This window comes from Aquarana catesbeiana, linkage group LG03 (genome assembly GCF_042186555.1).
Source record: "Aquarana catesbeiana isolate 2022-GZ linkage group LG03, ASM4218655v1, whole genome shotgun sequence".
NCBI classification, from domain to species: domain Eukaryota; kingdom Metazoa; phylum Chordata; class Amphibia; order Anura; family Ranidae; genus Aquarana; species Aquarana catesbeiana.
In genome coordinates, this window is record NC_133326.1 from 565708756 (window position 1) to 565997113 (window position 288358).

Here is a 288358-nt window from a genome sequence, read left to right on the forward strand (position 1 = left end):
CCCCTGCAGTGAATCTTCTCCTCGGCCCTGGGGCGGGATCTGGCTGTGACGTCAGAGGCGTCAGAGGAGAGAGAGGAGCACGAGGGAAACCCCCAGGACAGCAGGTATAATGATTAAATAAATTATATCAGTGTTATGGGCACTGGCAGTGGCAGCATTTGATGGGCACAGTGTTAGCATTTGATGGGCACAGTGGCTACGTTTGATGGGCACAGTGTTAGCATTTGATGGGCACAGTGGCTACGTTTGATGGGCACAGTGTTAGCATTTGATGGGCACAGTTTTAGCATTTGATGGGCACAGTGGCTACGTTTGATGGGCACAGTGGCTGCAATTGATGGGCACAGTGGCTACGTTTGATGGGCACAGTGGCGTTTGATGGGCACAGTGTTAGCATTTGATGGGCACAGTGTTAGCATTTGATGGGCACAGTGTTAGCATTTGATGGGCACAGTGGCTACGTTTGATGGGCACAATGGCTGCGTTTGATGACACAATGGCTACATTTGATGGCACAGTGGATGCGTTTGATGGGCACAGTGGATGCGTTTGATGGGCACAGTGGATGCGTTTGATGGGCACAGTGGCTGCGTTTGATGGGCACAGTGGCTGCAATTGATGGGCACAGTGTTAGCATTTGATGGGCACAGTGTTAGCATTTGATGGGCACAGTGTTAGCATTTGATGGGCACAGTGGCTACGTTTCATGGGCACAGTGGCTACGTTTGATGGGCACAGTGGCTGCGTTTGATGGCACAATGGCTGCGTTTGAATGCACAATGGCTACATTTGATGGCACAGTGGATGCGTTTGATGGGCACAGTGGATGCGTTTGATGGGCACAGTGGCTGCGTTTGGGCACAGTGGCTGCGTTTGATGGGGCACAGTGGCTGCAATTGATGGGCACAGTGGCTGCAATTGATGGGCACAGTGGCTGCAATTGATGGGCACAGTGGCTGCATTTGGCACAGTGGCTGCGTTTGATAGCACAGTGGCAGCATTTGATGGGTACAGTGGCTGCGTTTGAGGGCACAGTGGCTGCGTTTGATGGGCACAGTGGCTGCGTTTGATGGGCACAGTGGCTGCGTTTGATGGGCACAGTGGCTGCGTTTGATGGGCACAGTGGCTGCGTTTGATGGGCACAGTGGCTGCATTTGATGGGGCACAGTGGCTGCATTTGATGGGGCACAGTGGCTGCATTTGATGGCACAGTGGCTGCATTTGATGGCACAGTGGCTGCATTTGATGGGGCACAGTGAGGCTGCAATTGATGGGCACAGTGAGACCCCCCCCCCCCCCCCCATGATAGCAATAAAACTCAGCAGCTACAAATACTGTAGCTGCTGACTTTTAATATTAGGACACTTACCTGTCCCAGGGTCCAGCGATGTCGACACCTCAGCCGATTTTCGGATTGGCTCTCGGGTTTTACCACTATCATTCATGGTAAGGGAAACCGACCGGTTCCCTACTGCACATGTGCGAAGCACGTTGCACTTTCTGAATGGCCCAGTGGAGGAAGGAGGAGGGGGGGCAAACTTCAGAGGGGACAGCGCAGGCTCCCGGAAGTGGGGAAGGGTACCTGTCAGAAACAGGTACCCGTTCCCCCCTGAAAGGTGCCAAATAAGCCTAAAGAGGAAGGGGCTTGGTTTACAGATGATAGGGTGGGTCTTAAACAGGAAGGGGTGTGGCCTCGACAGGATGGGGTGGGTCGTATTTAAATTAGGGGGGTGCATGCGTTTAGTCAGGCCTAGGGCAGCACAAAACCTAAATACACCACTGGCAAGAGGGAATACCTTCAGGTGAGCTGAATGAGGGGAGCGAGGACCAGGTCATAGACTGGGGTTCGCCCAGAGTGCTGGAGAGGTTTGGGTCAGTGGAGAAGTTGTTTTCCTGGTCTTCCCCCGAGGAGGGCTCCAGTGAGGGGGATTAGGAGACCGGAGGTTCCCCATCGGTTGATACCCCATCCGATGCAGTGGAGGAACCACAGTCCCCAGCATGGACCCCCAGTGCAAACCAGCAGAATCTTCACAAATCAGCCATCCACTACCCAGACCAGGGCACCCACATACAGGCAGTGGGTCATCAAGGCCCCAGATGCCTGCGTCCTGCCTGGAAAAGGAAGACTTAAAGAGTTACCCTGGCTCTCACGTTTCCAGCGGTAAGTGCAAAGGAGGGTTGCCTTGGAGTGGGGCTTAGATTACCCTTATGTCCCAGCCCAAACCCTGGACGTCATTGAGGACTCACAGGGACAGTGGGCGGATGACCTTATTTGGGACTATTTTCCATCAAAGGAGAAGGAGAATAGCCGGAGGAGATTGCCGGATCCACGGTTTTATGTGTAGGGAGGACTGCTGTGAAGTGCAGCCCACATGGGACCGGCCACCAGGGCTGCAAGGACAGGGCAGGGCCTGGGTGGTTTTCTCTAATGACAATTTCAAAATTTCACAGGGACAGATTTTGCCTGCCACCCAGGGTGCCTGACAGAAGGACAAGTGGTCATGGACACTAGGATGCACTGTCTCTGTTAAACCTTTTTTTCTACCTGACTTTCGGGAGGGGACCCTCCACCTAGGAGCAACTAGAAGGTTTCTTTTGAGCAATGGCATGTCTGTTTGGACTGTATCCAGCAGGAGGTACCCTTAGATCCCTCTTGCAGGAGTGACAGGAGAACAGAAAACAACATGCCACCCTTGATACAGTCTGAAAGAATGTATTTTCTTTACCAGGTGGAGGATCATAACCCCCTCTACCTGGTGAACCAATGTATAGATACTTGTATAGATAGAGTGTGTGTGTTTTGTCTTCTCTTAGGAACGCAGGGATTTGGCGGCTGTCCATCTCCACCGCGGGAAAACAGATGAAGACCTGCGGTAGGCAGAGTATTCCTCCCGGGGGAACAGTGCTCTGCCTCCGCTTGTATGGATGTAGCTACAGGGACCTGTAGATTAGGATGTGTGGATAAAATGTACATTGTAAATATATGATCAGAGTATATATACTTTATTTTTGTACTTTTATACAAAAAAAAAAAGTCCAAGTTTGTATCCTTTCCCCATCCAACCAAATTATATGGGATGCCTTTACTCCTGGCCCCAGGAGGAATTTTTGAAAATTTATTTTCCACAGCTGAGGACAGCTATGATTTTGGTGAGGGGTGAATGCATAGTTGCCAACTGTCCCGGATTTCCCGGGACATTCATGGGATTTAGACTCCATTCCCAATGTTGTTGTTTCCCGGTAAATGTCCCGAGAAAACGGAAAATTGAATACTTACCTTTCCGTAATTTTCCTTTCCTGGTGCCTGCCCATGGCAGCATACCCATGGTTGGTTGCTCCGCCCTCTACCAACCCACAGGACCATTTTAACTCTATAAAAAAAGAGTTCCTCCCCTTAGTCAGTATTCTTGTAACTAGATCTCATAACGCTAAGGATCATTGAAGGGAGGGTGTATGCTGCCATGGGCAGGCACCAGGAAAGGAAAATTACGGAAAGGTAAGTATTCAATTTTCCATTTTCCTGGTGCCTCCCATGTCAGCATACCCATGGTAAATAACTCGCTTACAGGGAGGGCACTGCAATAAAGCAATTTAATTAAACAAAAAAGCTACAGTACAGATGACTGCAAAGTCCTTTCCCCAAACTCTCGTGAAGTAAGGACTGCTGGGTCCACACTATAGTGGGACATGAACGTGCTGAAGGATGACCAGCTGGCCGCTCGACAAATTGTCTCAGGGGAGACCCGCGCCAAAGCTGCCCAGGAGGAGGCTATTCCACGCGTTGAGTGCGCATTGACCGCATCTGGAACTGGGAGACCACTAGCCCGATATGCTCTTTGGATTAACCTTACAATCCAGCTTGCCAAGGTCGTCTTAGATGCTGCCATTCCCTTTCTGGCACCCTTGGGAATGACAAATAGCTGTTGATCTTTCCTGAATTGCTGTGTCAAATTTAGGTAGTGACTTAGGGATCTGGCTATATCCAACTCATGCAGTTTTGAGGAGGCTGGATCCTCCCCGAATGCTGAAAGAACCCACTCTTGGTTCAGATGGAAGACTGAAGGGATGAACTGATGAATAGGTTGCAACACCACCCTGTCCGGGAAGAAGGTAATGTAGGGTTCTTGTGACCCTAATGCTTGGATCTCTGATACCCTGCGACCCGAAGTGATGGTGACTAGAAAGACTGCCTTCAGAGAAATATCCTCCAAGGTGCTTTCTTCTGTGGGAGCAAACGGAGGTTTTGAAAGGATATTAAGCACGATAGTCAAATCCCATTTGGTGTATAGTGTCTTTCTAGGCGGTCTCAATCTTAGAACTGCTTTCAAGAAACGTTCCACCAGAAGATCTAGCGCCCACCGGGTGTCTGTTAGAGCTGAAAGGGCTGAAACCTGGACCTTAAGCGTATTCAGGCCCAAACCCAAGTCCAATCCACTCTGTAAAAAGAGGAGTATGTTCTGGATTCCGGGGTTTAGAGGATGGAAATGGTTCGTTTCTTCCAATTCCGTAAACTTTCTCCAAACTCTATAGTATGTGGAATTCGTAGATGCTTTTCTGGCCTGTAGTAGTGTTTGAATGACATTATGCGAACATCCTAACTCGCCCAACCTTTTCCGCTCAACTTCCAAACCCTCAAGTCTAGGATCTCCGGGTGCGGGTGACAGAACTTGCCTTAAGACAGAAGGCTGTCTATGCGTGGAAGGTGAAGCGGTTTGCACAAGGTCATCTTGATTAGCAACGTGAACCACGGTCTCTTGGGCCAGTATGGAATCACTGCTAAAACTGTGATCGCTTCTGTGGTTAGACGTTGGAGAAACCTCAGTATCAGTGGAGTTGGTGGGTATGCGTATGCCATCTGAAAGTTCCATGGCTGGGTTAGGGCATCCACCCCTGCTGATTTCGGGGGTGGGAACCTTGAAAAGAAAAGCAGTGTCTTCGCATTGAGCAGGGAGGCAAATAGGTCTATTTGGGGAGTGCCCAATTGTTGGCATATCCAGGAGAAGACCCTCGGATTCAGAGACCACTCGTTGTTGTGGCTGAAAGATCTTGAAAGCTGATCGGCTAACTGGTTCTCTGGCCCTGGGATATATGAGGCTCGTAGGTTGACTAAATTCCTCTCGGCCCATGTCAGAATGGGTGTCACTTCGTTCAGAAGGGACCTGCTGTGCGTTCCTCCTTGATTCTGAACATAAGCTACTGCCGCTTTGTTGTCCATCTGGAGAAGGATGGATTTTTCCCCTGAGGAAGGTGGCCAGAGACAGGATTGCTAACCAAGCCGCCCTTAGCTCCAAGGTGTTTGATACTACCTCTGTCGCATTGAATTGCCATCTGCTCTGTACCAACTGGTCTTGGTAATGTGCCCCCCATCCTAACTGACTTGCGTCTGTCGTCAGAACAGTCCATGGGATAGGGCCAAGGGGACAGTGAAGCAGAAGGTTGGATGGTCTTGTCCACCACCAAAGGCTGGATTTCATTGTAGGTGTAATCAATATCCTCTGCTCTAGGTGATCTTTCTTCCACTGTGATATGCATGAAGAGAGGGAACCTAGCAGGCTTAGACAGTCTGATGCTGCCATAGAATGGCTTGCTAGTGCCCTTTTCACTTTCCCTATCAATGAAGGGATTTTTTCTGCCGGGAGTGAAACTGCTCTTCCTGGAGTGTTGAAGAATGCCCCTAGGTAAATTATCTCCTGTGTGGGCATAAGTTGACTTTTGGCGTAGTTGATTAGCCAACCAAACTTTATCAGTGTGTCTAGGACCAACTGTACATGTATCACCAAAGTCTGCCTGTGCTGAGAAAGAACTAGAATATCGTCCAAATAGTGTAGTACTCGAATCCCCTTCTCTCGAAGAGGAGCCAAGATCGCTACTAGCACTTTGGTGAAAGTTCTGGGCGCTGTTGAAATCCCGAAGGGAAGGCATTGGAATTAAAGATGTAAGTCGCCTATTCTGAACCGAAGAAAAGGTTGAAACTGAGGGCGGATAGGTATGTGCAGATACGCATCCTGAAGGTCTATGGACGCCATCCAATCTCCTGGCTGAACAGATAGAATGACCGTGTTTAAGGACTCCATCTTGAAATGTTCCACCCGGATATACCTGTTCAGCCTCTTTAGGTCTAGCACCGGCCTCCAACCAACCCCCCCCCCCCCCGATTTTTTGGGGACCAAGAAGACTGGGGAATAAAAGCCTAAGTGCTTCTCCAAGTCTGGAACTGGTACTGCTGCCTGCTGGAGAACAAGCATTTTGACATATTGAAGAAGGGCCTCCTTCTTCTCTCTGGAGGTTGGAATCTTGGTGGCCTGAAAGGAATAGAGGGGAGGCTGCCTTTTGAATCCCCAGAAATGACCTTGACAGACCGTGGACACTGCCCACTGGTCTACGCAACCTTCCACCCAAACCCGGGCAAACGCCTTTAGACGGGCTCCTACCGGACCGGTTTGGGTGGAGAGGGTGTCAAAAGGACTTCTGGCTATCAACTGTGGATGTAGAGGCTTTGGTTTAGCCGACCTCAGAAAGGTAGCTTGTGAACCTTTCCAGCCCCTTCTATACTCCCTTCCCGGACGGTAGGATCTGGAGTCCTTCCCTATTAACTGGCCCGCTGGGCGGTTTTCAAATCTCTTCCTCCTGCTTCTGTCCTGGGGAATTAGCCCACTTTTCCCCCCTGTGACTCTGGTAATTGCCGTATCCATTTTTTCGCCAAACAGGGCTTTCCCATCGTATGGAATACGACACCATGATTGCTTAGACGTTGGGTCGGCCGACCATGGTTTTAGCCACAACGCTCTTCTGGCCATTATGGAATACAGCATGGCCCTGGAAGAGCATTTTAGGACGTCAATGGCCGCTTCTGCTATGAAATCTGAGGCCAGCTTTAATTCATCCAGTGCCTTAATGATTGCTTCTGAACCTACCCCTTGTCTGAGGGCCGTTTCCACGTTGTTTGACCATACTCTGGTGGCCCTTGAGATCGAAGTCAGAGCTACCGCCGGCTTGCATGCTCCCCTAGCCGCCTGATATGTTTTTTTCAGGTCTGAGTCAATCCTTCGGTCAAGGACATCTTTAAAGGAGACTGCGTCTTCTAGTGGCAAGGTCGAGTTTCTAGCCAACCTTATAACTGAGGCATCCACAGTTGGTACAGCATCAAAAAGTCGCGCATCTGCTTCTGCCAGTGGATATAACTTAAGAAAACGATTATACGCCATAGGTCTTCTGTCTACCTTCTGCCATTCATCTGTTACCACCTCCTTGATTTCTTCCATCAAGGGAAAAGTTGATACCTTCTTTTTCAGATGTGGGAAATATTTCTTTGTTTTAGAAGGTGGCTCCGGATTTTCCTCCCACTGGATTGCATCCTTGACTGCGGTCATGAAAGGCTCAACTAGAAGTCAAAAGCTGAAATATTGCTATCCACCCCTTCTGCCTCGTCTTCAGAATCCACCTCTGCGTCCAAATGAGGAGTGGACGCGCTTACTGCTGCTTCAGGCGAGGGTGGGTTAATTTGGTCTTAGGAGAGGGCCAACTCCCTGATTGAATCCTTGATCAAGCTCTTAATTGATTCCAGAGACTGCTGCTTATCTTTCTCTTTATCCCCTGTAGCCTCTAGTAGACACTTCTACCAATTTTTCCGGCAGCGCTTGTCTTCCACATACCCAACAGGTCTTCTCTTTTGGATACACCGGTCTGTGGGATTCGTGTCTGCTAGGGGTATGTCGGGGTGACCTCTGGCCACTGCGGGAGGCATGAGCTGAGGATAAGTGAGAGTGTCCTGAGCTCCTATGACCTTTGGATCTCCTATCTGAGGAGCTACGGTGAGATGATCTGCGGTATGATCCCCGGTGCGGGCTGTAGAAACAAAAAATCTGTTCTAATTTGCCCGTAGTGTTCTTTTTTATTTTCCTTTAAAACTTACCTGATTGTTGCAGCCCTTACCTAGTGGTATGATGAGGATCTTTTTGTTGCGGTATCACATTACTAGGGGCAGCTGGGCAAGAGAAAAACAAAAAAAGGATAGATTTCTTTCTGCTTTCCTTTTTAACCATATACATACATATATATAAACAAAAGTACCTATTTGCAAGCCCCTAAATACCTTGGCCAGGCTCCATTGCAAAAAATAGGGAAGACACTTAAGGGAGATGTCTTCACCTTGATAGCTGGCCCTGTAATGAATCCCAGGCTCTCCATTTATGCTGAGAGCACTTTGGGAGTACCAAGATGGCCGCCGACAGCTACTGGGCATGCACCGTACTGTCACATGTGCAAGTAACAGCCTGCTCACATACAGATAGGAGACATACCATCAGGGAAGAGCATAAAGGAGAGGCTAAGCTCCTGTTAATCTTCCAATATGGCCCAAAAAAAGATCCACAGAAAAAAACGGCCTCCCATACTTATCTGGCGCCTATAGCAGCCCAAGCGATGGGACTCCATAATGCAGGAGAGCATGAACCTGCAACGGTTACACCATAAAGCGGTGAGGTAAGGCTGATAATGATCCTGCAGGCATGAGGACAAAGTAAAGAATACTGACTAAGGGGAGGAACTCTTTTTTTATAGAGTTAAAATGGTCCTGTGGGTTGGTAGAGGGCGGAGCAACCAACCATGGGTATGCTGACATGGGAGGCACCAGGAAATCCGGTTCTTCACGGATTTTCACCGCCACCTGCCGCTAGAGGTCTGCGGCCGGCAGAGACATTGTCTCCGCCGGCCGCCATTTTTCAGAAGACCAGGAAGACGACTGGGGGGGGCTAGACGGAGCTCCTGCGTCGCCACCCACCCTCCTCCCCGCTCCGCATACCCCCGCCTACCCCCCGCCCCGCTGCCAGTCTGTTATGGAAAGGGCTAGCCATGCGGCCAGCGGAGGGGCTCCACTGGGGACACCTTATGTGAGGGGGGCTGCACTGGGGACACCTGATGTGAGGGGGGCTGCACTAGGGTGCCCACGTGTCCCGGATTGCCCGGGACATTCCCGCAATCAGCAGGTCTGTCCCGGGTCCCGGGCACCTCCATTCCGGGACCATACAGTGTCCCGGAATGAATATGATGCAGCCGTTCGTGATTATCAATTGACTGCCGAATGTCAATGATGTCATCCGGCCGGGCCAGCCCAGTGGTGTAGCGTGGGGGTGGGCAGACCAAGTGACTTCTTCCAGGCTCCAGCCCCTATAATCATCATACACCAGCAACGAGGCAGACACTCCTCTGCACCCAGGTCTCCCCCCGTCCAGGGACTCCAGTGGTCCAGCCTGCCCTGTCCCCCATGATTCCCCAGGTACGTGCCGCCCACAGGCAGCCCGTGTGTGTGAGGGGGAGGGGCAATGCTCGATGCAGACGAGCGTATGGCGGCTGCTGGCAGAGTTCCTGGCCTGCGGGGGATACTGAGGTCTGAGGAATTCCAGCTCCCTCATTCCCTCTCTCTGCATGCAGAGCAAAGCGGCGGCCGTCCTGACCCCCTCACCCCTGTCAATGCAGAACTCGTGCAGGAGCCCAGAAGAAGGAGGAGCCAGTGTGCAGGGAGCAAGTGCAACCCACAGCTTACAGAACGGGACAGCAGGAGAGAGGTATGTACAGTCCATTACTGTCCCCCTGTCCATCCCACTGTCCCTCTGTCCATCCCACTGTCCCTCTGTCTGTCCCACTGTGCCCCTGTCCATCCCACTGCCCCTCTGTCCATCCCACTGTCCCCCTGTCCATCCCACTGTCCCCCTGTCCATCTCATGTCCCCCTGTCCATCCCAAGGTCCCTCTGTCCATCTCACTGTCCCCCTGTCCATCTCACTGTCAACCCTGTCCATCTAACTGTCCCCCTGTCCATCCCAAGGTCCCTCTGTCCATCTCACTGTCCATCCCACAGTCCCCCTGTCCATCCCACAGTCCCCCTGTCCATCCTACAGTCCCCCTGTCCATCCTATAGTCCCCCTGTCTTTCCCACTGTCCCTCTGTCCATCCCACTGTCCCCCTGTCCATCCTACAGTCCCCCTGTCCATCCTACAGTCCCCCTGTCTTTCCCACTGTCCCTCTGTCCATCCCACTGTCCCTCTGTCCATCCCACTGTCCCCCTGTCCATCCTACAGTCCCCCTGTCCGTCCCCCTGTCCATTCCACTGTCCCCCTGTCCATTCCACTGTCCCCCTGTCCATTCCACTGTCCCCCTGTCCATTCCACAGTCCCCTGTCCATCCCACAGTCCCCCTGTCCATCCCACAGTCCCCCTGTCCATCCCACAGTCCCCCTGTCCATCCCTCTGTCCCCCTGTCCATCCCACAGTCCCCCTGTCCATCCCAAGGTCCCTCTGTCCATCTCACTGTCCCTCTGTCCATCCCACAGTCCCCCTGTCCATCCCACAGTCCCCCTGTCCATCCTACAGTCCCCCTGTCCATCCTATAGTCCCCCTGTCTTTCCCACTGTCCCTCTGTCCATCCCACTGTCCCCCTGTCCATCCTACAGTCCCCCTGTCCATCCTACAGTTCCCCTGTCCATCCTACAGTCCCCCTGTCCATCCTACAGTCCCCCTGTCTTTCCCACTGTCCCTCTGTCCATCCCACTGTCCCTCTGTCCATCCCACTGTCCCCCTGTCCATCCCACAGTCCCCCCGTCCATCCCACAGTCCCCCTGTCCGTCCCCCCTGTCCATCCCACAGTCCCCCTGTCCATCCCACAGTCCCCCTGTCCATCCCACTGTCCCCCTGTCCATCCCACAGTCCCCCTGTCCATCCCACAGTCCCCCTGTCCATCCCACAGTCCCCCTGTCCATCCCACTGTCCCCCTGTCCATCCCTCTGTCCCCCTGTCCATCCCTCTGTTCCCCCTGTCCATCCCTCTGTCCCCCTGTCCATCCCACTGTCTCCCTGTCCATCCCACTGTCTCCCTGTCCATCCCACAGTCCCCCTGTCCCCCTGTCCATCCCACAGTCCCCCTGTCCATCTCACTGTCCCCCTGTCCATCTCACTGTCCCCCTGTCCATCTCACTGTCCCCCTGTCCATCCCACTGTCTCCCTGTCCACCCCACTGTCTCCCTGTCCACCCCACAGTCCCCCTGTCCCCCTGTCCATCCCACAGTCCCCCTGTCCATCTCACTGTCCCCCTGTCCATCTCACTGTCTCCCTGTCCATCCCACTGTCTCCCTGTCCATCCTACAGTCCCCCTATCCATCCTATAGTCCCCCTGTCCATCCTACAGTCCCCCTGTCCATCCTACAGTCCCCCTGTCTTTCCCACTGTCCCTCTGTCTTTCCCACTGTCCCTCTGTCCATCCCACTGTCCCTCTGTCCATCCCACTGTCCCTCTGTCCATCCCACTGTCCCTCTGTCCATCCCACTGTCCCTCTGTCCATCCCACAGTCCCCCTGTCCGTCCCCCTGTCCATTCCACTGTCCCCCTGTCCATTCCACTGTCCCCCTGTCCATTCCACTGTCCCCCTGTCCATCCCACAGTCCCCCTGTCCATCCCTCTGTCCCCCTGTCCATCCCTCTGTCCCCCTGTCCATCCCTCTGTCCCCCTGTGCATCCCACAGTCCCCCTGTCCATCCCACAGTCCCCCTGTCCATCCCACAGTCCCCCTGTCCATCCCACAGTCCCCCTGTCCATCCCACAGTCCCCCTGTCCATCCCACAGTCCCCCTGTCCATCCCACAGTCCCCCTGTCCATTCCACTGTCCCCCTGTCCATCCCACTGGCACTGCTGGTAAGCCAGGATCCACCACGGCAGCCTGTGCCCAGTGCCAGTCCCGGGGCCGACTACTCCCACTGCCTGCAGCTCATTGCCAGGCCAGCAGCCCAACTTCTCTCCTCCTGAGCCTCCTCCCGCCCACAAGGGCTGCGACCCGAGGCGGCAGCCAAACTTCCAAGTTTGTACACTACCTTCTCACTAATACTATTCTATGAGAACATGCATGCTTGCAATGAATAATGTATTGCTTTTAACAATGTTCCTTCTAGAATCTGATACTGTATGTTCGTAACAATAAAATTTCCTTTTTTTTTCCTTTTTTTTTTCTTTTCACATATGTATTTGGCTATCTATTCCAAATAGGGTGACCACCTTGGTATTAGACCCCTTTCACACTGTGCCGCCCCGGGTGTCAGAGGTAAAGTGGCGCTATTTTTAGCACCGCTTTACTGTCATTTTAGCGGCGCTATTTGGTCGCTAGCGGCACGGTTTTAACCCCCCACTAGCGGCCGAAAAGGGGTTAAATCCGCCCGCAAAATGCCACCGAAGCGGCATTTTGCCGGCGGTATAGCAGCGCTGCCCTGTTCATTTTTTTTGGGGGGGGCGCGGGTGCGGGGGGGAGGGGGGTGTCCCTGAATGGCAGTTTGGAAATGTGGTCACCCTAGGCTGCACTGGGGACACCTGATGTGAGGGGGGCTCCACTGGGGACACCTGATGTGAGGGGGGGCTCCACTGGGGACACCTGAGGTGAGGGGGGCTCCACTGTTGACACCTAATGTGAGGGGGGCTGCACTGGGGACACCTGATGTGAGGGGGGCTGCACTGGGGACACCTGATGTGAGGGGGACTGCACTGGGGACACCTGATGTGAAGGGGGCTCCACTGGGGACACCTAATGTGGGGGGGCTGCACTGGGGACACCTGATGTGAGGGGGGCTGCACTGGGGACACCTGATGTGAGGGGGGCTGCAATGGGGACACCTGATGTGAGGGGGGGCTCCACTGGGGACACCTGATGTGAGGGGGGGCTCCGCTGGGGACACCTGATGTGAAGGGGCTCCGCTGGGGACACCTGATGTGATGGGGGGCTCTGCTGGGGACACCTGATGTGAGAGGGGCTGCACTGGGGACACCTGATGTGAGGGGGTGCTCTACTGGGGACACCTGATGTGAGGGGGGGCTCCGCTGGGGACTCCTGGTGTGAGGGGGGGCTCCGCTGGGGACTCCTGGTGTGAGGGGGGCTCCGCTGGGGACTCCTGGTGTGAGGGGGGGCTCCGCTGGGGACATCTGATGTAAGGGGGGGCTCCGCTGGGGACATCTGATGTAAGGGGGGCTCTGCTGGGGGCACCTGATGCAAGGACGGACTCTGCTGGGGGCATCTGATGCAAGGACGGACTCTGCTGGGACATCTAACACAAGGACGGACTCTGCTAGGGGCACCTGATGCAAGGACGGACGGCTGGTGGCAGGCGACGTGGCAGGTGACACGCTCAGGGACCCCACTGATTCTGCATTATGGTGAGTTGAATGATTTCATTTTATATTACAATGTAATAATAGAAATAATGCACTTCAATCATCCTGACACCATAACAACCATGGTGCCGGGATGATTGAAGTGCTAACACCAGGTGTTTGGAGTATCTTTATCTGCTGATTGTTAAACTTTCTAGAATACACATATTTCCATTGTTGTGTAGGATCTGGGGCTGCTGTCCCTCCATCTCTCTCCCCCTCCTTTCCCTCTCCATCCCTCATTCATCTCAGACTCTAACCACACCCCGTTGAGCCACGCCCATTTAAGACACACCCACTATTTCACGTAAACCACACCCATTTTTCGGCGCGGTGAGCTTCGCGTGCCACATTTTTGCTTTGGCCCTTTGTCACGCCCACAAATACAAAAAAACAATTAAATTAAAACAAGACTCCGCCTACAGCCAAAAAAGTGTCCCTAAAATTTTTTTTTCAATGTTGGCAACTATGTGAATGTAGCACCCTCTACCAATAGGTAAGTGCTAGTAATAGTTTTTTACTAGGTACTGTCAGCACAGGCAAATTTAGGCAGGCCTATGCTGCAAACTAGGACTGTCTGTTTTGATCTGGGGGCTGGGAATGGTCAGAGTAGCAGTGGGCGTGGCCACCTGTGCTCTGGTTCTCAGGCGTCTCCCCTGCTTCCAGGGAGAATGTTCTGGAAGAGGGGCAGGGCCTAGGACTGGAGTGGCAGGCAGCTTGTGTGGGAGCCCTGACCAATCCCCATATGGTATTGGCAGGGGGCGGGCCTCCTATATATGCTGAGGTAACATGCCACTGGGGGAAGAAGTCGGCTGAGTGAAGTGAGGAATGGAATACTAGGCAGCAGGAGGAGAGCACCCCCATCTGGGGGGGGGGTGCACCGAGAGCAGGAGGAGGCCCAGGGAGAATCTGTGAAGGAACTTTGGCTCTACACAGTCATTGGCATGGTCTTTGTCACCACACATCGGTGATAAAGAACTTCTGGAGCAGAGGGGGCAGGTGAAGCTGTCGGAAAGTATGGTCTGGTCAGGTTCCTCATCAAGGACTCAGGGCAGTGAAAGGTCGGTGAGTGTTACCACAGTGGAGGGCTGGATGGGCCAGGAAGTCTGTGAGGGAACTTTGCTTCAACACGGTCATTAGCAAAGTCTTCATCATTTACACGGTGAATGATGGGGAGTCCTGGATCAGATGAGAGACTGTGGGGATCTGTGTCAAATCGATGTGGACCGAGGGCACAGGATTTGCAAGTTGGGCTGGCTGGGAACAGTAGTCCACCGTCCATGAGAAAGCTTTTAAACTACTGGGCCTCCGGGGAGAGGTACTGCAGACCTCAGGGCCAGTAGCAGCGAGCAACCAGAGCCTGCTTAGGGGCTTATTCAGAGTGGGTCCTTATTGTTTAAAAGAAGAAGATGTGACATTACTTTACCTCAGTAACCCTTACTGAAGAAGTCAGGGTGGTGTAGTAGCCCATTTGACGTAACGCGTATAGGAGGAAGAAGTCGCAGTGGCAACGTCATCCCGCCAGCATCTTGTCGTTTCTATGCATCCTGAGCCCGCACTGCTTAAGTATTGCGTTTGTGAGTAATGTTTTAATGTTCTTATGAGGAAATAAACTGTTTTGATATACAGAGAGCACTAGATTTTGCCTTTTCTGTTCCTATGTGCACCGGACCCCACTGAGGGAATCTGTACTGGCTAGTATCCATCTAATCAGCCAGAGGCAGCACGGACGGAATAGGAGCTCTGTGACCAGCTGATTCGTTTATATTTCTGAGAGGGAACCTGCTTTTTCTGACCTTCTGGTGAAACAGGGGTCAGAATGTGAGGTGAGCGGCTAGGATATTGAGGTGGAGGAGAGTGCATAAACATTTTCAATGTTTATGCACTGGTGGTGTGTTGTGCGTTTTTGTGCAGAAGACTCTGAGGATTATTTTTGTGCATTTGTGCAGCCCTGTGTTTTTCAGCCTTCCAGCCTTCACCACGCTCCTGTACATGCCTTCTCCTACTTTCATGTGAGTGGATATTTTATTTAAAATAAAGTGTTTATGATAATTTCTCAGAGGCGCCCCTATTCCTTGTCTTTTTTTAGCTATTGGAACTTGCTTTTGGTTTCTTGGTGGCTGCCCTGACTGAGACTGCGGTTTTATATTACCAGTGTACACATTTGTACATCCACATTCCTGGACTATTAGGTACTATATTGAAAGGTATCTGCATATTACTTGTTTAGTAATTAATTTTTGTGCATTTGGGCTCTTATTTTTATTCCATTTTTTTTTTTGAGTGTGTGGAATTTATCTTTATTGTCTATTGTTTATTATTCCCATATAGGGAACACTTATATTTCATTGTTGTGTATTGTTCACTACTCCCAGTCAGGGAACACGAATATTTGATTGTGCACTCAGTATCTTGCTTTATTGCAAGTAAATCATCTATTCTCTTTAAGGATTTATTGGTAGTTATTTAGGAAGCGCAACACTGTTTTGTTATGTATATTCTATATGTGAAGTGAACGCATTTTCTGTGTGTGCAGCAGCCAGGTGGGGGGGTGTTTTTCAATTTTTGGTTTGTGGTGGGATTTTGTCACATCACCTACTACACATATCACTACATAGTGATTAAGGTTATTATCCTTTGCACATTTTTTTTTGTTTTTTGTTTTTTTGTGGGATTTTTTTATATCACCTACTACTCATATCACTACATAGTGATTTAGGTTATTAATATTTGCGCTGATAGAAATTTGTTTTATTGTGGGGATCTGTGTCAAATCGATGTGGACCGAGGGCACAGGATTTGCAAGTTGGGCTGGCTGGGAACAGTAGTCCACCGTCCATGAGAAAGCTTTTAAACTACTGGGCCTCCAGGGAGAGGTGCTGCAGGCCTCAGGGCCAGTAGCAGTGAGCAACCAGAGCCTGCTTAGGGGCTTATTCAGAGTGGGTTCTTATTGCTCAAAAGAGTTTGTGCCGGAGGAAATACGTTTGTACAAGAGGAAATAAGTGTGTACAGGAGGAGAAGAAGTTCTGAGACCATCACGTTTACACGGTCAAAGGTGATGTCTTCATCCTTCACACGGTGATAGATGGGGAATTCTTGGAAGGAATAGTCTGTGGGAGTTAAGCAGAGGAGGAGCAATAGTCTGCATAGAGATGCAGGAGGAGATTCATACTCAGTAAAAATGCATATCAAATCTTCTGGCTCTAACTATGTGCTTTTGTGCTTAATCTTAAAATATGATTGCAATTAAAGGTTCTATGGGCATCCCATATCCCCTTTCCCTCATCCAAGTTGTACCCCCACAATAAAACAACAAAAACAAAATCAGCAAAAGACTGTTCATTGTCTCTGCAAGTGATGTATTAAGTCTGGCAGCGGGGTGAATTGGTGGATTGTTTGTTACTAGCGGCAACTACATCGCTACAATTGCAAGCCCCAAAACAAGTAAGTGTCTATGTATATTAATTGATAGGTGTGTGGAGAGCTCCCCCTTGTGTGAGAGAAGTCAAATTACCTCACTGACTAACGAGCCACATCTTTTGTTACTAATGAGCTTACTCAGTAAGTGCCAGTTCACACAGGGGCGACCTATGAGGCGACTCAACCGCCTGACATGTCGCTCTTCATGCATTGCAATGGAACCGCTCTAATAGGAGCGACTCAAGTTGCTCCGACTTAGAAAAAGATTCCTATACTACTTTGGGGCAACTTCGGAGCGGCTTGCATTGACTTCTATAAAGAAGTCGTTTTTGCAAGCCTCGCTGAAGTCGCGCTGTACAGGGCGGCTTCAGAGTCGGACGAGCCACCCCTGTGTGAAAAGGCACCAAGACAAAGACTGCAGTTTTAAGGCCGTATTTTGAAAATAGTAGTAAATGCAGTGCCATTGATCCCAGGGATCTTTGTGCATTTACTACTTTGTTTGCTCTGTAGAGCATTGCATTCACTATCAGTGTGTCATACATGCACATGTTCTTGCATTGAATTCCCCTAGCCTCTGGTCTATACTGAGGTAAGGACCTGAATGGAGAAACTGTGGCTTGTGAAGGAAGAATGATATTGAGCATAACCTGCATAGTCCTTCTGCAGCTTGGAGGTGCAGGTGGAGCCATGCACAGCCACGCTAAATTCAAAAGTTTACAAATTTCTGATGAAAGAAGTACCCTACAAGGGTTGCAGTTTGGGGATATTAGATGCAACCATGCTTCATGTTACACTCTTAATATGATTTACTAAAGGCAAATCCACTCTGCACTAAAAGTGCACTTGGAAGTACAGTCCCTGTAAATCTGAGGGGAAGATCTGAAATGAGGGGAAGCTCTGCTGATTTTATCATCCAATAAGAGCCCTTGCACACTGGGGCGGGGGGCGGCGTCGGCGGTAAAACGCCGCTATTATTAGCGGCGTTTTACCGTCGGTATGCGGCCGCTAGCGGGGCGGTTTTACCCCCCGCTAGCGGCCGAGAGAGGGTTAAATACCACCGCAAAGCGCCTCTGCAGAGGCGCTTTGCCGGCGGTATAGCCACGCCGTCCCATTGATTTCAATGGGCAGGAGCGGTAAAGGAGCGGTATACACACCGCTCCTTCACCGCTCCGAAGATGCTGCTGGCAGGACTTTTTTTACCATCCTGCCAGCGCATCGCTCCAGTGTGCAAGCCCTCGGGGCTTTCACACTGGAATGAAAGCAGCGGCACTTTCGGGGCGGTTTGCAGGCACTATTATTAGCGCAATAGCGCCTGCAAACCGCCCCAGTGTGCAAGGGCTCTAATGTAGAAGCAAAAATGCTGGGTTTTTTTTCCTTGCATGTCCCTCTCAGATCTACAACAACTGCATTTCCAAGTGGACTTGTAGTGCAAAGTGGATTTGCCTTTAGTAAATAAACCCCCATGGTCTAAAGTTTGTAACTATATTGTAAATAAAAATCTGCACATAAAAGCAGGCATCATGCATACATTTCAATGTGCCTCTTGAATTTGCTTGGTAAGCAGTGACTTCTTCATTGTAAAGAGCTCCAAATTTTTGGGAATCAAATTTCTCTGTCCTTCTATCCTATATTGTCAATTTTTTCATCAGATTTATCAACCTTTAGATATAAATGTGCTATTGCCTGTCCTCAGGCAAGGAGCAATATTCTACAAGCCCTTAACCACTACACCCGGACCATTTGGCTGGCCAAAGACCAGAGCACTTTTTGCGATTCGGCACCATGACGATTTAACTTACAATTGCGCGGTTGTGCGACATGGCTCCCAACGTGGCACTGTGGGGGGGAGGGGCTGTGTGTCTGACACGACACTGATCACCACTCCCGATTACAGGGAGCTGTGATCAGTGTCATTAGGCAGAACGGGGAGATGCTTGTTTACATTAGCATTTCCCCGTTCTTCCTCTCCGTGAGATGATCGCGGGTATCCCCGCGGACAACGGGTCCTCGGGACCCGCGATCACACTCACTGAGCTTGCTGCGCGCGCCGCTCCCCGGCCGCTTCTTAAAGGGCAACGTACAGGTACGTAATTCTGCCTGTACATGCCCTTCTGCCGCAGTATATCCGCGTGAAGCGGTCGGGAAGCGGTTAACGTGGATCTAAACCCAAGAACAAATATGGAATATATTTCAGTTTACCAGCTCTTAGATGTGGTGGCTGCATTTGTTTTTTGCTTTTTTCATAGCTTTCTTTTCCCCTTTATGTTCACCTAGTCCTTCCAGTAAAACACTTCCGGTTCTAGAATGGCAATGTTCACCAAAATCTGTGGAGCAGCAGGGCTGTAACCTTAGAACAGAATCACCCTCTCTTCCTCTCCTCTTTAGTCCACAGAGGTGAAATGGGCAGTGCTGATAACACTGCCTGAAGTGGAACTAATCTGTATCTGAGCTCCACAAATCAAAAATGCTAATTAATTCGTTTTTAATTTTCAAAGCAAACTCACCCATCTATCCATGTCTCCATGCTTTATTTTGTTAAGAAATCACTTTAAACCCCCCAGCATTTCTAGCCATGGCCATCTTGTGCCAGGGCAAATGATTTATGTAGCATTTGCTTCCTAGAGTCCATCTGCCCTTAGCTCAGGCATGCAGACCGGAGGGTGTGCTTAGCTGAGAAAGCCCCTCTTCCCATCCGCCAGATGAAAGAAAAAAAATGCCATGAAGATTCATGGGATATATGACATCATTTTTGCCTAGACCAAATACCAGGAAGCAACTGAAGAAATGTAAAAAAAAAAGTTTAACCACTTGCCGACCGCTGCACGCCGATATACGTCGGCGCAATGGCAACGGTGGGCAAATGGGCGTACCTGTACTTCCCCTTTAATTGGCGGGGCTAGCGGGCGCACGCTATAACTTTTGCGCAAACCAATCAATATACGCTTATTGTGATTTTTTTTGTCAAAAATATGTAGAAGAATATATATTAGGCCTAAACTGAGGAAAAAATGTGTTTTTTTTATATATTTTTGGGGGATGTTTATTGTAGCAAAAAGTAAAAAAATATTGCTTTTTTTTTTCAAAATTGTTGCTCTTTTTTTGTTTATAGCAATAAAATTAAAAAACAGAATGAGGTGATCAAATGACACCAAAAGAAAGCTCTATTTGTGGGAAAAAAAGCACGTCAATTTTGTTTGGGTACAACGTCGCACGACCGCGTAATTGTCAGTTAAAGCGACGCAGTGCCGAATCTCAAAAAGTGCTCTGGTCAGGAAGGGAGTAAAATCTTCCTGGGCTGAAGCAGTTAAAACACGTAAATCTAATAAATCTTCCTATCGATTAACTAATGCTAGCATAAGGATTAAAAATAGTTAATAGTAATTGGGAGAGTTTAGTTCCACTTTAAGTTTGCAGTGTTGCAGAGGCAGAGTACAAGAAGTTAGGAGCTTGGTGGATTTGTGGTAGGATCAGTCAGTATTGTTTGCACTGATCGGACAGATATAACAAAACACTTTCACTGGGTTATTAACAGACCAAAAGTTAACAGACAAACTGCTAGGAGTGTGGACAGGGCCAGAGCTCATCCCAGCTCAAAACATCCAGTAGGGAAAGGGAATTCCTAAAAGTCGCACATCACAGCAAAACTCTGTGAGGAAGTATATGACAGCCTCAGCCCGGGATCCAGCCAGGCCACACCCCCCAACATGTTTCACTCCGCCCTGAGGCTTCAGGGCGGAGTGAAACATGTTTGGGGACGTGGCTGTTGGGATTTACAAACACTTTAACTTTGATGGGGCCCCATAGGAAAACCATCAAGGCATTCATTAAACCATATACAGGTTTAGGCCTTGTTCACACCTATGCACGTTGCAGGTTGCATATTGCAGGTGTATTTTGTGTTTTTCAATACACACTGCTTTTGATCTATTGAAGTCTATGGAACTAAAAACCAGAAAAAAGTCCCTGGCTCTTTCCATAAAATGCACAGATGTGAACTACATCCATGGGAGACCATGTTAAATGGACTGTAGTGTGTTTCTGCAAAACTGAAAACGCACTAAAAAATGGATAGGTGTGAACCAGGCCTTACAAAAGATGTAAATGTTCACAAATATATTTGCCTAATGTAATGGCTAGCAGCATAGAGTATATTACTATGTAGCCAGACAGCTCTGGGCCCTCTGGGAAGTCATATGGTCAGCTATGGCTACAGTTACGCCCTTACCGAATATGACTGGTTTGTATTGCCTTACTGAATAGACAGTGTTAATTGTTATTCCAGGCCAGAAATTGGACTCTTAAGAAAGCACACACACATAATAATTAGTTTATTAAAAGCCATTGTTGCTCTAGGACAGCCGTCACTAAATGGCGGCCCGCAGTCGGAACACGGACTGATCGACGCTCCTGTCCGGAACGCCAGGCCCACTGCTCCGCTCAGCAGTCATTGGTTACTAGGACCGCGGGCGCCTTGCAACTAATGACATCGCATGTGCGTCCTGCCCTCCGCTGCTTACTACCTGTGATGTCACGTGCACGCCCCCGCCCTGCCCCCTGCTGTTTGTGAGAGCCGGGAGCCGCGAGGTATGATGTGTCTCTTAAAAGTGGCACACTGATGGGCACATTTACTGTAAGGTTCACTCTGATGGGCACAACAAAATGTGCCCATCAGAGTGCCCCTTAACATTAAAAATGCCCATCAGAGTTCCCCTTAACATAAAATGTGCCCATCAGTGTGCCCCTTAACATAAAATAAGGGGCATTCTGATGGGCATATTTAATGTTAAGGGGCACACTGATGAGCACATTTTATGTTAAGGGACACTCTGATGGGCATATTTAATGTTAAGGGGCACTATGATGAGCACATTTTATGTTAAGGGGCATGCTGATGGGCATATTTTGTTGTGACCATCAGCGTACCCCTTAACATAAAATATGCCCATCAGAGTGCCTCGTAACATAAAATGTGCCCATCAGAGTGCCCCTTAACATAAAATGTGCCCATCAGCATGCCTCTTATTTTAGGTTAAGGGGCACACTGATGGGCACATTTTATGTTAAGGGAAACTCTGATGGGCATATTTAATGGGAACACCTGATGTAAGGTGGCACTGTGATGAGGACGCCTGATATAAAGGGGCACTCTGATGAGGACACCTGATGTAAAGGGGCACTCTGATCGGGGCACCTGATGTAAAGGGGCACTCTGATGTGAACACCTGATGCAAGGGGGCATCTGATGTAGTGAGGCACTCTGATGGGGGCACCTGATGTAAAGGAGCACTCTGATGGGCACACCTGATGTGATGGAGACACCTGATGTAAAGGGGCACTCTGATGGGGACAGATAATGTAAAGGGGCACACTGATGGGAGACACCAGATGTAAGGGGACCTTCTGATGAAGAAACCTGGTGTAAGAGGGCACTCTGACGGGAATACCTGATGCAAGGGGGCACTCTGATGGGTACACCTGATATAAGAGAGTACTCTGACAGTGGCAACTGATTTATGGGGGTAGTCTGATGGGGACACCCAATGTAATGAATTACTTTGGTAGGGGCGCCTTATGTAAGGGGGAACACTATTGGGAACATTTACATTTACAGAGTATTAGCAGAGTGTGTGGAGGAAACAGTAAGAAAAGCACCAGAGAGCGTGGCTTGAGCCAAAAAAGGAACGTAGACACTTACAATCTTTCATGGCACAGACTTGTGATTCGGACCTCGGACAAATTTTTTTTTGAGTTACTGGACCTCCTTAAATTTTAATTCACTACCCCTGCTCTAGGATGTTTAAATACAGAGACAGGCGTTGAACTTTACTTGTTACATTTGTGGTATGTGGCGTTACATAATGTTCCCTGTTTTTCTTCTTTTCATGTTAGATTTCAGTTGCATCTCCTTGTGTTATATTTTTACACCCGGTTTACTTGTAAAATCACCTTTTAGCAAAAGATTGCAACAAAATAAAATATCAAAGACTCATTGCTGGAAATGCCTGTGTTGCTCCATCAACCACAAGGAGTGTCTTATTATCAGCCCTAAAAAAAACAATACACCAAAATCTGGATTTTAAGGACAGCACAGGCAATGTTTTTCAGTTACAAAGGGGGTTATTTACTAAAGGCAACTCCACTTTGCACTACAAGTGCAAACTACAAGTGCAAAGTGCACTTGAAATTGCACTGAAAGTGCACTTGGAAGTGCAGTCGCCGTAAATCTGAGGGGGACATGCAAGGAAAATAAAGAACAGCATTTTAGCTTGCACATGATTGGATAATAAAATCAGCAGAGCTTCCCCTCATTTCAGATCTACCCCTCAGATTTACAGCGACTGCACTTCCAAGTGCACTTTCAGTGCAATTTCAAGTGCACTTTGCACTTGTAGTGCAAAGTGGATTTGCCTTTCGTAAATAGCCCCCAAAGTGTTGTATGAGCTGTGTTACATAGCTTCTGGCGTAACCTAATAAAGTGTATATAAGATTTAAAGAGACCCATCAGTCTGCTCATTTTGGGCAAAGTGACAGGATCTGTTTAAAGCCCAAGCCACAACCACCTTATACTCACATTAACAGAGCTCGCCCCACTGCTTATTCTTTCATGGCTGCTATTGCCAAATACACCGTGATTTCAGGTATGTGGGGATTATGTGATCTCCCACCTGATGCGTTTGGGCCTAGCCATTGTCCATAACTTGATGGTGATGAAGAGGGTGACCACCTTCCTGGCGGTATGATTATGTCAGATTTTTGCGTCTCAAAGCGGTACAATTATTTTGCATAGAAATTTGGCGTTTTATATTGTAGGTCTGTAATTCTTAGCAATAACACACTTAAATCTGTCCACCAAGAGTCTAGTAGATATCCCGGGTATGATGAAGTTTGAAACACAAAATCATAAATTATAATATAATAAATAAATATAAATAATTATAAAAAATAACAATATAATAATAATAAAACTAATTTCCCCACGATTCACTATCGCTCAATTCTGCAAGTGTTCTAATTTACTATCGCTGTTTTCTAGCTGGTCTAAAACCACTTTTGACGTAAAGGGACACTTTTTGGTTGCCATGGGCATTCTCAAGTTTCCAGGCAGAAAGAACAGTATATATAATATAAAACTACATGCAGGGCATTGGACAAAGCACTGGGACAAAAGGGATGTCAAATGATTTCATACAGTAATGCAATCTGTAAGATTACAGTGTACTGTGTGTATTATGATTTTTCTCTTTTTTGAATTTGCCACCGGGCTCCGCCTCCATGCATCGCAACGCTCGCAGGGAATGGAGCCCGGCACAGAGAGGCTTTGGAGGAGGACAGAGTCCACGGACACAGTGGGGGACATCGCAGGATCCTGGGGACAAGGTAAGTAACCTGCACCAGGGTCCTGCAATGCAATCCCGAGTGTGGCTCAGGGTCACCACTAATGGTGCTGAAATATTAACCCCGAGCCACACTCGGGAAAACCGCCAGGGAGGTTAGGCTTCCAAACCAGCTGACACTGGGCATTTTGTGATGGTAGCCACAGAAGGAGAAGACCAAGAACCCTGGGAAGGATAAAATAATGTGGCTGGGATGGGCTTTAAAGGTCACTTTGTGTAAAGTGAGCAAGGTGACAGGTCCTCTTTAAAGCCTAACGCCAACCAAACATTTTTGGATAGACTTGGGAAGGGTAAATGTTTCCCGTGTCCTTGAGAGAGCAGGGCAAGACATGAGAGGAGCTGTTGCCACAGGGATAAGAAGAGGCAGACAGTTTTATAACCTACCTGAGGTTATAACCTATCCAGAGGCTATCCCTTCCCATAATTGGCAGTGGGAAATAGCTAGATAAGGATTATCAAAATCCTTGCTCCCAAATGGATTGGCTTTCCTTGTGCTTATACTGGGGAATTGGACCTTAGTAATCATAAGAGTTGCTTTCAGGCCTGGTTCACACCTATTTTTTTTTTTTTTTTTTGTGAGTTTTCAGTTTTGCAGAAACACACTACAACCCATTTAACATGGTTTCCTATGGATCATGTTCACATCTGTGCATTTCATGGAAAGGGCTGGGGACTTTTTTCTGGTTTTTGGTTCCATAGACTTCAATGGATCAAAAATGTGTATTGAAAAACGCACCTGGAATATGCAAACTGCAACCTGCATAGATGTGAATCAGGCCTAAGTATTAAAGCTGAGGTCCAGCTGAAAAAAAGAAAAAAACTTTTAATAAGCACACTTACCTGTCCAGGGTGCCCGCGATGTTGGCCGCCCGAGGCGATCTGTCCATCGGATCGGGTCTCGGCACCACCATTCGAACTAAGGGAAACAGACAGTGCAGCTTTGCAGCTTCACTGCCCGTTTCCTACTGCGCATGCACGAGTCGTGCGGCACTTTGTGAATGGCTGGCTGTGTTCTGGTACACACACAGTTCCCTGAACACAGCGCACCCCATTTCCCAGAAGACAACGCGAGGAGGAGAAGAATGAAGATCACCGCAGAGTAGGAAGTGGCAGATTAGGACGATCTGCCTAGCAACAGTCATTTCTGGTAAGTAAAAAAAATGTTTCTTTTTCAAATTTTTTTTCCAGATTTTTATGAGCATTTTTATGTAATTTTTTAATTTTTTTAGGGTAGACCTCTGCTTTAAACAAGGTGTGGTGTACAGCACAGCAATCTGTGTGAGCCAATGGAACTAATGTAAGAGAAGTGCTACCGTAACAATCAGGACAAGTCATTTCCTCCAGCAGAGACGTGATACTGTGAAAATGCTTCTACAGTCAAAGAAAAAAAATGTTTTCTTTTAGTATTAGGCTAAATGGGTGTTATAGCAGCCAATTCATTATAAATCGACTGTCAATGCACCACACCACAATGGCCGAAAAAACATTTATGACCGTTTTATAACACATCGGCTGTGCTCTACTTCATACAAGCATACCCCACTTTTAAGTAAACAATGGGGTTTATGTAATGTGTTGGGAGACTGTGCACAACGAATAGCACCACCAACACACTGCACATAAAGCAGGTGCATTGCCATGCAATGTGACAATGCCAATGGGCCTTCCGAGAACTGGTGCTTTGCTAATCTCATGAAGAGAACCATCCTAGCCCCTGAGTGTGTTCAAAAGTATCAAGCAGCATGGTGTTAGCTCGCATCCCTCATAACTACTGTACTGTACAGTTTCCATTACTTGTTGCTGATTGCACCCTTATGCCGCATATACACGATTGGACTTCTCTTCGGAAAAAGATATGATGGCTTTTCCGACGGGATTCCGCTCAAGCTCGCCTTGCATACACACGGTCACATAAAAGTCCGCTGAACTTTCGACTGTCAAGAACGCGGTGACGTACAACACTACATCGAGCCGAGAAAATGAAGTTCAATGCTTCCGAGCATGCGTCGAACTGTTTCCGAGTATGTGTAGCAATTTTGCGCGTCGGAATTGCTACAGACGATCGCATTTTCGGATAGGAACTTTTTCCGATCGAAAAATTGAGAACATGCTCTCAATCTTTTGCTGGCTGGAATTGGGCCAACAAAAGTCTGATGGAGCATACACACGGTCGCATTTTCCGACCAAAAGCTCTCATCTGTCTTTTGCTGGCTGAATTTCCGATCGTGTGTACGCGGCATTAGAAGCTGGCAGACAGCATGTCAGGTCAGACAGGGCAGAAATCTACATTCAACTGGGCTTGTTCTGTAATGATAAAGATTTTTTTTTATTGCTAAGTCAAGCAACTTTATCAGTTCCAAGAGTGCTGTAGTACTTACTCCCATAGGCGTACGCACAGGGTGTGCCAGCTGTGCCTGGGCACACCCTAATCACCCCATGTGGCACAGATTCCCCCTGCTGACACTAGCCTGCTCTACTGACACCATGTTTTAATACATTTAAAAAATATATATATATTTATTTATAAACAATATTATCTATAAGAGTGTGCATGCCTGTGTGCATATCTAAATAAACATACACACACACACATGTGTGTTTGAGCATTGGGGTGCACACCATAATGCAACAGCTGTACACACCTATGCTTACCCCATATATTCCCATGGACAATCTTCCATTAAGCATGAAGGAGCTGGCTCTATAATGAATTCCATATGGCTACAAGAATGGCCTATAAAGTGGAGAATGGTAGAGACTGGCTGATGATTCCCTCACCAGGGTCAGGGGCAGCAATACCTAAGAGCACTAAAAATCGGTTTCAATCTACCATAAAGGCAAGAAAAATGTTTTGGGTGGAGTTATACTTTAATCCCATTATCTGCCAAGCAGTACAGCAAAGACCTTAGTAGCAGAGAATCATGCTAACCATCAAGAGAAACATAGAAATGCAAAGTTAATACAATTAGTGAGTAAAACAGAATATATAATCGTTTGATAGGAGCCCAACCAGTCTTTCTATAGATTTAGATAGACTTGAGGAAAGTTTGAGATTTCTATCGGATTATTATTCCTTTCTGTGTCCCCGCTGGAGAAGTCATTTCCTGTCCCAATGACCCAACAGGAAGTGATAAAATCTTGCTAATGGAGACCCAGTTAGCAGCAAAAAACAGCAATTCTATAACTGTCTATGTCCCCAGTGGAAAGATTATTCTAACTTCCTGTCACAGTGACAGGACAGGAAGTGAGGGGAAAACTTACTAAAGAGACAGAAACAGCAGAAGGGCCTTTGTAGACAGGCTTTTGTTCACTTCAAATGGGTTTTGCATCCCTGTACAAGTCTATGGAAATTCAAAACCCACTTGGAGCTGATCACTGCAGGCCCGAAGGAACTCAACTGCAGGTCAAATGCACCTGTCAATTAATTCTGAATAATCTCAGAAGCATCTTAAATAAAACTGACAAAGGTTCTAGACCTTCTCTGCTCTATTTAGGGCTAAAAACAACTCTTGAACTCTACAATTTCCTCTTTAAACATTTTTTAAAATGAATTATTTTGCATTGGTTACAACTATACAAGTCATGTAAACGCACAATCAACTGTCATTTTATTTTCTATTTTGGCTTTTTTTGCTTTTATTAGTCAGTATTAAATAATAATTTTATTAGATGGCGCAAAGGTTAAATCCTTGTAGAATATCCCAAGAGAGGCAACTTGTGGCTGTCTAGCTGCTGAGAATATACAAATCCCAATATGGTCTATAGGTATGCTGGGATGTGTAGTTCCACAGCCACTAGAAGGTCTTGCTTGTCTGGGATGTAGTATTAATAGAAATAATACGGTATAATATATACCCCATACCCACCTACAAAACAAGAAAAAAAATTCTAAGCCCCTTTCCTCTATATACACACATCTAATATCATCCCCTTACAATGTGTTATGGTTTAAAAGAAAATTCTCCCACCACCGAGTAATAGACTAAATTGTACAGAGTATGTTCCCCTCTTCCCTTCCTCTACTACAGGTAGACAGTTTGTTAAGCCACTTTGCAGTGGGCTCAGGTGCGCCCCTCAGAGGTCGTGTGTCCTTTTCTGGGCTTCTTCTTCTTGTTCAGTCTACCATCTTGTCTTGCTTCTTCCCTTCCTTTTTCTTCTTTTTTGATTCTATGAACAGGAAATATGAAAATTGAAAAGAATTTAAGAAACTTTAAGTTTAAATGCTTTAATTCCACAAATGCCACTAATCTATTTGCATCTAAATGTTTTATGTGCTTTTAACCACCTCAATACAGGGCACTTACACCCCTTTCCTGACCAGACCAATTTTCAGCTTTCAGCGCTCTCACAATTTGAATGACAATTACTCAGTCATGCAACACTGTACCCATATGAAATTTGTGTCCTTTTTTTTCACACAAATAGAGCTTTCTTTTGGTGGTTTTTACTAGTGAGTTTTTTATTTTTTGTGCTATAAATAAAAAAAGTAAATTTTATGAGAAAAATGCCTTTTTCTTTGTTTCTGTCATAAAATTTTGCTAATCAGTAATTTTTCCTCATAAATTTTGGCCAAAATTTGTACCGCTACATATCTTTGGTAAAAATAACCCAAATTAGTGTATATTATTTGGTCTTTGTAAAAGTTATAGAGTCTACAAACTATGGTGCCCATCACTGAAAATTGATCACATCAGTACATCAGGTGAATCTCATTTCTTGAGACACGAACAAGTCAGGAAAGTACAAATACCCCCCAAATGACCTCTTTTTAGAAAGTAGACATTCCAAGGTATTAAGTAGAATGGTGAGTTTTTTAACTTGAAATTTTTTCCCACAATTCTTTGCAAAATTAAGATTTTTTTTTTTTAACAAAATTGTCATATTATCAGGTTATTTCTCACACACCAATCAGAAACAAACAGTCAGCGCAAAAACTCAATGACTACTCACAGCAGCTGAACACTAAAGGCAAATATATAAACCCTTTAGAACTGTGTAAATTAATAAGTGCAGCGCTAAAATTATTAACTAAAAACAATCACTAAATAAAAAAGTTCAATAAAGTTCATATGTTCGTGAAATGAAACACATGTAGATAAAGAGGCACACAGACGTCACTGGTGATAAAGGGTGCTTCATGCAAAAGTTTAAGGTGATCCTTGGTCCGTGCTCACACCATTTGTTTAGCCAAACTGCTCACCTTGCTAAATAGACCCCTGAGCAAACAGGAAGGTCATGAGAGCTTTCACCACCTCTGGTGGTAATGGTAAACTTGTAGATGGAAGCTGGGCACCTCTCGGACTCCGCAGATAAGCCTTGTAACACTCCCGCAGCAACATATAATACAAAGAAAAGATCTAGTGCTCTCTGTATGACTTGTAAAAGGTAACATTTATTAAAAGACGGGTACTCACATAAATAGCACTTAGTCCAAGTGCTAGGATATCAAGCATTAAAAGACTGGTAACAGCAAAGCTGGTAAGGTGGCCGTAGTGACATTAAGATGAACTCCCGCACGCGTATCGTCCATAGGACTTCCTCAGCGATAGTGGAGTATCGAAATGCCACTGTAGTTTAAATAGATAGCCCCTTATCACACTCACCTGTGTAATTAGAGAACGAGCGGTAGGCATCCAATCAGGACGCACCACTCACTAATAGGAAGTGTATATCCAGAAAGGTTGCCATAGCGATCACTAAAGCGCGTCATGCAGCGAGGAACCTGTATGGCAATCCGACTGTGTAATAGAGAGAAACGAGCGGTAAGCGTCCTATCAGAGCGCACCACTCGGACATGGGAGGAATTTGATAGGCTGTATCTCCATAATGGTCATTACGGCGCGACGGCATGACGGCGTGACGGCGGATCACATGACCACGCACCTCAGAAGATACCTCCCACCTCGGAAAGACGTAAACAGAGCTAAGATATGTTTACCTGTAACCATGGTGATCCGGCGTTACGTCCGCAAAGCGGCAACACTCACGCCAGTCATCCTCACATTATACCGCCTTCCCAGAGGCGGAGTAAACATACAGCCTCCAGCGTGTGTGGTTGTCACAGCAGCCAAAAATAAGTGGGCTGGGTGCACACCACATCACTGCTGGAGACCAAATATCGTTCAAAGATGAATTTATAACATAACAGGCTTATCGGTACCCACCCTACATAATAAAGAGGAGTCTCCTGGGAACCAGCCTGGACTAAGGTTCCCTAAAAATAAAAGGTTAATGTTAATGCCTACATGGTCTGTAGTCACCAATGCTGACCCCACATCCGGCATCAGAAATGCACACAATATTTAAAAGATGTAACCGGATGAAAAACCTAAACAGGTGTCCAATAAAGGACATCCTAAAAAAATATTACTAAAAATAGTAAAAAACTATTTTAAATTAATCTTAATTAGTCACTACGGCCACCTTTTACAATCTCCCAAATATAACAGACACCAATTGAATAATTCTCCTAAGACATAAAAAAATTCTCCTAAGACATAAAAAAAAAAAAAAAAAAAAAAAAAAAACTAACGGTCAGAAATAAAACAATTCAAATCAAACTCGACATTGAGCCCCGTAGGTACTCCCACATGTGTTTCATATATCCAGAAAGACTCACGGCGGCTCAATTGTCTTATGAAATTGCCGCCCCTCCAATGGGGCGTTACTTTTTCCACTCCCCAAAACTTAAGTTTAACAGGGCTGCGTTTGTGAAAGAGTTTAAAATGTTTGGAAACGTTGTGAGAATCCAGGCCCTTCTTAATATTGGTGATATGTTCACCAATACGAATATGAAGGGACCTGGATGTTCTACCCACATATTGTAGGCCACATTCGCATTCCATGATATAAACGACTCCTGATGTCGAACATGTAATGAAATCCCTAATTTGATAAACCTTTTTTGTGGCTGTGGCTACAAACTCTTTACGTTTTTTAATATTGCCCTTGGTTTGTTTACATGGTGGGCATCGCCCACATGCATAGAAACCAGTCATAAGTCTTAGCTCTGTTTACGTCTTTCCGAGGTGGGAGGTATCTTCTGAGGTGCGTGGTCATGTGATCCGCCATCACGCCGTCATGCCGTCGCGGCGTAATGACCATTATGGAGATACAGCCTATCAAATTCCTCCCATGTCCGAGTGGTGCGCTCTGATAGGACGCTTACCGCTCGTTTCTCTCTATTACACAGTCGGATTGCCATACAGGTTCCTCGCTGCATGACGCGCTTTAGTGATCGCTATGGCAACCTTTCTGGATATACACTTCCTATTAGTGAGTGGTGCGTCCTGATTGGATGCCTACCGCTCGTTCTCTAATTACACAGGTGAGTGTGATAAGGGGCTATCTATTTAAACTACAGTGGCATTTCGATACTCCACTATCGCTGAGGAAGTCCTATGGACGATACGCGTGCGGGAGTTCATCTTAATGTCACTACGGCCACCTTACCAGCTTTGCTGTTACCAGTCTTTTAATGCTTGATATCCTAGCACTTGGACTAAGTGCTATTTATGTGAGTACCCGTCTTTTAATAAATGTTACCTTTTACTAGTCATACAGAGAGCACTAGATCTTTTCTTTGTATTATATGTTGCTGCGGGAGTGTTACAAGGCTTATCTGCGGAGTCCGAGAGGTGCCCAGCTTCCATCTACAAGTTTACCATTACCACCAGAGGTGGTGAAAGCTCTCATGACCTTCCTGTTTGCTCAGGGGTCTATTTAGCAAGGTGAGCAGTTTGGCTAAACAAATGGTGTGAGCACGGACCAAGGATCACCTTAAACTTTTGCATGAAGCACCCTTTATCACCAGTGACGTCTGTGTGCCTCTTTATCTACATGTGTTTCATTTCACGAACATATGAACTTTATTGAACTTTTTTATTTAGTGATTGTTTTTAGTTAATAATTTTAGCGCTGCACTTATTTCTCACACACAGCATATGCATAAAATACATTACACCCCAAAATATGCTACTCTTCCCAAGTATGGCGATACCACATGTGTGAAACTTTTACACAGCCTGGCCACATACAGAGGACCAACATTGAAGTAGCACCTACGAGCATAAATGACACATCTCATTTCTCAACCACCTATTACACTTTTGAAGGCCCTGGAGCACCAGGACAATGGAATTGCCCACAAAACGACCCCATTTTGGAAAGCAAACACCCCAATATATTATCTATGAGGCATAATTAGTCTTTTGAACGGTTCATTTTTTTCCAGAAGTTTTTGGAAAATGTGGCATTTTTTTTTACACAAAGTTGTCAATTTATAAGATATTTTTAAAACATAGCATTTATACAACAAAAATTACACCCCATAATACATTCTGCTACTCTTCCTGAGTATGGCGATACCACATGTGTGAGACTTTTACACAGCCTGGCCACATACAGAGGACCAACATTGAAGTAGTACCTTCAGGCGTTCTAGGAGCATTACAGATCTCCTTTCATTCCGACCTATCACACTTTTGAAGGTCCTTGAGCACCAGGACAGTGGAATTACCCACAAAATGACCCCATTTTGGAAAGCAAACACCCCAACGTATATTCTATGAGTCATGGGCTGCAGATAGGTACTCAGGTACTCTGATGGGCTGCAGATAGGTACTCGGGTAACTTGATGAGCTGCAGACAGGTACTCGGGTACTCTGATGGGCTAGTGAAAGGGACTCGGTTACTCTGATGGGCTAGTGACAGGTACTTGGGTACTCTGATGGCCTGGTGACAGGTAGTCGGGTACTCTGATGGGCTACAGATAGGTACTCAGGTACTCTGATGGGCTGGTGACTGGTATTCGGGTACTCTGAAGGGCAGTGACAGGTACTCAGGTACTCGGTACTTATATGAACTGTGACAGGTACTCAGGTACTTGGTTAATCAGATGAACTGTGACAGGTACTCGAGTACTCAGATGAACTGTGACAGGTACTCAGATGAACTGTGACAGGTACTCGGGTACTCAGATGAACTGTGACAGGTACTCAGGTACTTGGGTACTCAGATGAACTGTGACAGGTATTTGGGTACTCAGATGAACTGTGACAGGTACTCAGGTACTCTGGTACTCATATGAACTCTGACAGGTACTCATATGTACTGTGACAGGTACACGGGTACTCACTCAGATGGACTGTGACAGTTACTCAGGTACTCAGATAGACTGTGACAGGTACTCGGGTACTCAGATGGACTGTGACAGGTATTCAGCTACTCAGATGAACTGTGACAGGTACTCGGGTACTTAGATGGACTTGACAGGTATTCGGGTACACATATGGACTTTGACAGGTACTCGGGTACTCATATGGACTGTGACAGGTACTCAGGTACTTGGGTACTCAGATGGACTGTGACAGGTACTCGGGTACTCAGATGGACTGTGACAGGTACTCAGATGGACTATGACAGGTACTCAGATGGACTGTGACAGGTACTCGGGTACTCAGATGGACTGTGACAGGTACTCAGATGGACTGTGACAGGTACTCGGGTGCTCAGATGGACTGTGACAGGTACGCGGGTACTCAGATGGACTGTGACAGGTACTCGGGTACTCAGATGGACTGTGACAGGTATTCAGCTACTCAGATGAACTGTGACAGGTACTCGGGTACTTAGATGGACTTGACAGGTATTCGGGTACACATATGGACTTTGACAGGTACTCGGGTACTCATATGGACTGTGACAGGTACTCAGGTACTTGGGTACTCAGATGGACTGTGACAGGTACTCGGGTACTCAGATGGACTGTGACAGGTACTCAGATGGACTATGACAGGTACTCAGATGGACTGTGACAGGTACTCGGGTACTCAGATGGACTGTGACAGGTACTCAGATGGACTGTGACAGGTACTCGGGTGCTCAGATGGACTGTGACAGGTACGCGGGTACTCAGATGGACTGTGACAGGTACTCGGATGGACTGTGACAGGTACTCGGGTACTCAGATGGACTGTGACAAGTACTCAGGTACTCAGATGGACTGTAACAGGTACTCAGGTACTCAGATGAACTGTAACAGGTACTTTGATGGGTGGTGACAGGTACTTTGATGGGTGGTGACAGGACCTCTTTATTGGGGGGGCAATCAGTGTGATTGGTGTACACTGTAAGCGGTATCAAGATGTTACCGCAATCTCCTTCTCACACACGAACAGTGTGTGATGAGGAGAACCCGGTAACACCTCGTTACCGCTCTATGTTTACATTTAGTGATCGGCTGTGAAAGGATTACAGCCGATCATGTGGTAAACAGCCGCCAGCCAATGGCTGTTTACCAGCGTCGGTGACGAGCAGTGTTCCCGGTAACACACTGCCACCGACGTGCATGCGCAGCGCACTCGTGCGCATGCACTGTATAAAGTGGGGCGGTACCATTTGTGATGGGCCGTGACTTCATCACGGCCGGTCACATGGTAAACAGCCATGCCCAATGGCTGTTCACCCCCCATCGGTGGCAAGTGGTGTCTCCGTGACACGCCCCCACCGAAGGTACAGGGATGCGCACACGATTGCACGCATTCCCTGTTTAAATGGACAGACGTCATATGACGCCCGCCCAGAACGAGAGCCGCGCCACCTGGCCGTCATATGACGGCTGGCGGGTGGCAAGCGGTTAAAATTCAACATTGTGACCTGTAATCCAACCCAGTGGACTGTGCTGCACAGTTGCTTAGTGGCTTAGTTTCAACAATGAGTTGCTTGGTTTGATTCCTGGCCAGAACACTATCTGCATGGAGTTTGTACATCATCCCTGTGCATGTGTGGGTTTCTTTCCCCACCCACAACAAGAAATGCTGGTAGGTTAATTTTCTCCTGTCTAAACTGGCCTTAGGCCCCTTTCACATGGGCGGTCCAATCAGGTCTGCCTGTCAGTTTATCATGCGGCCCTGATCGGACCCTCCGGTCTCTTCTATGGAGCGGTGGATGTCAGCGGACGCATGTCCGCTGACACCCGCCGCCATCCGATCCAATCCTGTCTGCCAAAACAGATGGATGGTGGTCCTATTCCCCATCCATCAGATCAGATTGCATTGGATGGAAGCGGACAGGCAGTCTGTTTCCATCCGATTGCCCCATAGAGGAGAGCAGGACTGTGTTTGTTCTGCATAGTGGAGCAGACACGGACCTTTCATCCGCCTGCTCAGTGGGGATCATCGGACAGATCCCCCACTGGGAAAGCAGATTCCCGCTTAGCGGAGGCGCCCGTGTGAAAGGGGCCTAGGTTTTGGTCTTAGTATGTGTGCATAAATTGGCTATGCACATGTGTTGTCACATTCTGCATGCCGTACCTACAACCTTGTAAAAAAAAAAAAAAAAAAAAAAACCCCAAGAACAGTCCAGGGAAAAAAACTCTCAAGACAATTGATCATGATGCCCTGAGAGCTGGCCCAAAAAAACACCAAGAGTTGGATACAAATATATACTGTACATGAGAATAAATTTACAAAGAAAAAGCGAACTTTGTAGACACCATAACTACAAATTTAAAAATATACTGTAGCACCCTCTAGTGTGCTAGAATAGCAATTGTTAGGTTTTTGTTAGTGTAGGTAAAATGTTCAGGCTTGGCTGCCTGCTTGGAGAAGATTCTAGAAGAATGGGAGGGAGGTTAGGAGCTGCCTGCAGTATTCATGAGGGCCCTGACCAATCCCCAACAGATGGGTTGGCAGGGGGCAGGCCCCCTCAAATACTCAGGGTCAGCCCAGCTGGGGCAGCAGAGTTCTGGTAGAAGATGGAGATAGAGTGTTAGGAGGCTGTCAGAGAACCTTGGGGGTACCCCCCTAGTCTGGGGTGATCTCGGGTCTGGGAGCTCAGGTGCGGAAGGGAACCTCTTCATATTCTGGATGCACCCTCTGCACACTGGTACACCCTTCCAAACAAACTATGCAATGAAAAAAAAAGGGATCTTTAGTTTACATATATTGCAATACATGTTTAGGCTGACCAACTGCGTCAACGTAATCCCTCTTCTGGCCAGTCCTGCACTGTCTTACCACTGAAAACGCTAAGGTGGACACCATGCCAACATGGGACATAAAGACCCAAGGTGGGGGGGAGCTACTAGGTTCAGATCTGGTCACTGCCTGCGTTACAACAGAGAAAAGATATACCTGTGCTCAAATCCCAATAGCTTGTACATGTATTTGAACTATCGGGTGCTAAAGGGGTGTGACCACATTTTAACACTACAAATTCTGGATGGACCCTCTGCACACTGCATGACACACAGTGGTGTCCTGACCAGTGGCATGGGAGCAGGTGTGAGGACAGCAGGAGGAGAACACTGCCAGGCAAATCTCCAGGGAAGAAGACAGCCAGGAGGGCTGGTGAGTAGCCAGTAGTCAGTGTTTTTCCAGTGTAGCACCCTCTACCTTAGGTAGGTAGGTGCCAGTGTTAGTTTTTTTTTGTTTTGGCCAGTGCAGGTAAATTTATGCAGGCCTAGCTGAAAGCTAGGACTGTTTGTTTTTGATCTGTGGGGCTGGGAGTGGTTTAGAGCAGCAGCAGGTGACTGACATGTGGCATTATCTCTCTGGCGCCTCCCTCTGGTTTCCGGAAGGTTTTGGAAAAGAGGTGGGGAGAGAGGATTGGAGTGGTATGAGGTGTATCTGGGAGCCCTGACCAATCCCCAACTAGGATTGGCAGGGGGCAGGCCTCCTATATATACCCAGGGTCAGTCTGCTGGAGGAGTTGTTGGGTGGAAGAACTGAGTGATGTAGTGTTAGGCTGTCAGGGCCTTTGAGGGAGCCTCCTTTCTAGTGGGTGGTGACCTTGGGATGGGGCTCGGGAGCTGGATTGGAACCCCTCATACAACCCACATCAGGGGTGTCCTGAACAGGAGCAGGAAAGGACAGTGGGGAACGCTACCGGGCAAATCATCAGGAGGGATCCATCTGTGGTTTGGTGAGTGACAGGCACAGTCAGAGGATCTGGAAGAGACATGCCAGGAGTGGATGTAGAGCCGGAGGGAGAGACTGTGATGTTATTGGCAGGGAAGTCGGGCTGCTGTAGCCAGGAGGTTTGGCAGAGTTCGCACAGGACATACTGGGACCAGTAGTCCACCAAAGCAGCTAGCACAAAAGACTCTTTTTTTTCAATGCTATTGGTTGCTACACCAAAGGGGCTTGCAGGCCCTTGCCAGAAAATAGCTAATCCTGAACTGTTGGGGGCATGTCCAAGATGGCGACGGGAGCGGACGTGTTCTAGCTCCGCTCCGCCGTTCGGATCATTTCTCCGCCATTCCCGCGGTGCCGGACATCCATCTGCCGCTGAAAAACCCTCAGCCTTGGTCCCTGGAACCCTCTGCCCATGCCTGGCTACAAACGGGGGGGGGGGGGGAGCAGTGTGCCGACAGTCCCACAAACAAGCCGGGACTGCACACCACGCTGGAGGGAAGGCCGCAGCTGTCCCTCACATCATGGCATCCCAGGAAGAGGAGATGAATCACGAGGCTGCTGCTCCACAAGCCCCTTCACAACACACAGCACTCCTTGATGCAATTAATGGCTGTAAAACAGCTTTGACTGAGAAAATGGACAGTGTATACATAGAGCTGGGCCTTATCAGCAGAGACATTGATGCTTTCAGGGGCAGGGTGACAGAGGTGAAACACTGTGTGTCTACAGCTGAGGATGTACAGAGAGAGCACACGGCTGACCTTCATTCATTAAAAGTCAGAGTTAAACATCTCGAGTCGCGTGCTGAAGACGCTGAGAATCGCAGCAGACGCAATAACCTGCATATTATAGGGCTGCCTGAGGGAGCAGAGGGCAAGGACACCACCCTGTTCACAGAGCAGATGCTGCAGTCTCTTCTGCCCCATGCCTCTTTTTCTCCCCATTTTGTGGTGGAGAGGGCCCACAGGATTCCCACAGTCAAGGGTCCGCCAGGGGCCCCCCCGCACACTTTCATTTTTAAATTGCTCAATTTTCGAGATTGAGATCTTGTCCTGAGAGAGGCCAGAGGAATAGGAGATCTGAAGTATGAAAATGCTAAAATACTAATATTTCCAGACTATGCCATTGAGACACATCGTCAAAGGAAATCGTTTGATCAAGTATGTTCCCGTCTTCGCGCCAAAAGTCTGAAATACAGCATGCTGTGCCCTGCCAGACTCCGGGTCCAAGATGGTGAACGAGTGAGGTTCTTCACATCCCCAGAGGAGGCGTCCTCCTGGCTTGACACGATCCGAGCAGGATAAAGCAAGTATATGTTCCACAGCTTGTGCTCCACTTGATTTAAAAATTTTTTTTTTCCCTTTTTTTTTTTTTTTTTTTTTTGCTATGCATTCATCTGTGGCTTTCTGGCTTTCTCTGATGATTGACTCTGTTTCCCCCTTGCTGACATTACATTTACAGAGGGCACGATGAATCTTCTGCCCAATTGTTTCCTGGAAGAATCAGAGTCCCATGATCTAGTGCTCCCCTGTTGCCGGAGACTTATTATAGTCTCCCCCTGCACTTTTCATCCCTTTTGCTCCATCTGCAATCTAAGGGGAACACCGTTTTAAGCCAGAAGCTCATCTAAGCCTCAGGAACACTTAAATACCTGCACTAAGTTTTGTACCCCCAGCTTGCTGGGAGACCGGCATCTCATTTATCATCTGGAAGACCCTAGCTGTTATGGGTCAGCAAGCATATGTACAGTAAGCCTCTTGCACACTTTACCTCCATGGCTTGGCGGTTTGCCGAGGGGTTTTTGGGAAGGAATGCCACCCACTGTTCTGGGGGGGCTGGCAGGGAGGGGGAATGTTTTGTTTCTGTTATTATTATTTTTGTTCTTGTTTTACTGATTATGATGTGTATGTATACCTGACACAGACATATGGAACTACAATTTTATCGCCCCCTGAGGGCTACTCTCTTGAGGTAACAGGGATGTTTGTTTCCGCTCCATCCGGGTTGGGCTTGTCCTCTGAAAAATCTCCTAAATTTATGTACTGGAAGACCGAATGGCATCTCTAACAATTGTCTCGTGGAACACCAGGGGCCTTAATTCCTCTGTGAAGCGGTCGCTGGTGTTCCAGTTCCTAAAAACATATAGTCCTCACATATGTGTTCTTCAGGAGACCCACCTGGTTGGAAGGAAGACTCTTGGTCATCTATATCACTCAACTTATTTGAATTTTGCCAGGGGGGTTAGTATCCTAGTGCGCAAGTCCCTGCCATTTAGGCTCTTGGGGCTGGTGCTCGACCCGGATGGACGGTACATAATAATACATGCAATGGTGGAATGCTTGGAGTTGTTGTTGGTGGGTGTTTATATACCTCCTCCTGCCTCGACTAAGTTACTTCATAAACTGAGCCCTTTTATTGCTAATTATGGCACAGACAATCTGTTGCTTATGGGGGATTTCAACATGACACAACGAATCCTGGGTTGGACCGTTTTAACGCACTGGGGGAGTCCACGTCGGATCTGTCCATTTTGGGGAGACGTATGGATATGGCGCCATCCTACTGATAGGTCTTTTACCTGCCACTCGGCTACGCATAGGACTCTCTCACGCATAGATTTGATATATGCGGGGAGACCTCTATTATCCAGGGTACAACAAATTTCCATCCTGCCAAGGGGAATATCCGACCACGCACCGCTTCTTCTCCAGTTGTCTCTGGAAGGTTCCCCTGCAGATAAACTGTGGAGGTTGTCGAGATTTTGGATCTCTGACCCTGGGGTGGATGCGGGGTTTCGTCAACAAATGAATACCTATTGGGCACTGAACCCTGGGTCGGCCCCGGCGGCGGTGGTGTGGGATGCCCTCAAGGCTTCCTCTAGGGGTCAATATCAAACGCTGATTGGTGGAGTCCGCAGACAGCATAGAGCAGATTTGGTTAAGGCTGAGGAAAGGGCCACCTCCCTGGAGCGACAGTACACTCAGAATCGAGATCCAGAGCTTTATACTAAACTTCAGGAGTGCACTAGAGAGGTAATGCTGCTCCACACCTCACTGACCAAAAAAAAACTACTGCAGCAATCCCAGAGGATCTTTGAGGAGGGTGAGCGAGGGGCTAAACTACTGGCATGGTTGGTCCGAGAACAGTCGGCCTCCATGAGCGCTCCCTCACTGATTGACAAAGATGGAGTCAGACAAGTTTCCTCTAGAGCAATTAGTGAAGGGTTCACGTCCTATTACTCAGACCTATACTCCACTCGAGTGGACTACTCTTTGGAGGACCTCCACATTTACCTCTCAGATGTTGATTTCCCTGTCCTGACTGATACCTACAGGGACCAACTTGACTCCTCTATCACCCTTGAGGAGGTCCAATGGGCCATCTCCTCGCTCCAAGCAGGAAAGACGCCTAGCCCTGACGGGTTTCCGGCTGAGTTCTACAGAACGTATGCCAAGGAACTAGCACCCAAATTTCACTCTATGCTCCTGTCCTCGCTGAGAGAGGGGGCCTTGCCGGCTTCCATGTCTGAGGCGGTGATAGTAGTTATCCCCAAGCCGGGTAAGGACCCTGAACTCTGCAAATCCTATTGTCCGATCTCCCTGATTGACGTGGACGCTAAATTGCTGGCCAAAATCTTGGTTGAAAGGGGTGATTACAGCCCTGGTCCATCCGGATCAATCCGGATCAATCCGGCTTCATACCAGGCAGAGGAACAGACATCAATATCCGCAGGCTGTTCACCCACGTTGATCTGGCTGGAGAGGGCGACACAGGAATAGTGGCTGCGCTTGATGCCGAAAAGGCATTCGACTCAGTCGAGTGGCACATCCTCTGGGAAGTGCTGGAATGCTTTGGATTTGGACCCAGGTTCATCTCCTGGATCCAGCTTCTTTACAGGAACCCGACTGCCCGTATTAGAGTAAATGGCCTATTGTCAGCCCCATTCAGCCTACATAGGGGTACCAGACAGGGGTACCAGACAGGGGTGCTCTGGCGATCGAGCTCTTGGCGATCCTGATACGTCAGGATCAGAGAGTGCGAGGTCTTCAGGTTGGGATAGTCCAGGAAAAAATCTCGCTTTATGCCGATGACACCTTGTTGTATCTGGCCGACGCGGGTGCCTCCCTTAGCTCAGCCCTTGAGATAATAGACCAATTTGGGAAATACTCTGGAGTTCGAGTTAATTGGGACAAATCAGTCCTGTTCTCCCTCCATCAGTCGGGTCATGGGGCGGTTACTGACACTCCACTCCAATGGGTGGATGAATTTAAGTATTTTTGCCATCCAAGTTAAATCTGCTCAATAAAACAATAAAAACAAGCTGATGAACTGTTTATTGTTCAGTGAGGAGTGACTGCAAGTGAATGCAGGGCTGGGCAGGGTGACAGGTGGAACTACTACACTCAGCGGCCCCACGGGGGCATTGCTACAACTGCCTAGGTGTTTACTCAGACCTGATCAGAGTGCGACCATAAGGAGTATGCGCTTGGAATGTGGCTCTCCATCATGGGACATATTAATCTATAGCAGTTGGATCAGTGGGAGATGACTTATCTCATCATATAGGCAACTGCACATTGCTCCCCATCCCTAACAAACTCCATGCATGGTGCATTACAGAACAGCATGTCTGAAATCATGGGAAAATGGGAGGATGGGCAAACTTATCTAAACTCATGCAGGGGCTGCCTGTTTCTAGCAATTTGCAATCTCTTCTGATTACATGAGTGCAGTGCGGCCTCAAAGCATCCTTTCTGGCTCTAAGCAGAGAAGACACTAAATTAAAGCAGCATATGTCCTGTGTTCAGACCTTGTCTGCAGTCAGGCAAAAACTTATGCAGCATACACACGACACGGTCGGACTTTTCGACCGGACTGGTCCGACGAACCGAGTTCGGCGGACAATCCGATCGTGTGTGGGCTTCATCGGACCTTCAGCGGACTTTTCCAGTCGAAAATCTGACGGACTTTAGATTTGGAACATGCTTCAAATCTTTACGTCGTAACTCTGCCGGACCCAGAAATCCGCTCGTCTGTATGCTAGTCCGACGAACAAAAAACGACGCTAGCGCAGCTATTGGCTACTGGCTATCAACTTCCTTATTTTAGTCTGGTGTAAGTCATCACGTACAAATCCGTCGGACTTTGGTGTGATTGTGTGTAGGCAAGTCCGTTCATTAAAAAGTCAGTCGGAAGTCCGTCAAAAGTCCGTTAAAAGTCCGTCGGAAAGTCCGTCGGACCAGTCCGGTCGAAAAGTCCGCCCGTGTGTATGCGGCTTTAGAAAAGCAGAATAAAAACAGAGAATATTTACATTGTTCTGGCCCAGGGATAACAGCTCTCAAAGCACAGGGAAAGAAAATGTAGGGATATAGTTGTTTTATATGCAAAGCTATGTGATATCCCAGGGTAACAAGTTTCTAAGACAAGCATTATTTCTTAAATTTAAACCAGTTTTTTCTTTTTCTGAACACTGCATGCGAACACGAAAGCAATTCTGGGTACAGCATTTCGCTTTATGCATTTATGAATGATTTTGCTCCCTGCCTGCGGTTCCGCATTAAAGGCCAGCTCCGCTCTCTACAAAATTTAACATTTTACAGCCGAGCAGAATCCCTTCTGCAGCCACATAGCTCATATAAAGCTCTCAAGGGCGCGGGCAGCGGCCTACACCGAGAAGAAAGAAAGCCAATAGAATAAATATGTATTATCTCGCCTTGCTATATTGCCTGCATAGCATTAGATGACAGGTAGGCACTGGAGGGGACTCCATTAATTCTGTCTGGTTTCAGTGATTCACAGACTGTGACAGAGAGAAGTGTACGAGGGCCCAGGGAGAGTGGGGGAGTTACGCCACAAAGAACAATCGGCGGACTTCAACAACACGGAGCCACTTTGAATTCAGGACGTTGTGTCAGTCATCATTGCCATGCTATGCAAGGAAGGGGAACAGCAGGCGGCCACTGGAGAAAACAGGTCACGGCTCAGAAAAGAGGCACGGTTTTGTTCAGACTTTGGTTTTATGTTTCGGCGTTCCCTTCTGTTTGCTGATGTTCTGTTTTTTGGCTGCTTAATGTTTTTCTCTCTCAGATCCCAATCATCCTTTGATATAGGTAGGAGGAATAAAGAATTGGTCTTCCCGAAACTAATATCGCCCAGCAAGTCAGGGATGCCAGCTTTGAGATGCCTCATAGAGATATCACCATTGTACAGCAGACCAATTTACATCCAATGACAAAGCGCCGGAGCAACTGGTAGATGGCGCCACAGCAATCAGAAAAAAAATATGCTGCCAGCACACCTTAATCTTCTGTGAAAGGAACCATCTTTATTGACAACATAGATGCTGGAACCTGAATGGACTGGTTCTCTTAACATGACAATCAACCATATCCTTATTCTCCAAAAATAACCCGTACACTTCCACTACTTAATTACCCTGTTATCTATTTTTCATGAAAGTGTTTGTTACCCCAACAATTCATGTTCCTGATATGTGCCTGCTGTACCATGTACTTGTATGAGAAAGTATCCTGTTCTCTTTGTATTGTTTCCTTTATGTGAAATCCCTGGTGTTCCTGTCAGTGCCCCTTGCTTTCCTATTAAAAACTGACCATGCTAAGCAGGAGAGCACACCGTGGTCAGTTCTCTAGCTATGCTGGGAACTCAGTGTGCTCTCCTCCAATGATTAGACTTGTCCTGACATGGCCCCGCTGCACAGCTATTTACTGGGAAGCTCAGTGTACTGCTACTTCTCCCCTCCCTAGCCCCTATGCAGCCGAGAACAGAGGGAAAGTGATTACTTATAAAAAAGGGAAAAAACATATTTATGATGTGTCTTTGTTTTTTTCATTTTTATATCTATACAAAAATGTTTTGCCTTCCATTTCTATTTTAAACTGAATGGGTTGTTTTACAAGGTAATTGTTTTCAATCACTTTAAATCATATATTACTGTGTTTTTCTGCCTCCTTGTAATGTCCTCCATTAACTCCCAAATCTCTTTTTTTCCCCTGACTTCCATTTGTTTGGAAAAAGCAGCGCACATTAGTTGTGTTTATATGCACTGCTCTATGCAGACCACAAATCCCATAGTTCCTAGTCCATATGGGGAGGGAGGGAGAGGGTGGCTATGTCTCTACATACAGTGGGACCATGGAGAACGAACATCGCCACATTCTAACAGGAAGTCATATCAACAACAGCAAAAAAATAAATAAATAAATTGGAGATTTGGGGGAGGCTAAGAAACATAGAAGGTCCTTTTTGGGTTAAAGTGTTACTAAACAGAGGACCCTGCATTCCCATGGATGTCATCATGGTGAAGTGGAAGAGGACTCCAGTGGCAACCTGTGAAGCTCTGGTGAACTCCATGCCCAAGAGGGTTAAGGCAGTGCTGGAAAATAATGGTGGCCACAAAAAATATTGACAATTTGGCCCCAATTTGGACATTTTCCCTTAGGGGTGTACCCACTTTTTGTTGCCAGCGGTTTAGACATTAATGGCTGTGTGTTGAGTTATTTTGAGGGGACAGCAAATTTACACTGTTATACAAGCTGTATACTCACTACTTTATATTGTAGCAAAGTGTCATTTCTTCAGTGTTGTCACATGAAAAGATATAATAAAATATTTACAAAATGTGAGGGGTGTACTCACTTTTGTGAGATACTGTATGTATGTATGTATGTATGTATGTATATATATATATATATATATATATATATATATACAGTGCCTTGAGAAAGTTTACGTACCCCTTTAAATTTTCCAAATTTTTTCATGTTACAACCAAAAACATAATTGTATTTTATTGGGATTTTATGTGATAGACCAACACAAAGTGGCACATAATTGTAAAGCAGAAGGAAAATGATAAATGGTTTTCAAACTTTTTTACAAATAAATATCTGAAAAGTGTGGCGTGCATTTGTATTCAGCCCCCTGAGTCAAAACTTTGTAGAACCAACTTTCGCTGCAATTACAGCTGCAAGTCTTTTTTGGGGATGTCTCTACCAGCTTTGCACATCTAGAGAGTGACATTTTGCCCATTCTTCTTAGCAAAATAGCTCAAGCTCTGTCAGATTGGATGAAGAGCGTCTGAACAGCAATGTTCAAGTCTTGCCACAGATCCTCAATTAGATTTAGGTTTGGACTTTGACTGGGCCATTCTAAACATGAATATGCTTTGATCTAAATCATCCCATTGTAGCTTTGGCTGTATGTTTAGGGTTGTTGTCCTGCTAGAAAGTGAACCTCCGCCCCAGTCTCAAGTTTTTTGCAGACTCTAACAGGTTCTCTTCTAAGATTGCCCTGCATTTGGTTCCATCCATCTTCAACTCTGACCAGCTTCCCTGTCCCTGCTGAAGAAAAGCATCCCCACAACATGATGCTGCCACCACCATGTTTCACGGTGGAGATGGTGTGTTCAGGATGATGTGCAGTGTTAGTTTTCCACCACGCATAGCTTTTGCTTTAGGCCAAAAAGTTACATCTTGGTCTCATCTGACCAGAGCACCTCCTTCCACATGTTTGCTGTGTCCCCAACATGGCTTGTCGCAAATTGCAAACAGGACTTCTTATGGCTTTCTTTCATCAATGGCTTTCTTCTTGCCACTCTTCATAAAGGCCATATTTGTGAAGTGCACAACTAATAGTTGTCCTGTGGACAGATTCTCCCACCTTAGCTGTGGATCTCTTCAGCTCCTCTAGAGTTACCATGGGCCTCTTGGTTGCTTCTCTGATTGCCCGGCCTGTCACTTTAGGTGGACGGCCATCTCTTGGTAGGTTTGCAGTTGCGCCATATTCTTTCCATTTGAGATGTTCAAAGCTTGGAATTTTTTTTTTATAACCGAACCCTGCTTTAAACATCTCCACAACTTTATCCCTGACCAGTCTGGTGTGTTCCTTGGCCTTCATGATGCTGTTTGTTCTCTAAGGTTCTCTAACAAACCTCTGAGGGCTTCACAGAGCAGCTGTATTTATACTGAGATTAAATTACACACAGGTGGACGCTATTTACTAATCAGGTGACTTCTGAAGGCAATTGGTTCCACTAGATTTTAGTTAGGGGTATCAAAGTAAAGTGGGCTGAATAGAAATGCACACCACACTTTTCAAATATTTATTTGTAAACAATTTTGAAAACCATTTATCATTTTCCTTCCATTTCACAATTATGTGCAACTATGTGTTGGTCTATCACATAAAAACCCAATAAATTACATTTACCTTTTTAGTTGTAACATGACAAAATCTGGAAAATTTCAAATTTCAAATTTTCAATTTTTAAAGGCACTATATATATATATATATATATATATATATATATATATATATATATATATGTGTATATATATATATATATATATATATATATATATATATATATATATATATACACGCTTGTGGACCACCCACTGCCTTACTGCGGCAGGGTGGCCCCGATGCAAAGCAGGGAGAAAATACAGTTATTTGTAAAAGCAGCATACACTACACATTGTTAGGCACACAGTTAACCCTTTGATTGCCCCTAGATCGTAACCACTTACCAGCCAGTGTCATTAGTACAGTGACAGTGTATAGTATTGCCACTGAATCACAGATCACAGTTCTACTATAGGCCCCAAATCACTACCATTAGTAATATAAAAATAAAAAATTCCAATATATATATATATATATATATATATATATATATATATATATATATATATATATATATAAAGATAGATAGATAGATAGATAGATAGATAGATAGATAGATAGATAGATAGATAGATAGATAGATAGATAGATAGATAGATAGATAGTGTGTACACGCTATAACTTTCACGCAAACCAATCAATATACACCCTTTTTTTATATCAATGACATGTAGCAGAATACACGTTGTCCAAAATGTATGAAGAAAGTTTACTTCTTTAATGAATATGTTTTAATAGCAGTAAGTAAAAAATATTGTTTTCAAAATCTTGTTTTTTTTTTCGTTTATATAATAAAAAATAAAAAACACAGTGGTGATCAAATACCATCAAAAGAAAGCTCTATTTGTATCAAAAAAATGATCTAAATTTCATTTGGGTACAGTGTTGCATGACCGCGCAATTGCCAGTTAAATTAGCGCAGTGCAGAATAGCAAAAAATGCCCTGGTCATGAAGGGGGTAAAACCTTTTGAAGTTTAAAGTGGTAGTAAACTCAGTTTTACCACTTGTACCTACAGGTAAGCCTACCTGTAGGTACTGTGAATATCTCCTAAACTTGCACTGTTTAGGAGATATTTACACTGCATGCAACCGGTGATGTCACCGCTGCAGGCGCTCTGAAGGTACCAAACCTTCATAGTCCGTGCCGTAAACGGTGACTCCTGCGCGCATGTGACATCATCACGCCTCTGGCCACTCATGTAACCAGAGGCCGAAAACCCGCAAGGAACACTGGGTGAAGATGGAAGCTCTCTCAGTGATGACAGCACACCGCTGGAGGGCTTTGTTTTAAGGTAAGTCTCTCATAATGTGCTAGTATGCAATGCATACTAGCACATTATGACATTGCCTTGCAGGGGAAGTTTTTTTAACTGCAGTTTACTACCGCTATAAGTGGATAGATAGATAGATAGATAGATAGATAGATAGATAGATAGATAGATAGATAGATAGATAGATAGATAGATAGATAGATAGATAGATAGATGACACATGTATATATCGATTTTTTTTTTTCTTAGAAGTGCAGCCCTACTGTTTTGTCTTATAATCAATTTCCTAAAATGTTATACTTAAAGTATGCATGAAATGCTCAGCTGCCGTTGTCAGGTACATGAGTGTAAAGCAGGGTTTTCTCCCAGCTGTAACACAGCAAAGAGCAGCTGCCAAACTCGATTCACTGACTTCTCCATCTTCTATCTGATAGGCCGTACAATGAAGCATTGTTTTATCCCCAGAGAGATTACAGGACATCAACACAAACCTCATTTTCTCTCTCCTCGCTGTACCATGGCACGGATAAAGCGAGTCATTTCTCTCTTACATTAAGGCTACTTTAACACTGAATGCATTTTTCAGATGTTTTAGCGCTAAAAATAGCGCCTGTAAAGCGCCTCCCATGCTACCCCAGTGCTTTCACACTGGGGCGGTGCACTTGCAGGAAAGGAAAAAAAGTCCTGCAAGCAGCATCTTTGGGGCGGTTTGGAAACGCTGTATACAGCACTCCTAAACCGCCTTTGCCCATTGGAATGCATGGGCAGCGATTCAGAAGCGCCGCAACACGGGAGGTTTTAACCATTTCTTCGGCCGCTAGTGAGGGGTTAAAAGCGCTCCGCTAGAAGCCGAAAAGTGTCGCTAAAGCGACGGTAAAGCCCTGCTAAAACGAGCGGCGCTATACCACTGACCTGGCACGGCCCCAGTGTGAAAGTAGCCTAAAATGCCCCATTGGAAGGGTCCACAGCGCCTTGGATCTCCCCGCTTCAGCCAATAGAAAAACACCAAACTCCTCTTGGGACAATGAAATTATATAACAGGCGGGGCAAGAGGGTGAGGGCGAGTATGGCACTAATACAATTTAGAACAAACTGTATCAATAAAAGGGTTTTTAAACTAAAGTGTATCTAAACCCAAACACAAAAATATAGTACTAGTCCATAGATGTAATGGCTGCATCAGTTTTTTTTTCTTTATTTTCACCATGTAATATTGCCAATGACACATTTCTTGTCCCAGTGTCCCTGAGTGGCTATGTTTACTCCTTAACTATATCTATGGAGAAAGCCATGCTTTCACCCACAGCTGGTCTTCAAACATGTCTGCATTTGAAGACCTGCAGGGGAGATTAGCAGAAGAAAGATAACATTGTTTTATGCTTCCAGGTCCACAGGAAGTGACAAGGCCATTGCATTTCTGACAAGATCAATGGGTATTTTTTGAAAAAATGTATTTAGCTTGAAAAATAAACAAATGCAGTAACCACATCTAAGGACTGGTAAACTACAATACTTATATATATATTATATCATATCTTTTGTTCTTGGGTTTAGTCATCCTTTAAAGAGGTTGTAAACCTCGGGAAAAAAAAAAACAAAACAAAACAAAAAAATCCCGCAAGACAAAGGCATAATGAGATATACTTACCTTAAAACGATGCCCTGGATCGGTGTCGGCCATCCGAGTACAGCGCAGACATCTTCTACCGGAGTTGCTTCTACATTCGTGGCTCCGGCTGTGATTGGCCTGTGCCGCAATGAAATCACTCCCACGCATGCGCGCGCGAGCCTCTGGTCACGGCACAACTCCTGAAGAATCGGCACAGCAGCCCGTTTCTTCAGTGCGCATGTGCCGATGACGTCGGCAGCAGCGCATATACTGAATATCTCCTAAACTGTACAAGTTTAGGAGATATTTAAGGTACCTACAGGTAAACCTTGTTATAGGCTTACCTGTAGGTAAAAGTGGTGTAACAGGGTTTACAACGACTTTAAACCACATATAGAATTTGATATAATTTCAACACTATCAGTATGATACAATTGTTACAGAAAGGTTAGCAATAAATTGCCAGGTCCCTGCCAGCATAATGTCCAGGCATCATACAGGATGAGGGCATGTAGGTGTACCAGTGTATAGGGCTAAACTTGATACAAAGCAAATTATGATATAGAAGCAAAGCCTACAAAAAACAGATGGTTTGGTAAGATTACAGATGTGTTAACCACAATTATTCTAAAATCCACTTGGAAAACATCTGCTTAATTGTATCTTTCTCAGTTTTAAAGGAATCAGCAAAGAACAGAACATGATGAGATAATGGAGAGGAGCCAAGAAACTTCCCTTAAACACCAGACTAGTGATGGAAGTGCCACCTGGAACCAGGACACGAAAGCTGTCTTTCTGCATGGAAATTTTAACGATGTGGCCTCTGGCCAAAAATCAGGTCATGCACCATTTATAGAGGGCTTCATATCCGACTTTTATCAATGAAAATGTCTGAGACATCAAGGCAACAAGCCTTTTAAGAAGCTGGTCAGTAATAATGGCCTCCATGTTTCTCCCAATACAGGTCTTACCGAAGAAGACAGGACAACTTGTAAAGGTTCATAGTTCTAAGATACCATTTTTAGTTTTCACATTTACTTCCTTCTTTATTGGTTGTAGCTTTTCTTTTTGACTAAAATTATATTTGGGTATGTTCGTTAAGTTATATAATCTTTCCATGTATGAATATTGGGTCTCGGAATTCTTTCATCTGGCCTGACTGAGCATGTTTGGGGAATAAAGAAAGCCACTGTGGCTGATATCGAAAACGTTATGGAAACGCTGTGTACTTGGCTCCCCTGGGCCTACATATACAGCCATTCTGTAGATCAAGACGGAGAAGAGACAGGACAGTCCCAATAGAAAGGGTTCCATTTTATCTCCTCTCCCATTCAAAGTTTGCTTCCTGGCCATTCAATGATGAAGCTTTGAGAGCTGGAGATACAGACACAACTTCCTTTTCAGAACACGGGGAACTTTTGCATAGTTTTAATGTAAACATGACCATATCGCTCATAAGCTGTGAGTGTATCTATAGGCAAAAATGGAAATCCCGACACCTCTGACACCCTGGGTTCTGACATAATTCGAAGAAAGAGTGCAAATGCAAAAGACACCAAAGAAATAATAGAGATTGCAAATGGGTATTTTACTAGGTATTCTTGAGTTAACAAGAGAAAGAAAAATGTAAAATGCTGGTATTCCCCAAATTGCAGATATACAATGAAATGGCAGTAACAGTGAGCCTGACGGTAAAGACCAACAGGCCTTAAGAGAACCTATAAGAGAAGAAGAGAAGACTTTTTGTCAGTCAGCTCCCTCTAAGCCCTGATGCCACAGGCGAAAAGTGATAACAAAACACAATGGGGGTTATTTACTAAAGGAAAATCCACTTTGCACTGCAAGTGCACTTGAAAGTGCACTTGGAAGTAAAGTCGCTGTAGATCCGAGGGGGAAATGCATGGAAAATAAAAAACAGCATTTTAGCTTGCACATGATTGGATGATAAAATCAGCAGAGCTTTCACTCATTTCTGATCTACCTCTTAGATTAGAGTGACTGCACTTTCAAGTGCACTTGCAGTGCAAAGTGGATTTGCCTTTCGTAAATAACCCCCAATATGTGAAACCTGAGTGAGAATTCCCCCTTAAGTTAAACAGGTGCTGTAGGCTGATTCCTTTGGGTGGAGTCGTCGCTGAAGTAAGGGTGTCCTTCAGCTAGCTATAAAGGGGCCCAATATGTTGCTGTGCAATGGCGACCAACAAAGGTGAATAGAATAAGAAAGGTGTCACCCAGCAAAAGGCCTTTGAAGTAAGAAGGGGGGGGGGGGTAAAGGTGTCTGCATACAGTATAGGGCTGCAACTAACGATTATTTTCATAATCAATTAGTTGGCCGATTATGGTTTCTATTAATCGGATAATAACCTTAACAAAAGTGTGGTGTATAATTTAGTTAACATGTAAAGTTTAAAATAAAGGGCATTTTTTTCTTAAATATCTCTATGCAGTGGTAAAGATAAATAACCAACTACAGGTATATGATTAGGGAGCAAAATCTCTAATCCACTCTAAGAATAAGACAGAAGAGATATACTGCATGTAGTATTAGAGGTTGAATCTGGTAAATATCATCAGACTTGGAGATCACATTTTTTATTTAAAGAAAAAAAAATGAAAGACTTTTGCAGATTTTCAGACCGAACTGTAATATCTTATGTATGACAGACTCCCTTGTCATAGGCAGGTGGCTTGATAAAAGCTCCTTGCGCCTGCTGTCACTTATGCTGGCTAACAAAAACCATGTCTTCCTTCAAAGAAAATGTTATTTCAAGAACGTTCGTTCGATTTTCTAATCGTTAGTGGGGTCAAATCGACGTTAGTTTTCGACCACAGTGACGGGAAAATTTGAAGGAGCAGAATAGAAAACTTCTTGGTCAAAGGAATTTTCAGACAGTGTATGCAGTTTTTGTTCAGAAACTACATTCATTTTAAAACTGAATGTGGTATGTCCACAGTCTCTGACCATCTCTTGCAGTATGTAAGTAGTCTCCAACAGTCTTCTGTATTATAAAATAAGGGATGGGGTAGGGGAAGGGGGAGGAGCAGGCAGCACCTGGTGGTGGTCAGGTAAGTAACGTGACCAGCTAGATCCCGGTACCCGGTGTAAAGGAGCCGAGTAAGGGGTTACTTTAGCAACAAGTACTGATCAGACCAGAAAATTCAAAATGGTTCAAAAGTATAAACAAGAATGTATTAAATATGTTGCTTTACAAATATCAAAAAATTGAAGAGTGAATAGTTAAAAAGTAGTGTCAAAAAAACTACTGATCAAGTCCAGGGTTGGACCTTGAAACAATTATCATGAGCTGATTAAACAAACAGGACAAAACATAAAACAATACAAAACAAAACAACGTCAGACACCGTCCGGACATATTGAGTTGGCAAGCAGTCAATCAGGTAAGTCTTGGATAAATTTGAAGGTTGGGGAATGTGAGCCCCCGAATACTAAATAAGACCGATTGGTTGCTTGCAAATCCAATGGATATGGGGAAAAGGGGGATGGGAAGGGGGGATGATGCGAGCTGCTCGGTGGGCTGGATGGACACAGCCTATGTGGACTGCAGTTGTGATAGTTGGCTGCCTAAGAGAGTCAAAGAGAGTCACAAACAAAACGATGGAATATCAGGTGGTATTGATGTTAGGAATACTGGAATTCCTCTCTGGCAGAATACTAGTTGAAATTTCAATAGGTCAAAAAAGATGATACATATGTGGAAGATAACACTGACAATCGGAAATGGAATCATAAAAAGGATGTATGATAATGGAGTCAGTAAACTTTACTATTTGAAGTCTTCAACCAGATGGGATGATTCCTAATAAATTGGGTTGGTTGGTGCAGAGAATGCTTCATATGCAGGGGAAAACAAATCACTCACGTACTCATCTGCTCAGCTGTAGGATGGCTGGATACACTGAATCATCATAGGCTGCAGGGGTGGCGGGAGATCCAAAGCTTCAGTGACTAACCCCCTCCGTGATCAGATGCCGTGATGAAAGGTTAGTAAAGTGTGCAGGTTGTTTAGGAGTGCATCCTGGTAGGCATTGAAGCATTTGAAATGTCAATCTGCTATAGACTTCGGATGGTTCGGTGCGATCGTACAGCCTTAGCTTGTCAGAGCATAGCTCACAGCGCTCGCCTCGCTTCCCATACACCGGCGTGCGTGACAGGCCTGTGTTGATGACGTCAACGCGTTTCGCTAGGTCTAATGGCGTAGCTTCATCTTGGACGATGTAGCATTACATACCCATAATATTTTGTGCAGCCCTTTGTTGCTGATGTCGGAGACTTCCTGCATTTGGTAAGTGTGCCTCTACTGCTTTAACACCATAAGTTGGTACTGTATGTTATGGTGCTTTGAGGCCTACAGTGGCGAGGAATGTGATGTTGGATTATAAAGTTATTATCTTGTAGTCAGTTCCTGCTAGATGTTATTATTGTACATAACAGCACCGTATTACCTTGGAGATTGTTTTCTTAATGAATTTTGCACAATCAATAAACTTGCAATAGGCCGCTACATGAGGATGAAAATGTATGAACTTTTCGGCTTACAATATATTTTCACTGCTGATAGACTTCATATCTTAAAGCATATCTATTGCCATTATTAGTTTTGGAGGATTTTTTTTTTTATTACTAGAAGAGTAACCATTTTTATATGAATTATCATTGGTGTGCACCACCAAAGCTCAAAGCTATATATATATATATATACACACACACACACACACACACAGTAAATTGTAAGAACTAGCATCAAAATGTGGAGCTTTAATGACTCCGCCACTCGCTGTTTCTTCTGTTTAAGGGCTTTGTTTGCCCATTTTTATTAAAAGAAAGTTCAGCAAACACAAACATACTGTAGGTTTCCCTCGCAGGGGCTTTCAGCATTTCTTCTCCTTCAACATAAACATTCAGCCATTCTGGCTTTTACTTGCAGCACCGCTGCTCTAGCCTTACACTCCAGTTCCTTGTCTGTCTCCTACAGACTGTTCACTGACCAACTTGCACACAGCTAGCAGCCTCTTGCTGCACTGGCTCCCACGTGGAGCCATCCGGACTCCTGGACCAGACCTCATGTCTGCCGGGGCGGAGCTCAGAACCATGGTCAAGCTAGAGGTCGACCGATATGGGTTTTTCTCTGGCCAATGCCGATATTTAGAAATCGCGGTGGCCGATGGCCGATATGTGATGCCGATTTTTTTGGGCCGATATATTAGGCCGATTTTTTTTTTTTTTTTTTCCCTTCATCTCACAAAATCTAACAGTTAGACCCCTTTCACAATGGGGCGTTTTTCAGGCGCTTTTAGGCTAAAAATAGCGCCTATAAAGTGCCTGTAAAACGGCTCCCCTGCAGTCTCAGTGTGAAAGCCGAGTGTTTTCACACTGAGGCGATGCGCTGGCAGGATGTTAAAAAAAAGTCCTGCAAGCAGCATCTTTGGAGCGGTGTATACCGCTCCTCCACCACTCCTGCCCATTGAAATGAATGCACAACACTGCCGAAGCGCCTGCAAAAAATTACGGTAAAGCGCCACTAAAACTAGCAGCATTTTACCATCAACGCCTGCCCGCTCCAGTGTGGAAGCAACCTTAAGTAATAAGTGATACAGAAAATGTTTTACATTTAAATATTTATTAAACAAAACAAACCTCCAATCAGTTCACTTGTATGTAGAATTTAGATTAAAAAAAAAAAAACTATATCTTAAATATTAAATACACAAAAACAGGTAATCAAAACTTTTGGATGAAAAAAAATGGGCTAACTTTACCGCTTGCTTAGTTTTTTTTTTTTATTTATTAGTGTATTTTTTCAAAAAAAATTGCGTTTGAAAGACCGCTGCGCAAATACCGTGTGACATAAAATATTGCAACAACTGCTATTTTATTCCCTAGGGTCTCTGCTAAAAAAATATATATATATAATGTTTGGGGGTTCTAAGTGATTTTTCTAGCAGAAAATACAGAATTTTTACTTGTAAGCAACAAGTGGCAGAAAAGATTTAGTCTTTAAATGGTTAAACTGAGAACTTCTACACACAGAGTTCAGCTCATTGATAAGTGTAAACATTGTATCTCTTCAGGTTCTTTTATCAGATTTGGCAGGCTGCCCAGAGAGGAGAGAAGTGGCTTCACAGAAGACTTCAGGCAACTTGCATTGACTTCTATTACAGAAGTCATTTGCAAGTCGCGCTGCAGTTATATCGGCCTTTTTTATCAGCACAATCGGCCGATGCCGATTAAGTAAAAAACGCCAAATATCGGTCGACATATCGGTCGACCTCTAGGTCAGGCTATTACTAAAAGCCCAGCACGCACCTGACCAATCAGTACACTTGCCATTCTGAATACCTGGATCCAGGATTGGAGATTTCATCTTACCCGGATCACTTTGAAATCTCCAGGCTTGAGGTCCCAAAACGAACTTAAGAAATTACTGAGAAACCTGAAAAGCCAGTTTCTTCTTCATGTCACAAGCTCCCTGGAGCCCCTCAACCCAAATTGAGAATTCTGGGTCACAACCTCTTTCTGGACCCTGGCAGGGCAACGCTCTGCCACAATATATACACACGTATATACACACACACTCTTGAAAATAGATGTAAACAAAATTTTAAAATGTATTAAAACATAGACGCTGTCAGCAGAGCAGTGAACGGTGTAAGTAGGGCAGAGATTGGCTTCAGTAGGGTAGTAGACAGTGTCAGTAGAGCAGTGGATGGTGTAAGTAGGGCAGAGATTGGTGTCAGTAGGGTAGTAGACTGTGTCAGTAGAGCATTGGACAGTGTCATTAGGGCAGCAGATGGAGTCTTTAGGACAAAGACTGGTGTCAGCAGAGCAGTGGACGGGGTCAGCAGGGCAGAGCTTGGCATCGGTAGGGTAGTAGAAGGTGTCCGTAGAGCAGTGGACATTGTAAGCAGGGCAGAGACTGGTGTCAGTAGGGTAGTAGACGGTGTCAACCAGAGTGCTTTCACAATGGAGCGGTGCACTTGCAGGACGTTAAAAAAACTCCTGCAAGCAGCGTATACACTGCTCCTAAACCGCTCCTGCCCATTGAAATCAATTGCGGTGGTTTTAACCCTTTCTCAGCTGCTGGGGGGGTAAAAGTGCCCCGCTAGCGGCCGAATAGCGCCGTGAAATTGACGGTAAAGCACCGCTAAAAATAGCGACACTTTACCGCTGATGCACCCACCGCCCCAGAGTTAACAGGGCCTTACACACAGTTACTTTTTTTTTAGTTGGATATGTTTTATAGCAGAATGTAAAATTTTTTTTTTTTTTTTAAATTGGTCTTTTTTTTATTTATAGCGCAAAAAATAAAAACTGCAGTTGTGATCAAATACCACCAAAAAAAAGCTATTTGTAGGAAAAAAACGACATACATTTTATTGCATATAAAGTAACACGCTTATATGTGTCTAAGATAACGCAGTCCCGTCAAGTGTTAAAGTATATCTGAAACCTTTCTTTTTTTTTTGTTTTTTCTTTTTTACACTTTGAGGAGAACATGGTTACATTGCCAGGATTTATTTCTTTTGTTTGTGTCACATTGGAAAGATTTCCCATCATTTTCTGTCCTGAAGATACAACAGGGAGTGAGAGTACATCTCTTCAAAGTGAGGGAAATCCCTTATCTTGTTGGCTCGGAAACAAACGTTCCAATTGGAAAAAATCTCCCTAACAGGGACACTGAAAGCAATTAAAAGTTGTTCTAGTCATCTGCTACTCTAAAGAATCCTAAAAAAGTTTGAGATAAACTTTAAATTTTCCTTTCTGTAAACATCATGTCATGGTATAGCACAGAATAACAAAACGGTTTTAAAAACTGTCACTTGTAATTAATTTAACCTGGTGCAATTATTCAGCACAGAAAAAAAAAACCTTGACGTTCTGTTCAGTAAGCCAAGCAACGCAGTGACATATTTTTGGGACAATGATACAATGTGACAATTGTGGCAGGGTCTCATTATTGGCTGGGAGGGGTTTAGATGATGCAGACACACGCACTATGAAAAGATGAATTTTGGTTTCCCTTGACAAACAGCCTAAATATATTGGGCTTGGGAGGGGGGTGTGAGGGCTCAGCAGACACGGAGCCAAGACATTTCAGAAGTTCACCCAGAAGAGACCATGACAAGATGCTGTGCTGACCAGACTGAAGTCTCCTTGAATAACTCCATGACATTAAGGCTAGGTTCAAACTTTGTATGTGTCGGGACCGTCCACAAAATTGCATGCTTTGCACACACAGACACAGAAATCAGAGCTCAGGAGTAAGTAATGCAAACGCACTGTTCCTTGTTAAAGGCATCTGCTAACACGCACACCAAAACGCATGGTGTGGTGACATTTTGCAAAAGGGTTAGAAACGTATTTTATGCATTTCTTGTGCATAGGGGAGCCCATTGAAATGAGCTGCCCTAAATGTGACGCTTGAGATAGGGTGACATTTCCAAGCTCTCATTCAGGGACACCCCCCCTCCTCCCCAGCATGCACTGGTCTGTGACATCACAAGAGGGCGGTGCCACCATGTGACGTCATGGGGTGGCCCCGCCCCTTACCAATTTAAGATTACAAATGAATTACATTAATGACATACTACAGGAGACAGTCAGAGACTGTGGATATACTACAGGAGACGGTCAGAGACTGCGGACATACTACAGGAGATGGTCCGAGACTGCGGACATACTACAGGAGATGGTCAGAGACTGCGGACATACTACAGGAGATGGTCCGAGACTGCAGACATACTACAGGAGATGGTCAGAGACTGCGGACATACTACAGGAGATGGTCAGAGACTGCGGACATACTACAGGAGATGGTCCGAGACTGCAGACATACTACAGGAGATGGTCAGAGACTGCGGACATACTACAGGAGACAGTCAGAGACTGTGGATATACTACAGGAGACGGTCAGAGACTGCGAACATACTACAGGAGATGGTCCGAGACTGCGGACATACTACAGGAGATGGTCAGAGACTGCGGACATACTACAGGAGATGGTCAGAGACTGCGGACATACCTAGCGCATGCGCTCTGAAGGTCCGGCATACCTTGCCGTCACTTCAGAGCTTTGCGTCAGAACCGAGGGCTCCTGCGCACATGTCTGGCCAATCACAGCGCCGGAGCTCGCGAACCCAGAAGAAAGACAGGGGGAACATGTCAGTCCTCTCAGCGGTCACTTTACAGCTCTGGAGGGCTTAGTTCCAAGGTGAGTATTTCATAATGTGCTAGTATGCGATGCATTGGCGGTTTACAACCCCTTTAAATAATGTAAGCAATAAATGTGGATTATACTGGGTGTGTCTAAAATGAAAAAAGCAAAATGGTTGAGGAAAACAATATTGATCCACCCCGCCCAATTTTCCCCCTCTGTCTTTTATTATTCATTAGAGTGGCAGTTAGCAACCAGTCGCTCGTGACCTACTCGCTGTTCGTGATCATGTGACATATACTGTAGATCATGACCCTGTTGTACCGACAACTTCTCACCCAGCCTACCTTCTTTTTGAACTTTAGATCAAAGAATCAATTTGAATGCAGAGCCTAGAGAAGTCCCAGGCTCCTCTTTAGCTTTGACTTGTCATATGACACAGCCGAGGGGAGGCCAGGAAGAACTTCCCTCAATCTGTCGGGCACCACTGCATCTGAGGTCAGGTGAATACGTTTTTACAGGCTGAAGGAAGCAACTTGTACTTACTACTGACTTCTGAGCTGAGCTCTGCGTTGCTTACTACTGACCTCTGCACTAAGCATTACTTACTCCTGAGCTCTGATTTCTGTGTTACATACTACTGATCTCTATGCTTAGCATTACTTACTACTGACCTCTGAACTCTGTGTTACTTACTACCAACCCTAACTGACCACTGACTACACTAACCATTACTTACTACTGATCTGCGTTACTTACTGCTTACCCCTGCACTCTGCGTTCTGACCTTTGAACCCTACTTTACTTCCTACTGAACTCTACATTACTTACTACTGACCCTTGCACTCTGCGTTGCTTACTTGACCTCTGAACTATGTGTTACTACTGACCTCTACACTTTGCATTACTTACTACTGACCCTTGCACTCTGCATTACATATTATTGTCCTCTGAACCCTCTGTTACTCCTGACCCCTTAACACTTAAAACCCTCCTTCCTGGTAATATTTAATCTCTTCTGTGTTGTTTGGGTAGATCTCCACCTCTCTAGGGTTGCCTACCTCTTCTTTAAAAGGGCGCCAACAAGGCCAGCCTGAGATTGGCATGCGTGGCTTCAGTGCTCTGGTCATCTCAAGATCTCAAGAGGTTGGCAGTAATGAGATGCTAACATGGCTGAAGAAACTAAAAACAGTATATTTTTTTATAAAGGCAATTGTCGATGATGTACAGTGATTTAACAAAGTACACATCCAGTTAGGGTTTTGATCAGATCTAACTCTCTCTGCTCTACAGCGCTGAGGTCTTTTCTCTAGTGAATAGTTTTTTTTCAGATTGTTTTTATGTGTGAAGTTCCCCAACTTCTTTAAGCTGCGAGCTGATGACCCACCAAAGCAGTCCATTATTCTCAAGCAGGGATGTAGTTGACCCTAGTGCCAAGCAAGAGATTTGGTAAACGTGCTTCATATAGCATGAGTGAACGGTTAACACCGCGCTTCCCCCCTCCTCTCAGCTCTGTATCAAAGATAAGCCTGTCCAGGCCTGTGGGATGCACTCGGCAGAAGCTCGGAGGAGTTCATTACACATTGAAGTCAGATCGATGGCAAAGAAAATGAGTTTGTCTGCTCGGTGACGTGGGGAGCTGAGAGGGGTCACAGGACCACAGTCAGGCCTGTCGGGTGTTCGGCAGAGCGTGCCGAGAAGACCACCACCTCCGCTAAGATCAAAACAACATCCATACGGGTGTATAAATATGAATTCTGCAAACTTCCATGGTGCCCATGTTTTACAATTCACATACCATTATAAATATTTAAAGGGCAAATTCATGCAACAAGTAAAATCAATCCATAAAGGGGTAATGCTATTAAAAGACAGACACCACTTAGTTTAATGTAATATGAGCTTTATATAATAAAGTACAGCAAGATTTCGCAGGATTTTCGCAATGCCTCTGCAGCTTTTAATCACGTGAATCAGGGCATCCAGAGGATGGTTCTTAGAATATGGTCACTTCTCAACACCACCCAGCACAGAGGCTAATCTGCCACTGATAGCTACTGGTCTCAGATTAACGTGGAGTTCCACCCAAAAGTGGAACTTCTGTTTTAAGGACTCCTAACCCCCTGACATGCCACATTTGGCATGTCATTTTTTTTTGGGGGGGGGGGGAGTGGGTAACTAGTTTTGACAGGTACCCAACTCCCACTTCCGCTCACGCTGCCTAGATGACTCCTCTTCTCCCCCTCCCTCCCTGCAATCTTCTGGGACACGTCACAGGTCCCAGAAGATTTCTCGGCCATTCAGGACACGCAGCGCGTCTTGCTTGCGGCTTCACAGCCCGGTGCCCACACTAGTGATGCCGGCATCAGGGAGAGTCGGGGAAGAGAACCGTGGCTTTGGGCAGCTGCATCACTGGACTGTGGGACAGGTGAGTGTGTGTTTATTAAAAGTCAACAGCTACACTTTTTTGTAGCTGCTGACTTTAAATAAACAGAAAAACGAGTAGAACTCTGCCTTAACGATTGGTAGGACTGGCTACCAGTCACATGATCACTGTGATAGCCTGTGATTGGCTACCACAGTTATCACTAACTTTTGAATCCTCCCCATCTCTTTTACCTCTGTGAGAAGAAATAGATACAGTATCTCACAAAAGTGAGTACACCCCTCACATTTTTGTAAATATTTTATTATATCTTTCCATGTGACAACACTGAAGAAATTACATTTTGCTACAATGTAAAGGAGTGAGTGTACAGCTTATATAACAGTGTACATTTGCTGCCCCCTCAAAATAACTCAACACACAGCCATTAATGTCTAAACCATTGGCAACAAAAGTGAGTACACCCCTAAGTGAAAATGTCCAAATTGGGCCCAATTAGCCATTTTTTCCTCCCTGGTGTCATGTGACTCATTAGTGTTACAAGGTCTCAGGTGTGAATGGTGAGTAGGTGTGTTAAATTTGGTGTTGTCGCTCTCATACTGGTCACTGGAAGTTCAACATGGCACCTCATGGCAAAGACCTCTCTGAGGATCTGAAAAAAAGAATTGTTGCTCTACATAAAGAGGGCCTAGGCTATAAGAAGATTGCCAAGACCCTGAACCTGAGCTGCAGCACTGTGGCCAAGACCATACAGTGGTTTAACAGGACAGGTTCCACTCAGAACAGTTCGACCAAAGAAATTGATTGCACGAGCTCAGCATCATATCCAGACGTTGCCTTTGGGAAATAGACGTATGAGTGCTGCCAGCATTGCTGCAAAAGTTTAAGGGTGGGGGGTCAGCCTGTCAGTGCTCAGACCATACGCCGCACACTGCATCAAATTGGTCTGCATGGCTGTCGTCCCAGAATGAAGCCTCTTCTAAAGATGATGCACAAGAAAGCCCGCAAAAGTTTGCTGAAGACAAGCAGACTAACGACATGGATTACTGGAACCAGGTCCTGTGGTCTGATGAGACCACGATAAACTTTTTTGGTTCAGATGGTGTCAAGCGTATCTGGTGGCAACCAGGTGAGGAATACAAAGGCAAGTGTGTCTTGCCTACAGTCAAGCATGGTGGTGGGAGTGTCATGGTCTGGGGCTGCAAGAGTGCTGCCGGCACTGGGGAACTACAGTTCATTGAGGGAACCATGAATGCCAACATGTACTGTGACATACTGAAGCAGAGCATGATCCCCTCCCTTCGGAGACTGGGCCGCAGGACAGTATTCCAACATGATAACGACCCCAAACACACCTCCAAAACAACCACTGTCTTGCTAAAGAAGCTGAGGGTAAAGGTGATGGACTGGCCAAGCATGTCTCCAGACCTAAACCCAATTGAGCATCTGTGAGGCATCTTCAAACGTAAGGTGGAGGAGTGCAAGGTCTCTAACATCCACCAGCTCTGTGAGGTCATCATGGAGGAGTGGAAGAGGACTCCAGTGGCAAACTGTGAGGCTCTGGTGAACTCCATGTCCAAGAGGGTTGAGGCAGTGCTGGAAAATAATGGTGGCCACACAAAATATTGACACTTTGGGCCCAAGTTGGACATTTTCACTTAGAGGTGTACTCACTTTCGTTGCCAGCGGTTTAGACATTAATTGCTGTGTGTTGAGTTATTTTGAGGGGAACGCAAATTTACACTGTTATACAAGCTGTACACTCACTACTTTACATTGTAGCAAAGTGTCATTTCTTCAGTGTTGTCACATGAAAAGATATAATAAAATATTTACAAAAATGTAAGGGGTGTACTCACTTTTGTGAGATACTGTATATTGTATTTTTTTCTTCTCAGTAGATGAAAGGTTTTAAAAAAATAAGAGAATAAATAAAGATAAAATAGCTAGATCAGGGCTTGATCTAGGTTAGTTCAGTGTTCACTGTCCATTGTCAGCGCATTTTAGGTAGATAAAAAAAACAAAATGCATACTATTGTTTCTGGGCCCTACTATGCATGTCATGAGTAGGAGAGTTTATTTTAGTTTTTTGGGGGTAGATATGTGTTGAATCATGATAATGGCAAGAAATATACAACTAAACTTTAAAAAAAATTACTATTTTTCAATAATAAAAAAGGAGATACTCGTTATCATTTACCACAAAAGACCCAGTTTGAAACAAAAAGTAAAGGTGTTATTTAGCTGAATACGCCAAAACTGCAAAAACTGAGTTCAGTAGTTGAAGTTTGTGTTGAGATATGTGTTATTTGGCACCAACCTGAACAATAGGGAATTGTAGAGGTTTGTTTTTACTTTTATCATTAAGGGGTCAGTCTTTTATGTTATCCCCAAAACTAGTGGTTCCCAAACTTTTTTTTTTACTTGTGTACCCCTTGGCAACCTATTTCCATATACTGTATCCTTCATATTGACAGAATATTTGTAATTGCTGTTGCTGTTATTTCAAATTTACTGTAACATTAACTACTTCAGCTCCAGAAGGTTTTACCCCCTTCATGACCAGGGCATTTTTTTGGCTATTTAGCACTGCGCTACTTTAACTTGTAATTGCAATGCTGTACCCAAATGACATTTATATAATTTTCCCACAAATAAAGCTTTGTTTTGGTGGTATTTTTTTTTTTTTTTTGTTTTGGTGGTATTTGATCATCACTGGGTTATCTATTATATATGTAGCACCCTGTAGTTTGGGCAGGGAGCCCCTCACAAATTTACTTGCCAGGAGTAGTTATCCTGGTTGATTGATAGAGATCTATTGATTTTTCCCTAAGTTTGGCCTTGTTGCACTTTTCTCTTCTACCACTAGGTGTCCATGTACTTGGTGGTACTAGATATGAGAAGGGCAACCCAAGGTCAGGTTATATATATATATGGGGTATCTCAGCCAATGGGCAGGGGTTTTCTTGAATCCCTTGGCCTACTGGGAGCACCTATATATTTGGGTGGAGTCAGGTGAGTCTGTGCCACCTGGACTGCCGTCTGGGTGGACATGTGTCGTACGCCGCGGGCTGCTAGGCTGGAGATTGTGCCTATCCCGAGGGCATCTGGCTGCTAGGCTGTGTAAGTGCCTATGAAGAAGTAAAGAGAGCAGCGCAGGGTTGGGATTGCAGCTTGCAGTCCAACCAGAAGTGACGGTTCTGCCGGCCGGAGAACCTGTCAATGGTCAGAGGTAGAAGGGAAGCTGTCGCCACAAAGGGACCAACCACCTTTACCAGGGACCACAGTGAGTAACTGAGGCAAGTACTGGAACCACATTCTCATCGAAAGGGCACAGTGGAGAATCTGGAAACTTCAGGCGGTGATCAAGTCAGGGACCCAACCCGCGGGGGGAGACACGTGCAGAGCAGCCTTGTGAGTCAAGCCAGGGACCTCGCCGGTTAGCAGGGGTGAAGCTTGAAAAGTATCTGGAGTGCCAAGCTAGGGACCCAGCAGGGAAGCGTGGGTGATGTTTGAGGGGATACCACCGCAAACCTCGGAGGAGCTCAAGGGATTCATAGACAGTGAATCAGAGGGTCTAGTGGGAGACCGGGAGTTCAGTGTTGAAGAACTCTAATGGCCAGTTGTAGTGGAGCCGAAAGAATTGTTACATTTGAGTTAGGAACTGTTAAAGACTGTTACCATAGAAGACAGCATTCCTGCATGTGCAGAAGTGGTGCCTTGCTGGGGCCTTTTCCTGTACGGCTTCCTATTAAAGTCTCGGTGTTGTCCAATTGAATCTACAACTAATTAAAGGTGTCCTGGCCCTAACCCTCTTTCTCCCCAAAATACAAAAAAGGACTATCAAAAGAAATAAAACCTCTTTTACATCCAAGAAGTGTCTGGGGTAGCGGCGCCCAATGACTTTCACCATCTTTGCACCCACTATGCCTCACAACCCACTACATATTGAAGGGTGTCAGCTATCTTTGGCCTTGAAGGTCCTCAGACTGCACAAGGCAAGAGGCCTTGCTGCATATAAATGAAAAAAAAAACTGAAAAATTAAAAAACAAAAAACAATATTTTTTACTTATATATCCAATAAAAAATAATGACAAAAACTTCTGTGGAGTAGCCTCAGAAGAACTCACTCACTGAATACTGCTCACTTGAATGAATCAGGTTCCACTTTGCACTTTCTCTGCCACAAGTAAAGAGCAATCTAAAATACAGTACATAGAGCTTTTCCTGGTCAGCTGAGTCATAACAGCCAATAGTTTGAAGGAATAGATAACCTCGCTCCTTACTATAAAAGGGTGGGCACTCAAAAGCCATATTGTCAGTGTGTATTAGAGCTCTAGAAAGAGGTGACAATTCTGTGTAGAGATACTGTTTTTTTTTTTGGCAGCAATACATGTCCCTTGTAGCAGTGCCTAGTATTCCCTGTCTTTTGTTTGCTAAAAATGTACTTATGTGCCCCACAAATAATCAAAATTGAGTAACATGCTTTAACCCCCCAAAATTTAAAGTGATTGTAAAGTCTCGCTTTAAAAAAACAAAAAAAACAAACATGTTATACTTACCTCCTCTGTGCAGTTGGTTTTGCACAGAGCAGCCCAGTCCTCCTTTTCTCGGGTCCTTCTTTGCTGCTCCTGGCTCCTCCCTCCTGACAAGTGCCCCCATAGACCAGCAGCTTGCTATGGGGGCACCCAAGCCAAGCTGCAGCCCTGTGTGTCTATTCAGACATGCAGCTGCCATTCATAGCTGCCCCTCTCTCCACTGATTGGCTAACTGACTTTGATTGACAGCCATGGGAGCCAATGGCGCAACGGCTCTGCTCCAGCCAATCAGGAGGAGATTTCCAGACAGCCGAGGGAGTGGTGGACATCGCTGGACAGAGAAGGTGCTCAGTAAGTGTTAGGGGGTGCTGGGGAGACTGCTACACACACAAGGTTTTTTATCTTGATGCATAAAATGCCTTAAGATAAAAAAAGTTTGCCTTTACAACTCCTTGAATGGAGTTTGCCGCAATATTTGCAAATTTTAAGCACAATTTGCAAACTGAACCTGGGCAGATTTGCTCATCCCTAGTTACTGTTGTGGTAGCTGGACAGCTTGGTCTGCAATGTAAATGTAAATGTTGCGGGTGTAGGATGACGTGTAAATTGCAACTGCAGCAAAAACATGCTGCTCTTTGGCAGTTGCACAGGGGTGCTATTAAGAATTATAGGGGGCTGTGGCTAGTTGCAAGATGGAGAGGTGACACAAGAAGCTGAATTGCTTACAAGAAGTAAATGTATCCCCTACCCGCTTCTGCTGTTTGTCAAAGACATGAACGTCACAAGATCGACTGAACAGGATTACAGATCTCTTGGCAAACATAACAATGAATAAAACATTTTATGAACAGTTTATTTAGCTGTGTGTTTGAAACTCTGCTTTATTATCACATATTAAAAAAAAAAGTCTACTTTATTTATCAGTGCAGGTTATCATCTTCAAAAATGACAGGTTCTCTTTATAAAGTGATTTACAATGCTGATTCGCCTGGCTGATTTGGATCAAATCAAGAAACAAGTCTGAGAACCCTTGGCGGCAGGAAGTGCGCCTTAGCGTGCTTTAATACGACTCCGATTACACCTTCGGTGCTCGGTTTTTCCTCCATGACTGATTAATCAAGATCATAGTTGGAGCAATATGACTAAGTGGATAATTATTTCCCTTAACGTAATTACAGATTTGATGATGCATCACCTGGCAGGAGTCGCTTTGTTGTCACACAGGTACAAAAAGATGTCACGTCAATTCGCTCTGCCGCACTGACGAAAAATCGCTTGTTAGATATATTTTGAGTCATTTGCCCAGTGATGACTAATAAAATCTAAACAGGATCATGTGATGCGGCAAAGAGCAATGTGCAGTCACCGAACAAAATTAATTCTGATTGGTTGTTTAATTATATTTTAAAGTGGACTTTTCTATGATTTGCCTGCATATAGATTCATGTCCCAATATACAGAAAAAGTAACATTTTGTAGAAAAGTTCCACCTTGTTTTATTAAAAAGCCATCCTTCAGCATAAAACGGAGCTCCACCGAAAAGGGGAAGCTCCGCTTGTCTGCCTTCACCCCCCCCTTTCGCTGCCACATTTAGTACCTTTTGGGGGGGGAGCGGGTACCTGGTTTTGACAGGTATCCGCTTCCACTTCCCTCTTAGTTCGACACGGCGAAGTGAGCCCGGAGATCGACCCCCCTCCTTCCCCCTGCAGCAGGCCCATTCACAGAGCGCATCACGATTCACGCATGCACAGTAGGAAACCGGCTGTGAAGTTGCAAGGCTTCACTGCCGGTTTCCCTTAGCCGAGATGGCGGTGCCAGCACCCAAGAGCCGATTCAAGAATCGGCTCGGGTGAGGACACAACTGGATGCCTGGACAGGTAAGTGTCCTAATAGTAAAAGTCAGCAGCTACAGTATTTGTAGCTGCTGACTTTTCATTTTTGGAGGGGGGCAGAACTCCTCTTTAAGTCCAGGGACTTTGCCTAGGCTGAGATGATGTCTTTAGTCTGCTGCAGGCAGAATTTCCTGTCTTTTCTCCCCCAGTAATTAGACTACAGATTTGTACCATGGTATTTAACTTGCATTGTACAAGATGAGTTAACATGGTGGCAACCACACGACCATGAGGATCGGCTTCAGGAGACTGATTGTTCAGCATGAGAGGAGTCTGTGGGACATGGAGTAATGTAAATACTGCACTCTGTTTTAGACTAAACAAGCAGTATGTGAGGATAAAGGGTGTACCAATATTTATTTTTTTTTATCCTCACTTTAAATATGTGAATGTGACCAGTTTAACCAATTGCGGACTGCCACACGCCGATATACGTCCTGTCTTTGAAGAAGAATATCGTTGTTATGGCAGCAGCTAGCTGCGATAACCCCGGTATCACAATTTTTTTTAAAAAGAACGGTGTAAAAATAAAAAACACGTGAGGTATCACCGTGATCGGTAGAGCAAGAGCAATAATTCTAGCCCTAGACCTCCTCTGTAACTCAAAACATGCAACCTGTAGAATTTTTTAAATGTCGCCTATGGAGATTTTTAAGGGTAAAAGTTTGTCGCCATTCCACGAGTGGGCGCAATTTTGAAGCGTGACATTTTGGGTATCAATTTACTCGGTGTAACATTATCTTTCACAATATAAAAAAAAAAAAATTGGGCTAACTTTACTGTAGTCTTATTTTTTAATTCAAAAAAGTGTATTTTTTCCAAAAAGAGTGCGCTTGTAAGACCGCTGCGCAAATACGGTGTGACAGAAATTATCACCGGCCGCCATTTTATTATCTAGGGTGTTGGAAAAAAACTGTGTAATGTTTAGGGGTTCTAAGTAATTTTCTAGCAAAAAAATACAGATTTGTTTTTAACTTGTAAACAACAAATCTCAGAAAGAGGCTCCGTCCTTAAGTGATTAACCACTTTACTACCACAGTAGGTCTTTAAATAGTGAAGTGGTGGACACTTTCTTCTACAGTACTGTTTATAAATGGCATGGCAAAAATCACCCTCGGGTGGTCAATGTGCCCATTAATGGTTGTGATGTGAGCTGTCCCTGGATGGCTCAATTCAGACACAGTATACAGAGGCAATCCGAAAGCCAATCACAGTGATCATAGATGTAAACAGTGTAGTGTTTACATTTGAACAGCCTGAACCTTCCTCCTTCAAAAAGAGGAAGGAAAAGGAGAAAGGAGGAACTAATGAATGAAAAAATCATTCATTCATTAGTTCCAGATCACAGGCAGCAGCAGATATTTTAGCTGCATTCACACCTGAGCGTATCGTTTTCAGGCAGAAAGTCACACGATTTTGCCGCAATTTTGTACAGGTCAAAGGGTCATCAATGTAAAAAGCAGAAAAATGCCTGTAATCTGCCCAAAAAGAAGCTTGTGTACTTTTTTGAGCTTCAGGCATTTTGCTTCAGGCAACAGAACGCTCAGATGTGAACAGGGGCCATTTAAATGAATAGGATTTTGCTTGCTGGGCATTTTTGAACTTTTGAGATGAGCGTTTTATGAGCTGAAAACGCTCAGTTGTGAATGCAGCCTTAATGTATGTAGTGTACAGATCCCTGATGGGCCCCACTGTTTGTACCAAGTTCTATTCCTGTGTGAGTGCAAAGAGACAAGCATACAGTAACCTCCCAGTCTCTCTACATAAAAAGCAGGCAGAAAGTGTCTTTTTAGATTTATTGCTTGAAGAACTTGGGTAAGGTGCGGGGTGAGACATAGAATACTCCAAATTTAGTGCACAATGTAATGTAGGGCATTCTCTGACTATCAGGGTGCAACCCCTCTTGTTGCTGGTGATTAATGAACTACAGCTCAGGGAACTTCAATGCAAGAGCAAACCTGAGCCAGCAAATCTGGAGCAGTCTCTCCAAAAGTTAACCAGGACAGTGCCGAGGATCTCTTTCAGGCTTGTACTCATGGTGCCCTGGGAACTTGAATGCTGTCCTGTAGTTCCAGACCGATTCTGTAATGTGAGTCTCCAGGCCAGATCCTCTGTGGACTTCAAACTGCTCCCCACAACTTTAGACATGGATCCCTCAACTTTCCCAAGGCTGGGACCCTAATGGCCTCCTTTAAACTTCAGCTAAGTGACCCAGAGGGCCACAGTCCTCAATCTGGGTCTTCTCCACCAGGACAATGACCCTGCTATTCTATGCCCCAATCTATTTATTTACACCCCAGCCCCCTATTGATCAGTCTTCCTACCAGGGATTGGCTGAGGCTATATAAATATGCAAGTTGAGGGTCTGCCTCTTTCAACCCACTACATTTTGGAACTTATCAGAAACCAGAGGAAGCAGTCAATCCTGCAACCAGCAGAACCCAGAGCAGCCAAAATCAATCAAACTTCGCTTCACTGACTAGAGAGGAGCCAAAAACTAAATTTGCCTCAAAACTAATAGCAACCTGACTAGAAGGGTGCTACATGTATATATATATATATATATATATATATATATATATATATATATATATATATATATATATTTTGGGGTTTGTTTTTCACCACCCCCTGTATATTTGATCTCCATGTTGTCTCTATATTAACCCCTTTACCTCCTTTATCCTGCACATCTGCATACACTGTAAAGGGTGGTGCGCTGGCAGCCACTATTGCACCTGATGAGCAGAATCACCTCTAGTGGCACAGGGAGGAGTCAGACAGCAATCTGCCAATCACTTACTCCTGCATTAGCTGCCAGAAGTAAACATGGCAATCACAAGAATGCAGCCTACTTCTGGTGCTGTGGGAATTGGACTCCTGGTGGCCATCTTGGGAGAACCTGTGGCTCATTAAACACAGAATTAATTCTCCTGAGATTTAGGCAGCCATATTGGACCCAGAGAAGCTATAATTAGCCCCTGTTGGGTCATTTTGGTATGCCCCGCAGTATGAGGAGTAAATAGGTGTCCGTTGCCAGCCAGCATCGCTTCCTCTGACAAGCTGGCTGCTTTTCCTTCTTGTTATTCTCTCCTCCATAACCTCAAGGCTTAACTCTGTTGTACATTCATTACTGTATTGCCAGCAGAGTTAATCCTGGCTGTTACTCACTATTCCCCAGTTCTTTGGATACTCTATAAATACGCTTATTGTTAACACACTTGATTCCCCTTTTCAAGTAATTGAGACCAGGCAACTTCTTCTTTAAGAAGAACTGTGTTTACTTAATAAAAATAATAATGCTAAGGTAGTATAGTTAGATGACAAAGTATTTTAAAATACACACATAGTGCAGCATATTACAACATGGCTGGGCTGTGCAGTGGGCTGTGCTATCCCCTACTAGTGCCGTCCATACCTGATATTAGGAAAAGTCTTTCTCCGGCAATTACGTTCAAAGTCCATCCTTGCAGGAGCCTTCGACCAGGCTCCATTAAAGGGTGACGCTACTGCCAAACAGATCTCATAATACAATTGGTGCTTACGATACTACTCCCATGCCTGGACTGCACCACGAGGTCAATCCCCCACTTTATATACTACCTCCAAAAGAGAAGTGACACATACATGTATGGGAAGACATTTCATGGAAAGAAATACTTGCAGCAACAGCCAACCATTGGAAAGACAAATTTAAAGTGGTTGTAAACCCTTACAATCCACTTTTTACTACAGGTAAGCCTATAATAAGGCTTACCTGTAGCTACCCTGGATATCTCCTAAACCTGCAGGGTTTTGGAGATATCCCCTGTATCAGCATGTGCCGACATCATCGACACATGCGCACTGAAGCAACGGCCCATTCGTGCCGTTACCGGCGGCTCCGGCACGCATGCGCGGGAGTGACGTCATCGTGGCTCTGGCCAATCACAGCGCTGGAGCCTGCGATACCCAGAAATTTCTCCGGGAGCAATGTCACTGGCCTGTGCAGTGTGCAGGGGCTGCAGCGGTGGCTTCGATCTAAGGTGAGTATTTCATAATGAGCTAGTATGCTATGCATACTAGCTCATTATGCCTTTGTCTTGCAGGGTTTTTTTTATTTATTTATATAACTTTATGTAGACTCCTGCTTGCACATACAGTATATGGGGGCACCCGGCATTAAAACCTACTCTGCTGGCTCATATGTGCATTATGCAGGACGGTGGAAGTTAGATTCTTTATTTTTATAATCATATACCTATGTGAATTACAAGAGCAGTATTTTCTAATCACATTTTCTTTTTTTCTTTTTTCTTTTTTTTTTAATTTATTGTTGGTTTAACAAGATAGACTTGTGTCGTTTTTCAACCAGATGTTACTATGTAACTGAAGCACCCTCTACCTTAGGTAGGTGCTAGAGTTAGATTTTTGGCCAGTGCAGGTAAATTTAGGCAGGTCAGCTAGGCCTCTTTTTTTGTTTTTGATCTGTGGGGCTGGGAGTGGTTTAGATTAGGCTGGTGACTCACAGACAGTGTCACTTCTTGGTTACCTCCCTCTGGCTCTCAGAAGATTCTGGAAGAAGAGGAGGGGAAGAGAGGTGGAGCTGTCTGGGGTGTGGTAAGGAGCCCTGACCAATCCCCAACCAGAATTGGCAGGGGGAAGGCCTCCTTAAATACCTTGGAACAGCCCAGCTGGGGAGGAGTTGTTCGGATGAAAGAACTGAGAGATGGAGCGATAGACTGTCGGGGCCTTGGAGGGAGCCCCCCTGTCTGGAGGGTGACCTTGGGCCAGGGGCTCGGAGCTGTGAAGGAACCCCACACAACACAAGGGATGTCTTGAACAGGAGCAGGAGAGGACAGTGGGGAACACTGCTGGGCAAGTCTTCAGGAGGGATGCACCAGAAGTCGGTGAGTGACAGGCACAGTCGGGAGAGCTGGGAGAGGCATGCCAGGAGTGGATGTAGAGCCAGCGGGAAAGACTGTGATGTTGCTGGCATTAAAGTCTGGCTGCTGCAGCCAGGAGGGCTGGCAGAGTCTGTACAGGACTTACTGGGACCAGTACTCCACCTTGATACAGCTAGCAAAGACTTTGAAAAAGACTTTGTTTTCTACTGCTATCGGTTGCTACACCAAAGGGGCCTGCGGTCCCTGGCAGCAAATGGCAAATCCCTGAAGTTGGGCTTAATTCAGAGTTGGGGTTAACCATGTGCTAGCTGTGCCAGAAGCCAAGTATTGCACAGGAGAGAAAGTAACAGTCTACAAATAAGCATTGTGCTGGAGAAGTCTGGAGATTTAGAGGATGTGAATAGAAGTTCCAATCAATCATTTCATCGGTTAATACTATTGATTCTGGGCATCCCATAATCCCTTTACTTTACCAATCCAAATTTAATCCCTTAATTAAACAACAAAAACAAAGCTGATGGACTGTTCATTGTCTGGAGAGTGACTGGAAGTGAATGCCAGGCAGGGCAGGGTGACAGTTGGAACTAACATTCTCAGCGGCCCCACGGGGGTACCGCTACATAACTATGCAAGTTTTGCTTCCTACTCAGTAGTGCTGCCCAATGACTATGCCTCAGTGCTCCCCTCTAGCAAGTTCCAAACTGACTGAAAACACAGTACTCTCTGCACACCTTAGTCATCTAATCTCAAAAGTCAAGCAGATAAATATGTGAGAGTCACATGAAATTTTTTTTTCAAATGAATAGTAAAATAACAACTCAGGATGCATACTCAGTACTCTATATTTTCCCCTTAAGATTGTGCAGGCTGTAGCTCTACTGTTTCTATTCCTCTCCATGCGTGGCCCCGCATGAGGTCTACTGGGACAACTCTCACACATTTGCCTCTGACATATTATATTCTCACAATGGCCCCTTTCTCGACTGATGAATTCCACACTTTGCTAAATGGGGAGAAACACAATCTCTCTGTTTGGAATCTTGGGGCATCTAAGATTCTTCTGCATTTCTGCACAGGATACCAATCATAACCTTTTTAAAAGAAGCAATAACTGCTTGCTATTTTTTTGTAGTTTTTAAACTGTTTTATATCTATTTTGCACGGCATACAATATAAAAAGGTAATTTGATAACAGTAAACGATAAGAGTAAAATAATATGTAATCTTTCTTTTTTACATAAACATTTTACTACATAGCACACGATCCCTAGCACAACATGGGGAATCTACAGAGACAGCACTGCAGTAGTTGTCTCCTTTCAGGCACTCTGTCTGTGATTGAAAACTTGGATACAGCAGTAAGGAGCAATGGGTACGAATTACTGTTCTGACTGATTCACTTTTGTGTGTAAAGTTAAGCTTGAGCTATTAGGCTCTTTTCTTCAACAGAGTGAATAAGAGCAGGGGTGGAATGACCATTCATGAGAGGCTGGTGGTAGCATTCACAGGTGTGCGCACAAAGTGTGAAAGATGTGCCAGGGCACACCCTAATCACCCCATGTGCATTAGTATTATCAGCGATAATCTAGGCAGAGAAGGGGAAAACCTGGAGGAGGCTGACCAGGAACCAGGACAAGGGAAGAGACTGGAGAGGAGGAGCCAGTGAAGTGAGTGAGTAATCTCTCACCCTTGTAATCTTCTCTCTCTCAACCCCCTCTCTCTCTCACCCCTCTCTCTCACCCCCTCTTTCCCTCTCCACCCCCTCCCTCCCTTTATCACCCCCTCTCTCTCTCCCCCCCCCCCCCCTCTCTTTCACACCCTCTTTTTCTCTAGGAAATTTTCCGTTTTTGTTCTTGGGTTTAGATTTTCTTTAAATTAAGGTTGAGGTTGTTTTAGCGCTCCTGGGTACATAAGATGATGTGCAGTTATTACAGCAACATGCCTCCAGATCAGTGGTTTCCAAACTGCGGCCCAGGGGCCAGATGTGGCCCTTTACTTGCTTTTATCTGGCCCTTGGGGAAATATTTCATCCTCTGACACCAACAATGGGGCATAATTTCCCCCCTTGGCACCAATGAAGGGGCACAATTCCTTCCAATGACACCAACAATGGGGCACAGTTCCTCCCAATGACACCAACGATGGGGCACAATTCCTCTCACTGACACCAAAGATTGTTTACTCCCACTGATGCTGGACATTTTCTACTTCCGATGGCCACATTCCGGCCTTCTTGTTTATAAAGTTTGGAGACCCCTGCTCCAAATTATATGAATGTGCGTTCTATATTCACACACTACCAAATAATTTTTAGCCAATTCTTCCTTTTTCTATTTTGTTTGTTTTTATAATGTTCTTCTCTACCATTTTTCCTTAACCCCTGATGTAATGCAAGTATGCAGCCTTGGGCTTGAAGGGGTTGTACTGGGGTGATGCATGCAGCTGCACCCATCACCCCAGTACCGTTTTTTAGAGCCTACGGTCGGCTTTCTTGTAATGACAACCGAAGTGGCTAAGCAGCTGCTCGGCCATTATCCCAAGCAGTGGTAGAGAACATCCCCCCCTTCCCACTGCCTTCTGCGGCTCGCCCAGGCTCTCCCATCCCACCACCCAGAATCGCTTTTGATCGGGTCTCGGATCTAGTAACCCAGAAGCAATGTCAAGACATCACTTCTGGTTTTCTGAAGACTTAAAGTGGAGTTCCATTCAAAAATGGAACTTCCGCTTATCCGGTTCCTCCCTCCGGTGTCACATTTGGCATCTTTCAGGTATTTACTCCCACTTCCGGCGATAGATTGCCGCAGAATCCACGGCGATCTATGCCATGTCCTCTTCTGGGAGACACACAGGTCCCAAAAGACAGCAGGGACCAGTCAGGATGCACAGTAGGGATGAGCCGAACACCCCCCGGTTCGGTTCGCATCCAGAACATGCGAACAGGCAAATAATTTGTTTGAACACGCGAACACCATTAAAGTCTATGGGACATGAACATGCATAACCAAAAGTGCTCATTTTAAAGGCTTACAGTGGGGACGGAAAGTATTCAGACCCCCTTAATTTTTTTACTCTTTGTTTTATTGCAGCCTGTTGCTAAAATCATTTAAGTTCATTTTTTTCCTCATTAATGTACACACAGCACCCCATATTGACAGAAAAACACAGAATTGTTGACATTTTTGCAGATTTATTTAAAAAGAAAAACTGAAATATCACATGGTCCTAAGTATTCAGAACCTTTACTCAGTATTTAGTAGAAGCACCCTTTTGATCTAATACAGCCATGAGTCTTTTTGGGAAAGATGCAACAATTCTTCCTTGCAGATCCTCTCCAGTTCTGTCAGGTTGGATGGTAAACGTTGGTGGACAGCCATTTTTAGGTCTCTCCAGAGATGCTCAATTGGGTTTAAGTCAGGGCTCTGGCTGGGCCATTCAAGAACAGTCACGGAGTTGTTGTGAAGCCACTCCTTCGTTATTTTAGCTGTGTGCTTAGGGTCATTGTCTTGTTGGAAGGTAAACCTTCGGCCCAGTCTGAGGTCCTGAGCACTCTGGAGAAAGTTTTCGTCCAGGATATCCCTGTACTTGGCTGCATTCATCTTTCCCTCAATTGCAACCAGTCATCCTGTCCCTGCAGCTGAAAAACACCCCCACAGCATTTTGCTGCCACCACCATGCTTCACTGTTGGGACTGTATTGGACAGGTGATGAACAGTGCCTGGTTTTCTCCACACATACCGCTTAGAATTAAGGCCAAAAAGTTCTATCTTGGTCTCATCAGACCAGAGAATCTTATTTCTCACCATCTTGGAGTATTTCAGGTGTTTTTTAGCAAACTCCATGCGGGCTTTCATGTGTCTTGCACTGAGGAGAGGCTTTCGTCGGGCCACTCTGCCATAAACCCCGACTGGTGGAGGGCTGCAGTGATGGATGACTTTTAACAACTTCCTCCCATCTCCCGACTGCATCACTGGAGCTCAGCCACAGTGATCTTTGGGTTCTTCTTTACCTCTCTCACCAAGGCTCTTCTGCCCTGACAGCTCAGTTTGGCCGGACGGCCAGCTCTAGGAGGGGTTCTGGTCTTCCCAAACGTCTTCCATTTAAGGATTATGGAGGCCACTGTGCTCATAGGAACCTTAAGTGCAGCAGAAATTTTTTAGTATCCTTGGCCAGATCTGTGCCTTGCCACAATTCTGTCTCTGAACTCTTCAGGCAGTTCCTTTGACCTCATGATTCTCATTTGCTCTGACATGCACTGTGAGCTGTAAGGTCTTATATAGACAGGTGTGTGGCTTTCCTAATCAAGTCCAATCAGTATAATCAAACACAGCACAATGCCGTTTTTATCAATGAACTTTTATGTGTATTGCCGGACCGACAATTCATTATAGCCGGTAGCTAGCGATAGTAGTTTTACGTGACTTTTTTTCCTTTAGAAATGTCATTTTGCTGTCAGACTGTTGTAAACACGGGAAACATGCGCCCCTTTACAGGCATACTATAGACACCCCCCAGGTACGAAATTTAAAGGAATATTACACTTTTATTATTTCACTTTAAGCATTATTAAAATCACTGCTCCCGAAAAAACATCCGTTTTTCAAACTTTTTTTTGCATTGATACATGTCCCCTGGGGCAGGACCCAGGTCTCCAAACACTTTATATGACAATACCATGCATATAAACCTTTAAAATGAGCACTTTTGATTTCTCCCATTCCACGGCTTTCGAATTTGCAGCGAACACCCCAAATTGTTCACTGTTTGGCGAACAAGTGAACAGCTAATGTTCGAGTTGAACTCATGTTCGACCTGAACATAAAGCCCATCCCTAATGCACAGTAGGGAACCAGGCTGTGAAGCGGCAAAGCTTCACTTCCTGATTCCCTTACTGAAGATGCTGGCGCCTCCACCCGAGAGCTGAGGGACGGGTCGGCTTCCGGTGAGGACATCGTGGGCTCCCTGGACAGGTAAGTGTCCATATTTTAAAAGTGCAGTATTTGTAGCTGCTGACTTAAAAAAAAAAAATGGCGGAACTCCGCTTTAACCACTTCAGCCCCGGAAGGATTTACCCTCTTCCCGACCAGAGTACGTTTTACAGTTTGGCACTGGGTCGTTTTAACTGCTAATTGCGCGGTCATGCAATGCTGTACCCAAACGAAATTTGCGTCCTTTTCTTCCCACAAATAGAGCTTTCTTTTGATGGTATTTGATCACCTCTGCAGTTTTTATTTTTTGCGCTATACATGGAAAAAGACCGAAAATTTGGAAAAAAAATGATATTTTCTACTTTTTGTTATTAAAAAAATCCAATAAACTCAATTTTAGTCATACATTTAGGCCAAATTGTATTCGGCCACATGTCTTTGGTAAAAAAAATGTCAATAAGTGTATATTTATTGGTTTGCGCAAAAGTTATAGCGTCTACAAACTAGGGTACATTTTCTGGAATTTACACAGCCTTTAATTTATGACTGCCTATGTCATTTCTTGAGGTGCTAAAATGCCAGGGCAGTACAAAACCCCCACAAATGACCCCATTTTGGAAAGTAGACACCCCAAGGAAATTGCTGAGAGGCATGTTGAGCCCATTGAATATTCATTTTTTTTGTCGCAAGTGATTGAATAATGACAAAAAAAAAAAAAAAATTACAAAAAGTTGTCACTAAATGATATATTGCTCACACAGGCCATGGGCATATGTGGAATTGCACCCCAAAATATATTCATCTGCTTCTCCTGAGTACAGGGATACCACATGTGTGGGACTTTTTGGGAGCCTAGCCGTGTACGGGGCCCCGAAAACCAATCACTGCCTTCAGGATTTCTAAGGGCGTAAATTTTTGGTTTTACTCCTCACTACCTATCACAGTTTTGAAGGCCATAAAATGCCCAGATCGCATAACCCCCCCCCCCCCCCAAATGACCCAATTTTTGGAAAGTAGACACCCCAAGCTATTTGCTTTGAGGCATGTTAAGTCCATGGAATATTTTATATTTTGACACAAGTTGCGGGAAAGTGACAAATTTTTTTTTTTTTTTGCACAAAGTTGACACTAAATGATATATTGCTCACACAGGCCACGGGCATATGTGGAATTGCACCCCAAAATACATTTAGCTGCTTTTCCTGAGTATGGGGATACCACATGTGTGGGACTTTTTAGGAGCCTAGCCGTGTACGGGGCCCCGAAAACCAATCACCGCCTTCAGGATTTCTAAGGGTGTAAATTTTTGATTTCACTCTTCACTGCCTATCACAGTTTCGGAGGCCATGGAATGCCCAGGTGGCACAACCCCCCCCCCCCCAAATGACCCCATTTTGGAAAGTAGACACCCCAAGCTATTTGCTGAGAGGCATGGTGAGTATTTTGCAGCTCTCATTTGTTTTTGAAAATGAAGAAAGACAAGAAAAAAATTTTTTTTTTTCATTTTTGAATTTTCAAAACTTCGTGACAAAAAGTGAGGTCTGCAAAATACTCACTATACCTCTCAGCAAATAGCTTGGGGTGTCTACTTTCCAAAATGGGGTCATTTGGGGGGGGGGGTTGCCACCTGGGCATTCCATGGCCTCCGAAACTGTGATAGGCAGTGAAGAGTGAAATCAAAAATTTACGCCCTTAGAAAGCCTGAAGGCGGTGCTTGGTTTTCGGGGTCCCGTGCGCGGCTAGGCTCCCAAAAAGTCCCACACATGTTTGTATCCCCATACTCAGGAGAAGCAACAGAATGTATTTTGGGGTGTAATTTCACATATTCCCATGGCATGTTTGAGCAATATATCATTTAGTAACAAATTTGTGCAAAAAAAAAAATTTGTCTCTTTCCCGCAACTTGTGTCACAATATAAAATATTCCATGGACTCGACATGCCTCTCAGCAAATAGCTTGGGGTGTCTACTTTCCAAAATGGGGTCATTTGGGGGGGTTTTGAACTGTCCTGGCATTTTATGCACAACATTTAGAAGCTTATGTCACACATCACCCACTCTTCTAACCACTTGAAGACAAAGCCCTTTCTGACACTTTTTGATTAAATGAAAAAAAATTTTTTTTTTGCAAGAAAATTACTTTGAACCCCCAAACATTATATATTTTTTTAAAGTAAATGCCCTACAGATTAAAATGGTGGGTGTTTCATTTTTTTTCACACAGTATTTGCGCAGCGATTTTTCAAACGCATTTTTTGGGGAAAAAACACACTTTTTTAAATTTTAATGCACTAAAACACACTATATTGCCCAAATGTTTGATGAAATAAAAAAGATGATCTTAGGCCGAGTACATGGATACTAAACATGACATGCTTTAAAACTGCGCACAAACGTGCAGTGGCAACAAAATGAATACATTTTTAAAAGCCTTTAAAAGCCTTTACAGGTTACCACTTTAAATTTACAGAGGAGGTCTACTGCTAAAATTACTGCCCTCGATCTGACCTTCGTGGTGATACCTCACATGCATGGTGCAATTGCTGTTTACATTTGACGCCAGACCGACGCTTACACGTTCGCCTTAGCGCGAGAGCAGGGGGGACAGGGGTGCTTTTTTTTTTTTTTTTTTTCTTTATTATTTTTTTGCTTTTTTATCTTATTTTTAAACTGTTCCTTTCATATTTTTTTTTTTTAAATCATTTTCATTGTTATCTCAGGGAATGTAAATATCCCCTATGATAGCAATAGGTAGTGACAGGTACTCTTTTTTGAAAAAATTGGGGTCTATTAGACCCTAGATTTCTCCTCTGCCCTCAAAGCATCTGACCACACCAAGATCGGTGTGATAAAATGCTTCCCCAATTTCCCAATGGCGCTGTTTACATTCGGCGAAATCTAAGTCATAAAATGCTCGTAGCTTCCGGTTTCTTAGGCCTTAGAGATGTTTGGAGCCACTCTGGTCTCTGATCAGCTCTATGGTCAGCTGGCTGAATCACCGGCTGCATTCTCAGGTTCCCTGTTGAGACAGGAGAGCCAGAGAAAAACACGGAAGACGGTGGGGGAGGGGCATTCCCTCCCACTGCTTGTAAAAGCAGTCTAGAGGCTAATTAGCCACTAGGATTGCTTTTACATGAAAGCCGACCACTGGCTGAAAAGAATGATACCAAGATGATACCTAAACCTGCAGGCATCATTCTGGTATAACCACTCAAAGTAGTGAAGCGTACCTGAAGACAAAAAAATGGTTAACAATAAAGCACAGTAAACGGTAAAGTATAAAAAATTGCATACCTGAAAAGCAAACATGAGAAAACATAATAACAATAAAACATTGCAGAATAGAATACAGTAAAATAGAGCAGAACAATAGAGAGAGAATAGAGAGAGAGAGAACAATAAAACGACAACAATTTTTTTTGTATTTTATATTTTTGTTTGTGTTTTTTTTTTTTTTTTACACTTTTGTTTGTAACTGTAACTTTTTTAACTATAACCGGTTCCAGGTTCGGGTCTCTCAAAATGCGATGACATCTTGGGAGACCCTGTGAAAGTGTGCCTAGTCTGTGCAATGCTGTACCCTACGCTAATACTCAAATAGTGTATGGTAGCATTCAAAACATTCACCAATGCAAAGGCCAGGATTGTCAGGACAGGAGGGACAATAATAGCGGGTATCACGCCTATATCCGCGCTTGCTGCAGACACGACATCTTTTTTGGGGGGGTTCGTTGGGTAGGAGTACTCGGGAGGACATAAAGAAAATGACTCTCATGCAGCCGACTGCATTTGGTTGGGAATGTGAATGGGGGAAGTGCGGGCGCTGCAGAAGTGGTGGGTTCCCAATTAGGATTGCGAATGCAGCAGGAAGGGCATTATGGGCACGACGGGCCTGTGTTTGTCTTTTTGGTGGCAGCAGGACACTACTTGTGCTTGCCACCTCGCCAGCTTGAACTGCACTTATGGGACTCGCCACGTCACCAAGTGTTACTGCAGTGCTGGTTTGACTATGACCGGGGTGTACTAGGCCGCTGGCGCTTGCCAGTTGACCAAAACGCTACCAAAAAAACTGTAAGCGATCGCAGGGATCAGGCCTGACTCTGCGAACGCTGCAGTTATGTGTTTAGTGTTTTGTAAGTGACAGTGATCGATCGATACTGCACTTGGGTGGGCTGGGCTGGGCCGGGCGGAGGGGCAAAACGCAGGTGCTAGCAGGTATCTGGGCTGATCCCGCTAACACTGCGTTTTTGGGAACCCTAAACTGCTGGGGACGCTAGTATAGATCTGATCGGATCAGATATTGATCCGTTCAGATACTATACCACTAAGGGAGGTGTACGGTGCGTGCGTGGGTGTTAGCGGTACTGGCGCTAACCTGACGCTGCCTGGGGCTGGTGCTTGCCAGCTCACCAAAACGCTACCAAAAAAACTGTTAGCGATCGCAGGGATCAGGCCTGACTCTGCGAACGCTGCAGTTATGCGTTTAGTGTTTTGTAAGTGTCAGTGATCGATCGATGCTGCACTTGGGTGGGCTGGGCTGGGCCGGGCAGAGGGGCAAAACGCAGGTGCTAGCAGGTATCTGGGCTGATCCCGCTAACACTGCGTTTTTGGGAACCCTAAACTGCTTGAGACGCTAGTATAGATCTGATCGGATCAGATATTGATGCGTTCAGATACTATACCACTAAGGGAGGCGTATGCTGCGTGCGTGGGTGTTAGCGGTACTGGCGCTAATCTGACGCTGCCTGGGGCGACGCATATCACCGCCGGGCGATCAGGGGGCTAAACCTTTATTCGGTAATAAATGGCGGGTGCCCTGACACTATAAAAATAAATGAACTAACCAGCGTCACCCGTAACAGTTATACGGTGATCAGTGGTGAAAGGGTTAACTAGGGGGCAATCAAGGGGTTAAAACCTTTATTAGGTAGTACAGTCCCTGACAAAAGTCTTGTCGCTTCTCTATTTTGTAGAAACTCCTGCTATTAACCTGACTTTTAATTAATCAACTGGTGTTAGAAATAGCTCATATGAAAAGCTAAAGCCCTCCCAAATGATGTTTAATGCACTGAAATAAATTAGTTTCACTGAAAAAAGATTTATCATTTAATCGAGACAGACAAGTCAAATTTTGGCAAGACAAAAGTTTTGTCGCCTATACAGAAATTGAACAACTTTACTGAAAATCCAAAAATATGTCAGCAAATTAAGTAGTGGTGCTGTGAGATCCAAATTGAATATCTTGTATGACTTCCATGAGCTTGAACGACAGCATCCATGCGGTTTGGCAAGGATTCATACAATTTATTGATGAAGTCATCAGGAATAGCAAAGAAAATAGTCTTGCATGCCTCCCAGAGTTCATCAATATTCTTTGGTTTCGTCTTCCATGCTTCATCTTTCATCCTACACCACATATGCTCAATGATGTTTATGTCTGGTGACTGGGCTGGCCAATCCTGGAGCATCTTGATCTTCTTTGCCTTAAGGAACTTTGATGTGGAGATGGAAGTATACGATGGAGCACCATCCTGCTGCAAAATTTGGCCTTTTTTATGGTTGGGAATATAAGAGGTAGCTAAGATTTCTTGGTATTTTAGACTATTGATGTTGCCTTCCACCCTGCAGATCCCTCGCACACCCCCATACTGGATGTAACCCCAGACCATGATTTTGCCTCCACCAAACTTCACTGTTTTCTGGGTAAATCTCGGCTCCATGCGGGTTCCAGTAGATCTCCTGCAATATTTGCGGCGACTGTGGTGTAATTCAACAGAAGATTCATCTGAAAAATCCACCTTCTGCCACTTTTCCAGAGTCCATCCTTTTAGCAGGCTGTGGCCCTTGGCAAATGCCACACGGTTTTTCAATTGCCTTTTGTTTGTTGCTGGCTTATGGGCACTGATTCGACCATGGAGGCCATTTCGAGACAGAAGCCGACAAACTGTTCTGGTTGACACAGGGACTTCAGATGACCAGGTTTCGTGGAGCTCTGCTGCAGTGGAAAATGGGCTGGCCTTGGATTTTCAAGCCAACAAACGGTCCTCTCGAGCAGTTGTCTTGCGGGGTCGGCCTGACCTGGCCTTGTCCAAAACGTCTCCAGTCTCTTCAAATCTTTTTTTTATCCTCTGAACTTGACGCTGAGACACATTGAAGGTGTCTGCCACATCAGCAGTGGATCTGGTCTTCAGCCTCTTGATAATCAACACTTTAGTCTCTGGGTGAATCTTAGGCATGTTTGCAGAGGTCTAGTTGCAGTTGAGAAGGTCTAGTGTACTGGTGATCTTTTTATACACACCTGAGACCTAATTGATCCATTATTATTCACAGGTGAAGCTCATATAACAAGGCGACAACACTTATGTCTTGGCAAAAATTGACTCAGTGGGCTTTACCAAGCTGTGAATATTAGAATACTTTTTGTCAGTTTCGTTTTGCACTGGAACATTATTACAAAAGCTGTTGGGATTAAAATGACCCATTTCTTGTAACAAAATCTTGATTAGAAACATATTTTAGCGGCACTTCAGGTCAATTTGTACACAAGCGACAAGACTTTTGTCAGGGACTGTATATAGCGGTCTCTGTCGCTATAAAACGCTGACGGCGAACCTAAATATTTACGTCCCTAACTAGCGTCACCAGCGACACTAATACAGCGATCAGAAAAATGATTGCTTAGCGACACTGGTGACGGGGGGTGATCAAGGGGTTAAAACTTTATTGGGGGGGTTAGGGGGTATCCTAGACCTAAAGGGGGCTAATACTAACTGCCCTACCACAGTAATTGTCACAAACTGACACCATGCAGTAATCAGAAAAAAAAAAAAACTGCTTGGTGTCAGTGTGACGGGGGGGGGGGGGGGGGGTGAGTACACTGTAAGTGTATGTGTTGTGCAACTCACTCAGATGTCTTCTCTCCTCGGCGCCGGAATGGAAACTGCCGAGCCGAGGAGAGATGACATCACATCCTCTGCCTGTGTGTACTACACAGGCAGGGGAGAATTATCATTGGCTGGGTGCGATCGCGAGGGGGGGGCCACGAATGGATGGCCTCCCCCTCATCACTGAATGCTCCCAGACCAAAGCCGAACGCTCGGCACCGGGGGGGTTGTTCGATCGGACCCCTCACCCGCGGGAGGCAGATCACGTATGGGTACGTGATTCTGCCTGCCCGTGCCATTTTGCTGACGTATATCAGCGTGAGGCGGTCGGCAAGTGGTTAAAGGCTTTGAATTTAAAAAAAATTATAGCATTCAAAACAGCTAAACTTGGTGTTTTGAATGCTTTTAAGGGCAAAGGAGGGACAGGGTAAAAAAATTAATAAATGAATAAAATAAATAAGAAAAAAAAAAAAATTAAAGCGTCCCATCCCTCTGTGCTCACGCGCAGAAGTGATCTCATACGTAAGTCAAGTCTGCAAACGTAAACATTTCTAGCTAATTTTCTAGCACAAGACCTCCTCTGTAACTCTAACTGATAACCTGTAAAGACTTTTAAAGCGTCGTCTATGGAGATTTTTAAGTACCGTAGTTTGTCGCCATAGGATCTCTGCTAAAAAATATATGTATATATATATATATATATATATGATGTTTGGGGTTCTAAGTAATTTTCTAGCAAAAAAAAATACAGATTTGAACTAGTAAGCAACAAGTGTCAGAAAAAGGCTTAGGCATGAAGGGGTTAATTAATGATGTTTATACTTACATGGATATTGTTTTTTGATTTATGTCTTTATTTGCATATTAGTGTTTTTATGTTTAAACATTGCTGCTCTGATGGTGACCGGGGCTATATGGGTTCAGATCGATCGCTGGGGGAGAATTTATCCCACTGATTGACCTCACCTGTTGCCCAGTGGTTATAAGGGAGCGTGCATACTTGGGCCAATCGATCTCCCAGAAGTTCAGCCCCCCTCCTTCTTTCCCCGTCGCTGGGCCGATTAGAAAGCACAGCGCACTTCGCACATGCGCAGTAGGAAACAAGCTGTGAAGCCGAAACTGCCTGATTCCCTTAGCAAGAATGGCGGCGGCTGCACCCAGAAGTCAATCCGAAGATCGGCTGGGGTGCCGACATCGCGGTCTCCCTGGACAGGTAAGTGCCCTAATATTAAAAGTCAGCAGCTGCAGTATTTGTAGGTGCTGACTTTTATTTTTTTTTTCACCCAGGCTGGACCTTCTCTTTAAAGTGGACCTTTTTCAACTTTCCATCTATTAAAGAAGAGTTCCACCCAAAAATGGAACTTCCGCTTTTCGGATTCCTCCCCCCCTCCGGTGTCACATTTAGCACCTTTCAGGGGGGAGGGGGGAGAAGATACCTGTATAATCCAGGTCCCAGAAGACAGCAGGGATCAATGAGTTCGTGCAGCGCGACTCGCGCATACGCAGTAGGAAACCAGGCTGTGAAGCTGCAAGGCTTCACTTCCTGATTCCCTTACCAAAAATGGCCTCGCCTCCACCTGGGAGCCGAAGGACAGATCGGCTTCGGGCAAGGACATCGCGGGCGCCCTGGGCAGGTAAGCGCGCATATATTAAAAGTCAGAAGCTGCAGTATTTGTAGCTGCTGACTTAATTTTTTTTTTTTTTTTTTCGGCAGAACTCCGCTTTAAACCTTCTGCCCTTGTTTTAACTTTGGATAGTAAAACTTTTTTTTCTGCCAGTAAATACCTCATACAGCCCACTTCCTGTTTCTTGTCTGGTAATAAGCCTAGGCTTATGACATCATGCACAGGTCTCTCTCTCACTTTTTTGAGATTTTGCCAGGACGAGAGGAGGGATGAGCCATAAGAGGGGCAATGGAAGCTGCAGAGCTAGTGGTGTGCCTCTGTGTAAATCCAGGAAGTGAACAGGCAGCAGCTTAAGCTGCCCACAGTTAAAATGGCTGCAGCCAGACTCAGTGGAGGGAGATTTCTGCAGCATATTTGGCAAGTACATAATCACAGTATATATAAAATAATATGCAAAGTGTTTGGAAGGGAAGCTTCAGAATGGCAAAGATGTTTTTATTACAAATTATGTGAGCAGACTGCAGTTCCTCTTTAAGCACAGGAGTGTGAAACGCGTTTGCTGAACTATTGTGTATTGTATGGTCATGCTGCATTTTTTATGGCATAAAATAAAGAAGTTGTTTTTATCCCTGGAAGTGCCACCACTCTTTTCCTCTTTACATGAAACACTTACAACCCTCATCGTTACATAGTAGGTGAGGTTGAAAAAAGACACAAGTTCATCAAGTCCAACCTGTGTGTGTGATAATATATGTCAGTATTACATTGTATATCCCTGTATGTTGCGGTCGTTCAGGTGCTTATCTAATAGTTTTTTGAAACTATTGATACTCCCCGCTGAGACCACCGCCTGTGGAAGGGAATTCCACATCTTTGCCGCTCTTACAGTAAAGAACCCTCTACGCAGTTTAATGTTAAACCCCTTTTGTTCTAATTTTAATGAGTGACCACGTGTCTTGTTAAACTCCCTTCTGTGAAAAAGATTTATCCCTATTGTGGGGTCACCAGTACGGTATTTATACATTGAAATCATATCCCCTCTGAATGAATTATTTGTATAGCGCTGCAATTGCGAACTGAATCGGCTCAAGGCGCTAGATCCGTCCTGTGTTGTCAGCTTCTTAGCAGAGGTAGGTCTTGAGTTTCTTTCTGAAGGCCTGATGGTTTTCTTCCATGCAAATGTGAGTAGGTAGAGCGTTCCATAGCCGTGGTCCTTGGACTGCAAATCTTCGTTCTCCCTTTGTTTTGTAGCGGGTTTTTGGAATAAGGAGGAGGTTATGGTTAGAAGATCGAAGACTGCGATTGGGTGTGTAGCGTTTTATTTTCTCGCATAGGTATTGAGGAGCGTTTCCTTGTATACATTTGTGAGTGAGGCAGAGGGTCTTGAAAGTGATACGATTCTTTATGGTTAGCCAATGTAGGCTCCTCAGGGAAGGGGAGATTGATTCCCAGGGTTTTTTCCTGTTAACAGTCTTGCCGCCGTGTTTTGGATGAGTTGTAAGCGCGCAAGCTGATATTGGGGTAGTCCTATGTAGAGGGAGTTTGCGTAGCCGAGTCTGGAATTGATGATTGTTCCAACTACTGCTGCTTTGTCCTCTTCTGGGACGAAGGGGATGAGTCTACGTAGCAGGCGAAGGAGATGGTGAGATCCGCTGACTACTGATCCTATTTGTGCATCCATTGACATTTCTGAGTCAAAAATGACTCAGAGACTCTTGGCTTTGGTGCTTGGAGAGATGGTCCGTCCAAAGATGGAATTTTGGTTTGCGTGTAGGAGAAGAAGCTCTGTTTTTGATCCGTTGAGTTTGAGAGAGCTAGTAGTCATCCAGTCGTCTATCAAAGTGAGGCATTTTTCTAGTCGCTGATGGTGGTCTTTTTCTCCGGTGATGCGAAGGTAGAGTTGGGTATCATCAGCGTATGAGTGGAAGCAGAGGTCCGATTTTCTGATGATTTTGAGGAGTGGGCGGATGTAGATGTTGAAGAGCACTGGTAACAACGGTGAACCTTGAGGGACTCCACAAGAGATTGCGCGGGTTTCAGAGGAGAACGCTCCTAGTTTCACTGTCTGAGAGCAATTCCCTAAGAAGGATTTTTTGTGGGAATGATGTCGTTTGGTGATGTGCTGTCTCTGAGGCTCCTGATGATGTTTTTGGTGGTGTCAGTGGTGATTGGGATCAGCGAAAAATTCTGTGCTTGTGTGATGATCGTATCAATTTTTTCTTTTTGCTTTAGTTGGATGAGGTTGGTTGTTTTTTTCTGTTGAATTGTTTTCCGGATGTTGTCGATTTTGTTGATAAAAAAATCTGATAACTCATTGCAGAATTCTTGGGTTTCGTTTCCTGGGGGCTCTAGGCAGGTGGGGTTCATAGTCTTGGTGACTATTTTGAAGAGTTCCCGTGGGCGGTTTAAGGCTGTTGAGATGGTGTTTGAGAAATGTTCCTTTTTTGCTTTGAAGATTGCTTTGTGATATTTATCCGTGAGTGTTTTGTAGTTTGTGTGGTTTTCCTTTGCGGAGTTTCTTCTCCAGGCTCTTTCAGCTCTTCTGCGTTCCTGCTTTAGTAAAGTAAGAGTGCCATTAAACCATCCAGAGTTTATTTTGCGATTGTGTGTTCTACGTTTTGGAGCCACTGAGTTCGCTGTTTGTAGTAATTCCTTGTTTAAGGAGTTGAGTATTTGTTCCATTGAGTGGTTTAAGTTTAGCATTGCTATTTTGTTTGATAATGTGGTTTTGAAGAATTCGGAGTGTAGTTTCTTCTGAGATCTTGTCCAGCGTGTTGTAATTGCCTGTTTCCGTTTTTGGAGGGTGGTGTTGGTGGCGATTTCAAATTTGATAGCGTGGTGATCCGTCCATGGTAGCAGTAGGTTGTCGAATATGTTGACGTCCATATTTTGTTTGAAGATAAGGTCCAGAATGTGTCCTGAACCATGTGTAGGAGCATTTATCAGTTGCTGAAGACCTAATTCTTTCAGTTGGTTAATGCAGGCGGTGGCGATAGGGTCTTGGGTGGAGTTTGCCCAGGGGTTGAAATCTCCAAGTGCCAAAAAGTTTTTAGCTTTCAGGGTGTGAGTTGACATGAATTCTGTGAGGGGTGTAAGGAGATTGGTCTTCGGTCCTGGTGGTCTGTAACATAGAAGTATGTGGATAGTGTCTTGGGGTGTTGTTTGAAGATGTAGGGTGAGTGTCTCCATGAAAGGCACTGAGTTCTGTACAGTTGGTTTGGTGAGCACGAGGTGAGATTTGAAGATCACTGCTAGGCCTCCTCCTTTTTTTCCTGTTCTGTGCTCCGTTAGGATCCTGTAGTTCTCAGGTACTAATTTGGTTAGGATGGCATTGCAGTCGGGTGTTAGCCAGCTTTCCGTAATGAAGAGGCAATCTATGTTGTTTTGGGTGATGAAGTCGTGTGCCTCCAGTCTGTGCTTGACTGCAGATCTGGTGTTGATCAGTGCGCATGTTAATTGTTGTGGTTGAATTGTTGTCTTCCTATATTTGATGGTTGATTGTAGGTTGGTCCTTAGAAGTTGTTCTTTCTGTAGTATTTTATGAACTGAAGTTGTTAATGTTGAGGTGGTATTTCTTAGCCTGTGGAGAGCATCCGCTGAGTACTTGAAGTTGCACATGGCGAGAAAATTGCTGATGGTAGGATGATTCAGTGATGATACTGATGTGGCGATGGTGAGGTTGTTTAGAAAATAGTGGTCCTGAAGGGTGCCACTGATTCTGTTGCTGAGAAGATGACGGTCTGAAGAATGCCGCTGCTTCAGGGGTGGCGTAGATGATGGTGCGAATGGGACTGTGGTGGTGGTGGAGGGGGGCCAAGCGTGCCTACCGCTCTCCTGTTGATCCAGAGGAAGGTGAAAAACCCCTAGCTGAGCTGGTCAATTGCTGCAGCAGAGGAAAAAAAATCCTTCCTGACCCCCGGCGGCGATCGGACCGAGGTCCCTGGATCAACTGCTGGAGGGGGCCCCGCGAACTTACCTGACCCGGGTTGGTCGGTGATGAGAGAGGGGAGAGGTGTGGAGGTCGGGCCAAAGAGAGGGTACCAGGGTTGACCTAGGCTAGTACTTACTGGTATTGAGCCACGTCTGGAAGGATCAAGATGTACGTCGGTGCAAGGCCTGAGCTGAGGATTGTCCTGCTCTCAGTATCACCCCGTGCTCTAGCGGTGAGGTCCGGTGTGTCGGAGGTGGTATTGGGGGTATGAAGGGCACACTGCTCATGGAGAGAGATGGGAGAGCTGAGGAGGTGGGCCGCAGCTAGGCCGCAGCCGCGGTCTGTCCCCCGAGTCTAGCGGCTAGGGACGAGGTGACTAGACGGCGGCTGTGGAGGTGCACTGGTGGGCAGGGGCTAGTGGGTCCCTGTGGAGTACTGCTGTGGAGTCCGGGCAGCCGGTAGGGAGCTACGGCGCAACAGGGGTACCAAGATGGCCGCCGGACTAGGCCCGAGCCGTGGTGGATCAATGCTGTGGAGGAGCACTGAAGGGTAGGGGTCTGGGAGGGGGTGAGGGGGACCGGGGTCCCGGTAGGTCCTTCTGTGGAGTCCGAGGATGCGCTCCGGGTAGCTGGGGAGTGCTGCAGCCACGTCTGGGTGTCCCAAGATGGCCGTCGGACAAGGCCCAAGTCACGGTCTGTCCCGCGGTGATGATCCCTGATGCGACAACGATCGCGTCAGCGCTGGTGGGTAGGGTAAGAAGAAGCGGGGTCTGCTGATCGGGTGGAGGCAGGGGGTGCAGGGGAGGAAGGCGACCAGGCCTGGCTAGGGCGGCATGCTAGGCCAGAGCCACGGTATGTCCTGTCCTAGAGGCTGGCGGGCTGGACTGACGTCCAGAGGCGTAGGTGGCAGCCGGCGCGATGGAGGGTGGGGGCCGAGGTGATCCGCTACCGTTCCTGGATGTTGCTAGGGGCTGCTGGGGAACCCGGTCGGTCGGCTAAGAATCCGCTGGGGAGCCTAGAAGAATCCTGGATGGCTGGTGCTTTTAGCACACACGACTGTAGTCTGCTCTGCTCTGCCCTGCTCTGACAACACGCTATCTTCACAATCCTCTCAAGCTTCTCTTCTCCAGAGAAAATAAGTTCAGTGCTCACAACCTTTCCTCATAACTAATATCCTCCAGACCCTTTATTAGCTTGTTGCCCTTCTTTGTACTTGCTCCATTTCCAGTACATCCTTCCTGAGGACTGGTGCCCAGAACTGGACAGCATACTCTAGGTGCAGCCGGACCAGAGTCTTGTAGTAAAAAGCAGTGCAGCGCATGAACAAACAAAACAAAACAAATACAAGAAATAATGATAAGAGAGAGTCCGTAGTGTGAAAGCACCATCGAGTGTCCAAAAACGGTGGTCCTATGGATAACACACAGAGTGATCATGTGAGGGCCTCCACCAACACTGAGTCCTAACCGCTCACCTCAAAGTGTGGACCCCTGAGTAAATCAGTCAGGTCACACAAGCAGTCTCTTCACAAGGGTAAGTATACTGGTCAGCTGGAAGGAGGAATCGCTGGAGACTGGTGTACACTAATGACATGAGATCCCCTGTGTCATAGCCAAGATCTCCGATATATTCGTTACATGGAATACTAATGGTACAATATAGTGTTCTCAGTTGGGTATATAAAAAGCATTTAATAAAAAGCAATTGCACTTACATAGCAAGCACTGTTTCCTCAGTGCAAAGATGACATAGCAGACAGTAACAATTTTCCACAGTTTTCCACGAGGAAACGGAGGACGTGGGTGACATCACGTTGGTCACGTGGGTCCGTACGCGTTGCGTCCCAGGGGGCGGGACTTCATCAGTGGCCAGAGTCTTGTAGAGCGGGAGAATTATCGTTTTATCTCTGGAGTTTATCCCCTTTTTAATGCATGCCGATATTCTGTTTGCTTTGTTAGCAGCAGCTTGGCATTGCATGCCATCACCTGGTACCATGTCAGTCAGTAGACTGTCAGTAAAAATTAGGAACAATGGTCTGGCAATTATTTGACTGAGTTCCCTAAGTAACCTCGGATGCAAGCTATCTGGTGATTTATTAATGGTAAGTTTCCCAAGTCTAATTTTAATTCTGTCCTCTGTTAACCATGGAGGTGCTTCCTGTGATGTGTTATGAGGATAAACACTGCAGTTTTGGTTACTGAAGCCCTCCGATTCCCTTGTGAAGACTGAGGAAAAGAATAAATTCAATACCTACCCATCCTTTGTAACCAGATGTCCTTCCTCATTCTTTATGGGGCCAATATGGTCTGTCCTCCCTATTTTACTGTTTACATACTTAAAGAATTTCTTGGGATTTTTTTCGCACTCCTCTGCTATGTGTCTTTCGTGTTCTATCTTAGCCGCCCTAATTGCACCCTTACATTTCTTGTTGCATTCTTTATAAAGTCTGAATGCTCATGATGATCCCTCAACCTTGTATTTTTTGAAGGCCTTCTCCTTTGCTTTTATATGCATTCTTACATTGGAGTTAAGCCATCGAGGACTTTTGTTTGCTCTTTTAAATGTATTACCCAATGGGATGCATTGGTCAATGCCCTTATTTAATATGCTCTTAAAGTAAACCCATCTCTCCTTCATGTTCTTTGTTCCTAAGATTTTATCCCAATTCATGCCTTATAACAAGGTTCGTAGTTTAGGGAAGTTGGCTCTTTTGAAATTCAGTGTCTTTGTATTCCCCTTATGTTTCCTATTTGTGTGATTTATACTGAAGCTAATTGACCTGTGATCACTGTTTCCTAAATTGCCCCGTATTTCCACATCCGTGATCAGGTCTGTATTGTTGGTAATCAGTAGATCCAGTAATGCTTTATTTCTATTTGGTGCATCTACCATCTGAACCATGAAATTGTCCTGCAAGACATTTAGGAACTGGCGAGCCTTAGACGACTGCGTGGTTCCCTCCACCCAGTCTATGTCTGGATAATTAAAATATCTGCTTGTTTTCCTCTGAAATACCTAAGGCCCTTCCTCTACTTTTTAGTGGATGAGGATTGTTATATCAATGGATTCTGAACTGGCTAAAAACACAAAAGGAAGAACTTAGTATTCTGAACAGTTCTTTTGAGTATTATATTATATTGTATATTCTCTGTTGGACATGTCATCTGTTTCTGGGGTTCTATAAACACTACACTCTGGAAAAGAACATAAAGTTATTTGCTTTGGATATGTGGACTGAATGTTATTTAAAGATACTCCTCCAGTTACATTATTGATTTACAACACCAGCAAGATCTATAAAATACATCTGAGAGAAAGAGAAAAAAGAAAGCAAAAAGGAATGGATAGCACAGAAAATGTACGAAACCATATAACTGCTAGAAGTCAGTCGTAAAGTGTTACTAAGCCCACAACAGTAAAATCATTCTGTATATGTAGTAAAGCATGCTTGTTATACTCACTGTGGAACCTAAGGGGTTAATCCTCTGCGTTGTGTAAAAAGGCTGTTTGATCCTGTCTTCTCTGATCCTGCTTCTTCCCCAGATCCAAATCCATCTGCTGATAGTACAGAGTCTTGGGGACAAGCTGCACATGCTCAGTTTGGTGGGTATTGCTAGAGAGTTTTTGTTTTTCTTGGTAAAGGGCATGTGATCAGCACAGGGTCAATCAGCACTCTCCAGACAGAGGGTCAGGGGTCCTGCAGCCTCATATAGGACAGTCAGGGAAGAATGAAAATTCCTCCTACAAGCTTTAACCAGACACTGATAGAAGTTACAAGACTTCTACATACTGCTGATGAGAAAAGGTATTTAGTAGTTTATATTTACTAAAACTATTGCATTTCCATGTTCTGTGTGCTGTTATAGACCAGATGTAGTGAATGTAGGGTCCTGGGTTTGGTAATACTTTAAAGTATATGTAAACTATCATCGGTTGAAAACTCTGGTCGTTTCCATTTGCCTGATAGATCTTTTAAACATGTGAATTTAACAGCTTCCTTATTGAATAAATGTAATACTTGGATGTCTGCGCAATGAGCGGTCTTTTTTCTCATATCTATGTGGATGCTGGAGTTTACCTCTCGGAATTCCTATTTATGGAGGAGGGCTTGGAGGTCTTTTTGCTGTAATTAAAGAGGATTAATCAATTTTGTGAAGTTGATAGATCTGTGGAGGAGGATCGTTGGAGCCATAACCTATACATTTAATGTGTGTACCCTACACACGGATTGTAAGAGTCAGTAGTTTTGGGCGCTGGTGGTGGCTTCCCCATTGATCTTTATCCGGATTCATCTATTAGAGGACTTTGTTTCGATCGTCTTCAACCTATCAACCTACAATTGTTATTTATTTATTTTGTTTTTTTAGCGCTACACCTCTCTTTGCATTTTGTATCATTGCACCTAGCAATATAGTGTCAGCTGATTTTTTGAGCGTATACTACTTTTTAAGCACAACAGATTTGTATTTTTATTATATGTAAACGATCACCTTGTAAAACAACCCATTCAGTTTAAAATAAAATTGGAAGCCGAAACATTTGTGTATATACCGTGTATATATATATATATATATATATATATATATATATATATATATATATATATATATATATATATATATATATATACACACACACACACACACAGTGGGGACGGAAAGTATTCAGACCCCATTAAATTTTTCACTCTTTGTTATATTGCAGCCATTTGCTAAAATCATTTTTTTTCCTCATTAATGTACACACAGCACCCCATATTGACAGAAAAACACAAAACTGTTGACATTTTTGCAGATTTATTAAAAAAGAAAAACTGAAATATCACATGGTCCTAAGTATTCAGACCCTTTGCTGTGACACTCATATAGTTAACTCAGGTGCTGTCCATTTCTTCTGATCATCCTTGAGATGGTTTTACACCTTCATTTGAGTCCAGCTGTGTTTGATTATACTGATTGGACTTGATTAGGAAAGCCACACACCTGTCTATATAAGACCTTACAGCTCACAGTGCATGTTAGAGCAAATGAGAATCGTGAGGTCAAAGGAACTGCCTGAAGAGCTCAGAGACAGAATTGTGGCAAGGCACAGATCTGGCCAAGATTACAAAAAAATTCTGCTGCACTTAAGGTTCCTAAGAGCACAGTGGCCTCCATAATCCTTAAATGGAAGACGTTTGGGACGACCAGAACCCTTCCTAGAGCTGGCCGTCCGGCCAAACTGAGCTGTCGGGGGAGAAGAGCCTTGGTGAGAGAGGTAAAGAAGAACCTAAAGATCACTGTGGCTGAGCTCCAGAGATGCAGTCAGGAGATGGGAGAAAGTTGTAGAAAGTCAGCCATCACTGCAGCCCTCCACCAGTCGGGGCTTTATGGCAGAGTGGCCCGACGGAAGCCTCTCCTCAGTGCAAGACACATGAAAGCCCACATGGAGTTTGCTAAAAAAACACCTGAAGGACTCCAAGATGGTGAGAAATAAGATTCTTTGGTCTGATGAGACCAAGATAGAACTTTTTGGCCTTAATTCTAAGCAGTATGTGTGGAGAAAACCAGGCACTGCTCATCACCTGTCCAAAATAGTCCCAACCGTGAAGCATGGTGGTGGCGGCATCATGCTGTGGGGGTGTTTTTCAGCTGCAGCGACAGGACGACTGGTTGCAATCGAGAGAAAGATGAATGCGGCCAAGTACAGGGATATCCTGGACGAAAACCTTCTCCAGAGTGCTCAGAACCTCAGAATGGGCCGAAGGTTTAACTTCTAACAAGACAATGACCCTAAGCACACAGCTAAAATAATGAAGGAGTGGCTTCACAACAACTCCGTGACTGTTCTTGAATGGCCAAGCCAGAGCCCTGACTTAAACCCACTTGAGCATCTCTGGAGAGACCTAAAAATGGCTGTCCACCAATGTTTACCATCCAACCTGACAGAACTGGAGGGGATCTGCAAGGAGGAATGGCAGAGGATCCCCAAATCCAGATGTGAAAAACTTGTTGCATCTTTCCCAAAAAGACTCATGGCTGTATTAGATCAAAAGGGTGCTTCTACTAAATACTGAGCAAAGGGTCTGAATACTTAGGACCATGTGATATTTCATTTTTTCTTTTTTAATAAATCTGCAAAAATGTCAACAATTCTGTGTTTTTCTGTCAATATGGGGTGCTGTGTGTACATTAATGAGGAAAAAAATGAACTTAAATGATTTTAGCAAATGGCTACAATATAACAAAGAGTGAAAATTTTAAGGGGTCTGAATACTTTCCGTCCCCACTGTATATATAATATATATATATATATTTATTAAAAGAAAGATTATAAATACCTTATCCTCCCCCTTTTTTTATAATTGATCACTACATAATCTCTGTTTTCAGTTGCATAAGGAGCTCAGGGAGGAAAAAACAGCAGTACACTGATCTTCCCAGTCTGATCATTGGAGTTCCCAGCATAGCCAGAAAACTGACCACACCGTGCTCTCATGCCTATTGTGGTCGGTTTTTAAAAAGGAAAGCAGAGAGACTGGCAGGAACACCAGGGATTTCACACAAAGGAAGCAATACAAAGAGAACAGGATACTTTCTCATACAAGTACATGGTACAAAGGCACATACCAGGAATATGAAATGTTGGGTTTACATATTTTTAAATCCAATGGCAGTGTACGGAGGCAGAACGGGGATCTGCCTATATAAACAAGGCAATTCCCTGTTCTGCCAGATGACATGTTAGAGATCTTCTGTTCCCAGTGATCGGGAACAGCGACCTCTATCATGTTCCTGGTAGCCCACCCCCCCTACATTTAGAAAACACCCAGGGAACAGAGTTAACCCCTTGATTGCCCCCTAGTGTTAACCCCTTCCCTGCCAGTGTAATTTTTACATTGATCAGTGCATTTTTATAGCACTGATCAATGTAATAATGTCACTGGTACCCAAAAAGTGTAATTTGGGGTAGGATTTGTTCACCGCAATGTCGTAGTCCCGCTAAAAATCACAGATCGCTGCCATTACCAGTAAAATAATAATACAAAAAAAGTCCCTAAATCTATCTCATAGTTTGTAGATGCGATAACTTTTGCGCAAAACAATCAATATACGCCTATTGCGATTTTTTTTTTTTTTTTTTTTTTACCAAAAACATGTAGAATATATATCGGCCTAAACTGATGAATACGGGTTTTTTTTATATATATATATTTTTTTGATATGTATTATAGCAGAAAGTAAAAAAAAAAGGTTGTTTTTTTTTTCAAAATTGTCGGTCTTTTTTTGTATAGTGCGAAAAATAAAAACCGCAGAGGTGATCAAATACCACCAAAAGAAAGTTCTATTTGTGGGAAAAAAAGGACATCAATTTTGTTTGGGTACAGCGTTGCACGACCGCGCAATTGTCAGTTAAAGCGACGCAGTGCCGCATTGCAAAAAAGGGCCTGGTCATTAAGGGGGCAAATCCTTCCAGCTGAAGTGGTTAAAGAGCACCTGTCATCTCTGTCCTGCAGCGGCTTCTCCTCTGACCCGCTGTTGACTCACCGACAGTTCCATTCACTTTAATGGGACGGCTGGTGATGTGGCAGTGACACAACAAGGTGAGGAAAATGGTGGCAGCAATAAAACAGAACTGATTTTAGGTTAGGTTAATCACACATAGTTGGAGAATTACGCAAATTATTTTATTTAATCAAAACAATAACATTGCCAGTGCATGTTATCTCAGCTTGCAGAGCTTGGATTCATTGCATGAGTTTACCAAAAATGTAAATATTGCAGAGTTTACAGCCTCATGATACATAGCTAAGCTCCATTTCATGTTGAGTAAACTAAATTAGTTTTCTATTTAAGATACATTAATATCGTTAGATGGATTTTTACTCTAAAAGCATTTTATTAAAATAAATTTGATAAAAATGTAAAACATCTGATTTAAATTTAAAAAAAAAAATTGAGTTAAATAAAAAAAAATCTTTTTTTTTTTAATTTTTAATTTTTTTACTTCTCGATTTTTATCCACCCTGGTGGCCAAACACAGATTTTTTTTTCTATTAAGCCTACAGAGCAGATGAATGAATCTCCCCCTTGTTGCTATTGTGCTGTGACTGGGTGCAACAACTGTTTTGGCCAACAGTTTCCGCCTGCCTCCTTCAATTTTTCACATTCCCTCTGTTCTCAGCTGCATAAGAGCTGGTGGTACGAGAAGCAGCAGCACACTGAGCTTCCCAGTGAATGGCTTTGCACGGTGGGCACGTCAGGGCAAGTCTGATCATTGGAGGACAGCAGGCTGAGTTCCCAGCATAGCTAAAGAACTGACCACGATGTGTTCTCCTGCTTAATGTGGTCAGTTTTTAATAGGAAAACAGAGGGACTGGCAGGAACACCATGGATTTCGCACAAAGGAAGCAATACAAAGAGAACAGGATATTTTCTCATACAAGTACATGGTACAGCAGGCCCATATCAGGAATATATGAAGTGTTGGGGTAACAAACAGAACAAGTTGTCATCTCTTTCTAAGAAATGATAAGGCACAGTTGAGTCAGGTTTATCAGTACACAGTTGTCAAAAATCAAAATAACTGTCAAAGATCCAGGAGGATAAGGACAGAGATGGAACCATTCAGTCCTGCTTTCTGTTTTATGACTTTTCAGTTTTTCGTGTCAGACATTCTTGGAGTTTCCTTACCTTGAGATTTTGGTGGTTTGGTGATCTTTGCACATGGCTTGGACAAGGTGACAGTTTTCTGGCAATCCGCATTGTGGAGGGCTCTCTTCAGACTTCCGTTCCGTATCTTTATCCCAGTCTCTGGGTCACACTCTCCCCACTCCTGGAACTGGTACTTGCACTCCGCTACAGGATGAAAAAAGAAACAAAAACAGTAATGCCCCGTACACATACTCCGCCAACAAGGTGTGATAGGACTTTGTTGTCGGAAATTCCGACCGTGTGTAGGCTCCATCACACATTTTCCATCGGATTTTCCGACACACAAAGTTTGAGAGCAGGACAAAGTGCCACGCATGCTCAGAATAAATAAAGAGATGAAAGCTATTGGCCACTGCCCCGTTTATAGTCCCGACGTACGTGTTTTACGTTAACCCCTTGTGTCCCCCTAGTGGTTAACCCCTTCACTGCCTGTCACATTTACACAGTAATCAATGCAATTTTATAGCACGGATCGCTGTATAAATGTGAATGGTCCCAAAAATGTGTCAAAAGTGTCCGATGTGTCCGCCATAATGTCGCAGTCACGAAAAAAAATCGCGATCGCCGCTATTACTAGTAAAAAAAATAAATACATTTTTTTTTTTTATTAAAATGCCATAAATCTATCCCGTATTTTGTAGACGCTATAACTTTTGCGCAAACCAATCAATATACGCTTATTGCGATTTTTTTTACCAAAAATATGTAGAAGAATACGTATCGGCCGAAACTGAGGAAAATTTTTTTTTTTTTAAATTGGGATATTTATTATAGCAAAAAGTAAAAAATATTGTGTTTTTTTCAAAATTGTCGCTCTTCTTTTGTTTATAGCGCAAAAAATAAAAACTGCAGAGGTGATCAAATACCACCAAAAGAAAGCTCTATTTGTGGGGAAAAAAGAACGTCAATTTTGTTTGGGTACAACGTCGCACGACTGCGCAATTGTCGTTTAAAGTGCGACAGCGCTGAAAACTAGAAATTGGTCTGGGAAGGAAAGGGGTGAAAATGCCCTGTATTGAACCGGTTAAGAAAAGTTCTGCTTTTTTTATTGAAAAAAAAACAGTCCAGGCTGACATAATGACATCAGTCTGCTGCAGGCAGAGAGGAGCGTTTCCTCAGTCTCTGCCCCCCCCCCTCCGGTGATCAGACTGCAACATTGTAACTTTGTAGCAAGTGCAAGGTTAGAGGCTGTAACAGTGGCTAAACTGTGGAGTAGCTGAGCAAAGACCTAAGTAGTGCTTGTTTTTTTTGTTTTTTTTTATCCCTTAAAGCAGAGCTCCACCCAAAGGGGAAGTTCTGCTTTAAAGCCTCCTCCCCTGCTCCTGGTGAAGAAATGGCTCTTTAGGGGAGTGGGTACCTGATTTTGCCATTGCCTAGGCGATCGGAAGCATAAATTCTCCTCCCCCCTCCCTCCCCACAGTCTTCAGAGACCATTCACAAGGTGCAGAGCCGCTCGCTCATGCACAGTGGGCAACCGGCTGTGAAGTCGCAAGCTGTCATAGCTGGGTGCCCACAGTTAACATTCCGGTGTCGGGTACAGGAGGGGAGAACAGTTGGGGTGAGCCTATCGCTAGATCCTGGGACAGGTGAGTGGCAGTTTTTGTAGCTGCTGACTTTTACATTTTACATTTTTAGACTGGAGCTCCTCTTCAAGGAAGCCTGTGGGTGAGAAGTCTCCATGTGAGTGGACTCCAGTCTCCCTTATCCCGGGGGAGCATGGCACCACTGACCAGAGCCATTGGAAATCACAGGGGCCCCATACAGCCAACCTGACAAGCCCCCCCCGAAAATGTTAAAACAATATTTTCACTAAAAATACACGAAAATAATTATTAGTGGACACAAACATAACATAATCTACAAAATGTCTGCTAAATCTAAAAGATAAAACTGCATTGTGTTAAAAAATAAAGATCCGTGAATGAGGTCTTGTGGCTCCTTAACATAAGTGCTGTGGCCTGTACATTGTGAATCAATATTTTTTTTTTATATAAATGTGGCTATTGCTGTGTGCAGCCAGCCTATGTTACACTATGGGAATTCAGCAGCTGTATGGCCCCAAACACAGACAGTGTGTGTCCGGACCAACTCACCCATACCTGCACACTTATCAAATAATGACCTGCGGCTGTGTTCATACAACCGCTACATGCTCATAGAATAACAGGCAGCTCCAGGCACACAAACAAACCACTCATTCACACTGTATGGGCCAGAGAATCCGTGTGAATGAGCCCTTCATTTTTTTTTTTAATTTCAATCTTTTTTTAAATTATAATTCATTTTCTACATTTAATTATTCTTTACATTTTTTTACAATGCTGTTGGGGGAAGGGAGGTTTGGGTCAAATATCAGGGGTCTAAACAAACCCCTGACATCTCTCCTTTGAGGAAATGGATTCTTCAATTAATTTCTCTGTAGCTGAGGCTACACTGAATAAACCGGAGACAGTAAACTCAGTTTGCTCTGCTTCAGTTTTGAGTGAACACAGTGAGTTATCGGTACTAATCGCTCACTATGTCCAATTCAAAAAAGTAAGGGGCCGTTAAATTATATATTTTTCATCCCCTTCCCCCACTCTCCATCTCCTGTGTACGCTCAGTAGCTGGCTGGAGAGGGAAGCCGGCGGCGCTGCTGGGGGGATGAAGGGGGCACACAGGGGGGAATCAGATGTGGCAGCACACTGAGGGGGATCGAAGCGGTGGGACAAGAGGACAATTACAGAACGATACACTGTGTTTGTGTCTCTTCCTCCAGCAGCTGAAAGCCGGCAGCAGGCAGAAAGGAAGACATTGGCTTTCAGCTGCTGGAGGGAGAGACACATACACAGTGCATTGTTCTGTAATTGTCCTCCTGTCCTGCCCATCGACGGCCCTGCCCCTGATCATGGACCTCATTGGCAGCCTAGAGTTTGTTCCCACAAGGGAAGCCAGACAATCTAGTCCTCTGTGTGGAGTAAGATGGCTAAAGAAAAAATGATCCTGTTGCCACTCCTACTGTTGTCTGAATGATAAACTGAAAGTGCCAGCTGTCTGTACTGTTGACCTGTCCATGACCATGGAAAGCATTTTGTGGTGCCATGTGGCCTTGAAGCATGTCATTTCCATCTGCTGCTGTCATGAGGTCTAGTGGAGAACATGCAGTGTTCAGCGGATAGATTTTAAGATATGATTTACATATCCTATCTGTTCACCTCCAAATTGCTTCTTCCAGTTGCATGGGATTTTACACTTCTGCGTTTTCGTGTTTTGTTTACATTCTTTTCCTGACCGCGTGCCCTCCCGCATCCCGATACCACAGTCACTGCTGGAGGGGACACAGACACTCCACTGCCATTCTCCGCAGTCCGACTTCTTGCCCTTCTTCTCTGTAAAATGGAAAATGTTTTAATTCCAATGAATAAAATATGTTTAATTAATCAAATACATTTTAAAAAAATGATAATTCTCTAATCCACTCTGGTAGGAGGACAGCTAAAGTTTGGTTGTTATGAAAAATGATTTGACTTTCCTTTGAATATAAGAATAAAATATTGAACATTGAAAAAAATGTTTTCAAGGATTAAAATTGAACTCCAGGCAGGTATTAAGAATCAACAATCAACGCAGTTATGTGTTTATTTAGGTAATTTAATGCAGCTATTGTAGGTAGCAGAATTTCACTTGGTATCAGCCTATTATCCCACAGCAGCACTCAGACTGGAAGAGTGAGGGGCAGAACAAGGGACTGGTTAGGATCTATTAAACACACAAGGAACATGCTTACATTATGAAAGGGCAGACTGATGCGTCAAGAATGATGTTTGGGTTTGCCACTACTAAGGATTTTGCATCAAATTCCTAAGTTTAGCAAAGTTTGCAAATTGCTAATTTTTGTCCGAAAACTTTGCAGGTTCACTACCAGAAATAAGGAACAACTTATAAGGCAGTGAATAGCCTTTGCCCCTGAGTCACAATAGCCAATAATTTGAAGTAATGGTTATTCCCACCCACTTTGTACACTAGTGTGAGCCATATTGTCGTTGTGTGCTGGGGCTATTGGGAAGAGCTGACAATTCTGTGTAGAGAGAAATACTGTTTTTTTTTTTTGTTTTTTTTTTTTGTGGCCTTGGTACATGCCCCCATGGCAATGCCCAGCTTCTCATACCTTTTGATTCCTACAAGTTGCTTATTATGCAAAAATGCTTGTGTACCAAAGCCAGGGCAGATAAACGCAACTCCTAGTCATCAGTTTGCTGCTTCTTTTTCACTGTCCAATCCCAGGCTGGGGGCAGGGAGGTGATCAAGCAGTAGTTGAGAAAAGTCAGGTCACTAATGTGGCTGTGCTCTGTAAAGCTGGCCATACAGTGATTGAAATCGGCCTGCTTTTAGGCAGGCGCAGGTTGACCTCCCTACATGGGTGGCGCTGTTGCATCTGCCTTGCAGGTAGAGTGGAGGACAGGAGCAATAGGTATTGTTCTCTTAGGACAATGCACAGTCATCAGGTGGGCTGCTGTAAAATTAGATGCTGCCACCAAGGTGACCCTGCAGCCATCTTTGGTGAGGGCAGAGCTTACAAAAAGCCATTCTGCATATGGTGAGGTTAAGGACAGAAACCTGCTTTACCGGGAGAGTGAACCTAGCGCAGGGATAGGTTCTAAAAAAGGAGGGATCGTATAGGGATTGGTGCAGACTACTTGAGAAACCTTTCTGCTATTGAGCTTACTGCCAGACTACCGCCTCTGTGCCAGATGCCGCCGCCTCGCTCTTCCGCTCTCCTGCTGTGAGTTCTGTCTCCTGTGTGAATGTTGCTGCTCAGTTATACCGGTTGAATAGACTTAATTGTTGTGACTGGAACTGTTAACAATATATTCTGCATTCTCACCCACTGTGTGTGCCGAGTGCTTCCTTTGGGTACCTACCCTCTTGGTCTTCTTCCCCAAGCTTCTGACAAAAGGGCATGCTATAAACCTTTTCTGGATCAGCAGCTGCAGCTAATTGGCTGCAGCCAATAATCAGTGTATTCTGGCAGCAGTGGGTCCTGCTGTCACAACACAATGTCCCAGTACCTTATTTGTGCATGGAACAGAGAATCTTCGGGTCGGCAGCACACCCACACAGAAAGTAAAGTATGAAGTCTTTATTGAAGCAAAATATTAAAGGCACTGGATGGGTACAGGCAGGGGAAATGCAGGTAGGTTGATGCGTTTCACACTATGGAAGTGCTTTGTCAAAACTGCCTTCTTGTGGCGTCACCGACTGGTGCATGCTGGGTCGGTGACGTCACAAGGGCACGGTGGCACCAGGTGACGTCTCCAGGTGGCCCCACCCATACCTATATAAGAACTGTCAAATGGCAAGCCAGGCATTTGGCAAGTTGCCTTAGTTGACGGCGGAGCATTTTTTTTTTTCTTTTTCGGGTCCGGCGGTGGAGGCAGAGTTGTGATTTTTTTGTTTTTAATAAAGGAATTGTTAAAAACTGCCTCCTGTTTTTATTTATTTTTACACTTTTTTGGCGAATGGGTAGGGGTACATTTAAAGGAATTTTTCATTTTTATTGTTTCACTTTAAGCATCATTAAAGTCACTGCCCCTGAAAAAACGATCTTTTTTAAAAAAAAATGTTTGCATTGATACATGTCCCCCAGGACAGTACCCGGACCCCCATACACTTTTTTTGGCCATAATTTCTGGCCAATATTTTTGTAAGGAAGAAACTACATGTACCATCTTGCACTGCGGCAGATGGACTTATAGTTTCAATGGGCTTTTGGGGGGCGCTAATGAGGGCTCTCTGCTTTCTGCAAGAATATGTGCATTAATTATTTTTTTTCTGTAAAGGTGAACTTATCCTTTAAGGAAAGCAGAAACTTTTGCCATTCCAGGTGCAAATGAAATTTAAATGATTTAATTTAAGTTATGTATGCAGCCTTTTTGTATCTTACATACTCAGTGAGATCTTACTGCCATAAAGAAAAGCCCGGAACTGCAGCATGCAATGCGATAAATGCAGGGCGTGCATGACGGTGTTAGCAGTGTGGGGAAGGGAGTGTTAAAATGGAGCCGAGGGGGAGGGACAGGAAGGGAGGGGTTATATAAAAAGGTTAACTCGTGGGGAGGGGTTAGCAGAAAAGTGGAAGAAAGTTCTGAGCAGCATGGCTGAAGTGGAGCGTCTCATGGCCCAACTGCGTGCGGAAGCGGCGGTGAGGGGTACGGCATGGTTACAGGAAGCGATCGGGGCGGCTATGGAGAGGGCAGAACAGCAGCCGAGTATGGGAGAGAGGAGCGGCGTCAGAGCGCGGAGGTCCCGGCCGCCTGAGCGCTTCTCCCCGGACCGCTCAATGGCAGCGCAGAGACAAGCGAGGAATCACGGAGCGGAGATCCAGGGGTGTCCACCGGCTAAGAGGATGGCAGGAGGAACAAGCGGCGGAGATGCCACGGCCCCGGCGGCACTACACAGGGCGCAGGCGGGAACGGCTGGTAGGCCTAGCAGAAGAGGACGTGCGGGGAGCGCGAGCCCCGCCCCCAGGATGTCGGCGGAGGGCTCCAACATCATTGTGGCTAGAGAAACTGCAATTGTCCCTGGGCCGGCTAATTCCGCGGCAGGGGACAAACGGAGGGAGGACAGAGGCAGACCTGGGCGGACAGACGGAAGAGCGGAGGCCAGCAGGACTGCGGTATCCCACACCGGTCCTGCCAAGGCTGTCCACAAGTCGGCGGGAGGTTATGCTGCAAGGAGGCGTGAGAGGATGGAGAAGACTGTGGCAACCAAGGTCACCAGGCCAGGCGGGCTTTCGTCGGCAGAGGAAGGAGAGATGGGTCCAAGAGAGCTAGATGGGACGTCCGGATCGGAAGAGGAGGCGGCCCCCCTTTCCAGGAGCACAGACGTGGAAGAGAGCAGAAGGTCGGCTGATGGGGCGACACCTGTGCAGCCCGGTAAGTCCCAGCAATTGGGGTCAGAAGTGGGAAGCAGGGTAAGAAATGACATAAGTAGGCCTGAGGCCAGTGCGGGGGGGTTGTCCCAGCGGTGGGGGGCTCTGGTTTGTTGGGTTTCTTGGAGGGAATCAAGGAGCTAGTGCAGAGGTTTGAGGCAGCGGAGTGTCCTGCAGGGGGCCCGGCAGCTGCGTGGGTCCCGCCAGCGGGGGGCAGTGGGATGAGCGGTAATGCAGTGGGGGCGGGGACGCCCGCAGCAACGGCTGCGGTTGCGGTACCCGCCCAGGAGTCCACGGTCAGTGACGTTACGCAGGGGAAGGAAAAAGCTGCGGTGTTAGGGGAGGCAGCAGAGAGGCAGGATATAACCAGGCTGGCGGACGCAGCACGTTGTGAGGTGTATGTGTGCTACGAAGGGCCTTTGGGAGCGCACTTGAAACAAGAAGTGCAGGAGAAGTTGTGGAAAGGTGAGTATGTGGAAATATTTTCACTACTACCTTTAGAGAAGTTTAACCTGGATAGAGTTAAATCAGACAGTTCCAAGAAGGAGGACGAAGAGAAGAGGAGGTATCGGTTGATCCCTAGGACATTTGCCAACTGGTTGCAGGCGTTTGCAATTATGGCAAGTGTGATAGGGGAGAAGCACCCGGAGCACTGTTCGGTATTGTTCTGCTATCAGGATGCGATAGGGGAGGCATATAGAGTGTATGGCGGCACGGCTTGGCTGAGGTATGACGAGCAGTTCAGACAGCGGAGAGCGCTACGTCCAGAGCTGCGTTGGGACCACAAAGACATAAGCTTGTGGATGCGTTTGATGACGACGGCGAGGGCTCCGAGACAGTTTTTTCAGGGGGGAGCCGGTGGACCTTCGGCCCTGGGACATTCGGCTGGAAACAAAAAGGGGGTTTGTTGGCAGTAAAACACCGGCGCCTGTAAGTTTGGTGCGTCATGCAAGTATAAGCACGAGTGCTCAGGATGCGGGGGGACGCATCCAGCATCTAGATGCTTTAAGCAGGGAAAAGGCAGAACCAGTGACGTTGGGAACAAAAGGGAGGACTCCGGTGAAAGTGGAAAGGATGCGGCCGTTTCTCAGTAAGTATCCCGACAGACAAGCAGCGAGGTTACTGGATGAGGGTTTCTCGGTGGGCTTTAAGATCCCATGCAAGATGAAGGTAGTTCCCCAGGTGCCCAAAAATTTATGGTCCGCATTGCAACATCCGGAAGTGGTTTCAGGGAAACTGGCAAAGGAGGTTGCAATGGGGAGAATGGGGGGTCCTTTCCATGCGGCACCGTTAGCAGATTTGGTGGTATCACCGTTAGGTGTTGTGCCCAAGAAAGAGCACAACAAATTCAGGCTCATTCACCACTTGTCCTTCCCAAAAGGGGGATCGGTGAATGATGCCATTGATCAGGAGGCGTGCTCGGTGACTTATACGTCATTTGATGCCGCTGTGGGGTGGGTGCGCCGCTACGGAAAAGGAGCTTTGATGGCCAAGGCAGATGTGGAATCAGCTTTTCGGCTGCTGCCAGTACACCCGGAAAGCTTTAGGTTACTGGGGTGCCATTGGAAAGGTGAGTTTTACGTGGACAAATGTCTACCGATGGGTTGCTCAATATCGTGTGCGATATTTGAGCAATTCAGCTCTTTCTTGGAATGGGTAGTGAGGGATGTGTCAGGAGTGAATTTGATAATTCACTACCTGGATGATTTCTTATGCATAGGCCCGGCTTCATCTAGAATCTGTGCGGTGTTATTGGCTTCATTGCAGCATATCGCAGACAGATTCGGCATTCCATTGACTGATGAAAAGACGGAGGGACCTTGCATGGTCATCACGTTCTTAGGCATTGTACTGGATTCGGAGGCAATGGAATGTAGGTTGCCGGAAGACAAATTGATAGATTTGAAAAAAGAAATCGCAGGGTTAATTGGTTTGAGGAAGGTGCGACTGAGAACGTTACAATCGGTTTTAGGCAAGCTGAATTTTGCATGCCGCATACTACCGATGGGTAGAGTGTTCAGCCGCCGGCTGGCGGCCAGCATGAGTGGTATAAAATCACCAAGGCATTTCATGCAATTGGTTAGAACGCACAGGGAGGATTTACGGGTATGGCATACCTTTTTGGAATCCTTTAATGGAAGGGCAATGTGGATGTCAGGACCGGTCAGTAATTTTGACCTGGAGCTTTTCACTGATGCGGCAGGGTCCACAGGTTTTGGGGCGTTTTTTCAAGGCCGGTGGAGTGCAGGTCCTTGGCCTCAGTCGTGGATAGAGGAGGGTTTCACAAAAAACTTGGTTTTGCTGGAATTGTTTCCAGTAGTGCTGGCAGTGGAACTATGGGGCGCATTGTTCAGGGATCTGAAGGTGCGTTTCCATGGGGACAATTTAGAGGTGGTACAAGTGATAAATAGGGTTACGGCATCATCTCCGCCAGTGATCAAGTTGCTGCAGCATTTGGTGTTAAGATGTTTGCAATTGAATGTGTACATTCATGCCGTTCACTTACCGGGAGTAGAAAATGTGGTAGCTGATGCGTTATCTTGCTTCCAGTGGGACAGGTTCCAAGAGTTGGCGCCGGAAGCGGAGCAACAAGGGGTGCCTTGTCCCGAGTGGCTGTGGGAGATACCTTTGGCTCCATCGCTGGATGGATTCGGCAGTCGGTAAGTGGGGCCACATGGGCAGCATACTCTAAGGTATGGAAGGAGTGGATGGTTTTTGTACAGGGAGTCGGCGAGGAGCCGTCAGGGAGGTCTTTGCATCAGTTGTTGCTATATTACGTGGCAAGGAAAATGGAAGAGGGTGCGTCAGTATCTGGGTTGAATACACAGTTAGTGGGGTTGGCTTTTCTTTTTAAGCTACAGGGTCAGCCGGATGTCACGAAAGATTTTTGGGTGCGTCAAGCGCTAAAGGGGTATAGGAAGCTGGGAGTCAGGCGTGATTCCAGAAGACCGGTGACTTTTGAGATTTTGGGGAGTATTGTAGCAAAGTTGGGGGAGGTATGCTCTCCCGTGTATGAAGTCACCTTGTTTAAGGTGGCTTTTATATTGGCGTTTTTTGGAGCATTCAGGATAAGCGAACTGGTTAGTCCTTCAAAAACAGTTCAAGGAGGATTGGGCTGTCAGGAGGTTAAGTTGGAGCGAGAAGGTTTAACGTTGGTTATAAGGAGGTCAAAAACAGATCAAGTAGGGAGAGGCAGGGTAGTGAGGGTTTACCCGATTCAGGGATCTCGCCTGTGCCCGGTGGGCACGGTCGAGGAATTCTTGCAAGTTCGTCCGGATTTCCAAGGCCCCTTTTTAGTGCATTTGGACGGGAGCCTTTTATCTAGGTTTCAGTTCGACGCAGTTTTCAGGAAATGCCTGCAGGGTGTGGGATTACGGGAGAAGGAGTTTTCGTCCCACTCTTTTCGAATAGGAGCGGCTACTGAGGCAGCCAGAAATGGGCTAGATGTGGAGGCGGTAAAACGAATTGGACGGTGGGAATCGAACAGGTTCCAGTCTTACGTACAGCCTCATTTGGTGGTAGATTTGTAGGGATTTTAGGGGAGTAGTTCTTTAATTATGTTTTAGTCATGAAAGGTTTTTCTTTCAGGATAGTGTTTGAATAGAGTTTTTTTTTTTCTTGTCTTCTTCTAATTACAGGGTCGGCGCCTGGAATGGTCTGGATTATGGGCCATTCTTATGTGTGTTGGGGGGCAAGAAGGGGGGATGCTCGTTGGGAAGGCAGACAGTTAGGTTTTGATAAAAGGGAGGTTTGTATTAAGTGGTTGGGGATACCGGGAATGTTGTGGGGTAGATTGTATCCGGAGGTGCAGAGATATGCCCTGAGGGAGGGACCTAGGACTAAGATCCATGGTAGACATCACATCAAATGTGACTTGTGGCGCTTGATGGAATTATTCCCCAAGACTATTATATGGTCGGACATGGTGGCTCGGACATCTTGGAGAATGGCCAGGTCGGTGGAGGGTGTAAATCGGGCCAGAAAAAAGATTAATAGGGAGGTGAGCAAATTTATGGTACGCAATGGTTGTTTAGCAATTAGACATCTAGAATTGGAATTCGAAACGTGGAGGTATTTGAAACCTGATGGGGTCCACCTTAATGATGTGGGGATAAATTTATGGACTTTAGGATTACAGGATGGAATACAGCGAGCTATTTGGGTGTGGAGGGGCATCCAAGAGTAAGGTATTACTCGTGGGATGCGGTGGCGGGCGTTGTTCTGTGCAAGGGAAGGAAGATGGAAAAAGTAAGTGGGGGATCTAACGTTGTTATGGATTCGGATGTTTTTTGGTTCCCGGTTAACGGAGGTTAGCCGGGAAGTGATAATGGGGCACTGCGGGAATTGGTAGTCTCTGAGCCAGCTTGTCGGCTTGAGGCCTAGTTGAGACATTTTGATAAGTACCGCAGTGCTATATGGGTGATGACCATCAGACTGATTTTAAGTGATAGCGCAGACCAACGCTCTTTAGTTTAAGGTTTTCATTGAGTAACAGATGTTTTGTTGTTTATTGTTTTGATGACAGAATTTATAGGAAATTTATAAATATATATTGTTTTAAATAAAGTAGGCTGCTACTTTATTACTCCAAATTTTGGTGTGGTCTTGTTTATTGGGAGTAGAAGTTAAGAGGGGTGTTTATAAGGGTGTACAACATCTGTTATCCAACAGTCATGACCAGCATTGTATCTATCCATCTGGGAGGTTTTGGATATTTCCACCCACATTTGTTTGTTCCAGCTCCTCCTGTTACATTCACCATAATATCACCATAATATAAAATATATAATCTAACGGGTGGAAATCTGGAAAAACTGTAGGTGTGCAGATCTCAAGAGGAAGATGTTAGATAATGTTGGATGACTTCCTTCCAGGAAATAAGGTTGGTGCCATCTAACTTGCTGCAGCTTTTAATGCGCATTGTGAAAAGCTCACAGTGTGCAATGAAACCAAAGTAAAGAATTTCAGTACAGGGCAGGAGCCTGTACAATCATGCAAGACTGATTGGTAGGCAGGAGTTCAGCTTTAAGACAAAATTTGTTTACCTTGTTTGTCTTTCTTTGCGGTCTCTGTTCCAAGGACTGTGAGCACCAATAGGAAGGCCAGGAGGGCGAGCATGAATATTCCGTGGTGGTGATGCATTCTACAAGGCAGAGAAGGTAATACATGTAAGCTTGTAAAATACCACTAACACACTCTACCTATACAGACCAAAAACACCCCCCCCCCCCCAAAATGCTCCGCCTAATTATGTATCTCATATTACAGTAAAAAAAAAATTGTGCATGAATCAGATGCAGCATGCACTATTGGTGGAAACGAAAAAAAGGTAAATTTTCAAGGACCAACAAAAATTCCAGAGCTTATTCTGCAAAACTTACGCTGGTCGTGAAAGTTAGAGCAAAATTGGCACCATTTATCTGTTAAGCCGTATTCACACTAAACGTTAGTGGATGGAAAAAGGGCATACACTCTGTTTTGTAAGGTCCCTTTCACATGGGCTTTCCGATCAGGTTCGTCTGTCAGTTTTTCCAGGAGAACCTGATCGGAAACTCTATTTACCCCTATGGAGCGGCAGATGTCAGCGGTGATGTCAATAAACAGAAACAGATCGGGGTAATCGGCGCTACCTTCCTAACTTGCATGTGGGGTGCAGTGAGCCTGGTGTGTAAAGATGGATTTGTATACACTTATAATTCAAGCAGAAAACCCCATGCATCATAAAAGATCCTAAATAGTACCAAAAATTATATATATTTTTTTATATAAAGTCCCAGATAATAGACACCATAAATTGGCGTGGTGGAAAAAAAGAATAAAAAGTAGTATATTGCAAATAGAGTTAATATGTAGACTCCAAAGATGACCAAAAGTTCAAGAGCATTCAAGTGACTGTGGTGTTCAGCAGAAAAATGGGTGACTCCAGTGCTCCCCCCGATGGTGATGTCACCCGCTGCTATCCGATCCGATCCGTGAAATCCAGATGGATGGTGATCCTATTTTGCATCTGTCTGGCAGATCGGATGGGATGGGATCAGATGAAAACGGACGGGCGGTCCGTTTTCATCTGATCTCCCCATAGAGGAGAGTGGGACTTTGACAGGACCTGTCATCCGCCTGCTCAGCAGGGATCAATGGATCAGTCCCCCGCTGAGCAAAGCTTGAATTAAATTTAGATTGCTAAAGCACTGTGTATCATAAACAATTACCGTTTTTGTTTTAACCTTTTATTCATCATTTATTGCCTATCAGTGCAACTGATCTCTTGCAGCCTCTTTGCAGCCACTTCCTGTCTACATGCACTCAAGCAATGACTGCATGTCATTTCTCATTTCCTGATGATTAAAACAGTGGACCATGCCTGTACAATGTGTGTCAGCATTACTGTTTCTGTAGTCTGCATTAAGAGAGTATGTAACAGGGTGACAACTAAAGGCGGCCATACATAGATCGAAATGTGTATACACTGCTCCTTCACCGCTCCAAAGATGCTGCTAGCAGGACTTTTATCAGCGTCCTGCCAGCCCACCGCTCCAGTGTGAAATCCCTCGGGTCTTTCACACTGGAGACCCAGCAGCGGCTGTTTCAGGTCGGTTTGCAGGCGCTATTTTTAGTCCAATAGCGCCTGCAAAATGACCCAGTGTGAAAGGGGTCTTACTGTGAAGAAAACTTTACATATTTGGAGATGAAATCTCTTTTCCTCTAGAGTTAAAGAGTGTCCCCTTGTCCTCAGTGTTGACCGTAAAGTGAATAACTCAATACCAAGTTCACTATATGGACCCCTTATATATTTATACATGGTGATCATATCCCCCCTTAATCTCCTCTTCTTAAGAGTGAACAAATTCAGTTCTTCTAATATTTCCTCATAGCTGAGCTCCTCTATGCCTCTTATCAGTTTGGTTGCCCTTCTCTGCACTTTCTCCAGTTCCCCGATATCCTTCTTGAGAACTGATGCCCAAAACTGAACAGCATATTCCAGATAAGGTCTTACTAATGATTTGTACAGAGGCAAAATTATCTCTCTCTCTCTCTGGAGTCCATACCTCTCTTAATACAAGAAAGGACTTTGCTTGCTTTGGAAACCGCAACATGGCATTGCATGCTATTATTGAGCTTATGATTTATTTTATTTTTATTTATTTCTGGTAATTATAGCGCCGTCAATTTACGCAGCGCTTTACCTATACATTGTACATTCACATCAGTCCATACCCTCAAGGAGCTTACAATCTAAGGTCCCTAACTCACATTCATACATACTAGGGACAATTTAGACAGGATCCAATTAACCTACCAGCATGTCTTTGGAGTGTGGGAGGAAACCAGAGTACCCGGAGGAAACCCACGCAGGCACAGGGAGAACATGCAAACTTCAGGCAGGTAGTGTTGTGTTATGATCTACCAAAACCCCCAGATCCTTCTCCACTATGGATCCCCCAATTGTACTCCCCCTAGTATGTATGATGCATGAATATTCTTACCCCCCAAGTACAAAACTTTACATTTATCTACATTAAGCCTCATCTGCCACATAGTCGCCCAATTAAATAGTGCATTGAGGTCGGATTGTAAGTTGGAGACATCCTATAAGGATGTTTTTCCACTGCATAGCGTAGTGTCATCTGCAAAGACAGAAATGTTACTTTTAATCCCAGACCCAATATCATTTCTAAAGATATTAAAAAGTAAGGGTCCCAACACTGAACCTTGGGGTACACCACTGATAACCTTAGATCATTCAGGGTAAGAATCATTAACCACTACTCTATGAATTCTGTCTTTTAGCCAGTTTTCTATCCATTTACAAACTGATAGTTCCAAGCCTGTAGACTTTACCTTACACATGAGCCTTGTGTGGGGAACTGTCTCAAACGCTTTTGCAAAATCCAAGTATACCACGTCCACAGCCACCCCTCTGTTCAAGGTTTTACTTACCTCCTCATAAAAAGAAATCAGGTTTGTTTGACAACTTCTCTCTTTCATGAATCCATGCTGTCCATTGCTTAAAATATTTTTTTCCAGCAAGAACTCATCTATGTGATCTTTTATTAAACTCTTTAGTATCTTCCCGACTATAGAAGTTAAACTAACAGGTCTATAGTTACTTGGTAAAGACTTTGTTCCCTTTTTAAATATAGGCACCACATTGGCCCTATGCCAATCCAGTGGTACTATTCCTGTCATTAATGAGTCCCTAAAAATTAGATACAATGGCTTTGAAATTACAGAGCTTAATTCTTTTAGGATCCGTGGGTGGATGCCATCAGGTCCAGGTGCTTTATCCATCTTTATTCTGTCTAAATATTTCTAGACCATATCCCTTTTGAGCCATTGTGGATCATTTGGGGCTGTGTCACTACCACCCCCATTATGGACATGAGCTCCCCCATGCTCCTTTGTATACACAGAGCTGAAGAATGTATTTAATACATTTTTCTTCTCTTTGTCCCCAGTCACCCACTCAAGATTATATTGTAAAGGGCCTACGTGCTCAGACCTAACCTTTTTACTACTAATATATTTGAAGAATTTTTTTGGGGTTTGTCCTACTATCTTCTGCAATCTGTCGCTCGTTTTGAGTTTTTGCGTACTGGATTTCCTTTTTACATATTTTGTTATATTCTTTGTAACATTTTAACAAGACTACTGTACCTTCATTTTTATATTTTTTTAAAGCTCTTATTGTTTATAGCTTTTTTAACTTTGGCCGTGAGCCACATATGTTTTATTTTTAGCCTTTTAAACTTATTGCCCATGGGAATATATTTTGCAGTGAGTTTACATATAGTCACTTCCCATTTCTGTTCTGTTTTCCATTGATGCCCATATTCCCTCCCAGTCCAAGTCCTGGAGAGCAGCCCTCATCTTTGGAAAATTTGCTCTCTTGAAGTTAAGTGTTTTTATCTTTCCCGTATGTGTTTTTTGCTTACAGCTAACATCAAATGAAATCATGTTATGGTCACTGCTACCAAGATGTTCCTTTATATGAACATTAGTAATAAGCTCTGTATGGTTTGAGATTACCAGGTCCAACAGAGCATCATTCCTAGTTGGGGCCTCAATAAACGGGACCAGAAAATTGTCCTGTATTAGGTTTATACATTTTTGTCCTTTAACTGTCCCAGCAATGCCATTACTACAGTCAATTTCTGGGTAGTTAAAATCCCCCATTATTATCACTGTCCCAGCCCTTGCAGCCCTTTCCATCTGTGCAAGGAGCTGAGTCTCCACCTCCTCATTAACATTGGGTGGTCTATAACAAACTCCAATGATTAACTTTGAACTACGCCCATCTATATGAAGTTCCACCCATAATGCTTCAGACTCATCACACTCTCCATCAACCAGGTCCTCTATCACACTCTCTTTGAGATCACTTCTCACATAGAGACAGACCCCACCACCTTTCCCTTTTACCCTGTCTCTCCGAAAGAGTGCATAACCAGGAATATTAATAGCCCAATGTGCATCGGTGCAACGCCCCATGCCGTGTGTTGTGCATCCTGGCGGACGTCACGACGCTGACGCATTAATCATCTAGCTGTTACACGAGGGGAGTGGTTGGGTGCCATCAGCGGACGGTGTTGTCGCTGTGGCGAGGCCATCTCTCCTTGATCTTCTATACTTAGCATGACGCTGGGAGGAACTCGGGGAGTGTCGGGCGTTACTTATATACCCCCTTGGGAGTCTTGTTCACACTCTGGCACTCTCCTCACACATGCACATAATGTGTCAGAGCACATCTCTGAGTAATGTCACCAGGTAACTATCCCTGTGATTTTCTCTTTATCTCCATTATCACACAACTTTTTGTTTTTCCTTACCCTTTCCCTCTTTGGGAAACTGCATGAACTCCATGCGATTTTTCACCATTTTTTTCTCTTTTCTCTTTTGTGGTATATGGTTTCTTTCACTATGTATCCACTACACTTTTCACTTTTCCAGGCAAAAATGGGTATTTTCTTCTTATCCATGATTATGTATGGGAGGAGCCCAGGCAACACTGTATCCCGGCCTAGGCCGACAAGGCCAAGGCCTAGGGCAGCACTTTGCAGGGGGGTAGGACTGAAAGAGTCCCCGCCGGCTTGCTTTACACTGTCAGTGTGGCACCAGTCTTATGGGGCAGACTGGGCTGAGAGGCAAGTTAGTCTAGCGCCCCCATAAAGCAGCTGCACTGCTTCTGGTATGTGGGCAGCTGGCATTCCGAAACTGTGGGGGCGGGCGCCGCTTTTAATTCTGACTGTCCTCTCATCCTGGACCACAAACCTTCCTCACTGTGCTATATGTTTTCTGCTGCACCATTGGCATGCTTATATCTTCTTAGTCCTCTCCATAAAATTATCAGAAATTTGTGCTTAAAGTAGAACTATAGACAACACTTTTTCTTTTCATTTTGGATAGAGTAAGGGAGGATTATAACCCCTGTCAGTATATTTTTTACCATCCCTGTCCCAGTACAGAGATTTTCCTTCACTTCCTGCCCCATAACCAAACAGGAAGTGAGAGGAAATCTATGCAAATTAAGGGAATCCATTGCCCCCCCCCCCTCTCAGGCCCTCAGAATTAGTGTCCCCACTTGAAAATTTCCAGGGCAGGTCTTAAACTGCAAGGGGTGTGGCCTTGACAGGAAGGGGTGGGTCATATTTAAATTAGGGGGTGCCCAAGTTTAGTCAGGCCTAGGGCAGCACAAAACCTAAATACACTACTGAGCCCAGGGAGTGTCAGGTGTTATTTATATACCCCCAGAGGGAGTCTTGTTCACATTCTGGCTTTTCTCCTCACACATGCACATATGTCTCAGAGCACGTCTCTGTACGATGTCACCAAGTAACTATCCCTGTGATTTCTTCTCCATCACTCAAACTGCACACCTCTTTGTTTTCCTTCACCCTTTCCCCTCTGGAGTATTGCATGATTTTCATGCGATTTTTCACATTTTTCTTTTTCTTCTTTTTTTTTTTTTCCTTTTATATATGATTCCCTTCACTTTGTATCTACCACGCTCTTCACTTTTTCAGGCAATAATGAGTGTTTATAGTTCGGTGGTCTATATTTGGTCTATAGTTCATGAATACTGTATGTATATACTGGTACTATTCAAACATATTGGTCTAATATCATTTACTCTACAGACATATCTGAATTTTTTCACCTTTATCTATTACGTTTGGAGGGTGAACCTGGGGGTGTCGGTGCGCTCGCTTCTTCCATGGGTTCATTCCCTCAGCTCCCGGGATAGACTCGCTTTGCAGATCCTGACTTCCAACACTGCTTATTTATTATTTTATTTACATCTTGTTTCCTCTTGCCCCTACCTTCTTTCTCATTATCTGGGCAAAACATTAGATCCTATTTGGTACCTTTTTTCATTTTTTTCAGATACGCTATGCTCTTGATGAGTGGCAACTGGCAACAAAATGCGTCAAGCCTATCAATGTCATCATGTTCCCAACACATAGGTTGACCTCAACTGTGATTTATTTGCATCCTATAACCCATTTGTATCCATTGCTCAATAAGCACTGCCTTTTTATACTAGTTACTTGCTGATATGTCAATTTTATAATATCTCCTACCACGTGTCTTGTGCCTCACTCAAAAGTCCCAAAAACCCCTTTTTTATATCTGATTTAGGGATGGAGGTGCATGTTATCATGCACCTCATTTACAGTCCCACAACCCCCTTGCTTTCTTGTTCGGAAATGTTATACACAGATCCTAATAGGAGTGCTTAAGGCTGGGTTCACACTATTGCAAATTGGATGTGGATTTCCCCGCATCCAATTCCCATGTCAAAAGATTGTGACCGTCTCTCAATGGAGCCAGTTCACACATCTCCGGGACGGCTGCAGAGTGAATTGCACAGGAGTCCTGTGCGTCTTCTGCTCCGTTTCAGGTCTGAATTCAGCCAAAAATTCGGACCAAAATGGGACCTGAAACGAAAAGGGACGTACTGAATCCCTGCTACGAGCTGCTCCGCGCGGCAGTATGAACCCAGCCTTAAACAAGTTACTAGCAGGCTTCAGCAGGCCTTCAAAAAGCTTCAAGTAGTGCAGAAGCCCACTAGCAGCTTATTTAACCACTTCAGCCCCACACCATTTGGCTGCCCAAAGACCAGAGCATTTTTTGCGATTCAGCACTGCGTCGCTTTAACTGACAATAGCGCGGTAGTACGACGCTGTACCCAAACAAAATTGACGTCCTTTTTCTCCCACAAATAGAGCCTTCTTTTGGTGCTATTTGATCGCCTCTGCAATTTTTATTTTTTGCGCTATAAACAAAATAAGAGTGAAAATTTTGAAAAAAAACACAGTATTTTTTACTTTTTGCTATAATAAATATCCCCCAAAAATATATAAAAAAACTATTTTTTTCCTCAGTTTAGGCCGATATGTATTTTTCTACATATTTTGGTAAAAAAAAAATAGCAATAAGAGTATATTGATTGGTTTGCGCAAAATTTATAGCGTCTACAATATAGGGGATAGTTTTATGGCATTTTTATTTTTAATTTATTTTTTATTAGTAATGGTGGCAATCTGCAATTTTTATCGGGACTGCGACTTTATGGCGGACAAATCAGACAATTTTGACACATTTTTGGGTCCATTGTCATTTATTCAGCGGTCAGTGCAATTAAAAATGCATTGATTACTGTGTAAATGACACTGGCAGTGAAGGGGTTAACCATTAGGGGGCAGTGAAGGGGTTAAGTGTGTCCTAGGGAGTGATTCTAACTGTGAGGGGGCTGGGCTTGAACACACAGGACAGTGATCACTGCTCTTGATCACAGAGAACAGTAGATCACTGTCCTGTCACTAGGCAGAATGGGGAATGCTTTGTTTACATAAGCATCTCCCCGTTCTTCCTCTCTGTGACACGATTGCGGGCACCCAGCAGACATCGAGTCCACGGGACCCACGGTCACGGAGACCACGGCAGGTGCGCACGCGCTCGCAACACCACTTCTTAAAGGGGATGTACCTGTACGCCCTTTTGCCTGCCAGTGCCATTCTACCGACATACATCGGCATGTGCTGGTTGGCAAGCGGTTAAAGTGGCAGTCAGCACTCCCATCAGGATCTGTGTTCAACATTTACAAATTGGAGCTGAGGGCTGCTTTAAACGCTTTAACAATGCTTGCTGAAAGCTCTGCAAACGCTTTGTATAAGCTTGCTGTTCACACTGTTCCTAAATAAGCTGAAGCCTGTCTGAAACTGGCCAAAGATAAAAGCAAATCCGAGCACACTGGATAGTGCAGATAAAACACCTTTCAATCAATAAAATAAAGGATAAATTGCAAATCTCGCTTTTGGTGGTACTTTTGCCCAGGTTGCAATCTTGGTTCCCATTCAGTGTGTACCATTCTGGATGAGTTCTGGCAGTTTCACCCCTGGTTTGCTCATTGTTCTTTGCATCCTTTTCCACGACTGAATGCTTTTCTTTGCTTTTGCTGGCTTTCCAGAAGTGATAGTCCTTGCATCCCTACTGTGACCTGACATCCGATTGGAGTTAATCTACCTGGTTATATCCTGTGATCAAGTGGCTACTTTGTAAGTGCAATTAATCTTTATTTTATTGACTAAACGGTGTTTTATCTGCAAAATCCGCTGCGTTCTGTTTTGTTTCACTTTTATTCCTCGTTCGATTTCCTTTTGGATGTGCATGGAGGGGCCTCCACAGATGAGCAAATCATAGGCACCAGAGAGGTGTTGCATGTGAAGATTATCTTTAGACTTTAAATCTGGCTCTGTTCATATAAAAGTCACTGACGCTTGGAGTTTGACCCACAGCCACTTCCGTCCTCCATCTTGCACATATAGTTTGTAATAATTACTCAAGAGTGGCTAATGGTCCTCCCAGCCCTGAGATAACCATAAATCCAATAGTTCTTGATGTGGCTATTGATCAGGCAAATTAAATAGCGGGCAACGCAAGCGGAATGTACAATTAGGAAAGTATTTTGAGATGGATTTTTAGAAAGAAATAAGGCTCTCTTTTGCCTCGATTGTAATCAGTACAATAGCTCACAAGAAAATGAGGATTAACACAGATGTGGACGCGGTAATCCATTCTCGATAATGGTCAATCGATTTATTTGAAGGGGTCTATATTAGGCAGCACAGTTACTGTAGCTAGGAATTGGTTCCACTGATGGAGGCAACAGCACAGGTTGAGTAGTAGAGGATGGACAAAGTGGAGATAAAGGTTTTACACTTTGTTTCGGGGGTTAAAGAGGACCTGTCATGAACGGAGATATGATTTAAAAAAAATGTTTCTATAATAGCATATTTAAAGCCAAAACTGTTTTCTTTGTTTTGGATAGGGTAGGTGATGGTTAAAATTCCATCATGCTTTTTCTTCTTTGGTGTTTCTGTCACTTCGGGGATACCTTCCTTCACATCCTGTCTTGAAACACAAAACCTGAATAAAATAATGGGGTGGGCAACTACATGGCAAATAAGGTTTAATATTGAAAAATGTAAAGTAATGCACTTGGGGGCTAAAAATATAAATGCAGGTTGCTCACTAGGGGAAGAACCTCTGGGGGAATCCAGGATGGAGAAAGACCTGGGGGTCCTAGTACAAGATAGACTGAGCAATAGCATCCAATGTCAAGCCGCAGCAAGCAAAGAAAGCTTACTATTAGCATGCATTAAAAAGGTAATTTACTCCAGAGATAAAACTCTAATCCTGTCACTTTAAAAAACTCTGGTTCAGCCACATCTGGAGTATTCAGTCAAGTTCTGGTCACCAATCCTCAGGAAGGATGTGCTGGAACTGGAGAGAGTCCAGAGAAGGGTAACAAAATATTAAGGGGACTGGAGGACCTCAAATACGAGGAACGACTACAAGCGCTGAACTACAAGAGACACTTGAGAGGAGATATGATAGTGATATACAAATATTTCAACGGTGATCCCAGCATAGGAAGAAAACTTTTCAGTCTCAGGGAGTGTAATGCCGCGTACACACGGCCGGACTTCCCGACAGAAAAAGTCAGATGGGAGCTTTTGGTCGGACATTCCGACCGTGTGTATGCCCCTTCGGACTTTTTCTGTCGGCATTTCCGATGGACTCAGATATAGAACATATTCTAAATCTTTCCGTCGGAATAGCCAAGGAAGTTTAACTCGTTGGCAAGTCCGTTCGTGTGTACGCGGCATAAAAGGACAGTACATGGGCAACACAATGAGATTGGAGATGTGGTTCAATTTTAAGCTGCGTAGGGGGTTTATCACTGTTGGGGCGATAAAGATGTGGAACTCACTTCCACAATCAGTGGTGTCAGCAGGAAGTATTGATAGTTTTAAAATACTCTTGGACATGCATTTTAGTGAACATAATATACAGAGATATGGGAAAAGATTATCAACATGAACATACAGGTTGGACTGGATGGACTAGTGTCTTTATTCAACCTTACTAACCATGAAACTATAATGTTAATGACAGTTTTCATTGGAATAGATGTCCCCATTTAAAGATTTAAACATTTAAACAATGGTTTTCCATTGAAAGAAATTAAAGAAAATGCACTCTGCCACTGTTTATAGCCACGACCACTAAGCGTCTCTTGACTCCTTGTTGGCCCACGTTTATGATTTAAATTTGCATCTTTGTTTTCTGCACAACCACCATTTTGTGCCACTCCATACAAAACAAGTGCTAATTCTCATTTTATAGTAGTAGTAGTTTTGAACAGAATTAAAATTGTTCTGCACAAGATGATTGCATTTCATTTTAGTAATGAGTGGCCATTACCTTTTGTGTTAAAGTGTAACTAAAGGCAAGTGTAGCACCCCCTAGCTTTGTTAGCGTTAGGATTTTTTTTTGTTGAGTAGGTAAATTCTCAGGCTTAGCTGGTAGCCAAACCTGTGTGCTTTTCTGGGTCAGGGTTGAATGACTCAGGGAGGCTGGATGACTCAGCAGCAGCATCTCTGGTTACTCCTCCTGCTTGCTGGAAACTAGAAGAAGATTCCAGAATCAGTTGGAAGGGGTCTAGGAGGAGCAGCCTGGAGTATCCTGAGGGCCCTGACCAATCCCCAACAGATGGTTTGGCAGGGGGCAGGCTCCCTCAAATACTCAGGGTCAGCCTAGCTGGGGCAGTGGAGTTTGAGTGGAAGATGGACATGATGTGCTAAGCTGTCGGGCCTTTGAGAGTAGCCCCCTAGTCTGGGGGGGGGGATCAGGCCTGTGCTCAGGTTCAGAAGGGACCCCTTCTCATGACACATGGAGGGATCCTGACCAGGAGGCACAGGAGGAAGGAAAGGACAACAGGAGGACACTGCCAGGCAAATCTCCAGGTAGAAAGACAGCCAAGAGGGCTGGTGAGTGTTGCAGTCAGAGGACTGAGAGGCATGCCTGAAGGGACTGGGTGCAAGCAATCTGGGATGGATGCAGAGTCAGTCTGGGAGGACTGTGGAGAAGTAGCCAGGAGGGCTAGAGAAAGAACAGCCAGGTGGGCTGGCAGTGCCTGAAGAGGTGGTACTGAGATCAGTAGCCACAGGAATAGGACAGCTAAGCAATAAAGACCTCTTTTTCTGCTACACTACCAAAGGGGTCCGCGTTCCCAGCCTGCAAAGTGCATTTGCTCTGGATCTCACTGAATCTGTGTTGGATTAACTTGTCAGTGCTAGCTTGTCCTGAGAGATGTAGTTCTACAAGCAAGTTTGTGCTGGAGGTAGAAGAAGAGAAGCATATATATATACTGGATGTATATACAGTAGTTGTGTCCCTAAAGAGTTCTCTGCTGATCAAGTGGGCATGCCATACTAACCCTTACCCTATCCAAGTTCAATTCCCCTAATAAAATACAAAGAACAAATGCAGCAAGAACTGATTCCTGTCTCCAGAGTGAGTGGAAAATTTGTGTGCCTGGCTGTGCAGTGTCAGAGATACCCATATTCACCAGTGGCTCCGATCGGGGTAGCGCTACACACAATTTGTTTTTTTAGTTTTGGATAGAGTGGAGAGGGATTAGAATATCAGTCAGTTTTTATTTTTGTCTGTGCCGCAGGAACCAGCCAAGATTCGAACCTTTAAAGGGCAGGCTGAATGTACCAAGTTAATCAATCGAACCTGCCAAATTCTTTTGTGACTATCGCTAGCAGCTGCTATAGCTGCTAGCAATAATCACTGTCTTCTCCCGCCCTGCCCTTCCCAGGAGAAGACAATTGCAGCAAAGAAATCTGCACTGTGTATGACCTGCCTTAGGGAGATTCACACTCTTTTTTTGTCCTGTTTACAGTTATTATCAAAAAAAAAAAGTCAAAGAAAATCCCAAATTTTGAGTTGTCGACAGTAATAGAGGAGAAATCTTACAATGGGGGACACTAATTCTGGTGACCCTGGGGACCCTCACTTTGGAGGGATGTCCTCTTACTGGCTATGAGAAGGAAGTGGAGGGAAACCTCCCCAATGGGACATACATGGCAAAAAACTGACAAGGGTTATAAAACTCCCTTAATGGAGTTGTAAAGGTTCGGTTTTTTTTTTTCACCTTAATGCATCCTATGCATTAAGGTGAAAAAACACCTGTCAGTGACCGGCCCCCCCAGCGCCCCTGTTTTACTTACCTGAGCCCTCAAACTTGACCCAACTGGGACACGCTCTCTGCCCGGGGTTCTTGGCTGTTGATTGGAAAGATTGATATGGAAGGGGCTCCATTGTCCCATCTTAAGCTTGTTGTTCTGATTTAGAAGAGCTATTGAGCATTGTCATCCTGGAACAGGAAGTGTTAACGCCAGAATCTCCCGGTGAAAATAAAGGGAAAAAAGCCAGAAAAAATTAAACTAATGCAGCCACCACATCTAAGGACTGGTAGGAGGCAATATGTTACTTGCTTTCTTTTCCCCCTCACTCCTGTTTGTTTGAAATGAGCAGTGCACATTAGTTACATTGGTGAGCACTGCTCTATGCACACTACACATCCCATAGTCCAGGGGTACTCAATCTGTGACACATGGAGCCCTCAAGGTAGCGCATGCCCATGTTCTGGGATGGCGAGTAGGCAAGCCAAGATCGCAATTAACAGGTTGCCGACCCGCCATCCCAGAGCATCAGAGTGCAGCGAAGGAAGCAGACGGCCGCAGAGGGAGCCGCATAAGCTGATGCTTCTTCTGTAGCACCGGCTCCTGGCCCAGATGGAGTGATACCAAGCCATTGGCTCCCGCTGCTGTCAATCAAATCCAATGATACAAGCACTGGGGGACGGGGCCAAGTCCTGCATTCGGCCTCTATAGATGCCCAATGCTGGACTCGGGAGCGCGCCCGCAAGGTAACCCCCTTGTGGGAAGCGCTTTTCCGAGGGGGTTATCAGATGTGGGGAGGACCCGCGAGAGCCACCGTGGGACACCAGAAGAGCAGGTTCGGGGCCACTCTGTGCAAAACGAGCTGCACAGTGGAGGTAAGTATGATAAGTTTGTTATTATTTTTTTTTTAATTTACCTTTACAATCACTTTAAGTTACACTTTCAGATTAATAACTTTATTCAATTTTGTTTATGTCATATACAGTATGTACCGTAAAAGGCAATCCAATTTCAATATAAAAATGTAAAAAGCATATAAAAAAAAACATATATTCACTACATGCAAATTTGTGTTTATGTGAATATTTCTGGGGAAGGGTCTGTTAAGAACCACTGATCTAGAGGGATCCCGCAGGTATGGTAAATTTGTAGTTGCACTGGTGTAAGCTGGACTAATGTAACAAGGTGGAAACATCCATTCTTTAAATTCAAAGTGCCATAGAAAAAGTAAATGGTATGAAAAGCTATACCTTCTGAATATGTCCTATATTTAGAGAAAGAGAGAAGGAATAATATTGAGGTAATAATCATCCTGCCCTTTGCAGACTATTCCTCCCAGAACCCTCTACACTGCCACTGTTTGACATCCAGAAAAGGAAGAAAAGTGAGATCTGGTCACCTGGCCACAGATGTATTACCCCTCATGCTGGACATTTATTCGAGTTCTGTTAAGACAAACGCCCATTCCTCCATAGGCAAGCAGTAGAACAGAAACAGAAAGAGAGTGTGGGAGTGTGAGCTTGGAGAGAGATAAAGTGGCTGTTTCTGCATCTGACAAGTCAAATTAAATCAATGGAGTGTTTCATTTCATTATTGATCGAGCTTGGTGAAGGAGAAAACGTTTAGGAATAAATACAGCAATTGTATGTGTCAATGGAGCGTGTCCACACATGGGTCAAAGACTAGGCGGCTTTGCGGGCCTCTGTATGACCCTTAGATATTCTCTGTGATTACCTGCTTAATGGAAGAATGATCACCTTACGGTATATATTCTACATCCTGGCAAATGGCTAACCACAGCAGTGACCTTTTATAACTTTGTAACTTGTTTTCATCAGCTATGAATGAGAGGAGGGGCAGTGATTTACACCCTTCAGCTCATTAACCTATTTGTGAAAAAGCCAAGAGTTGCCTGAAGTGCTTCTCCAAAACTGGTACTGCCAAAAGCACTGATTTAGTTGTATATATGGCAGCCCATCCTCCTAAAAAAAAAATTAGCAGGGCTCCTTGCAGGTTGATTTCATAGCCTGCACTTACTAGCACAGTGGTCTCCAAACTAAAGCTCGTACCTTTATCCTGCCATCAGGACACTATTGATCTTTTATTAAAAAGAATCAAGCAACCAATCTTATACAAAAGTAAAATACAAAACCATAGTACAAAACTTCAACAGAAATCCAAGGAATACCCATCCATGTTCAGAATATATACAATATATACATAATCCACTACCAAAATTATTTACATAAAGCAGCAGAGAGGGCCTAAGAGGCACAACCCATCACCTATGTATGCAGCCATTTATCAAAAATGAATCCAAAAAACAATAATCTAGGGTGAAAAGAGACAGACAGCCACACCCGGGAAAGAGACTCCTGGCAGTCAGGGAGGCTTGAAACCCCTCCACGCCTTCAACCAAGCCCCCTGACTCTGCTTGTCTCTCTCAAGCTCCTGAATCTTCCCCACCTCATGCAAAATGTCATACACCACCACCTCAACAGGAAGGATTTTATGCCGAATGCTGACCTGACACCGTGCGTTCCAGGTGAAATAACGGACTACTAGGCTAACTAAAAAAAGTGTATCCAAACAAAAAACCCCACCAGTATTGAATGCTCCATACACCCATTCAGCATAACCCAACCTGGAGAGGAAAGGAACACCGAGGGCCCGCCCCACCTGTTTGTACACCTCTATGTTAAAAGGGCAATGAAGCAGAAAATGGTCCATAGTCTCCTCCTCACCTGCACATTCCTCCCGAGGACAGCTACGATCCACCCCACTGCAGCATTTCAAATTGCCCCAACATAGAGCCTCCCATGGAAGCACAACCAGGCCAAATCCCTAAATTTAGGGGGTACTCCGCCAAATTAATAAGTCTTAACCCTGCCCTCAAAACTGGGCCTGGGCAATCCCTTAAGGCCAGTGGGTCATGAAAGACTTCGCTCAAGACTCGACTCATAAGGACTTTCCTCGGAACCAATCTGAAACCTTCAGCCGACATCGCCACTGCCGTAGTATCTTCAGGCACGGAGCGACATAGGCTGGTAACTGACCACGATGACCCCTGAGATTCTTCACTTGGCCACCTTCTTCCCAAAGTCCTAGAAAAGGCCTAAGCCAAGATCTAAAAATGCCTACCCATCCAGGAGGTTCCACTGCAAGCATATTACCAATGTTAAACTTGAGAAAAAGCCACCCTCCCTCCTGGATAGATAGGTGACATTCCTCTTGATGGGGTTCAGTCTGTTCCCCCACAACATCTGGAAGAACACACTACTGACCCTAGCATAGAGAGACACTGGCAAGATGCAGACAAAGCTGACATACAAGAAGATCGGAATCAGGTAAGTCTTAATCAGATCAACCCTTTCCCTCGTAGATAACTTCCATCTCTTCCAGCTGACCACCTTAGTATTGGCAATTTCCAGTCTGCCTTCCCAGTTTGAGGCCATAATCGCCGGGTCCAAATTCAATGCCTAGAATCTTAATTCTTTCCTGGGGCACTGGAAAGGTGTCCGGGAGATCAAACCCCTCACCTTCCTTTCCCATCCAGAAAACTTCACTCTTTTCCTGATTGATCTTGGAGCCTGATGCTTCAGAATACCGTGATGTCAGAGAGACCACCTCCTCTGCTTCATCCGCCCCGGTGACAATCACCGACACATCGTCCGCATAGGCAACAACACTCAAAGGCGGCTCACCCGGGAGCCCCACTGGCACCCCACACAACATGCCGCTCTCTAGCCTCCTAATGAAACCACCCAGCAGACCGTACTTACTAAGGAGCAACCACAGGTACTCATGGTTAACACAATCAAAAGCCTTTGCCTGATGTCAGCAAATACTTTCCCCAGCCTGCAGCTCTGCATCGCTCCAAGGCCTCCCGGACAGCTAAAACCGCTGTGAAGGTGCTCCTACCCTGGATCGAACAGTGCTGATGGCGAGAAAGCAAAGACTCTGCTACTGACGATAGGTGCCAGAAAAATATCTTTGCCAGTATCTTTTTATCGACATTAAGAAGGCTGATGGGGCGCCAATTCTCAATCATCGAAGGATCTTTACCCTTTGAAAGAAGAATCACAGCCGAGTGCCTCATGGAAGGGGGAAGTACCCCCTCAGCAAGGCAACTGTTAAAAACCTCTACTAAATGTGGGGCCAGAATAGACTTAAAAGCTTTGTAAAACTCAGCCATCAAGCCATCCGGTCCAGGTGACTTTTTGATGGCAAGCTGTTCAATTGCCCTCATCACCTCTTCAACTGTGATCTCTTCTGTCAAATTCATCAATGGGACATATTCATCATTTAGACCTGGAATAGAATCCAAAAAGCTTTCCATCTTGTCAAGGTCAAGCCCTTTCCTTCCAAGAAGGTCAGCATAAAAGGACCTCACGACCTCCAGAATCCCTGACCTGGACTTTGTCAAGGAACCTGTACTGTCCTTAAGGCCAACGACCGTTTTAACAGCTACACCTTGTTTGCAGTTCTGGTAAGGGTCAGGCGAGTACTTCCCATAGTCCCTCTCTAGAACCAAAGAGGCATGCCGGTCATATTGACACTTCCTGAGAAGGAGTTTCACTTCGGAGATTGCCCCAGGATCTCCTCCTCTCGAGACAAGAATATCCAGCTTCCTCCGTAAACGTTGGTAGGTCATGTATTTATTAAACTGTTTTCTATTAGCTAGGCCCCTGAAGAATCCAGCGATCCTCTTTTTGGTCAACTCCCACCACTCAGCCTTGCTGCTACAAAAGTTCAGGATGGTCACCTGAGCCTGAAATAATTCCTCAAAGGATTGTCTAACATGTTCTTCCTTGAGTAGAGTCGAATTCAATCTCCAGATGCCCTTGCCCCTCTAAGGGGCGTCTGAAGCATTCAGGACCACAGATACAGTGATCAGAGAACTCTACTGCCTACACCACTGGGGGTGAGAAAGCAGAGGTCTCCTTAAAAAAAAAAAACCTATCTATTCTACTCTGTCTACTACCTCGATGAAAGGTGAACCCAATGTCATCCGGGGGGTGCTTAATGTGCACATCCACAAGACCAGCATCCCTAACCATACTATTAAAAAAAACGCTATCATATCCCAGCCTGTCCTTGAAGTCATTCCTGTCCTTGGGCCTAGTTACTGTATTAAAGTCACCTCCAAAGACCACTTGCCGGGATGTAAAAAGAAATGGCTTGATCCTTGTAAAAAGGCATTTCCTGTCCCACTTTGTGTGCGGCCCATAAACATTAATTTGGCGCAGGTCCTGCCCTCCCACAAGGACGTCTAAGACCATACATCTCCCAATCTCCACCTCAATAACCCGCCATACAGTTACCATGCCAGTTTTAAACAACACCGCCACACCGCCGTAAGGCTCGGCCGCAAGAGACCAGTAAGGTGGACCATACCTCCACTCTCTCTTGGCCATATGAATATCTGCCAAGGAGGTGAGCCTAGTCTCTTGCAAAAATAAAATTTCAGCATCTAATTGGCTGAACAAAAAGAAGGCCATAGAACAAGCTCTTACTGACTTAATGCTGGCAACATTTATTGTCACCACTTTTAACGGAGGGGGAACCTCCATTTGGGTTATTGGGTAGATTGATTCTTAGCTCCCCTCTGCTGCTCATCACCAGAAGCCTCTCTCTTTCTTGAGGCCGCCTCAAATTCCATTTCAGAATCGGAACTTCACTCTGAAGAAGCTCCAGATGAGGAAATATCCCACTTAGAGGACCTATGACGGTTGGAGACAGGCACTGGAGCCTGTTCCATCCTCACCGCCTGCTTCTTCCGCTTCCCAACCTTCCTTCTCTCCTCCAGGTACTGCGGGTCAGCTTCAGAGATGCCCTCATCTCTTATTTTTGTCTTTGAAGTCTTTACAGAAGACTTCTTTACAGAGGAAGAAGCAACCTTTGTAGTACATGCTACCACTCCTGGTGGGGGGGTGCTCCCTTTGAGTCAGACTTAGGAGGGGTAGACTCCTGGGGGGGAACTGACTCAGGGGGCACAGACTTGGAAGGTTCTGACACAAGAGGAGAGGGTACAGTAGGCGGGGGGGGGGGGGGGACACAGAGACAGATACAGAAGGAATACTTACAGACACGGGAGGGGTGGCCACAGGAACTGGAGAGGGATCCTGAACAGGACCAGGGGAGTCGGTCGCCGCAGAGGAGGATGGTACACCAGGGGCCTCACCCTCCATCCTGTCCAGCCCTGACACGTCATATAGTACCTCCTTCGCCATATTGTGCCAGGTTTCAGGACATCTGCTATAGGGGTGACCAAGGCGCAGGCACAGGTTGCACCTGATCATCTCGGTGCAGTCCTTGGCCATACGACCCTGACCCCGACACAATGAACAAATCAAGGCTGAAGAGAAGGAGCTCAAATGCCCCTTTTCTCCACAGCGGTGACACAGCTTCGGCTGACCAGGGTAGAAAATAGTCATCCTATCCCTCCCTATAAAAGCTGAGGAGGGCAGGTGACGGACAACATTCCCATCCCTGGCCAACCTGACTGTAACCGACCAACCCCCAGTCCAGATGTTACGTTCATCAAGTATTTTTTTATCGGGCTTAGTCAATACCTCACCATAATTCTTTAACCAGACCTCTAAATCTCGAGCAGGAACACTCTCATTAGTGAGAATAATTGTGATTTTTTTCACTGCTGACCTTTGTGAAACCGCAACTGGGACCAGACCTTCCCATTCGGGTCTTGACCTGCACCGAGCCTCATATCGCTCCCAGAACAGGTCAAGATCCTCTGGCCTGGTGAAACTAATAGTATATTCTCAGCTTCCAGCAACATGTATTAGGGCATACAGATCGTTTGCCCCAAAATCCATCTCCAAAATCATGTCCACCACTGCACGCCGTGCTGGAGGGATTGCACCACCTTCCCATTTAAGAATGACTACATTTCGTCTCGGACCCCCAGCAGATGCCAGAGACCCAAGACCCGCTTGGGGGCGGAGCTACCAGGAGCAGAGCGTACCACCTGAGCAAATTTAGGCTTATCAGGGCCAAGGCCCCACACTGATGTCACATTGGTCTGTACATTACTATTATTATTATTATTAACTGCTGGTGGAACGGAGTTGGTAGGACTGTCCATCACACTGGTACTGGGATGATTTTTATCAGTCACGCACACATTCACATTCCCATCAGGAATAGTCACAGTTTCTGATGCAATACCAGCTGTCTCCTGAAGCTGTGCTGTAGAGTCTTCAGAAGCTGTGGGGCAAACAGCTTTAGACTCAGCTAAAGGGGGGTTAATTGGTTCTGCTGAAACTTGCAGTTCCTCTGCAGGAATGTCATTTTTTAAATGCATTTTTTGCTGTACTGCAGCATCAGCAGGCACAGCATTGCTACACATGGGATTAGCAGCCTGATTGTCACTGGGTACATTGTCAGTATCAGTCACAGTGTTGACAAAAACAGTTTTATACACCACATGGGGCTTGACAGGCTTTACCTTGTCAGGCACATTTTCAGTAATGTCCTCATCATGAAACACCAGCTGATCCTCCCACATAGGGGACTCCATTGCCTGGATTACCTTCAGCATGCCTCCTGAGTCCTGGGAAGGCATGGGGCTGCTTACCTCTCCCTGAGGGGGCAGGGGGTCTGAACTGGGGGTCTCCTCCTCCACCTCCATTTTTGTCATCCTCGCAAACCTTCTGTCATTGCAGAATTTTTCCTTAAAGGGCCCATCTTTGCCTTCCATCATGGCCACAATGGTTTCTTGGTGTTCCACCCGGACCTTGGCCAGTTGGATCTCCGGATCCATGGACCCACGCTTCTGGCTATGCAAGCCCTCACGCTGCCTTCTCAGGCGCTTCAGCTCTGCTCATAGTTTATAGAGCTTGTCTCTTTCCTTATTTAGGACCTTAATCCCGGCCACCACTCGCTCCTGAATTGCCTCTGAGTCTTCACCCTCACCAGGGGCAGAGAGATCACAAGCCATGGCTTGTACAGGGGCATGTCACCCGATGGCCAAGGAGATGGCTGCAAGCTTCCAGCAGGAGAGGCCCTGCTGGCCTCCATGGCTTCCCCAGAAAGGGGCCAGGAGAGCTGGGAGAGATTTCACCACCACTCCCCTCTCACACGGATCACCTGGAGCAGCTTCAGAGACTCCTTCCTCCTGACACACCTGTGCTTCAATGATGGGTGGGGCACTATTCCTCCCACTGACACCAATGATGGGACACTATTCCTCCCACTGGCACCAAGGATGGGACACTATTCCTCCCACTGGCACCAAGGATGGGACACTATTCCTCCCACTGGCACCAAGGATGGGACACTATTCCTCTCACTGACACCAAGGATGGGACACTATTCCTCTCACTGACACCAAGGATGGGACACTATTCCTTCCACTGACACCAGCAATGGGGCATAATTCTTCCCACTGACACCAGCAATGGGGCATAATTCTTCCCACTGACACCAGCAATGGGGCATAATTCTTCCCACTGATATAAACAATTAGGCAGTATTCCTCCCTGTAATACTAATGATGGGGCACTAATTCTCCTTCTGCTGTAATTTTTTTACTTCTACTAACACTGGGGCATTTTTAACTACTAAAGTCTGAAGGACAGTAAACCGGCCCTTTGTTTAGAAAGTTTGGAGACCCCTGTACTAGCACATAATGACAGACTTACCTTTGAAATGGAGCCCTCCACTGTCACCGCTTCTCACGGCCTTTCTTCCAGGTTCCTGATCTCTGGCTGTTTGAATGGCCAAGCCACAATGACCTGACTCGCATGGGAGTCTTGATCGCAGCATGTCGCTCTCTATCAACGGCACACTCAATGTGCCTTGAATGCAATGCGCACTGCGCATGCACAGTGATGTAAACGGCTTGAGCCAATATGAATATCCTATAAATGGTGCATGCTTAAGAGATATTCACTGTACCTACAGGTAAGACTTATCGTAAGCTTAACTATAGGTACAAGTTTTAAAAAAGAATCTACTACTGCTTTGAGCTAGCCGTACACTGTATACATTTTGGTAAGTTCTTGATGAACAGTTGGTGGTGCTCTCAGACCTTCTCACTTGACATCCTTTGAAACTGACGGTGCCAGATGGAAAATTGTTGTCCAAACAGCAGCTGCATCCAATCAGATGCAGCCACTGTTCAGGTATTCTGACAGTCGGTGGGGCCTGGCTGTCAGAATACAATAGCTGCAGAGGGAGATTTGTGCATTAATGCTGTATAACATGGATGGAGGAATCTGTTAAATTTTTTTGTTCAGCCTGCAGAGTGAACAGAAAAGATCTATATGTCATTATCTTTCAGATAATGATTTAAGCATCACAGAGCACTGGTACCTTCCCTATAAGTTAATGAGCTGAGGGCCATAGATCATTAGGCATTTTAGTAACTGGAATGTGATTAACTCTTTCCTGGAGAACTTGAATTGGAAAACCTTCCAGCACTGGAAGGAGCAAGACATTATCATTCATCAGACGGTTAATTATAAGAATTCTCAGATCGCAATTAGCAGGTATTTCAGTGAAAGATCGCCGTGCGCCAGTCGTCTTTGACGTGACAACCCTCTGAAGTGAGGAATTACACGAACACGCGAGGAGAAAATTTGGTATAAACCTATTAACAGAGACAGGCTGATGTGAGGCTGATGTGCAGAGATTCAATTTAGCCCCACTCCGCTCGTTTCTACGCCATTATAATTGCTCATTAGGTGTCATTAAATTCTGAAGATATATTCAGCCCTGTGCTTTTGACTATTGAAATTAAGTGTACAGTATGTTGTTTAAACTACTTTTTTTTTTTACTTTTCATCTTTGTTTACTTGGTTTATTACTGTACAAAATATTTTTACAAATTGTACGAGGGAATAGATGCTTCATGACAAACATTTGTTTTATAAAAATTTGAATCTGAACTCCAGCTAAATACACTTTTTTTTATCCACCAAAGGATGCGTATTTTTGTCCTTCCAGTCCTGAGATTTAAACAGCTCAATCACACAGCATACAGTCCTGTCTGGCAGGGCATGAGACCTGATATTTCTCTGCTGCAGTCCAATAACACTTAAAGTAGTATTAAAGGTTTGGCTTTTTAAAAAAAATATATACTTAACTGCTCTTTGTAGTGGTTTTTGCACAGAGCAGACCCGATCCTCCTCTTCTCAGGTCCCCCGCTGGCGCTCCTGGCTCCTTCCCCTTGACCAATGCCCCGGGCCACTGGTATGTGCTGGCTCCCAAGCCCTGCCCTATGTGTCCGTAATACACATACAGCTGCGGCTCAGCCCCGCCCTCAACTTTCTCCTCATTGGCCTACTGGCTGTGATTGACAGCAGATGGAACTAATGAGGAGAGGGAGTCCCGGGACAACCGAGGCTCTCATGCACATCGCTGGATCAAGATGCTGCTCAGGTAAGTATTAGGGGGGGTTGTGGCGGGTAGTAGTAAGGAGAAGCAGCAGACTCATCTCTCTGTCACTCTGCTCTCTCCTCCTATCAGCATGTTTCTTGTTAACTGCTTCTCCCTCTCCTAGTCTGAACTCTGCTGCACAAGATCAAATTCAGATACTTACATTAAAAAAAACAATAAAGAACTGTGTGCCTTTTGGAACTGCCTGGAGTTCAGCTTTATTTATAACTGAACCAGAACCTGCGCTTTGGATGCACTGCTCAATACAAAGGAACTGCCCCACATCAGATTTCTTCGTATTATATCCCACAGTGTTGGTCATGTGCATGTCAATTAATTTTTGTGTGCAATTTCACATGCACTTACGGACTTTTATCAATGTTCTGTTTATTGATGTACATTTTTACCAGCATTAATGTATTTTTGCATTACAGTTAAAGGATATGTATAACCAGTCACTAAAATCCCAGCAGAGAAATAGGCATGACCCGAATTAAAAGTTTTTTGGTTTTAAATGAATATAATATTGGTAATATAAAGTATATAGACCTCTTTTTGAAAATCTGTAAGAATTAACAGTAAAATAAAATTGACCCAAAAGAAAGTTAAAAAGATCCAAAATCAGTCATATAAACTCTAATGTAATCTTAAAAGTGATACTACTCAATGGGGGGATTTATTAAATTGGAGAGTGCAAAATCTGGTGCAGCTCTGCATCATAACCAATTAGCTTCCAGATTTTATTGTCAAATCTGCTGATTGGCCACCATGCAGAGCTGCACCAGATTCTGAGAGCACCAGTTTTAGTAAATCTTCCTCAATGTCTCACCCCCAACATAGGTAGGGTGAGGGACACGAATGGGACTTCTTATGTATATGCAGGAAGCGTGGATCCTGAGGAAGTGAATTATTTTCTAAATGCAATGATCCCTGATGCCTTCTATGCGACAGTCGCATACATAACATTTTGTCAAATTCTAGTAATAATTAATAGATGGTCACATTTTACATATTTTTAATAGAATTTGTCATTTTACTATTTTTTTGTATAATAAAGATGTTACTGTTTTATATATACTGTATATGTGTTTGTTTTCAAATATGGCATATTAAAATGTCCCATTTGTGTTCCTCACCCTACCAATGTTTGGGTGGGAGATTGAGTAGATTGAGTTATATAGAGGGATGGTGTCCACAGAGTAATGTAAATGTTTAGGACAACCCCACTTTCTGGTTTTCTTGGTATTTAACCACTTCGGCCCCGGAAGGTTTTACCCACTTTCCAGGCCCTTTTTTGCGATATGACACTGCATCGCTTTAACTGACAATTGCGCGGTCTTGCGATGGTGTACCCAAATAAAATGTATATCCATTTTTTCCCACAAATAGAGCTTTCTTTTAGTGGTATTTGATCACCTCTGTGGTTTTTATTGTTTGCGCTATAAACAAAAAAAGAGCGACAATTTTGAAAAAAAAACTATATTTTTTTACTTTCTGCTATAATACATATCCAAAAAAAAAAAAAAAATGTCTTCATCAATTTAGATCAATATGTATTCTGCTACATATTTTTGGTAAAATAAATCCCATTAAGCGTATGTATTGATTGGTTTGCTCAAAACTTATAGCGTCTATAAATGGGATTGATTTATTGACTTTTATTTATTTTTTTATTTTTTTACTGGTAACGGTGGTGATCTGCGATTTTTAGGGGTACTGCGACATTGCGGTGGACAAATCTGACCCTAAGTGATATTTTTTGGGGACCAGTGACACCAATACAGTGATCAGTGCTAAATGCACTGATCCCTGTATAAATGACACTGGCAGAGAAGGGGTTAACACTAGGGGGCGATCAAGGGGTTAAATGTGTTCCCTGGGAGGTGTCTCTAACTGTAGGGGGAAGTGTCACACTGGAGGAAAAGAGAGATCTTGATTTAGCTTAGCTGAAACAGATCTCTCTATTTTTCTCCCTGACAGAGCAGCGGTGTGCTTTGTTTACAACGGCAAACTGCTGCTCCGTGTCTCTGCTGAATGATCGCTGATTGGCTCCTGCTGTGTCCAATCACAGCGGGAGTGGGCCTCCGGCGTTGCACGCGCCCCCTAAACCACGTGCACAAAATCACATACAGCTACGTGATTTTGCGCACCTGGACCCCCCTGCCACAGTAAATGTACGTGGGGCGGACCGGAAGAGGTTAATCCTCAAAGTAATTTTGAATGATTGCAAATCTGCAGCTTTCCTTAAAATGATCCATGGTGATCCTGCCACGAAGGTCCTTGTTTGGGCACTTCCTGTTATAGGGTGACAACACTGTGCTCCTGTCTCCCCATGACCCTCCTGTGTCTTATAGCATTCAAAGTAGACTACAAGTGGGAGTGCCACTACACATTATGAAGACATGGCCCACTGTTGTCACCATCAGGAAATGTGGCCTAAGAAATGCAGAGCTGGGAAGACATATAAGAATCCAGCCTCAGCCTACTAGGTGCATACTTGCCAACAGTCCCGATTTTCCCGGGTCAATCCTGATTTTTGGACCCTCATCCCGATCTAAGACCATCCCGATCAAAATCCCGGGATTTTGCTTTTGTTACAGGAATCAAGACTATTTTTGGCACCAAAAGCAGCTTCTGGCTCCGAAAATATGGCCGCCGCAGCTGGCTGCTCGAAGGCCTCTCCCCTCTCCACTGAACACATGGGGAAAGAGACCTTTAAATGCAGCTGCCGCCAACCCCCACCCCGTGGCCTGCTGCCGATGAGGGGCAGAGCCAAGGGACTTCACTGTGGACACCTGATGTAAGGAGGGACTCCACTGCCTGGGGACAAGTGATGTAAGGAGGGACTCCACTGCCTGGGGACACCTGATGTAAGGAGGGACTCCACTGCCTGGGGACACCTGATGTAATGAGGCACTCCACTGCCTGGGGACACTTGATGTAAGGAGGGACTCCACTGCCTGGGGGACACCTGATCTAAGGAGGGACTCCGCTGGGGACACTTGATGTAAGGAGGGACTCCACTGCCTGGGGACACTTGATGTAAAGAGGGACTCCACTGCCTGGGGACACCTGATGTAAGGAGGGACTCCGCTGGGGTACCTGATGTAAGGAGGGAATCCGCTGGGGGCACCTAATGTAAGGAGGGACTCTGCTGGGGGCACCTAATGTAAGGAGGGACTCTGCTGGGGGCACCTGATGTAAGAAGGGACTCTGCTGGGGGCACCTGATGTAAGAAGGGACTCTGCTGGGAATGCCTGGTGTAAGGAGGGACTCTGCTGGGGACACCTGGTGGCATCTGGTGGCAGGCGACGGTGGCAAGAGACACACTCTGGGCTTCCACTGATTCTAAATTATGGTGAGTTCAACCATTTCATTTTATATTACAATGTAATAATAGAAATAATGTGCTTCAATCATCCTGACACCATAACGCATTTTTTTACAATTTTGACAACTATGCAGGTGTCACCTGAAACTATTACTTCACTTGGATTGAATAGAAGAGGAGTGCAGCCAGTGAAGCCAGGACTTCTGATCTGCATTATTTTTTCAGGTCTGTGACTGAGAAAAGTACTTTCAGAAGAAGTAGGATATAGAAGCATACATATTATCTCCAATAAAAGTTTCCTAATGCTGGCAGCAAATTTTAGTGCATTGCAGGCACCACTACTCTTATATAGTGTGCACTGTGATCCAGCAAGGTGCACAACTAGGTGTATAGACTGTAACCCAATACACCAACAGAGGCAGGCATGTACTGGCCATCGGGACTACCGGGAGATTCCCGGTGGGCCGATGGCTCAGTGGGCCAGTCAGGTGCGGTCCTGGAGCCGCTCCTCTCTGACAGTGAGTGATCGCAATTTCACTCCTGTCAGGAGGAGCAGCTTCCGTCATATGCTGCTGGAGATTGCATTAGGCGTTATGCTCCCTCCAGCCTGCAGGGGGAGATAGACCAACGGCAGACTTTCCTTCCTCTCTCCCCTATCACTTGTTATCACATGACTGGAGAGAGAGGAATGAGAAGCTGACTTCAAAAGGTGAGTAAATGTGGGAGGGGGAGGAGAGGGGGATCACTGATGTAGGGTGTCCACGTGTCCCGGATTGCCCGGGACTGTCCCGCAATGGACATGTCTGTCCTGGGTCCCGGGCACCTTCATTCCGGGACAATACAGTGTCCCGGAATGAAATACTGGACTTAGCCAGTCCAGCCACCCTATTAACTACATTTGCAGATCTGGTTGCTAGGGCCGGCCCCGCCTGGCGTCTAGTAACCAGTGACATCACAGACAGTGAGCGAGGCTGCCCTGCTGTCTCCACCAACCTCGGCAGTCGGCACCTCCTCCTTCTCCAACACCCGGTGGCATGCAGCAGGGAGTCAGGACAGTGTCTCCCGAGTCCCTGACCAGCCCATCTACTGTGTGTCAGCCTGCCCGACTGCTGCTACTGCTCGGGTGGCAGGCGGTGGGTCTGGTTACCAGCGATGACAGTACGAGGAAGCAGGAGTGGTAGCAGCTGTCAGGCTGACCCCAGAGGTGCACGAAGTATCCAGACTCCAGTCCCGGAACTCCTCCTCCCTGCACTTCACCACAAAAACCGAGAGCAAGTGACACCGACAAGGAGCTGCAGTCACAGGTACAGATAACATGGGGCTGTGGCAGGGAGAGCACAAGCAGGACTGGAATAGGGTGGCCGTGAGGTCGGTGGTGTGCTCTGTTCCTAACATTGACATGGCATGATTAATGGCCATCGCTGGGCTCTCTGAATGGGGCACTCTGGAGGTACTGTCTTAGTGCATCTGGAGTGTCCCCTTACATCCTCCAGGGTGTCCCATTAAAACCTCCAGGGTGCCTCCAGAGTGTCCCTTTACTTTTTTCAGAGTGCCCCTTTACTTTTTTCAGAGTGCCCACTGACATCCTTCAGCATGGATGAACAGTAGTACTAAGGGGGCATTGTGGAGGAGGATGTAAGGGGGCACTCTGAAGGTACTAAAAAGGCGCTCTGGATTAGAATGTAAGGGGCACTCCAGAGGATGTAAGGAGGCACTAAGAGGGCATTCTGGAGGATGTCAGGGGGGCACTGTGGAGGATGTAAGGAGGCTATGGATAAGTTAGTACAGCCGGAGTGCCCCCTTACATCCTCCAGAGTGCCCCCTTACATCTCCCAGAGAGCCTCCTTATATCCTCCAGAGTGCCCCCTTACATCCTCCAGAGAGCCCCCTTACAACCCCCGGAGTGCCCCTTAGTACAGTAGTACTAAGGGGGCACCCTAGAGGAGGATGTAAGGGGGGGGATAGACCTGCTGTACTCCCTGCGGTAGTCCCTCTGAAAAGTGATCCTAGAGCCCACTTGTGATCTTGCACACAGGCCCACTGTCTGCATAATACACCACTGCCCCTGCCCAAAAATTGGCCAAAAAAAAGTCAAAAATCATGTTTTCGGGGGTGTCCCTGAATGGAAGTTTGGAAATGTGGTCACCCTACACTGATGTGAAGGGCTGCTGATGGGGGATCTCTGATGGGGACTGTGATGTGAAGTGGGCTGCTGATTGTGACACTCTGATCTAAGGGGGATGCTGTTGGGGACACTCTGATGTTAGGGGGGCGCTGTTGGGGACACTCTGATGTAAGGGGGATGCTGTTGGGGACACTCTGATGTAAGGGGGACGCTGTTGGGGACACTCTGATGTAAGGGGGACGCTGTTGGGGACACTCTGATGTAAGGGGGATGCTGTTGGGGACACTCTGATGTAAGGGGGGACGCTGTTGGGGACACTCTGATGTAAGGGAGACGCTGTTGGGGACACTCTGATGTAAGGGGGACGCTGTTGGGGACACTCTGATGTAAGGGGGATGCTGTTGGGGACACTCTGATGTAAGGGAGACCCGTATGGGGACACTGATGTAAGGGGGACGCTGTTGGGGACACTCTGATGTAAGGGGGAAGCTGTTGGGGACACTCTGATGTAAGAGGGACGCTGTTGGGGACACTCTGATGTAAGGGGGGGCGCTGTTGGGGACACTATGATGTAAGAGGGACGCTGTTGGGGACACTCTGATGTAAGGGGGGCGCTGTTGGGGACACTGATGTAAGGGGAACGCTGTTGGGGACACTCTGATGTAAGGGAGACCCGTATGGGGACACTCTGATGTAAGGGGGACGCTGTTGGGGACACTCTGATGTAAGAGCCCTTTCACACTGGGGCGGGGAGCGGCGTCGGCGGTAAAACGCCGCTATTATTAGCGGCGTTTTACCGTCGGTATGCGGCCGCTAGCGGGACGGTTTTACCCCCCGCTAGTGGCCGAGAAAGGGTTAAATACCACCGCAAAGCGCCTCTGCAGAGGCGCTTTGCCGGCGGTATAGCCGCGCCGTCCCATTGATTTCAATGGGCAGGAGCGGTAAAGGAGCGGTATACACACCGCTCCTTCACCGCTCCAAAGATGCTGCTGGCAGGACTTTTTTTATCGTCCTGCCAGCGCCTCGCTCCAGTGTGAAAGCCCTCATGGCTTTTACACTGGAATGCAAGCAGCGGCACTTTCGGGTCGGTTTGCAGGCGCTATTATTAGCGCAATAGCGCCTGCAAACCGCCCCAGTGTGAAAGGGCTCTTAGGGAGACGCTGTTGGGGACACTCTGATGTAAGGGAGGCGCTGTTGGGGACACTCTGATGTAAGGGGGGCGCTGTTGGGGACACTCAAAATGAAAGTGGGCCAGTCATGAGGAAGTCCAGGGCCAAATTTTTGTCCCAGTCCAGCCCTGAACAGAGGCCACTACATATACTTCCACCCAGCAAGGATATTGGCTGGCATTTGTACTGACTATAACAGACACCAGAGATAAATGGACATGGGTGGACTATCCCATAAAGGAAGAATATCAGGAGAATTCTTATAGCGTGCAGAAGAGTTAAAACCTTTTATAATGTTTTACTGCTGCCTGTGCCCTCTTGTCCCAGTGACACCCCTCCACCCTATTTCTTGTAATGGTGTCACAGGAAATTAGTGTGGTCACAGACAGGACAAAAACCTGTCAGAACATGTATCTTATCCAAAACAAAACAAAAAAAGACCTCTAAGACCTCTATTACCAGTTGATTCTGTCAGTAGGTGCAATATTTTTCTACTACCTGTAACAGGAAAACAGCGCTGTTCCTTCTGTGATCAGTTTGTACAGTAGCATTATCAATCTCTGGACAGTATAATCTTAGATAGACATGTAGTTAAAAATAACCTTTAAGGCTAAAAATAAGATAAAAATGAATAGCCCATTAAAAGATAAAATAACCAAACCAGATTTTGCTGTTATGTCTATAATCTAGAGATTTTCCTTGCAGTACTTTTTATCCGTCACTAGATGTTCTCATTCTGATGACAAGCATCATTCAACCTACTACTCCTTCTGAAAAAGGGTCATCCTGGGGTGGGCACCCCAGCCTTCAATTGGATAGCGAAATGAGCAGCTGTGCTAGCTTTTTAAGCAGCTACAGCAACATCTATATTTTGGAAAGAAAAAAATGTAAACTATAAGAAAAAGCTGGCCATTGTAAGCGGTGGTGTTATACTCTGTGGTTTGCGGTTTGCCCAATTGTAACTGTCACTTTTGCTGGACAATTTGATCTGGTTAAATAATAGGTCTAAATAGTCCTACTAAACAATAGTCCTACACCTACACAAGAAGGACAATGCACTAAAAAACGAATAGTGCTATCAATTATGTTAAAAGAGTTAGATTAAAGATTAAAGGCCTGTGTTGAGAGTGGCTCGTTATAAATTAGCCTGGCAATATATAGCAATAAATAGCAAGATGAAGAGAGTTAATAACCACGCTCTTAATTCACCATGAAGTTGAGTTTGCTACTCAAATCAAATAAATAACTTCAAAAAAACTAATGAAAAATAAAAATGATTATATAAAAATATGTGCCACTAAACATATAAGGGCTTGCACCAAATAATGTGACTGTGCCAATTCTATCACCCGGGACTTCGAGGACACGTCACTGGAAAGCAGGTGGAACGCAAACTGGAGTTTCCACTCTGATTTTAATGCTGAAACTGCTCTACCTTGGTGTGAGTGCATTTTTACTTTGTTCTCAATAAATGTTATACATACTACACTATGGGAGGTCCCTCTTCTCTTCTCCTCTTTATGTGAGCTACAGTATATGTTGAGTGTGTAAAGGCACAGGAGCGCCAAATTGCTGGTATGGTCCTGGATGCCCTGCTGTACATCTGAATTTCTGGCCGGGTGCGAGTGGATAGAATTTGAGTGTTCTGAATCTAGAACTTGCCAACTAGAGATTACCAAATGCTGTTTTTGACTACCTGTAATTGGGGTCAAGAGGTCCTGGTGAGTGAGCTGTATGTACACATGTCGGTGTACTGTAGCGGAAGCACAATCATTCACTTTGGTGTTGAAGTATCATGTCTGCCTGGATTCACTTTGGACTTATCTTGTTGAAAATAGTGGACGTTATTTAGTATTCATGTTAGATGGTGATAGAATTGGCATAGTCACATTATTTGGTGCAAGTACTTCTTGTATGTTTAGTGGCACATATTTTTATATAATAATTTGTATTATTTTTCATAACTTTTTGATGTTATTAATTTATTTGATTTGAGTAACAAACACAACTTTATGGTGAATTGAGACCGCAGTTATTAACTATCTTCATCTTGCTAACTTGATCTGGTGCAGGAAGTAGAAAAATAACAGCTCTATCAACAGGATCAACAGGTGCTAAAACTATGTTACAGGGGAACTCCAAAAAACATACCATATACTGCTGTGTTAATGTTAGTGAGAGGCTGGCGTATGTGTAACTTTGATTCTGCCTATAATTTCAATTTAACTGTGAAACGCTTCTTCTCGTCATCATCAAACAGCACTAAGCTAACGACTTGTGCAGCATCCTTCTAATGAGCAAAGCTATGACGGCGGAGTCCTCAGGCAGACCCTGCTGAGGATGGCAGGGGGTAGCATCAGTGCTTTTCCTTGGCCTTCTTCCTACACTACCCCTGGGGCCCTTTCTGTGCCAGGCTCGCGTGGTAGTTCCAGTTCCCCCAGGATACGCATCTCTTTAGCTCTGTGGAAACACGGGCGCCTATTTTTAGACTCCTTTAATGAGCCCGCCAGCACCTCCTCTCCGCCCGGGGTCACATCTGCTTGTTAATGAGCCCCAAACAAATTAACGATTCAACAACAAGTCCTAGATAAAGACAAACGTGCACCCAGAGGGATCCAGAAAGGAGGGCAGGCTTACCCTGAGAGATGGCAGACTGAAATCTCAATGTTCTAATAACCCGGCTCTTCCCACCACAGAGTGTCAGAATTCATATGGACTAATTGTGCCGCTGTCCTTTGTTTCAGAGTAATCTCACTGATGTATGAAAGCTGGAGGGAGGCAAAGCTCCGGCATTACCTGCGGCAACCAATCAAAGACTCCTTGCTCAGGTCTGACTCAGGAGCAATGACTGGGGCTACTTTACAACAGTGGAGTCTAAACTTAAGCTCTCCTTATAAAGCATGACTGCCATTGTTGAAATCTCCTGAACATGCTAGTTTAGTATGGTTGTCATGCTGACCCTCTAATAAAAAAGATTTAAGATTTTGGCGGGAGCTCCACTTTAACTAGCTAACCTAGCTAGAGCATATCAGTGTATAACCTATTAAACTATGATATAACAAAAGCAGCTTCAAGCTTTATATGCTTCGAAAACAATCATTTTCAAATGAATTTATTACCCTTTACTAAAACCACAGCACATCCCCGGCAATACCGGATATAGCAGCCAATCATACTCTTCATTTTGTTCCCTGTCCAGGAGGAATATCAATTTGAATCTGATTGGTTGTTCTGGACAACTTGTCTTTTTTGTATGATGTCAGGCGTTTTCCCATCACCCATTCATTAAGGCCTAGTTCACACCTATGCAGGTTGAAGTTTGTATTTTTCATTTTACGTTTTTCTATGGAACCAAAAACCAGAAAAAAAAATTCCTGGCCATTTCCATAAAATTCACAGATGTGAACATGACCCCTAGGAAACCATGTTAAATGAACTGTAGTGTGGTTCTGCAAAACAGAAAATGCACTAAAAAATGCGTAGGTGTGAACCAGGCCTAAAAGTCCAATGTTTTCCCACCACCTTCCTTTTGAAGTACACGATACAGAAGTTGCCAGGTCTGCGCATGACAACCAATGTGATTCTTCAATATCAGCAAGCTGCATAGTACTTCTTTCAGACATTTGTAGACCCCAGGCTTGGGGCTTTCTGCCTCTCGATGTCCCATGTCTCCTTAATGAAGAGGACCTGTCAGGAAACGTCTGACAGATAAAGGGACTCTTGATGAACATGCTCCATTGTGCCTCTTCCTTCTCCAAATACACATTTTGTGGAGAGCAAACAGCCGGCTGCTCCAGGGCCTTTGCAAAGGATGACAAATCTGATTTTCATTTCAAGCGATACAAAGGAAGAGGATTCTGCAAAAGCTTTTTTTTTTTTGATACAAGAAAAGTTCCGGTCTAATGTTTTTTTTTATCATTCCTAATGGCTGAGCGGTTTAGATCTCCAGAGATAACATGTTAACTATATTATCCTAAGGGCTGTAGCAGGGAAAGCCGCTAATATAGTAATATGATAATTAGCTCATCTCCTAATGCATGCACCTGGAACTGTTTACAGTTTCTGCCTAATGTGCTTTAAAGGGAACTTGTCAAGACAGAAATATGCGGTCTGCCATTGCTGACTTGTTTTTAAAAGTACAGGTTCCAGGGCTGTCTTCTTGAATATGCATTTGAGTCAGTGACCCAAAACAAGTGACTGTATATGCATGCATCAAGTTGGTGAGTCAGTAACAAAGTATAGCTTAAGGTGACACCCCTGGAACCTGCACCACCCAAAACAAGTCGATAGTGATTTCTTTCAAAGTGAAACAGTTTTTTCTTAGTAAATTGATGTACATCAGTGGTGGTCAACTTGGTAAATATAAAAGGCCTCAAGTGTAGCCCCAACATATCCAGAGGATCACATAATAGGCACTTGTTCCATTTCGGCCCATTCACCCCAAAACACAGTGCAGTTCCACTCACATGGTTTTGTGCAGTGAGGTGCATGTAAGCATGGTACATTTGGCAGCCCATTCAAAATATATTTGCAGTAACATATCTCAAAACACACAAAAATATGTGCAGTCTGATTTTCTTTCTTTTTTTTTACAGCTCAACAAACAGTACATGTGCACTGTGCTGTATTCTGGTGCATTGCAAGGTACATCATACTTCCCAACTTTCTGAGATGGGAACGAGGGACACCTATTAGCAAATGTATGTACTGTAGGTATAGGACACACCCCTGCCACTCCCCCCTTAAAAGGGGAATTGTACAAAAAATAATAATTGGTTAAACCCACAAGTGCTTTTTGATCACTACTATTCCTTTATATTGGCTCTTGGAATTTACAAATGCAGCAGTGTAAAACACTTTTTAATAGATAAGTAGTGCATTTTATATACAACTATATAGATCAGACCACAATGAGGAGGACAGAGGGACTTTGGGACAGAGGGACATAGGGACAGTCCCTGAAAATCAGGGACAGTTGGGATCTATGGGGTACATGCATTTTGTGGGTGCACTGGTGTTACATTCACAATAAATGGCAGCACAGCACATTAATGCATATAATGTGCATTAAGATAATCATATTGCAAAGTCATGGGCCCTTCTTTTGGTGGAGCTTGTTAGGTTTCCCATTTAAAACAAATGGGCTGTGACGTACCTCAGTGCCCAGAAATCCTGCTGCATTTCTTTTAGCAGCCCATTGAAATGCACATTGTACATTGCACTTTGCTGTGGGGTGCCATTCAAAATGTGTTGCGGTAATGCATGTTTATCGCACTATACTGCAGTTCAAGTTGTGCCAATGGGCTAGGTTCACACACTAGTGCGAATTGGATGTGAGTTTCCCCGCATCCAATTCGCATTACAGGAGATTGTGACCGGCTCTCTATGGAGTCGGTTCACACATCTTCGAGGCGGCACCAGAGTGACTTGCACAAGAGTCCTGTGTGTCTTTGGCTCCATTTCAGGGCAGAATTCAGGCAAAAATGAGGCCCTGATTCATCCCTGAAATGGAGAACAGGGACACACCGGACCCCTGCTGCGAGCCGCATCTGGCATGAGTGTGAACCCAGCCTTAATGTTTTCTTTTTGTCTTCAGCATTCCCTCTGCAGGAATAGGGAACCACTCTTTGCAGATAAATAGGCTCCCAATGCACTGGTCAGATCTCTGGGCCAGCTGGTTCTGGTACAGAAAGATCACAGCAGCATCTAATGTGCACATTACTGTGCTGGAGGAGTTATGGCGAAGGAATGTGGCGCAACATCAGAAACTTCTGTGATGTTTTTGTAACTAACTTTGTGATGTAGCCGACTATGTGGCCTGCGCAACAACAGCCTTTCCCTAATGTCAGCCATCTGAACACAGTGAGACAGTGGGCCACATGTGGCCTGAGGGCCGCATGTTGAGCACCAAGGATATACACTATATGGCCGAAAGTGTATGGACAAAAGAATGAGTTCAGGTGTCACCAGTGAAGGGTACTGTTAATAGTACAGCATACAAAAACATCTTACATAATTGTGTGATTCTAACCTAGTGGTAACAATTTGGGGAAGGCTCTTCTCTGTTCCAGCATGACTGTTCACAGGAGGAACTTGAGTGGCCTGTACAGAACCCCAACCTCAACCCTAACTGAACACCTTTGGAATAAATTGAACTGCCAATTGTAAGCCAGGTCTTCTGATCCAACACCAGTATCTGACCTCACAAACAGAAACAAATTCAGCACAGACACTCTCTTGTGGAAAGATTTCCCATAAGAGTGGAGGCTTTTAAAATGTAAAGACGGGTTCAATGCCATATAAGTGTCCAGGGTTTTGGAATGATGTTCAAAAATCTCCTACAGATGTGATGGTCAGGTGTCTACAAACTATTGGCCATATAGTGGATATCTTAATAGGATTTGGTCCTGGGTGCACCACAAGAACATTCAAACACGGCTATGCTCTGGATGCAACCACAACCTTGAGCCTGCTCTGGACTTCAGACCATCCTGCAACTGATAGTGCTCATTTTACAGAGTTTCAGGTGTTTATGGCTTTTTGCTGCCCACAGTAAAATACATATTTTGTGATTGGCCTAATGATGAGTGACAGATGGTTGGGGAATCTATTCCCATAATGCACCAGGGCTTCTATCATAAAAAAGAAAAAACACACCAGTTGTATTATCTACTACTATCTTTATAAAGATCAAGGAATACAGAGCCCAGATCACATCCTTTTTTATTATAGAAATGTGCTACATTGGTGACCTTATAAGGGGTCCAAAGAACATTCTGACTTACCTGTCTGGGGAATTTTTAAGTAACATATGCCTATTCGGGGCAAGTTGACAAATCAGCTTAAAAACATTTTCCATCCGCCTGTTGATACCTTCAACATGCTCCATTATTCCTCTGTGGGGGCTATTAGAAATACCCAGCATTTCCACGTATAGGCTTGTATCTGACCGTCACCCTTCCTCCCAGGATACTGTGTTCAGGTCTTAGTAGCCAATCACTGGGCCTGAACACTGTCAAATGGGGAAGAGGAGGAAGTCAATAACTCCTGCATGAGCTCTAACACAGACCAATTTACAGTTTATACAGGAAATAGGCTCAGGACTGCAGCAAACAAACATGGTGTCAGGGGAGCGAAGGGAAGGTAAGTATGTAAGGGGTAGGCGGGTGGTATCTCCTCCATGTTCCCCTCTTAGTTTGGGCGCCAAGTGTGGGTCCCATAGGAGGCCTACCCTAAGGTGAGTTCTTTGGGCTACGCCAGGCGATAAATGGGGTCACTCATCCTAACATCTTGCCTGAAGGCATGCTCACCAATGCCCGGGACCAAGGGGAGTCTGCGGTCATGTGAAGAATCAAACATTAAGGCAAGCCCCCAACTCAGATGAGCCACTTGTGTGCAGTGTTGTATGCGGAGTTCCTCCAGAGGATGTTGTCCCTTGTCCTACACACTTGTACAGGTGTATGTGTTGCATTAGGATGTACATGCAGAGCTTATGCCCACCCCACCAGTCAGCATACCTCTGTTACATTACTCCCCTTAATGGAATAAGGTCCCACAGAGCATGGACCTCATGCATGCTCTTGCTTAACTCTTGCCTTCCCGTAACAAGTGATCAGGCCATAGATCTCCAGAATGCTAATCTGCTCCCGGTGACTGGCAGAGACGACAGCTAGGGAGGGAGCCAAACTCTGAACTCTCTAACTACCGGATGACCTGTCACCTAACCAAGTACCATGCCAACCATAGTTGCTGTCCTTTCTTTCCGGTTACCCATAGCAACTTCTTTCTGTTCAGACCAGGCCTTGAGCAGTAGAAACAACTTTACTGAGCTTTTGGCAGAACATGTATAACATACGTTAACGTCCTTTCCCTAGCTAAACCTAACTGTGGCTGCCCCAGGTTACCTGCACAGGTAAAGTCTATTAGAGAATAGTCCAAACTTGGCAGTGCTCTAACAGAGAAGTCCATATGCAGGTTTCTTCCAGCAAATCAGCATTTCTGAGCAGACCACAGGTCCCAGGGAGTCTTCAACGAAGGTTCCCCAATGCGTTTCCCCAAGTGTTCCTTTGAGTCCCCCACAGGATCCAGACCTCTTCGCTTTTATAGAACACGGGAAGGGGACTGAATGCCAGCAAACACACCGGCAACTGACTGGATGCCCCACCACCAGGGTCTGGCATTTAACATGCCACAGATTTAAGTGGTGAATATTTTATGATGTAACACTAATAAAGAAAACTATTGTTATTATTGCCAGGTGCTAACTGAATACACACAATAGGCAACCTGCCCACAAGTATCATTGTGTGAGGATGGCCTATCAAGAGAACCTCTCATTTTACCCTAAATAGGCAAAGTGACAGATTTATTTTAGGGAAAAAAACTGTCATCCCCTTGGCTGTTCTTTGCAGGGGTCCAGCTATAGCAAAATTCCTTAAAATCATAAAATATTCACCACCTGAATCTGTGGCATAGTAAAAACAATTTTTTTTACAGACAGTGACAGGAGATCTGCCTTACAAAGGTATACTTGACAGATAGTGGTATGACCAGTTGTTATCCACTAACTGTGATGTCACCTCCACAGTGCGCTTCAACTGAAACTCTCCAACGCTTTTCGAACACAAATTTAAACATCAGGGCAGTACCACACTACGAAGTAATAATAATATAATTAATAATTTGGTATTCAACTGTGATCAATAATTTTAATAAGTACCTATGCTGTACTGGCTTACATCATATTTGACTGTTAAACCACTTATGATCCTCAGAGGCATCAGGCAGAAGAACCCATTATGTGATAAGGAGGAAAAGAGACAAGCCCACATGTAGCGAAGCCAGGTAGAGATGCACAGGTGGCATCAAATCTAAAAGGAGCACATATTGCCTTTTTCTAAACCCAGAAAGGTCTATCATGGTAAATGTATGGTAAATTAGTGGTATTAACTTGCTTAGCCACTAGGGTAGATTGCTCAGGTTTGCTATCCAACCTGTTCTTCAAATCACGATATCATGATACCATAACCATTTGTCTCCTTGTTCTTCCCATTCCTACACAGTTACCCACATCTAAATTTAGCCAACCTTAAAAGAAATACTGTTTTTAATATGCCACAGATTCAAGTGGTGAATATTTTTATGATGTAACATGTAATAAAGAAAACTATTTTTGCACTTTTTAAGGAAGCGTTTATATTTCTATTTGCATGGTTGCAGACAAAATCCCAATATTGCCAGGTGCTAACTGAATACACATAATAGGCAACCCGCCCACAAGTAACATTGGGTGGTGGTGGCCTATCAACAGAACCTCTCATTTTACTCTAAATTTGCAAAGTGACAGATTTACTTTAGGGAGAAAAACTGTCATCCCCTTGGCTGTTCTTTGCAGGGGTCCAGCCAGAGGTGTATTTAGGTTTTGTGCTGCCCTAGGCCTGACTAAACTTGTGCACCCCCTAATTTAAATATGACCCACCCTTTCCTGTCAATGCCATGCCCCTTCCTGTTTATGACCCGCCCTGTCATCTGTAAACCACACCCTTTCCTCTTTAGGCTCCACCTTTTCTGCTTAGAGCTCCACCTCTTTCTCTCTGTACATTAACCACTTCCCACCCAGCCACTGCACATAAACGGCTGGGTGGTCATTTCCTTGTCCTAAGTGGACGTCCAGGAACAGACGTTCAGGAACGTCCCTCAGAGCGAGTGCTCACAGCACAGCGGCTTGATCCTGTGATCATTATGATTACAGAATCCAGCTGAGCAGAGATTGGGATATGGGTGCTGTGATCGGCCCTCCCGATCACGTGACGGCTGTGTCCAATCGCAGCCGTCACAATGTAAACAGACGCATGTCTCTGTGACAGTTCTCCCCGCCGAGCTCAGTGTGGTGGGGGGGGGGATCTGCAGATCTGTGACAGCTCTCTGTGTGAGAATGATTTTACACAGAGAGCTGTTACAGGTCACTCCACAAACAGTACACCAAGCACCACTGTCACCCCTGTCCCCATGTCAGTGTCCCCATAAAACATCTGTCTGTCCCCCATCACTGCCAACACCAAATAAATACTGATTTGGGTTATTTTTATCAAAGAAATGTAGCAGCATCATTTTTGGTCAAAATTTATCAAAATAAAATACTTATTTGCAAAATTTTATAACAGAAACTAAGAAAAATGCTTTTTTTTAAAAAAAGTCAGTCTTTTTTTTATTTGTAGCGTAAAAAATAAAAATCCCAGCTGTGATTAAATACCACCAAAGAAAAGCTCTATTTGTGTGAAAAAAATGATAAAAATGTAATTTGAGTACAGTGTTGCATGACCGCGCAATTGTCATTCAAAGTGTGACAGCGCTGAAAGCTAAAAATTGGTCTGGGAAGGAGGGGGGTGAAAGTGCCCAGTATTGAAGTGGTTAAAAGTGGGTACCAAGTGCAGCCTCATCGGTGCCCATCAAAGCAGCCTCATCGGTGCCCATCAAAGCAGCCTCATCAGTGCCCATAAATGCAGCCTCATCAGTGCCCATCAATGCAGCCTCATCAGTGCATCCTCGTCAGTGCCCATCAATGCAGCCTCATCAGTGCAGCCTCATCAATGCAGCCTCATCAGTGCCCATCAAAGCAGTCTCATCGGTGCCCATCAAAGCAGCATTATCAGTGCCCATCAAAGCAGCCTCATCAGTGCCCATCAATGCAGCCTCATCAGTGCCCATCAATGCAGCCTCATCAGTGCAGCCTCGTCAGTGCCCATCAATGCAGCCTCATCAGTGCCCATCAAAGCTGCCTCATCAGTGCCCATCAAAGCAGCCTCATTAGTGCTCATCAGTGCAGCCTCGTCAGTGCCCATCAATGCAGCCTCGTCAGTGCCCATCAATGCAGCCTCATCAGTGCCCATCAAAGCAGCCTCATCAGTGCCCATCAAAGCCAGTGTGAACTGAGCCTAAGCCTAGGTTCACATTGGAGCAATTTGTCATGCGATTTGAGAGATCAAAACGCATGAAAAGTCGCAGGCTATTGGAGGCAATACTGATTTTGCAGCATCGCACCGATTTGCAAAAGTAGTTTCTGTACTACTTTTGTCGATTTCAGGTGCGACTTCAATAGACATCTGTGAATGAAGCCACACAAATGTCTATCAAGTAGCACCTGAAATCACGCTGACCTTGCTACTTTGAAATCGTGCTACTTCAAGTGAAGTAGCGTGATTTCAAAGTAGCATCAATGTGAACCAGAGCTTAGAGATACTAGTTGCTATGAAAGGTTAACCACATATACAAGCAGACACTAAGGTGTTAAATGCCATTGATTCCAGAAGCACCAGACTGCAAATATTGAGCTGTAAAGAGTTAATCATATATGTAAGCAGCAGTGTACATGTGTCCATTAAAGCAGAGTAGAGACAGAAAGCAAGGACACAGAGGGTTAATTATCAGAGAGTCTGTAAACACTGACAAGTTCTCTCTCCCTCCTGTCTGTGCAGAGGGGAAGGGGAGGGGGAACTGTGTGTGCTCGCTGTGTGTGCTCGGCCAGCAACCTCCTGCAGTTAATGGACTGACTCTGGAGGCAGAGGGGGGGCTTTTTTCAATCGGGGGGGGGGCGCGCCGGCTGCCACCCCCCCACAAAGTGCCGCCCTAGGTCTGGGCCTTGTTGGCCTAGGCTAAAATACAGCACTGGGTCCAGCTATGGCAAAAATTCCTTTATGTTTTGGGGTTTTTTTGTTTTTGTTTGCATTAAAAATTAAAAGAAGGCATTGTTTTTTTCCACTTCACTTTTCCTGACTTTGCACTTTGAAGAAAATTCACTACAATGCCTTGAATATTTCTTTTTTATAAATAATGCTATAAACTGCAATAAAAGTGTACAATAAACATGTAAATGTACTACACTCAGATTGTGCCCTCTTCTGTTTTTTCAGCCAATGCTGCGCCCTCTCACCCTGTGACTTGCTACAAAGTTACAATGTTGCAGTCTTATCATTGGGGGAGAGGAGAGCGAGGAAATGCTACCTCTTCCCTTGCAGCAGAATGCACCCACTGTTGGCGGATTCACTGGTCTGGGATTTGATAGCTTTTTAATGATAAAAGGTGAGGTTTTTCTGAAATATTATACACTTGCTGTGTATGTGGGGATTTAATTCATGCAGACTTGTAAAGCTACTGAAAGCTCCACTTTAAGGAATAAATACCAGAGTTTACAATATGCAGAATTGTTCATTTTGTATTATCACAAGGTAACGCTGTGGAAATTTCAGATAAAAATAGCTGCACATTGTCTGCATCCCCATGGGGACTTTGTAGCCTCCTTAGGATCCCCCCCACACAATAGCAATCCAGCCTCATTATCTGGGATTTGTATCACCTCTTAGCGGTGTCTGTTACAGGCCCAGGCTGAAGCGCCGGCTTTCCAGAGCTCACCATCTGTTCCCGCAGACTCTCCTGGCTTATGATTCTCTTTATACCTCCGATAACCTGCTCCGTCTGTCCTGTTATCTGCCTGCCAGCTTCCACCACTACACTGTACACAGTGCCGAGACCCTGCATTACCTGCACAATGGGGGGCTTGTCACCGGCTGCTGGGAACACGAACGCACTGTCTCCCGTAGAATTCCCACCACCGCTTAGCGAAATGGATACTGGCTGAACGTGGAAGGGCTGCACACTACACAGAAACCAGACAAAAAACTTTTTTACAGTCCCTAATGGCAGAGCTGTCTAGATCATTAAATATGAACCATTAACAGTTCCCTCTCTCAGTTTTCAAAGCTTGGGAACACTGCTGAAATGGAAATGAGATAATCTCCTAAACCAGACACCCAGAATGGTATGTCTGTGTTTTGCCCTACAGTAAGGGGTATCTATGGGCAAAACTGTATTTTTCACCATTGGAAAAAAGGGAAAGCTTAGAACCCCTGTCAGGTTTTTATTGCTCAACCATATAATAAGCAGTCAGGGAGCTGCATCAATCGTCAGAGAGTCCAAGAATAGCTATGTGTAAGGCAATAGAACAAGAAATCCAACGTGTTTCAGTGGTTCAAAAACACCCCCTTCATCAGGACTTATACATTATATTACATCATATCTGACTGGATAATGATAATAGTTATAAATCAACTGTACTATACAAAAATTTTAGGCAGATGTGAAAAAATGATGCGACGTAAGAATGCTTTCAAAAATATATATTTTAATTGTTTATTTTTTATCAATATACAAAATGCAAACTGAGCACAGAAGAAACATCTGAATCAAAACCAGCTTCAATTGTGGCATTTACACACTTGCACAAAGTCAACAATTTTGTAGGATTAGAGTGTATGATTAACCAATTATACCAAGCAGGAGCTAATGATCATCAATTCCATATGTAAGTTGAAACACAGTCATTAACTCAAACAGAAACACCTGTGTAGGAGGCTTACAGAAACAGCTATGTAGGTGGGAGAGGAATGGCCAAACTCTGCTACTAATGTGATGCTCGTTGCTCGTTTAACAAAAATATTTACAAAAGCTGTCCCTTTAAGATGTTTTTCAGTCACCCTCGGCGCCATTCCACAAGTGTGCGCAATTTTAAAGTCTGACATGTTATGTATCTATTTACTCCGCATAACATAATCTTTCACATTATACAAAAAAAAAAAAAATCGGGCTAACTTTAGGTTTCTTTTTAAATTCATGAAACAGTTTTTTTCCAAAAGTGCTGCGCAAATACCGTGTGATTATGTCATAAAAAGTTGCAACGGCCACCATTTTATTCCCTAATGTGTCTGCTAATATATATATATATATATATATATATATATATATATATATACATATAATGTTTGGGGGTTCTGAGTAATTTTCAAGCAAACAAATGATGATTATTACATGTAGGAGAGAAGTGTCAGAATTGGCCTGGATGGCAAGTGGTTAATTACCATAAGTAAGTAATATTCAAATAATTATTATATATTGTTTTTTAAGGTAATTTACTATATTTTCAAAAACTGTACTCAAGCAGGTGGCTTAACGGACAAATTACTGAAGTTTGAAGTTATAACTTCCAACCAGTAATTTCACAATAAATAGATAAATAATAAATTATCATGTTATTACAAGGGAATAGGCTTTATGTTCGGGTCGAACATGAGTTCGACTCGAACATTGGCTGTTGGCCCGTTCGCCGAACAGCGAACAATTTGAAAGCCGCGGAACACCCTTTAGGGTTGAAAAAGTTTTTATTGTCATTTAAACCACTTCCCGCCCGGCCCATAGCAGATGACGGCCAGGCGATGGTTCAGTTAACCTGACTGGGCGTCATATGACATCCAGCAGGATAACTTGCTGCCGCGCGCCCGCGGGGGCGCGCATCGAGGCGATGTATGTACATACCTCGCCTCGCATCGAGGCAAGGTATGTACCCCATGGCCATCCACATGTGCCCAATCTGTGCCAATCAGTGCCCACAAATGGGCACCGATTGGCACCATTATGTTTCAGTTCTGTCCAGCAATGCCACCAATCAGTTTTATCAGTGCCACCAATCAGTGTCATCAGTGCCACCTGTCAGTGCCCATCGGTGCCACCTGTCAGTGCCCATCGGTGCCCATCAGTGCCCATCAGTGCCCACCTATCAGTGCCCATCAGTGCCACCCATAAGTACCCATCAGTGCCACCCATAAGTACCAATCAATGCCACCTACGAGTGCCCATCAGTGCCACCTATGAGTGCCCATCGGTGCCGCATACCAGTGCCACCTATCAGTGCCCATCAGTGCCACCTATCAGTGCCCATCAGTGCCACCTATCAGTGCCACCTCATCAGTGCCACCTCATTGGTGCCACCTCATCCGTGCCCATCAGTGCCGCTGTATCAGTGCCCGTCAGTGCAGCCATATCAGTGCCCGTCATTGAAGAAGAAAACGTACTTATTTACAAAAAATGTTAACAGAAACAAAGAAAAACTTGTGTTGTATGACCATGCAATTGTCATTCAAATTGCAACAGCGCTGAAAGCTAAAAATTGTCCTGGGCGGGAAGGTGTCTAAGTGCCTGGTATTGAAGTGGTTAAACAAACATCACAATGAACAACATTAGGAGTTACATTCCATGAACAGTCACAAATAACCATATACGGTGAGTCACCCCATTGGCTATCGCCCATAGCTAGACTCCCCTTGATATGTAATATAAAACTAATATTGACGACTGTTGCTCAGTCTCGAGAGCAATTTTGGCTAAGGGCCATGTCGTTCGCCAAGAAAAAAATTCTGTAAGTATATAATTAAAAACAGAAAAGAAAGAGAAACGAGAGTCTAGGTCAGAAAGAAACCAGAAAGGGGGAGAAATTGCCTAGGGATGGGCTTGAGCTGTGAGCAGAGAAAAAAAAAAAGAGAGAGAAAGAAAAAACAGATGTGGGAAGAAAACAGAGAGAGAAAAGGAGAGGGAGGGTTGAAGAAAAGCACAAGAACTGCTGAAAGAGACTTTCATTGAAAGAAAAAAAAAACACAGTAGACAGAGGTTGGGTGAGTCGGGGAGTATATGTCACAACCCACTCCAATGTCAGACAACACTGTAGGGAGTTCCAGTCAAAGGTTTTAGAACAAGTAACTGAAGGGCCTGGTATGGAATTTAGGGGGACCCCCACGCATTTTTTTTTAAATTTTGGTTCGGGGTTCCCCTGTGGGGAAATTCCATGCCGTTTTTATCAATGAACTTTTATGTGTATTGCCGGACCGACAATTCATTATAGTCGGCGCTAGCGATAGTAGTTTTACATGACTTTTTCTCCTTTAGAAATGTCATTTTTCTGTCAGACTGTTCTAAACACGGGAAACATGCGCCCCTTTACAGGCATACTATAGACACCCCCCAGGTACGAAATTTAAAGGAATATTATGCTTTTATTGTTTCACTTTAAGCATTATTAAAATCACTGCTCCCAAAAAAAACGGCCGTTTTTAAAACTTTTTTTTGCATTGATCCATGTCCCCTGGGGCAGGACCCGGGTCCCCAAATACTTTTTATGACAATAACTTGCATATAAGCCTTTAAAATGAGCACTTTTGACTATTCATGTTCGTGTCCCATAGACTTTAACGGTGTTCGCGTGTTCTAACAAATTTTTTGCCTGTTCGCATTTTCTGGATGCGAACCGAACCGGAGGGTGTTCGGCTCATCCCTAGTTATTACATATAGCATAATAATATATGATTTAGCTTGATTAAAAAAGTACCTTTTCAGCAGCAGCAGATTCCCCCTCTTAACCGTGTGATAAAAACATGGGATTGTGGGTAAACCTTATGCTCATAAACCCATGTTTTTTTTTTTGTAGTTAAGAGGGCTGGGCTGGAAGGGAGCATGTGTCTTTTAGACACATGCCCCCTTCTATGACATTGCAGTGAGAGGGCGTGCCTCCACTGAAGCATTTTTATTGGACAGCTTGGACCAATGGTGCTTTACCATTGATCCAAGCCACCAAGCTGTCTATTGAGCTCAGTGCCTCTGACAAGAAGTAAGGAGAGGAACTGTGAGCTCATCCTCTCAGTCTGCTGCAAACAGCATGTGCCAGCTTGTATTTAAACTAGCCGCTCTGTATGTAGCTTCTGACAGGCTGCACAAGGAGGCCCATATCTCTGGAACCATAGGTGTCAGGAACCCCATTTTGAATCCTCGAAGCTCGATCGTTTTTTTTTTGTTTGTTTTTTATGTTCATGGCAGGTGAGGCTCTGCCAAAGTGACTCACCAGAGTCACCAAAACTAGTGTACCCATTAGAAGACTTCTCCTCTATTCCTCTTTTGGTGACAACCTAAAACTTTGGATTTTCTTTCACTCTTGGTGATAACAGTAAACAATAGAAATAGAGAGAGTGCATCTCCTTAACAGGGACACAGAGAGCAATAAAACCTGACAGGTGTTGTAATCCCTCTCTACTCTTTTCAGATATAAAAAAAAAACGCTTTGTCTTACGTTGTACTTGAATAACTAATAATAAGATCTGCCAGCACTGTGCAGACATGGCTAATTATGGTAAACATAGCTCCCCAGCTTCCTTCTTACCATTACATAAAAGGGGAAAGCTAGGTAGTATTTTAAAGCAACTAAAATGTAAGCAGCATTTTTTTTAAATTATGCTATGTGAATGGGATCATGGAACAAACATAAAATAGGTGTTATCCAAATCTGGCTGAAAAAGTGGAAATACACTTTAATGGTTGCATTGTATGTTGGCACGGAGTCACCCTTTAATGCTTTGTTCCAGTTTTATCTTCAAGGCCATAGAGCAACAACATGGAAACTAATTTTCCTTCCTTCCCTCTTGTCTCCATGGACACACGCTGCAAAGCCTTAAAAATGGGGGCAGGCTAAGTGGGAAGCTCTTGGCTGGCCCCCAGCTGAGGCACTGAATGAGCCTCATTCATCACAGAGTGAGAAGAAATGAGGCTGCGACGACCCGACACGCAGGACTCCGCCACATACAGCGAGCCGGCTGTTTTACTGATACTGGACTCGGGATCTATATGTCTCACGGCAAACACAACGTCCTGACAAAAGTGATTGTCAAGAAACAGAAGAAAAAGAAGAATACAATTCTTTCATTTACACAGTCATAAAGACTTTTGGGCAATAAAGGGGAAGTCTGGTCTAAACACAAGTTGTGGTCTGATTATATTGCCCATTTAGATCCATGCGTGGGTCTAGAGGTGCATTTTTGTAGTTAGGCAGGTGGGCTGTCATGTGCTAGTGTGCATTGACATGGGTTTTGACTATTTTTAATGCATTTTCTATTTTACAATAAAAACAAGGTTAACAGCCATTGACCTACACTTGTCAATACCTGTTGTCAATGCATCTAAAAGCATCAAAAACACATTATATGCATTTTGATGTGTTGCCATTGACTTCTATGAGCCTCTCAGTACACTAATACCCAGAAAAAATGGACATGGGAATGCTTTTGATAGAACTCATGATGTGTTTTTAATACCAAGCTGCACTATATTAACCAAAGTATTGGGACGCCTGCCTTTACATGCACATGAACTTTAATGGTATCTTGGTCTTAGTCGGTAGGGTTCAATATTGAGTTGGCCCACCCTTTGCAGCTTCAATCCTTCTGGGAAGGCTGTCCACAAGGTTTAGGAGTGTGTCTATGGGAATGTTTGACCATTCTTCCAGAAGCGCATTTGCGAGGTCAGGCACTGTTTTTTGATGAAAAGGCCTGGCTGGCAGTCTCCGCTCTACTTTATCCCAAAGGTGTTCTATCGGGTTGAGGTCAGAATTCTGCAGGCCATTCAATTTCCTCCACCCCAAACTCGTTCATCCATGTCTTTATGGACCTTGCTTTGTGGAAGGGGCCACCCTCAAACTGTTCCCACAAAGTTGGGAGCATGAAATTGTCCAAAATGTCTTGGTATGCTGACGCCTTAAGAGTTCCCTTCACTGGAACTAAGGAGCCAAGCCCAACCCCTGAAAAACAATCCCACACCATAATCCCCCCTCCACCAAATGATTTGGATCAGTGCACAAAGCAAGGTCCATAAAGACATGGATAAGCGAGTTTGGGGTGGAGGAACTTGACTGGCCTGCACAGAGTCCTGACCTCAACCCGATAGAACACCTTTGGGATGAATTAGAGCGGAGATTGCAAGGCAGGCCTTCTCACTCCACATCAGTGCCTGACCTCAGAAATGCACTTCTGGAACAATGGTCAAACATTCTCATAGACACACTCCTAAACCTTGTGGACAGCCTTCCCAGAAGAGTTGAAGCTGTTATAGCTGCGAAGGGTGGGCCAACTCAATATTGAACCTGACAGACTAAGACTGGGATGTCATTAAAGTTCATGTAGGTATAAAGGCAGGCGTCCCAATACTTTTGGTAATATAGTATAATAAAAGTAGTTTGGGGTCTATTTATAATGGAGCGTACACCCCCATCACCCGGTGATCACGCCCCTTATGATGTCACAGTCCCAGCATGCCTCGGGACTGTGACGTCATAAGGGGCGGGGTCACTGCCTATATAAGTCATTGCAGAGCGCTCACACAGCATTACAGCGGGAGATAGCATTGTGTCAACATCGGAAGAAGAGAAGAGGGAAGAAGATGACACAGAAGTCCGGCCACCGCTAGCAAAAGAGCGGCAGAAGATAGCGGAGGAGCTGGCAGAAAAAACAGACACCGGGAGAAGAGGTCGAACACCGGGAGAAGAGGCCGGAGAGCGGGAGAAGAACCGGACACCGGGAGAAGAGCCGAAGTTGGAAGAAGACCCCCGGAGCTGTCTAATAAATTACTTTAAAAACCTATGTAGTGTGTTTTTTTATTGACACTTTTCCCCTAGGTGAATGGGTAGGGGTACGATGTACCCCATACTCATTCACATAGGGTGCGGGGCCGGGATCTGGGGGCCCCCTTATTAAAGGGGGCTCCCGGATTCCGATAAGCCCCCCGCCCGCGGACCCCGACAACCAACGGCCAGGGTTGTCGGGAAGAGGACCTTGTCCTCATCAACATGGGGACAAGGTGGTTTGGGGAGGGGGGGGCCGCAGGGCGCCCCCCTCCCCAAAGCACCCACCCCCCCATGTTGAGGGCATGCGGCCTGGTATGGTTCGGGGGGGGGGCGGTCGCTCGTCCCCACCCCCTTTCTTGACCGGCCGGGCTGCGTGCTTGAATAGGGGTCTGGTATGGATTTTGGGGGGAACCCACGCCGTTTTTTCGGCGTAGGGGTTCCCCTTAAAATCCATACCAGACCTAAGGGACATCGTTGCCTCCCCCTCGCGCTCACTGCAATAGGAAAATTTGTTTTTCCTATTGCAGTGAGCACGAGATGTAGTACCCTGCCCTTGTGTCGTATCTGGTCCGTCGGACCAGCATACAGACGAACGGGCTTTCCGTTAGAAACTGAGTCCGGCGGATTTACGACGTAAAGATGTGAAGCAGGTTTCAAATCTAAAGTCCGTCGGATTTCCGACCGAAACGGTCCATCGGAAGTTCGATGCAGCCCACACACGATCGGATTGTCCGCCGGATTCGGTCCGTCGGACCAGTCCGGTCGGAAAGTCCGCCTGTGTGTACGCTGCATAAGGGTCCATGTAGATCTATGTGCATAGAAGTTGTTTTTTGTAGAGTTATACATGTGCGTTGTCATGTGTCAACATGTGTTTCCTTGCATTGACATGCATTTTCTTTTCTTTCTTTTCCACACCTATACAACATTGTATGGGATGCACATTGTTGAGTAGATAAAACAACATACTCTTAGCAACAACACAGTGGATGTAGGTCTAATAATATTTCTTCATCATGAACCAATGGCCCGTAGCTTACTCAATTAGACAGTATGTTCATGGATTTGCATCCTAATCCAAAAATTCCTCAAAGGATAAGAAGGAAGGGACGAAGGTAGGAGGTAGGTAGGGTTATGCGGGGAGAGGGGAGGGGGAATTCCCAGAGGATCTGGTATAGAAGAAATAGAAGCTTAGGACATAGAAAAACATATTGGTTACATTGTGGTTAAAGGAGTGTAGAGTCAAATCCTGGAGGAAAGGAAATGTGACTTACATTTTAAATGCTTTTTTGAATTTAGAATTTGGAGTGAATGGGATTAACAGCCAATGACCAAGGCTTGTTAATACCTGCTGCCAACAAATGCCAATGTAAAATGCATTATGGTGCATTGCCAATGACTTGTTTGAACATCCCAACACACTACAGTGCTGAGAAAACAGACATGTCATATTGTTCCTGCAGTGCTGAGATGGGAACAGACACTATTATTATTATTATGACAAACTATGACACGTGTTTTAGCACATCAGAATGTGCGTTGATAGGCACTAAATCTTTTCACCCAAGATTCGCACATTACTCTAATTGGATTGTGTGCCGAAGGCCCATAGAAGTCAATGGTAGCAGATGAAATGACATAAAACGTGCTTTCAAGCCTTGGAGACAATTATGAACAAACCTTGGTCAATAGCTGATAACACAAACTACTACAAATTTTAAATTCAAAAACCCATTTAAAATGCACATCAATGTGTGTCAAAACACATGTCAATGCACAAAGGAAACGCACCACCTAACACTACATGGAACGCACCTCTACCCACACGTTTAGATCTTAATGGACCCTTACAGCTTCATATTGAGGACCCATTGATTGATATGGCCTGCTTTCATTCCTGAAATTATCAACGCTGCTAAACCAGGCACCCATACCAACATCTTTGTCCCAGTCCCTGGAAGACTGTCACCGTCATCCTTGGTCCCACTTTCTGGGTGGTTCCCGATAAAGGGAGGAGCCACACAGAGCTGCTATTTTTTGTCGCGCAACGTGACAACACTCTGTCCCTGTCTTTTAATTGTGCTCCCGTGTTACCACGCTGTCATGCGAGCACTCAAAGGAGACTACAAGTGGCTGTTTCAACATGCATTATGCAGGCATGACCCATTGTTGTCCCCATTAGGAAAACTGCACTGAGAAAGAACATGTGGCCATCACAGGCAGTGCATGTAGACAGGGAGTTTCTGCAAAGAGGCTTCAAGAGATCAGCAGCACAGAAGAGGAAAAACGGAGTGAAAAGTGTGTTTTGCAAAACTAAATGTAGTTCAGATTGAGCTTACATCTACGTTAGCTATTTTCGGTGTAATGATTGGTTAAGCCATAGACCATTTGCTTGAGAATATATAACAGCTGAGTCCCACTTCCACATATGGGAGTTGCACTGCTCATAGGCACCCCCATTTATAATCTAAACCTAATACAGACAGTGCTCCAAAATGATCACATTTCCATAGAATTGGCCACATTGGCTGGTAAAGCAAAAATAAACGTATCTGGGCTCCCAAGAGTTTTGCTATATTAGTCATTTGCACTTTTTATATTCTTCCCTTGCAAATTGACCCTTATAGTGCCTCAAGACCACCATCTCCTTCCTTGCTCTATTACTTCCGTAGCTTCCACTTCCTCCCTGGCTTTTTCCAGCATCAGGAGTCACCTTGATTGGGGGGCAGGGATAATGTAACTTCTGCACATGTGCATGGGGTTCACCCATCTCAGCACCTAATATTTACCGATGATGTGACTGTACACTGTGCTATGCATGGGCAACTGTCACTATACAAATAGTAAAAAACTGCTACCAGGCAGGGAAAAGAGTTTATGGCAGAATAGTTATACACTCTATAATTCATAGATACACATTAGAACTCTTTCTTGTGGTAGTGCAACAAAGAGTCGAAAAATAGACAGATTCATGTATAGCATGTGTTGGTAAAGAGTATATGAATCTGTTGCAACTCTTACAGAACTGACGCAAGCATCTCTCCTGTGAAGTGGCAGGATGTTACAGGCAGAGAAGATATTTGGAAAAGTTAGGAGGGTAACAGAAACATTTCATTTTATTTTTTTTTTTAGGTTAGTTAGTTTTTTTAGGTTTTTAGGGGGTTTTTTTTAGGTTTTAACCCCTGTCTGGTATTGGCTTTGTTTTTTTACCATCTTTGTCCCATTGGGGAAATTTCCTTTCACTTCCTGTCCCATAGCCAGAGCCGGCGTTACCGCTAGGCGAACTAGACAGTCTGGTCAATATTCCTATCGTACATGTTCCTGGCAAATCTGGCTCATAAAATAGTGGGTGTTGCAACGATTACCAGTTGGGTCCTGGAAACATCAAGCAAGTGAACATATTCGCCAGCACACCATGGATCAACAACTTCCATCCAAAGATTTTTAATGAAAGAGATCGCAGGGATAAGTGCAACGTTTCGGAGCATCACATGCCTGATGAAGGGGCCCTGCGCAGGCCAACTAGACAGCCGCCTAAGGTGCACTGCTGTCTAGGACACAGCCATGGACGCCGGTTTCCCTAACATCTCTTATAATTTTCCACTGGAGCCACGACAACTGGGTGAGGAGTTATTGCTTTAGTTATACTTTAAAGAAAAAATTGTTGCAGAATTGTCCAAAAGATGTGAAACAATCAACAATTTACTCCAACATGGAGGAGGTCTGATTTGCCTCTACTCACCTTATTAGCGATATAATGACTAAAAAGGACGAGCACAGGCAAGCTTGCAGCAAAGCAAACGAGCCAGCGACAAAAGGGGTGGGACTTTGCATGAAGCACCTGGTTTTCAATTGAATAGATTGGTGGATGGACAAATTGTTTATTAGAGCATACACAGTAGGTGACATACATGATACTAAAAAACGTTTTGGTAAAAACAATTAAACATGATAATAACATGGGTAATATCTCATAAACCTGGTATAGTAACAGAATCCACCAATGACATTAATTGATAACCAATTACTGCGAGGTAATGCCTGCAAGATCTATGGCCCCAATATTCCTGTATGTTGGTTGAAGCATATGCCAATATGTAAATTGCATCAGATGGGTAAAGATTAATTAGAGCACGGCGTCTTGTAGCTCAACGCGTTTCGTGGCTAATTGCCACTCATTAGGAGCAAATGTGCGGTGTGTCTGTAATTTAAGATTGAAGAGATATTCTGTCATGTGTCGACTTGCTGAAGTTCAAACCGAGTATCAGAATGGGGAAGAAAGGGGATTTATGTGACTTTAAACGTGGCATGGTTGTAGGTGCCAGACAGGCTGGTCTGATTATTTCAAAAACTGCTGACCTACTGGGATTTTCACGCACAACCATCTTTAGGGTTTACAGAGAATGGTCCTGAAAAAGAAAATATCCAGTGAGCGGCAGTTGTGTGGGCGAAAATGCCTGGTTGATGTCAGAGGTCGGAGGAGAATGGGCAGACTAGTTCAAGATGATAGAAAGGCAACAGTAACTCAAATAACTACTCGTTATAACCAAGGTATGCAGAATACTATCTCTGAATGCACAACACATCAAACAACAAGAAAGCATGGATCCATCCTGCCTTGTATCAACGGTTCAGGCTGGTAGTGGTATAATGGTGTGGGGGATATTTTCTTGGCACAGTTTGGGCCCCTTACTACTAATTGAGCATCGTTTAAATGTCACAGCCGAGTATTGTTGCTGACCATGTCCATCCCCTTATGACTACAGTGTACCCATCTTCTGATAGCTCTTTCCAGCAGAATAATGCACCATGTCACAAAGCTCAAATCATCTCACCACTGGTTTCTTGAACATGACAATAAGATCACTGTACTCCATTGGCCTCCACAGTCACCAGATCTCAATCCAAAATCTCTGAGGAATGTTTCCAACACTTTGTTGAATCTATGCCACGAAGAATTAAGGCAGTTCTGAAGGCTAAAGGGGGTCAAACCCGGGACTAGCAAGGTGTACCTAACAAAGTGGCCAATGAGTGTACACAGTCCTTAGCAGCTATAGATTTTACTGATCCCCCAAGCCAAGCCTCTTTTTTTCCAGCCTTTATGAAGGGAGATCCCTGTAGCCCCAAAACATGTTGGAACCTCTTGCTGAATGCAAATAAAGTCCTAATGGCTGTTAATTGAAGGCTCTTTCCCTACTGTCTCGTAGCCCACTGCAGCCCATCCCATTCAATATGAGCATGACATGGAGTTGCCATAGCACAGGATCACGTAACAAGAGGCTGCACACTCACTAGAAACACTGAAAAGCTTGCAGCATCTGGATTATATAAAACTCCCATTAAACCCAGTGGACATTGTGACTTTGGCATCGTTGCAGCATTTCCTGGATTGTATTTACAGTCCCCTGGCTAAGTTTACTTGTTGTCCATGATAAGTCAGTCAGCAGGGAGATCTGTGGAGCAGTGGGGAAGTGAGATTGTCATGGGCCATTGTTTGTACACCATGGTTCAGTGAAAGGAGGGAGATGGGAAACATCTGCTCTGGAGCTTGCGCCACATGGCCGCACTGCGGTGGGGGTCATTGGCTCTAAGCCCGCACGCCCAGCTGGTGTGAGGAACACAGGTACAAGCCCGTCTATTAATATCAGCACAATCCTATTAGAGTGTACACTGGCTGACCGCTGTGCTCGCTTTGCGGCTTTCCTTATCATCACAAGCCCAAGAAATACCCTGCTAACTGGCTAAGCTCCTTCCAACTCTGCAATTGTTCAGGGACGGTTTGTGCTTGTGTGTTCCCTCATCTCGTCTGAGGAATAAGAACACCTTATTAACAGTATACTGGGAAAAGTAAAGGGAAAAGTCACATTCTTAACAACTCAACAATTCTTCACAACTTAATATATACAATGTATATACTGTATATACCATGTCTTACTCTTTTAGCCCTTGAGCATCCTCCATGTGCACATGTCAACACCCCTCCATTAAAGAAGTACCCTAGCCAAAAATAACGCAATAAAGCCCATTAAAAGATACCGCTAAAAAGCAGCTTTTGTTGCAATCTATATTCACAGTCCAAAGCTCTCCCTTGCAGTACTTCTTTTTCAACACAAGATGTCCTCAGGCTATGACGGGACAGTAAGGCCACGTACACACGGGCGGACTTTTCGACTGGACTGGTCCGACAGACTTTCCAGCGGACTTTTGACGGACTTCCGACTGACTTTTTAATGAACGGACTTGCCTACACACGATCACACCAAAGTCCGACGGATTTGTACGTGATGACATACGACCGGACTAAAATAAGGAAGTTTATAGCCAGTAGCTAATAGCTTCCCTAGCGTCAGTTTTTGTCCGTCGGACTAGTATACAGACAAGCGGATTTCTGGGTCCGGCGGAGTTACGACGTAAAGATTTGAAGCATGTTCCAAATCTAAAGTCTGTCAGATTTGCGACTGAAAAAGTCCGCTGAAGGTCCGGTGATTCCCACACACGATCGGATTGTCCGCCGGATTTGGTCCGTCTGCATCCGTCGGACAAGTCCGGTTGAAAAGTCCGACCGTGTGTACGCTGCATAAGGCTCTGTTTCCACTACTGCAAGTTGTTATGCGACTTGACATGTGACAAGTCAAAATCCATGTATTTCAATGGTCCCTGTTCTAATTGGTGCAACTAAAGTCGCAGCGACTTCAAAAAAGGTTTTGTACTGCTTTGTTCCTGACTTCGGGGCAACTTGTTCTCCCATGATTCTCACCAGTCGCATGACATCACATAAAAAAAAAAAAAAAAATTGCACTGCAAAGTCGCACTGTGAATCACTGTGAAGCATTGCAAAGTCGCACTGTGAGTTGCACTGTGCACTAATGCACGACTTTGGGGTCGCAATAGTGGAAACTTAGCCTAAAAAAAGAAGCAGCACAGTGATGAGCCTGTTGCTCTCTACTCCAATGAATATGATCTGATTGGTTCCTCCTGCTGCTTCTTCCCCTCATACTCCAGCACTGCTGAACATGGACTGTAAGAGGCAGATACCAGGTCAAATTCAGGTATGTACTTTACATTGCTTTCATTTAGAAAAGTACAATTAATGATGCATTATAAACTACAGAGATGCATTAGTTTGTCTCTGTTATATCTGCCTAGAATCCACCATTAAATCACCTTAAAGCAGTTGTAAACAATATTTTTTTTAAACAACAAATATTTTATACTTAATCGTATTGCACAGAGCAGCCCCAAAATTCCTTTTCTGGGGTCCCCTGCCCCCTTAACTCTTCTAAGTGAACCACTATAGGAAACCTCTTTCTGTGGCGGCGCACCTGTGGGCTTGCTCCCGAGCCAGGCTGTGTGCATCCATTGACTCATACATACAGCATGGCTTGGACCCGCCCCCTGCTCCCCCCTTCCTTAGGATTTAATTGCAGCAGGAGCCAATGGCTTCCACTTCTGCTTCAATGTCCTGTGAGGAGAGAGAGAGGAGAGCATTTCTGCAGACTGGCACTGCACTGGATGGAAATAAGACTGGGGTAAGTATTTAAAGGGGGGGGGGGGGCGTTACAACACCTGGGATATATTTTACCTTAATACAGAGACGTGAAAGATATAGTCATCCCTCTGCTTTCCCCTCCTGTAAGCATGTTTACAATGTTAGACTGACAGCAATCAGTCTGATTGGTTTAGAGTGCTACCGCTTGCCATTCTGATGCCCCGTACACACGGTCGGACATTGATCGGACATTCCGACAACAGAATCCATGGATTTTTTCCGACGGATGTTGGCTCAAACTTGTCTTGCATGCACATGGTCACACAAAGTTGTCGGAAAATCCGATCATTCTGAACGCGGTGACGTAAAACACGTACGTCGGGACTATAAACGGGGCAGTAGCCAATAGCTTTCATCTCTTTATTTATTCTGAGCATGCGTGGCACTTTGTGTGTCGGATTTGTGTACACACGATCGGAATTTTGTTGTCGGAAAATTTTATAGCAAGCTCTCAAACTTTGTGTGTCGGAAAATCCAATGGAAAATGTGTTACGGAGCCCACACACGGTCGGAATTTCCGATAACAAGGTCCTATCACACATTTTCCGTCGGAAAATCCGACTGTGTGTACAGGGCATTAGTCTGGCTTTTATTGTATGGAGGAAGCTAATCTCTGTCATTCATGCCTGCAACATAAACCTTAAATTATATTTCAACTTTCCACCCCCTCTTTTTTTTTACCCCTGCTTACCTTGTGGTGGGTTCTCCACAGTTTGGATACTCACCTACCCAGCAGATCCAGCGGAGTCCTGCCAAAATCCTCTTTTCAGCAACCACTGCTTGGGTCCCGTGCTACCATGTTTGTTAGTAACATCTCACCAGTTCTTCCAGGTTCAGCTGGCGGACCTCCTGATGACAGGCCTCTAGACCGACCCCCTTCACCTCTGTGAATGAAACATGAAGGCCTCCTGAGAAATGTGATGTACATATCCCAGGAGATACAGCAGACACAGTACATGCCATTTGCCTTGGAGGCGGGATCAAACCCTTTCTTTAAAGAAAAAGGGTAAAAGCAAAAAAAAAACGCTTTACAGGTGGTGGAGCAGAGAAGGGGTGGACAGAAGGGACTTTCAATTCATGAGTGAAGATCCATTTTAACATCGGTCCTCCTGTTCTTAATGCCATTAAGAGACACTAGTCTTTATAAGGTCTTAAATATAGGTCCTTTATTGCATACCATGGTGATTCCAATAACATCCACTGCTCAAGCCCTGATGTTTTATTTGACCAGAAATAAAGTGACTGTATTTGATGCCTTTAGTTTTAAAAAATTTGAAGTGGCATGAACATTTGTACCAGGTGCCATTCATCCAAGAGTCATCCCTTTGCAGTGCTCAGAGAGGTAGGAGGATGAGTGCAAGGCCCGTATACACTATACTTCCATCACAGATCTGCATCCTCGAAGGAAAACGCACTCTGCTGTACATCCATCAGAACCAATTCTCACTTTTACCAGTCCAGTGCTAGTAGAAAAACACATCATCCCTAATGAAGGGGATCCATGTAGTCCTGGAAAAGCATTGGTATACCTTGTTGAACAAAGCCTTTTCTGGGCTTACACCAGTGGTGGGAGACCTTTATCTTTCAAATCCTCAGCACATATCCACAAGGACTGCTTTAACGGGTCATTGGGACTAAACGAGCTGCCTGCCTACCAGTCGTCATGTATCACTTCTCACTTTCTCCATTATAGAAGAAATTAAGACCTGATTGGGGTTCTAACCCTTTTATTCTCCATCCAAAAGAAAACTTTTGGCTATAACTTTACTTAAAGCATTAGCCCTTAATCAGTAGGATTTTTTAAATATTTTATATCTTCTGCTGGAGTCATTAAAGTGAAACCTGGTCCCAGGGAGCTATTGGTTGAAAACATGGGAGTGCATTCAGATATTCCATGTTACTGTGCATCAAATATATAAGTTAACAGAGACTAGTACGAAAGTACCATAATCATCAAAGTGATAATTGTGCCGTTTAATGTATATTTAAATCCAATCCATAAAAAAACTATATTTAAATATTTATAAACATGTTAAAGTAATTTCAAAGTAAAATTTTCATGTTTTTAAATGTGCCGCTTCCATTAAATTAATCCTAGATCATTCTGCCAGAAAAGTCCTTTTTTAGACAATTCCTGTTATGGGGTGACAACGCTCTTTCCCTGCATTCCAATTGTGCTCTTGGGTTGTCACCCTGTCACACAGGCTTCCAATGGAGAATACAAGTGGTTATTTCAACACACATTACACAGGCATGGTGCACTGTTACCACCAACAGGAAAGCTGCCCTGAGAAAGGCCATGCAGCCATAACTGGAGTGCATGTAGATAGTACATGGCTGCATAGAGGCTGCAAAAGATCAATAGCACTGAGATTCAGCAGACAACAAAAAAGGTAAAAAGAAGTATTTGAAAATGGTAATTGTGTATGATACACAGTGCTTAATCAAACTAAATGACATCCAGTTAAGGTTTAGATTTACTTTAACCACTTGCTGACCCACAGTAATTATACTGCGGCGGGGCGAGACATGCAGGCACGTACGTGATTGTGCCTGCACCGGGTTAGGAGCCCACAGTGCTCCCTTCCTGAAGTGGATACAGTGGATTACAGTTACCAGTAATTGGGTACCGAGTCATCATGTGATCGCTATGATTGGTCATAGCTAAGGTTGCAGCAATACCACTTTTTTAAGATCGAATACAAGTACTGGTACCTTTTTCATGCACGCTCCAATACCGATTACCGATACTGTTTTTTAATGTCATGTGACAATGGCACATGTGTCAGTAGTTTTTTTATTTATTTTTTACATTTTATTATATTTTTATTTTTATTTTTTTTTTAATGCTTTCTTTTGGAGGGGGGAGTGTTTTTTTTTTTTTTTTTTTTTTTTTTTACAATTTATACAACATTGAAATATTTATTACAATTTATTCTTTTTTTTACCCCTGACATCTCCCCTTTGAGACAGGGAAAGGGACTGAGGATAGAGATTCCTCAGTCCCTTTCCCTGCAACTGCAGCTGCACTGAAGATGAATGGAGAGGAGACAGAGGCTCCTGTTCATTCATAAACTGAAGCATCATAAACACAGGTTACAATGTTTCAGTTATGAATGGATAGAGTCAGTGATCACTGACTTTGTGCATTCAGAAAAGGAAGGAGCCAGTAAATGACAAATTTACCAGCTCCTTCCTCTGCTCTCCAACCTGAAAGATCCGGGACAGGGGGAGGAGTACACGGAAAGCGAGGGAGGACGCAGGGGGACCTGGAGGATGACACAGAGGAGGACCCAGAGGACGTAACGGATCCGTACCCAGAGAAGGACACGGGTAGCACAGAGGGGGACTGCCGGGGGTGATTGGTGCAGCGGTGGGGGGGAGTTACAAGCACCGATTCCCCTGACAGCCGAGGGAGTGAGAGGAGGAGAAGCGGCTGTCAGAAAAGCTGTACAAAGCTATACACCAATCATCCCTGAGACTGCCCAAGGGTCAAGCATCGGAGCATTTGCACAAGTACAAGTACTCATCCAAATGCCCAGTATCAGCACCGATATTAGTATCGGTGCAACCCTAGTCATAGCAATCACATTAACCTTGTAAGCAACCTGTCAAGAATGGCTTCCCATTCATGAACAGCTTGCTTACTGTTGTGATCTGTGATTGGCCCAAAGCAATCACATGGTGCCTGGCTAACTGTACCATGTGATTAGCTTAGTCAATCATTGTATTTTTTTATTTTATTTTTTGCATACTGTCACCAGTCAGTATCCCTGATCACAACACACCAGACATATAATGACGGTATACTATCCTGGTGACAGTATGTAAAAAAAAAATTGTAAAAAAAAACTAATTTTATTTAATTTCTTCATTTTCCCCAAAAAATACAACTTCTTAAAATGTGCAATGCCTCTTAATAAATGCCTCAGGCTGTCTACTTTCCAAAAAGGGGTCATTTGGGGGGTATTTTTACTGTCCTGGCATTTTGTGGCTTCAAGAAATGAGATAGGTCGCCGGTACACCAGAATTGATCAGTTTTCAAATATATATACCATAGTTTGTAGACTCTATAACTCACAAAAAAACATTTACTTGTATTTTTTTTTCTAACTAAAACACTAGTAGCTCAGATAGCAAGGATAACGTGCCACAAATTTGTGGCAGTGTTAAATTGTAAGCTTGTTAACTTGCTTCAAATTTTCATGGGCAAGTTGTACACTTGCAGAGCACTTGAAGCACAAGTTCTAGTTGACACTTTTCCAATTTGTAGCAAATTTGCATGACCAGTCTCTGACAAGAGCAAAGTTGCATTGGTGAGTCTACAGCAAGAGCTCTGCGAGTCTACAGCATGAAAATTAAGCCACAGCGACCCCTGTGGTGGGATGACTATTGCACAACATAACTGAACCAGAACTTGCAGAATGTTTGCAAAGAAAGTTGATCTGGAGTCATGCAATGCGGACTTGCTGCATTTGTGCAACAAAATTGTGAAGTCTGGCAAGTCTAGCAAGTCATTTTCAAACTTGCAGCACAATTGCTTGATATCTGGGGGAATACATTTTGACCTAAATGTTTTAACAGTGTAAGGTTTTTTAATAAAGTCTGCAGGATATACCAGATTTTGGCCTAAATTTATGAAGAAATGTGTTTTTAACAGAAAGTAGAAAATGTTTGTTTTCAAATTTTGCAGTATTTTTTTTAATTGAAATAATAAAACAAAAAAAAAACCCAGGGGTGATCAAATACCACCAAAAGAAAGCTCTATTTGTGTGAAAAGAGTATATAAATTTCATTTGAGTACAGTGTTGCATTACCAGTTAAAGTAGCGCAGTGCTGAATAGCAAAGAAAAGGTGGTCATGAAAGGGGTAAAATCTTCCAGAGCTCAAGTGGTTAATTTGTTGCAAGCTATTTTTTATTTCAGTGCAATCACTTTAAATTAAATAGGGTTATTGGTTTTATAAATACATATGTCTGGATGTAGAGTATATGAACACTGTATCATAAAGACATCCAGGACAGGGTAGAGGAACAGCTGTTATGTAGGTTAATCCGCTTCCACAACACACAAAGCCTTAAAGACAAACTCCCAGGGCACAGCGTGTCATCAGTCAATTCAACTGTCATCAGTGCAAGTGAATTTTAGCGCTTTACAGCAACTTTTGGGATCATATTAACGATTGTACGTCACAGCGGATTACAGCTGATCTTGAACAGAAAGCTGTTAATTCGCAGTTACAGCCGCATTGATCATTGCCTTAAAACTTTGCCGAAGTTTATAGTCTCAGCGGCGCCTCCATGGATCAATTGAGCTTTTTTTTTTATGTGCAAAGATTCAAACTTATGCTGAGTGTTTTCAGGCGTTTTTCAAGCGTTTTTTTCCAGGCTTTTTTTTTTTGTAGCAATTTTGCAAATATGATTGGCGTTTTTTCAGGCCTTTTTCATTTAGGCGTTTTTGCTGTGGCCAAAAGAAACCTGTGTAAGGTGTGGAGTGATGCTAGAAAAGGGGAGGGGAGCTGCTGTTTGAGCTGAAAACGCCTGAAAAAACAATTGAAAAAACGCTCATTTCTCGCTGTTCAGGAATTTTTCATTGAAGTCTATGGGTACAAAAACACTCAAATCTGCCTGAAACTAGCTCATGTACTTTTTTGAGCGACAGACATTTTGCCTACAGGCCACAAAATGCTCAAATGTGAACAGGGGTCATTGAAATGAACAGGATTTTTCTTGTTGAGTGTTTCTGAGCGTCAAGCTTCGAGCTGAAAAACACTCAAGTGTGAACGAGGTCTAAATGTGAATTCACTTTTTCAGACAATTTCCCTTTGTTAGGACACTTAGCATTGATAAACGTTTTAAAAATTCTGTCTTTCCATCTCTTACTTATAAAGTATTATTATTGACACGCAGACCTATTTTTAAAAATATGTTTACTTTAAGAAGAAGAATTTCCTTCCATTAAACTTTGAAAGTAAATTACAGAACTTAGACGCAGACATGGGACTCTTCAAGATTGGGGCAGTCTTTATGTCTGCATACAGCCATACTGACGTGGTGAGCCGAGCCATAGAATATCATGGGTGCCATCTCAATCCTAACCGAGGTGCATATGCCTGGAGTGATCATTATTCTCTACGGTCCAGCCTGGAGGAGTGGCCTAGTAACTGGGGAAGTCCAACTTATCAGCATTCTACAATGCTGTGCCCATTATGTGGGGTTCTCACCATCCCTGCCCTGAGTTGCCAGGTCTGTACACCTTCTGTACCCATTATGAGGGTCCTTCCAATATCCCTGCAGTTTTGAGGTATGCTTCTATCTTTCAGTGACTCTATTAATAGAGATAGGGTTTCCTGCACTGAGTTCCCATGTCTGCACACGGGCTGTGCCCATTATAAGAGGTTCTTACCAGTCCTGTCCTGAGTTCCCAGGTTTGTACACCTGCTTTTCCCATTATGAGGGGCTACCACCATCCCTGCGCCATGTTCCTTGGTCTGTGTTCATTATGAGGGACCCCCACCATCCATGTGTTGAATTCTGGGGTCTCCACACCTTCTGTGCCCATTATAAGGGATTCCTACTATCCCTGCACCAAGTTCCCAAGCCTGGACACCTGCTGTACCCATTATGAGGGAATTCCCACCTTTCCTGTGAGAAGTTCCCAGGTCTGCACATCTGCTGTATTGATTATGAGGGCTTCCCACCTTTCCTATGAGGAGTTCTCAGGTTTGCACACCTGCTGTATCCACTATGAGGGGTTCCCACCTTCCCTCCAATGTTCCTGGGTTTGCACACCTTCTGTACCCATTATGAAGGGTTCCCACTATCCCTGTATTGAGTTGCTGGGTCTGCACACCTGCTGTGCCCATCATGAGGGGCTCCCACCATCCCTGCTAGAGTTTATTATTTTATATTTTGCAGAATGCAACAGGAGAAGTTTTGAACAGACAAAGGGGATGGGAATACACAAAACTCCTAGAAGTGAGTCAGGAATTATGGCGGAGAGATCTCACTGCTGAAATATCCAAAATAAATAAAAAGCCGGGGCTGACCTACTGATTATGATTGCTTTTCGATGGACTGATCCTTTGAAGAAAAATTACCCAATGTGACATGCGCATAGTGCAGCAATCAGTTGGCAGTTTTTTTTAAGGATTTTACTTCTCTGTAATGATGAAAGTGGAAATATGATTGGAGACTTATGCAAAATTGTTATGATTGTTATCCTTTCTTTTTTTTTTTAAACTCTTTTTATTGAAAGAGGTACATGACAATGATAGTTATCAAATGCGCTCAACATGAGCGAACAGTGTGGTACATCTTACAGTGCAAAAATATCAATGTCTTTACAAGTACACTGCATTTCTCAGCATATTGATCCCAATATTGTTACCCTTTCTGATTAAAGAAGCCATGCTACCATCAGCATTATTACTAGGACACATGGTTTTCTTCTTTAGATGTGTTTTCGAAAGTTTGCACTTCAAAATATGGTTGGTTGGTTAATAAACAGTATTGACTACATACCGTATTTACTTTTCAATGGCTAGCCTTTCACAACCAAGGTTCCTTGGAGCCCTTTGGCTCCTCCAGAGGTTGTTAGGGGTTCCCTAAGAAATAAGTACTTTCTGAATCCCAGATAAGTAATCCCTGACTCCAGTGGTCTTTTTAGCAATCTTTAAAAAGGGGGATTCTTCCCACTGACCACCAATGTAAAAGACAATCTTCCCACTGTCTACCAATGTAAACAGTATTTATCCCACTAACCACCATTGAAGAAACATTCTTCCCACTGACCAGTGTGACCACTAATGTAAGAGAAATTCTTCTCACTGACCATGAATGTGAGCAGTATTCTTTTCACTGACCACCAATGTAAATAGTCTTCTTCCTATTGACCACCAAGGTAAATAATGTTCTTCCTACTGACCACCTATGTAAAGAGTGTTCTTCCCACAGACCACCAATGTAAAATACATTCTTCCCAATGACCACCAATGTAAGAGACATTCTTCCCGCTGACTACCAATGTAAGAGACACCCTTCCCACTTACCACCAATGTAAATAGTGTTCTTCCTACTGACCACCAATGTAAAGAGTGTTCTTCCCACTGACCACCAAGGTAGAGAGTGTTCTTCCCAATGACCACCAATGTAAGAGACATTCTTCCCACTGACCACAAATGTAGAAGACATTCTTCCCACTGACCACCAATGTAAGAGACATTCTTCCCACTGACCACCAATGTAAAAGCCATTCTTCCCACTGACCACCAATGTAAAAGCCATTCTTTCCACTGACCACCAATGTAAGAGACATTCTTCCCACTGACCACCAATGTAAGAGACATTCTTCCCACTGACCACCAATGTAAGAGACATTCTTCCCACTGACCACCAATGTAAGAGACATTCTTCCCACTGACCACCAATGTAAGAGACATTCTTCCACCCAGGCACCAAAATAAGAAGCATTCTTCCCACTGGCCACCAATGTAAAGCACATTCATACCACTGACCACCAGCGTAGCAGGGCCCTTCTTCTTTGACCAGCAATGTAATGTGGCACTACATTGATAACTAATTAAAAGGTCCAAGTCACTAACCATCATAGTAGGTGGACATTTCTCCAGTGACCACCAATGTTAGTTAACACAGTTTGCACTGTCTGTATTTATTTTCTGGTGATTATTTGTATTATTTGTTTCATTTTATTATTTGTACTGTAAATCATTTTGTTGTATAGCACAGCCCTGTGTGTCAAATACGCACAGCATATCACATTCCTTATTCTTTAACATTTTTGTAATATTTATTTTTTAGAAACTCAGTGTTCACATTAATATAATGTAAGTAGTAGATATAGTAACTATTAGCAGGGGTTTCCTGAGACCTGAAAGTAATTTCAAGGGTTCCTCCATGTTAAGCACGCTGAGAAAGGCTGCCTATTCACCACTAATATAGCACAACACTATAATGTAGTGCAGCCAGAACAATACTAATAAAAGCACCGTTAATGATGAGAATGATGGGTGTGATTGGTGACTGAGCCCTGTCTCTGGTACTGAAGAAGTTAATGACAATCGCGTCTCACTTACTTTAATGCCTCGGTCACCCCGGCACCGATCCTACGGGCTTTCTCTCTTCTCTCTCCCGGTTTTCTATAAATCCCAAGTTTGGGTGGGAGTCCTCCACACAGTCCCAGTGCCTGCCCGGTGCTCTTCTGTTCAGTAGGACTCTAGTGGTCCACTGTGAGGATGGATGAGAGATGTGTGCTCCTCTCTCCAATGCTAACTTCTTCTTCTTGTGTGATGGAGCCTCTGTCTCTCTCTCCCTGCTGGTGTGTGTGTGTGTGTGTTTACTGGTATGTGCACACAGCGGACTCTATAGAACAAGCAAAGACAGGGGACAAGTGTGACATGCAGACTGCATGATGAGCAATACAACTCAATGTCCTTTACAAAGCTGCCAGCATTTAAAATCATATATAAAATGTTTTAAAAATTAGAATTTAAACCTGCATTAAAAAAATGGCAACATTTTTATGGTAAAAAAAGTTCAAAAAGTTCAGAAAAACACAGAAAGTAAACAAGCTGTGTTTTTTATATTTGACACTCCAACCATCAACCTTCCATTTTAATTAGCTCTGTTTATATTCCAAATGGATGTAAAAGCTGAAGTTTAATCTGCTTATATTTTGCCTTCCCTGGTTCCTCCCTCATCGATTTGCTAATGACGTTTTTTTCAATTAAATCTTTAGTCTAACATACCTGATGTTAGACAAAGTAATGTTATCACTAGGTCTCTGTGCTTGTCTAAGCAATGCAGGCAGATCATGGCTGGTGGGAGGGGCTGGTAGGGTGCTGTAGATAGGTTCCTAAAAACATCAGATCATCCTGCCTCAGTACTTCTCTCAGGAGCCCTCGGCCATGATACAAGCAGTGGGCTGTCTCTTGGAAGGAGTTAATGGGTGGATGTCTCTATTTGCATGACTTAATGAATGAAAGGGGCATGCCAGGACAATCAGGCTGGGCAAGAAAGATGCAGATGATGCTGGATGTACTCCAGACAGGAGATGAGGTGGGCTCTATCAGACTTGCTGCAGCTTCTACTGCACATTGTGAGAAGCTCACAGTGTGCAGTGAAATCAGAGTAAGCGATTTCAGTACAGGAGAGGAGTCTGTACAACTGTGCAAGACTAAAGTCCATTTATTTACTGACAGTGCAATGGACATTGTTTTTTAGATATTAATATAATTGCTAGAGTCGCTGGTGATTTGTCACTAATACGTGATTTGTTGCTGCTACAATCTAAACTATTGCTTGGTTGAGTTGTGTTTTTACCAGTCCTCTTAAGCTGCAAAGGCAGTAGATGCGGTGTACACATGTCATGGCACCCCCTGAGTGAGGCTACATTGCAACCACCCCTTGCATTCAGTTGCAGTATGGTGATGCAGGCTTTTAGTGGTTAAAACAGGCAGTGAGAGGCGACATAGCACCTCCTCACTGCCTGTCAGAACCAGACACGCCCCCATTTTAATCAGAGGTCAATGAAGGAGCAGCAGCACACTGATGAGACATCCCTCTGCTCATTCTGCTCTCCCCTCCTATCAGCATGCTCCCTGTCAGCACTGCAGCAGAACCTTATTAGCTTCCATGACTGCCCCCTCCCTCTTCTAGTCTGTGTGCTAATGTATAGTGGACAGCAGGTGTGTGACATCAAGACAACATCATGAGCTTACAGGGTCATATATCTTTTTTTGAACTTTGTACAGTAAATATGACCCAAGTCTCCAAAGTTTAAAACTTAAATCCGCTTTGTGTGCACCAATTACCTTTTCAAATATTTCTTTGTGAAATCAGTGAGACGCCACAAGAATGGTGGCGTAACACGTAGAGGTAGAGCCTGGCGGTGATATACGTGAGATTAGAGACTTGTTGGAATCTTAAATGCTGTTTTTATACTTCAATAAATGTGAGTATAATGTTTGAAACTGGGGTGGTGAGGTTTATTCCTCTTAACACCTGGTGAAGGGAGAACATATCACAGAGTGTCGTTTGATTTATGAAGCACGTTTCTTCACAGTGAATCTTGGACTGCACTTTCTTTGCATAAAAATACTTTTTTATTTCATTTTTTATTTTTTAATTTTATATATTTTTTTTTATATTTATTTTTATTTTAATTATTAGCATATTAATTTATTCATCATATGTTCTGTTTTTCATCACAGTTTATAGCATTTGGACTTTGGGTATTTGCAATTAGCACTTTATGATATATTGACACTGTTTATCACATATATTTAATCATTTATCACTCAGTTTGTAACCACACTATCTCACTTTATATACCATACCTATTGCAGTTTTGTGAGAACTTTCAGGTGATAGCAGCAGTTTTAATTTCATTCACACATTGTGTTTTTATTCACAGACCACTAGGTGGCAGCGACAACTATGACATTATAACATCACTGTGCTATATATATAGCCTGTGCAGGGAGCAGAGCTGTGGGAGGGGCCCATCAGGCTCCACCTACTACAGGAGGGGGCGGAGACAAGACCAGTCACCCTGCACAAGGAGAGAGAGCAGCAGTGACTGGTCTTTATTACAGGAAGCTCCCGCACAGAGGTAACATCTCATGCAGAATTACTGCACAGATCTGAAAGAAATACACAAAGCACATCAAGACTCAAGGAGGAATACACATGCCTCTTGTAGTTAGTATTTGCTTATTCTGGAGTTCTGCTTAAAATCTGTTTTGCCTACATTAGTAATCTGTGTTCATCGGGATGATTTTCTGCACTGGGAGACTACAACAAATTATCGTTGTTCTGCCTAGAATAGAGGAGGATCAGAAACTCTGTCAGGTTTTTACTGCTGTCTGTCATCCTATTGAGAAGATTTCCTTTCCTTCCAGAAAGCCTGTCACATCCTGACAGCCTGACACTGTGACAGGGAGTAGGTTTTGTCTAGAGTTAGACTTTATTCTGTAATGAGATACTTCCACCGAGTGCAGTCCTCTCCTGGGATGCCGGGGGTTCAATATTTCCTGCCGTTTAATGGCTTGTCTAAAAGCCTGCAATTATACCCTCGGATTTCTCAGAGCATCATGGGAATAAATCAGATATGTCTGCCAATTTGGCTGGCACAGGTTTGAAAGTGTAGTCAATATGCAGCCTGGGAAAAGGTTCTGGGAGCAGCGTGCCACGGCGCAGCGGAAGGAAACGCCTCCTCCACTTTATATACAAAATAAATTCTCTTATTCAGCTGCTTTCTACCCAATTGTCCTATTTCTGTCATAGGGGACCTCATTGCTCTCCGCAGCTCTATACTGTATTCTATTGTTATCACAAAATATGCTCATAAAAAGCTCATTTACTACTATTACCTTGCAGTAAAGTGCGCAACGTGCGACAACATACAATTCTATCTATTCTGAATGGCACCCCAGTGCACCTTGCCGACAGCTGTGCGTCATATTGCAACACAATGTTGCACTGCTAAAAATTTTAATAACACCTTTTTTGGTGCATTCATTAGAATTTTTAAATGAATGGGCTGCCTTAAAGCGGATCTTCAGTCTTCCATAGCACTCTCTTCTTCTCTATCCCCCCACCCCATCTGCTGCACAGACATCGGTCTGTTTTAAAAAAAAAAAAAAAAAAGGTCTTAGTCCACCCCCTATACTCTCACAATTGCCTAGGCAAATGATGCTGGTGCTTCCTGGGACGCATGACATGCATATCCAGGAGGCATCGGGGGCACTATACTAGATTCATTCAGTTAAGGAGGAGAGCGGCTGGCTTAGCTGCGCCTGCACCCAGAAGAGCTGACAGCTGTCAGAATGCAACATGGTGGTGAGGGACCTGTGCAGCGGCTGCAGAGAGGAGGATCCCAGCAGGACAATGCTGGATCTACAGGCTAGGTGAGTATCCTTACCAGTGACAACTGGTGGTTCTTATTTTGGGGGGGCGGCAAACAAACATTACCCCCCCGGCGGTATGGCACAGCAGTGAAACAGCACCCCCCAAACCCCCCTCGCCCGTGGTCTTTCCGTCACTTACCTGCTCGTGTGGCGGGGCTGTGGTGTCCTCTCTAGAGTTGCCACCTCATCCCTTTAAACCCGAACACATATGAATTACACAGGTTCTGAGGCTAATTTAATACAGATCAGGCACCAAGTGAGTTCAATTACCACCTTAATCAGCCACAGAACCTGTGTAATTAATATGTGTTCGGGTTTAAAGGGATGAGGTGGCAACCCTAGTCCTCTCCTGCTCTCCTGGAGTGCGGGGCTGTGGTGTCCACTCCTCCAGCTTCCAGCTTCCTCTGCCGTGTCTCCTCTTCTGCCAAATCGCTAGGCATCCAATAGGATCGCCTGACGCTTTGGCCAAACAGGAAACAGGTCTCCCAGAGCTGCCTCCTGATTGGCGGGGAGGAACTTTAGTGTGATAATAATGAAAATGTATTCGCTATGGTCACACAACTGGGCAATGCTCTATGCTTCAAGCTCACCCTTTTTTAAAGCCTGTTAGAGCCTCTGGCTTGAATCAGGTGCTTAAAAAAAACACCCCACCGCATTAGAATCTATGTACTGGCGCCACTGATATGTAGATCAGGGGACCGGACGCAAGGATAGGGGAGGCGGTGCCCGTGCGCCCTCTATGGACAGGCGCCACTGATTCTTACTATGCAGAACACAGTATCAGGCAAGAAGAGAAAAAAAATATTAGGGGGGAGAGGAAAGGCTAAAGTTCCGGATATGATCAGTGTGTTCTGAATCTCCCCGCTGTCTAAACACAGCTTAGCAGGAATGATTCCCCCATCCACCTTCAAAGACCTCTGATGTCTCAGTAAGGAGAACAGCTGCCCAATCACTTCCACCTTGAATGTGTGGATGGGGGAATAGGGTCGGTCTTTTTTTTTTTTTTTTCAATATGCTGGTTGAATGAAAAAAAAAAAAAAAACAGAATTATCTATGGGGTGCCTTATTCTCGTATAAACGCAAAAAACAACTGTGTGCACAACCACACCTCTAATCGTGTATATTGAAAACAAAGCCAGCTCTTAACATAGTGTTTAACACCGACTAGAACATAAACATCTGAAAAAGGTGTGGCGATATAGTAAGAACTGTGTTTATGTGCAATCCTTAATATAAAAAAAATGTAAAAAATTCAATATCAATATATCCTGTGTAAAATCATGTGAAAAAGGCGCATTTAAGACATAAATCTTTAGGACTGTTACTTTTTCACTAATTTTACACTGAGTGTTATTTCAGTGTTTGAAAGCTGGTTTATATGCATGCACTGTATTGTTTCTATGCACTTAGCACCACTATTTACCTACTGGAATTCTTTTAGGTGAGGTTTAGCCCTGGTTCACACTGATGCGATTTGACATGTCAAATCGCATGCCAAATCGGCAGCTATTGCCTGCAATGGAACTGTCCGAATCGGTGCGACGCCAACATTGCGTTGCCGCACCGATTCCCAAAAGTAGATTCTGTACAACTCTTGGCAATTTCAGGTGCGATTTCAATAGACATCAGTGCAGGAAATTGTACAGATGTCTCTGAAATCGTCAGACTGACATGCTGGAGTGAAATCGTGCGAGTTCAGCTGAACTTGCACGATTTCAATCCCGCAGCAGTGTGAACCAGGGCTTACTGTGCAAATATCTGGAGTACCTTAGTTTAATAAGGGGAACATATTACCAATAGTTATTCACAATAAAAGTAAAATGCACATCTACATAAAGTCTTTTATTGGAGTAATTATAATAATAATATCCCACAATTTCAATCAAATAATTTCTCAGGATATCCAAAAAGAATGACCCATCATATCTAAAACATTGTCCCTTGATGATCCTAGCAATCACTGACACATCCTCAGTCCCATTTACAGAAGTTTTTTTTTTCTAATAAAAAATATAAAAACTTTTCCATTTTCATTACATGCATTATTGTAGACCCAGCGATGTAATTACTGGGTCTCTGTGTGCTTCTCTATGCAATGCAAGCAGATCATGGATGGTGGTATGGGCAAAAAAAGTGCTGTACATAGATACCAGAAAACATCCCAGCACTCTGCCCTAGTACACTTAAGATCACTCAGATAATATTGGGTATCATCCAGCCAGGAAATGAGGTGGGCTCTATCTTACTTGCTGCAGCTTCTGATGCACGTTGTGAGAAGCTTGCAGTGTGCAGTGAAATCAGAGTAATTTCAGTCTAGGAGAATATCCTGTACAAGACTGAGAGGAAGGCCCACCCCCTTCAATTATTGGATTTCAATTCTTTAAAGTGTTACTAAACCCACAACAGTAAAATCATGTGTGCATATGCAGTAAAGCATGCTTGTTATACTCATTATGCAACCTAAGGGGTTAATTTTTTGCATTGTGTAAAAACGGCTGTTTGATCCTGTATGCACAGATCCTCCCCTCCCTGCACTCTCCCCCTGGGCAAGTCCGGATAAGACAGAGCCTTTGGAGTCAGGCTACACATGCTCAGTTTGGTGTGTATTGCTAGGGAGGTTTTTTTTTCTTGGTAGAGTGCATGTGATCAGCACAGTGCCCATCAGCACTGTCCAGACAGAGGGTCAGGACCCCTGCAGCCTCACAGGACAGCTCAGTGCAGTATGAATACTCCTCCTACAAGCTTCACCAGGAACTGATATGCCGCGTACACACAATCAGACATTCTGACAACAAATGTTCGATGGGAGCTTGTTGTCGGAAGTTCCGACCCTGCGTTGGCTCCATCGGACATTTTTTGTCGGAACTTCCGACAACAAAAATTTGAGAGCTGGTTCTCAAATTTTCCGACAACAAATCCGTTCTCTAAATTCTGAGCATGTGTACACAATTCCGACGCACAAAATTCCACGCATGCTCTGAATCAATTATGAGACGGAAGCACTCCATCTGATAAAACTAGCGTTCATAATGGAGATTCGTAATGGAGATAGCACATTAGTCACGCTGCAAATTTTTTAATCTTTCAATGTAGCGCATTCTCTTCTTCTTTATAATGCTAGAATAATGAAGTTGTTTTGCTGCTGATATTCACACAGAGTTCTCACAAACTGATTTCTTTATTATTTCTCGTGATCTTCTGAATAATAATAATTAGTTTTTTTTCCCAGGGGCACCTGGACGACGTAAGTTATTACGAAACGCGTAGGACGGAGCGACGCACTGACGTCACCTCGTACTTCGTATACCCAGTGGACGGGTTGTCTGCTCGTGCTCCGGCTGGCTGAGCAGACTTTAGGCTTGATTTTAACTGCAACATTGTGAGTGTATTTCCTTTTGTTTTAACGCTTAAATAAATGACGGTTTTACACTATGGAGTTTTTTTATACATATCTCTCATGCACCATGGGAGTTCCATCGTGATTTGATTGGTCGGTAGGGGACTGCCGGATATTGAGGTTTTCTGGTTTTCCTGAAGCCATCCAGTATTTCTATACATGCATTCCTAGATCCTATGTTATGGGGAATCATGGAGCTCTGGTAAGAGTCCATTTCTGTTGTTTTGGTGGTGGATCCGACTAAAACCTTCACTCAACATCTTTGATGATATTCAGCTTGCATCTTATGGACTTTTCATTCATACATTTTTGCACGGGTGTTTAGATGTTTATCTTTTATTTATTAATAATTTTTATTTCACCTTTTTTCTTTTTTTATATATATCACATTTTTATGGGATTTTTTCATGAACTGTTGACTCATACTTATATTGTGTACCACAATTAACCTACAAAGCACATATTTCGGTTTATCATCAATTTGTATATGCACATGTAGATGTTTTGATTTTTTCAAATGCACTCTTGGCATTCATTATCAATAGATGTATGCATGAGATTTATTTTGATTATTGATATCAAATTTTGATAGCGCGATTCTGTTTTTTTCTGAATGTTTATAATTTATTTTTATAGAGATCTCCTTTTTTTTTTTAAATCAAGATCTCCTGTTTTTTTTATTTTCTCGTGATCTCCATAATATTTAATATTTTTTGTCATTTGGTGTGTCAAGTTACCACAACACCATTATGTTATATATATCTTGTATTTTTTAACCTCAAGAAGGTTGGTTGGTGTTGGTGTCCCTTGTTAATTTGACCTTGTATTTTTGAAATATACCTGCCTACTCACAAACAAACTGTCCTTTTTTAATTCAAACACATAGCCAAAGATTTGTGCAAAAAAATAGACATTTATTAAGGGGTCATAACAAAATAAAGAGGAAGGAAACGCTGGATAAACTGGTGAAATTAACAAAGCTTTTGTACCCCAGGGCACACATCAACTATTTGACATGCAAAATTGGTAGCCTGAGGAGTGCATTTATTCAATCCAGTCCAGGACTCCGAGAGATATGAAACAGCAGCAGATAAAATATATGTCCCCAGGCTATGGTCATACCACAGCCTGCATCTTTTGCCAGACCAGACTGAACCCAGGCCATCACTCTCTTGTCTTCCTTACACGCTTTCTTCCACACTTGCTTCCAGGCTGTGTTGGAGTTGTGGCAGTAGGTGGAGGAGGTGGAGGAGGAGGAGGAGGATGGTCCAACTCACACAGGTGGGTTTTACTTGTGAGATCGCCCCTCAAACCCTTGTTTAGGGCCATATGTATCACTTCCTCACATATGAGGCGTTGGCCCACCTCCATTTCCTGCATTTTGTTGGCAGCCATGCAGGCATAGGCCTCAAGAAGACTAGGGGGGAGGTTCTGAGGGCTGCAGAAGCCTGACAAATTAACCCAAGTGCTGACTCCTCCATGCTCCTCCCCTTCCTGGGCCTTTTTTGTTGAAGGCGGAGGGGAGGGACCTGGGATTCGGTCACCTCCTGGCTGCCACTTACCCCTGCCACCTCCTGGCTGCCACTTTCGCCTGCCACCTCCTGGCTGCCACTTTCCACAGTCTACTCCTGGCTGAGGCTTTCCTGTGTATGAAAAAGTAACATAGTTTTAGTTTACTGTTCATCAATCACACACAATTTTGAGAAATATGTTTAACAATGCTATACCTGACTCAAGCTGGGCTCCTTCACATCTTCTTCCTGGGTGGAAGGCCCAGGTTGGACGTCGGAAGCCTCAGCTGGGGTGGAAGGAAGAGTGGAAGGAAGGGTTGAGAGTGATGGCCTGATTTCAGTCTGGTCTAACAGAAACCGCAGTCTGTCGTAGTACCACAGCCTGGGTACATAAATGTCATCTGCTGCTGCTCCTGATCTCATGGAATCTTGGACCTTCTTGCGTTCCCTATTAGTGCTCATCAGGCCACCAATTTTGCACTTCAAACAGGCGATGGTTGCTGTGGGGATCTGCGGCTTCACAAATTCCAGCAATTTATCCAGTTCTGCCTGCCTCTTTAGTCAATTTGTATAAAAGGGGTGTTTTGTCTGCCACAGACAGGGCAGCTCTCTGTACAAAACAATGAATTGGGGAAGGAAATCATTATCGTTGAATCGATCCATTTTATCTGCAAGACACAACACAAGACAAACCCTAATGTCAGGCTAAACTCTCCTAATCTTGTCCCAATATAGGCCTCAACCTCTAAGCAGTATAGGTCAGTGATGCCCCAAGTTAAAATTGTACCTTTGTTAGAACGATTGGCACTTCCGATATCGTACGTACGACGCACACGTGTTCCGCTTTTTATACACTGCACATGCGCAAAACTCTGCCTGCCCCTGACCTTCTATCTAGTATATTCCCCGCCCCTTCTCTTTCGGTGCAGTGGGAGAGCACATGGCGGAGAAAGAACAAATGCATGCAGATGGCAGCAGCAATGATGAAAGGCCAGAGTTACGAACGTCCCGATTCCAGAGGAGATTTAAGGCCCCAAATATGTCCTTTGTAGAGATGGTGGAGATGGTGGACATCTTGAAGAGGGCCGACTATGATGGGAAGTGTGGACCGTACCCAAACACAAATGTGAGAAAGGCCACGATCATGGCTAAAGTTGTGAAAAGTCTGCACAGGAATTTTGGGGTACGACGATCCAAGGATCAACTGAGGAAACGCTGGTCAGACCTGAAATTGAGGGAGCACGATCAGTACAGAAAGATCAGGAAACTGCTTCTGAAAAGTGAGTAGTTGTTGTGTGTTCATATTATTATTATTACTTTAGTGCTGCTCCATGTGCTTTTCTTTACTCTTTACAGTTTAAAATGGCAACTTTCAGGTTCGTGGGCACAGTAATTTTTCGTAGTAAACATTGTTCGTTCGCCCACTATTACGATGTTTTTGGCAGATGCAGGTTAACTACATTTGGTCATGCCTATTTGTATTCAAAGAAGTTTGGTACATTGTTGTCTAGACGAGTTTGTAACTAGAATGAAATGCAAACTTGATTCAGGAGAGGACACTCAGCAGCTGTTTACACATCTGGACGCAGGAGCACTAGTATGGGACACCAGAACAAACTTTTTAAGTTGTCCCACACAGGTGCTCCAGTGGATACTAGGGGTGTCTCCATGTGTGAAACTTTACCAAAGAAGGTAAGCATTCCAGCTTTAAGAAAGGGAGAAAAATCACGTCTTCAGCTTGGAACTCTGCCAAAACTGACAATTGTACGACACTTCCAAGAAATGTTTCATATTCCTATTTCTGCCCTCAAATATCTGTGTGCTAAGTACACTTTTTTTTTTTATTCACATAGAGGAGAAAAGACTCAGAACATCAGAGGACACCAGGGAGCCCACACCTCCTAAAGAAGGGGAACTCAGCACACCACAACCTGAGGATGTGGAGGAAGGAGAGGTTTATGAAGTGGGCGAAATAGTGACCACAACAGGTGAGTGTCTGAGACCACAGCTTCAGGTAATAGATGTATGCCTGCATATTTATAATACATGGTGTGTTTTTTTTTATTTTAGGTCATGCGGATGTTGTGGAAGAAGAAACACATTTCACAAGTGCAAGTTCACACATCCTCATTGGGGAGATCATGGTGTGCAATCAGGATTTACAGAAGTTCAAGGAAGACATCAATGATGTGGAAAAAAGACTCAAAAACATCATTGATGTTTTAGTCAGAATATAAAACACACCCAAATTTTACTATGTTTACTAATTTGAAAGGCAAATTTTGAAGATGCACACAGTGTGTCAACATGTGCTATCTGCCATCACAGGACATCAATGTATGCGTTTTGTGAGTGCAACCCCTTCCTCGCAACTCAGGTAGCTGAAAGGAAGGGGTTGTACCCCAGAAACACAACCATTGATCCCCCGTGATGGGAGCTAGCGCATGTTGACCTTAGCCATGGGATCAGGAGGGAAATCCCCATTTTGACTCTCAATTTGTTTGCATCTTCAAAATTTGGCTTTCACAGGGGTGATATCACCCCATCTGATGAAGGCAACATCAACACAGTTTGGACATACTAATGTCTGATATTGCCTTCAATTTATCAAAGTTGAACTTTGTAAGTTCCTGAGTTGTGTATTGTTTTATGTTTTTAAAAACATGCCTGTAGGGTATTTTTAATGTCTAAAAAAAAATTTGTTCTAAAAATATGTTGGTTTGTTCAAAAACCCTTTTCTAAATGCACATGTGAATGTGCACAGAGTAAATTTTTTTCTACTCAACAATGTGTGGCTTCTTCTTTCAATGCTCAAAAGCAGTTTTTTGAGTAAGCTGGTGTTTACAGTGGCAATAGGGGTTATTTACTAAAGGCAAATCCACTTTGCACTACAAGTGCAGTTTCACTGCACTTTCAAGTGCACTTTTGCAGTGCACTTGTAGTGCAAAGTGGATTTTCCTTTAGTAAAAAAACACCCACAGTGCTTTTTAATTTGCAACGATCAGGCCATTTTCGTCACTCCAAAAAATGAATTCATCGTGCTGAAAATGATGAATATTTTTATTAGTAATGCATTACATACATTAACAACAAAACAAGGTGTGTGTGTAGCAGACCCACAACATAATAGTTAGCTGAAGAAGAGATTGTCACCTCATGTATCAAATAAATTACATTTGCACTATTGAAGAAAATGGCCAAAAAGAAAAGCCCATTTGATAACCTAGGAGACAGCTAAAAGAAACACAAGCAGTAAATCAAAGGAAATATTTTTCAGTTTAAAATACAAATTTATTTTAAAAATGTTTGTTCAACATTTTCTGGCATATCAGTGGCCCCCCTACCCGCAAAGTACTCCATATATTTTAGACGGACCTCGCGGGTGCTTTGGGGGGGCAAGCCAGGACGGCCAGCTTCAAGCGCCGTCAGGGTTTGGTCTTGAAATCCGGCCTCAGGCCCAACTGAGGCCACATAGTTCATCAAGTTTCTCCTTAAAAAGTTGTGGAGAATGCAGCATGAAAGGATTATATAGTTAAGTTTATATTCCACCATGTTAATTGGCGTAAGGAATAGGCGGAACTGGCTGGCCATTATCCCTAAAGCATTCTCCACCACTCTTCTGGCTCTGGCCAGCTGGTAGTTAAAAACCCACTGGTCCGGGGTGAGGGTCCTCATCGGGAACGGCTGCATCAGGTGATCACCCAACCCAAACGCTTTATCAGCAACAAAGACGAACGGCAGACCGGAGGTGGCAATCCCGAGCCACCACTCTGGAGCCATCCATAGAACTCGGTCTGGACGATGACTCCACCATCCGACATCCGGCCATTCTTCCCCCTGTCCACATAGAGAAACTCATATGTCGCCGACATCACCGCCAACATCACAATACTATTAAACCCCTTATAGTTGTAATAGTATGACCCCGAGTTAGGGGGGTGGGACTATGTGGACATGTTTCCCATCAATTGCCCCGCAGTTGGGAAAGTCCCATCGCTGGGCAAATTGGGAAGCCACAGTCTGCCATTCCTGTGGAGTTGAAGGAAACTGTGGAGTGAAACAAGAAAAAAAAAATTTGTACTTTTACACATAACATTGCAAGCAGATTAGACACAAACATTATTGGCCAACATCAGTATAACATTTATTTGAAGGAGTATTTAAAAAAAAATCTAAGGTCCACTTATCAGATTCCTAACCCCCTCTGATGGCCCATTGTAAAAATTTTAGGGGGGTATGTTTTGGACAGGTAACCCTCTCCACTTCATTGATAGCTGAATGCATAAATAATGTGTGTTACTTTGGCCAGCCCCTCCTTACTTTACACTATTGGAAGCCCACTGGAAAGGTAAGAAGTGTCATAATACAAAAATATGAATACACACTGTACAAATTGAAGCACATTTTTACATTCTTCAATTACCTATCAAGATAATAGGAGAAAAAAACTTGAAACAGTACCATTTGAAAGAATTCAAGCAGGCCCTTTCACTACATGCTTTGGTGAATTCATACAGAAATCTAACCACAAAAGAGGTAGGTATAGTGTGTATGGGTCAGCAGATAGAGTATTGGTATCGGTTGACTTAGCGGTTGGGGGGAGGGAGGGTTCCAAATGATTTTGGGACCCCCAAAAAAAGCCTCTGGCACTCTGCCTAAATTTAAGCACACAAATAACATTTGTACACATTTTATTGGGTGTTTAGGGTAAAGCACTACTATGGAGCTGACAAAATACATTGTTAAGTGACTAGGCTAGGTGTGTATGGGCCCAGGATAGCATGCTGGGGAGGTTAGTGAAGGCAAATATGCATGAAGGACAAAAAAGGAACTTTAAAAACTTCCAGCATGCATGAGGACAAAGAGGACATTCACAGCATATTACAATCATGGTAATTAGGGAATGATGAAAGAAATACAAAGAAATACAATACATTAGCAAACATTAAATACATATAATGTGATGTTAAAGGAGAAATCTTACCTTAATATAGTCCTTCCGCAGGACCTGAATGATGGCAGAACAGGTCTCTGGAATAATGATCCCCAGAGCCTGGGGGGAGATGCCTGTCGGGAACTTCATGTCCATGACTTCTCCCAGTCGCCAAGTACCGCAACGTGGCGATGAGCCTCTGTTCGGGAGTGATGGCTTGCCGCATGCAGGTGTCCTGCTTTGTACTTTGTAATATAAGGGGACAGCAAAGCCAACAAACGGTGAAAATGGGGTCCGTCATCTGGAGATAATTCCTGAAATCATCAGGATTATTCTCACGGATCTCCCGCAACAAAGGCATATGAGAGAATTGGTCACGCTGGAGCAAACAATTCTTCGTCCATGAACTCCTCCTCTCCCTGTTCATGGACTGGGCTTGGGTCAAAGTAAGAACCCCAACACCAAGCCCCTGCACAGCACGAACTCTACGATGAGTACGTACCCGCAACAAGGCTTCAAAGTGGTCGGCTGGTCAGAACAAACTAACAGAATGCACTGAAAATCAGGAAGGCCTGAGCGAGCTGAAAATCAGAAACGAGCGTTCAAGAAACACTGATAGATCAAATACGTAATATAAAAATACGCACTGAAAAGCAGATGCGAACTGACTACACGCACTGAAAACCAGATACGAGCCCACAAGCACAAACTGAGGAGCAGTAACGATCTGGAAAGCACGAGGATGAAAAGCGCGAATCGTCTCTCACCAAACTTCTACTAACACGAGATGAACACGAGATTAGCAGAAGGAGCCCAAAGGGTGGCTCACTGGCTATTGAACTTCATCTTTATAGTGCCGTCGTACGTGTTGTACGTCAGCGCGTTCTTGACAATCGGAATTTCCAACAACATTTGTGCAACCGTGTGTATGCAAGACAAGTTTGAGCCAACATCCATTGGAAATAAATCCAGGATTTCGTTGTCGGAATGTCCAATCATGTGTACGCGGCAATAGAAATCACAAGACTGCCACAGTGCCTTGAAAAAGAATTCATACCCCTTGAAATTTTCCACATTTTGTCATGTTACAACCAACAACATAAATGTATTTTATTGGAATTTTATGTGATAGACCAACACAAAGTGGCACATAATTGTGAAGTGGAAGGAAATTGATAAATGGTTTTCAAAATGTTTTACAAATAAATATCTGAAAAGTGTGACGTGCATTTGTATTCAGTCCATTTTACTCTGATACCCCTAACTAAAATCTAGAGGACCCAATTGCCTTTAGAAGTCACCTAATTAGTAAATAGAGTTCACCTGTGTGTAATTTTATCTCAGTATAAATACAGCTGTTCTGTGAAGTCCTCAGAAGTGTGTTAGAGAAGCCCAGTGAACAAACAGCACCATGAAGTCAAGGAACACACCAGACAGGTCAGGGATAAAGTTGTGGAGAAATTTAAAGCAGGGTTAAGTTTTAAAAAAATATCTCAAGCTTTGAACATCTCACGGACGACTGTTGAATCCATCATCCAAAAATGGAAAGAGTATGGCACAACTACAAACCTACCAAGACATGGCCGTCCACCTAAACTGACAGGCCAAGAAAAGAGAGCATTAATCAGAGAAGCAGCCAAGAGGCCCATGGTAACTCTGGAGGAGCTGCAGAGATCCACAGCTCAGGTGGGGGAATCTGTCCACAGGACAACTATTAGTCATGCACTCCCCAAATCTGGCCTTTATGGAAGAGTGGCAAGAAGAAAGTCATTGTTGAAAGAAAGCCATAAGAAGTCCCATTTGCAGTTTGCGAGAAGCCATGTGGGGGGCATAGCAAGCAAGTGGAAGAAGGTGCTCTGGTCAGATGAGACCAAAATTTGACTTTTTTGCCTAAAAGCAAAAGCTATGTCTGGCGGAAAACTAACACTGCAAATCACCCTGAACACACCATCCCCATCGTGAAACATGGTGGTGGCAGCATCATGTTGTGGTGATGCTTTTCTTCAGCAGGGACAGGGAAGCTGGTAAGAGTTGATGGGAAAATGAATGGAGCCAAATACAGGGCAATCTTTGAAGAAAACCTGTTATGCAGCATACACACAGGTGGATTTTTCGACCGGACTGGTCCGACGATCTATCCGACGGACTTTCGACGGACTTTCCCAACTAACGGACTTGCCTATACACGATCACACCAAAGTCCGATTCGTACATGATGACGTACGACCCGACTAAAATAAGGAAGTTCATAGCCAGTAGCCAATAGCTGCCCTAGCATCGGTTTTTGTCCGTCGGACTAGCATACAGACGAGCGGACTTTTTGACCGGACTCGAGTCCATCAGAAAGATTTGAAACATGTTTCAAATCTAAAGTCCATCAGATTTTTGACTGAAAAAGTCAGCTGCAGGTCCGATGGAGCCCACACACGGTCGAATTGTCCGCCGGATTTGGTCCGTCGGATCAGTCCGGTCGAAAAGTCCGCCCGTGTGTACCGGCATTAGAGTCTGCAAAAGATTTGAGACTGGGGCAGAGGTTCACCTTCCAGCAGGACAACGACCATAAACATACAGCCAGAGCTACAATGGAATGGTTTAGATCAAAGCATTTTCATGTGTTAAAATGACCCAGTCAAAGTCCAGACCTAAATCCAATTGAGAATCTGTGGTAAGACTTGAAAATTGCTGTTCACAGACGCTTTCCATCCAATCTGACAGAGCTTGAGCTATTTTGCAAAGATGAATGGGCAAAAATGTCACTCTCTAGATGTGCAAAGCTGGTAGAGACATTCCAAAAAAGACTTGCAGCTGCAATTGCAGTGAAAGGTGGTTCTACAAAATATTGACTCAGGGGGCTGAATACAAATGCACGCCACACTTTTCACTTATTTATTTGTAAAAAAAATTGGAAACTGTTTATCATTTTCCATCCACTTCACAATTATGTGCCACTTTGTGTTGGTCTTTCGCATAAAACCCTAATAAAATACATTTACATTTTTGGTTGTAACATAACAAAATGTGGAAAATGTCAATACTTTTTCAAGGCACTGTATATACTGCTGATGATAAAAGGTATTTAGACGTTTATGCTTACTAAAATAATTGCATTTCCATGTTATGTGTACCGCGGGAGACCAGATATAGTGAATGCAGAGTCCTGGATTAAGTGACACTTTAAGTCATGAAGGTCCAGCATCACAATGTGGGCTTTACTTAGTGTGGTCTGCATGCAAATACAGCCGACCTAGGAATACCCACTCCTCCAGACAGTCCACTGGCTGCACTAAGAGGAGCATGAGACAGGATACTGTGATGGATTCAAGAAGCGACGTACAACATCTTGCCAGTCCCTCCCGCCAGCCATTATCTGCCTGCATTGCATAGAGAAGGACAGAGTGATTTCCTGGATGGAGGGCGTCCAGCATAATCTTTCCCTTTCCTTCCCAGCCTGACTGTCCCTAGCTCGACCCTTTCATTCATTGGATTACAGTTCTCTCAATCATGGATACTCTGCCTGCATTGCATAGAGAAGTACAGAGACACATTGCTGATATCATTAGTTTTAAAATAAGGTTTGTAATGAAAAATATAATGGTTTAATTAAAAAAAAAAAAGAAAAATTTTAACATGTTGATGAGGGGGTAGGGGGGAGAAAAAGAAGGCAAAATATAAGCAGAATAAACTTTATAAAAAGTATCAGGGCTGCAGAAACAAGTAGAATGACTAAATTTTATGCTGCACTTTACACCTACAGTAGTACATCCCCCACCGCCGCAGCCCGCACCTCCTCCTTCTCTTGCCTCTTTCCTAATCTTATCGCATCCCCAGATGTCCTGCGTGTCCTGCCCATGTTCTGCTTTGTCCTCTTTGTTTGGGAGGAAGGGGAGCTTTGAGGGGAGCTCAGGGAGGTCCCCTAAGGTAGATCATGTCACCCCTGGCTGCTCTGTCAGCTGGACCGACAACTGTCTGTGACATCTAATCCATTCCCGCCCATGCATTATACATCAGCTGGAGACTTATCGCCATTCTCCAGCACTCTCCTGCATGAAATATAAAAGGCTCCTCCGGGACCAGCCTGCTGCAATCCTAGACTGAATATTTCCATGTTGCATGTCAGGCCTGGTGCAGGGGAACACAAGACTCCTCGGAGCCCCTGGGTCACATGATTATTTATTCTTACAGCGTGGAGCAACCCAGCGATGAAATAACCCTTTCCTGACACAAGCGCAGGCAGAGAGGGATTATGAAAGAGACAAAGCAACACTCAAGGAAAACGATATATATTTTTACAGTATATATGTAGGTGAACCTGATTTAAAGTAGATGTAAACCCTACCTAACTCAATGACATTTAGTTTGCTAAAGCACTTAGGGGTCAATTCACTAAAGATTAGCACATGCGATAACGCGGTCACGTGACTGATTTGCATAAATTATCACATGTGGTAAAAAAAATTCAAATTCACTAAAAGAAAATAACATGTATGCGGTATTTACCGCAAAATGAAAAATGTGTCAGTAAATATCGCAAAAAAAAAACAAAAAAACGTGGTAAGCATCCAATTACCGAATGGAACAGAAAGTAAAAAAAGATATTTATCACCAGAATTTTGCTGGCGGTATAACATGCAGTATTGCTCAGATGCAAGATGCTTCCCCAATAGCTGGTTGTTAAGGAGCGGACTGGGAAGCCAACGTCCTTAACCACTAGCCGACCAGCCGCAGCAGTTATACTGCAGCAGGTTGGCACGGCTGCGCTAATCGCCGTAGCTGTACGTTGCTCCTTAAGGACGTCACCCCAGGCGCACGCGCACCCGCCACGTGTCCCCGGAGCCAATGCACGTGCCGGGTGGGTGCGATGACAACCGGCACCCGCGATCGCTTGTGACAGAGCGAGAACCGGGATCTGTGTGTGTAAACACACAAATCCCGGTTCTCTCAGGAGAGAGGAGAGAGATCGTGTGTTCATACTAAGTATGAACACTAATCTCTCTCCTCCCCTAGTCAGTCCCATCCCCCCTACAGTTAGAACACACCTAGGGAACACAGTTAACCCCTTGATCGCTCCCCTAGTGTTAATCCCTTCCCTGACAGTTACATTTATACAGTAATCAATGGCTATTTTTTTACCTCTGATCGCTGTATAATTGTCAATGGTCCCAAAATAGTGTCAAAAGTGTCCGATCTGTCTGCCGCAATGTCGCAGTCCTGATAAAAATCGCAGATCGTTGCCATTACTAGTAAAAAAATAAAAAATAAAAACAATAAAAATTACATAAATCTATCCCCTATTTTGTAGACGCTATAACTTTTGCGCAAACCAATCAATATATGCTTATTGCGATTTTTTTTACTAAAAATATGTCGAAGAATACATATCGGCCTAAACTGAGGAAAAAATTTGTTTAAAAAAAAAATGTGAGATATTTATTATAGCAAAAACTACAAAAAATTGTGTTTTTTTTTCAAAATTGGCACTCTTTTTTTGTTTATAGCGCAAAAAATAAAACCCGCAGAGATGATCAAATACCACCAAAAGAATGCTCTATTTGTGGGGAAAAAATGACATAAATTTTGTTTGGATACAACGTCGCATGACTGCGCAATATTTCAGTTAAAGCGACGCAGTGCAATATCGCAAAAATAATGGCCTGGCCAGGAAGGGGACAAATCCTTCTTTGACTGAAGTGGTTAAAGCGGAGTTCTGGACGAAATATGACTTTTAAGATAAAAAATACCCCTAGAATACTCATGCCTCGTGCAATGTAACAAAGGTATTGCTGTAAACAATGCCCAGTTTTCTATTTGTGCAGCATTGTTTTCTTACTTGAAGTTTCTGCACAGCGTGGCCATCTCCAGTGTGGGCATCTGAAGCCACAGTGTCCTTCTTCCTGAATTCCGTGCATGCTGGCTTCCCAGCATGCACCTGCCGATCTCACGCATGTGCACAGCGGTGCAATTTTGGTCATGCCAAGCTGGCCAAGAATTTCCATAGACACCAATGTTAAATGTTACTGGAGCCGTGCAATGCCAAGCTGGCCAAGAATTTCCATAGACGCCATGCCAAGCTGACCAAGATCTCCCAGGAGCCAATGCAAGACTGGAAATGACGCCCGGCACTGTAGCCCCCTAGAGAAGGAAGTGAAATTAGGTATAGGCATAAATCAGGTAAGTGAACAGAAAAATTAAAAAAAATGCCAGTTCATTTTAAGGATGCACATTAGTTTTTCTCTGTTAAAAAAAAAAGGATGCACATTAGTGAAAAATGTGGGTGGAACTCCGCTTTAACAACGTATGACTCATCAGTTTCAGGTTTGCTAAGGATTTTAAGGGGAACCCCACGCCAAAACTTTTAAAAAACAACGTGAGGTCCCCCACCCAAATCCATACCAGACCCTTATCCGAGCATGCAGCTTGGCAGGACAGGAAAGGGGAGGGGATGAGCGAGTGCCCCCCTCCTCAACCATACCAGGCCACATGGCCTCAACATGGGGAGTGCTTTATTGATGGGGACAAGGGCCTCTTCCCCACAACCCTGGCCGGTGGTTGTGGGGGTCTGCCAGCAGGGGGCTTATAGGAATCTGAAAGCCACCTTTAAAATCCCGGCCTACCCTCCTAAGTGAATGAGTATACTTATTCACCAAAAATAGTGTAAAAATTGTGTAAAAAATAAATAAAAACACAAAACAAGTTTTTGACAATTATTTTATTTAAAAAAAAAAATGTAGATCCATCGTCAATCACGATGCCCACAACAACCGCCGACCCAAAAAAGATTAAAAAAAAACTTTCAGTCTCGACAAAGGCTCCCGCTGTCTGACAGCTCTTAAATAACTAAGGGGCAGGGCCTGGCCAACGATGTCACAAGGGGGTGCGGTCATCTGGCGACGTCACTGGGTGGCCCGCCCCTTAGTTATTTAGGAGCGGATCGGAGGAATTGTCAAAAACTTGTGTTGTGTTTTTATTTATCTTTTACACTTTTTTTTGTGAATGAAAAGGGGTACTATGTACTACCCCATGCTTATTCACATGGGGGAGCAGGATCTTGGGTCCCTCTTGTTAAATAGGGCTTCCAGATTCCGATAAGCCCCTGCCCGCAGACCCCCGCAACCACCTGCTAGGGTTTTAGGGAAGAGACTCTTGTCCCCATAAACCCCGAAGCACCCCCCCATGTGCCTAGTATGGTTCACAAGTATGGCCCCCATTTCCTGGCTTGCCCCAGATGACGGCTCTTTAGCAGAAAAGCGTTGGGTGGACCCCTCACTATTACCGCTACTTGACCTTTGAAACTTTTTGATGATCTACGAAAATGTGAGTTTGTTTTTAATAATTTTAATAAACCAGTACTTACGTTATTACGCTATGTTAGTCTCTTTCATCTATTTCTCACATGGCATATGAATATCCGTTTGTGGCCTTCCATTGAGATACTATTTCCATGACTGTTGAGATTTACTGTGGACGTTAAGCAGCTGCCCTGTTTTGGATTACTTTGAGGATAAGCTAAAGGGGAATACCTTTCCAACCAGTTGGTCACCATGCCTGTTTGACATATGTCTCCCCAGGTCAACAACCTCTGGTAAGCCTTTAATACCTTCAGGTGACGGCTTTTCCCTACCATCATTGCCTTTCCTGGGAATTCTGGTTGCTTCTACATAGCCTCTTCATACATTCTTATGTTTCAACCTTCAATCCAATATGGGCATTTAAAATAATACACTTGTGCGACCCGTTGGTCTCATAGCCTGTTATCACTTGGCCAGCATACGTCGTTCCAAGTCATTCACATTTGGTAAGCCCCCTATGATCCCAGGTGGTGGCTTCTTCAATTCCTTCCTTTTTATTACACTGTTGGTGGACTTCAACTTGCTGGCTTCTTGTGGTGCCAATTCTACTTCTAATCTTTTTGGACTTTTATAATTTATTTGGCATCACTCATCACATGTTTTGATATATTTTTATATATCCATATATATTTTTATTGGTATATGTTATAGTGTATACACAGTGTATCATTCGGAATTTACACTAATACTGTAGAATTTTCTCACACATCGGTTCACACCTTTGTCTATTATATAGATGTTATTTGGTTTTTTCATATCACATGTAACCAAATGGTATGTTAATATTTACACACTGTATTTGGTTTTAGATATGTCACCTATGTTATTATAATCTTTTTTGAGTCTATAGCGCCACACTTTTTTCATATTTTTCTACTACCTGGGTCTATAGGTGTGTTGGCAGCCATTCACTCACTTTTTTACGCAGCGCTGTTTTATTTAAATGTATCTGGCTTGCCAGCCTGCATGCTCGGATAAGGGTCTGGTATGGATTTTAGGGCCCCCTCACGAACATTTTTTATCTTAAATTCCATACCAGACCCAGAGGGCCTGGTATGGATTAAGGGGGACCCTCACACTGCTTTTTTAAATGTTTTTTAATTGCTTTGGTTTACATTCAGCTGTCACCAGTAAACCCGCTGACAGCTGATGAGTTGAGTCATCGGTTGTTAAGGATGCGGCAGCCGGTTTCCTGGCCTGTTCCTTAACAACCAGCTACCATGCGATAAATTACTGCATGAAAATATGCGGTAATTACTGTATTGCCGTTATTTTACTGCATGAGCTATTTACCGCCAAATTCTTAGTGAATTGAACATTTGTAGAATTGTTTCCATATGCGTTATTTTACCACATTTTTTCAGTCGATATTTAACTCTTAGTGAATTGATCCCTATGCGTCATAAACAATTGCCTTTTCAACATAAAATATAGTTTTTAACTATTTTTATCCTTTGTTGCATATCAATGCTGCTAATCTCCTGGCCATTTTGTGGCCCCTTCCTGTCTACATGCACTGCAACTGCATGGCATTTTTCAGATTTTCAAATTGGCGACAACAGAGGGCCATGCCTGTGTAATGTGTGTTAACACAGCCATTTGTAGTCTTATTTGGAAGCTTGGGTGACAGGGTGACAAAGCAGAATGACATTTAGCTTGCTAAATTTTATTTTATTATTTATTTCAGGTACTTATATAGTGCCGTCAATTTACGCAGCGCTTTACATATACGTTATACATTCACATCAGTCCCTACCCTCAAGGAGCTTACAATCTACGGTCCCTAACTCGCATTCATACATAAAGCGCAATATATCATCATATCATTGTCCTGGGCTGGCTTCCTGGTGGTGACAATGGCGGACCATGCCTGAGCAATGTGTGTCAGCAAGACCCCTTGTAGTCTCCATTAGGGGCACATGTGACAGGGTGACAACGCTAGAACATTATTAGGAGATGTTTTTCACCCTTTAACAGGAGATGTCTGATCAGGGGCTGTTGCGGCAGAATCACCATGTATTCTATTAGTGAATGCTGCAAATTTTTAAAATATTAAAATCAATGTTCGTAATGATATTAACATATTAGTGCTAATATAAGATTTTAATGATTGGGTTTAGATTTATTTTAAATTAAAAGGTATGAGTACCTGATATCAATGTGTATGGAAGTATAGTACATGTACACACATAAAACATTACTATAATTATTTTTATTATAGCTTGTATAAATGCCTAAATCTGCCTGTATATTAGCTTCTGTAATCCTTTTACAGCAAGGCTCAAAGAGGGAGAGGGAGGGCCAGCACTGTGAGCACAGCACAGTGTTGTCAATCAAATACTGGGAGCTTACTGACAGGAGGAGAGAGCACAGTAAGTAGAAAACTGGCCAATGTTGTGATTCTTCTGAATTGCGAACGGGCCCTAAATATTATTGTGAGATAGAATGGCTTCCTCTGTTCATCCATGTTTGTGTTTCTCTGTGTTTGCTGCAGGTGAATCTGCAATCTTGAATGTGCTCCCATGTTGTGTTTGCATAGCTCCCAACTGTCCCTGATTTCAAGGGACTGTCCCCGATTTGGACCAATGTCCCTCTGTCCCTCATTCCTCCTCATTTGTCTCTCATTTTGGTCTGATCTATATAGATGTATTTAAAATGCACTTTATCTATTGCCGTATATTTATCTATCAAAAAGTGTTTCCCAGTGCTAAACCTTTCATCTGATTTCTAAATTGCTGCATTTGTAAATTCCAAAAGCCAATATAAAGGAATAGTAGTGGTAAAAAAAAAGCATTTGTGTCTTTAACCAATCTTGTTTTTTTGTACAATTCTCCTTTAAGGGGGTGTGTCAAGGGGTGTGTCCTATGCCTGCATACTTTTGCTGATAGGTGTCCCTCATTCCCATCTCAAAAAGTTGGGAGGTATGTGTTTGGGCTCTAATCAGTACAATTGTTTTGTCTCTGGTCTAATCTGCCATAATTGTACTTATATAGTAACACAGGAACAGGTTCACAGTTTTGATCACTATGTATGTGATGCTTCTAGATGTACCCATCGTCCCCTGTGGAAGAGTCCCAACTTCACCTATTGACAAGGAGCATGTACAGATACTATGTGGAACGGTGATGATAGAGCCCATAGGTGTGCGCAGCCTATTGCATTAGGGTTTGCACCCCAAAGCTTAAACACACATGAACGCCACCTGCTGCCACACGGAGGAGGCTCTGATGGTGGGAGACAGTTGATTGGGAGCATATTATGCTACACTCTACACAGGGGCGGACTGACAACTCATGGGGCCCCCGGGCAGTAGAAGGTCATGGGGCCCCCTGTGTCTCCGCCCACATGCAAGCCACACCTACACAAAGCCCCACTTACATAAATCATGGGGCACACAGTAAGGCACATCACATGGCACACAGCAGAGCACGGGGCACATCATGGGGCACAGGGCATGGGGCACACAGTAGGGCACATCACAGGACACATAATGGGGCACCCAGCAGGGTTTATTATGCTGTACACATCAGGGCACATTATTGAGCACAGCATGGTGCATCACAGGGGGTACAGGGCACATCAGTGGGTACACAGCGGGGAACATCACAGAGCACATCAGGAGATACACAGCAGGGAGCGGGCCGCACATCACAGGGCATGTGGCAAATAGTAGGGCACACAGCAGGGCACACAGTAGGGCACATCCTTGGGAACAGGACACAGGCGGTACACATCAGGGCACACATCCCAGGGCATGGGGCACACAGTAGAGCACATTACAGGGCACACAGTAGAGCACAACAGGCTGTACACAGCAGGGCACATCACAAGGCACATCACAGGGCAAGGGGCACAGAGTAGGGCACATAAGGGGGTACACAGCAGGGCACATCACATGCTATGGGGCACGCAGTAGGGCAAATAGCAGGGCACAAACCAAAACACAGGGCACACAGTAGAGCACTGGGATCCTCCAGACTTAACACAGTGTCTCTCAGGGTAGCCATCAGGGGCGAAGGCGACACAGTGGGGGTAAAGGACACAGGAAGACACCGTGGGGGGGTGGGTGGCACAGGGGGACACTGTAGATGGGTGGGTGGCACAGGGGGACACTGTAGGTGGGTTGAGGGCACAGGGGGACACCATGGGGGGGAATAGAAGACACAGGGGGACACTGTGGGGGGTGAAGGGCACAGGGGGTCACCGTGGGGGGTGGGTGAAGGGCACAGGGGGACACTGTGGGGAGGTGGAGGGCACAGGGGGACACTGTGGGGAGGTGGGGGGCACAGGGGGTCACTGTGGGGAGGTGGGGGACACTGTGGGGAGGTGGGGGGGCACAGGGGGACACTGTGGGGAGGTGGGGGGGCACAGGGGGACACTGTGGGGAGGTGGAGGGCTCAGGGGGAAACTGTGGGGAGATGGGGGGCACAGGGGGACACTGTGGGGAGGTGGAGGGCTCAGGGGGAAACTGTGGGGAGATGGGGGGCACAGGGGGACACTGTGGGGAGGTGGAGGGCTCAGGGGGAAACTGTGGGGAGGTGGGGGGCACAGGGGGACACTGTGGGGAGGTGGAGGGCTCAGGGGGACACTGTGGGGAGGTGGAGGGCTCAGGGGGACACTGTGGGGAGGTGGGGGCACAGGGGGACACTGTGGGGAGGTGGAGGGCTCAGGGGGACACTGTGGGGAGGTGGGGGGCACAGGGGGACACTGTGGGGAGGTGGGGGGCTCAGGGGGAAACTGTGGGGAGGTGGGGGGCACAGGGGGACACTGTGGGGAGGTGGAGGGCTCAGGGGGACACTGTGGGGAGGTGGAGGGCTCAGGGGGACACTGTGGGGAGGTGGAGGGCTCAGGGGGACACTGTGGGGAGGTGGGGGGCACAGGGGGACACTGTGGGGAGGTGGAGGGCTCAGGGGGACACTGTGGGGAGGTGGGGGGCACAGGGGGACACTGTGGGGAGGATGAGGGCTCAGGGGGACACTGTGGGGAGGTGGGGGACACTGTGGGGAGGTGGAGGGCTCAGGGGGAAACTGTGGGGAGGTTGGGGGCACAGGGGGACACTGTGGGGAGGTGGAGGGCTCAGGGGGACACGGTGGGGGGCACAGGGGGACACTGTGGGGAGGTGGGGGGCACAGGGGGAAACTGTGGGGAGGTGGGGGCACAGGGGGACACGGTGGGGGGCACAGGGGGACACTGTGGGGAGGTGGGGGGCACAGGGGGAAACTGTGGGGAGGTGGGGGGGCACAGGGGGACACTGTGGGGAGGTGGGGGGGCACAGGGGGACACTGTGGGGAGGTGGGGGGCACAGGGGGACACTGTGGGGAGGTGGGGGGGCACAGGGGGACACTGTGGGGAGGTGGGGGGCACAGGGGGACACTGTGGGGAGGTGGAGGGCTCAGGGGGAAACTGTGGGGAGGTGGGGGGCACAGGGGGACACTGTGGGGAGGTGGGGGGGCACAGGGGGACACTGTGGGGAGGTGGGGGGGCACAGGGGGACACTGTGGGGAGGTGGGGGGGCACAGGGGGACACTGTGGGGAGGTGGAGGGCTCAGGGGGAAACTGTGGGGAGGTGGGGGGCACAGGGGGACACTGTGGGGAGGTGGAGGGCTCAGGGGGACACTGTGGGGAGGTGGAGGGCTCAGGGGGAAACTGTGGGGAGGTGGGGGGCACAGGGGGACACTGTGGGGAGGTGGGGGGGCACAGGGGGACACTGTGGGGAGGTGGAGGGCTCAGGGGGAAACTGTGGGGAGGTGGGGGCACAGGGAGACACTGTGGGGAGGTGGGGGGCACAGGGGGACACTGTGGGGAGGTGGGGGGCTCAGGGAGAAACTGTGGGGAGGTGAGGGGCACAGGGGGACACTGTGGGGGGGTGGAGGGCTCAGGGGGAAACTGTGGGGAGGTGGAGGGCTCAGGGGGACACTGTGGGGAGGTGTAGGGCTCAGGGGAACACTGTGGAGAGGTGGAGGGCTCAGGGGGACACTGTGGGGAGGTGGGGGGGCACAGGGGGACACTGTGGGGAGGTGGGGGGGGCACAGGGGGACACTGTGGGGAGGTGGGGGGCACAGGGGGAAACTGTGGGGAGGTGGAGGGCTCAGGGGGACACTGTGGGGAGGTGGGGGGCACAGGGGGACACTGTGGGGAGGTGGAGGGCTCAGGGGGACACTGTGGGGAGGTGGAGGGCACAGGGGGACATGGTGGGGGGCACAGGGGGACATTGTGGGGAGGTGGGGGGCACAGGGGGACACTGTGGGGAGGTGGAGGGCTCAGGGGGAAACTGTGGGGAGGTGGAGGGCTCAGGGGGAAACTGTGGGGAGGTGGGGGGCTCAGGGGGAAACTGTGGGGAGGTGGGGGGCACAGGGGGACACTGTGGGGAGGTGGAGGGCTCAGGGGGAAACTGTGGGGAGGTGGGGGGCACAGGGGGACACTGTGGGGAGGTGGGGGGCACAGGGGGACACTGTGGGGAGGTGGGGGGCACAGGGGGACACTGTGGGGGGGTGGAGGGCTCAGGGGGACACTGTGGGGAGGTGGGGGGCACAGGGGGACACTGTGGGGAGGTGGAGGGCTCAGGGGGAAACTGTGGGGAGGTGGGGGGCACAGGGGGACACTGTGGGGAGGTGGGGGGCACAGGGGGACACTGTGGGGGGGTGGAGGGCTCAGGGGGACACTGTGGGGAGGTGGGGGGCACAGGCGGACACTGTGGGGAGGTGGGGGGCACAGGGGGACACTGTGGGGAGGTGGGGGGCACAGGGGGACACTGTGGGGGGGTGGAGGGCTCAGGGGGACACTGTGGGGAGGTGGGGGGCACAGGCGGACACTGTGGGGAGGTGGGGGGCACAGGGGGACACTGTGGGGAGGTGGGGGGCACAGGGGGACACTGTGGGGAGGTGGAGGGCTCAGGGGGAAACTGTGGGGAGGTGGGGGGCACAGGGGGACACTGTGGGGAGGTGGGGGGGCACAGGGGGACACTGTGGGGAGGTGGAGGGCTCAGGGGGAAACTGTGGGGAGGTGGGGGCACAGGGGGGCACAGGGGGACACTGTGGGGAGGTGGGGGGCACAGGGGGACACTGTGGGGGGGTGGAGGGCTCAGGGGGACACTGTGGGGAGGTGGGGGGCACAGGGGGACACTGTGGGGAGGTGGAGGGCTCAGGGGGAAACTGTGGGGAGGTGGGGGGCACAGGGGGACACTGTGGGGAGGTGGGGGGCACAGGGGGACACTGTGGGGGGGTGGAGGGCTCAGGGGGACACTGTGGGGAGGTGGGGGGCACAGGGGGACACTGTGGGGAGGTGGGGGGCACAGGGGGACACTGTGGGGAGGTGGGGGGCACAGGGGGACACTGTGGGGAGGTGGAGGGCTCAGGGGGAAACTGTGGGGAGGTGGGGGGGGGGCACAGGGGGACACTGTGGGGAGTTGGAGGGCTCAGGGGGAAACTGTGGGGAGGTGGGGGCACGGGGGGGGCACAGGGGGACACTGTGGGGAGGTGGGGGGCACAGGGGGAAACTGTGGGGAGGTGAGGGGCACAGGGGGACACTGTGGGGGGGTGGAGGGCTCAGGGGGAAACTGTGGGGAGGTGGAGGGCTCAGGGGGACACTGTGGGGAGGTGGAGGGCTCAGGGGGACACTGTGGGGAGATGGAGGGCTCAGGGGGACACTGTGGGGAGGTGGGGGGGCACAGGGGGACACTGTGGGGAGGTGGGGGGCACAGGGGGAAACTGTGGGGAGGTGGAGGGCTCAGGGGGACACTGTGGGGAGGTGGGGGGCACAGGGGGACACTGTGGGGAGGTGGGGGGCACAGGGGGACACTGTGGGGAGGTGGAGGGCTCAGGGGGACACTGTGGGGAGGTGGGGGGCACAGGGGGACACGGTGGGGGGCACAGGGGGACACTGTGGGGAGGTGGGGGGCACAGGGGGACACTGTGGGGAGGTGGAGGGCTCAGGGGGAAACTGTGGGGAGGTGGAGGGCTCAGGGGGAAACTGTGGGGAGGTGGGGGGCTCAGGGGGAAACTGTGGGGAGGTGGGGGGCACAGGGGGACACTGTGGGGAGGTGGAGGGCTCAGGGGGAAACTGTGGGGAGGTGGGGGGCACAGGGGGGAGGTGGGGGGCACAGGGGGACACTGTGGGGAGGTGGGGGGCACAGGGGGACACTGTGGGGGGGTGGAGGGCTCAGGGGGACACTGTGGGGAGGTGGAGGCACAGGGGGACACTGTGGGGAGGTGGAGGGCTCAGGGGGAAACTGTGGGGAGGTGGGGGGCACAGGGGGACACTGTGGGGAGGTGGGGGGCACAGGGGGACACTGTGGGGGGGGTGGAGGGCTCAGGGGGACACTGTGGGGAGGTGGGGGGTACAGGGGGCACTGTGGGGAGGTGTGGGGCACAGGGGAACACTGTGGGGAGGTGGGGGGCTCAGGGGGACACTGTGGGGAGGTGGGGGGCACAGGGGGACACTGTGGGGAGGTGGGGGGCACAGGGGGAAACTGTGGGGAGGTGGAGGGCTCAGGGGGACACTGTGGGGAGGTGGGGGGCACAGGGGGACACTGTGGGGAGGTGGGGGGCACAGGGAGACACTGTGGGGAGGTGGAGGGCTCAGGGGGACACTGTGGGGAGGTGGGGGGCACAGGGGGACACTGTGGGGAGGTGGGGGGACACTGTGGGGAGGTGGGGGGCTCAGGGGGACACTGTGGGGAGGTGGGGGGCACAGGGGGACACTGTGGGGAGGTGGAGGGCTCAGGGGGACACTGTGGGGAGGTGGGGGGCACAGGGAGACACTGTGGGGAGGTGGAGGGCTCAGGGGGAAACTGTGGGGAGGTGGGGGGCACAGGGGGACACTGTGGGGGGGTGGAGGGCTCAGGGGGACACTGTGGGGAGGTGGGGGGCACAGGGAGACACTGTGGGGAGGTGGAGGGCTCAGGGGGAAACTGTGGGGAGGTGGGGGGCACAGGGGGACACTGTGGGGGGGTGGAGGGCTCAGGGGGACACTGTGGGGAGGTGGGGGGCACAGGGAGACACTGTGGGGAGGTGGAGGGCTCAGGGGGAAACTGTGGGGAGGTGGGGGGCACAGGGGGACACTGTGGGTGGGAAGCTGTGCAGCAACTTTTTAATAGCAGCATGTGGTACAAGCTGCTGCACTTTCCTTCCTAGATGCAGAGTAGCGCGGGAAGCGGCTGTATACAGACCTCTCGTGATGCGCTCCTCCTCCTCCTCGCCGGCCCCTCCTCTTTTCTGTCCATCCGAGGTGATGACAGATACAAGCACCTGGGATGGACGGGAGGGAAGGAGGGGCCGGCGGGGGGGAGGAGGAGCGCATCACGAGAGGTCTGTATACACTACAGTCTCTTAGCAGTGAGCAGGGACCCGATCTGCTTGTCAATCACAGCTAGCTGACGGGTAGGTCGGGCCCCGAAGTGAAAGCTGCCATGGGGCCCCCTACTGGCCACGGGCCCTCGGTCAGCGTCCGAACTGCCCGATGGTCAGTCCGCCCCTGACTCTACATACGAGTGTAGTGTGTTCCTATGATTGAACCTAGCCTTTAATATAATTGGAGCATTTTCACTGGCTACTGGTGCCACTCCTGGATAATGCTAATGCACATGGGGTGATTAGGGTATGATTAGGGTGTGCCCAGGCACACCCAGCACACCCTGTGCGCACACCTATGATAGAGCCTGAGTAGCAACACTTCTGTTCTGAATACTTTGCCTTAAATACAATAGACACTTTAGGCCCCATTCACACTTCGTAATTTGGAATCATGGGCAGAATCCAAATTCTGATTTGAATACTTTGCCTTAGATACAATGGATACTTTAGGCCCTGTTCACACTTTGTGATTTGGAATCGCAGGCAGAATCCGAATACTGAGAATCGCTCTTTAAAAATCACTATGTGCAGTGTGAATGAGGCCTTCTGGATAATTAAAGCATATGTAAACCCTAACATAGAAATTCTCTTATTTGTCCACTTTTGCTCTGGTAAGTATGCTGCCATTGAAAGTGTTTAGTTTTTACCCAGAGCTGGTGCAAGGCTTTTTGTCTAAGGCAAAAGTGCTTTTTGCCCCCCCCCTTCATCCAGCACCCCTCCCCACACCATCCTCCCGCCACACCCACTGTTGTGACAAGAGGGCAGAGTGACAGACATAGGTGTGCGCACAGGGTGTGCCGGGTGTGCCTGGGCACACCCTAATCACCTTATGTGCATTAGCATTATCCAGGAGCAGCACCAGGTGGGTGGTTGGGGGTGCCAGTGGCCAATGTAAATGCCCCATTATATTAAAGTCTAGGTTCAACTTTAGGAACATGTTACACTCATATTTAGGGTGTACTGTAATATGCTCTCAATCAACTGTCTCCCAACCTCAGAGCCCCCTTCCTGTGACAGCAGGTGGTGTTCATGTGTGTTTGAACTTTGGGGTGCACACCCTAATGCAATAGGCTGCGCACACCTATGGTGACAGGAGAAGGGTATCTGGGCAGTGTGAAAGGAGGGGGTCAGTGGGACAATAAGAGGGCTGTGTGACAGGAGGGGGGCAGTGTCACAGAAGGGAGGCAGCGGGACAGGTGGGGGTCTGTGGGACAGAATTGAGATTTTGTCAGTGCAGACATCCCAACCTGCAAAAACTCATTTCAGGGAGGTGGCGCTTCACGCCTGCAAACGCCCCAACCACCATATCCCCCCCACGGCAAAATATTTTTAAAATCACTTTCTCAATATTTTTTCGCAGTGCTTCTGGGGAAGGGGGTGGGGGATGGGTCGCAGTGGACGGTGTCAGTAGTTTTTTTTATTTTTAATAATTGATTTTTTTACAATTTAATTTGTTTTTAATTTTTTTTTCACAATGCTTTTTAGGGGGAGGGGGTTGGGGCAGTGGACAGTGTTGGTAGGGCAGGGGAGAGTGGTGTCAGTAGTTTATCGTATTTTTTTTTACACTTTTTCATTTTTTTTACAATTTTTTAAAAATCTTTTTTGGGGGGCTTTGGTGAGATGTCAGGAGTGTAAACAGACCCCTGGCATCTCCCCTTTGAGACAGACAAAGGGACTGAGGACACATCCCCCAGTCCCTTCCTTAGCACTAAAGATGAATGAACAGGAGACAGAGGCAGAGTACACACGGTCAGACTCTGTTCGGACATTCCGACAACAAAATCCATGGATTTTTTCCTACGGATGTTGGCTCAAACTTGTCTTGCATACACACGGTCACACAAAGTTGTCGGAAAATCCGATCGTTCTGAACGCGGTGACCTAAAACACGTACGTCGGGACTATAAACTGGGCAGTAGCCAATAGCTTTCCTCTCTTTATTTATTCTGAGCATGCGTGGCTCTTTGTGCGTCGGATTTGTGTACACACGATCGGAATTTCCGACAACTGATTTTGTTGTCGGAAAATTTTATAGCAAGCTCTCAAACTTTGTGTGTTGGAAATTCCGATGGAAAATGTGTGATGGAGCCTACACACGGTCGGAATTTCCGACAACAAGGTCCTATCACACATTTTCCGTCGGAAAATCCGACCGTGTGTACAGGGCATAACAGTTACTCTGCTCAGTAATCACAGGACACAGGAGTGATCTCGCTTACTGTGTCCAATTACTAGTTCCCCCCACAGCTGGTGGGAGTGAAGAGAAGGGGAGCTGGCTGTGGGGGACGGGGGGGGACGGGGGGAGTGGAGAAGAACACAGAGGGGGATGGGGGAGGAGTACACAGAGCAGCTGGGGATGATCTGTGCGGCTGGAGGGACAGCTGTGATCACCGATCTCCCTGTATAGATTTTTAGCCGTCAGCTGCAGGAGGGAGAGAAGGAGAAGCGGCTGTCAGCTAAAAATCTATCTAAACAAAGGAGATCGTGATCACAGCTGATACCCGCCGCACCGATCATTCCCGGGAGATCGGGAGGCACTTGCGGGTGTGCGGGAGAAATGTGGTAGTCTCCCGCACCTTCCGGGAGACTTGAAATGTCTGTCAGTGTGTATCTGGTGCCAGGAGGTGAAGCATGTAGAAGATCTCCGGCGGCAGCTGCAGCACCCCTTCGCCTGACCCCTCCGCACAGCGCCAGGTGCACTCTGCCATTCCTCATTGGAGCCTGCATGACAGCCCCAACTGCTCTCAGCACATCTGCGTCCGCCCACCGCTCCACCCTCCTGAAGACCGCTCGCCTGCCTACTTCTCTCTTCTCGCTCTGCCAGCAGCTACTGGGAGCAACATGGAAAATTTAGTTTGCCTGCTTCGGGGCACAGAAGGCAGCGACACCCCCGACTGATGTGCACCCTAGGCTGATGTGCTGCCCATAGGTAACGCCAGCCCTGGTTTTACCTGTTTGTAAATAGCAAAAAATACCTGTTGATTTTTGCAGAAAATCTTGTGAGGTGATATCTTGCTTTGCACTCAGTTTGTGTTGCATGCTTATTGGTTACATTGTTCTCGGAAGACTACAGAACCCCTCCCATCCATGTTATGGGTGATATGGAAGGGGCTCCATTGTCCCATCTTAAGCTTGTTGTTCTGATTTAGAAGAGCTATTGAGCATTGTCATCCTGGAACAGGAAGTGTTAACGCCAGAATCTCCCGGTGAAAATAAAGGGAAAAAAGCCAGAAAAAATTAAACTAATGCAGCCACCACATCTAAGGACTGGTAGGAGGCAATATGTTACTTGCTTTCTTTTCCCCCTCACTCCTGTTTGTTTGAAATGAGCAGTGCACATTAGTTACATTGGTGAGCACTGCTCTATGCACACTACACATCCCATAGTCCAGGGGTACTCAATCTGTGACACATGGAGCCCTCAAGGTAGCGCATGCCCATGTTCTGGGATGGCGAGTAGGCAAGCCAAGATCGCAATTAACAGGTTGCCGACCCGCCATCCCAGAGCATCAGAGTGCAGCGAAGGAAGCAGACGGCCGCAGAGGGAGCCGCATAAGCTGATGCTTCTTCTGTAGCACCGGCTCCTGGCCCAGACGGAGTGATACCAAGTGCACTTTGTCTGGGACCTTTCTATCAGTCTGGAGAGAGTTGCCAGTAGACGCTGGAAGAATAGGTCAGCGTATTAAACATCACGTACACTGCACTTTTACAATGCGCATATTAGGCTGCTTTCACCCTGATCTGCAGTGCACCTGTGGCTTTCCTGCAGGTTAGCTGCACTAAGCCATAGACTTCTTTTAACTCCTGCGAGTTCGGTCTGCTCAGAAAGTGGCCCACACCCAAAAGATGTAATAGAAGTCTATGACAAAGCGCAGCTAACCCGCAGGAGCACTGAGTTTCACCCACAGAGCAGGTAAACCGCAGAGCATTAGTGTGAAAGCAGCCTTAGAGAGGGCTCAGAACAGTAAGGACTCGTGTACATTTGTGGTTGGGAGGGGGCAGGAAAACTAGACATGTGCAGAATGGAAAAATTTGCTTAGTTTTGGATAAATTTGCTATGTTACTCATTTTTTTCCATGGATTAGTTTCGGAATTAGTTTAGTATTAATTTTGTTTATTCACTTTCTAACGAAATCCAAATATTCAGAATGATTCGAAATCGTATCTGTCAAAAATGTATCAACCGATCCGAATTCTGTGTGAATAATAGCTTGTTGTAAAAATAGTTGTTAACCCACTCTGCTAACTTTCTGTAATCCTCTTTGTCTCCTTATGCTAGATGCTCCTGTCTCTGTAATTTAAAAAAAAAATGCCTTCTTTACCTGTGTTCGTGAACTCATCATCAGAGATAAGGCAGCACTGATAGGTGGCACTGATAGGTGGCACTGGTAGGCGGCACTGGTGGGCACTGATAGGTGGCACTGGTGGGCACTGATAGGTGGCACTGGTGGGCACTGGCAGATGGCACTGGTGGGCACTGCATAGCAGCAGTGCCTCTCAGTGATCGAGACCGATGTCCTTCTGATGCTGTCAACGTGAGGAAAAAAAAAGCCCTTACTCCAATCTGTGATCAGCCGAGTCTCATTGACTCGCTAATCACAGAGAGCGCCACGTGCCCTCCTGGCAATTGAGGCCCACGCTGTAGCTGTCATTCAGCTATAGCGCGGGAGGAGATTAAAAGAACAGGATCAATGTTTTTTTTTTTAGGTTAAACGCTATAAGGAACGGGCCGGGAAGCCGGCCCCCACGTCCTTGACGACCCATGACAGCTAAATGTAAACAAAGGAATTACGGCAATGAAAAATAAAGGAAAAAAGAAGTGAAGCCCCCCCACCCACCCATCCATACCACCTATGCCTACTACCCATCCATACTAAGCCCCCTGCATGTAGTGCACCTGTGGCTTTCCTGCAGGTTACCCTCACTAAGCCATAGACTTCTCTTATATCCTCTGAGTTTGGTCTGCTCAGAAAGTGCCCACAAGATATAATAGAAGTCTAAGGGAATGCGCTGCACCCGCAGAGTGGGTAAACTACCGAGCATTTGTGTGAAAGCAGCCTTAAAGGGGACTCAGGACAGTAAGGGCTCATTTACATTATTACAGTATTAGTGCCAGGAAGCTAGTTGTTAGGTAATTTGGACAGGGTAAAATCCCCAAATCCTCACTAAATTTAATAGGTACGATGCCCGGCGGGTGTGGAGAGGCGACTCTTTGTACATCTTGCCGCATGTATCCGTTCCTTGATCATCCGATCGAGGGCGAATACTGCTGTGCAAAATGTAAGCACATTGTTTCCCTGGAAGCCCAGGTTCTGAATCTGGGGAAGCAACTGTCAGCACTGAGAAGTCCCTCCATACTAAAGGTGAGCAAGGAATGTACACGGCAGGTGCCGGCAGGGGCCAGCACAGAGGCGGGTGGAGACAAAGAGGTGCAGGCACTAGCAAAGAGTAGATGGGTGACAGTTAGGAGGGGTAGAGGGGGAAGTGCCAGGGAGGCCGATCCAGGACTGGAGCATCCCAATAAGTACGCTCCATTGAGTGACATTGGTGTTACCAGTCAGGGACCAGCACTGCTGGAGATGAGGGACTCTCCTAGCTGCCAGGGGAAGAACTCCTCCAGTGAGAGTGGGGGGGCAGCAAAGGGAAAGGAAAGACAGATTCTGGTGGTAGGGGACTCAATTCTTAGAAGGACAGAGAGGGCAATCTGTAACCAAGACCTGAAGCGCCGAACAGTATGTTGTCTACCGGGCGCTCGGGTTCGGCACATCACGGATCTTGTGGACAGATTACTGGGAGGGGCTGGGGAAGACCCGGCTGTCATGGTGCACGTTGGCACCAATGACAAAGTCAGAGGCAGATGGAGTGTCCTAAAGAACGATTTTAGGGACTTAGGAGCTAAATTGAGGAAAAGGACCTCCAAGGTAGTGTTCTCAGGAATACTACCGGTACATCGAGCCACACCAGAGAGGCAGAGGGAGATTAGGGAAGTAAACAAGTGGCTGAAGAGCTGGTGTAGTAAGGAGGGGTTTGGGTTCCTGGAGGACTGGGCCGACTTCTCAGTCGGTAACCGGTACTATAGAAGGGACGGACTGCACCTAAATGAGGAGGGTGCAGATCTGCTGGGAATGAAGATGACCAAAAAGTTAGAGGGGTTTTTAAACTAGGCGATGGGGGGGAGGGTCCAGAGACAGTGATAGCCAGCGCGGAAGATATTCCAGAGGGTAGTATTGGGGGCATTAGTGGTAGGTTAACCAAAGCACAAAAACACAAGGTGAGTATAGTAGCAAGTCCAAGTTGCAATCTTGAAACACCCAATACGAGGACAATATGCGACCGGTCTAAACTATGTGGCATGTTCACCAATGCCAGGAGCCTGGCGGACAAGATGGGTGAACTAGAGATACTGTTGTACAAGGAGGATTTGGATTTTGTGGGAATTTCAGAGACCTGGTTCAACAGCTCTCATGATTGGCTGGCAAACATTCAAGGGTATACCCTATACCGCAAGGATAGAGAGGGTAAAAAAGGGGGAGGGGTATGCCTATATATCAAGAATAATGTACAAGTGAATGTGAGAGATGACATCACTGAGGGGGCTAGGGAGGAGGTGGAATCTTTATGGGTAGAGCTCCAAAGGGATGAAGCTAAGGGGAAAATAATACTGGGAGTATGCTATAGGCCCCCTAACCTGAGGGAGGAAGTGGAGACGGATCTCCTATCACAAATTGGATTAGCAGCAAGGATGGGAAGTGTTATCATAATGGGGGATTTTAATTATCCAGACATAGACTGGGCGGAGGGAACCGCGCATTCATTTAAGGCTCGCCAGTTCCTTAATGTCTTGCAGGACAATTTTATGGGTCAGATGGTAGACGCACCAACTAGAAATAAAACATTACTAGATCTACTGATTACCAACAATACAGACCTGATAACAGATGTGGAAATACGGGGCAATTTAGGTAACAGCGATCACAGGTCAATTAGTTTCAGTATAAATCACACAAATAGGAGACATGAAGGGAACACAAAGACACTGAATTTCAAAAGTGCCAACTTCCCTAAACTACAAACCTTGCTAAAAGGCATAAATTGGGATAAAATATTAGGAACAAAGAATACGGAGGAGAGATGGGTTTGCTTTAAGAGCATATTAAATAAGGGCATTAGCCAATGTATCCCATTGGGTAATAAATTTAAAAGAGCGAACAAACATCCTGGATGGCTTAACTCCAATGTAAAAATGCATATAAAAGCAAAGGAGAAGGCCTTCAAAAAATACAAGGTTGAGGGATCATCCACAGCATTCAGAATTTATAAAGAATGCAATAAGAAATGTAAGGGTGCAATTAGGATGGCTAAGATAGAACATGAAAGACACATAGCGGAGGAGAGCAAAAAAAATCCCAAGAAATTCTTTAAGTATGTAAACAGTAAAAAAGGGAGGACAGACCATATTGGCCCCATAAAGAATGAGGAAGGACATCTGGTTACAAAGGATGGGGAGATGGCAGAGGTATTGAATTTATTCTTCTCCTCAGTCTTCACGAGTGAATCGGGGGGCTTCAGTAACCAAAACTGCAGTGTTTATCCTCATGACACAACACAGGAAGCACCTACATGGTTAACAGAGGACGGAATTAAAATTAGACTTGAGAAACTTAACATTAATAAATCACCGGGACCAGATGGCTTGCATCCGAGGGTACTTAGGGAACTCAGTCAGGTGATTGCCAGACCGTTGTTCCTAATTTTTACAGACAGTCTATTGACTGGAATGGTACCAGCTGATTGGAGAAAAGCCAATGTAGCACCAATATTTAAAAAGGGCCCAAAAAACATCCCTGGGAATTACAGACCAGTTAGCCTAACATCAATAGTATGTAAACTCTTGGAGGGGATGATAAGGGACTATATACAAGATTTTAGTAATAAGAATGATATCATTAGCAGTAATCAGCATGGATTCATGAAGAATCGTTCTTGCCAAACCAATCTATTAACCTTCTATGAGGAGGTGAGTTGCCATCTAGATAAAGGAAGGCCCGTAGACGTGGTGTATCTGGATTTTGCAAAAGCATTTGACACAGTTCCCCATAAACGTTTACTGTACAAAATAAGGTGCGTTGGCATGGACCATAGGGTGAGTACATGGATTGAAAACTGGCTACAAGGGCGTGTTCAGAGGGTGGTGATAAATGGGGAGTACTCAGAATGGTCAGGGGTGGGTAGTGGGGTCCCCCAGGGTTCTGTGCTGGGACCAATCCTATTTAATTTGTTCATAAACGACCTGGAGGATGGGATAAACAGTTCCATCTCTGTATTTGCAGACGATACTAAGCTAAGCAGGGCAATAACTTCTCCGCAGGATGTGGAAATCTTGCAAAAAGACCTGAACAAATTAATGGGGTGGGCGACTACATGGCAAATGAGGTTCAATGTAGAAATGTAAAATAATGCATTTGGGTGGCAAAAATATGAATGTAATCTATACACTGGGGGGAGAACCTCTGGGGGAATCTAGGATGGAAAATGACTTGGGGGTCCTAGTGGATGATAGGCTCAGCAATGGCATGCAATGCCAAGCTGCTGCTAATAAAGCAAACAGAATATTGGCATGCATTAAAAGGGGGATCAACTGCAGAGATAAAACGATAATTCTCCCGCTCTACAAGACTCTGGTCCGGCCGCACCTGGAGTATGCTGTCCAGTTCTGGGCACCAGTCCTCAGGAGGGACGTACTGGAAATGGAGCGAGTACAAAGAAGGGCAACAAAGCTAATAAAGGGTCTGGAGGATCTTAGTTATGAGGAAAGGTTGCGAGCACTGAACTTATTCTCTCTGGAGAAGAGACGCTTGAGAGGGGATATGATTTCAATTTACAAATACTGTACTGGTGACCCCACAATAGGGATAAAACTTTTTCGCAGAAGAGAGTTTAATAAGACTCGTGGCCACTCATTACAATTAGAAGAAAAGAGGTTTAACCTTAAACTACGTAGAGGGTTCTTTACTGTAAGAGCGGCAAGGATGTGGAATTCCCTTCCACAGGCGGTGGTCTCAGCGGGGAGCATTGATAGCTTCAAGAAACTATTAGATAATCACCTGAATGACCGCAATATACAGGGATATGTAATGTAATACTGACACATAATCACACACATAGGTTGGACTTGATGGACTTGTGTCTTTTTTCAACCTCACCTACTATGTAACTATGTAACTATGTAACATTTGCGTTTGGGGGGGGGGGGGATTAGACATGTGCAATGGAAAGATTTGCTTCGGATAAATTCGTTATGTTACTATTTTTTTTTCATGGATTCATTTCGGAATTCATTTGGTTTCATTATGTTTACATTTCTTTATTTTCTAACAAATTCAAAATTTTCAGACCGTTTCGAATTTTAATCTGTTGAAAATATATCGACCGATCCAAATTCTGTGTGAATAATAGCTTGTTGTAAAGGAGCGGGCCGCCGCGTTCCCAAGAACCGATGACTCATCGGCTGTCAGTGGGTTTACCCACTGACAGCTAAATGAAAATATAGGAATGGTGACAATGAAAATTAAAGGAAAAAATTAGCGTGGGCCCCCCAATCCATACCAGGCCCTTGGGGACTGGTATGGATTTTAAGGGGAATCTCACGGCAAAATTTAAAAACGACGTGGGGTCCCTTATCCGAGCATGCAGCCCAGCAGCTCAGGAAAAGGGAAGGATGAGTGAGCACCCCCCCTCCTGAACTATATAAGCCCCCTGTCTGCAGACCCCCCTAACCACTGGCCAGAATTGTGGGGAAGAGGTCTTTGTCCCCATCAACATGGGCAAGGTGCATTGAAGGGAGCTCCCCTACCCCAAAGCACCCCCCATGTTAAGGGCATGTGGCCTGGTATGGTTTAAGAGGGGGGGTGAGCACTCGTCCCCCTCCCTTTCATGACCTGTCGGGCTGCATGCTCGGATAAGGGTCTGGTATGGATTTTGCGGGGGCCCCACTCTTTTTTTTTTTTTGCTTTTTTTTCAATGGCCGACATTCTGTTGTTTACATTCAGCTATCAGTAGTGGGGAAACCCGCTGACAGCTGATAAGTCATCAGTGGTTAAGGACGCTGTGGCCAGCCTCCCGGCCCGCTCCTTAACAACCAGCTATTCTTCAATCTTCACGCAGAATTCAGGTCGGTTGATACATTTTCGCCCGATTCTAATTCAAATCATTCTGAAAGTTTGGAATTCATTAGAAAGCAAATAAATGAAACAAAACAAATTTTAATGAAATTCGCTACTATTGTTATTCATGAATTTGAATACATCCAAATCTCTGAATAACCACAAATTTGTCCAAATTTAGATTCAGACCGAAACGAATTGCACACGTATAAGGAAAACCACATAATTCATTGTGGCCTGTGACCGGTTACCAAACCACCTAATTGGCCTTCATCCTTCAAAGGGTTGAGCACACCTGCCATAGTCCATAGTCCCTAGTTCATCTTGGGAGGGAGTAAGAGAAGGTGGCTACATTCCTACCTACAGTTGGAGAACAAATGTAGCCACCCTCTAACAGGTATTTAGATCACAACAGCTAAAAAAAAAAAAAAAAAAAATTATTTGGAGGAGGCTGAGAGCGATAGAATGTAATTTATTTGTAATAAGAATACATACTTGGATAGATTTTTTAAACCAGATTTAGTGTCCCATTATCTGATCACACATGTAAGTGTTCTTGATGCAGGGATCTCCCCCACTTTTCTATTGTATTTTGATACCCCCCCCCCTAACAGAATACAATAGAAAAGCGGGGGGGGGGGGCTCCCTGCATCAAGAACACTTATGTTGATACAGGGATCTGTGAATACACTGATCAGTCATTGGCTGCAAGCACTGATCGAATGCTGTTTTTCCAGCAGGACCGTTCGACAGATACAGGATTCTGTCGTATATATATCTCAGCTTTAGTCTGTGATGGTGAGAAGTGACTAACATCCTGGTTTCTAATACTTCGATGACAAGCTGAACTCAGGAATAAGCAAATATTGTCTAAATACAAGAGTCATGTGTATCCTTACTGAAATGTTGGTGTGCATTGTGTATTTCTTCTTCTCTGTGCGGGAACTTCCTGTAATAAAGAATGGTCACTGCTGCTCTCTCTCTTAGTGCTGGGTGACTGGTCTTGTCTCCATCCTCTGCTCTCAGAACAGCACAGTGATAATTGTCACTGCAACATTTACCGTACATGATAATATCTAGGTTTTCAATTTAATTTGGTGCGCACAAAGTGGATTTATATCCTTTGTAGCTATTGAAGAAAATATAGCAATGAAAGTTTTTGTGCCACGAGTTTGGCTTTCACTGGTGCAGTGCAACTACAATGTCAGTATTCAATTTGATAAATGTGGGGGTTTACTAATGAAAGTTATATATGATGCAGGGGCAAATATACATTGTTCATCAATGAATATATCCCATATACTTTATTTATCATTACTTAACCTCCCTGGCGGTATGATTATTTTGGATTTTAGGTGCTGAAAGCGGTACAATTATTTTGCATGGAAATTTGGCGTTTTATATTGTAGGCCTGTAATTCTTAACAATAACACTCTTAAATCTGTCCACCAAGAGCCTAGTAGATATCCCGGGTATGATGAAGTTTGAAACACAAAATCATAAATTATAATATAATAAATAAATATAAATAATTAAAAAAAATATATAATAATAATAAAATAAATTTCCCCACGATTCACTATCGCTCAATTCTGCAAGTGTTCTAATTTACTATCGCTGTTTTCTAGCTGGTCTAAAGCCACTTTTGACGTAAAGGGACACTTTTTGGTTGCTATGGACAATCTCAAGTTTCCAGGCAGAAAGAACAGTATATATAATATAAAAATGCATGCAGGGCATTGGTCAAAGCACTGGGTACAAAAGGGATGTGAAATGATTTCATACAGTACTGTAATCTGTAAGATTACAGTACTGTATGTGTTATGATTTTTACATTTTTTTAAATTTGCCACCAGGCTCCGCCCCCATGCGTCGCGACGCTCGCAGGGAACGGAGCCTGGCACAGAGGGACATGGCAGGATCCTGGGGACAAGGTAAGTAACACTGCACCAGGATCCTGAGATGTAATCCCGAGTGTGGCTCCGGGTTGCCACTAATGGTGCTGAAATTTAACCCCGAGCCACACTCGGGAATACCGTCAGGGAGGCTAAAGAAAAGGTAAAGCCCAACTGGATAATATTTTGTTTGCAAGTTTTCACCTCTTGTTTTCATCCCCTGTCTACATGCACTCGCTCCAATGACCACTGTAAGGCATCGCTCATGGTGGGCTTCCTGATGGTGACAAGCACGGACCATGCCACTGTGTTGAAATGGCCCTTGTGCCAGGGTAGACAACACCGTAGAGCAATTGTGAACCAGGAACAGAGTGTTGTCACCCCATATCCAAAGACATGTTGGTAGGTTAATTGGCTTTTGTCTAAATTGGCCCCTGTATATGAATGTGAGTTAGGGACCATAGATTGTAAGCTCCTTGAGGGTATGGACTGATGTGACTGTACAATGTATTTGTAAAGCGCTGCGTAAATTGACGGCGCTATATAAGTACCTTAAATAATAATAATAACAGGATCACCAGATATTATGCTAACGAAAGCCGCAAATTGAAACAGATTTTAAATGTCATTAGAACACCAAGGGCCAATTCACACCATTGAAATGCAGTCCAGATGCTTTTCTGCATGAGTGTTTTTAAAGCATTTTTTGATGCGTTCCTGTGCATTTTCCCCCTCTTTTTTCTTCACCTTAATTAAGGACATGTGTATTCCAGTGCCTTTTTTATGCGTGCAGAAAAAATGCAGCATGTTCTACTTTTTTATCTGGAACTGGAAAGCACTGCAACTGACCACACTAGCGTTAACGATGCCATTGAAAACCATATAACCTACCATCCACACGTTTTTGATGCAGAAAACAACGCACTGTACTGTATGTGGTGTGAAGTGGCTGTAAAGCTTATAGGAAATTGTAAAATTGGATCTTCTTTTTTTTTAAATGAATGAGGGTAACACTGCAGCTAATGCCCTGTACACACGACCGGCTTTGCCGTCAGAATAAACACTGAAGGTTTTTCCGACGGAATTCCGCTCAAGCTGTCTTGCATACATACGGTCACACCAAATTCTGACCGTGACGTACAATACGTACGACGGGACAACACATACGACGTCTCGTACTTGCTTCAGAGCATGAGTCATTTTTTGTACGTCGGAACAGCATACAGACGAGCGGTTTTCCCGATAGGAATTTGTTCCGTCGGAAAAATATAGAACATGTTCTCTATCTAAGTCCGTCTGAATTTTCAACGTAAAAAGTCTGATGGGGCATACACACAGTCGGAATATATGATGAAAAGCTCCCATCTGACTTTTTCTGTTCGAAATTCCGACTGTGTGCAAGGGGCATTAGAATCAGAGCTGACAGACCACCCAAGGTCTGACAATTGTGACCCTTGATAGCAGCCTGACCTAACAAGCTGTCACACAGCTCTTGATTGTGCACAACAGTATCACTTAACAGAGACATGTTTTTAAAGTGAAGGTAGGTAAAAAGGAGCGCCCAGTATCCAATCAAAAGTAAAATGAAGGTGAATAGTCATTTTTATTGGAAATATTAGAGCATGATAAAACCTGGGGAGTCTGTGTTCCCCAGAAACGCGGTGGTTTTGTCATGCTTTACCATTTTCAATAAAAACGACTATTCACCTTTATTTTAATTCTGATTGGATACTGGGCGCTCCTTTTACCTACCCTCACAAGTCTATGAGGTAGCAACCCAAGCCTCTAAAAGGGGCCCACTGCCACCTTTCTACCAAGTTGGGCCGGATTCACCGGGAGCGAACTTCCCCAACACGCCCCCACCACCACTCACTCACAGACCCTCAACTGAGCAAGTCAGGTGTTCTTCAAGGTGATTTCTCAACAAAATCAAACACATAGACATGGATGGATGGGTGAGTTTGCAATGAATATTTAAAATTAATTAAATTGTAGTTTTTGATGCTCAGATACAGTTTACTTTAAAGCTAACTGCAGGCAGATAAAAAAACACAGATTATTGCAGAACAGTAATTGTTACTGCATCACTAAATGTATTTTTTAAATGCAGGCAATGTAAGTACTTGATTTTGACCTGGTATAAGTCTTTGTGGTACTGTATACAACAGGGCTGAAATGTAAAAGTAAGAGGCAACACAAGTAGCCAATAAGTTCATGTGCTGATAAGACACATATTGATAAAGGGAGAGAGCAGAGTGACTGAGAACTGAGCTTTTCACTGTGCTGCTTCTCTTTTTACTATCCAGTCACAGGCTGGGGGTGGGTCCAGGACAGCCTCATTCTGACACCTAGTGGCAGAAAAAATACTGCAGGGGAAACCTCTAACTAAAGATGAATTTTGCAGCAAAAGCTGGTTCTGTTATTTCATCTTTTAATGGGCCATTAATATTCATCTTGTTATTTTTGGCTGGAGCTCTGCTTTAAAAGCTATGCAAAGATCCACAGGGTTCTGTTATTAGATACTGCTATGCACATTCAGCCACTAGGAGACAGCATAAAGTCAGGCAGTTGACAGAGCAGCAAAGGTCAGGGCTAGCGGTGGCCTTTCAGTTGCCCGATTATTGTCAGATGTAAAGCTAAATAAGAACATAAATATCATTTTTTTCATGAGTAAACTCTGCACATTTAAATAATCAGTCTCTCTCAAACCCAGTGCAATAAATATATGGTGCTCATGATGCAGTGGTGGCCCGCCCATTAGGGGCACAGGGGCACCGCCCCTCATCCATGTGACCGGCCCCCTAATCTACATGCAGGGTGCCAGAGGCATTGATTCCAATGGGGCTTTTTTTTTTTTTGAAGCATGTGATTAGAGCCAGAGGCTCTAATAGGCTTCGGAAAAGGGTGGGCATCCGTGGTCAGGTCGGTCCGTCCTCCCGCCCCCTGACCAATGGAGCCCCAGTTGCCACTGCCATGTTGTCTGTTGTGGAAGAGTAATAATTTAGAATGATCTGAACAAGAAAAGAAAAACTAAAAGACACATGAGACGTCACAGGTTATGTCATGTTGATGGTACATTTACATACACGATTGTGAATGTTACAGCGGGTCTCCTCATATTTGATATTGAAATTTTAGGTTTGGTGGTCCTTGGAGGAAAAAAAAAAAGAAAAAACAAAAAGCTTTTTTCACACGATGTTATGTGAACAACAAAGAAAATTGTCTTCCCCCAAATTTTAAGCTTGCAGATTCAAAGTAGAATTGAGTCTCTCTTTTTTAATGAATCGGCACTGCAGATACTAAAAACATATGTGAGGTTTATAACACTGTGCAGGCCTCCGACTGGGCTGGGTGGGTTTGGACCGTCGTGAGGAGACAGACAATGGACAGGGTCATGCGTCTTGTTGGAGAACAGAAACAGGGGATCCACACGGGGCGAGGGGGGTCAGCCCCAACCTCTGTCGTCCTTCACCCCCCACCTCCGCATCCCTTCAGCTCGTCGTTTTGGGCAGCAGTTCCGTGGCAAGTCCTGTTAGCCCTTAGAAACTGGACAGTACACCTTCTGCCGCTTATCTCGCTTCAAGAAGGGGTGACTCTTCCGTCAAGTTTCCTTCTCCGGGGTGGACCTTCTCCAGGAACTTTCCCATTCACGTTTCTGCTCTTTCCGAGTTGTTTCCGCCACCTGCTGCGGACTTCAGACTGCTGTCTCCAGGTCATCGCTGGGCAGGAGTTGCTTATCTTGACAAGACTCCAAGTGGGATGCCAGATCTGCATCCCCTGCCTCCTGGGCCTTGTCAGAAGGAGTAAATCCCTGTGGAAATTGGAAAGGAGAGCTAATGAGAGATACATTTCACTGAATGTGTCCAAAGACTAAAGGCAGAGCAAAATATTAGTAAAACATACAGGGTAAAGCATATTCTATTCCTTTGGTATCAAACGGAACAATATGAAATCATGTCCATTTGTAAGGCCAAGCTTAAAGCTCACCTCCAGGATAAGCAATTTCTGTCTAAATACAAAATGTATGTGTATTCTCACTGGAAACTTGGTTTGCTTTTTTGACTCCTAAAGTCTGTGCAATAATCCGGTGTGAAACTTTCCCTCTGCATAGGAGCTTCCTGTAATAAAGATCAGTCATTGCTGCTCTCTCTCCTTGTGCAGGGTGACTGGTCTTGCCTCTTCCCCACTGTAGTTTTCTGCAGGCAACCTGTAGTAGGTGGAGCTGCTGGGCCCCTCCCACAGCTCAGCTCTCAGAACAGGCCAGGTACAGCACAGTGATGATGTTACTGCTACATTTACAAGGTCATATTTGGGTTTGCAAATGCATTTGCTGCACACAGTGTAGATTTATATCCTTTGTGGCTATTGAGGAATATATTTCAATGAAAGTTTTTGTGCCAACACGCAAAATTATAAAGGTGGTTATAGGTTGGTTCCCCCTCACATGTTATTTTACTATTACATTACAATCCTCTATATATAATGTGATAATACAGTATTTTACCGGAAGCTGTATACCAAGGCATATATTCCTATGCATATATAATAGAGGTTACCCTTATTGTTCTGTATATAATGTATACAATATTATACTGTACAGTACCTTATCTTTCTGTTATATCTTTATATTGAAATAAACTAAGATTGAAAAGAAAGTTTTTGTGCCCGGTGTTCAGGTTTAACCAATATTATATTCAGTAACATGTAAATACTGGTGGACCAATCTATTTTGGGAACTTCAAGGATAAGTTCACTTTAAAAAAAAAAAAAAAAAAATGTGTTTTGCTAATGTGTTTTGCAAAGAGTTGTACAGGGTTAGAACCTTCGCCAGTTTTTTACTGCTGTCTGTGTCTCCACTAGGCAGATTTACCCTGTTTATTTGCCAGTAGCTAGTACGCTAGTACTAGAAATCTGCCTTGGTCAGATAGGCCACTTGTGTGTCTGAGTTAGAGCCAGAATTGGATGCAAACACGGTGTTAAAATAGGGTCCTGCTCCAGTGCAAGGGAAGAAATGTCACTCTGCCTGAGCATTTGCTGTGATTACCCTCACTGACAGCAATGGCAGAAGCCAGGTGTATACTCCCGCGGGGGTACTCATGGAGTAGGGTCCAGAAAGAGGATAAGCATATTCACAAAAGAATACACAGCGACCCAGGTGTCAACCTTCCTGTAGCGAAGTCCTTGTGACAACAGCGTGGTAGGAAGTGCTTGAATACTTTATAAGAGCTCTGGGTGGAAATTGGTGGTAATGGTGCATCCTGTGGTGTGATGTAACACCTGGTCATCCACCTAAGACTAAAGCCTAGTACACAGGGGCCGAATGTCAGACGACATAGGCTGGTTCAATAAAGAATGGCCTACAATCGGCCCTTGTGTATGTCAGCCGGTTCAGCCGGCTTCTGTCAGATGAGCATTCTGCAAATCCAGAAACTGATGGGCTCCTGATCAGCCATTGGCTAAGAGGTGTGCACTAGGCTTAAGCTCTGAATGGTGGAACTTTTACCGCCATATTTGAAAGTTTAAACACTCAAGAAGTGAATAAGTCAAACACAAATTCCTGGTTTCCTGTGAATTTAATCGTTTAACAAATATTATCTCCACTACTTTCAGTAAACCTATTAGTGTCTTCTGAATAGTAAGTCTTAAACTTGCTATATGGCTACAGTAAAAGTCCAAAAAAGGATAAACCTGTCTTACCCTTCCACATTGCTGTCAGGGTCTGGGAACCATAGGCCCAGACCATGGCCCTGTACCTGTATAGCATCCTGCAGCTAACTACACGCATTGCACTAAATGCCATGGTGAATGTCCAAACATGATCCAGGGCCCAAAGCAACATTACACAGTGTGGGTCTGGGTATGAGTCCCAATGTTTTACCAAGGTTGCACCAATCTGGATGCACTATTGTTGTATTAGAAGACAGTGAAGAGGTTGGCTTAAGACAGGGGTCTCCAAACTGTGGGTCGAGGGCCACATGTGGCCCTTTAGTAGCCTTTATCCGGCCCTTGGGGCACTGTTTCCCTCACTGACATCACCAAGGGGGCACTATTTAGTCCACTGATACCAATGATATAATACTATTCCTCCTACTAATAGGGTCAGTAATCCTCCTCCTACTGACCACCAACCTTGAGGCCATATTTATTCTCATTGATGGTGGGCCCAGCATATATTCTGCCCTTGCTGGCCACAATACAGCCCTCCTTAAGTCTTAAGGAAATAAACTGGCCCTTTGTTTTAAAAGTTTGGAGACTCCTGGCTTAAGAGTTGATTAAAGAATTTGAAGTAAATAAGAACTAGTTAGGCATTGAAACTTCTCCATAAGGGACAAAAGGTCCATCACCTAAAGGACACTAGCAAAAATATGAGGTCTCACGAAGTGGGGTAGGGTTACAGGGGTGTCCAAAATCTTTGCCAATGTCCCTTCACCCTTCGCCTTTAACTTAGAGTTTATGGATATTCAGCCTGTGTCCTATACTGTACAATTAAAATATATTTTTTTAAATAGCAAAAGGGACACTACTTGTCAGCAATGAAATGTGCCCTACAGTGGTGATCTTCTGTGACAAAGGACTGAGGATTTCTAATGTGTATGGCAGCCCCCAGCACACAGGTCTCAATTCATTGCTGTAGCATCCCTAGTGTTGTTTAAAAAAAAATCACTAAACTCCAGCTTTAACCCTTTCCTAATCTATCCAACATTAAAAATGGTATCTTTAGATATATCACTGATGAGTAATGCATTAAAATATATCACCTTGGCATCTTTCTTTATTAAACAGGCTCCGGCATCCACAAGAATTTGGCAAACCTGCCGGTGTCTATGGAATGCAGCTTTGTGCAGTGCTGTCTCCCCTCTAGAAGACACAAAACAACAAATAAGGGTGTGGGAAGAGGAAGCAAGTTAAATATAAGAAAAAGCTGAACTCTAGGCAAACAGAAAAAATACACATATTGGAGCTATTTTACCTGTCAAATTATTTCTTTTACTGTCCATCCAGTCCAGAGGTTTACAACACTCTAACACGCAGCACAACCAGGTTGGTGCCTGTGTTTTCTTAATTGCAGTATGGCCGCTACAAATGTGAATATATCATAAATGGTGCCTGTTTAGGTGATATTCACTGTACCTACAGGTAAGCCTGATTATAGGATTCCCTGTAGGTACAAGTGAAAAAGGGGACTTTACTACCACTTTAAAGTTGTATTAAACCCAAAACCAAAAATTTAATATATTACGGCTTACCAATCATTAGATGTAGTGGTTATATTTGTTATTTTTTAGGTTTATTTAACATCTCTTTTCATCTGGTGATCTGGCCAGTAACACACCTCCTGTATTATACAGACACCACTCTCATACCTCCCAACTGTCCCAGAATGGACGGGACCTTCCTGAGATTTCATTTAAATCCTGACACCCTGCAGATCCAGGCTAAATCCTTGCGGTCAGTGCCAGAAGGAGTTCTGGTACTGGGCTCCACTAAACCCCTTGCTCCGATCTGGCCCTGATGCCCCTACAGTGCAGCCAGCTGCACAGGGCAATTGGTTCCAGATGTGTCATTCCTCCCCCTTCCTGGTTCCCATCCCCACTTCACTTCCTGACCCCCCTCTCCCCCCGCAGCTCTGATCCCACTGAGTCCCCCCCTACCTCCCCGCAGTGCTGCTGGCACTCCGTTTTCGCCTCCCACTGGCTGCAACTGGTGCGAGGCACAGGACGATCGGGTTCAGGATGGGGAGCATGTCTTGATTTTTTTTTTTAAACAACACTAGGAATGCTACAGCAATGAATTGAGTCTCTCTTCCTTTCCTGAATGAACACCAATTGCTCATGTGTTTATTCATAACTAAAGCATAGTAAAATGTATTTACTATGCTTCAGATTGTGAATGAACAGGAACCCACTCTGTACAGAGCACTTCCTGTTCATTAACTGTCCAGTGCAGGGACTGAGAAATATATGTCCTCAGTCTCTTTCTCAGAAGTGAGACATCAGGGGGAGCCCCCGATATTTCACCAAAACTCCAACCTCCCCCTCCAACAGAGCTGTTAAAAATGAAAAATAAATAAATAAAATTCTAAAAACTGTAAAAAAAATGTAAAAATAAATTAAGTGTCCCTCATTCTCAACTTCAAAAATTGGGAAGGATGCACTCTTGAAGAATGAGCACAAGGTTTGAACAGCAGCACTGTCAGTCTGGGGGGAGGGGAGCGTAAGAAGTACTAGCAGATTTAAATAATTAAATCAAAGCTGAATGTTAGGTTCGGTTCTTCTGGACTCTCTTAGCCTAGGCTCGGACACTGGGTGTGTGGATTTCAACCCCTTCACCGGTGAGGTAAACAAGACACATACACAGGTAGTATGTGAATAATGAATACAATTTAATGCTTGCTTTGGAGCAGAATATATACAGTAACTGTCACGTACTCCACTCGTAGGTGGACCAATCAAAATACAAGTTAAAGTTATACATCATAGCATCATAGCATGACTTCCCTTTGTGTGTTACTACATAGCATTCTTTAGCACACTTCCTTGGGGCTCATCCTGTACAGATTAAGCTCGTGCATCACTTAAGCAGAAGCGTGTAGCCACATTCTAAAAATTCAAATGTCAAGGCCTGTGGCTGAAACAAATGTATGTGGAAAAGAGAACTATCTTAAACTAACATCTAAATTGATATTTTTGCTTCCGTAACTAAAAAGCAGAACTTAAAGTGTAGTTGGAACATCACAAAAGTTATAAGTTCAATTAAAGTGCAGGTTTTTTATATATCTACTTATATATAAAAAAAAAGCAATTTACCCTTATACTGAACACCAACTAATATCAGTTACAGCAAATAGTTTTTTCCTTTTGGGATAAAGGTTTTACATAAATAAATAAAAGCTGATCATTTTAAGCACCTCTGCCAGCATTAAATGGTCTGTCTCATCCCTGTAACTACATTAACTGCAAGAGAGCTTTTCTGTAAAAAAAAAAAAAAAAAAAAAAAAAACTTACTAAAGCAAGCCTAAAAAAAAAACTAGTACAGCCAGTGAGCCAATGAGGAGAGAGCAGGGGGCTGGCCCGAGCTGCGCTCTGTGTGTGAATGGACAATGTCCATTCATCTATTCACAAGAGCGCGAATCAGGAGCAAGCCTGCTCAAGTGCCCACATAGCAAGAGGTTTGTTATTGGGGGGGCAGTTGGCAGGGTGGGGCCAGGATAGCAAGCAGGGGACCTGAAAAGGATAGTGGCTGTTCTGTGCAAAACCATTGCACAGAGCAGGTAAATATAACATGTTTGTTATTTAAAAAAATAATAATTCAGAACGTTTGCCTGTGGAAAATACTGCTGAGGCTGTGAAGTGAAGGGAACGTGGCCTAGGCAGTACAGTCATATACAACACTCTCTGTCGTGTCTTAATCAGGTCAATGCGAGCACTTACGTAATTCTGTCTGTCATTTCCAACAGATCTTCCGGTCCTGCCAAAACAAAAAACAAACCATATTGAAATTTAGCTTTGAAACCCTTTTTAGTATATTTACAGAAAGCACAGGTTTACTGTTTAATACTTAAACTTTCATTATAAGAGGAACCTTTAATGAGAGAAGACAGGAAGTGAAGAAAAATCTAATCAAAAGGAACATGGATAGCAATACAAACTTTACAGAATCTGTAGCCCATTCCCTCTCTATCCATTCTAACAAAATAGAAAGTTTTTGTTTGTATAGAGCTTTGGATGACCTACTACATTAAATTATACCAGGAAAAAAATAACTGTGGGCAGGTAGGCTACGTGCCATGAGTGCACCTCAGGGTTTCTTTTTCAAATCTTATACTTTAAGAATACTTTAAAAATTTTGAAGCAGAAGTTCTTGGAGAAACGCTGAAAGAAAGACTTAGTGAGGGGGTAATGAAGGGCCTCTAGACTTATTATGATTTGTGTAACATAAATAAATAATGGTTGGAATTCTAGAAGAACGGGGTCATGGTGTTCTTTTATGATGTAAATTGGAAGAAAAATGCACAACAAAGGAACCCCTCAGTTCCTGGAGAGGTGCCCTCTGTAATTGCTGACATTGATCTACCCCAGGGAATACCATCAAGTTTTAAGGCATTGAAGATTGCACAGAGGTGACGGCGAGAACCCAGCGTGGCCGGTAGTGACTTTGCAGGAGGGGGGCTTCAGCTTGGTTCTTTGTGAATGACTCTTACTACCAAGAGAGCAGGCCTTCTTGTTTCCTAACTCTGCAGTGCAATGGAGTTATCAAACCACACTTTTATCTGCTGGAGTCTAAAATATATATTTTAAATATTGATGTCAAACCTGGGAAGTTATTCTCAAAATAAAGTATTCTGCGCAGAAAAGGGGGCTGGTTGTCTTGAGTTTGGTTTCCTTTGGTGGTTGGAGAGTGCTCTATCTTAATACATGTCATAATAAACCATGACAACATCTCTGCACTAAGCCTTTCATCTAGTGCATTAGGGTTTCTGCCAGGTTTGATCAGGATAATAGGAGACAAACATCTGTTTAGAGATCACTTCCACTGCATCTTGTAGGAATCTTCTGAGGTTGTATATATTAATGCATGTTTAAGGAAAAAGATACCATAAAATGCTGAACGCTACTTTTATGTGTTGTGGTTGATGTTGACGAAAGATTGTTTGCTGACACATTACGCAGGTTTCTTGGGAAAGACTCCATTTACCGAGAACCTGCGTGTTAACTACCACATCCTAGGATTCTATCCAGTTCTGAGAGTGCCACTGCCCCAAGTGTTCCATTTCAAGGACATGCACATGGATTTGCCTGCCATGTTGCTGGGTGAGATTTGTTGCCTTATGAGTTTTATGATTCTTAGAACAAAATCAGTGTATAAGCGCCATCAAAATTGTATCAAGTTGTCAATGGACTGAGCCTCGTAGATGCACCCTGCGTGCAGGTGATGATGATCAACTTAGTAAGGACACAGAATATGTTTCAGACATAGAACAACAGTTTGCTATCTTGTTTGGATCCTCTTTGAATTTTTCTGTTTTTACAACTTTTTGCAAAAACATAATAGCGATAGGTGACAATACAGGGCCTAAAGCCCCAATCATTTCAACCTGTGTTTCTGTGAACCTTAAAATGTGTCATTAGAGGGCAATCAGGACCTTAGCCAGGAAACGTAACATGATGTCATCTCTATACAGGAATGAACCCAAGTCATTCATTTCCCTTCAGATTTCCTCTATGTGAATAGAAAAGCATTCTAATAATTTGGCTCTGGACCAAGCACAGAGCCGTTACCCACATCGCAGGCCCCGTCGCCCGGGCATCAGCACTCATCCGTCCCAAATCTCCATCCACAGCAAACACAAAAAAATGAAGAAGCTTTAGAGGAGATGCCATTACCAGACTGTCACTCAGTGCCCAGCGGGTGCCCGGAGAAGCGAGGAGAGATGTGGGGGAAGAGAAGAGGGAGAAAAGGAGACAAATAAAACAGCCAGGAATGAATGGAAGAATGAGGGGGAGGAAGCAGCAGGGTGGCGCGGGATACAAAGACATTGCGCAGAGAGACGGCAGGGAAAATCTAGACCAGAAAAGGAGAGACTGTTGTGAAGACTGTGAAAAGATGGCAGTGCTGGGACAGTGATCTGAGGTCATGTCCAGGCTTCAGTTTAACCAAATCATTGCCATGAACAGAGAATTCACAAGCCAATAACAAATATTTCCACCAGATCTGCATTTTTTTTTTTGGTTAATTTTTTTAGGGACAATTATATAGTCAGTTAAATGAGTGCTACATAATATAAATATAAATATATATATATATATATATATATATATATATATATATATTTAGAGGGAGAGAGAGAGAGAATTCAATTTTTTAGAATTGACCCATCATTGCTTCAGGTGAATTAGCAGGATACATATGAGAAGTACCAAGTGGCTGGGACTTATTATTTCCAGCCCTCTAATCACTGTTTTGTGGAGAATTTTTCTGATGGACATTCAAAGCCAACATTTTTCAGAATACCTTCAATCCTAATTTTGCATTCACACACAGCTGTAAGAACTCTGAGGAAGGGATACAGCTTGGCCTCCAAAACCTGTTGGGTCATTACAACCAAAATCAGTGGATCAGGGATGCAATGCACAGGATCCTGCAATAAGCGTCAATGGACTATGAGTCCTTTAAAGTAGATGTAAACCCTCTCCTATACCCAGTGAAGTGAACAGCCTCAGATGATACACAAAGATGAAACAAATCTCCCTACATAAATTATACATGTATATCTGTGGTCTTCAGCTGTGGGAGGGGAGTCTGGGCATACACTGTGTGTAAGCTGATCGAAGGAAAGGCACACAAGCCCCCTTCAAATAGGCAGAGGAACGAAGAAACTTGCAGAGCTGTACTGTGAATAGACAAGCTCTCTGCTTATCTGTCTCTAAGTTACCTCCCCAACACAAAATTCCAGCTTCTTTTATCTCCTGTGTCAGAGAGCTTGTCAGAACTAATAAACCGAATTGTCCTAACAGTTCACGTTAAAACCAGGGGTGTAGTTTGCACACATTTGCAAATATATGCGTAAGCTGCAGGACTAGTTCACGGCTGTGTTCAATTAATAACTACAAGTTTCTCTACTGTGGTAGCAGTCAGAACTTGTAGTTCATCCATTCACAGATCTCTCAACCGTGCAAAATTGAAAAAGTGAAAGGAGCGGCTGAAGATAAGAATCCCATGAACTTGTACGAGGGGCGGTTGAGATGAGGTGGGGTGCAGTGTGGCTCACGCATGTGCAGTGGGCAGCCTGCTGTGAGGCTGCAAGCTGTCACAGCCGGGTGTCCACATTTTAGATGCCGGCGCTGGAAACCCAAAGGCTAATGAAGAACTAGCCCGAATGAGGACGGCACAGGATCCATGGACAGGTAAGTGCCTATTATTAAAAGTCATCAGCTACAGGATTTGTAGCTGCTAACTTTTCATTTTTTTGTTACATACTGGATTGCCACTTTAAGCTTTAATGGCAAAGAAGGCTTTTTTTTTTATAAGTACAGCTGATTCGCTGTTGAATTAAATATGATTAAGTTATACCACTGTAGTCAGGCCAAAGAATTCTGGACAGACACTCAGAAGTGACCCGACTGCTATGGACAGCATGCCAGGCTGCTAATCAGGTCACAATAGTACCATGAATGACTTGTTCTTCACCTACTTGGATACCTCACAGTGAACATTCCCTGTTGGGGGTCTTTGTATAAAATTACCTCTTCCTTGGTCTATGGATACCAGGTACCCTTTCAAAATTCTTTCAGATGCAACATATGTCATAAGAGCACCTCACCATCACACCTATATGAGCTTGTTGAACATCCTTTTTAAAAACCATTGGCATTAATATGGATTCCCCACCACTTGCAGCTATAGCAGCCTCCACTCTAGTGGAGAGGTTTTCCACAATATTTTGACGTGTGTCTGGAAATCTGCCCATTCAGCCAAAAATAGTTTTTGTGAGGCCAAGTACAGATGTGGTGACCTGCCTTGCAAACAGTTTGTAATTCATCCCACAGGTGCACAGTAGGCTTGAAGTCTTGGCTCTGTGCAAGCCACTTGAGTTCCTCCACATCAAACTGTGGGGGTAATTTACAAAATGGTGCGCCGGTAACAGACTGCGGGAGAATGCAATCTGTGCGCCGCTATGGACATGGCGCACGGCATCTCCAAATCAATATTGACAGAAGATGGAGGTGCTAATATTATGGGGTAATGTGAGGAAGTTTATTAACAACTGCCCAAGTAACAAATATGCCCAAAATAGAAGAATATAACTGAGAAAGCCTGCTGTGCCTGCAAGTACGTTTAGAACTGTGTGAGATCAATGTAAGCAGTTCGCATGCACAATCGGCTCTTGCGCTCGTTCACATGCATTTGTTCACTCCGCGGCCAAAATCTTAGTAAATGTTAAGCAACATACATGCATTTGCACGGGTTGAACAGGCGCACCTCTAAACTGGATTTTTTTTTTTTATGCTGGTTCACCCTTATGTATTTTTTTAAGGAGATTTGCACACAGGTCATGTTAGCATGCTACGTTGACAACATGTGACATGCACCTTGTTAAAGTTATGTAAAAAGACTCTCGCTCCTCTAGCTCCTCCTAAAATGGCATTTAACCTTCCCCTCTAATGCATATAATTTCCTTGGGCTAGCTTTTGCTTTAAAAGGGGAACTCCACACTCCATTCTCCAATGCTCCTGTCTCCCCTCTCTAATCCCTTGGATTTCTATGGGCTAACTTTTTGCTATTAAAGGGAAACTACACACTCCACTCCATTCTCAAAAGGCTGTGAGCTGCCTTCACCAATCCATACTAAAAAATCTTTTTTTCAGAGTATAGAACACGGCCAGCTAGGAAAGGGACGAGAAGAGCAATCGCCCAACCCCCTCCTGAACCATACAAGGCCAATTGCACTCAACATAGCTGGCTGCCTTTGGGGCATGTTGGGCTCAGCTCAATACCAACCACAAAGCACCTTGTACCCACTAGTTTAAAGGGTTTTTCCACATTCCATAAAGCCCCCTGTCTGCAGCCCCCACAACCCCAGCCTAGGGTTGTGTGGATGAGGCCCTTGTCCCCCTAAATATGGGAACAAGGTGGTTGACTTTTGGGATGCCTGAGCCCTCCTGCCCCCAAGCATTCACCCACTTTCATGGGGTGGCTTGCTGTGTGTTTGGCTAGGGGTTTGTTAGTGTGTGGGAGGGGCACAATATTTTTTTAGTTTGGGGTAGTATTTTTCACATGGGGGTTCTCATTTTAATCCCTAACAGACCCAAATGGCCTTGTATGTATTGGGGGGCAGGCTATTTTTTGTTTTGGGTTAAAATCCTGCAGATTTGTAAGTTTTCTCTAAAGCCATACATCCTTGAAGCAGCATTTTGGATACATGCTACAGATGCACCACTTTACAGGCAGAGTAAGCGCCCCCCCCCCAAGTTACTAGCTTTTAAGCAATTTTGCATTTTTAAAGGCACTTCTCCTTGTTTAGTTTTTGGGGTTGTCCAAATTGGTGACATTGATATATTTCCCTCAGGGTGGGACCTGAGCCCCCATACCCATTTTAAGGCCAATAACTAGAATATAAGCCAGCCAAGTGGGGACTAGCAAAATTAACAAGTCAGTTCCTATAGACTGCAATGGTATTTGTTGTATACCTTTTGCCCACGTTAGGCTCTTTGTTTGTGCCCCCGGACCGGGGGGGTTGTCCCATCTGCAATTTTTGTAGCATGCTGGATGATGTGCTTTATTTTGGACAGGGGGTGGCTTATTTTGTGCTAGCTGCATTTAGGTTGTTCTGGCCATGCTCAGGGACTGTAGCTTTTGGTGTTTAAAATGCATTTGGGTTGGTCTGGGCATGCTCAGGGACTTTTTTATTTTTGTGCTTTTTGTGCGTAAACAACACTTTGATTTTTCTGGGCATGCTCAGAGAGTGTGCTTTTTGGGTTAGTAATTTAAGAACATCCTTATTAGGTGTACCCACTTTGAAGTTCTGTCTCTACATTGGGTGAACTTGCATTTTGTGTGTTTCATGGACTGTGCATGTGTTTTCAATTGCCTCATTAGGCGGGGGGGTGTCAAGAGAGTACATGTGGGTGTCCTTACAGAGTTTGTAACACATGTATATTCTCTTTGTATTTTGTTTGTTATGTCTTTGCAAAACAGACGTGTTTTAGAGCAAATATTTTTTTACTTTTGTTTCTTTTTTTGGGGGGGGGGATATTTTTCACTGAAATATTTTTGATGTTGTCAATGTGTGTTGCTGGTAGGTTGATAGTTTCACTTTGATTCAATTGTCTGTGCTGCATTATTTTGCAAAATCTTCCTTGAGATGTTGTGACTAAAATGTTTAAATCCTTAAGAGACCAATTGTGGGTGCAGTCCTTTTAACTCCTGTTCATTTCCTCTACAAAATGGTCAGACCTCAAAACCAGTTTCTGTTAGTGTCTCAAAATAAATTGGGAATTTATCTTAGCTAAAATAGCTGTCCAAAATACCAAGCCATTGACTGTGATTTAAAGTACCTGTGCAGGAAAACCTGCAAACATGGCCTGTTAGGGGTACTTGAAGACAGGGTTGAGAACCACTGATTTAGAGCACTGAGCTAAAATCTAGCTTAAGACAATCCTATTCTAATTGTGGGAATTGAGGGAAACCAAGTGAGTGTTAGAACCCCTGCTTGTCTTTTTTAGGTTGGGCTTTGTGTCCCTTTTCTGAAAATTGGCTTCACTTCCTGTCACAGCCAAACAGGGAGTAAGGGTAAAACCCTACCAATGTCTTTCCTTGGGGACACACAGGTCAATCTAACTAGCGTCCGCATTGGGCAAATTGCACTCTAGCACTTTGTTGTGTACACTCCAAATTATTAGGTATTTGGGGGTTTATTAAAGGCAAATCCACTCTGCAATACAAGTGTACTCGCTGTAAATCTCAGGAGAAGTACTGGTGATTTTATCATCCAATCATGTAGAGGCAAAAGTGCACAAAGCGAATTTGCCTTTAGTAAATAAACCCCAAAGTCCAAGATACCTAATAATTTGGGGTGTACAGAGCAAAACGCTAGAGTGCAATTTACCTAATGGGGAAACTATTTAGATTGACCAGTGTGTCCCCAAGGAAAGACATTGGTAGCAATGATGGTGGCATTGGTGGCATTGGCTATGTGACAGGAAGTGAATACATTTGAAGGAGAAACTGGCAAAATTTGGGAGGTGTCTATCAAGGGTGTAGACATCCCCCAAAACTGACAAGACTTCTAATCCCACTGCACTCTATCCCTAAGCAAAAATAAGAAAGGATTTCATTTAGCTTAACTTTGCAAGGACACATTCCTAAGTTCAACGGTGATGGATGTCAATGGCCTATTTAGACCTTGTTTAATAAAATACAGCAATTGCCTTTCACTATAAACATTTGTTAGTCCAGTCCTGGAAATCTGCATCTGCTTTACTATTAATTTCCATAAAAATTGGGTTCCTGCAGCTAGATGTGCCAAATGCTTCTAGATGCGCGACCGCTGTGTATGTGATATGCGCAGCTGCTGTGTGCGCAGAGGTATGTACCCGTGGCGCATATCTGGTTCCCGGAAGCGGGGGGCCAGCACACAGGAATGACACCATTCTCCTCCAGGAAGTTGCTTGTACTGCTGCTAATTTCTTCCCATCACCATTCCCCACTCACTGTTCTCTGAGGAAGAGATGATCCTTATTTGCAAATTAGGATCATTTCTTATTTATTTTTACATGGGCTGGTGTTTGTGTGGGTTATGTGTGTATGTCTAAATAATTTGGCCTCAAAACACACACCTTATTCCTGTGTACAGATTCACTTCCTGGCCAATGTATATTGCTTTCTGCTTCAGTGTGTGTGTATATATAGATATATCTATATCTATAGGTCTATATCTATATCTATAATGCCCAAGAAATAGCGTTTGGAAAATACAAGTGGGTCATGGCACATCTACATTCCAAATGTGGCACTTTAGATGGTCATGCACTATGCAATCTGATTGGCCAATCTCTACAACTCAATATTTCGGCAAAATAGGTAATAGGAAGACGCACTTGAACAATTAATTCAAATTATAGGAAATCAAACAGGCTCTTGCACTAAATCTGATTTATTTAAGATCTAACTGATTGCAGTGTATGGTCACCTTTAAAGATCAAGATTGTTAAAAATTAATTTATTGGGTTTAGATACACTTCTCTGTTCTTTGTAATGTATCAAAAGATGTGGGTAAAAAAAGAAAAAAACACATTTCAAAGATATATTAGAATTGATAGGAATGAGATTAGCATCAAAAGGGTTAATTAACCGAGAACACCTACTAATTGCCTAACAAGACACATCCAATGAGATGAAATTAACCAATTGTATTGGGCGTGCGCTATTATCAATAAGAAAACCGCAGTTACCCTAGCAACATTTGCAGTTTATATATGCAGGTATTTATTATCGTTATTTGCGCCGGTTCACACGTTCAATTAATGACTTTTCCAGCACACCAATTAATGTATGAACTGGTGCGGTGCCTTCTTCTTAGTAAATCAGCCCTCATGACTTTATTGAGTTGGCTTTGTACAGGGGCACAGCCATGCGGAAACAGAAAAGGGTCTTCCTCAAAGTGTTACTACAACATTGGAAAAGGATAATTTTCTAAAATGTCCCTTCATACCCTTCATTGCAAACACCAGAGAGCAATCATTTTTAAAGGGTCTTTGTCAGATGGCTTCACACTAAGGCACTTTACAGGCACTACAGCGCTAAAAATAGCGCCTGTAAAGAGGCTCTCCTGTCACACTGGAGCGGTGCGCTTGGAAAACGCCAAAAATAGTCCTGAAAGCCGCATCTTTGCAGCGCTGTATACACCGCTCCTAAAGCACCCCTGCCCATTGAAAACAATGGGGCAGCGCCACCAAACTACTGCAGCGCTATGCGGGCGGTTTTAACCCTTTTTGGGCCACTAGCGGGGGTTAAAACAGCCCCGCTATCGGCCGAATAGCGCCGCTAAAACGACGGTAAAGCAGCGCTATTACCACGCCTGCCCGCCCCAGTGTGAAAGTAGCCTAATGCCGCGTACACACGAGCGGACTTTCCGACAATCCGACCGTGTGTAGGCTCCGGCGGACTTTTCCAGTGGACTTTTTCCCAAAAGTCTGCCGGACCTAGATTTGAAACGTTTTAAATCTTTCCGTCGGACTCTGACGGAAAGTCCGCTCGTCTGTGTGCTGGTCCGACGGAAAGCCCGCTCGTCTGTATGCTGGTCCAACGGACCAGATACGACGCAAGGGCAGGGTATTACATTTCGTGCTCGCTGCAATAGGAAAAAAAATCTTCCTATTGCGGCAAGCGCGGGGCATACCAGGCCCTTAGGTCTTGTATGGGTTATAAAGGGAACCCCCTACGCCGAAAAAACGGCGTGGGGTCCCCCCTAAAATCCATACCAGACCCCGATCTGAGCACGCAGCCCGGCCGGTCAGGAAAGGGGGTGGGGACGAGCGAGCGCCCCCCCTCCTGAGCCGTACCAGGCCGCATGCCCTCAACATGGGGGGTGGGTGCTTTGGAGGAGGGGGCGCCCTGCGGGGCCCCCCCACCCCAAAGCACCTTGTCCCCATGTTGATGAGGACAAGGGCCTCTTCCCGACAACCCTGGCCGTTGGTTGACGGGATCTGCGGGCGGGTGGCTTATCGGAATCCGGGAGCCCCCTATAATAAGAGGGCCCCCAGATCCCGGCCCCCCACCCTATGTGAATGAGTATGGGGTACATGGTACTCCTAACCATTCACCTAGGGAAAAAGTGTCAATAATAAAACACACTACTAAAATAATTTATTAAACAGCTCCGGGGGGGTCTTCCTCCGGCTTCGGGGGTCTTCTTCCGGCTTCGGGGGTCCCTCCGGTTCCTCTTCTCCCGGTGTCCGGTTGGTTCTTCTCCGCTCCCTCTGGCCTCTTCTCCCGGTGTTCCAGTTCTTCTGCCGGCTCCTCCGCTGTCTTCATGCCGCTCTTTTGCTAGCGGAGGTCCGGACTTCTGGGCTTCTTGTCTTCTTCCCTCTTCTCTTCTCCAGATGTTGACACGACGCTCTCTCTGGCTGGACTGCTCTCTGAGCGCTCCGTTGTGACTTATATAGGCGGAGACCCCGCCCCCTTATGACGTCACAGTCCCTGGGCATGCTGGGACTGTGACGTTTTAGGGGGCGTGGTCACCAGGTGGACAAAGTCCGTCGGAAAGTCTGCCGGACCAAGTATGCCAAAAAGTCCGATCATTAGTGTTTTTCAGGGCTCCACAGATACTATGTAGGCTCTAAAGTGTTTTACTAAAAACAAGTTCCAGTTCTTTCAGCAGCTGGGGTCTGTCTATTTTTATAACCTGTGGTTTGGAAACATATCAGTTAAACTGAAAGTTGAAACCAGATGATTGCAATAAAAAAAATCAGCAGATTTGCTTGCAAACACTGACTGTAAGGCCAAAATGCCACTGTAAAGCTATAGGTACATTGAAAAACAGAACTGAGGGGGTGGGTGCAGGGTTAGTAAAGAGGAGTCACAGGACTTTCTATGGCTCAGATGGCAGACTGGTTCTAGTTATTCTGCAAGTTCCTGACTTGCGAATGGCAGTAAAAACAGACCGACAAACTATCTTTGTAGGAAAGAGACTCTATTTGATTCCAAATTACCATTTTGTATGTATGTTACTGTTTTATATGTGCATTTATTAAAGTGGTTTTAAAGGCAAATCATTTTTTGCCTTAATGCTTTTTATGCATTAAGGTAAAAAATGTGCCATTACTTGTATCCCTCATACTTACTTACCTGAGCCCTCTCTCGATTCAGCGCTGTGCCCGAATGCAGCAGCGCTGCTTTCTCTTCCTGGTCTGATAGGAAAGATTGAGAGCAGCAGAAGTCATTACAGAAGGCATACAGAAGGTATAGTGGACCCTGCCCATGGAGCTTACAATCTAAAGGGAGGGGAAGATGGTACAACAGGTAATAGCTGCAGAGGATGATCTGGTGGAGGTGACACAAATATGGGTTTTTAGGTGGAGGTGGGGTAGGCTTCCCTGAATAAATGCAATTTCAAGGATCGCCTAAAGGCGGGCAGGGTAGGAGCCGACATTTTGGGGTAGGGAGTTCCAGAGGATGGGATAGGTTCTGGAAAAGTCCTGGAGGCAGATGTGGGAGGAGGTAACAAGGGAGCTAGAGAGCAAGACGTGGTTGGGAATATAGCTGGGGGCAATGTTGTGGTTGGCTTTGTACGTTGTGGTTAGTATTTCAAATGTTATACCTTGGACTAGTTGGAGGCAGTGAAGGGATTGGCAGACAGGGGCAGCAGTCACGGATCAGTTAGTAAGGTGTATTAGCCAGGCAGCAGCGTTCATAATAGACTGAAGGGGGGGGGGGGGATAACCTGTGTAAAGGTAGGTCAGTGAGAAGGGAGTTGTAGTAGTCAAGGCGGGATATAACCTAGGAGTGAATAAGTTGTTTTGTGGTGTCGTTAGTCATGAAGGGGTGAATTCTGGAAGTGTTGCAGAAGTTGAGGCAGCAAGATTTAGACAGTGATAGGATGTGGGGGCTAAAGGCAAGGTCAGAGTCTAGGATTACACCTAGCACCCTGGCATGTGCAGAGAGACCAATGGTTGTGCTGTTGATTTCAATGGTAAAGTCATGGGGAGGGGATCAGGTAGGCGGAAATATTACAAGCTCTGTTTTAGAAAGATTGAGTTTGAGGAAGTGGTGTGACATCCATACTGATATGTCACTCATTAAATTTGTGATGTATGAGGAGACTGATTGTGTGAGCTGGGGAGTAGAGAGATAGATCTGGGTGTCATTGGCATAGAAGTGGTACTGGAAGTCATAGGAGGTTATCAACTGGCCCAGGGAAGAGGTGTAGAGAGAGAATAGGTGGAGGAGGAGATGGTGTTGTATGTGACACTGAAAGTGCGCTGAGATGGGTAAGAGTAGAACCAGGAAAGAGCAGAGTCACATAGGCCAAGTGAGTGGTGTTTATTGAGAAGGAGCAGGTGGTCAACTGTGTCAAGGGCATCAGAAAGGTCTAAGAGTATGAGTGTGGAGTAATGGCCATTGGTTTTAGCAGTTAGTAGGTCATTAGTGAGTAGGCTGTAGAGGAATCAGTGAGGTAGCGACTCAAAGAACCTAGTATTCTACTCCATCCTCTCTACTCTTATCTTGATGGTTCCTCCATCCCATTCTCTGGCTGTCCTTCTTACCCTGCTCTGCGCTGCAGACTGTACACTCTCATCTTCACTTTGCCACTTCTTCCCTCTGGTTCCCTCTCCCTCCAGCTCTGTGCTCCAGGCTGTGCCCTCTCATGCTCACTCCATCTCTTCTTCACTGTGGCTCCTTCTCCCTTGTGGCTCTGTGCTTCTACCCATACCCTCTACTATCAAGTCATTCTCAACCTCCAATCAAATGCACTCTTCTTCCCTCTGTGGTCATAGTCCTCTATTTTCATCCTGTGTGGACCAATCATATTCTATTCCACATCCATGCTCAATCCTCTCTAGCCATTTTCCTCCACATCCATATGTGCCCACTTTCCTTCTCTCTAAAGGTCATACTTCTCTGCAGGGCTTTTTTTCTCAGAGAATAGGTGTAGGAACTCCCCCCTTCTAAGTCACCCCTTGTCTCCGCCCCCTACCCACCTCCGAGCACCGTCCCTTAGTTCCACCCCCTATCCACCTCCCAGTACCACCCCTTTTAGATAATACAGAACCAAGTATCATTCTGTGGCACTAAGTAATTTGTATAGAATTTGTTAGCAGCAAAAAGCATAAATTTAGCGCTGGAGGTGCTGGAACTGCATTCCCCCACGTTCCCCCTGAAAAAAAGCCCTGCTTCTCTGATTCTATTCATGCCCTTTTCCTCTTCCACTTACACCTACTTTCTCCCTCTATAACCATTCTCTCTCAAAATATATACATGTCCTACCTCCTCTCTTGTTATTCAACTCTTCCATTCATAACCACTCTCCCTTCCTCTGAAGTTACAGCCCGCTTTTATCCTGTGTGGATCAATCATATTCTAGTCCACTTCCACCATCCACGCCACTCCTCTTTAGCTATTCAACTCCTACTCCACCCATACCCAATCTCTTTCTCTATGTGATTATTCTCCTTCCAGTATGACTAAAGACATAAAAGGCTGCTTACATTTGACTTGCTTTTTACTTGCTTAAAACTACTACACTTTGCCCTTTTTTATGTAATTTTAAGGAGGGAGCTGGGGAGCTATGTTTACCAATACAAGTCAATGATCTCATGGCAGCTGGGACCATAGTCACCAAGAAAACAAATGGTAACACACTACGCCGAGAAGGACTGAAATCCTGCAGCAGCCGCAATGTCCCCCTGCTCAAGAAAGCACATGTACAGACCCGTCTAAAGTTTGCTAATGAACATCTGAATGATTCCAAGGAGAACTGGGTGAAATTGTTGTGGTCAGATGGGACCCAAAATTTAGCTCTTTGGCATCCACTCAACCCGCCGTGTGTGGAGTAGGAGGAATGCTGCCTATGACCCCAAGAATACCACCCTACCATCAAACATGGAGGTGGAAACTTTCCGCTTTGGGGTATTTTTCTGCTAAAGGGGATAGGACAACTTCACCGCATCAAAGGGACAATGGACGGGCCATGTACCGTCAAATCTTGGGTGAGAACACCCTTCCCTCAGCCAGGGCATTGAAAATGGGTATTCCAGCATGACAATGACCCAAAACACATGGCCAAGGCAACAAAGGAGTGGCTCAAAAAGAAGCACATTAAGGTCCTGGAGTGGCCTAGCCTGTCTCCAGACCTTAATGCCATAGAAAATATGTAGAAGGAGCTGAAGGTTTGAGTTACCAAATGTCAGCCTCGAAAACCTTAATGACTTGGACAGGATCTGCAAAGAGGAGTAGGACAAAATCCCTCTTGAGATGTATGCAAACCTGGTGGTCAACTACAAGAAATGTCTGACCTCTGTGATTGCCAACGAGTGTATTGCCACCAAGTACTACATAATGTTTTGCGAAGGGGTCAAATACTTATTTTACTCATTAAAATGCAAATCAATTTATAACTTTTTTGAAATGCGGTTTTCTGGATTTTTTGTTGTTATTCTCACTGTTGTTGTCTCTCACTGTTAAAATAAACCTACCATTAAAATTATACACTGATAATTTCTTTGTCAGTGGGCAAACGCACAAAATCAGCAGGGGATCAAATACTTTTTTCCCTCACTGTACCTATAGGTGCAGTAAATATCTCCTAAACGTGTACTGTTTAGGAGATATTTACTATATATGTAGCCGATGACGTCATTAGCACATGGGAGTGACATCATTGCGGCTCCAGCCAGTCACGCAGCTGGAGTCCGCGGACCCAGAATGAAGACGGGTGAAGATAGGAAGTAATGTCCAGGTGATGACAGCGCATTGCTGGAATGCTTCATTTTCAGGTACATTCCACATAATGTGCTAGTATGCGATGCATACTAGCACATTATGCGATGCTAGTATGCTATGCGATGCATACTAGCACATTATGGCTTTACCTTGCAGGTCCTTGCAGGTCAGAATAAAAAAAAGGCACCCAGCGGTTTACAACCACTTTAAATAAAGATCTTCCCAGTAGTGTTCCAATGTGCACACACCACCACTGATAATTGGAAATTAACTTACCCTCCAGCCTTGCCTTCTTATTATAAGAAAGGCACACAGTGCTTTAGATTCAGTGTGACTGCACATTGGAACACTTCTGGAATGTGTAACTTTTACTCGTATTGGAGCTCCAGCACCTAGACCTAGACATACAAGCCCTGCTTATGGCTTCTCCAGTGTGATCCAATAATACTCACCATTATCCAGGATATATGTGACTATCTCAGTATGTCCGTCTCTTGCAGCCAGGTGGAGTAGAGAGCACTGCTCTGGACCCTGTATTCTTAGGCTTGCTCCGTTCTTGCAGAATTCGGTCACCTGAAGACAGAAAAGAAAGGGCATTTTAAACTTCAACTACAATTAGAACCCAACTCCAACTTAGACTTTTTCTTTTTAATTTTGGGTAGTATGGGGTAAAGTTATAATTTCACTAAATTTTTATTGTTTTGTGCCTCCACTCACAGGACATAAATTGGAGGGGATAGGGGTCACTGAGACAGGATGTCCCTGACAACAATAAAAATTTGAGGAGGTTTTGCAGTATATTTGTTGCTATTTCTGTTCCTTTTGGGAAGATTTTTCATTACTTTCTGTCCCTCCAACCCCCAATCACCAAAACTGGAGGTGAAGGGAAATCTTATGAGACACAGCGGTAAAAACCCAACAGATGTTCTATCCAGAACCCACTAATGTTCTTTAAGCTAAACCCAGCTTTAACTTCAGTTGTACTCAGTTATTGAGATTCCTCTTCTGTACTGAAATGTCTTACTCTATTTCACTACACACTGTGAGCTTTTCACAGTGTGCATTAGAAGCTGCAGCAAGTCCGATCCTGCCTCATTTGATGGCTGAAGCTTTCTTTTATTGGATGTCAGTTCTTTAAAATGGATGTAAACCCGAATTTTTTTTTTTTATGCCATAATGTAGAGTATAAGATTTCCTATCATTTGAGCCCAGTCTCGCCACAAAGAGTTAATCCAGCTCTGAGCAAACCTCTTTTATTGTTCAGTGAGATAAAACTTGACAAACAGAGAAAAACTTTGTCAAATCCTCCCCCTTGCTGTGAGTGACAGGTGATTTACATCTCATACACTAGCTAGCCTAAGACACATGCATTATTTTTTAATTCCCTCCCCCACTCCTTTCTTCAGCAGCTCTGCAAGGATTGGTTGTTCCACACCTCAGCATGATTTGGCATGCTGAAGTCATGTGATTACTTTCCTGTCTTTTCACTGGATGTTAGAGATCATAGCAGAAGTTCAGTGTTAGAAATACACAGGAGAAAATGCATATTGACAAGGGGAGTGTAGAGGTGGGCGGGGAGTCTACTGACATCACGACTCCACCCACTGAGCTCCAGACAACAGACCCACCCACAGAATCTGCAGTTTTGCGGGTCTCATAACAGACAGAGGGGAGACATTTGACAGGTAAAGGTACATGCAGTATATCCTTATAGATAACCCCTATGGCAGTAGTTTAAAAAGGATGACATTGGGTTTACATCCACTTTAATTCATAGAGGCACAGCATCATATGTGGGCATTACCTAGGGCGGTGTGAATGCAAATGCACATGCCTAGAAACGCCCACTCCTTCAGACTGACACCCACCCATTAAGGTAGTTTGATTTTTACATAACTCATTCAAAATGTCAGCCCTCCGCCTACAACAGTGCTGGGGTCTCTTGAGGGGAGTACAGGGTGCTGTGATGTTTTTGGGTAGTTATGTACAGACTCTCCCACCAGCCATAATCTGCCTGCATTGCAAAGACACGCACAGAGATCCAGTGATGACATCATGGGTCCAAAATAAGGTATGCAATGAAAATGGAAAGGTTTATTTTATTTTAAAATGTCAGTAGTATGTTGAGGGGGAATGAGCAGGGAAGGAAATATAAGCAGATTAAACTTTAAACCATTAAAGTATAACTAAAGGCAAAACTTTTTGGGGGGATTTGGATAGAGTGCAGATGGATTAGAACACCTGCCAGTTTCACCCTCTCTATTTTTCCTGTGTACCTCTATCATTGAAAGTGAAATAAACTAAAATCCCAAATTTTGGGTTGTCCCCAGGAAAGTAATAGAGTGGAAATCTTCCAATGGGAACACTAGTTTTGGTAACCGGGTGGGGGTCCAAGAGAGTCCTTTCATTTGCAGGCATTTCCTCTCACTTCCAGCTTTGGCTATGGGACAGGAAGCAAAGGTGAATCTCCCTAATGGGACAAAGATGGCAAAAATAAACCATAACAGGGTTATAACCCTCCTTTACTCTATCCAAAATGGAAAAAAAAAGAAGTTTGCCTATAGTTCTACTTTAAGAGAGACCTAAAAATGGACTGCAGCACTAAATAGGTAACACAATTTTACTTCAACTTTGCTGTAAGAGACTTTTTTATTTATGAATGTACCTGAACACAAGCATTCTCTTAAATGAAAAGAATGACTTTAGTTCTAGTACATTGCCATTACAGCTGTCCTTAAAGTAAACCTCCCAGCCCACCTGGTAAAATACTTACCTTTTTCCCTAATTGCACATTTTTCACTGTGTGCTCATGTCCAGTGCTGCCCAGCAATTGCAGGGGCAACATCGTGGCCAGCTTCTATTGCTTCTATGCATGTGGCTTCAATTATTGCTATAGGAGAGTCATATACATGCAATCTTCTAGTAACCCAGCGGAGTATGACCCACCGATAGGAATGAATAGGCCTGAGGTAGAGTGCAATGTGTTGCACAACCAGGAGCTAGTCAGAATGCAAAGAAAGGAAGCTTCACTCTCAGCCTTGGCCTCTGCACACCACTGCAGTAACAATTATTATAAACATAAGCTAGTACTCTAGTAAAAAAAGATCCTTGGTATCCTTTATTACATCAAATAGCTACAAAACAGCTTGACAGGTATGCTGACACGTTTCAGCCATTCCGGACTGCCTGAGTAGGGCAACGCATCAGCCTGAAATGCATCAGCGTACCTGTCAAGCCAATTTGTAGCCATTTGATGTAATAAAGAATAAAAAAATCTTTATTGGAGTGCTTGCTTGTTATTATAATAGGAGCTGGCCAGAACCTATAGAGAAATTTGTAGGCTGCCATTGCTAAATTTTTGAAAACGCTAGTTACCTGGCTAACTTTTGGTCTGTACTATCTTAGTCATGCAACAAGTTATAGTGACGTTCCAGGTCAGTGATTTACAAAGTATTGAAGCTACTGGACAGCTAAGCAACTAGCATTTTCAAAAGGAGAAGTCAGCCATGGCAATTTCTACACTTATATCTGCTTGTGTTAATTTTTAGAGATAATCAGGAATAACCTTCATTGAATAGCTTAAAAAATGTATCTGTTGCTGATTAGATGACATTTTAGCAGTCAAGGCCGCTTAGTTGCAGGAAAACTGTGCACGTACACCTGTGCTATTATAGGCCAAGAGCGGCGCTTGCTCTGGTTTGTAACAGAGGAATCTGACAGCAGACAGACAGAAGGCCCATTGTACGCTCTTTGACAAGTCCCTGAGCTGTAAGCTCTGAATGGATAATGATCCGGCGTACAGGAAGGACTAAGAGGGAAAGAATTGATGTTCATCAATCAGGGAATATTAAGAAAGAGGAGCAGACAAGTACAAAGGATGTGGAAACCTCAAACGGACGTGATAATAGTTGGAATTACAATGGTGATAATGGTTAAGTATAAAATTGACAGAGCCGTCTGAATGGAAGTCACAATTATAGAAGCCAGACCCTGTCTGTAAAGAAACACCATTTAGCAAAATGCATAGCTAGAAAAATGGGTATACAGTTCAACAGGGTTCCAATTAAAGGGGTTTTCTACTGTAAGTGCCAGACAGTCAAATCACCTTACAATGACCCATAGAATTATTCAGCTTATTCTCCTTAAAAGTTGGCCTACCCAAAGAAGAAAGGTTATAAAGCTTACCTCCCTACCTTCTGAGATGAGAAAATGGGACACCATTAAGGCAACAGGTATGCAAGCAAATGACACACCTCTACAGTTAGCCCAAAATGAAACATGAATACTGTATGCTAAAATGCTTGGTTACATCAAGTGTTTTTTGCTTTTTTGACCATATTTTTTTTCCATAGAGCAACGAATGCAATCATGATGGTTGTTGGATGAATGGTTTAGGTTGATTTTACACTGGTGATCATGATTTGTGCAAAAATAGTCAAACTTTTAAAGACGGGACCCTGTGAAGCATTGAAGCATCAGCAATTGACATCATGTGACACTTTGTTTTCACACTAAGGGCTTTTAGCACATGGGTGTAATAAAATACACAGGATTGGTGGCAATGAATGTATAGTCCCTAAAGTTTTTCAGTTTATGCACACTAAAGTGGGGTACACACTAGAGATGTAAAATTTCCGGAAATTTTGAAGCTGGGGAAAAAAACTTTTTTATTCCGTCTTTTTGGGGAAAACAACTGAAATTTTGAGAAAAATTTAAGAAAATCCTACATTAGTACTTTTTTTGTCTTTTTAAGAGTGAAAGTGATTCTGTTACTTTAGGAACATAAAATATGACTATGGACAATTTGACTTGGCATAAAATTATCACAACTAGCATATTAAAAATATAGTGTATCCAAACAATTATCACAAACAGAATTTACTTTTTTATAATATTTATTTGTAACAAAGGGAGCAACAATCTCCTGAACTGCTTACTAGTTTATGTGGAACAGCCAAAAAGCCTCCACAAAACAATTTTCAAAACCAAAAGTAACAATTTTTCATATTTCCTCTCCACAGTATTAAATAAAAATAAAAACCCCATTCTCATGAAAATAATTGAAGATGGGGGAAGTGTTAAGAAGAGAGTGGGACTAAGTTTCAATGGACATTTAATCAGAATCATTTTCTGAGCTGAAATTGTCAGTATCCGTCTCCGCTTCTGCAGCTACTTTTTTTTGTCCGTCATCACAATTAGGAACTTCTAAAAACTTAAGGTGAACACCCTGTCTTAAAATATTGTATTCATCATGGTAAAATAAAATATTCCTATGTGCAGCTTTCACATAGACTAAAACCTGGTACACACAGGCCGAAAATTAGCCAGTTCAGCAGGAACTGGCCAACATTCAGTCTGTGTGTACTGCTGTCTGCTCAAAAGATGCCAGTCTGATAACCAGTCCAGGGCTGCTGTTAGAAATCATGAGGCCTGTATAGCCTTCCTGACGGGCCCCACCAACGCCGCCTTAACCCGAGGTGCAGCAGAACAGCGGCCCTGGCTTGCCCTGAAAAAAGTCCCTCCTCTTCTCCCACCCCCTGGCCTCTTTGTTGACGTGATTCGGCCAGGGGAAATGTAACTTAAGCACTTGTAAATAAGTAGGAGTGGGGGTGTGTTCTAGTAAAATCAACATATTTATTTAAGCAGAAATGAACAATAAAGCTGCCCCGGGCCCCCCTGTTTAGCCTGGGCCCAGTACAACAGGACCAGTTGTACTGCCTTATCAAGGGCCCTGCCCCTGTCAGAAAACAATGTCTCAGTGGAACAGATACCTGCATCAATATTGCTTGTCATGATGCAGAGATTTGTAATTGTGTGTGTGTACCCAGCTTTAGTTACACAAGCAGTCATGTCAGTAATGTCAACTTGCAGAATTCAGGACCTTCAATGAAGTGAAGAAAACATCTTCTCTAGGATTCTGCTACTGGTGATGGTGATGTTTCGCCAGCAGTAGAATTGTCTGAATAATGTGACCCTGGAGGCTCATTCACACATGGGCATTGCCACGATGCATGCCAATGCCAATGCCAATACCTGCTCTGTGTGGAGCCCTGCAGTGGCTTTACTTGTGAATGCCACCTTAACGTACAGTAGACTGCAGCGCACCACAACGCACATAAAACTGCTCGATTTTATTGCATTACAATTGGTCTTTAGTAGTTATTTTATCTATAAATATCGGCAACCTGGAGTGGAAGGTTTATGCCCCAGTAGAAGACCTTTTGGTTGAAACGCGTGGAGCCGATTTACCTTCCTTCATGTTGCCCATGCTCTTTTTTATGTCATTGTGATCACGTTTTTATTGTAAAGTTTTTTAGCAATAAAAAAACACCCCCCTTTTATCTGCACCATGTGGAGGCGTTATTTCTTTCCACATATCATCTGAAAGAGAGTAAATGTTCACTCCAGTCTTATGAGGGATATTTCATCTTCCGGACATCCACTACAAGGACCTACCTGGGGACTTCTGGAGATCTACACAGAGTCCAGCCCGGAGGGTTCAACTGCTGGGATATCCTATCTCATACCCTGGGTGGCACATCGCTTTCTTGACTTCCTGTCGCTGACAAGGGAGTCCATAGGATCTGGTAAGAGTCTATATATACCATCTTTTCCATGATGTCCCTGTTTGGCTGATGTGTTTTCTTTTCACGGATTTATACAACCCTTTATTAACTCTTGGAATATCATCTTCCGTGTGGATTACATCCATATTTTTATGCAGTTGGACATGGTATTTTTTCACTTATTTATTCACTCATGGACTTTATGATTATTATTTCCATGATTCACTAATGTTTTCTGGATAGAATTACAATGTTGTGATTCTCCTTATATTATGAATATACACATTATGCGTTACATTTCTTATACTACACCACAACGCACATGCCTGGATTTTGAAAAAAAGGTCTTGCATTTTTTTTTTGTCCATTGTGTTGCAATGGCAACCCATTCATAATGAATAGGCTTCTTTAACGAAGCGCGACTTGGTGTGTGTAAAAATGTGCATCAACCACTTGCCGACCAGCCGCCGTCATTATACGGTGGCAGGTTGGCTCCTTCCCGCAAATCGCCGTAGCTGTACATCGGCTCCTTTAAGAGCCATAGCAGGCCCGCTGAACTGTGAGGGACCCGATGAGCGTTGCCAGCGGCCACGATGTCCGCCGGCCCCCCGCAAAGAAGGGATCTGTCAATGTAAACAGACAGATCCCCGTTCTGACAGGGGCGGAGAGACAGATCTGCTGTTCCTAGTGATTAGGAACAGCGATCTCTCTCTTCCTCCAGTCAGTCCCCCCCCCACAGTTAGAAACACCTCCCAGGGAACACATTTAACCCCTTGATCGCCCCCTAGTGTTAACCCCCTTCCCTGCCAGTGACATTTACACAGTAATCAGTGCATTTTTATAGCACTGAGCGCTGTATAAATGTCAATGGTCCCAAAAAAGTGTCAAATGTGTCCGATCTGTCCGCTGCAATGTCACAGTCTCGCTAAAAATTGCAGATCACCGCCATTACTAGTAAAAAAAAAAAAAAATAATGCCATAAATCTATCCCCTATTTTGCAGAAGCTATAACTTTTGTGCAAGCCAATCAATATACGCCTATTGCATTTTTTTTTACCAAAAATATGTAGAAGAATACATATTGGCCTAAACTAAAGAAGAAATTTTTTTTTTTTTTTTTTTTGGGGGGGGGGGGGGATATTTATTATAGCAAAAAGTGAAAAATATTGTTTTTTTTTTTTCAAAATTGTTGCTCTTATTTTGTTTATAGCGCAAAAAATTAAAACTGCAGAGGTGATCAAATACCACCAAAAGAAAGCTCTATGTGTGGGGAAAAAAAGGACATCAATTTTGTTTGGGTACAACGTCACACGGCCGCGCAATTGTCGGTTAAAGTGATGCAGTGCCGTATCGCAAAAAATGGCCTGGTCATTAATAGGGAGGATCTTCCGGTCTGTAAGTGGTTAATGTACATGCATTGGCATATTGCAACGATCGCTTTAGTGTAATGCAGTGGGCCCTAAAACTTTTGGTAGCTAGATAGTCTATTCTATCCCAGCTCAGCTTCTGTGCTGGGTGCACGCAGTGAGTGCACTCTCAGCACTGAAACTTATGCTGCTCTTAGACAAATACTGTATGTGCAGCATGTGGGAGTAAAGCCCACTCTATTTGCCACATATTTATTACGTGAATGGCAAGAAGTTTAGTGGCTTTATTTCAGCAGCATGGTCTCAGTTTTTTTGTTTTTTAAGGAGCCAGTTAGTTTTAGTTTAGCAACTTGGTCTCTTAATGTGTTTTAGTACTTACTTTTTTAGTATTTATTCTAGTAGCCATTTTTTTTCTATTTCAGCAGCCTGATTTAGAACAGAGGTTCTAAACTTTCCTCACTCACCTAGATGTTTTATTTGCTGTCAGTGTACTACCTGTTGTGGGGGGTTTAGCCTCATGTCCTGCTCTGTTTGATACCTAACAATAATTAATAATAATATAATATATTTTATATTATATAAAAGATTATATTATATATAATATAATAATAATGTCAAGTACTAACAATAATTTACAAAGCGGTCCACAACTCTGCCCCCAGCTACATCACTAACCTAGTCTCAAAATACCAACCAAGCCGCTCTCTTCAGTCCTCCCAAGACCTCCTGCTCTCTAGCTCCCTTGTCATCTCCTACCATGCTCTCCTACAGGTTTTCTCCAGAGCTTCTCCCATCCTTTGGAACTCCCTACCCCAATCTGTCCAACTGTCCCCTAATCTATCCATCTTTAGACGATCCCTGAAAACCCTTCTCTTTAAAGAAGCCTATCCTGCTTCTAACTAATACACTGTTTTACTTCCTCCATCAGCTCATCCCCCACAGCTATTACCTTTTGTATCAATTGACCCTCCCTCCTAGATTGTAAGCTCTAGCAAGCAGGACCCTCTGATTCCTCTTGTACCAAATTGTAATGTAACTGTAATGTCTGCCTTCATTTTGTTAAGCGCTGCGCAAACTGTTGACAGCGTTATATAAATCCTGTATAATAATAATATAATAATACCCATGAGACAGGAAATAGAGATTTTCTCGTCTCTTCTCTTTCTTCCTGCTTGGTCTGACACCCATGAAGAAACGAAAACTGGAAAATCCTCCAAAATAGGAATACAGTCAGCAATAACAGTGCTGACTAGGGTTCAAACCTTTCCCCACTCAGTTCAAGGCTAAATAGTTTAATAGTTAATAGTGTCTAAATACTAGAGACATAAGTATTTTTACTTAGAATTTTGGCCTTGTGTATTTCATCCAGATCTATACAGTTACCCAGTGTGAAACTTTCCCTCTGTGCAGGAGTTTCCTGTAATAAAGACCAGTCACTGCTGCTCTCTTTCCTTGTGCAGGTGGACTGGTCTTGTCTCCGCCCCTCCTGTCATTTTCTGCAGGCAGCCTGTAGTTAGTGCAGCTGCTGGGCCCCTCCCACAGAACAGTAATGATGTCCCCACTACTTTTACAAGGTAGTGTCTAGGTTTTCAAAGGCATTTGGTGCACACAAAGTGAAATGTATACCCTTTGCGAATATTGAGGAATATATTTAAATAAATGGATTTGTATAGTGTCAGCTAAGGATATGGGGAGCAAGGCACCACGCCCCAATGAAATGGAAACTAAATAGGAAGATTTAAACAAATGTTTGTGTGCCCGGTGCCAGCTTTAACTGTTAAGCTTCCACAAGATGTCTATCATTCAAAAGAAGAAGCCGTTAGCAGTGCAGATGAAATACTGCTTTAGAGGACAAATTAGCGATAAGAAACAGAGGCTTTTAATGGTTAAATAATGATTTTTGTGGGGGGGAAAAAAAAGAAAAACAATGTCTTCAAACCACTGCAATAATTATATTTGAGAGTTGAACATAAAGTGTGTTGTACTGCTATGATGTGCCTGCAGCTGCAGAAAACCAGCGTGGTGTAACATTGTAATACCACTGGATCATTTTCTCAGCAAACTCTGTACAAATGAAATTACACTTGTTTTGATTTTGATACTTTTTATTGCCATGAATATCCTTTTTTTTTTCTATGTGCAAAACATTCTCATAACAGACCTCCCATGTCTGCATTAACTTTTAGATCCCCCATCTGCAGCCTCCCTGGTGCCAATCCGCCCCCCCCCCATCCATGGCCTTGAATTCCAAACTCTGCGGGCCCCAGACAAGCCACCAGCAGACACAATATGGGGAAGTTATGTGAAAACAGGTTGGATTAACTCTTTCATTGACATGGAAGACCACACTCTCTTTTTAATGCCAACTAAAGCAGAACTTTACCCATAACTTGATAAAAAATAATGTTCTTTAGCAAGAAACAAACATTCCACATTAATAATTATGCTACCAAAATGAGTGTGTGCTGTAAATTGCCTCCAGCATTGCTCCTGTTTCTTCTTGTTGTAGGCTGCCATTTTTCTGAAGCCAAAAGTCCCTGAACAGCAGTAAATCATAAACCCATCGATTTAACGGTTTCAAAAAAAAGTTCTATTCTTGGAATGACAGGATTGCTAACTGTAACATTTGCTTGTTTCCTCAACCAAACTGTCAAACCATCAAATGGCTGGTGTGATAACTGTTTACATTTTTGTAGCACCATAGCAGTTGCGGATGAAAAAGAAGCAGCTTCCTTGGCTGTAAACGATAGGAGGGTTTAACCACTTTCCCTCCAGGAAGATTTACCCCCCTTCAGGACCAGGCCATTTTTTGCGATACAACACTGTGTTATTTTAACTGATAATTGTGCAGTCGTGCGATGATGTATCCAAAAATGTATGGTATTTTTTTCCCCACAAATAGAGCTTTCTTTTGGTGGTATTTCACCTCTGCGGTTTTAATTTTTTGCGCTATAAACAAAAAAGCCACAATTTTGAAAAAAAAAATTTTTTTTACTTTCTGCTATAAAACACATCGATAAAAAAATTTTGTGTCTGCGGTACCCGCCATTGGGCTGGTCGCCGGCAGTCAGATTATGTACTAGGCACAGAACAGTTGTCCTGCCACAGTATATGTACAGTGGGTGGTCCGCAAGTGGTTAATTCCGCTTTAAGGCTCCGTTCACAGCTATACTATGCGTTTTATAATGCTTTTTGCAGAAACGCACTAAAGTCCATTTAACATGGTTTCTTATGGGACACAAGCACATCTATGCTTTTTTCAGCCGCTGCATTTTTGGAAAGGGTCAGGGACTTTTTTAAAAGCAAAACGTGCGTTTTTGGTTCAATAGACTTCAATTGAGAAGCTGCAGAAAAGCATGTAGTGCGATTTGCACTTTTTAATCCACCCAACAACAAATTGGCCACAAAATTTAAAAAAAGCATAAAAAATGCATCAAAAACGGAAAATGCTCCACAAAAGCATCACACAAATGGATCAAAAGCAAGCTGCAAAAGGGGCATGTGGACTTAGGATTATAGATGTATTTTTTTAAGGATAAGTGATGTGTTAGTGTAACACTTACAGATATACATTATATTACCTCTCACAGAGGTTACAGTACTTTCCTGACAATGCCCTTTATCTGATTTTTTTTTTTTTTCAGATACGGTGTTGCAGGTCAATCAACTGTTCCTGTCATTTAGAGAACCGGCCATCTTGAATTTTTGACAAGCAGCCCAACTTGAGAAAGGACTTGAGAAAGCTGCCAATTCCCCCTACCCATCTCCTTGCCTGGACTAAAGAAAATGTTACCCTCTTGGTAGTCACACTATTGTCTATTACTACCTCATAGGAATACCTAAATTAGAATTATGCGTGGAAAACCACTTTAAAAAACCTTCCTTTCTGATTGAGTCTTTAGATTTAATTTCTGAATTCATTTTTTTGCATCATTTGCAATATATTATTAAAAAAAAGCCCGCAAAGGATGTTATCAGTTGCAACAGTATAGAACAGTCCACAACTTGTTTCTGTATGGGCTAAAGATCATGTGTTTATGTCCTTATGTACCAGGCGTGGTGCGCAAACACGCACAAGATCAAGCGTTTTCCCGCATTACATAAAAATGTGCTGCCTTTTTCAAAAGTGCGTGGGTGCCATTCTTAAATCTTAATGGCACCCCACGCATCTAGCAAACATCATGCCCACCAAAACACGTGGTGCCGCAGTATTTTAAAAATCTAGCTGGCACCTTTTTGCACTTTTCACATGGATAGGGCAACCCGTTGAAAATAATGGAACACTCACAAACTTGCAAAAAAGCATGTGTGTGCACTTTATGGTGTGAACGAGCCATAAAGCTGAACTCCAGACAAAGAGATATATAAATAGATGAACTATGGGATATGGGATCTATTTTACCTCCCAAAGGATTTGTAATTCAGTCCATCTAGTCCTGATATGTACATGTAGCAATCCCTTGTGTACATAGTTGGTCAGTGTAGGCAAATTTAGTTGAGCTTCACTATAGCCTGTGAAGCCAGATTATTTGGGGTCATTGTAAAGTTAGCTGGCAGGCTCTGAGGGCTGGGTCTCAGCCACCTCCCCCAGCTTCTGGAAGCTTCTAGGAAGTTCCAGAACTTAGTGAGCGGAGGGATGCAAACAGTAGCCTGAATATTCATGGGGACTCAATCCCTGGGGGAAGAAATGGCCAGTAGGTGGAGAGTGGCCCATAAGTATTCAGGAGCCTGGCCATGTAGAGAGCAGAATCTAGGATCTAGAGGCCTGGAGGTCGATCTCTGTGCTATGGGTTCTGCCTCCAGGCAGAAGTGTGCTGCTGTGAGGGAGAAGAGAAAAAGTCAGAGACTTCCTCACCCCCTGCAGTCTCAGTCAGGTTTGGCTGTGACTCCCTGCTAGCAAGAGGGACCTGTACAGCAAAAGGCCAGAAATCATCAGGGACTGAGTGAGTGATCCCTATTTTGTTCATTCCCCCGCCACCAAACCTACAAGGGAGAAAACAGCCAGGTGCAAGACCTAGCTTGTTTTCAGGAGGGACAGTGCTTAGCCTATCTTCATCCCTGCTGGGCACATTTCAAGTACTGAGCTGCCTGCATTAGATTTCTTCTTGTGGAAAAGATCAGGATCCCTACAGTCAGTCTGAAGTTACATTGCCCTAATAAAATTACCAAAACTAAGCTCATGGACTGGATTATTGACTGTGGAGTGTTTGCTGAAAATGCGTGTTGCCTGGCTGTGCAGGTGAAGGGGGACACAAAATCCAGCGGCCCTTTAGGGGGTAGCGCTACATACACACCTCTGCCTCAGCAGGCATGGAAGGGGCATGATTTTTCCCTGATGAGGTCATCTCTCTGTCACTCTGCTCTCTCCTCCTATTAGCATGTTCTTCTCAGTAAATGAGCAGTCCAACACATCTGACCTACTCCTTGTGCCGCTTCTTCCCTCCCCAATCTTCCTCAGCCCTCCCCTATGCTTATCTGAGCTTGATGCCGATCCAGTGCTGTGCCCCAGAGCAGCAGTGCTTCTCTCTCTTTCATAATGCACATGTATATATTTTATTTGATTTTGCTTTCCTTTTGTTTCTTTTGATCCCCACTCATTTTATGTCATATGTTTTACAGTGTGAGAGGCACCCACACAAGAAGTTTTGGACAGTGGAAGTTATACATTTTTAGCAGATCCCACAGATATTTTTGCAAATGTTATCGTGTATTGCTGTTTGCTAATTTATATGTGTGTACACCAACCCCCGCGGTACATTAGTGGGTTTTTCTGTACAGTTTCCACTGATAAGCAGTGGGGTTGCTAGACAACAATGATGACACTACTAAATTCTCGATTTATTTAACCCCCCTGCATGGCATTTTGGGGTTTGAAGATGCCCTTTATACTTGTTTGGTTGTGTTAAGATGAATTGAGTTATTAACATGTAGAAAGATGGAGTCACAAGGAAGCTATATTAGCGTGAATGAACTACAAGTAAACTATGTTCTACATCTTGTGTTCTGAGTTCTTTCTTCTTATTTTAGTTCTGTCTAGAGTAGACAATGTAGGAATGAAAGTATTGAGTGTTGACAATGTCTGTAAATGTAGGCTCATGATTGTAACTATTGTTCTAGATGTGTGGGATGGTGGTTGGAAGTAGATAAATAGGAAAGGGCATTCCGCCTTGTACCTTTCGGTTATGCTTTTTTCTTTTATATTATGGATTTTCTTTCATGTTATCTTTAATGGCCTTTTGGCTGATATACAAGACTTTAACCACTTGCCATCCAGGCCAGTCCTGACATTTGTCTCCTACATGTAAAAATATTTTTTTTATTTTTTGATAGAAAATTACTTAGTACCTTCAAACAATATATATATCTTTCTTTTTTTTGGCAAAGGCCCTAGAGAATAAGAAAAATAAGACGAATGATGGATGTTGCAATTTTTTATGTCACATGATATTTGCGCAGCAGGTTTTCAAACACAAATTTTTTGGAAACAAATATAGTTTAATGAATTTTAGTGAACACAAACATAATATTAACACCCAATTTTTTGATAAAATATAAATGATGATGTCATGCTGCGTAAATAGATACCAAACATGTCACGCTTTGCAATTGCACATGCCCCATGGTATGGCAACAAACTACAGTACATTAAATTATTTATAGGCAATGTTTTAAAAGCCTTTACAGCAGGGCTCGACAAACCCCAGGTCACCACAGGGACAAGAAATTGCATCCTGGTGCCTGATCTGCCACCTAAATGCTCCCCCCTATATATCCTTGGCTCCGCTTGCCCATTTGCGGGCCCGGGTGCCACCGGGTAGAGGGGAGGGAGGAGAGCGAACGTGTGTTGTCTTGTTGCTGACCCGGAAGCAACGTCACACATCCCCGTTGACAGTTTCCCCAGCCATCAAGGCAGGGAAAGAATGTAGTGCAGTGTGATGTGCATTGCATTACATTCAGTGGAGCACAGGGAGACATGCAGGGACTTTTTTCCCCCTATGTGATGTAAAGAAAAAAGGTAAGTAAAAAAAAATGCTTTTCATTATAAAAAAGTACAGTTACACTCAAGCGCAGAAAATCCCTCCCCGAAAAATTTTGCCCCACCCCTATCCCCACATATACACACGTACAAATGTAAACGCACGTGACGGGTCGCGTACACCTTAAAACGTCAATTGCGATACACGTTACATATAGCCACGCACATGAGAGCAATAATTCTAGAAGCAGACCCACTTCGTAACGATAAACGAATGACCTATAGGGGGCTTTTAAAGCGTTGCCTATGGAAAATATAGGATACTGACGTTTTTCGCCATTTTATGGGCGCACGCAAATTTAAGTTTAAACATGTTGGTTATCTATTTACTTGGTGCAACCTCGGCTTTTATATTTTACCCAAAAAATTGGTAATTTGTTGAAATTTTGAGTTTTCTAAACCTTTGCGGTAATATTGTGTGACATAAAAAAATTGGAAAAACCACTATTTTATTCTCTAGGGTGTCTGCTTTCAGAAAATATATAATGATTTTTTAAACACGTGGCAAAAAAACCGCAAAAACGGCTCACCTTTGGGAACAGGTTACATGGTCCACCCGTTAGTTAAAAAAAAACTGGCTCCTGACTTTTTTAGCTGGCTGCTAGATTCAAAGCAAATTTGTCAAGCCCTGCTTTATAGATTACCAGTTTAGAGTTACACAGGAGGTCTGGAACTAAGATTATTGCTCTCACACTGACATTCGCAGCGATACCTCACATAAGTGGTGCGATCACCGTTTACATATGCATTTTTACATTTACTTTTTTTAACACTGTACTTTTATGTTTTTTCTTTAATCAACTTTATTGCTATCACAAGTTGTTGTTCATACAACATCCCCTGTGATAGCATGGGCCCTGACAGCTACACTCTATGGAGAGATCTGAGGTCTATTAGATCCCAGATCTCTCCTCTGACCTCCTGACGTCAGTTCCTCTCTCTCTGTTCAGTGCACCAGATGCCGCCAGTCAGAGTAATCCCAGGCCGCCTGATGGGACAGGACAGCCCAGGAAAAGTGGTGGCGGGAGGGACCTAGTACAGCCGCCTGCGGCGATCACTTTTACAACAAAGAGAATCACCAGCTGAAAATTTGAAAGCTGAGATGATGCCTGTAGCTGCAGGCATCATCCTGGTATAACCAATTCAAACCAAGGACATCATAAGACATCCTATGGGTGGGAAGTGGTTAATGTATACATAATTTATCGTCATTTATCATTTTATGTAATGCTTACAATCATAGGTGTGCACAGCCTATTGCATTTGGGTGTGCACCCCAAAGCTCAAACATACATGCCTTTCTCTGCAGCCTCAGCTGCATGGGGCAGTGAATGAATGGATGCAGTGCTCTGCGCTGGACGGCCTCCTGTTCATTCACAGACTGAAGCATAGTAAACACAGTTTACCATGCTTCAGTTATGAATGAACACAGTGAGTGAGTGTGTTCACTGTGTTCATTTAGAAAAGGAAGGTGCTGGTAAAAGACATTTAATAAAAGACATATCTATAACAACACGCTTGTAAGGGGATTCCATTGGACATTGCATTATTGATTGATTATTGATTATACCCTAACATAAGATATGTTCAGGATTGCTTATTTGCTTAATGACTTAGAGAATATCATGGTATATTTTAGTGTATGTGACAAACTGCACCTCATGATAGCATGACTTAATAACTGAAGATCTCATTGCATTGTTACCCAAGGCCTGTCTATTCTTGTCTGATGTCTACATCTGAGGAAACATCTGTTTGTGGTTTTTATCTCTGTACACTGTCGTGGGATATAAAACAGGCCAGAATTAGCTACTCAGGAATATGTGGCTGGGCAACAGATAGTCAGCAGACGTTAACAGAAATTAAGAAAGCATTGACCTTTAGCCTGAATTGTATAAGTTAAACTGAAATCACATGATGAAGAAATTACTAATGTATGCTTATGTGTATTAATCTGATTGGTCCCAAGTGGGGCAGGGTCTTGTAAGACATAACATAAAAGAGCCTCCTGCCTAATAAACTTTGTAATCATTTATCACGTACCCCGTGTGTATGTGTATTGATTATCCGCCGGCGAGGTCCTCCACTGAGCCAACTCAAAAGCCTAGGCCAGTAAGAGAAGACGAGCACCTAACAACGCTGTAACCCTCCCTAGACGTACTTGCTCCTGTTTCTACACGCAGAACCAGGCCCCATCTGCCACAACCCTGGCAAAAAGACGACACCAGAAGTCTCAAGAGACGCAGCCGTGCTATTGAGCGAGCATGGTGTAAATATAAATCCCTGCAAGACTTTACCCTCTACAAATCTGCCCTTCTCAAATACAACTCCTGCCTCCACACTGCTAAACAAACCTACTACAACACTCTCATCAAAACCCTCTCATCCAAACCGAGTCAACTTATTTCTACCCTTAATTTCTTACTTCACCCCCACTGCCCCCACCCACCAACTTGCTTACCGCTCAACAGATTGCCAACCATTTCAAAAGCAAAATCGACACAATTTGCAAGGAGATATCCAGCATTCAACTTCCTCCCCTACCCAACACATCAGGTCCAACACCACACTCACCACACCAATACTCTCCTCCTTCTGCCCAGTTACCCACCTCACCACCTGTCCCCTGGACCCTGATCCCTTACAATTACTGCGACCACCTTCCCACTCTATCCTAAACTCCCTAACCCCCATCTTCAGCCTCTCCCTCTCCTCCGGCACCTTTCCTTACCTGCTCAAACATGCACTGGTTACCCCCATACTTAAAAAACCCTCACTAGACCCCACCTGTTTGAATAACTTAAGACCCATCTCCCTGCTCCCATTTGCCTCCAAGCTCATGGAACGCCTTGTCCATGACCGAATGAGCTGCTACTTCACGGACAACAACCTTCTCGACCCCCTACAGTTCGGCTTCCGTCCACAACATTCCACTGAAACTGGCCTACTAAGACTCACCAATGACCTACTAACTGCTAAAACCAATAGCCATTACTCCATACTCTTACACCTCTCTGCTGCCTTCGACACAGTTGACCACCTGCTCCTCCTCAGCAAACTACACTCCCTTGGCCTCTGTGATTCTGCTTTATCCTGTTTCTCCTCCTACTTATCTCAGCGCACTTTCAGTGTCACTTACAACTCCATCTCCTCCGTTCCTCTTCTCTGTTGGGGTACCCCAAGGTTCCGTCCTTGGGCCCCTCTTATTCTCGCTCTATACCTCTTCCCTGGGCCAGATGATAACCTCCCATGGCTTTCCACTTCTCAACTCACCCCCTCGATCTCCTCACAGATCTTAAACTTACTTAATGACATATCGGTATGGATGTCACACCACTTTCTCAAACTCAATCTTTCTAAAACTGAGCTTGTTATATTTCCTCCTTCTCGCCCCCCCCCCCCCCATGACTTTACCATTAAGATCAACAGCACAACCATTGGTCCCTCTACACATGCCAGGGTACTGAGTGTAATCCTTGACTCTGACCTCTCCTTCAGCCCCCACATCCAATCATTGCATAAATCCTGCTGCCTTAACCTCCGCAACATCTCCAGAATTCGACCCTTCCTGACTAATGACACCACAAAGCAATTTATTCACGCCTTGATTATTTCCCGCCTTGACTACTGCAACTCTCTCCTTAATGGCCTACGCTTACGCGGGCTATCCCCCCTTTAGTCTTTTATGAATGCTGCTGCTCAGAGGCGGCTCTCTAATTAGGCGAAATAGGCGGTGGCCTCAGGCCTCGCAGTCATAGGGGCCTCGCACAGCTGGATTGTTTACCTAATCAGAGAGCCGCCTCTTCCAGCAGCAGAGGTATCCACCATCACACAGTCCTGAGTCCCCTCGTTTTGTTACAGGGAGAGATAACAAGGCTGCGAGTGAGATGTGTGATCGGAGCTCACCTACATCTCCGGATCACAGACAGGGAGAGCCGCTCAGCATAGCCTGTTCTGACAGATCTCCCCCCTCCCCCTGCTGCCCGCATAGCCAAACAGAAGAGGAGAGAGAGCTTCTGCTCCTCCTCCTCCCGCCCTCTCCTCCTGTGTCTGCCCCGCCCACTCTCCTCAGCAGTGTTCTCTGCTCTGCCTCAGAAGGGGATGTGTGGGCGGGAAGATTCAAGCTGAAGAAGAAAACAGAAAAGGACAAGGGGAGTCTGATCCATCCATCCATCCAGTCCCTCCTGCCTCCCAGTGAGTACACTGATGTAGGGGATGCTCTTCCTTCCCTTCTTCCTCCACCCCCTTCTCTTTCTTTCCTTCCATCTCTTTCTTTCTTTCTTTCTTTCTTTCTTTCTTTCTTTCTTTCTTTCTTTCCATCCATCCATCTTTCTTTCTTTCTTTCTTTCTTTCTTTCTTTCTTTCTTTCTTTCTTTCCATCCATCTTTCTTTCTTTCTTTCTTTCTTTCTTTCTTTCTTTCTTTCTTTCTTTCTTTCTCCTTTTTTCTTTCCTTCCATCTTTCTTTCTCTTTCTTTCTTTCTTTTTCTTTCTTTCTTTCTTTCTCTTTCTTTCTTTCTTTCTTTCTTTCTTTCTTTCTTTCTTTCTTTCTTTCTTTCTTTCTCTTTCTTTCTTTCTTTCTTTCTTTCTTTCCATCCATCTTTCTTTCTCTTTTTTTCTTTCCTTCCATCTTTCTTTCTTTCTTTCTTTCTTTCTTTCTTTCTTTCTTTCTTTCTTTCTTTCTTTCTTTCTTTCCATCCATCTTTCTTTCTTTCCTTCCATCCATCTTTATTTCTCTTTCTTTCTTTCCGTCCATCTTTCTTTCTCTTTCTTTCTTTCCTTCCATCCATCTTTCTCTTTCTTTCTTTCCTTCCATCCATCTTTCTCTTTCTTTCCTTCCATCTTTCTTTCTCTTTCTTTCTTTCTTTCTTTCTTTCTTTCTTTCTTTCTTTCTTTCTTTCTTTCTTTCTTTCTCTTTCTTTCTTTCCATTCATATTTCTCTTTCTTTCTTTCCATTCATATTTCTTTCTCTTTCTTTCTTTCCTTCCATCTTTCTTTCTCTATCTTTCTTTCCTTCCATCTTTCTTTCTCTATCTTTCTTTCCTTCCATCTTTCTTTCTCTTTCTTTCTTTCCTTCCATCTTTCTTTCTCTTTCTTTCTCTTTCTTTCCTTCCATCTTTCTCTTTCTTTCTTTCCTTCCATCTTTCTCTTTCTTTCTCTTTCTTTCTTTCCATTCATATTTCTTTCTCTTTCTTTCTTTCCTTCCATCTTTCTTTCTTTCCTTCCATCTTTCTTTCTCTTTCTTTCTTTCCATTCATATTTCTTTCTCTTTCTTTCTTTCCTTCCATCTTTCTTTCTCTATCTTTCTTTCCTTCCATCTTTCTTTCTCTATCTTTCTTTCCTTTCATCTTTCTTTCTCTTTCTTTCTTTCCTTCCATCTTTCTTTCTCTTTCTTTCTCTTTCTTTCCTTCCATCTTTCTCTTTCTTTCTTTCCTTCCATCTTTCTCTTTCTTTCTCTTTCTTTCTTTCCATTCATATTTCTTTCTCTTTCTTTCTTTCCTTCCATCTTTCTTTCTTTCCTTCCATCTTTCTTTCTCTTTCTTTCTTTCCATCTTTCTTTCTCTTTCTTTCTTTCCTTCCATCCATCTTTCTTTCTTTCCTTCCATCTTTCTTTCTTTCTTTCTTTCTTTCTTTCTTTCTTTCTTTCTTTCTTTCTTTCTCTTTCTTTCTTTCCATTCATATTTCTTTCTCTTTCTTTCTTTCCTTCCATCTTTCTTTCTCTATCTTTCTTTCCTCCCATCTTTCTTTCTCTATCTTTCTTTCCTTCCATCTTTCTTTCTCTTTCTTTCTTTCCTTCCATCTTTCTTTCTCTTTCTTTCTCTTTCTTTCCTTCCATCTTTCTCTTTCTTTCTTTCCTTCCATCTTTCTCTTTCTTTCTCTTTCTTTCTTTCCATTCATATTTCTTTCTCTTTCTTTCTTTCCTTCCATCTTTCTTTCTTTCCTTCCATCTTTCTTTCTCTTTCTTTCTTTCCATTCATATTTCTTTCTCTTTCTTTCTTTCCTTCCATCTTTCTTTCTCTATCTTTCTTTCCTTCCATCTTTCTTTCTCTATCTTTCTTTCCTTTCATCTTTCTTTCTCTTTCTTTCTTTCTTTCCATCTTTTTTTCTCTTTCTTTCTTTCCTTCCATCTTTCTCTTTCTTTCTCTTTCTTTCTTTCTTTCCATTCATATTTCTTTCTCTTTCTTTCTTTCCTTCCATCTTTCTTTCTTTCCTTCCATCTTTCTTTCTCTTTCTTTCTTTCCATCTTTCTTTCTCTTTCTTTCTTTCCTTCCATCCATCTTCTTTCTTTCTTTCCTTTCTTTCTTTCTTTCTTTCTTTCTTTCTTTCTTTCTTTCTTTCTTTCTTTCCTTCCATCCATCTTTCTTTCTCTTTCTTTCTTTCCTTCCTTCCATCTTTCTTTCTTTCTTTCTTTCTTTCTTTCTTTCTTTCTTTCTTTCTTTCTTTCTTTCTTTCTTTCTTTCTTTCTTTCTCTTTCTTTCTTTCCATTCATATTTCTTTCTCTTTCTTTCTTTCCTTCCTTCCATCTTTCTTTCTCTTTCTTTCTTTCCTTCCATCTTTCTCTTTCTTTCTTTCTTTCTTTCTTTCTTTCTTTCTTTCTTTCTTTCTTTCTTTCTTTCTTTCTTTCTTTCTTTCCATTCATATTTCTTTCTCTTTCTTTCTCTTTCTTTCTTTCTTTCCATCTTTCTCTTTCTTTCTTTCTTTCCTTCCATCCATCTTTCTTTCTCTTTCTTTCTTTCCATTCATATTTCTTTCTCTTTCTTTCTTTCCTTCCATCTTTTTTTCTCTTTCTTTCTTTCCTTCCATCTTTCCTTCCATCTTTCTTTCTCTCTTTTTCTCTTTCCTTCCTTCCTTCCTTCCTTCCTTCCTCACCCATCCCCCTTTATTTCTCTCTTTGTGACAGCCTACCAGAATAGGTAGGATCTGTGAGAGCAGCTTCCCTGTGCAGCTCTGCTTGAGGAAAATATATCTTTATTATGCCCACTCACCTACCCCCTGTACTGTCCACTCCCCTATACTGTACACTCCTAATACAGTTCATTTTCATCCCTTGAATTATTTTTCCCATTATGGGAGTGAGTGGGCCTCATGTCTAAGTTTTGCCTAAGGCCTCACAAAGTCTAGAGCCGCCTCTGCTGCTGCTAGACTAATACACCTCACTAACCGATCCATGACTGCTGCCCCTCTCTGCCAATCCCTTCACTGGCTTCCCCTACCCCACCGTATAAAATCAGAATGCTAACCACAACATACAAGGCCATCCGCAACATTGCCCCCAACGACATCACCAACCTCTTCTGCAGATATCGCTCAAATCGTCCCCTCCGCTCCTCCCAGGACCTCCTGCTCTCTAGCTCCCTTGTTACCTCCTCTCATGCTCGCCTTCAGGAGTTCTCCCAGAGCCTCTGCCATCCTCTGGAACTCCCTGTCACGGTATATCCGATCAGCCCCTAACCTGTCCACCTTTAGGAGATCCCTGAAAACTCACTTATTCAGGGAAGCCTATCCCACACCCACCTAACAAGCCCATCAAATCATTCCCTGCATCTGTTACCTTTTGTGCCACCACCCCCTCCCATTAGAATGTAAGCTCTACGAGCAGGGCCCTCTTGTCCCTTCTGTATTGAACTGTACTGTAAATGTGCTGTCCCCCCTCTACATTGTAAAGCGCTGCGTAAACTGTTGGTGCTATATAAATTATGTATAATAATAATAATAATAATAATAATAATAATTTACTAGCCCCTTCCCCTGTTCTCCATTCTGAAACATCACCCGCAGCAACCGGGCAGAGAGGAGAGAAGGGAAGCTAGCAGCACTGTGGGGGGAGGCGCAACACGGGGAGGGGAGCCTGGCCGCTGCACGTAGTGATTAGGGTGTGCCCAGGCACACCTGGCACACCCCCTGCGCACGGCTATGCTTACAATGTTATCTCAGATAATCAGAGCTTCCCCCTTCCCACTGGATATGTGCCTGAGATATAGAGCAGTGTAATGTAACAGATACCATATTATTCTTGGAACTTGTCACTCTGCCATTGACAGGGCCGGATTAGCCACAAGGCCACCGAGGCCAGGCCTCGGGGCGGCAGTGGTGTAGGGGCGGCGCCGCTCCTGCAGCGACTTTGCGGCCGCCCCCCCTTTCGTGCTGCCCATTAAAGTCTATTATGGGCACCAGTGCCCATAGAAAAGATGGCCGCGGGCCGACCACGCAACTGTGCATGCGCCGTTCCGAAGCCGGCCGGGCTCGGGAAAGCTCATAAGCGCTCAGCCGGGCGGCGCATGCGCAGTAGCCATTTAAAAAAAAATTGAGAGTAGCTAGTAGTGTCAGCGGTGCAGCGGCGGGGAGAGAGATGACATCTCTCATTGCCCGCACCGCTGTTCCGCCCTCCTCCTTCTGATGGCAGGCAGCATGGCAACATTGGCAAGGGACATCCCCATCTGGTGGCAAGTGACATCCCCATCTGGTGGCAAGTGACATCCCCATCTGATGGCAGGCATGGTGGCAAGTGACATCCCCATCTGGTGGCAGGCATGGTGGCAAGTGACATCCCCATCTGGTGGCAAGTGACATCCCCATCTGGTGGCAAGTGACATCCCCATCTGGTGGCAAGGGACATCCCCATCTGGTGGCAAGTGACATCCCCATCTGGTGGCAAGTGACATCCCCATCTGGTGGCAAGGGACATCCCCATCTGGTGGCAAGTGACATCCCCATCTGGTGGCAAGGGACATCCCCATCTGGTGGCAAGTGACATCCCCATCTGGTGGCAAGTGACATCCCCATCTGGTGGCAGGCATGGTGGCAAGTGACATCCCCATCTGGTGGCAGGCATGGTGGCAAGGGACATCCCCATCTGGTGGCAAGTGACATCCCCATCTGGTGGCAAGGGACATCCCCATCTGGTGGCAAGTGACATCCCCATCTGGTGGCAGGCATGGTGGCAAGTGACATCCCCATCTGGTGGCAGGCAGCGTGGCAAGTGACATCCCCATCTGGTGGCAGGCAGCGTGGCAAGTGACATCCCCATCTGGTGGCAGGCAGCGTGGCAAGTGACATCTCCATCTGGTTGCAGGCAGCGTGGCAAGTGACATCCCCATCTGGTGGCAGGCATGGTGGCAAGTGACATCCCCATCTGGTGGCAGGCATGGTGGCAAGTGACATCCCCATCTGGTGGCAGGCATAGTGGCAAGTGACAAGAGATGGTGGCAAGTGACACGCTCAGGGCTCCCAATGATTCTGCATTATGGTGAGTTGAACTATTTTAGTTTACATTACAATGTAATGATAGAAGTAATGTGTTTCAATCATCCTGACACCATAACAACCATGGTGCCGGGGATGATTGAAGCACTAACACCAGCCATTGCCTTGAAAAATTGCCTGCGAAAAATCCTTACCCTTCGCTCGCTTACCCTGAAGTATTTTTAGTCTGTACAATTAAAGTCAGTTATTTTCAGTGTTCTCATGTGTGGAGATATGTTTTTAATTGATCTATTGTAGAAGTCATCGATAAAGGACGTGGTGTGTGTGTGTGTGTGTGTGTGTGTGTGGGGGGGGGGCGGCATTGAAAGACCCGGCCTTGGGGCGGCAAAGGGAGTAAATCCGGGCCTGGCCATTGATGCTTTGTGCTCCACAGTACACTGCTATTGCTCAGTAAACCATACACAAACTGAAGACACTGTATACCTGTGTGCATTTCCTTCATTGCTGGGCTAATTGTTACATTTGTTTAGATGGATAATTTCTCTGTATATAATTAAAGTGACAATAAAGCTTTGTTTTTTTTAAATAACAAACATGTCATACTTACCTCCACTGTGCAGCTAGTTTTACACAAAGTGGCCCCGAACCTTGTCTTCTGGGGTCCCTCGGCAGCTCTCGAATGTATGACTCGGCCCCGCCCCCCCGAGTCATTGGATTTGATTGACGGCAGCAGGAGCCAAAGGCTGCGCTGCTATCAATCCATCCAATCAGGACCCGAGACACCGGCTTTTGCTGGTGTGCTCTTCCCCGAGACGAGATAGAGGGGGTACAGGTAAGTAAAACGGGGGCTGGGGGGGGGCTGCAGCATTACAGGAGGTTTTTCACCTCAATGCATAGAATGCATTGAGGTGAAAAACCTCGAAGGTTTAGAAACCCTTTAATTTTTTTGAGCGTTGTATCGTTTTTTAGGTGGGCCATGTTATGTCACTATGACATCCCTGAGGGTGGGTATTTGTTTCTGCATATTCACTTATTTATATGTACATGTTTTATTGTATGTGAGTTATCACTATGTTGTTGAGGAAGGGACCTTGTGCGGCTCGAAACATTTTATTATTTGACTAAACTGACATTGTACTAATAAATGAGTGCATATGGTGCTAGTGATGTTTCATCGTTTACAGCAGGGGTCTCCAAACTTTTCAAACAAAGGGCCACTTTATTGTTCTTTAGACTTTAGACAGGCCGGATTGTGGCCAGCAGGAGCAGAAAATGTCACGGGCCCGGCATCAGTGAGAATAAATATGGCCTCAGGGTTGGCGGTCAATAGGAGGAGGAGTATTCCCCCTATTAGTAGGAGAAATAGTATCCTATCATTGGTATTGGTGGAAGATATAGTGCCTCATATCAGTGGGAGGAATTGTGCCCCAAGGGCCGGATAAAGACTAGCAAAGGGCCACATCTGGCCCTCGGGCCCCAATTTGGAGACCCTTGGTTTACAGAAATTCAGAGCTGTCCTGTGTCCAGTGCTCACTTCCTGTGTTATCTCATGGAGAGTAAAGCTGACCAAGCATTATACAATCTTATTGTGTAAGTTCCTTTGGATTTACCGAAAAACAATATAATAGGAGGTCTAACCAAAACAGCACTTTTCATTTGTATCCAGTCAGGCAGGCCCTTGCACTATATAGTTGTGGGTAAACCTAAAGGGGATTGTTCAGAAATGTTACAAGACCGTTGTATAATGTATGGCCATCTTGATTAGCCCACTCAGTCCTTATCTTGGGACTCCAGAATTATTAGTCTTTATGTTGTGAAGATGGGAAAGTGGGTGTGTCTGAGTAGTCTGGCAAAAGAAAACTGGACAGGGCTCAAGGCCATGCTGCCCACAAGGCCAATTGAGGCAGCACTCATGGAGGCTCTGAGGCTGGGGTGTCTATATTGAATACTCCGTCCACAATGTATATTCAGCTCTTTGTATGTTCAGCCCCCTGACCATACAGAGTCATTGGTTGTTATGGTGCAAGCAGCTCCCCGGGCACAAAAACAGCTAATATAGGCAGCATCCGCTCTGAACACGATACTGTCAGGGCTGACGGCACTCAGTCCACAAACATGCTGTGTGTTGTCAGCCCACAGAAAGTTTTTTTTTTTTACTTGCAGGGTCTCTAAAAGGTAAAAACATGAGGAAATATGTGTGTTTTTGCAGAAATGTACTGCAGACATTTTTTTTGCCCTGACATACACTTTAAACGTAAAATGTTTTTGTTTAACCACTGTGTTTCTTTAATTCAGTTACACAGCTAAAGCTTAGAGCTTACAAAGATTAGGCTTCCTGCACAGGCTTTGGTTTTTTGACCCAAACTTGTGGGAGGGCTGTACAAAAACTGTGAAAGGGGGAGGTATAAAGAAGATAAATTCATATCTCTTTGTATGTGCCCAGAGAAATACACTTCCTGTCGTGTGCAGAGGTGCACAGAAAGCAAGCTCTGAGTCACTAGTTTGGAGGTAAGCAATCGTTTTCTATCATATTCAGGATTATTTTTTGTTTCTTTTACACCAAAATAAAATGAAATAAGAAGAAATACATTAAGGCCCCTTTCACACATGCGGACCGTATGTCCGTATTTCATCCATCCGTTTTCGGATGAAATACGGACATACATGCATCCCTATGGGGATGGGGGTGTCAGCGGATGTACATCCGCTAACACCCGATGTCGTCCGCCTCCGCTCTCGTCCGATTCTGCGGACGGAAGAAAATCCTATTTTTCTATCCGTCTGCAGAGCGGATCGGATGAACACGGACAGACGGTCCGTGTTCCTCCGATCCCCCATAGGGGAGAGCGGAGATCTGACAGGGCGGGACCCGCACACTGTGCCTGCTCAGCTGGGGAAAACGGAGCGATCCCCGCTGAGCAGCGGATAAACACGGGGCGGATCAACACAGATCCGTCCCGTGTGAAAGGGGCCTTATGGTGTAAAAAAGGATAACTGCTGTTACAAAACTTCAGCCTAAAATTTGTACTTTGTAAAGTAACTGTTCACCTCAATTCACTTGATAGGCAACAGTGTACGACTCCCCGTTTGTACTGTATGGTTAGGATTAAATTCTTCTTTTTTTTTTAATTTGCCTTGTACATGATTAGATACTCAAAGTAAACACAACTTTATTGAATAGGATGAGTGAACAATCTCTATGACTTTAGTAAATAAACCCTGATTTTGTTATCAAACAACAAGATGTCAAATGATTTGACAGTATTTTTGGTTTGTAAAGCCTAGTACACATGATAAGATTGTCGGACGAATGATTGTCCGTTTTTTTTTGCATGCTAGTCTCCATATTGTAAGCGAATAGATTACTAAAGTACGAAAATTCTTGTAGGACAGAATAAAAATTCGTAAATTATGTAATGTATTTGTATTGTATTTTCAGATGAAAACTGTACTGATTAACCACTTGCACTCTGGAAGGTTTACACCCTTTATGACCAGGCCATTTTTTGGGATACAGCACTGCGTTACCTTAACTGACAATTGCGCGGCCGTGCGACGCTGTGCCACATAAAATGTTTGTCCTTTATTTTCCCACAAATAGAGCTTTCTTTTGGTGGTATTAATTTAAAAAAAAAAAAAACAATATTTTTTCATTTCTGCTATGAAACATATCCAATAAAAAAATGTATAAAATCTAATTTCTTCATGAATTTAGGCCAATATGTATTCTGCTACATATTTTTGGTAAAAAAAATCCCAATAAAGCGTATATTAATTTGCTCGCGCAAAAGTTATAGCGTCTACAAAATATGGGATATTTTTATCTTTTTATGTTTTTTTTACTAGTATTGGCGGCAATCAGTGACTTATAGTGGGACTGCAATATTTCGGTGGACAAATCTGACACCTAACTGACACTTTTAAAACTGAGGACCAGTGACACTAATACAGTGATAAGTGCTAAAAAATATGCACTGTCACTGTACTAATTATATTGGCAGAGAAGGGGTTAACATCTGGGGCGATCTATAGGTCAAATGTGTTCCTTGGGAGTGCTTTCTAACTGAGGTGCTTTGACTGGGGGAAGGTAAAGAGCCATGTTCCTGCTAAGCAGAAACACAGGATCAGTACATTCCCCTCTCACAGAATGGCATCTGCCTTGTTTACGTAGGCAGATCGACGTTCTGCCTGTCTCCCGAACGTTTGGCAGGTCCCGGTGGACATCGCGCCTGCTAGACCCGCTGATTGACCAGTAGTGTCAGATCATGTTCTGGGTACCTGCCCTGGCACAGAGCGGCCGTCCGCCCCAGTATATGTGCATGGGGCGGTCCTGCAAATGAAAATCCTACGATCTGGTATTGTTCTGAGAAAATTTTTGGCGTTTGTCCCTATGGAAAATTTCAGACAAAAGCTGTGTACTAACGATCAGATTATCGTACGATCACTTTGAAAGCGATATTTTTTGTACGATATTCTGATCACGTGATTAAGGGTTTACTTTGGTGGGTTATTTACAGTATAAATGGGTAGCTTCTACCTTTGACACACTGGGAGAGGGCACAACAACCTCCCAATATTATAACAAACATTTACTGGTAATAAAAGTCAATCTTGTGCTCACAATTCGGAGTCCTGGTAGTGGTAAACACAATAGTGGTCAGTGGAGAGCTTTAAACAAATATATTCCAGTTGCTGCAAAGGGGTGGAGAGGAGGGAGTATGCAGGTTTGAGATCACGGAATGAGCTCTCGCTCCTGTTATGGCACGCTCAATAGTCAAGGCATGCCAGCTTCTATGCCAGAACAAGGCAGATCAGTCACGATGGTAGTTTTTTGGCCTGGGGAAGCAGAGATTGACCGACAGGTATGTCATGTAAACTAAGCTCTGTTTTTCTAAGACGGACAATGTTTTTACACAGTATTTTTTTAACCACTTCCCACGGGAGGGCGTACATAGACGTCCTCCCGTTTCAGCCTGCACCTACAGGCACCAACCCGGCATCATTCTCTTCAGCCTGCGATTCCCTTCACCATAAGAACAATCATAGCGGCAGTTCAGCCACTTGATCGTTCTTACAGGTGGTGGGAGGGGATGTCCCCCCCTCCCGCTGCCCTCCGGTGCTTCTCTGGGCTCAAACCTGAGATCAGCGAGCCAGAGAAGGAATCCACCGGCGGCGAAAGGTGACCATAGAGATTTTCCAGGGAACAGATGGTCCCTGGTCATCTCTATGACTCTCGGCGGTCATAACGTCACGCCCGGCCTGGCAGTTGTAAATACTGGAAAGCCGAGATTGTCCTGTTTTTTTTTTTTTTTTTTTATCTCAGGCTTATAGACCCCAGATCTCTCCATAAAGAGGACCTGTCACGCACTATTCCTATTACAAGGGATGTTTACATTCCTTGTAATAGGAGTAAAAGTGATCAAAACAAATTTTTAAAGGGAAAGTGTAAAAATAAAAAAAAATAAAATAAAATAAACAATAAAAAAAAAAAGTGCCCCTGTCCCTGCGAGCTTGCACACAGAAGTGAACGCATACGTACATCGCACCCACATATGTAAACGTCATTCCAATCACACATGTGAGGTATTGCCACGAACATTAGAGCAAGAGCAATAATTCTATACCAAGACCTCCTCTGTAACTCTAAACAGGTAACCTGTAAAAAAATATAAAGCTTTGTCTATGGAGATTTTTGAGTACCGAAGTTTGTCGCCATTCCACGAGCGAGTGCAATTTTCAAGCATGACGTGTTAGGTATCTATTTACTCGGCGTAACATCATCTTTCACATGAAAAAAAAATTAAATTGGGCTAACTTTAGTTTTCCAAGAAATAAAACACATTTGAAAAATTGCTGTAACATCATCTTTCACATGAAAAAAAATAAAATTGGGCTAACTAGGTTTCCAAAAAAAAAAAAAAAAACACGTTTGAAAAATTGCTGCGCAAATACCGTGTGACATAAAAAGTTGCAACAACCTCCATTTTATTCCCTAGAGTCTCTGCTAAAAAAAAAAAAAAAAAAAAAAAAAACATATAATGTTTGGGGGTTCTGAGTAATTTGCTACCAAAAAAAATTATGTATGAGCGAAGTGCCAGAATTGGCCAGGATGGGAAGTGGTTAAAAGGTGAACTGCAGCCAAACTAATGGTTAGGATGATAGGGGCCCCATCAGCTGGGACAGTCACACTCTCTATAGAAAGGTGTCCCACACTACAGCTCAATCCCGGGGTTTGTCAGCAGCAGTGCCACTGCTTCTAAATAAATATACTGCCCAGTGTTGTATGTATGTATTTAAAAGTTCTGAGTCTTCTTTGTGTCTCCCTCTCAGTGGTCTCCGACTCCTGCACACTCGCTTTCTGTTCCCCTCAGTCAGATCACCCCTTCAGTCCCGTGTAATGGAAGAACCCGGAAGAGGAGTCTCGCTACTTCCGGTTACTGCACATTAGTCAGATCCCCCTTCAGTCCCGTGTGATGGGAGAACCCGGAAGAGGAGTCTCGCTACTTCCGGTTACTGCACATTAGTCAGATCACCCCTTCAGTCCCGTGTAATGGAAGAACCCGGAAGAGGAGTCTCGCTACTTCCGGTTACTGCACATTAGTCAGATCACCCCTTCAGTCCCGTGTAATGGAAGAACCCGGAAGAGGAGTCTCGCTACTTCCGGTTACTGCACACTACATGCAGGGAGAGAGATGAGCTGAGTGAGGAAAGTTTTCATGGAGCTTACCTCCACGGAAACTGCACACAATACCTGGCAAAGTTTCATGTCAGGAATGAGAAACGTCTTTTTGTGGGAACATGTGAAGAGTTAGCAGGTGACAAGCAGAGTTGAAATAGAGGGGAGTGTGTGTGTTGACACTTCCTAAAGCAGGCACACATCACTATCTATCTACATCAGTGATTCTCAACCTTACTAGTGCCGTGACCCCTTGATAAAATTTCCCAAGTTGTGCGGACCCCTAACAGTAAAATTATTTTTGTAGCATGGGTTGTCAGCACGCAAGGAAAGACAAGTAATTTGCACCCCTAACCCACGGACATTTAGTGTTCCCTGAGTCCCTTCCACTTGTACAGGATTAAAACCCCTTATGGTACATTTTAGGATGTACCACTCTCTTTGTTCTCCTTTCTTTCCCTTTTATCTATCCTAATTTCTTGTTTTTTTTTCCCTGCCCCTTTCTCATATTCTTTCTCTCCCTTTTTCTTTGTTCCTTCCCCTCTTTTTTCCTCTTGCTTCCATGTATTCTCTATCCACTTAAGGACCGCCTAACGCCGATTTACGTCGGCAAAGCGGCACGGGCAGGCAAAATCACGTACATGTACGTGATTTGCCTTCCGCGGGTGGGGGGTCCCATCGGACCCCCCCCCCGCCGCCCGAGGCGGTCCCGTTCTGTTCCCCGGCGATCCGAGATGAGGGGGAGGCCATCCGTTCGTGGCCCCCCCCTCGCGATCGCCGCCGGCCAATGGGAACATTCCTTTGCTGCTGTATGCTAAACAGCAGCAAAGGAAATGATGTCATCTCCCCTCAGCTCGGTATTCCGTTCCAGCGCCGAGGGGAGAAGACATCAATGTAAGTGCACAACACACACACACAGTAGAACATGCCAGGCATACAAAACACCCCGATCCCCCCCCCCCCCCGATCGCCCCCCGATCCCCCCCCAATCACCCCCCCGCCCCCTGTCACAAACTGACACCAGCAGGTTTTTTTTTTTTTTTTTTTTTTTTTTTCTGATTACTGCATAGTGTCAGTTTGTGACAGTTACAGTGTTGGGACAGTTAGTATTACCCCCCTTTAGGTCTAGGGTACCCCCCTAACCCCCCCTAATAAAGTTTTAACCCCTTGATCACCCCCTGTCACCAGTGTTGCTAAGCGATCATTTTTCTGATCGCTGTATGAGTGTCACTGGTGACGCTAGTTAGGGACGTAAATATTTAGGTTCGCCGTCAGCGTTTTATAGTGTCAGGGACCCCCATATACTATCTAATAAATGTTTTAACCCCTTGATTGCCCCCTAGTTAACCCTTTCACCACTGATCACCGTATAAACGTTACGGTTGACGCTGGTTAGTTCGTTTATTTTTTATAGTGTCAGGGCACCCGCCGTTTATTACCGAATAAAGGTTTAGCCCCCTGATCGCCCGGCGGTGATATGCGTCGCCCCAGGCAGCGTCAGATTAGCGCCAGTACCGCTAACACCCACGCACGCAGCATACGCCTCCCTTAGTGGTATAGTATCTGATCGGATCAATATCTGATCCGATCAGATCTATACTAGCGTCCCCAGCAGTTTAGGGTTCCCAAAAACGCAGTGTTAGCGGGATCAGCCCAGATACCCGCTAGCACCTGCGTTTTGCCCCTCCGCCCGGCCCACCCAAGTGCAGTATCGATCGATCGCTGTCACTTACAAAACACTAAACGCATAACTGCAGCGTTCGCAGAGTCAGGCCTGATCCCTGCGATCGCTAACAGTTTTTTGGTAGCATTTTGGTGAACTGGCAAGCAAGCACCAGGCAGCGTCAGGTTAGCGCCAGTAGCGCTAACACCCACGCACGCACCGTACACCTCCCTTAGTGGTATAGTATCTGATCGGATCAATATCTGATCCGATCAGATCTATACTAGCGTCCCCAGCAGTTTAGGGTTCCCAAAAACGCAGTGTTAGCGGGATCAGCCCAGATACCTGCTAGCACCTGCGTTTTGCCCCTCCGCCCGGCCCGGCCCACCCAAGTGCAGTATCGATCGATCACTGTCCCTTACAAAACACTAAACGCATAACTGCAGCGTTCGCAGAGTCAGGCCTGATCCCTGCGATCGCTAACAGTTTTTTTGGTAGCGTTTTGGTGAACTGGCAAGCACCAGCCCCAGGCAGCGTCAGGTTAGCGCCAGTACCGCTAACACCCACGCACGCAGCATACACCTCCCTTAGTGGTATAGTATCTGAACGGATCAATATCTGATCCGATCAGATCTATACTAGCGTCCCCAGCAGTTTAGGGTTCCCAAAAACGCAGTGTTAGCGGGATCAGCCCAGATACCTGCTAGCACCTGTGTTTTGCCCCTCCGCCCGGCCCAGCCCACCCAAGTGCAGTATCGATCGATCACTGACACTTACAAAACACTAAACACATAACTGCAGCGTTCGCAGAGTCAGGCCTTGATCCCTGCGATCGCTAACAGTTTTTTTGGTAGCGTTTTGGTGAACTGGCAAGCACCAGCGGCCTAGTACACCCCGGTCGTAGTCAAACCAGCACTGCAGCAACACTTGGTGACGTGGCGAGTCCCATAAGTGCAGTTCAAGCTGGTGAGGTGGCAAGCACAAGTAGTGTCCCGCTGCCACCAAGAAGACAAACACAGGCCCGTCGTGCCCATAGTGCCCTTCCTGCTGCATTCGCCAATCCTAATTGGGAACCCACCACTTCTGCAGCGCCCGTACTTCCCCCATTCACATCCCCAATCAAATGCAGTCGGCTGCATGAGAGGCATTTTCTTTATGTCCTCCCGAGTACCCCTACCCAACGAACCCCCCCAAAAAAGATGTGTCTGCAGGAAGCGCGGATATAGGCGTGACACCCGCTATTATTGTCCCTCCTGTCCTGACAATCCTGGTCTTTGCATTGGTGAATGTTTTGAACGCTACCATTCACTAGTTGAGTATTAGCGTAGGGTACAGCATTGCACAGACTAGGACACACTTTCACAGGGTCTCCCAAGATGCCATCGCATTTTGAGAGACCCGAACCTGGAACCGGTTACAGTTACAAAAGTTAGTTACAAAAAAAGTGTCAAAAAAAAAATATATATATAAAATAAAAAAAAATAGTTGTCGTTTTATTGTTCTCTCTCTCTCTATTCTCTCTCTATTGTTCTGCTCTTTTTTACTGTATTCTATTCTGCAATGTTTTATTGTTATTATGTTTTATCATGTTTGCTTTTTCAGGTATGCAATTTTTTATACTTTACCGTTTACTGTGCTTTATTGTTAACCATTTTTTTGTCTTCAGGTACGCCATTCACGACTTTGAGTGGTTATACCAGAATGATGCCTGCAGGTTTAGGTATCATCTTGGTATCATTCTTTTCAGCCAGCGGTCGGCTTTCATGTAAAAGCAATCCTAGCGGCTAATTAGCCTCTAGACTGCTTTTACAAGCCGTGGGAGGGAATGCCCCCCCCCACCGTCTTCCGTGTTTTTCTCTGGCTCTCCTGTCTCAACAGGGAACCTGAGAATGCAGCCGGTGATTCAGCCAGCTGACCATAGAGCTGATCAGAGACCAGAGTGGCTCCAAACATCTCTATGGCCTAAGAAACCGGAAGCTACGAGCATTTTATGACTTAGATTTCGCCGGATGTAAATAGCGCCATTGGGAAATTGGGGAAGCATTTTATCACACCGATCTTGGTGTGGTCAGATGCTTTGAGGGCAGAGGAGAGATCTAGGGTCTAATAGACCCCAATTTTTTCAAAAAAGAGTACCTGTCACTACCTATTGCTATCATAGGGGATATTTACATTCCCCGAGATAACAATAAAAATGATTAAAAAAAAAAAATATGAAAGGAACAGTTTAAAAATAAGATAAAAAAAGCAGAAAAATAATAAAGAAAAAAAAAAAAAAAGCACCCCTGTCGCCCCCTGCTCTCGCGCTAAGGCGAACGCAATCGGCGGTCTGTCGTCAAACGTAAACAGCAATTGCACCATGCATGTGAGGTATCACCGCGAAGGTCAGATCGAGGGCAGTAATTTTTGCAGTAGACCTCCTCTGTAGATCTAAAGTGGTAACCTGTAAAGGCTTTTAAAGGCTTTTAAAAATGTATTTATTTTGTTGCCACTGCACGTTTGTGCGCATTTTTAAAGCATGTCATGTTTGGTATCCATGTACTCGGCCTAAGATCATCTTTTTTATTTCATCAAACATTTGGGCAATATAGTGTGTTTTAGTGCATTAAAATTTAAAAAAGTGTGTTTTTTCCCCAAAAAATGCGTTTGAAAAATCGCTGCGCAAATACTGTGTGAAAAAAAAAAATGAAACACCCACCATTTTAATCTGTAGGGCATTTGCTTTAAAAAAATATATAATGTTTGGGGGTTCAAAGTAATTTTTTTGCAAAAAAAAAATAACTTTTTCATGTAAACAATAAGTGTCAGAAAGGGCTTTGTCTTCAAGTGGTTAGAAGAGTGGGTGATGTGTGACATAAGCTTCTAAATGTTGTGCATAAAATGCCAGGACAGTTCAAAACCCCCCCAAATGACCCCATTTTGGAAAGTAGACACCCCAAGCTATTTGCTGAGAGGCATGTCGAGTCCATGGAATATTTTATATTGCGACACAAGTTGCGGGAAAGAGACACATTTTTTTTTTTTTTTTTTTGCACAAAGTTGTCACTAAATGTTATATTGCTCAAACATGCCATGGGAATATGTGAAATTACACCCCAAAATACATTCTGCTGCTTCTCCTGAGTACGGGGATACCACATGTGTGAGACTTTTTGGGAGCCTAGCCACGTACGGGACCCCGAAAACCAAGCACCGCCTTCAGGCTTTCTAAGGGCGTGAATTTTTGATTTCACTCTTCACTGCCTATCACAGTTTCGGAGGCCATGGAAAGCCCAGGTGGCACAAACCCCCCCCAAATGACCCCATTTTGGAAAGTAGACACCCCAAGCTATTTGCTGAGAGGTATAGTGAGTATTTTGCAGACCTCACTTTTTGTCACAAAGTTTTGAAAATTGAAAAAAGAAAAAAAAAATGTTTTTTCTTGTCTTTCTTCATTTTCAAAAACAAATGAGAGCTGCAAAATACTCACCATGCCTCTCAGCAAATAGCTTGGGGTGTCTACTTTCCAAAATGGGGTCATTTGGGGGGGTTTTGTGCCACCTGGGCATTCCATGGCCTCCGAAACTGTGATAGGCAGTGAAGAGTGAAATCAAAAATTTTCACCCTTAGAAATCCTGAAGGCGGTGATTGGTTTTCGGGGTCCCGTACGCGGCTAGGCTCCCAAAAAGTCCCACACATGTGGTATCCCCATACTCAGGAGAAGCAGCTAAATGTATTTTGGGGTGCAATTCCACATATGCCCATGGCCTGTGTGAGCAATATATCATTTAGTGACAACTTTATGCAAAAAAAAAAAAAAGTGTCACTTTCCCACAACTTGTGTCAAAATATAAAATATTCCATGGACTCAATATGCCTCTCAGCAAATAGCTTGGGGTGTCTACTTTCCAAAATGGGGTCATTTTGGGGGGTTTTGTGCCACCTGGGCATTCCATGGCCTCCGAAACTGTGATAGGTAGTGAGGAGTAAAATCAAAAATTTACACCCTTAGAAATCCTGAAGGTGGTGATTGGTTTTCGGGGCCCCGTACGCGGCTAGGCTCCCAAAAAGTCCCACACATGTGGTATCCCCATACTCAGGAGAAGCAGCTGAATGTATTTTGGGGTGCAATTCCACATAGGCCCATGGCCTGTGTGAGCAATATATCATTTAGTGACAACTTTTTGTAAATATTTTTTTTTTTTTTTTTGTCATTATTCAATCACTTGGGACAAAAAAAATAAATATTCAATGGGTTCAACATGCCTCTCAGCAATTTCCTTGGGGTGTCTACTTTCCAAAATGGGGTCACTTGGGGGGGGTTTGTACTGCCCTGCCATTTTAGCACCTCAAGAAATGACATAGGCAGTCATAAACTAAAAGCTGTGTAAATTACAGAAAATGTACCCTAGTTTGTAGACGCTATAACTTTTGCGTAAACCAATAAATATACGCTTATTGACATTTTTTTTACCAAAGACATGTGGCCGAATACATTTTGGCCTAAATGTATGACTAAAATTTAGTTTATTGGATTTTTTTTATAACAAAAAGTAGAAAATATCATTTTTTTTCAAAATTTTCGGTCTTTTTCCGTTTATAGCGCAAAAAATAAAAACCGCAGAGGTGATCAAATACCATCAAAAGAAAGCTCTATTTGTGGGAAGAAAAGGACGCAAATTTCGTTTGGGTACAGCATTGCATGACCGCGCAATTAGCAGTTAAAGCGACGCAGTGCCAAATTGGAAAAAGACCTCTGGTCCTTAGGCAGCATAATGGTCCGGGGCTCAAGTGGCTATTTTTATTCCTTCTCTTAGTCCTTGGTGGAGGGGGCTGGGGGGAATGGGATGAGTGGCAATGCTGGGGGGAGTTCTGATCGGCCAACTTAGGTGCTCTTGATCAAGGTCATCTGCTGATCTGAGAACTGTAGTGGGGAATTTTAATGGCAACTATAATCACAGGTAGTATTACTCACTGTGTCTCCGACTTTGTGATGTCTCGTAGCAGTGACACCTATATTGAAATCAGGAGATAGGGTCTCCTTCAGCCCTTTCCACTTCACATTCCTCTCCAGTCAGCTGACCTCAAGTCTCTGCCTCCCAGCCATGCTGTTAACTGAATGGGCGGCTGAGTGGGCGGCCGCGGGCTCCAGGAACAGCCCAGCTGGGCGGCCGCAAAAAGGCTGGGAGAGCGTTGCGGGCTTCAGGAACAGCCCAGGATTCGGTGACCCCTGGCAAATCATAATTTGACCCCCGAGGGGGTCCCGACCCCCAGGTTGAGAACCACTGATCTACATAAACATCCCCCATCACTCTGTGTATGTCCCAGATAATGGGAAGTTCATTTATGACCTTTCCATTTAACCCTGTGTTATGCACGATGAAATGTGTTCACTCACCACATAAGCTATACACTCTATATACAAAACAACATTCCTCAATAAACATATCAAGAGCACAATGTTCATGGCTATTTGCGTGGTAGCACAAATGTATGAACACTGATCATTTAGAGAATCATTTATATTTATGAAGGATTGTTATTTTTTTATTTACTAAGTTAGGCTTGGGCATGTTTTTCACATATCACGTGCCCATTAATTTCAATGGGCTGCCCTACACGCATGCAACATGGAAAATTCATGTAAAAGTCCAGTTTGGTGCACACATTTGCATGGGGTGCCATTAACAATTAACAGAACTACTGTGCATCTGCTGAAGAGCAGCTCATTTCTGTGCATGTTGGGAAAGCATACACTTTTGCATGCATTCCCCACATGCGTAGATGTGAACATGTTGTACCTGCCTGACCCATTCGGGGCCAGTCAGGAGCGAGCTATAGCTGCTTTGGGGAGTGAACCTTAGAGCACTTTTGATCTCTTTGTGGGATCAGTGGTTCTGGTAAGCAGCTTGTCTGTACATATCAGCACAAAGGTGGAAGAGTGGTGAATAGCGATGGGCTCGGGCGTGTTCAGATCGAGCCTGCCAGGAAGCCATCATTGCACACCGTCAATCATAGGCAGTGAGGCATTTCCCAATCAACAGCTGCACATACCCGCTGCCTATGATTGGCGGTGTGCAGTGCCGGCTTCCTGGCGAGCTCGATCCAAACACGCTCGGGCCCGTCGCTACCTCTTTTAACAGTCACTACCATGTTCAGCACGGAGCACTTTTTTTTTTTTTTTTTTACACTTACCTGTCCAGGGAGCCCGCGATGTCGGAACCCGAAGCCGACCCATCCCTCGGCTCCGGGTGCAGGCGCCGGCATCCTTACTAAGGGAAACAGGAAGTGAAGCTTTGCGGCTTCACAGACTCCTACTGCGCATCCGCGAGTCACGCTGCACTTTCTGAATAAATGAATGAGTGACTTGTATAGCGCTACCTATGCGAACTGAATCACCTAAGAGGGGGGTTTTTGAATGGTCCCTGCTGTCTTCTGGGACCTGTGTGTCTCCCAGAAGGCAGCGGGGGGGGGGGGGGGCCCATACATTCCGTAGTTCACCGCACAGATTGTGGCGATCTTTGCCTGAAAGTGGGAGCAGATACCTGGATTTGCCAGGTATCTGCCCCTCCCCCCCTGAAAGGTGCCAAATGTGGTACCGAAAGGGGGAGGAATCCGATCTGCGGAAGTTCCATTTCTGGGTGGAACTCCGCTTTAATAACACAAATCATATTATTGATATTGTAGTAGATGAATGATTATTGCTTTTTATGTTTTGCATGAATTCCATATATCATAGGGTAATCTATTAGAGGACAGTGCACTTATTTTCTATATAGTACTGGTTTAGTAGCATATTCACTACTTTAGGTGCAGCAGTCTGTCTATATATTATCAGCTAAGCCCAAACACACCCACCTTCCCGAATTCATAGATGAGATGTGAACTTAGCTATAGAGTGTTTAGTTTATGTGTTGAGTATACACTTTTGATTGTAAAGAGTTTGGATAACACAGGGTTAAATACAATAGTCATAAAATAAGATCACATTATCTGGACATACACAGAGTGATTGGTTGTTCTCTTTGAGCAGTACCGTTGTATTATTTATTGTTTTAACCATTAGTAGATGAGCACAGACATTTTTTGATTATAGACATTATTATATGAGTACTTCTCAGCCCCTGCTTCTCCCCCCCAGCTTGCATCACCCCCAGGCCACTTCATACATCCAGCTGACAGACATCACGTTGAGCTTCTTCCTACCCCCCCCAGCTGAGTGACATTATTCCATGGTCACCTTTCATCCTCTACCTTCCCAACATCCCTCACCAATCACCCCACAGACACTGCCACTGGAAGAAATCCCTCCACGACTGACTCACCCCCACCGACTGTCTCACACCCCCATCCCACTGGGGGTGTGGGATGGGGGGGGACCCCTGCAGTTATTCTCCCCTCCCCACCAGGGGGATCATATGTGGATAGAGCGGGTAATCACTACAGCGGGTGGAGGGGAAATAACTGAAACCAATAATTTGTGGCTCTCATTGCAGCAGCTGAAAGATTGGTTTAGTTACACCCCTGCAGCACTGCCAGCTTCCCTCCTTTCCTCTCCCAACAGCAGCAGTTGCAGGCACACAGGGGAATCTGTCAGAGAGTGGGGAACGGGCTGGGAAATATGTAATTTACCGGCCCCTTCCTTTTCTAAGTGAACACAGTGAGTGATTGATACTGATCACTCACTGTATTTATTCACTACTGAGCATAGTAAGCTGTGTTTACTATGATTCAGTTTATGAATGGGCAGGAGCCTCTGTCTCCTGTTCGTTCATCTTTAATGCAACTTAGGCTCCATGCACAGTGGCTTAAAATTCGCTGCTTCTACAGGAGTTTTGTGTTCTGCCTGTAAAAGTAGCTCAATGTGTCCATACACAGGACGATTACAGGCATATTTTGAGCTCAACATTTAGAGGCAGAAAAAAAAAATATGAGCCTTTTTTACTGCCAAGAAAACAGACATTTTTTTAAGCCCAGTGTGCATGGAGCCTTAGGCTGCAGAGAAAAGGACTGTGGAATCTCTGTCCTCAGTCACTGTCTCAAAAGTGAGACTTCAGGGGGTCTGTTTAGACCCCTGACATCTCACCAAAGCCCCCCGCCCCCACAACAAAGTTGTGAAAAGACTGCAAAAACAATAATAAATTAAACATTTGAATTAAAACAAAATTGTAAAAAAAAAAAAAATTGTAAAAAAATCAGACTAAAAGTTTCTAATCAGACTAAAAGCCACGCCCAGTATGTGGCATTATTAAGCCACACCCACCTTCTCCCTGGTAGGGGCCCTAGTGCATTACTTAGCCCAGGGGCCCATGATGCTGTTAAGGTGGCATTGCCCATGAGAGGATCCTGATACCTTTATTGGGTCACCGGCTTTAAGTCACTTGCCACTCTGCATGTCGCCAAGCTAGGTGCCCCTCCATAAGGCCCTGCTGCATTAATGTTGCATCAGAAAGATGGCTTCCATGTGGTGGCCATCTTTAAACCTGGGGGGCCCTATGATCACCTAGTGCCTGGGGGACCCATGAGTTGTCAGTCCACCCCTGGTCTGATGCATCTAATAACAGACATATATAAAGGTCTCATGAAAACTATACATGGGGGGGAAGCAACTATCGGTTTGTTCTCAATACAGTAAGTCACCTACATACGAATGCTTAACTTGCAAACTTTCAAAGATGCGAACATGTTTGCATGTTTTTTTTTCGTTCAACCCAGCGGGCTCAATGGAAAAAAAACAGACAGATTGTCATACCAACACAAGCAATGTTGGTGCAGCAATCTCCCCTGCTGTGCTATTGTGTTCTGACAGGGGGACTCCTCCTGCCAGAACACACTGATCAGTGCTCGCAGCTTTTGTCTGCAAGCACTGATCTTTGTTGGACTTACAAATGAGCTCCTAGATTGGAACTCGTTCATAAGTAGGGAACTTACTGTAGCCTTGCTCTCTGAAGAGCGATCTGCATTCAGATTGCTCTCTAAAGTCTAAAGAGTGCATTTGACAGGCAGTAAGGAGGTGTTATATTACCTCCTCATTGCCTGCTGTAACTCCTTGAACCCCGCACTGGAGTGCACAGACCCGTGCTTTGCACGCTGTTGAGGGGCACTTTCAGCATGACCCTATTAACAAATGCCCACCAAAACAGGTATACAGAGTATAATTTCTGCCACGGCATGTGTACACCCCCAGTTACTGCCTCTGCAGAAAAAGGGGGAGCAGTTGGGGGTACTAAAAATGCAGCTCAACTGTGTTAACTAGTCCTGTTTCCTCTTCTAGAACAGCAATCCATCCACAGTTTGCTTAAAAATATGGAGTCACTAAGACGCTTGATGTCTCGAAAGAAGGATAACCCTTGGAAAACAGTTAATGACAACTGGGATGAATTGTTACAAGCTTCTCATATTTCAACTTCAGTAGTCAACAAAGACTGGAACCCTTGGAAAGGATGGTGTAGATCCTGGGAAATGTATGAGCAATCCTATTCAAAAACACCCAAGTCAGGCAAGGAGAGGGCAGCTGTGTGGCGAGAGCTATACTACCTTGCAAAATTCACTAAAGATAGGTTAGATGAGGCAACAGCCATGCGCCAACAATTGGCAAAGCAAACGGTTGAATTCACAAACCTTCAAAATGAGAACTTACTTTTGAAAACAACATGCGGGTCACTTCAAAAACAGTTTGATTACGAAGCAACAGCCATGTATAAACGCTTGGAAACGCAAACAGCTGAACTTACAAACCTTCAAAAGGAAAACTTGCTTTTGAAAACAAAATGCAAGTCATTTCAAGAACAGTTACATAACGAACAGTGTAAAAATGTCATGGATGACCACCGCCATAGAAAAGAACTAGAGGAAGAAGTATATCAAAGACAGCTAGCTCAAAATGAAAACAAGGCAATTTTAAAACAACGTGATGAACTGGAAAGGCAATTGGTGCAAGTAAAGGACGTTATAAAAGTTTACAACTATAACCAATATCTCAAGAATATCACTATTGTGAATTGCCAAAACCACTTAGAAGGAGAAGAAAGCTGGCATGAGAAGGCAAAGAGAGCAGGTGTGGGGTGCCCATCACGTTGCAAGATATTGGAGAGGCTAGAATACCATGAAGGACGTCTTAGTTTGGCAGTCCTCAATGCTACGTTTTGGCAACTTGTAATCCGCCTTAGTAGACATGAAGATCTTGGAAAAAACGGTATCTCAAGGTAAAAAATACTATCGCCCATTCTGTTTCTAAATTCAAAAGGAGATAACATAACTTATGTACAGGCATCTGAATATCTTTATATATATATATATATATATATTTAGAGATTTGACAATTTTGGGGTATTTGGTAAATCTCTTGTGTATTATTTCCAGGGTTACTTTCCCATTGAAGTTAATTACTTCAGATGGCTTGCTTGGCGATATTTCACCATGTATGGGGGCCAAAGTCATGCAGTATTTGTGTAAAGTTTTCATCATTGCAAAAACCATTCAGTTCATCTGTACAATATATGCACATTTCCCCATGTTTTGTATCTTTAAATATGCTACAAGTTCAGAAAAAAACACCTGTTGATGTGTCAAAAAACAGTTACTACTTACTGTGAGAACACATTGCCTCTGCTGTTCGGAAAACCCTAAGCAGTCCGGACAAGTTCTACCCTGATAGGCTATAGAACACCTCCCCCTTTCCTTGTCTAAATAATATAAAGAGAAGGTGTTTTGTAGTACAGCAGGGAAGAACACAGGCAGGGCTGACAAGACAGTTTGCAATTTTAGTACAGAAAAGGCACTGTGTTGCCTGTTCAAGCAGGAAGTTAGGAGTTCATTGGATTCTGGCAGATGGAAAGGTATTTTTCTGTACTTACAGAATTTTTAAGCAATAAAACATGGAGAAATGTGTATGTATTGCAGAGATGTACTGAATGTGTTTTTTTTTTGCCCAGACATAAACTTCAATAGATGGCATTAACAGTTTGGCTGGGACAGATCAAGAGCAATATAAGGGCTAAAATAGTGAGCAGCTTACCAAACCAGAAGTCTAGGAATTTGGCGATCATGGTTGAAGAGAAGGATCAGAGTTCCAGTTGACTGAACTTTCTTTGAATCAGAAATTGTGCAAGCAAATGTCAAGGCTTTTAGATATGCAGGCAGCACTGGGAGAAGCCTATAGCAGCATTTTCTCTGGGAAAGGTTTTTTTTTTTTTTTTTTTTTTTGAATCAGATAACAAACACAAGCAAAAAAAAAGGCAAAGGGTATTTTAACCCTTCTGCTCTTTAAATACCCAATCCATTAAAGATAGCATAGCTTTGTATTAAAATCTTGGAATAGGTCAACTTTTTAAACCATTTTAATTCCAGAGGGGTCTAAGGGGATGAGGGTCTTGCACCAACCACCTACTGTCTTACTGAGAGGGAGGCTGGCAGTTAGTTCTCAGCTTCTCCTGCCTAGCTCTTTATATTGAGGAGGTGAACAAAGGTAGTTCTTAGGCTGGATTCACACCTATGCATTTTAGTGCTTTTTGCAGATTTGCACTACAGAACGTGTTCCATAGGAAACCATGTTAAATGGACTGTAGTGCAAATTGCAAAATGCAAAAAGCACTAAAAATGCATTGGTGTGAATCCAGCCTTAGATCTTACAGACTCTGGTTCTGCACTCCTTCCACCTACTGCCGTAGGCTGGAGGTTAGTTCCCTGCTACTTCCACCCAAAGCTGCTGCACTGGAGTGGACAGGGGGTGGACATTAGTCTCACAAACTCTGGTGGGGAGACATTAGCACTGAGTTTCTAGCTCTTACAACCTACCGCTCTTGAACTAGGAACAGGAGTGGGTTGAAAGTGTATGGGAAGGTATGATAGTTTCTCTTGATATTTCTTGTGAACAGGTATAATGACGTTTATATTATAAATGGATGTATTCATAATATAATCTTCATGATTACAGTGTGTCATCTCTCTCTCTCTCTCTCTCTATCTCTCTCTCTCTCTAGATTAGGGCTGCAACTAACGATTATTTTCATAATCGTTTAGTTGGCCGATTATTGTTTCGATTAATCGGATAATAACCATAGGTTCCACTGTATATGGTTAGGGAGCAAAATCTCTAATCCACTCTGAGAATAACAGACAGAAGAGATATACTGTATATACTATTATATACTATTAGAGGTTGAATCTGGAAAAATTTCAGACATAGAGATCAACATTTTTATTCAAAGATAAAAAAATGAAAGACTGTTTTTTGGTGATTTTCAGACAGTAATTTATTATGTATGACAGACTCCTTTGTCATAGGCGGGTGGCTTGATAAAAGCTGCCTGCTGTCACTTATGCTGGCCATACAAAAACAATGTTTTCCTTAAAAAAAAAAAATGTGTATGTGGTTTTTTCTTTAGAAATTAAATTAATTTTAAAACTGAATGTTAAAAGCAAGTGAAATTTTTAAATGACATTCTTTCATTCATCAAATGTACAAAGATTTGATACGTGTATGGCCAGCATAAGGCTTGGTTCTTACCTATGCAGTTTACTTTTCTGTTTCTACAGTGCTTTTTGCTGTGCGTTTTGCACACACGATTTTACTGCAATTTGCATTTTGCATTTGTTATGCTTTTTTTTTTGGCCAATTTATTGTTGGACAGATTAAAAAAACCAAATCATGGCAACAACGCACTACATGCTTTTCTGCAGCTTCTCCATTGAAGTCTACCTAACCAAAATAAAGCACAGTTTTGCGTTGAACAAAGTATTTGGCTTTTTCCAAATACAGTGGCTGAAAAAAGCATAGATGTGAACGTGTCCCATAGGAAACCATGTTAAATGAACTGTAATGCGTTTCTGCAAAAAGCACCAAAAAACCCATAGATGTGAACCAGGCCTAAGACGTTTAGTAGCAGCAGCATGCTTTTTTTTGTATCACCTGTCATCATGGGGTTAAAAAATAAATAAAAGTTAGCCCTTTATAGTACAAAAAGAGCAAATAATCGCTACTACAAGGGGTTCATTTATACTGTGAAACAGTGAAAGTAATCATATATATTATTTTATAATATAATAAATACACCCAGAAGTAGGATATATGGGCATTATAACTAGGAGCCAGAAATGAAGCTATATGAAGGGTGGAAGGGAGATAGAAATCTTTTATATTAAAGTAGTACTACAAGCTGAGACTTTTTTTTTCATGCTTATGATGATTTTAAATATAATGCACAATACTGGTAAAAGTTTACTTTAAAATGTAATTGTAATGCCTTCTATGACCTCCAGTCTATCCGCCTCCACCTTCTCTGGGTTCAGATGCTGATCTTCCCTGCACACAAAAAGTGATTTTTTTTTTTTACAACAAACATGTTATACTTACCTGATCTGAGTGCCTCAATAGAAAGCTGTATATAGTATTGAGTGCCCCTATAGCAAGGTAAAAAAACTTCTGCCTTTAGAGCCACTCACTTCCTGCCCAGGACTACATGTTCCATGAGGCATTGCTCCTCAATCATTCACAAGTTCTCAGGCACTTACTGACATGTATGGATGGTTACTGAGCTGTATGTGTGCTGCACTGTATTTCTTTACTCGCCTTTCCATCACTACCCCACCACCCTGAACAGAAGCTGCCCTATGTTCGCTATGGGCCACTTTTGTAGCTTACAGAGGGCTATGGATTCCACCCATGTGACAGTTCTGGTGCATGGTGATTGGCCCATCCCTGTCAAATGGATCAAATCACATGCTCCTTTATACCCAATTACTGGGTATTTTCTTTTCTTTCAGAAGCTAAGAGAAGTCATGGGGTTATGGAGCTTATGGAGGCAAGTATGTGCTAGTAAGGTGATCATGAGGGTTAAAGTGAAGTCTCTAGTCTACCACTTACTCTGAGCCCAGGTTGTCATGGTCACACCACTTTGCTGTACTACTACACTGATTATGTTAGCACCATTCAGTGCAGGAGTAAGAGCCACCTGTCCCTATTGCCTGGGAAAAAGAGAAAGAACCTTTGTCGATTTCTGTAGCTAAGGAGTAATTCAATCTACTCATTACTGAAATATTAGTTTGAGTGGAACAACCGTCCCCCAGCTTTTGACATGTTGGTCACAAGTTGTCGGCAAGAATACACAGGCATAAAGGCAATTATAAACCGGCACACAGGTACTTGTAGAAATAGAACTAAAATATATCTAAATAATAACAATACATTGAACTTTATA

General features: G+C 44.6%; 3 protein-coding genes across 14 annotated transcripts in view; 1 reads left to right on the forward strand and 2 right to left on the reverse strand.

Annotated features, from left to right (window-relative positions):
• Positions 1-26840: 26840 nt before the first annotated feature.
• Positions 26841-175592, reverse strand: PTN (pleiotrophin). 2 transcript variants are annotated; one of them, XM_073621809.1, is made up of 5 exons: positions 175303-175592; positions 109882-109979; positions 101121-101294; positions 97906-98070; positions 26841-28158 (listed from the first exon to the last, which is right to left on the reverse strand). In XM_073621809.1, the coding sequence occupies exons 2-5, from the start codon at positions 109976-109978 to the stop codon at positions 28106-28108; spliced, it is 489 nt and encodes a 162-aa protein (XP_073477910.1). In that variant the 5' UTR covers position 109979; positions 175303-175592; the 3' UTR covers positions 26841-28105. The 2 variants fall into 2 exon arrangements, with proteins under 2 accessions (XP_073477910.1, XP_073477911.1); XM_073621810.1 differs by lacking the exon at positions 175303-175592 and adding an exon at positions 151937-152076.
• A 45184-nt stretch (positions 175593-220776) lies between these two features.
• DGKI (diacylglycerol kinase iota) overlaps positions 220777-288358 on the reverse strand; it is a 466380-nt gene continuing 398798 nt past the window's right edge. For all 11 annotated transcript variants that reach the window (XM_073621819.1, XM_073621822.1, XM_073621821.1 and 8 more), the window contains 4 exons: positions 242124-242244; positions 227163-227199; positions 224490-224589; positions 220777-221542 (listed from right to left, as the gene is read on the reverse strand). In XM_073621819.1, coding sequence (XP_073477920.1) covers positions 221426-221542; positions 224490-224589; positions 227163-227199; positions 242124-242244 — 375 coding nt within the window. In that variant the 3' untranslated portion in view covers positions 220777-221425. The remainder of the gene's footprint in view (positions 221543-224489; positions 224590-227162; positions 227200-242123; positions 242245-288358) is intronic.
• The window catches only part of LOC141132878 (uncharacterized), a 24659-nt gene continuing 4566 nt past the window's right edge, over positions 268266-288358 (forward strand). The window contains exons 1-2 of the mRNA XM_073621823.1: positions 268266-268350; positions 283435-284365. Of these exons, the coding sequence (XP_073477924.1) occupies positions 283467-284365 (899 nt within the window). The 5' untranslated portion in view covers positions 268266-268350; positions 283435-283466. The remainder of the gene's footprint in view (positions 268351-283434; positions 284366-288358) is intronic.

Excerpts from the sequence above, each read along its gene's own strand:
- PTN (XM_073621809.1), bottom strand. The coding sequence starts at position 109,978 with ATGCATCACCACCACGGAATATTCATGCTCGCCCTCCTGGCCTTCCTA. Across the intron at positions 101,295-109,881 it reads CGCAAAGAAAGACAAACAAG|AGAAGAAGGGCAAGAAGTCG; the intron begins GTAAACAAATTT and ends TCCATTTTACAG. Across the intron at positions 28,159-97,905 it reads CAAACCACCAAAATCTCAAG|AATCAAAAAAGAAGAAAAAG; the intron begins GTAAGGAAACTC and ends TCCTGTTCATAG.